Source organism: Mustela erminea, chromosome 4, assembly GCF_009829155.1.
Source record: "Mustela erminea isolate mMusErm1 chromosome 4, mMusErm1.Pri, whole genome shotgun sequence".
Taxonomy (NCBI): domain Eukaryota; kingdom Metazoa; phylum Chordata; class Mammalia; order Carnivora; family Mustelidae; genus Mustela; species Mustela erminea.
In genome coordinates this window covers 49,918,083-50,157,139 of record NC_045617.1, presented here as the reverse complement: position 1 = coordinate 50,157,139, position 239,057 = coordinate 49,918,083, and the positions used below count along the sequence as shown (strand labels likewise).

The following is a 239,057-nucleotide window of genomic DNA, read 5'->3' as shown; positions in this document are numbered from 1 at the left end:
CTGGCTATCAGTTAAGTGACAAACTCTTGGTTTCAGCTCAGGTCATCAGGGTGGGTGTTGAGATCAAGTCCCAAGACTGGCTCCGCTCAGCAGAGTCTCCCTCTTCTCTTCCCTCTACTCCTCCTACTGCTCACTAAGGCACAAGTGTGCATATGCTCGCTCTAAAATAAACAAAATCTTAAAAAAAAAAAAAAAAGGCAAAGGGACTTATTTTCAACCTTTGGTTATTTTGGCATTAGGGTAACCCCAACTGGCTAGTAATTTTAACATTGGGCTAAATAGAGCATTTACATAACAGCATCTTTGGTACAATGCCTGTTTAAATGGGTACTGAGTGCTTATGTGTTACCAAAACAAAACAAAACAAAAAACAAATCAGGAGGCTCTACAAAATAGCTTAGAAAAACAAGTTTTCTATTTATTTAAAAATAAGTTTGTAGTTACTACATTGCAGGGACAGGAATTCTTACACATACATTCTAGTTTGTATAAAAGGATTCAAAGAATTATGCATCAAAACTAACATAGAAAGTGTCCACATAACAGTAAAGAAAGGTCCAATCAATATGTACAAAAAGAAAGGGCACTGCTATTCTGGTGTGAGACTGCCGTTTATAACATGATACTCCAGGTTTCTGGAAGGAAAAAACAAAAACCTCAATAAAGCTAAATAATTTGTCTTTAAACTCTGTGTTACTTATTACATACAACAGATTTGCTTGCGTTTAACATTGTTTCCTGTACAAAATAAGTATAATTTTAATTTGAAAATGTGTCAGTTTCAACTTCAACCCTCTAGGTCAGTTACTTTTAAAAAATTGAGCTACATTCTACACGTCTAAATATCGTGTGACAGGATTTAAGTTTTCTAAAAGACCTTTAATAAAGACCTCATCTTCTTGCAGTTTTAATATGGTCCAAAAATGTAACTTTGTATTTTGCCTCAATTTATAGTTTACCATTGTGATTAATCAACACACACAATCTTAAAAGTAATGAGCATGTGTGTGCCTCTCTGCATCGTATCATGTGTACTATATATCATCTCAAACCTATTCTCTTAGCTCCTTAAATGTAGAAACTCATAGTCACCCACTATTATGTATTTGGTTTGTGCCATAGAAAGGTTAATTTCCTGATGATTTTATCTGCATTAAAAAAGTATTTCAACACAGAGCTATCAAAACTAAAAATAACATATATTTTTATACCTCATAATGTTTTCTAATTGTTTAACTGCAGTGTGTACAAGATTTATCTCTGGAGCGTCAAAAGTGGTAGTACTTACAGTCTTCTGACTCAATTTGACCTCTTCTTGGTTACTGTACATTGTACAAAAACATCATTTGTAGTGCTTAGCTCAGTATAATTAAGAACATAAGTAGTTTCTTAGTAAATGTAGTATTTAGTTCAAATCACTTGGAAATTTGGGGAACCAAGGGTAATTGCAAGGAGGAAAGTTAAGGAAAAGATGTATTTTTCCAAATTTTAATAGGAAAATAAATTCTCACCTAAATATAACTAAATCACATCACAACCTGTTATTTAAAAAATACTTTCTTAATACTTTCTTAGTAGGGGAGTAATTCACAGAACATAAAAGTACGTCCTCTTTTATGACTTTTAAAATCATGTATTTCCTGTATATAAGGAGAATGCTTATAGCCCTTTAAACACTCAAGTATCTTGGTCCTTTCAACCTACTTAAAAACAAATTTCAGGTGAACAAAAACATTCAGAATAACAATTTGTTTTCATTAAATAGAAAACAAAATCAAAATTGCTTCCAGATGACATGTGAGAGATACATAGGTATGCATGGATAAAATGGAATGCTAGAATACTATTAACTAGAAGAACTAATTTATAAGTCAGATTTTTAAAACATGTAAATGTGAGTATCACATAAGCAAAAATGTTATTTGAATGCATTTGTTAAAATGTCTGATTAATATACTACACTGTGGATAAGGGGCATTATTATAGATGTTAACATAATGCTGCATGAGGATCTTTTTGCAGACCAGTCTATCTTATGCAATTCACTTCCAAGTGATACTAAATTCAGCCAAACTCCTATCTCAGATGTGACATGATCAAGCTCACAGTTATTCTACAGAGTTATTCTAATTAAATTTAAGGGAGAAGATACTTTCATAATAATTGTAACAAATAGTCTTCAAATTTGTGAAGTTGTGCCGATAAAAACAATGCAAAGAAGACCAACATTCTTCAGTACATAAATTTATGCAGAAAATAGTCTAATGATATAATAGCAAATTGCAAAGGAAAAATTTTAAGAAGGTATATGTCTATTGCCCAGAGTTGTGAGGCTGTAATTAAACTGAACGTTTAAACTGCTATCTGCAACATTTTATAACTTTTTAAGATATGATTAGGACTGGAGGCTGTTGGAGGGGAAGGGAAAGAATATCAGAGTTAGGTACTTAAAAATATATAAATTGATATATATTTTCCATGTATTCTGAAACTTTCAATAAACTTGAGGTTTTTATTGCTCACCTAAGACAACTGTCAACATTTCCTTTTGGCCTACAAGAGTACATACATGGTGTCACTGTCTCAAACAGGTTATTTTCCCAGTATTTTTGATATTTGGTCAAACAGAACAAAAATATGAAGATGACTTAAACTGGTCAATTCAACTTTTGCAATGTATAGAAGCTAAATTATAAAAATATAAAATCTAAATATATCTGGTATTACTAATACATTTTTAAGTTTTTCAATTACAAAGAATCTGAATCCAAGTCATTTTGCTTTACTAAGAAACCAGTGTCTAATGATGTCCAAATAAGGTCATAAATATACAGTGTCTATAGAACAGGAATAGTACATTTACTTGTTGCAGGTAAGATGGTAAATACTCATTTCTTTGCTCAAGAGTTAGAACTAATCCATACATCGTACTAGAGGTATATATTCCACTCTAAGACTGTACGCTCTTCTTCTGTACACACCTTAAAACTGTACACATAATTTTTACAAAAATGGATTTATAGTCTATTTTTTTCCAACACAATGCAGATAACATCAGGAAATTACATGTTTCAAAGAGATTGCCTTCAAAAGCAACACATTACTTTAATGACTTAAATCTCAAACATACACATTATTCTCAATAATGGTGTAACTGAAAGACTCATTTTACTATACAACCAAGCCATCCATTTCTGCATTATGAAGAGTTTACTACTGAATTTTAATTATATAGTTAAATATATTTGTTAGAAAAAAATAAATATACAAAAACCTGAAAAATTTGAAATTATTTCTCAACTGTAAAATCACAGCAATCCAGTTAAGATCTGGAAAATGGTTTACTTAATTTCACAGGAGGATTTCTGTACAAATTTAGTTACAAATGATCTAAAAAGCCCAAATGTATCACTTTCCATTGTTCTTCAATACAATTAAATGACGGCTAACATTTATCCCTATCAGAAATAAGTAAAGAAATAAAATTATGTAATCTATTTTGCCAAGTTTCAATTAAAGACTTTATTTTTCTACATAAGGGTCATGCTGATACATATTTTCCCATCCTCACTTTTTAAAAATGTAGTATCTGAAAATTTTGGTTACATTTTTGTACCATACCAGTCCTCAGAAAATACTACATTCTTTAAACTTTTTAAAAAATGGACAATAATTTTTAAACAATAGAAATGGCATTTATGTTGGTTTTTAAGGTATAAAATAACTAACTGTACCATAAACAAATAAATAACTGCTTTCCTTTTCCATAGCAGTACATATAGCAATACATTCTCCTAAGTCATATAGTTATCATTTACAATAGACAACTTAATTTTACTAATGATGCAAAAAATAATAGAATACAAGGCACAATCATTAAATGGAATTTTTCTTTAGGGTGTATACTGACATACCAGCGTGATAAGGATACCATAAAAAGTGCAGAAAAAACACAATGTGCAATGAGACCACTGTATAAAACATGATTGCATAAAAAGTGATTTGGCCTATTTTAACCTTTAATAATTGAAAATAACCAATCTTCCCCTTAAAATTAAACTATAAAGTATGACATTTTAAAATTATTTTTATTCTACCACTATCTAAAAAATCCTGAAAAAAGAATTTATACCTGGGTAATAGTATATAAGTATGTGTTTGTATATATATTTAATTATACCCATTTATCAATATATACACATACACACACAGACACATTTCTTTGTAAGTCATTTTAGCCTATTAGATATGTCTAAAGTTTAGAAATGACATTAATCCAGATCAACAAGTAAACATCAAATCCCATACCTTTTTCCTGTAATTTCCTTGAATCCTTTAACCACTTAAACATCTTCTCTAAAACATCTCTGTCAAAGGACCCACCAGTGCATTATTTTCTACTATTAAGTACCAAAAAAAGATACATCTCAGCATAACTCTTTTTAATAACGTGCTCTTTAGAATAATATATAGCCTTTCCAATATTGAAAAGTGTATGCTGTCCTGACAGTCAAAAACAGGCTTTCCACTGCACTGATTCTCAGTCTTTGGCACAATAAACAGAGATTGAGTGATTGATATAAGAATCAAGGTCTGAAAAATTAGACAGTCAAATGTTTTCCAATGTGGATATGTTTCCTTTTCATCAGTACATTTTCTCTTACGTTTGGCAGAAATGGAATACAGCAAAAGCCTTGTCTAGATTCTTTGTAGATGAACATTCTATAATTAAAATTAAACTTTTTAGGGCATCAAATGGTGGGAATTTTATATTTATCTTTAGAGGAAACACACTTCTTAATTTACTGCTACTCTGGTAACATCTGTCTTCCTAGGGGCACGACTTCTGCTTCAATAGAAATGTACCAGGCTTGGTCAAAAATAATTCATTTTAACATGAAATGCTCTATCACTAGGAATATTATGCTCCTTAAGAGTGTAGCAGAACTGTCTTTTCCAGAAATAAACTGGGAATTCATTATAGGTCCTCAATTTCTTTTGTTTCAAACAGTGAATGAAATGAATGTTGAAATGCATAACCTATCTAAGGGCAATAAATAGCAAACATTTAAAATATATATGTATATATTTATATATATATATATATTCATTTAAAGAAGTGAAGTGTCTTGTAAGTTTGTTTGTTTTTTTGCAAATCAAATCATAACATTCCCTAATCCACCATAGCAGCAAGGAAGCAGAAGCCTTAGTTCTACGTATTCCTTAACTGTACCTGCTTTATGATTTTGAAGTAAAATATTTTGGTACAAGTTACCAACCAATTAAATTTGCTTTTGCTTTTTCAGTCAACTTTCGGACTCGTCCTCTACTAGAAGTTCCAAAAGTCAAAGAGGTGTCTTCGAACAACAGCTGCCTTTGCTCCTCTTCAGAATCATCCTCATTATAGAAAGCTGTCCTTCGACCTTGATTTCTAGTTCTCATGTGGGGTTCAGAGCCTTTAAGTTCCTCAAACTCTTCTTCCTCATCCATAGGATCATCTGTCTTTTTTCTGTTACTTCTCCTTAGCATTTTAACACTTGTAGGAACTATGAGATCTGAATCTAGTTTTTGTGTCTTCATCTTCCTTTTCGGTTTTCTGCCTCCACGACTTTTTTTCTGTAACAAATCCTCCTTAATAGTATTAGTTTCAGAAAGAAAACTGCATGTAGAAGAAGGAACCACTTCATCTCTGATTGAATGCACACTATTTTGCTCTGAATTTTCTGGCTTTGCATACGGTAGCTTTTTGGGTTTTCTACCCCTTTTCTTGTGTATAACTTCACCACTGCTGGTATTAACTTCTACCTTAGGCTTCCTTCCAGGTCCTCTCTTCACAAGTTTAGATGGCTGCCCTCCATGGCCATTTACTTGAATGCTTCCTGGTATAAGAGCATTGTTCTTACAATCTGCTAAAAAGGAACAACAGCACACTTAATATATGGAATTGCTTTTTTTATTTGACCCTCAAACTAGTCATTAAGGACACTACTATACTTAGGTAGCAACATAATTCTGATTTCTGTTTTTACTAAAATGAGAAAAAGAGCCAACAAAAGGCTAATAGTTTAATGATATTTTCTACTTAAAATTCAGAGGAGGAAAAGATCCTCAATGAAATATTAATGACCTCACAAGAGGGAAATGAAACTCAGAATAAATAACCTATTAACACTGTAAATTATTACTGAGCTGGGATTAGCCAAGATTTCTTACTCCACTATTACCTTTACGACATGTTGTAATATAGAAGCATTGTTTCCATTGCACAAAATGACTCTATACAATTGTATGGAACTTAGCAACCACAAAGAACCTTGTTGTTCACCTCATTAAAAAGTTTTTTGTATTCCTACCTTTAAGCAGCTCAATTATGGAAATGATCTTAGTATAAAACCGATGACATTTTAACCTGGTAATCTGAATACATAAGCAGATCATCCCCTTCTACTTAGCTCTAATCACTTTTTCCTACTAGGGATGGAATAAAAAGGGACTATCAAGAGTGGAATGATTCATTCCCTTTTTGGATGTGATCATCACACCCTCTCTAGGATCACAGAAGAGTTTACATGTATTTCCTTATGTCCCTCAGAAGTAAAAAGAACCTCCTCTCCTATCACATAAGAGGTTTAAGAGTACATCTAGTGGAATAATTTACATCAGTTATTCTCCAAAAACTACCAATACCTTTGATATTCTTCATCTATCCTAACTACAAGAGTAGAAATAAGTTACTCTTGGTCATGAACTGTGCTCTCAAAATTGTTTAAAAAGGATGAAATAAACAACTAAACAGCACTTTTCTTCACAGGCTCTTTGAAATGGTCCTATATCCTTACGTAACTGAATCACAAACAATTGATTTATTATCATAAGCAGTACTAACTCCATGTATCAATCAAATCTATTATGTATGCCACCATTATAATTGAGTCAAACTTCTTGATAAAGGTCATTATGGTTTATAAAAAATATAAAATACTAGAGATGATGAACAGCCATTCTGTGTTAAAAAAAAAAAAAATGCTATTACCCCATCAGCTGAAGGAAAAAGATGATAAACATGTATTTCCACTAACTTTTTCCTTCAAAGTTCTGAGATTTTTTTTAGTTGTGATGGGTGATCTGCAATGCAATATTCTAGAGAAAATTCATAAAAAGATGAAAACAGCTTCTCAAGAGAATGTTTCTTCATAATGGTATTGTATTTTGTCATAGGTTTGAATTACCCTTCATAAATATAAAGAAAAAAAATTAAGTCACAAGAGGTCAGAGCCAGAAGCAGCGGGAAAAGGCAAAAAAGCCCTCATTTCCTGACCCCCAGAGTACAAATAACTTTCTTTAGTGGTATTCTGGCATAAGGAAGGAAAGGGGAGCAGGGAGAAGTGTGTGTGTGTGTGTGTGCGCGCGCACGCGTGCGTGTGAGAGAAAAAATTAAGCATTTTCTAACATGATTACACTAAACCTATCTGAGGATTCTATATATCCTGTTTTACATTAAGACTACTGACAAGGAATCTAAATATCCAGTCCATGTACCCACTATAGAAATTCTATAGTGGGGCTCAAGGACTCCATGAACTTCTTGAAATGGTCTAAGTTTTGTGTGAATACAAAATTTTGCATTTTCTGGAGGAAAGAACTACAGGTTTCATCAACATTACAAAGCAATACATAAACTAAAAAGGTTAAGAACAAATGCAGCTCTCTTTATGTGGATCTGTGCTGTTCAAGAAGGTAGTTACTAACCATGTGGCTGGCTACTGAGCATTTGAAAATACAGCTATGCAACTGAGAAACTGAATTTTTAATTAAACTGAAATGTGACTACTGAAGCACTGTACATTTTGAAATACTGATCACATGTTGAAATAATATTTTGGATATAATGGAGTAAATAATTAAAATTGGTAACTTCCACCTGTTATTGCATGTAGTAGTTACTAGAAAACTTGAACCATGTGTATGTCATGGGTTATATTATATTTCTACTTGACAGCACTGCCTCTTGATTCTAATAGGTAATTCACGTATCAATAGTTATTACTGTACTGGTAACTCTTGCATATTTGTGATACTCAAAACTTATAAATCAAATTGGACCTCACTATCATAATGCTAGAACCAGTTCATTATACACATTTGATTTCTGTAGGGCACAAAGTGACAGAATCAAAGCCAATATATTATACAAAACTTTTAATTCAGTTCAGAAAGGAAGCAAATATAAAAATATAAAAAACTCATATATACAAAATCATTTGCTTCTTTATCAATACATGTGTTGCCCAAGCAAGCACACTTGCTTCTTAATTCAAACACTTACTATACTAAGTATAGGTGATTAGAAAAAGTAATTAAACACAGAAGTTCAGATTCTACTGGACACAGACATATATAAAGAATATTCTACCACAAAAAGCAATGAATAGGGTATTCTGGGAACACAGAAGATGAAATGCTTGAAAGAACCCAAGAAGAAGCTTCCTGGAATAGATGCAATTACGAAGTGAGACTTGAAAGGTAACAGGAAACCATTAAATTGGGAGGAAAAAAAGACATTCAAAAAAGGAAGAAAAGGACAATGAAAATTCAGGGACTTCCAAGTTATAGGATAGCTGGCACATAAAAAGGAGAAAGAAAGTAAAGAATGCTGGAACGTGAGGCAGCAGCCAAGCAAAGAAGAGTCTTATATAATAGGTAAAAACATTAACTCCACGTATGATTTGAAAGCAGGGAAGGATTTCAAGTGGGTGCCATGTGTATGGGTGTACACACAACATGTGCTAGGGATAAATGATCAGAGAGATCACTTCCACACAATATGGAAGACAGACTGGTTAAGGAAGAGCTGAGAATCAAGACAGTGAGACCAGTTAGGAAACTAGGACAACACTCCAAGTGAGAAATTATGTAGGCCTGAATTAAGAACATAGAAGTGAGAGGAGGAATGGATTTTACAGATATTAAGGAACCAGAAATAACAAGAACTAATGACTGTGAAGTAGGTCTGGAAGAGGCCAAATGACTCCCTGATTTGAAGTTTGTGTAGGGGGTAGGTCCCAACACCATTGATCAAAAAGAGAATGTTTCAGTAGAAAAATAAAATTTCGAGAGGATTCTGAGGAAAACATTGAAGGGGAAATTGTTTAGGCATACTCTGGAAGTCATGACACAAAATGCTTATTCTTGCGCTGCTTCCTCCCAACTAGCCGTCACTGTTTTAACATGTCACAGAATGTGTTCAGTTATGTTCACCATTTTTCAAATCTCACGTTTGAAGACCACATGTCTTTACAATGCAAATCTGCAGATGACAGAATCTGGAAGCTTAACTCTACAGGAATAAAAGTTGTATAAGATAATAGAGGTTTGGCTGTAGACAATCCTGATGAGTTACTATTTAATGAAGGGCAGTGTGCTGAATTTTGTGATGTAGGAACTTAAATTTTCTAGAAAAGTAAAGACTGTTACATTGGGTTAATTAAATCCAATTTAATTTAAACTTCTTGAATACACTTAAAAAAAAAAAGATTTTATTTATTTATTTGAAAGTGAGAGACAGAAAGAGAGAGAGATCATGAGCAGTGGGGAGTGGAAGAGGAAGCAGCAGACTCCCCACTGAGCAGGAAGCCCAATCCAAGACTCAATCCAGGACCCTGGCATCATGATTCGAGCCAAAGGCAGATGCTCAACCCACTGAGCCAGCCAGGTGCCCTTGAATACACTGTCTAAAATGTTGTAATAATCAAGTCAGAAACAATTCAATTCATATCACTAAAAGCCTTTGATTCTAGAATTTGTTATTTCCATATAGCAAGTTTTTTATGGCTTTTAATTTAAAGTTTAATGACAATACAGTTTGCTTTGGGCACAAACCTGCAAATCAAGAGATGTGAACTCTTTTCACACAAAAAAAGTGTGACTTTTTAAAATTTTATTTATTCATTTGACAGAGATCATACGTAGGCAGAGAAAGGAGGAAGCAGGCTCCCCGCTGAGCAGAGTCCGATGCGGGGCTTGATCCCAGGACCCTGGGATCATGACCTGAGCTGAAGGCAGAGGCATCAACCCACTGAGCCACCCAGGTGCCCCAGAATGTGTGACTTTTAATTTTTTTTAAGATTTTATTTACTTGAGAGAGAGACAGTGAGAGAGAGCATGAACGAGGAGAAGGTCAGAGAGAGAAGCAGACTCCCCATGGAGCTGGGAGTCCGATGTGGGACTCGATCCCGGGACTCCAGGATCATGACCTGAGCCGAAGGCAGTCGTCCAACCAACTGAGCCACCCAGGCGTCCCCAGAATGTGTGACTTTTAAATGGGCAACCTAATAAGTGGATATAAGTGCTACCTCTGACAAAAAGCATCATTTTTAAGAAGTATCTACTATATATCTTGGAAGATAATAACACCTTACCTTGCTCAATGACAGGTGAGGACTTTGTAAGAGTGGATGTTTTAGAGAGTACAGATGATTTCACTTTACGTTTGACTGGCTTTTCCTTTTCCATGTTTTCTTTCGCAGAACTATTTCTAGTGCCATGACTGATACTGGATTGACCAGGGCTTGAAAGAGTATTCAAGGTTTTGGAATGTTTCACAGAATTCTCTAGAACTAAAATACACACACAAACACACACAAGATTAAAACCTAGGAGTTATTTAACCTAAAAACAAGCAAGAAACTGGGATTACTTCTAACCTGAATTGCATGAATTAGCCAAAAGGATAAAACTTATGAGTTGCTTAATGCTTCCTTAAGAAATTAACTTTCAAACAGGAAAATACATAGATACATAAATAAATACAGGAATACATAAATAAACTCTTAACAGTTCAGACCTTCTTGACACTGTCCAGTCACTTCAAGATCATGAAGGCAAGCCTTGGCAAATTGTTACCAAGTCTGGGTACCAGGATTTATATTCAGGCAGTCCACATCAGAGTTGCCATCTTTAAGCATTATTCTACACTGACACTCCTAAACCTCAATTTTTTCTTACTAAAAACAAAAACAAATAATAAAGACAGAAAAACTAACACTGTCTGTTGGAATTTACTAAAACCCAGTGTATCTCATTTGGCAAAATAAAAGCTTAAATTAAAAAAATACACATTCTTCAATTTGGAAACTATAACCGACTCTTACTTGTTTTCCCTGGCACTGCAGATGTATTAGCTTTTGAAATTAAAGTCTTTGCTGCTGAAGAAGTAGATGGTTGCTCAGTGGTAACTGGATCTATAACCAGTCGATTGCTTCTGGTTCGAACTACAGAACTGGATTCTGTTTTACCATTTATCTGAGTGGCATTATGCCGTGGTGGTATTGTTCGTGTAGGTGTAGAGAATGGAGAGGTAGAGATATCTGACTTTAGCTGGGGCTTTAACGTCCTTTTTTTCCTTTCAGGGCTGTAAATAAAATAATATCATTAGTTATTCTTATAGCTTCATGTACATGAATAAAATAGTTTAATGCTGTTGGATTCAATATTTGTACTATTATGAAATATGTTAAAATATGAGATTTGTAGTGGATTTCATATGATTGTGAGCCTTTGAAAGTGAATATTTAGTGAAGGATTGCCATAAATGCTACAGTTATATGACAGAAAGCATGATGCCATCACTACCCTAAAAATGCTGTTTTACTGTACAGATTTAGCAGTTTGAATTTAAGCACTTACACTAGTATAGCTTTAGTTAAAAGATTAAAAATCCTCCACATCTTAGGAACTTGCATGTCAAATATATCATTCTGCAATATAGGGAATAGTAAAGGAAGTATTAAAAAAACACCGAGTTCTATCATTTAGATGACAAAGTTATAGATTAGTTGATGCTTTTTAAAATAAATCAAATACCTTGATGCTGCACTACTGGAAACAGAGCTGCTTCTATTTCTTTTCTTCCTCCTTTTGGTTATTGTATTTCTTTTGTGAAAACGAAGAGCAGATTTATAATCTGATAAAACTGAACTAATGTGTTCTTCAAAGAAAGCAGACAGGCGCAAACTCATGCTGTAAATCTGTAGTAAGAAAAAAACGTGTTTAAACATTCCTCAAAGGAATATGCTTGTTCAGTAAATATTAACATATAACTTGAGTATTTTTCTAGCAAAAAGTTTTAACAATTTAAACACTACTTTTTCCCAATCTCTTTGGATGAAGGGCAAAACTAAAGCATTTTTACAATTACTATTTTTATATATAGATTAGAAATATTCTAAGATTTTAGATCTTTTCTTTTTTTAAAGATTTTATTTTCAAGTAATCCCAACAACCATCACAGGGCTCAAGTTTACAACCCCGAGACCAACAGTTACATGCTCTACCAACTGAGACAGCCAGGCACCTCTCAAGATTACAGATTCTTAAAGAAAAGCCCTAGTATCAATACACATGGCTCATGTAGACAAAATTCCTGTGAACTCTATCACACTGAAACTATCCCTGAGGTTCTGAACCTGTTTTCCATTGTTACTTTAGGATTAGCATCTATTCTTTTTCATTTAATTTCCTTATATCTTCCCTTTGTGATGTCTTGTCAGCCCAAAGAGAGATAAATGATACTTATAACTTAACTAATTTTTAGAAATCATTCACAAATATGCCTTTCTATTAATGCAAAAAACAGCTGGAAAAGTTAAGCCCACATAATCTTAATATATACCAGGACAATATGTATGTTATATGTGTTAAGAAAAGCATTCCTAAACATTAGTGACCTCACTTATTCTATAGAAGAAAAGAAAGATGTGACTCCTTCTTCCCCTAGGATACTATTAAGAACATAATAAAAATAAAATAGAAGGCCAATCTTGCTGTAAATTTTAATTAAAGCAACATTTAGTTACTTAGCCTACTTTTTACTGATTTCATTTAATATAAACATAAATAAAAACAATTTAATTATATACCCTTGATCTTTTGCTTGGTGTATAGGCCTTTGAATTGCTAAAAATAAGTCTGACATCTTTACATAATTCCATTGGTGACTCATAATTCCCAGCCTCTAAAGTTTCTCTAACAGTAGCAAAATCCATTGGAGTGTCAATGATGTCTCTGTAGTCCTAAGAGAAGAAAAACAGAAACAGAAAATATTACTACTCAGTACAGGGGTTCACATACAATTCCTGTGGTAAGTACAAGTCCTGCAACTTTTAATAATCCCTTGTTTTCCTCATCAAGGCTCCTTTTTTCTAATAGTTTTTATTTTTTCATGCCCTTTCCTTTTTTTCTTATCATTAATGGTGCTATTTTCTTACATTATATATTTATCTATCTGGCATCCATTCATCATAGGGCTAATTACACTTATTATATATTCTTATTTTCTGTATTCCTGATGCTCTGATCTTTTGGGATCCTTACAGACCTGAGGACAGACTGTTCTTCCCACGGCCAACCAATTCTTTTCTTTTCTTTTTTTTTTCCCCAACCAATTCTTAAAAGAGAGCAAAAAGCTGCACTGAGAACACATCTTTCATATGTAAACCAACCATCTCCTTATCTAATTCCAACACACCAAGCCAGTATTTCCTCTGCTTTGAATTTTCCTAAGGTTCAGTTACCAGACAACTAGAGACCACCCCTCTGCCCCAAAGCCCACTGTAATTATTCAAACTAGCCAGTCCTAAAGTGTTTACCCTGTCTTGACTCTCTCAGAAATAGAGTGCAATAAAGGCTCTGGCTTAAGCATCCCCCTTACTCCTGTTTCCTGTCACTGGACCGAAACCTGCTGTTTCCTTTGTGGCTCTGGCATTCAGTGGCAACATCTCTGGGACCTGTACGCACAATAAATTTCCTTTTAAGCCCCATAATAATTTCCTCCTGTGGCAATGTTGACTGTACCCATCTATACCGTATCTAACATGTACATTCTTAGAACAAATGGGTATTGCATTTTGTCAAATGCTTTTTCAAATGCATTAATTGATATGATCATGTCATTTCTTTTAATAAGATGAATTACACTGACTGATTTTTGAATACGGAATGAATCTTACATCCCTGAATAAAAACCCCATTTTATGGATTTTCTCTATTGTTTTTCTGTTTTCAGTTTCATTCAATCTTCTTTTCGTATTTCCCATCTTCTGCTCATTGTAGGTTAGTTTTATTTTTATTTTTCTAGGTTCTTGATGAGAGAGCATAGGTTACTGTTTTGAGACTTCTCTTCTGATGTACTATTTAGTGACATAAATTTCCCTGCATTGTTTTAGCCTCACCCCACAAATTTTGATGTTGTATTTTCATTTATTAGTTCAATGTGCTTTATTTTCCATAGGACTTCTTTGAGCTCAAAGATTATTTGGAGGCATATTTATTTAGTTATCAATTAAGTGATCACAGATTTTCCTGTTACTTTTATTTTTGGTTTGATTTCACTGTGGCTGGAAAACACACTATATGATTTCAATTACATTTGTCATTTTATTGTTTTCTATTTGTTTTGAAACTGTTTATTTTTTTCCCCAATCTTCCCGTGCGTTACTTGAACAGATTTCATTTGATTCATGCATTATGTTTATTACTGTAACTCTCTGTTATAATTTTTTTAAGTCGTTGCTCAGGTATTTACAATATATACAAAATTATTAAAATAACTGGTGTCACACTAAAAATTAAATTCAAAATGGATTAAAGAACTAAATGTGAGACCTGAAACCATAAAAATCCTAGAAAAGAACATAGGCAGTAATCTCTTTGCTATCGGCCATAACAACTTTTTTCTAGATATGTATTCTGAGGCAAGGGAAACAAAAGCAAAAATAAACAATTGGGACTACATCAAAATAAAAAGCTTCTACACAGTGAAGTAAACAAGTGACAAAACTAAAGGCAACCTGTGGAATGGGAGGTCTTTGCAAATAACATCCCATAAAGGGTTTATATCCAAAACATACAAAGAACTTAAAAAATTCAACATCCTCAAAACAAGTAGTGTGATTAAAAATGGTAAGAAGGCATGGGAAGACATTTCTCTAAAGACATAGATGGCCAAGAGATACATGAAAAGATGCTCATCATCACTTACCATCAGGGAAATGCAAATCAAAACATTATTGTAATGAGGTATCACCTCACACTTGTCAGAATGGCAACAACACAATAAACAACAGGTGTTGGCAAGGATGTGGAGAAAAAGGGACATTCATACATTGTTGGTGGGAATGCAAAATGGTACAGCCACAGGAGAAAATAGTATGGAGGTTCCTCAAAAAATTAAAAATAGAACTACCCTATGATCTAACAATCTCATTACTGGGTATTTAACCAAAGAATACAAGAAAACTAATTAAAAAGGATACATGAACCTGTATGTTTATAGCAGCATTACTGAAGAATGGATAAAAAAGATGTGACACACACACACACACACACACACACACACACAAAATGGACTATACTCATCCATTAAAAAGAATGAAATCTTGCCATCTGCAAGGACACAAATGGAGCTAGGGAGTATAATGTTAAGCAAAATAAATCAGTCAGAGAAAGACAAATACTACAGGGTTTCACTCATGTGTAGAATTTCAGAAACAAAACAAGCAAGCAATGGGGAAAAATGAGAGAAAGAGAGAGACTAAGTAAGAAACAGACTTTTAATTATAGAGAACTAATGGTTACTAAAAGGGACTAAAGACTGCACTTGTCATCATGAGCACAGGGTAATGTATGAAAGTGCTCAATCACTACACTGCACACCTGAAACTAACACCACAGTGTATGTTAACTGGAATGAAAATAAAAACTTAAAAGACAGTGAAATAGAAAAGAACATATCCAAAATGTAAATTGGGATTTCAGATTTTCCTGTGAAATGAAATCATATAAATGGACTTAAAAAAAGTACGTATCTGAAACCTTGACTTTTTTTTTAAAAAGATTTTATTTGTTTATTTGTCAGAGAGAGAGAGAGAGAATGAGAGAGAGTGCACAAGGAGGAGGAGTGGCAGGCAGAGGGAGAAGTGGGTTCCCTGATGAGCAAGGAGCCCGATGGAGGACTTGATCTCAAGACCGTGGGATCATCACCTGAGACAAAGGCAGATGCTTAACCAACTGAGCCACCCAGGTGTCCCTGAAACCTTGACTCTCAAGATAGCTGTGTGTGGTGGGTGAGGGGGTAAGTTAAAGAAGTTATGAAATTGCTTTACTTCAATGGTAACATCATCCGAGCAGTGTCTAACCTCTCTAACCTCTTAAGGGTAACTAACAACTTTGACACAAACTATAATTACTTGGATATTGAATATTATGACATATTGTCTTTACAAACTTCACAGATTTTAGGGAAATGTTAAATATATTTATGTAAAACATTTCATTTTTCTTGATTGTATCATGGATTTCCATTAGTCAGTATAGTATATGGTAACCACTCAATACACTTCTGTTGAATAAATGAATGGGATAGAATATTTAGCATGCTAATTTGCATAAAAATTTAATTTTTAAAATCTTGCTTTAAATATTTGATTAAATTCAATACAAAAGCTGAAGTATGAAGAATATGACTGCTTTAAATATTCTGCTAGAGTTAGGCTGGCAGTTAAGAGTTAATTCTGAAATATAAAAAGTGATAAATCCAGTTTTCTCCTTGATAACAGTAATAAAAAAAGTAAATAGTCTTGGGGCACCTGGGTGGCTCAGTTGGTTAAGCCTCTGCCTTTAGCTCAGGTCATGATCCCACCGTCCTGGGATTGAGCCCCGCACTGGGCTCTCTGCTCAGCGGGAGCCTGCTTCCCGCCTCTCTCTGCCTGACTCTCTACTTGTGATCTTTGTCTGCCAAATAGATTAATAAAATCTTAAAAAAAAAAAGAAAGAAAAGAAAAGTAAATAGTCCTAAGTCTTCACACAACCCTCCATCAAAGGGTACTGTAAGAAACAAGTGATCAAATTAGAATTTTTTCTTGTTTCTTCTACTTGTCTGCTAATACTTTTGGCTGGTGGAAGGAGAAGCTCTAAATATTGTTCTCATTATTTTAAATACTTACGAGAGACTACATTCTTATAAATTAATTACTCTCTTGGAATACTGCATATAGCTCTGGTGCATGAGATATACAAAATATGGGCTCTTGTTCTCACTTGGCCAACAAACAGCTACATATATTGGAGAGATGCTTAATGTGAGCCTCAGTTCAACATTAGTAAAATGGATACTGTACCAGTATTCAGAGTTGGATATATAAAGCCACTCGTATATACATTTGTGTATGTGTGTGTGTGTGTTACATACATACATATATATATAGAGATAGATAGATATCTATCTATATATATATCTTAGGTATTTGTATTCTGGAATTTTCCCCAGAAAGGAAGAGACAGATAGAAGCTTTAATGTTTAGATTCTAGACACCTAAGTATAATTATGCAGAGTCATGGAAATAGGTCCCTCCCTTATTTTTTGTATGGTTGTTTTAACATTTTTCTGTTGTCCTCAGAGTTTTGCTTTTTGACTATTATTCCAGGAAAAGATTTTTTCATATATATATCCTAGTCAGGAGTCACGCTTTGTCAAATGTTTCTCCACCCTAGAAAATGTATACAGCCATTAATTCCTCAAATACTGCCCCTCTCCCATTCTGTCTACTCTCTCTCTCACTGAATTTTTTCATCTATCTACCATATCTCTCCTAATCTTTCCGAAAGCTTAATTTCAATGATTTTACATTTCATTTTCAGAAATTGTATTTAGTTTAAATTTTTAAAAATACCTGCCTCACTCCTTTTCCCACTCAAGTAAGGTCTTTTTTGTCTTATGCTTCTAATCTCTCCATTTTATCTCTTAAACCAAAATAACAAATTCAAATTTAATTGGCAGCATTTCATTCTTCTTTCTCAGTGGTACATTAAAGTAAGTCATTGGTATTTTAGATTTGATGAAGTATACAGTATTTCAGAAATACTCTTAAACACTCTAAACCAATTCTTTGTGGAGTCTAAGTTTAAGGTTCTTTCTGTTTTAAATACCATACTACTTGACTTAGATGCTCCATATAACCAAATACATGACAACATGTATTTAATAGTGAAGAAATAAATGATAATCATAAGAAATAACAACTTAAATGGCTAGTTGTTATATGTGAGCTATATAGCAAACTGACAGGTAACGAAATTATTTCCAAAAATACTTACTGGATATTCAAGGAGATCTACCGGCTGGCGGAAAGGCTCAGAATCTTCACACTGAAATATGAGATTTAATAATTCTTGACATTGTTTCTTCCATGCTTGAATATCATAAGATTGAGCTCTGTTACGTAATCTTCTTCTAGGCTGATGGTCCTAAAATGAAAATGTTCAAATATAATAATAAAGTAACATTTATACAGTAAAATTTGCATTTTTAATGCAGTCTCATATAATTAGGTAATATACAGTTAATTTAAATAATAGAAAATATCATTCACCTAGTTCTGAAAACCATGTATTTTGTGATAGAAACATATTTGAAGTAACACTTAATCTGTCTTTAAAAATACTGTAAGTTAAACAAAAGCACTTTTAGTACATTTTAATTCACATAAAGCACTCCTGCTAAAACGAAAAGTATCTTACCTTTCTCTTTCGGGTAGAAGTTCCTGGCACATCAGCATCTTTCTCTTCTTCCTTTGAAGTAAGGATGTATCATATTCATTAAACATTCTAGACTTCATTTTAGTCTAGAGTTCATAGAGTATTATAGCTGTTTATATGCCAATTATTACCTTTAACTTTGGAAAACACACAATGTATGCTGAAACATTTTACAGATTCATTAGAAAGTCCCCCCGCACAATGTTTTAATAACTATAACAAGAAAATTCTGGACCACTTTTTTGAAACCACAGCATTAGCCAAAACTAATTATCATAACAGCATTTATCTGAAAAATACTGTGTAAATTTCTTTTTATATATAAAAAAAGACCAACATAGTCTGAATGATGAAATATGAAATATGAAATACCTCAGAGTCAGACAAAACTTTCTTCTTCATTGAATTGTACAGTGGAATTAAGTTGTAACAAGTCTGATCCCTAAACAACAAGGCAGTGTTAGTATACAAGATTAGAGTTGTAAGATTTTTTTCCCTTTAATTCTGTTAACAAAACCAGATTTTAAGATAAAGTTTGAAGCTAAAGGCTTTCTTCATTGGTTGACTTCAAAACTCTACACCCACCCACCTACCCCCATCCCTCCACCCTATGTGGAGCTTCCAATTGGTCTGTTTCATTACATGAAACCCAATTCCCACCTCTACAGTCTTTGTTCAGATCATTGCTATATGGCAAACACCTTCTTCCATTCCTCAGCACACAAGGGAACGCTATTACATGTCCTGTCTTCTTTTCATTCTTAAGTGTTTAGTCATTCCCTAAAATTTTGTTTTTTAGTCATCTTCCCTTGTCACTACAGCTTTTGCCCTTTAATCTTATGTATCTGTAGTTTATCTGTGTAAATGAATTCTAAGTTCCTATAATTTGCTCGGACTCTTCTGAGATTCCCACCATCATCTAAAATTCCACATGTCTAAACCTTATTTTCACTTCCCAGCCACTCTTCAGCTCCTCCTATTTTCTACAGCATTACTATTCTTAAAGTAATACATGGGTTTTCACTATTCTTTCCCTTGCGCCTCCTTATTAACCCAATCACTGGCCAAGTTCTGTGATTCTACCTTCAAAATCTCTTGGCTTCTGCCTCTTTCTTATTTCCATAAATTAAACCCTCATCATCTCTTAGTTAGATGTAGCAACCAATCTGCTATTTATGCTTTTTGTCTCTTCTCTATGAGTTAAGATTAGAAATGTATTCAAGGATCTCCATGATCGGACTCAAATTCGTGATTTACTGCTGCTCTTGTACTCTTCTACTTCACCTGATTTAAATTACTTAATTCCCTTAGTAACCCTTTACTTTGCAACCTCATGCTACTCAACCCTACAATGGCTTTCCTTTCATTTAATTTCTCCTAAATCTCTCAATATCTACCTTGTCCATAACAACTTAACACACTTCTCCCCTGTATCTAAAACTCCACTATCAGAAGCTAGAAGTGATCATCATCTAAACTTTCACAAAGACTCCCTTGTTAGTTTTTCCTTAAAATTTCTTTAAAAATTTATCTATGAAATTATACTGGGGTAAATATACGTTTCCCTCTCAAGTATCTCTCATATCACCTGATTATGTAAGAAATTTGGCAAAATAACTCAATTAAAAAACAGAATAATCAAAATTGCAAGATATACCTAACATTTGAAAATTACTGTCAGCTAAAAGTGTATAAACATTTGTTATGTACCTCTAAGAAATGCCAGGGATTTTTAGATATATACAATATAAATGCTTTAAATACTAATCTAATAAGGTATTTCAAAATAACATTTGAAAGGAATACATTTTTATAGACTATTCCAAATATAAAAATAATTGTTTCATCTAAATTATTTCACTAAAGTGTGAATTTATATATCATGTGAGTTTATTAATTCCTGTCTCTGGAAAAAGAAACATACATATAATTCAAAATTATACACTCTTTATAATTAAAATATTACAAGCCATTATAATTAAGTTATATAAACAATCTTCCAAGGATAACTAATTCTTAATTACCAGTTTTAAGGGTGGGGGCACAAGGATAATAAAAATAGCTTCCAAACCATTTGGAAGGCAACAGGTTTCTTTAGAGAATTAAGGTAGAGTGTAGGATATAACATTTATTGTACTAATTTCCTTTGGTGTTTTCTTACATTGAAATTACCTATATTCCTTATCAAAAACAAACCCCTAACACCACAAAATGGCACCCTATGATTATTATGAGTAATGAGAATGAAGCTAGAGATGTCTTTTAAAGCACCTCAATAATCCCTGCATGTGAAAGAGACAGTTAACAGCAGGTGACTACTTAAACTTAAATTATAAAATATATTCTCTCTTTACTGGAAAAAATTATCCAATAAAAATAACCTTAATATGAACTCAAGAGTAGTACTTTATACTGAACAGGCGTCATTCCTCTGGTTTCAGTTTAGAAGGCTCAATTCATTCTTTGACTATATAAAATTCCCAAGGTAAAATATAAAAGTGTTGCTCCCTTAAATAGCTATAGTTATTATTCTTGGTTTAAGATCAATGAATGAGGAAGTAAACCTAAATTTTAAGAAGAATTTTGAAAGTTAAATTTAGTTTCTGGCTGGACTACTTAAATACTTTTTTACAAACTTGTTAGGGGCAATATAATGTTAAGATGAGAAATTCTTAGATGGAAGACACTCATTTACCACCTCTAAAGTGGTTTCCTTAACTGTTAATTACAGATAGAGATATCTCCTACCTGTAATTATTATTTGGCTTAGAAGAACTATTTTAGGTAAAACATTACATGTTCTATACATGCTTACCCTCATTATTATTGTCCAAAGGTTAGATTTAGAGAAGGATCCATTTTTTAAATGTTAACAATAGAACACAACTGTAACACAACTTTCATGATGTTTAGACAGATGTTATATGCTTTCTATTTTGAATGGAACTAGTTTACAGCACAGCATGTGACATATATATAACTGCATTTTACATTTTTATATTTTACATCTTCAAATAATGACAATTAAGTACGAAAAAACAGCTCACTTTATGAAATGTAGAAGAAGATCAGTCACAAACTTAGCAGATTTCACAATAGGGCTTCCAGGCTCATTAAATGTCCGTGTATTATGCTCTATGTATCGAACTTCCCACATTAGGGAAGAAACTCGCCTTAAACAAATAAAACATAAGTCTTAACATCATTATATTTAAAAATATTTGTACATAATTTGAAACCAAGGCATTCTAACTTTTCAATTACCATCTTATCCAATTACAAGACTCAAAAGTTTAAAATTTAAGAAAATATATAACCTCAACTGTGTTAGGGGAAATTAAAGAGAAGCAACATTGTGTATTTGCAAAGACAATGTCGCACCAGTTTAGACACACTAGATTACTGAGTGTCTTCTTTTCTTTCTGAATGTAAAGAAAAATCCAAAGATAACTTCTGGAGTATCATCCAATATGCAGTCCAGTTCTACTTAGGGTAACAAGGAAGAAAATATTCAGAAAATATTACTGATACTGATGTGTGAACAGAAATACAATTATATATAACTTAAAAAATATATACAATTACGGATAGAAGCATACACACAAGGTTTACGTATTCTAAAACAGAACCACAGGCATCTTCAGGGTACTTTACAGAACTGTAAAATAAGGTTTTAGATTAATGCCAAGCAGGGCAAACTGATTAGTGTAAGTTTAACAAGAGACAGAACCAGAAGTATCAGAGAGGAAACCATAAACTTCAAGAAATCTGAAGCCAGTGAGTAAGGGAGAAACAAAAAAAAGCTGGAACAGTGAAAAAGCACATGAAGGCATAATTTTATTAAATAAGAACATAATTTTGGTCTATTAATTAGGTTCAAAAATAGGCAGTTTCTAATTTGTGGAAGGTTTGTGTTCTTAGATTTTTCTTATATTGGCTACTAAGCTAAGCTAATGCCCAAAAAGCCTGTTAAAGCTGTAATGTACCCTGAAATATAATACACCTTATTGGTTACCATGATGAGCAGTATTTCTATGAGTATATTTACAACAATAGTGGGAGATGTCAGAAGCTTATCTTTGTAGCTGTAGTCCAACAATTACTGTATAGTAACAACTCTATCTCCCTTGAATGTAAAGAAATGTATTCTCCCCTATCTTGTTCCATTTTCAAGCACTAAGTCCTATTACTAAGGCTTAGCAACTTAAGGGTCTAGGGAAAAGGAAGGATGTCGCTAAAAATTTCTTCTCCACTTCTAACATGTGGTATTGAAAAAGATTTAAAGAAGTGTACTATGAAGGTAAGATGGCTGGGAGGCACATACAGTAATTTCCTGCTCATCTCTATGCTTTTGACAAGTATTAATTTGCAAACCTAACCAAGATCAGAAAAATCTTTAGAAACTCAAATTTAACATCTTAGTTTTCTTTACCTAGTGATTCTCAGTGATTCTGGGTAAGTGATTCTACGTCATATTTGGCAATGTTAAAAGACATTTTTCCTTTTTACAACTAAGGGCTGCTATTGCACCTCAGTAGTAGAGGCAAGGATAGCCCCTCACAATGAAGAATTTTCTATCCCTAATTATCAGGAATGCTTTTGTTGAGAAACCCTGCTTTATAAGTTAAGAAACAATAAACAGTGTTTTCAGTGCAGGAACACAAAGTACCAAATTAGGATCATAATTTTAGTAAAAAAATAACACCAAAGGCACACTTTATATTAAAAATATAAATACAAAATACTGGGACGCCTGGGTGGTTCAGTTGGTTAAACATCTACTGTTGGCTCAGGTCCTAATCCCAGGGTCCTGAGATCGAGCCCCAGGTCAGGCTCCCTGCCAAGTGGAGAGTCTGCTTCTCCCTCTCCCCCTGCTTGTGTGTTCTCTCTCTGTCAAATAAATAAAAATCTTAAAAAAAAAAAAAAAAGAAAGAAAAATACAAAATATAAATAAAAGTTTCCCTAAGTTAAAATAAATAATATAATGTAAAACAACTGCAGTAATACAAAATTGGCCACAGAAAGAACTTTTTAAAATGCAATTATTTAAATTAAAATGTTGTGGGTGCCCGGGTGGCTCAGATGGTTAAGCATCTGACTCTAGATTTCAGCTTAGGTCATGATCTCAGGGTTGTTAAGACAGAGCCCCAAGATTTTTTCCCCTCCCCACCCCCACCATTCCTGCTCTCTAATAAATAAGTAAATAAACCAATCAACCAACCAACAAAATGCTGTGAGTCTTCTAAGCAAAAGTTATGAAGACCAGAAGTATGACTTTTTTATGTGAAAGCTATAGGCTTAAATTCACTTTTCTGTAAAGACATTCCAGGCAATAAAACTACAATGCCTATCCAAGATTAGAACTCAATGTTTACTGAAATTGTTAACTAGACAATGCAAATTAATAGAAATTAGGTCTTTGTTAACTCCATTATTTCAAGCTAACCTACAACTATGAAAAATATCCTGAATTCTCAACTTCAAGTATTTATAAGCTAAATATAAACAAAATAAGAAAAAAATATGCAACTTTTTAATATTGTTCTATGAAAAAAATCCATGAAAAAATATTTCAATGTGATGTCTAAAAGAAAACGAGATACTCTGGCATGCTTTATAAATTATAGTATGAAGACAGCACCAACTCATATTAGCAACTAGAAAAAACTATCTATGTATCGTGTTCCAAATCTACAGACCAGCAGCATCAGCATCCCAGGGAACTTGTTAGAAATGCAGAACCTTCAGGTCCCACTAAAATTACTGAACCACAGACTGCATTTAAAAAAAAAAAAAATCCCCAGGTGATTTGTATGCACAGTAAAGTTTCAGAAACACTCAAGGATCATTTCGTTTTCTTTTGGTAGCAGCTACAGCAAATGGGTTCTAACCTGTAAAACCTGTTTTCCAGTCTTTGTTTAATTGTACTTAAATCCGTTGGATATGCCACTACAGTGCAATACATGGGATAGGCTTGTAGATCCACAGGGGCCACAAATGCTGAAGCAATATCTAGAATTAAAAAAAAATAGCTTATATGTTTATTTTTTTACTGTTTAAAATACTCCACAGACAATTCTGCTTGATTTAAGATAAATTCTGATCCACAAAACCACTACACTGCCATTGTCTTTTCATAGTAAATATAGTTTAGCTAGACTAATACAGTCTCACTGCTTATTATGTCTACATTTACACTGCAAAATTCTAGGTATATCTGTTATTCAGATTCCCTTAGAAGACAAGAAATGACAGACAATACATAAATCTGACCTATTAAGTACACATAAATTTCTGTACTAAAAACCTAGCCATTCCTGAATCTGTAGGTTTTTGACATTCTGTCAATAATATAACAACACATTCCACCCAAATGTAACCCGACTTTCTCAGAAATTATTGCCTTAATTCTGTGAAATATTATGCAAGCACTCAGAGAAGAAACGGATCCCGAAGTCTTTGACTCAATGTCACTGACCAAATGGTACACAGTAAACTGAACCTGGCAAAGAAAGGTTTTTATTTATTTAGGCTCATTCATATACAGTATAAGACAACCTTCTATGCTAAAATACTATTAAAATTATTTAAGATATTTAGGATACTCTTTAAATAAAGTGTCGGCATATTAAAAAAAAGACTTCCAATGAAAATATTATCCAATATGTCTCCAGTCTCTTCACCTCTAAATCATAATTTTTTCCTCTTTGAAGTCTGATTCCTTACTGACAGGGGGGTTGCTACAAACCACCACACTCGTTTAAAGTTGTTTTAAAAGCCCAGAATTCAGATAACAACAAGTTCTGTGGCACTTTTTTTTTTTTTTTTTTTAATGAGACAAAGCAGTTCAATATTATCTTCCTTCCTGTTAGTTAAGGGAACTTAACTAACTTCCTGTTAGTTAAGGAGAACTGGTACAGCTATCCATATTTACCTTTCAATCCTCCTCTCCAAATTCATATCATGTCAGCTTACTTAGGTTGAAGGATCCAGACTTTTCACAGGTACCCCTGGCATTTCTGGGGGCTCTCACTCTAAAACTCAGCTACAGCAACCCCATTTTTAATTGTTCTAGATACCCAAAAACCTACATAAGGTCTCATTTTAGAAAAAGAAAGAAATTCCACTTAAAAATGTTTGAAAGCCACTGACATGATATTGCAAAAAGAAATTTTATTGAATAAGATTTTTCCTTTCCTTTGCTTTCTGCCAGTTTTTTCTATATTCCTGTGTTACTATTATTATTTACCTAGTGTCATCAACTGGTTTATTCCTGCAACAATTCTTTCACATTCTTCATCCCTGGGATTGGAACCCCATTCTCCATCAAGAGGTTTATAGATCAACGATCTGCACTCAACATCAGTTAAAGGAACACTAGTACCTAGTTCTTCAGGAAATACAGCTGAAATACACAGAAAAGCAAATTTAGTGAAAATTTGTGATTTCTGCTATCATTCAGGTTACCTTTAGAGAGTAGAATTCACATTGTCAAAAAAATTAAAATGTAATTTCGTAAATATCTGGTTAGTGTGTATTTTCATTAAAAAAAAAGTATGTTTCAAGGGTCAATAAAATTTATATTTTAAAACATTAATTTTATAAATAATTCTCTAGATGAGCACATAATTACTTCTCCAAAATTATACCTGACAATTTGCTCAACTATCAGTTTCAGGTAAAGGACAAAGTATTTCTATAAAATGATGCTTAACCTTGCAAGTTTTCTGAATCTTTTCATGATATAATCACCATATTTATTTTAATGAAACATACACGAGGCAAAACTGAACCAAAGTGGTGTTTTTCACAAGCACTTCAAAGTCTTAACTTTTTTTTAGTGTAGGAACAGAGAGAATTATCAATACTAACAGATGATTCATGTTTATTGCTTTTAAATTATGAAGGTATACTTTCTGCATACACTGGGAAGGGTGGTGACATAAAACCTACAAATCTGCTAAGTAACTTTCTCTGAACTAGATTTCATCAGAGAAACACTGGAAAATATGCTACTATTTGTATACAAAATTCTTCCTCCTCAAACAATGTAATTAAACCATAGGATGCACATGTATATGTATGCAGACAGAACAAAAACAACAAAAATCCCCCCTTCACAAACGAATATATTTAGGTAGGAAACAAATAGTGTATTAATGCCACTAATTCATTTCAAGAAATACCCCAAGCAATACAACACTGACTAGGTTCATTTCTCTTATACACAGTTGTCCAATGTGACAGCAACCTCAAACTTAAGAAAGAAAAGAAAAAAAAGATAAGCTATGTAACATCATTATAAGTTGTTCAAGATATTTTATAGTTTCAGGATGGCAGGGTCGTTCAGTCAGTTAAGCATCTGCCTTTGGCTCGGGTCATGATCCCAAAGTCCTGGGATCGAGTCCCACATCTGGCTCCTTGCTCAGCGGGAGCCTGCTTCTCCCTCTGCCTGCTGCTACCCCTGCTTGTGCGTGCTCTCTCTGACAAATAAAATCTTAAAGAAAAGATATTTAATAGTTTCAAAAAGCTCTAATTTAGCAGTGAGATGAAAAATATGTTATTGGTATTAAATTTTCAAAGTGATAATTTCTAGAAACTATTCTTAGATAATATCGGCATGTCTTTTTTCTCATTTCTAAGGTTTTCCTGATTGGATTTAATTTTTCCAAGTTATCTTTTCTCTGATTTTTTAGAATATAATAACTAGTGAGCAACTCTATTATAAATGATAATTTCTATTATGTCACAAGATCTTTTTCCCTTTTGTTTTTTAAAGTCTTTATTCTTACCTGATGGGAAAAGTGATATATTGTAGGAAAAAAAAAATACACAGTAATGTAAAAGATAATTTGTGGAAGTCATCATAGTCCCATCCTTTATAAATAATCATTATTAATATTCTGGTATATATATTCTTTCAAATCCTTTTATACATACACAATTGTGTGGGCTGTATTTTTTAAAAAATAGAAACAAAAATGGGCACTGGAATAGATGAAAAATACAATCTGCAGGCTTCAGCTACACTGGCCTTTTCTCAGTCCAGGAAGATGACTTACTGCCTAAGGCTAACTCCCAAGTCTAAGGCAATTATCAGGCCATATGCAAGTAAAGAGATATTATTAGCAGTAGTAAACTACTACTTGTGGAGGTCCTTAAATGCGTAAGGTTCTATAATAAGCACTTTACACACAAGATGTCATTTAATCCTCACAGAAGCCCTGTAAGGTGTTAGTTTACAGAATTTCAAAGACTGAAGTCCTAAAAATGTGAAGTTTTGAGACTGTTAAAGAACTTGCCAAAATGACCTAGATAGAATATGGCAGTGATATGGTATGAATCTAGGTCTCACTCAAAAGGCTGAACTCTTAATATTTTATCTTCTTATTTTCAAGTGTTCTGCTGAAGTTAGAAAAAAAAAAAATCTTTGTTCCCAAGTGCTTACCTTCCAGGAGTGAACAATAATTTTCATATTTTGCTGTTAACTAACTTCAATCTTTCCTGTTAGATTATAAATTCCAAGTGGACAAAGATTATGTCTATCTTGTTCACTGCTATGCCTTCCCTACCTCCAATCCAAGGTCAGTGACAAGTGTACAATAAATAACTACCGAATGAGTATTTTCTATATGATCTTCATAACAACCCTACGCAGTAACAAGACAGCAAATCAGACTCCTTATTTAAGAAATTAATTTTGTAACACAAAAAGCCCAATATACACTTACCATTATTAGGAATAAGCTCCATATCCCAAGGACTCATCTTTTCTGTATCTCCATTGTCCCAGCTTAAAGGAAGGAAAATCCCTATGTTAAAAAAATCTAAATACTGTGTTACAAGTTTTATAAAATCACATTATAAAAACTATTGCTTCAAATGTTTAAAAGAATTCAAGTGTTTAAAAGAAGTGTCTTTGTCACTTTATATTAATAAATGGGGAAAACATTAAAAGTACGTCAAGCTGGGGGCGCCTGGGTGGCTTAGTTGGTTAAACATCCAACTCCTGATTTCAGCTCAGGTCATGATCTCAGGGGTCATAAGATTTAGTCCTGTCTGTACTGGGCCCAGAGCCTGCTTAAGACTTTCTCTTTGTTTTCTTCTGCATCGCCAATCCCCCCACCCCACCTCCCCCTGCAAGGTAACCAAGCTAAACTAAAATACAACAAACACTCCCTTACCAAACGTTATAGCACTGAAACAAACTATCAGGGTACTCTGGCTGAAGAGGTTCCTGGCTTTCAATTGTTCCAAACCACCAAGCATCATCTATGACTGATCTGAAACGGTCACCTAGACAAAAATAAAAGCCATCTCATTACTCTGAAATTTATTGCTGCTGCTGTTACTCCTTTCTCCCAAAATATTCCTTTAAGATACTTAAACTATTGTATAATTTCAGGAAACATATAAAAAGTGACCTACACACTCCAAAATAAATAGATGAATAAAATCGGCAATATTGAGGAAAAAAGTTATTTAATAAATATACCAGTGTGACTTACCAGTTTCCAGTACCATACATCTTATTAGGGTCAGGAGAAATTTACACTTAGGTTAAGCATTTTTACCAATCTAGAATTTTAAATTCATCATTAGGATTATGCCCAAACTCCTCACTCAAATAAAAGCATGGTTTAGATAATTTATGCCCAACAAATATTTTTATTTGTAATTTCTTGCTTTCTATAGGCAAGTTCCTCCAACAATCAAGACTCTAGCCTAGAAACAATAAAAAGAAAACATCCAACCTGCCTTCCTTCATGTCAATCATCCTGGTTATAACACTCATGTATACACTCACTTTCTCTTTTCTATAAAAACAAGAGAGTAACAAAAACAACTAATCTTTATAAAACAAACAGAACTCCTTGTGTTCCTTTCCTTACCTAACTGCATTCAGCTACTATCCTGCCACTAAAACTACTTCCACCAAAGACCCTAATAAACTATCTTCTCAGCTTCCTGCCATGTCAGATGAAACTGTAAATCACTCTCTTCCTTTCTGCCACTCTTTCCTCTTCCTTGGCTTACACAGAATGGAGTGGTTTTTCTCCTAGTAAGCATAGGTTAGGGTCTGAAAGACTTGAGTTCAAATAACTTATCTGTGTGATTTCAAACAAATTAATTATTTTAGAACTCATCTAAGTTTCATTTTCAAACCCATAAAGAGAAAAGTATTTGTTTATATTCTTTTTTATCAAAAACGATTTAAAAGTTTATAGAGACATACAGCATAAAACAAATTAAAAATTAAAAAAAAAAAGATAGGGGCGCCTGGGTGGCTCAGTGGGTTAAGCTGCTGCCTTCGGCTCAGGTCATGATCTCAGGGTCCTGGGATCGAGTCCCGCATCGGGCTCTCTGCTCAGCAGGGAGCCTGCTTCCCTCTCTCTCTCTCTGCCTGCCTCTCTGTCTACTTGTGATTTCTCTCTGTCAAATAAATAAATAAATAAAATCTTTAAAAAAAAAAATAAAAAAAAAGATAAAAAAACTTAATGACAAAGAAGAAAAGTTAGGAGCCAGGAGTAAGTTAATAGAACACAATTGCATGTTTTCAAGTTATATTTAACTTTGAATGGGTATGCATTGGGGCCTAAATTTAGATTCAAGCATTCTAAAGATTATTTATTTATTTATTTGTCAGAGAGAGAGAGAGAGAGAGAGAGAGAGACAGACAGACAGACACAGAGAACTGGGCTCCCCGCCGAGCAAGTGGGACTCGATCCCAGGATGCTGGGATCATGATCTGAGCCGAAGGCAGCTGCTCAACCAACTGAGCCACCCAGGTGTCCCAGATTCAAGCATTCTAACAGCCAGTGATAAGAGGAAAACATGATCTATTACCAGATAGTCCCTAATTGCTCTTTAGATGCATCTTACTGACACTGAACTTAGTGAGAAGATACCATATAATTAATAAACAGCATTCTTGACACACCACAACCTCAAACACAATGATGAGTTTCAAAGAGCTATGTTTTATGATCCTACATACACTAATGACATTATGCTAAAGAGGAAGAAATGGGTAATGTATGCCTAACCACAATGAACAATAATGTAGAAAGATAACAATGAAATTAAATGGGGAACAGAGTATACCACTGGAGCAAGTTTTAAAAATTTTAAATGGCTATCAGTAGATAGATGCCCATTTCCTCAGAAATAAAAGACCAAGTAGTACTAACTTTAGAAGAAATCATTCATCTATAAATTTAGGGAGGAAAAAACAGCTATGATCCAGATGAGAAAATTCCAATGTACATCCATCATTTGAAATATCTCTTTGATACGTCTATTGCTTGCCATACTTCTTTACTTAGGTTGTTATCAACTCATTTCTGGAATATTCCTAGATTCTAACCACTAACATTTGTTCTGCAATTTCCTGGCAGATGCAGGTCTTTAAAAAAATAAAATTTTTCAGTGACACACGCAAGTAATTTAAAAAACAAGTGTACCAAAGGCTTATAATCAAAACCAAAAAAAATCTTTAATTCTTGTAACTATTTCTTAAATTTAGATTTCTAAATAATTAGAGCTATTTCTTCACTTCCCAATTTTAGACATTAAGTATAGACCTCTCCATATAATTGTATGTAATTATGTCTATTTTATTTAATCTGTATCATCTCTATCATAACTATGTAAATATTGTTTGCTACAGAACCAAATAGCACACAATTCCCTTCTTCTATAATTCTGTATAATTGCTTCACTTTTTTTTTTTTTTTTGTGATTGGTTTTCTCTGGATTTACAATTAAGTAAATGCTTTAAGAGCTTAATCTATAAAACATTCTTCGGCATAATTTCCAACAAAGTCAGACACGTTAGATAATTCATCAGTTCCATTTTCTGTCTTTCCTGAAGACTTTGCTCTTGGAGGACAACAACTTTTGAACTAGTCATTTTACAGATTTGCTGGTACAGATGCTATGCTGAGACTTCTACTATTACTGGGAATTCATTTTGGCTCTTTCCTATTCTGGATTTCCTGTCTCCTGGAGGACTTTCATGTCTTTCCTTTCCTTGGTTCATTACCTTATTTGATAGAACAAATCTTTCAGAGCTTCCAGGAAAATGGTGTAATGGAATTTATAGGGAATGTAAATTCTTTTTGATAATGCCCCTGTCTCTAATTTTAGTAACTTGCATTTGTCCTAATTTTTAGAATACACATGTAAATTTGTATTTACAAATTTTACCAGACCAAGTTGGTAAAATTTACCAAGTTTACCAAGACCAAATAAGACTTATCACCATTCCAATGCCTTCCAATGGCACTGGAGGAGAGATGGACTGGCCTTACCAACTGATATGCTTTTTCAAACCAAATACGCCATATAATTACCACAACCCACTCCAAGATGACAAAGAGTGGCCCTGTTTGAAAATTTAAAAAATACTCAAATGAAGTGCACATCCATGTGATCATAAATTAATGTATCTTAAATGCCTGGAAACTTTTAAGAATTTTAAAGTTTCTTTGAGTCTTATTTACAATATTAAGTTTAAAAATTACAACAGATTAGACCAATAAAAGAAAAATGCCAGTTCAGCTTGGGTCCCAAATTATTGAACATTTTGAACTGGAAGATGTCTTTTGCTTCAACTGTGAATTTCTGTTACATTTTTAGATGAAAATTTAATTCAACACATAAAACAGCTAAAGAAATAGCTATAAATAGTTTTATAACCATTACCAAATCTGAGAGAGAAAATGTTTAGAATTTCAGCATCAATGAGATTAAAAGGACAACTGACCTCTGAACAATATAGTGTGTAGGTCCACTTATACTTGGGATTTTTTTTCCCTGATACAGTATAATACTACAAATGCATTTTTTCTTCCTTATGATTTCATAACATTTTTTTTCCTCTAGCTTCCTTTACTGTAAGAATAGTTATACAAAACATATTTCTTGATTACATATGTCATCAAGTAAGGCTCTTGGTCAACAGTAGGCTATTAGTAGTTAACTCTCAAAGGAATTAAAAGTTACACACAGATACTCCACTATGCCTAACCCTTGCAGTTGTTCAATGGTCAACTGTATTTTAAATAGCTGACATTATTACATCTTCTTACTTTGTTATTAACATTCCCACAAATGGCAAGAAGATTTACCTTTTTTCTGAATCATTAAAAATAGCAAATCAATTATATTAAAAAAATAACAAACATGTATGTTTTCTAAATGAATTACCCACCTATGTTCCACCGCCTATATTTTGCGTCATCAAACTGTTGTCTCAAGACGAGAAAATCTATAACATCAGGCATATCGTGGTATCTAATTACAAAAAGAAACAAACTGATTAGGTCATATACTAAAATTACCTAAAATAAGTTAAAATTTATCTGAATTATCTTAAAAAACAATGTACAATACTAAGAAACACTGCCTCCTTCGATAGTCCTTACTTCATGGTAAATGATCCGCCAGTCAGTTTACCGGTATCAGGATCTAGAAAAGCAAGTTTAAGGCAGCAAAGGGTAGGCAATCCCACTTCATACTTTATGCCAACTATTTTCATCAGTTCTTGTTCCTAGAAAGATATAGAAAATAAACCATCTTCACAAAATAAATCATAAAATAAACTGATAAATATAATCAAAACATTTCTCTCAATCTTGATCTAGGTGGTGATTATTAATTTGTGCACACAAAACTTTCCTGACCTGTGTACTGAAGCATATTTGTGCCCTTTAGAATTAACAAACTTTACCTCAGTAAAAACTTTTTTAAAAAGGGAAAGATTTATTGAAAAGCAAGTTTTCCAATACCATTCCAAAGACTTCTACAAAATTTTCACTCTGGCTAATAAGTCTAAAACTACTTATTTGCAAATACGAAGTTTACCTTAGACATAAGTGTTTAACTTTCACTATAATTACACTTTGTACCCAAATTATAAACTATCAGAATACATAAATTAAATCTTATATTTCTTTGAAAATTAAATACCTCTTAGTCTCCATGATTGCTCCAATTAAAAAATAAATCTTCATGAAACACTTTCTTATGGTGAAAAGAGTAATGTTCAATACAACTTTCTACATAATACAAAACTGCACCTTTTAAGTAATAAACACCATACCCGTAGTTCCATTTTATGCCATGGCTGTTTTTTGGGATTGATACTATAAATCTTATTTTTCCGGGCCATTTCAACATAAGCTTCATGTCCCTGCCGGAAGTAATAAACCTAAAAAGTAAATCAAAGTCACAATTTTAAACCCTGCATGTTTCCTATAACCCAAGATGCAAGGTATCAGTTAAAATTGCAAAGAGAGAATTTAGTATCCTTTCAAAAGAAATTCCAATATTTTGATATTTTTTCCTTCTTTTCTTCAAATTGTCCTAATGCCACTTAATCATAAAAAAAGTGTTCTAAATAACATTACTTTGGTTATACAGTGAGAGTATAAAATGAGCAGTTTGTTTCACTGTTTTATTTTTGCATTCAATGTAAGTTGACCTATGCTGTAAAACAAAGTAAATTGTAACTAGGAGTCATGATCAGTTTATTATTCACGTATTTTCGTAGCAAGTGGTATGTACATATGCAGTAACTTTGAAATGAAAAATGTATTTTTCAACATATTTTATCCTTATAAAGAAACTTATCCTCGTTTTATGAAGTTCAGATTTAAATGACACCTGACTACCATCTTGGTATCTACTGGCACTTGATACAGTAAGTCTGATACCAAGTATTCTTCCCACTATAAAAAAAACAGTGGAGCTTGTTAAAAAAATGTTACTAAAATTTTTTAAAATGCTATTAAGATTTTGGGATATCCACTATTCTACGTACTTTTCTTCTACTCATTAGTATCACTATTGCTTCAACTGTTTGAAATTTCAAAAGAATAATACTAAATAATGAGAACTTACCTGTTTAAGCACCAACAATTAAAAAGATAACTTAAACACTGTGAAAGAGACTTACTCAGTAAGTCTTTATAAACTTTCTAGCTATCTCGAATATATTAAATGTAATTTAATCAAGCATCTTCTTGATGCTCAAGGATCTGTTAGGCTCTATCATTGTACTAAATTACAGTAATACAGAAATGTTCTGTGCTCTTCAAGTCTTAAGTAGGTTGCCTAAATGAATTTTTTTCAGACTACTCTTTAGTTACTCCAGCATTAAAAATGTTTTTGTTTCTTTTTTTTTAAACTGTCAACTGTCACTTGCCACTTTCTTATTGCTAATTAGTGTGATTTGCTAAAGAAGCCCATATTGTACTTCCTAATTTATTACTGCCAATCTACTGGCTGCCAGATGACTGCTTCTTAACACTTGTGCATAAAATAAGAAGACATGAACACTGGACTGGGAAATTCTGATCTAAGATCTTAAATTTTCATTTCAAATTCATAAGTACCTAGTCCAAAATGATGACCAATCATATTTTCCTTGAAATATTTTTGATTCTAGCAAATTTTTAAAAAGATCTAATTATAAACACTGCATTTAAATGAAATCTTATCAAATAAAATTAAATAAAAATAAAATGCTAAATTGCATTTTTCCTTTAAAATGTTATGTATTTAAACCTTAAGCTAAGAAAAACAAATTTTTAGAAAGAGAAAATCAGCAGTAGAATCCTCTTATTAAAAAAAATACTAGTTTTTAAAATGTCAATAAATTTCCATTCTCTTACAACATTTAGTTTTGCTACTACAATACTTAAAAAGTTGCAAGTGGCCTCAGAAAAGATCAGAACTTTCCTAATTATATCTTTTCCATACACAGCTTATAAACATCTAAAATGAGATTACTTTATGAAACTACCGTTTTCTACAGTTTCAAGAGCTATTTTAAAAAGCTTAAAGATACCTCAAAGAAACAAAGACTGTTCTTAAAAGTTTAAAAGTACCTCATCACCCATCTGCGGCACAAATGGACATCTTCGGGGAAGAGTATCTGTAATCCATGTTGAAGGTAACCATTCTTCTAACGTCAAACCATTTTCCGTTAGTTCTCCTACAGCCAATCTCTAAAAGTTTAGAACATTATAAAGTTATATTATCACAAAAACAATAATCTCTCAATCTGTTCTTTAGAATACTGATAGGGGTGCCTGGGTGGTGGAGTAAGTCAAACACCTGATTCTTGGTTTCAGCTCAAGTTATGATCTAGGACTCTGAAACGGAGGCCCATGTCAGGCTCCACACTCAGGGTGGAGTCCGCTTAAGACTCTCTCTTTTCTCTTTTTGCCCCTCTACTCTGTGCTTTCTTGTCCTTTTAAATAAATAAACAAATCTTCAAAAAAATAAAATAACTATAAAGGTGATTAAATAAAAGGGAAGACCTTTCAACAAAAATAAACATTAAGTATTTAAAAACCTTATTTTGGGGCACCTGGGTGGCTCAGTCAGTTAAGTGTCTGTCTTGGGCTGAGGTTATGATCCGGGGTCCTGAGATTGAGTCCTGCATCAGGTTCCCTGCGCAGGGGAGTCTGCATGTCCCTCTCACTCTCCCTCTCTCTCAAATAAATGAGTACAATCTTAAGAAAAAAAATAAATAGCTTAACTGAATAATTGAATAGCTAATAACTATTAGCTATTTATTAGCTATTCAATCTTTCCAAATCACTGCATAAAAAAAGAACTAGATGAACCAAACGACATTCAGAACAAGACTAGTTTAACAAGATATTCCCATAAACCCCAAAGTGTAAGTTCTGTGTAATCTCCCTCTCAAAATCCTATCAGTTTTATGAGTATTTGTAATAAACCAACCCTTATACTCCATTTTTTTTTTTTTTTTAATCATAGTCCTGGCATGTTAGTAGGAACCAAATAAGAAATTTTCATATGGGCTGAGTAGTGGAAAATGCAGAAGGTTATTCTATTGTTTCAGAGGGGTGGGCATTATACAAAGCCCAGAAATATTTTCTCCCCTTTTTGAAGTAGCCAATTCACACCTGGCTCATAAATGGTTTCTAGAAAAAATGTTTCTATCAAATTTTTTTTCCCCCCCAAACACAATGTCATCAAGCCAGGTCCCTTGCCTTTTTTTTTTTTTTTTTTTTTATAAAGTGAGCCCTATGCCTGATGTGGGGCTTGAACTCATGATCCTGCGATTAAGAGCTGCATGCTCTACTGACTGAGCCAGCCAGGTGCCCCCAGGTCCCTTTAACTTCTGTGGCTAAATATAAAAATAGACCTGTGAGAAGAAGTTTTTTTTAACTTTTGCCCATAAATGGCCATTATTGTCTGGATAAGACTTATGGTTATAAATATGATCATTCCAATTTAATAGCTAACTTACCTGGTTTCCTTAAACTTAGGAAAAATGGACTTTCTAACAGCCCTTGAAACCTTAGAGAAACTTCATGCAGTTGACTAAAAGTTTTAGTTGAGTGTTTATATAGTAAGACTTCTAAATTTTATTCTCGTGTTTTTAAAAAAAAGGTAGTTATCATTGAGACTTGACACAAGTTCACTAAAGGAAGTAACATCTATAATGGTATATCAGAGAACACTACAGAAAGTACTGCTAACAGCTGTTACTCAGTATTCATTTTCCTCTTATTCCTACTAAACACAACTTGTTTCTCAAACATATCAGGAGTGCTCTCTCTTTGAAGAGTAAGGGAGGGATAAAGGAGTTTGGCATTTACTATATGTGAGAAAGGTCCACTGGAGGATTTTAGTCCAAAGAGTGATAGAATCTGACTTTTAAAAGATCACTCTGGATTCACCAGAGCAGGGATTTGCAAATTATGGCCCATGGTTTCAAGTCGAGCTGCTTCTACTTTTATAAATCAAATTTTATTGGAACATATCCATATCCATTCATATATGTATTATCTATGGCTGATCTCGGGCTACAATAGCAGGGCAGTGGGTCCCAGAAAAAGTTTGTAGATCCCTACTTTAATGAACAGAACCTAGGGTGAAGAGGGTGGAAGGAGGGAGACAGATGGAAGACTATTGCAGTAATACAACCAAGAGCTTATGGTGGCTCACGTGAGTACAACAGCAGAAGTAGCAAAAAAGCACTCAAGTGCTGAATACATTTAGAAGACAGAGCCACAAAAAAAATCCCAATAGACTGGATGTAGGATATGAGAGAAAGAAGACTAATTTTTACGTATAACACCACAGTTCTGGTGTAGATAATTGTTAGTGTCAGAAGAGGAGGGCTGGAGAAGGGCAGAGGGGAAAACTTAGAAAATAAATTCTGTATGTGTTATTTTGAGAGATTAAGTCAGAGGATATTTGAAAGGTTAATTTATCCAGTTACTGAGCACCACTGTTACATGACAGAGTTAGAGCCACAGATTTTCAGTTTTATATACTGAAGTTTTGAGTTAAAGTGTGTTTGAAAAAGGTTTCCTCTGACTTAATAGAAAAAGGTAGGGAGAAGTCTGAAAATTGTTAAATTCCAGCCTCAATATAGGCTATTAATTGCACCAAGTATTTCTTCCCATAAGGAAAATATCTGTATTGACTGAAATAGCTAAGAACTCTTAAATGAAACCAGGTAAAGTTGGCTATTAAATAGGAATGATCGTACTGATAAGCGTAAGACTATGGTATGGTATAGCCAAGAATCAGGATGATGATAGGTCCCCAATAATTCTTGGGAAACCTAGAATTTTTGGTTTAAGTAGATTTCTATCATATGATATTTACAACCACTCAGGGGATAAACTGCATTAAATATTCCTCAAAATTTCAATTTTTTAAAAAAAATTTTAGAGATACAGGTAATTCACTTCTTTCCTTTCTAATCATGGAAAATTCTTTTAGGTCCACCTCATATTTTACTTATTCTGGAAGCTTTACTTGAAACTCTAAGAAAAGATGCCCTTATTTGATTTCTCAATTACCATCTTTAAAATTAATCTGGCAATTAAATATATTAGTTAATGTGATACTCTATTTTTATCTTAGGGGATTCAAGCAACTTGTTAGTCACACATTGTTTTGAGAATAAGTTACGTCTTACACTTTTTACCCACTCTATTGATTTAAGCTGTAGGCACTCAATAAGAAATTTACTAATCTCGCCTGGGTGGCTCAGTGGGTTAAGCCTCTGCCTTCGGCTCCGGTCATGATCTCCTGAGCTCGAGCTGGGATGCTGGGATCCTGGGATCGAGCCCCACTTCGGGCTTTCTGTTCAGCGGGAAGCCTGCTTCCTCCTCTCTCTCTGCCTGCCTCTCTGCCTACTTGTGATCTCTCTCTGTATTAAATAAATAAATAAAATCTTAAAAAAAAAAAAAAAAGGAAGAAAAGAAATTTACTAATCTGGTTTCCAGAGTTTCTAACAGCATAATGGAAATACATCAGATACATATGAGATAACTTTACTGCATCTCTAGAGATTTTTTTTTTTTTTTAAAGAGAGACAGTGTGAGTGAGCATGGGGGAGAGAAAGAGAGGGAGACTCTTAAGCAGGATCCATGCCTGCCCAACACAGAACTGAGCTGAAATCAAGAGTTGGATACTTAACCAGACTGAGCCACCTAGGCACCCCTGGAGAAATCTATTTTTAAATAAGCTTTTTTGTTATCTGCCTTACTGTTTTTGCTTAATTTGAATACAATTAGATGGAAAATATCTTCATCTTTTCATACATGCAGTAAATAATAATTACTTAATGATCTTTCAGTTACTTTCCAGCTCTACAATTCTATGCTTAAGAGGGAAATATGTTCATTTGAGACAAAAACACTGAGCAATGAGAACAGTTCTTTCTAACTACTCTTAAATCCACTGGTAGACTAATACCAAGCCATGTGTAAGAAACCAAATTAAAGGAAAGAGTCTATAATATCCTTACACTTCATGATATTTAAAGTTTGTCCCACATAAATTGGTGGCACACAGATCCCACTGTAATACTTCAAGCAAAACAGAAAAATTAAAATATGCCAAACAGTAGTTGGATCCAAATGTGGCACTGCACAAAGAAGCCCAAGGTGTCAGTTTAGGGACAACTACCAAATCAAGAGCAATTAGGTGAAGTAAACTGCACTCTTGACCAAAAGAATTATGTTCTCACACGGACTTAAACACTGTAAACCTCAAAAGTTCATCAAAACTGTCTTGTGATAAGAAAAAAAAAATTAGCCAGATACAGGGCTAAATCAGTTCTCTTTAACCGATCTGTGTACCACATAAGCAATGGGTTAACCTACTTTTATCACCACTGACAACACAGAAGAGAAAAATGTAGGCATATGTGTGATATTCTCTTTGGTAAATCTTCCCCAGACAAAAGCAAAGAAGGCAACAAGAATAGCAGACTGTGGGACCCAAATTAAAGTAATTCATGATTATAAAGATGAAATGAATAAGAGCTCAAGTGAAGCAGATAAAATAAACATTTAAAACAGATGTATTCTTAAATTTTTCAAAGCTCTCTGGAGAGAAAGACCTTCTTAGTCTCCCTAGCATTTAATTCTATATTTGACAACTTACATTTAATTCTAAAAATGAAAGAGGTTGAAAAAAAATCTTCCTTGGATATTTTCAATTTAGTCTTTTAGGGAACAGAAAACATGTCCCTTCTATTTCATATAGCTCTTATTTTTTAAAAGAATCCCATTTCCATATGAGCTGAGAAACCTTACTTCTGTTAACATTTATTTCTTACGTTCTCTGATCGGTCTCAAATTATCCACAGACCAAAGATGAAGTAACAAACTAATACTGCTACTGACCTAAGGACCGTCTAATTATGGCTCACATGTTCCGTAAATTAATGAAAGCCTGTTAACAGTAGTGTCCTACTTTAGATTCATATTTGTCTAGTGGTCATCTGTAACAAGTTCTGCCATTATTATTCCAGGTGTTGTGCACTCTATGCATTCTGGTTATTTTCAGCAATAAAATTAACAATATGGTTAAAAAGTAAAGGCAAGTATGTTTTGTAACATTTTTATATACACAAATGAATAAATCCCACCAGAATATAAATAAAACTTCTCTTAAGATTACATGTTCAATATTTAGAATACAATAATTCTGTAAGTAAATATTTTCATGTGCTAAACACTGAAAACTTGAGTAAATTAAATGTTTTGTTATTATAGTATATTCTACTACTGTGTACTTGAGTTTTTTCCAATACTACTAGTATCCTAGTATACCTCAACAATGTTTATGTTCATCAATAGCACTTTTAAAATGAGTGCTTTTGTTTTGAGAGAAAAAATTTATATTAAAACAAAATCAACCTTTTGTTTTCTTTCTTTGGGCTTCTTTTTCTTTGGTGATATTTGTCCATCTTTTTCTTCATTTACTTTTTTCCTTTCTTTTTTAATCTGTTTTTGCTTCTGTTTTTCAGATTCTTCTTCTTCATCTGAACTGCTTTCTGCTTTCTTGGTTTTATGCTTGGGAACTTTCTTTGGTGGTTGCAGATTAATTCCTGCATCTGCTGTCCAGTCAGAATAATCACTAGAGTAGTCACTAGAAGGCAAAAAGGGATTTAAAAAATATTTATACTAGACATACTGTATACTTTGTCTTATAAAGATGTAAAAAGATCACAAAAAAGAATGAATGTCTTATAAAAATGTAAAGAGAGATTACAAAAAAGAATGAATAGACTAAAAATACTCCCCTTCCAACTCATCACCTTCTAAACAGTTTCTTAAAATTCTGTAGGTTTAACTTACTTAAATATCTCAAAAAAGTTTTCTAAGAAATGTCTACAGTTTTAATTGAAGCAATGAATTTTAGTGCCTTATAAGACTAACAAAAATATTAATTTCTGTGTGTTGCCTATGTTCAAAATATCATGGGACATAAAAAAATAAGGAACAGAGGGTCACTTTCCTCAATTCCAGAAACAGTACAAAGATAGTTTGGAATACTACGAGAGATATCAATATTGAGGAAGAGATAAACGGATTATTTTCTTGAGAGGAGGTGGGAGCTCTTGACCAGGGGAACTCCAAAGGTAGACCGTTGCTGCCTTCATGATAACTGGATATGAAATGGGGGTGGGGTGGGGACTGTCAGAAGTGTTTTGGCCCAGTAGGAAGATTACTTGAGTATTTTATTCAGTATCTACTTATAAGTTAGGTACATCTTATGCTTCAAAGAATGACACAATTCAGAAAAACATAAGCCTTTGTGTTTTACTTATCATTACCAACCATGTTTGCATTTCTTTTCAGTTTACCTTCAAAAGAACTAAGTTTTACTGAGCTGATGTTGCAAAAAAAGGATCCAGTTTTATCTTCTGTTCTAATTTTAGTACATGAGAATATAACTTGATTTTGTACAATTTTAAAATATAAATATAAACGCTTTAAAGAAATCTAAGTTATACTACATTAAAATCAGTAATTAGTTCCCTATATTCAGTGATGTATGACTTTACTCCTCTATAAAGATTAACACTGAAAGGACAGATTTTTTCTGGAGCTTAATTCTACCACCACCAACCCTTATCCTTGTCCTGAATGTCCTTAGTAGGAATCTACAAATATCTCTCCAAGAATAATCATCACAGGTAACAATCCATGATTTCATTTTAACTTGAAAATGATTTCAAAGAATTTAAAAAACATTTTCAGACATTACACTGGATGCATGGCAATGCATCCACAGAACAAAAGATCTTTGAAGAAGAACAAATTCTCAACCCAAAGAGATTCTGAAATGTGTTGCTGAAAAAATAAAAATTTTCAGCTTTCTAAAGATTTTATATTACATGTGAAGAAATAGAAATTCACTGAATTACCTAGAACTGCCATCACTGTGCCATGCTCTCTCTTCCTCTTCCGATGTCCCACCACTAACAGCAACAACTTCACCTTCCTAAGAAATGTTTAATACATATTTCATTGTGTAATTTTACAAAATAACATTCTAGGATTATTAGAAAATATCAGTGCTATCTAATAGTACCAATCACATTAGGATATTTACAACAATTAAAACCTGATTTTAATTAGTCCTACAACACAGATCTTGTATTTTAATACAACAAAATGTATCCAATGAAAAAATATATCCAATGAAATAATACCTATTAATACTGGATTCAGATCAATCGCTCAGATGATTAACATACTGAGAACTTAAATTAGGAGTTCACATTTTACTTATTGTCATCATTACAATTAAAAACCACTTTATTACACATATAGAGTATTTCAACTTAGGTATTATTTTAAAATTGCCGTAGAGGATTGAAAACTACCCATAGTTTCTCTAGTAAATATTCTCTGCTCAATGTAGGATAGTCCAGTGATAGTCCATAAGATCCAGTATCTTATGCAATTTCTCCCTTGCTCAAATAAAATTTTACACTCCAATAAGAGTAACAGGTCAAATTAAGTAAGCTTTTAATATATTACAGAAGCTATTCTAAGCATGTGTATACATCATCCCATTTAATCTAGACAAAACACTACTGGCAATAGGGAGCAGTTATTTAAACAGTAGAAATTAAAGCTTAAAAAGGTTAAGAAATTTACCCCGGACAGCACAATTAATGAGCAACTAAGCTACTCTAAAGTTTAGACTGCTCTCCACAAGAACGGTTTTATCAGTGTTATTATTTGCTGGGCACATTCACAGAATTTTTCAAAATGATAATGGGATGTATTCCTTTATTAATTAAATAAAATAGCATATCTTGGAAGACAAGTTTTTTTCTTTTTGATGTTTTAATAAAGAAGAATTTGTATGACAGAGCTATTCCACGAAGTTTTGAAAACTAACCAAATATGAAAAGATCAAAATTCAACAGTAATTATAGTTAGAGAATTTAATCTCTGCTCAATATAACTGAAAAAAAAAAAAAAAAAAAGAATGTAAACAAATGATCTGATTATTCTCATCCTTACTATATATATATAACTTCTTTAAAGGGAGAGAAAAGAAATATACTTTTATATTCTTAGTACAAAATTAAAAGGTACTATAGAGAAGTACAAAGTATTTGAACCCCCTCCCAAACCGGATTCTTTCCATTAATTAATATAATGTGCCCAAGATGATATTCTGTTCTCAATGTACTCCTCCTAGAAATTTAATTGCTCTAAAAAAAATGTTAAAATAGAAGCAAATTAGGTTTGAAGATAAATGAAGGATTTAGTTAACTTCTTATGTAACAGATGTACCTAGAAACAACATTCTAATAAGCTGAATCATATTTAAAGTATTTTATAGGAACATATTAAGAGAATCATATGAAATCTTTAAAAATAAAGAAACATTTTATAGAGGCAAATAACTAGCCCACATATATTTTATGTTTTGCATGTATATCTAAACTGTCACGTATCATATTTGTTATTAGTATATTTGGTCTTTTTACCAGATTGGACAAACCATTTTTACCTGGTCACCCTAGGAACTAAAGCCATTGGAGAGTAACTTTTCAACTGTAGTTAGCATACTCTCAGTTTGAATTTTATTGCCGTGTGTACAGAAAATATACTCAGAGAATTCCCAGATATGTCTAACATTGCTTCATAAATGTGTAACAGTCAGTAAGACCATAGAGTCTTACTTAACCAGGGGAGGGAGTGTCTAGGGTGGGGGCAGGGGGAGATGTTGTTAATAAGCTGTGATTGCAACCTGATTGCCTTTGTTGAAAAAATATGTAATTTAGTAGGGACAATGATATTTATGGAAATAATTATATACAAGGAAATTTTAAAATAAACTGAAAAGTCAAACTGGCACAGAGATAAAAAACTAACTGAAATTACCGTATGTCTATTAATTAGTCATTACAGTTACAGACTAGCGCTTCATGGCACCATTTTAAAAGCCTGGCTTTAGAGTAAAAGGACCCTGGGTTTAATTCCTGCTCTGCCATTTAATAGTTAGGTACATAGGCAATCTAAACATTCTTGAACCTCAGATTTCTCATACACAAAATAAGAATAATTAATTCATATGCATTTGTTCTGTGAATTTGACATTATGAATATGTGTGCTATGCCTGGAACATACAAAACAGGTCTTTAGTAAATGATAACTATCACTATCATTGTAAGATCTAGAAATACCATCTTTGAGTTACATTTATAAATACATCAATGAATACAAAGAACAGTCATATTAAAACAATGTTAAACTACAAACAAATTTATAAATGTGCTGAGATCTTACATCTGAAGAACTAGTGCCATTTTCTATCTCTTCTGAAGGTCTAGGTGTCTCTTCCAAAGCAGATCTTGTACGGTAATTGTGTTGATTTGCCTGTTGCCGTTTGGATTCTCCAAGATCCAGGAAATGCTCATGAGCGTGATTCTGGAAAAAGTTTATTTATTTAAAGTAGGATTAAAGAGCATACTTTTTACTTTAAAAGTTGTATATTTTTTAATTATAAAAAATCCACTCATATTTAAGATAGTCATATAAGTGGACTATGGTACCAATTCAAATAATTTAACATTACATTAGCTTAAATCACAGGTTTGTGTTATGTAGAAATTCACTTGCTGGTTTAATAAGTCATAACAAAATTCTTTTTCCTGATTAAGTGATACAAACTAAAGGGTTTATAATAACAGACTAATAAATTCTCCTATAACCACACTAAACGTATAGAACAGATTTAAGAGAGGACTGTGAGCTGTGAGGCATATGTAATGGGCAGAGACAAAGGAAAGGAAACCAAAATGGTGGTCACAAACCACCCTGCCACTTTGAGGCTAGGACACCAGTTGGCTGGCTATCTCTTTACTGCCACAGAATAAATACAGTAAATGAGAACACACTAGTAAACAAGCATCAAAAGAAACTGATAAAATCCAACATGGTGACAAAGATGAACAAACTCAACAAACACAAGAATTCACACCTGGAAAAAAACCCAACTGTATCTATATAAAAAAAGAATAAAGATAACTTGCAAAAAAAGACATCAGATTTATATATACAATATATCATAAATATACAACATACAATAAGAAAATCCTTAAAGTGACAGGAAATAACTTTGGGTATCTATCACTACATATGTATTTTATATATATGTATATACATATATATATAAAAAACTTTGGATATCTCTAATATAACTATAGCTATAGCCTTTTTTTTCCCCCTTCTCATTAAACTTTGTTTTAATGGGTCTCAAAATTCTATGACAGATTTCTGGCCAAGATGTTCCCATTAAAAAGTACTGACTAATTGAATTATTAATTATTTTAAGGATTTATTTATTTATTTGAGAAGGAGAGCACTCTCAATTTATTTGAGAGGGAGAGGCAGAGAGAGGGACTCTCAAACAGACTGAGATGAGCGCAGAGCCCAATCTGGGGCTCAATCTCATCACCAAGATCATGACCTGAGCCAAAAATAAGAGTCAGACACCTGACTGCACCACTTAGGCACCCCTAAAAAGTAGTGATTTAAAAACAAATTACCTAAAATTTGCTGCACACTCACACAAACCAAATGATCCACAAAAGGTTCTTTTCTTCAAGGTTTTATGATGCATCATTATCCCTAAACAGTTTCTTAATATTAAACTTAAACAGCAAATTGAGACAAACAGTTCTGGGATCACTCTTTTACCACTGATTAAGACAGGGTGGCAGGTATTATGGATAATATTCACTTAGTTTTGAGCTTTCTGGACAGACCTGATGACCTCGCCAGCTCCAGCAGCCTTCTTGTTCACTGCTTTGTTTACACCCATGATAACTGTCTTACATCACAAAGAGCCAAATGACCCCAAGGACGATAGAGAACCTCTCAACATACATGGGCCTGCCAAGAATTGTATCAACTATGGCAGCATCAACAGATTTCAAGAATTCAGGGCCATTCAGCTTCCTCCCAGAACAGCAATCTCCTTTGGCTCAGCAAACTTGCAAGCAGTGTGAAGCTGCATGACAATTCACTGATTTGGCCCAGTGACTCAGGATAAAAACCTGATCTGTGAAGCCAGCTGCTTCCACTGGTGGGTTATTTTTGCTGTCAGCAGCCATACTGCCATGGCAAGCAACTTTTATAAACATGTTCTTGACATGAAAGCCACATTAGCCCCAGGAAGAGCTTTACTCAAAGTTTCATGGTGTACACATTTCAACAGACTTGCTATAACTGTAATGGTGATGGGAGCGAACGTGACCACTATCACAGGTTTGAGAATACCCGTCTCCACTTGGCCCATAGGGACAGCACCAACACCACCCGATTTTGTGGATGTCATGGAGAAACAGGCACAAGCACCTATCAGATGGATGAGCTGGTAGCAGGATATCCAGAACTACAAGCAGCATGGTTCCACAGGCATTTTCATCTTTACAGGTAGACTTTCCATCCCTTGAACGAATGCACATTAGCACTTGCTTCCAGCATTTATCGTTCCAACCATAAACTGTGTGGAGATGATAGCCAAATTTTTAAATACTGCTCATTCCTTAAAGATTTCTTTCTCTCTCTTTCTGGCTGTGGGGTACGCAATGGAAATCATTTTGTTAACAGCAATAAGAAGTCTAACATTAGTCAAGTTCTTATTCATTTGCAGGTGATTTTCTTTTTCTCTCCACAAACTTTCAGCATATTGTTTTGTTCTCACATATTATAATGTGTTGAGGTTTTACATTTTTAAATTCTATATTATTTTTGCCTTATTTATTCTGTTTGACTCACGATGTCTTTTCTTATTTATACTCTGGCACACCAGTTAAAAGTTAATTTTCGGAAAATTTTTCAGCTTTGTAAAGATTTTATATTACATGTGGAGAAACAGAAATTCTCGTTCATTATTTTTTCATCCCTTTCCTTCCTCTAATCTTGTATGCTCTCTCTACATATATCTACATACATATTACATAAAAACATATGTTGTTTTTTACACTTCCCATATAATATCTTTAGATCATTTCATCCCTTGTTGATACATTCTGAGAGTTCTTCAACTTGGACTTTCCAGCTTACTAACTCATCTTTCAGGGTCTTACATTCTTCCAGTCAAGTAATCTACTGAGTTCTTCTCTATTTCAATAATGATGTGCTTCATCCCAATATATCAAATAGTATCCTCTACAGAACTGCTTTTCCTTACATTTCCAATATCCCCTCCTAGCTCTAAGAATATGCTATTTCAAGTATCTGTAATGTGTATCCCAATAGCTTCCCTGTGTAAGTCATCTAAGTCCATCTACAGTGTGGTTTTATTCCTCCTATCATGGTTTGGCTTCACAAGTGTGTTGTGAATATTGCACTGAGGAGGAAAGTGAAAAGAGCAAATATCTAAGTCTTGCTTTGTACTCCTAAAAAAGATTCTGGGTGTGTACTTCAAGACCTATATAATACTGCAACCTGGGTTCAACCATTCCCTGTTCCTACATCCATCTCCACTCTCCAGTTCCTTCTACGATTGTGGAACCAGTCTTGCACTACAACCCTGCCCTCACTTCAGCCCTACTCTTGTCTAAACAGCTACTAGTAATAGCCAAATAAAATAAAAGACATTTTCACATGCAAGGATATAAGATTCACTCCACCTGGGTTTTCTCCAAAACAATTACTAAAGGACTTTCTAATTTTGTAGAAACTTTGAAATCTATGTAAAGGTATAAAAAGGAAACACTTAAACTTTGAGTAATATGTGCTTTTTCATTTAACATAAATATATTTACCTACAGTTCAAATGCATTAATTAAAAATTGCAATTTGTTCCATTTTGTAAAGCTTTCTCCTCAATTTCATATTTCTTGAGGATAAATGCCACGTTAAAGAACATTCATGATTTTAATGCTTTCCTAAATGATACAGTAGAAGGGAAAGCTGGCTGTCAACCAACATCTGTTCTCCTCTTTTTGCACAAACACAAAAATTTTCTTTGTCAGAATTTCATATGACTAAAATTCTGGCCAATGGGATATTTGGCACAATGTTACAGAGTAACTTCAAAGAATATCCCTCAATAGAGCATATGTGTGCCCTCTGCACTCTCCTTATTGACTTGATCCTCCATCCTTTAACCTTAAATGAGAAAGCTGGTATCTTGAGGCAGAAATTCAAGTTCACACCCAAGAGAATCAGAAAAATGAGAAGAGCTTCAGTTCTCAACACCTGCATCATCATACTGTGTCTGGACCAACCGACTGAGGCTTTTACATCAGAGATAAATATTACACCCATTTATTTAAACCACTGTAATTTGGGGACCAAACCTGCTACCAAAAATCGTGTAACTACTATTATTATGACTGTTTTCTAAATGGTTTTTGTATTAATTTATACTTCCCACCTGCACAGTATCTTTATTATTAGAGGAAAAAAACACTGCAACTCCGGGATGAAAGACGGCCATAAACATTACTGTTCTACTTGTTTATTCCACTTAAAAATGTATCACGAACATTTCCCTAAGGCAATGGAGTTCTAACTGGTTTTGTTAAAAAAAGCTGCATTATATTCCTTAGCTAACAGATACCACAACAGTCTACCTCTCTTCCACCAATAGTCACTAAAGTCATTCTAGTTGTTGCTACCAGAAAACTATAATATCTGAGTGTACAGACATACATATATATATATACACACACATTCATATTAGTACTTTCCTATAAAAAAAACACTTTGAAGAAAATTACAATTATTGGATTAAAAAAAGCATATTCTTTTAATTTTAATAGATATTACCATGTTCCATCCAAAAAAGTGGTAGCAATACAAACTCTCACCATCACTCTAAGAGTTTATATCCCCCACATCCTTGGATTCCGAGCAAAGGATCCAAAAAAGGGTATGCTTTTCAGTCACCATGAAAAAAACCCCAATGAACCAACCAACCAGCAACAACCAAAAAACCCCCCAGAAAACAAAAGATTACCTCAGATTATACTAATGGGAACCATTGTGGGGTCCTACTGATCCCAGGGTATGATACCCTTAATAAAGAAAAATGTAAGATAGCAAAGGACTACTTGAGTCCTTTAAAAAGAAAAGTCACAAAATAAAAAAAACTCTAGAAAAGGACACCAATATACAGGTTTAAGGAACTCAAATAGAAAGAGAAAGGAGAACAAAGTAGGGTTAAGAGACCAGTTTTATTTTTGTTTAGACAGGTGCTTAGACTGTGCTTAGACAGGTGCTTAGAGTGATAAATGAAGATGCTCTGTAGTTTACCTCAATTCTGAAACTTTCAAACTAAGGTGGTTTGAGAAAGAAGAATGGGAGTTGGTTAAGTATGATTCCTTCACACTCAAGGAGATAAATACACATCTTTCCCAGATTAGGGCATAAACAAATGAAATCCAAAAATTTCTCCAAAGTAGGATGACAGAGAAACCAACAAGGCAAACTAATAGAAACAACTTCTTTTAATGGGGAAAATAAGAACTATTATTTAGAGTAGCATAGCTGACTTACCTATATTAACGTGCAAAATAGAAAAAAAGAAAAAGGACAAATAACCAAAAGCAATAGCTGTTTTGGAGTACGCAACCAATGGCAGAACTAAAAAATAAAAGTGCAACTGCCCCTCAGAACAATGTATCACTTAAAATATAACCCCCCCCCCCCGAAATTTTACTAGTTACCAAGCACATTTAGATACAGCCTTAAGAAAAACAGACACTGCAACAGGCCTCTGGGGGAGAGGACCATATACGGCCTTGAAGCTGAGCCGCTGGGGATGCCCGGCCCGCTCAGGGGGGAACACTGCCTGCTTCATTTAATGCCGCCTGCTCCATGGAAGCCGAGCAGCTGGGAATGCCCGGCCCGCTCAGGGGGGGAACACTGCCTGCTTCATTTTTCCGATATCTCCCCTTTCCCCCTGGAGAGCACCTGTGGCTACTTAGTAAGTCCTTTGAATGTGCTTGTTCAACTATAAACTTTATACTACTTGTACAGACATATTCTGCCTTCCTTCTTGTTTATCTACAAGGCATATGACTAACATTTGACCTTCATCGACTCTTCTGTTGGTTCCTGTTTCTATCTAATAAAAGTGAGACTGTGGAGTTGCTCGGGGCAGCAGTCTTTTCGACTGTTGTCCCCTGCTCCCAATCTCTTGCAGCTGACTTGTTTGTGCCTAATTCTTCTCCCATTCGCTGACTAGAAGCGGCATAAAAGATCTTATTTAGGCTTATAATTTATTACATTTAATGGGCATGTAACAATTGGCATTTGGGGAAAAGGTATACTAGAAGGCAGTAAAATAAAAAATTTAAAGTGGTAACAGACAACCTAAAAAGATAATCAAGAATTAACTATACCAACTTTATTGCATTAATTATTCTTTTTATGATGTTAACATCTTTACTTACAAAAGGGCCTTAAAGTAGTTACTATACTTATGAGGCATAGTATTTAGTATAAAAGTAACTACTATTTACCTTTGCAACAGTGGGTATTTTATTTTCTTTTGGAACAGTAAGGTGTTTTCTTTTCTCTTCTGATCTGTAAGTTTTTATTTCCTCTTCTCCCTTTGCAGTTCTCCATTCTTCTTGCCTACTGAAAGAGAATTAAAAGCCATACATGTTAATCTAGACTTTTTTTATAACTGATTTCACTCGGAAAGGCATGTTTGGTGTCAGAGAGGGAATGCTACTCCTGATGTTTTCTTATTGGATGGAGGCATGTGATAAACATTTCTGAGTTTCAATGCATAGACTGTTAACTCTGGACATAACGGCATTAAATGACTAGAATATTGGAGAGACAAACTATCTGAGTTTGATACTACTGCTTCTGTTTATGGTCTCTGGCAAATCAAGTATTCAGTACTGGGAACATGGTTATTCCTAAGGTAAATGCTCTAAGAGTTAGAAATTAGATTTACTTTTTTAAAAAATTATGTCAGTGTGGGCTGTGATAAATCTCTTATGCCACATGGATAGCTAAAATCTTAACAAAACGCACAGAGAACCTTGAGGCTGAATTATAACTTCTAAAACCCTGAAAGAACTATATTCTCTCCAATGAAAACTATATTATCTCTGGCTTCAGCTACTGAAAAACCTCCAACTCATTCCAGGCATAGAGCTGAAAGTGAAAAACAGAAATAGTTGAGGACCATTAATTGTGAACTTTAATTTCATGGAACCCAAACTTAAAAGGGCGAGAGAATTTTATTTTTTACTTTAATTGCGTATAACTTTAAAGTTTTTGACCTACAGGGGTATTTTATCTTTGAACTTTAATTTTTCCCTGGAGATTTCAGTTGGAAAGGTGTTAATATTCGAACTTGGAAGAACACTACAGTGTTAATATTTTATTACTACAGTATATTAATGTCATTTCACTTAATTGCAGATCTCACAGCTGGTAATAATACTCAATGGAGACTGAATAAATTTAAATCTTGTGAAAAGAATGGGCCTTGATTTAATTTTTTGTTTCACCTTAATTTTTTCTTTTTTAATTAAACTTTTTATTGGAATAACTGTAGATACACAGTTTTAAGAAAATAATACAGAAATTCCTTGTCTCCTTTACCCAGTTTTCCTGAATAGTAGCATCTTGTAAAACTATAGTACAGTATCACAATCTGAATGTTGACATTGATACACCGCACTATTCAGTACCAGTTTTACTTCTACTCATGTGTGTACGTGTATTTAGTTCTATTCAAGTTTATCAATGTGCAAGTTTGTGTATCCATTATCCCAGGTGAGATACAGAATATTTCCATCACCAAAATTATCCCTTATGGTGTACTTTTCATAGTTATAACCCCAATTTTCTCTCTTCCCCCTCAACCCTTCCTCTCCACGAGGTCTAGCAATTACTAACCTGTTCTCTACCTCTTATGGGTATTTTAAGAATAGTCCTTAAAGTATGTAAACCTTTGAGACTGGTTTCTCACTCAGCGTAATTTCCTCAAGATTCACTCAATCTATTTTATCAATAGGTTGTTTCCTTTTTATTGCAGAGTAGTATTCCATGGTGTGGATATAGCTAAATCTGCTTAACCATGTACTCATTAAGGATATCTGGGTAGTTTCTAGTTATTGGCTATTACAAATAAAGCTGCCACACACTTATGTACAGGTTTTTGTGTAAATGTAAGTTATCATTTCTTTGGTATAAATGATCAAGAGTGCAATTAATGGATAATATAGTAGTTACACATTTAAGTTTTTAAGAAAGTGCCTGTTTTCCAGAGTGGTCACAATATTTTACATTTCCACCAGTAATGAACAGTGATGCAGTTTCTCTACATCCTCCTTAGTACTGGGTGATGGCACTATATTTTGGTCATTCTTTTTTTTTTTTTAAGATTTTATTTATTTATTTGACAGAAATCACAAGTAGGCAGAGAGAGGGAGAAGCAGGCTTCCTGCTGAGCAGAGAGCCCAATGTAGGGCCCTGAGATCATGACCTGACATGAAGGCAGAGGCATAACCCTCTGAGCCACCCAGGCACATTCCCCACCCCTTTTCTTAAAGATTTTATTTATTTATTTATTTATTTATGAGAGAGAGAGAGAGAGAGAGAGAGAGAGAGAGAGAGAGCATAAGCAGGCAGAGGCAGAGGGAGAAACAGACTCCCCACCGAGGAAGAAGCTGGATGTGGGACTCGATCCTAGGACCCCGGGATCATGACCTGAGCTGAAGGCAGCGGCTTAACCAACTGAGCCACCCAGGCATCCCCATTTTGGTCATTCTAATAGGTATATAGAGATTATTTCCATGGCAGTTTTAATTTGTATTTCAATAATGGCTAATGATGTCAAGTATCTTTTCATGTACTTAATTCCCATCTGCATATCCTCTTTGATGACATGTCTGTGTGTTTTTGCTCATTTTCTGACTGGATTTTTAAACTTACCAATGAGGTTTTTTTTTCCTTTTTTTTTTTTTTTTTTTTAAGATTTTATTTATTTATCTGAGGCAGGCAGAAAGAGCACAAGTGACAGGAGCGGTAGGCAGATGAAGAGGGAGAAGCAGGCTCCCTGTTGAGCAGGGAGCCTGATGAGGAGGCTTGAGTCCAGGTCATGACCTGAGATGCAAGCACGCGCTTAACTGACTGAGCCACCTAGACACTCCTCCTGTTGAGTTTCAGAGACTTCTTTATTTATTATTTGTTGGAATCCCATCAATGTCACTGGATTTAATTTTTTTTTAAGATTTTATTTATTTATTTGACAGACACAGATCACAAGTAGGCAGAGAGGCAGGCAGAGAGAGAGAAGGAAGCAGGCTCCCCGCTGAGCAGAGTTCTGATGTGGGGTTCGATCCCAGGACCCCAGGACCATGACCTGAGCCAAAGGGAGAGGCTTTCATCCACTGAGCCACCCAGGCACCCCTGGATTTAATTTTAATTAATGTAATAGGTCTGACCCACATAAGAGCCTTCTAGTGGCAAACTGTAAACCACCTAGAAGTGGGGCATAGCCCAGGAAGATTCTCAAAGTTAAGACTACTAAGTATTGGGGGCAAAGCTCCAGGGAGGTCAAATATCCTTTGAAGTCATGGTCATAGCCCTGCCTGACCATTGGCTCAATGGTTAAGCTCAATGAAAAAGGGATAAAAAGGTAAAGAACATATGGAAAGATACAAATCTTCCCCCCTCCTCCTATTTCCTTCCATGTATGGGGACATTCATTATCAACTAGCAACCCACTCCTGGCCTCTCTTCTACTCACTCTCTTTCCAGGGGAAGAAGTGAACTAATTAACTGATGTGCCCTGGAAGAAAAACCAGCTTAATATGGCCCAGTACTATGCCCTTATTTGCAATGTATACATTTTTTACTGCATTTTAAAGACCCAAACCCCACATGATCTAGTGTTACCTGTTTGGGGTTCCAGACTAGGAACACACTTTCATGTAGATGAAAGCCACATCCTTCACACTAGTATCAATAACAGAAAGTTCCATTCTGATTTCATATCTCGTTCTTTTGTATGTTCACTTCCTTTAGAACTATTGTTAAGATGGATGTTACTTATTGAACCCCCTTTAAATCTTAACATTAAAATTAAAAAAAGAGACAAAAATCTAACTAAAGGGTGCCTGGGTGGCTCAGTTGGTTGGGCAACTGCCTTCGGCTCAGGTCATGATCCTGGAGTCCCAGGAAGAGTCCTGCATGGGGCTCCCTGCTCTGCAGGGAGTCCGCTTCTCCCTCTGATCCTCCTCCCTCTCATACTCTCCCTCTCTCAAATAAATAAATAAAATCTTTAAAAAAAAAAAATCTAACTAAAAATATGAGTTAATTTTTTTATTAAGGACATCTGGGTATACCTGTTATCACATAAAGTAATTGTTCAAATTTATACATTATTTGTATAATTAATCTTAAATCCTAACACAAATTTGAAGTATTGTCCAATCAAAAAGCCTAGCCTACATAAACAGTCATGTTCAAAGTGTTTTTAAATTATACAATTACTACTTTTTAAGTTAAAGAACTAGAAAAATCCTTAGTAAAATCTCTAAAAGAGTTTAACAAACTTCATGAAATTTGTTTTAAGATGTAGTTAAACAAAACAAACTAAGATTAAAACATGCTATCACCTTAACACAGCCCCTGCCATATCTTTTACATCAATTATTCTAGGAAAGGACATGACTAAAACTTAATTTTCTTCCAGAGTCATGACTAGTTTAAAATACTACCTCTTCAAATGAATTTAAAATAAATTACAAACTTGAAAAGGTACTTTGAAGACTAAAATTCAAAACAAACATAAACAACGGTGGTACATAAAACTTCACAACTCCGCTTACCTGGCTACACCGGCTGATAGCTCAGGTACCACCACCCTTCGACTCCAAGCTACCAGATCCCGCTCTGTGGCTATTTCACTTCTTGGTGCATTGCTGTGCATTTGCCGTACACCTTCAATTTGTCCACTACGCCTCAGTCCTACATTTGGTGGTGAATGAACTTCTGAGGTAGAACTTACAGAGCCTAAGTGAAAAATTAATAGACTGAATTTATTTAGAAACATTAGCTTAATGGAAAACAAAATCTGTATTATCTTATACATGAAACTTCATATTATGGCAAATAATTACCAAATTGGGAACCAAATCATAGGTGAAAATTTAATGAAAACAAAACATGGCTATTCAGTTAATTTGATAAACTAATGAATCATAACTGTTGACAGAACTGACATGTAAATTAACTGACATGTAAATTAAATTAATAACTGACATGTAATTAATTTTTTAAAAATGCTTTGTATTTTGGGAAAACTATGTAAGAAGCTAAAACAGAAAACCCAAGAATATTATGCTTCATAAATTTCTTTTAACTTTTCTCTGAAAATAATACATGACAATAAGGACAGTGAGATATTTGAGACTGAGGAGTGTATTTCCACACATTAATGAATAAATTTATTTTTAAAGATTTTTTTAGGTTCTATATGTTTGTACTTGGAAATCTGGAAGAATATACATATTTGAAGACTCATTATCTACAGTTTGAAACCTTGTACTATGAACATTCTCTTAGGCATTATATATTTTTAAAAACGATCATTCTGGCAGCCTAATGTTTCATTTTATGGATGTGTCATAATTTGTTTAATCACTTCTTAATGTTCAGAGTTTAAACTATTACAATTTTTTAAATATTTCACTTAAAGCAATCACTGCTTACCTCTACTTAAACGGCTGGTATTACTGATACCAGCTTCACTAGAACGTCTCAGGTCTTGCTCCTGTTGTAGTCTTTGAATCATGCTGTCCAATGGGCTGATCTCCTGGTTTGCTTGCTGACTTAAAACTTGGTTCAGTCCTATATAATACCACACAAAATACTAATGACACTTTAGTCAACTAGTCAAACCATTTTACTAATTAAGATCACTCTGCATCCAGAATTAAACATAAATCTTGAGTACAAGCTCTAGAAATATCTAAAATGATTAACCTGAAATCATGGCAGTAAAATAAACATACACACACAAAACCAGAAATATGCTAACTCAATATATTACAAACATGACAAGATGATAAGGTTCACCAAGTGTTTATGATTCAGGCACTCATATTAACCCCACAGCAATAAATTAGATACATATTATTAACTCTACTTACAGAAGAGAAAACCAAAATAACTACTCAATGTCATATATCTAATAAATGGCAAAAGTGGGATTTCTTAGACCAGCTACTTTGAAAAAAGGCAAATCTGATTACCCACTTTCTCAAAAAAAAAAAAACCAAAACAAAACAAAAAAACCTTTACTGCTTCATTTACTCAGTAAATTCTTGAGTGTCTACTATGTGTTAGGAGCTATATACCAGGGAAGTAAGGATGCAGTGGTGAATAGGATATCAAGGTCCTTGACTTCAGGCAGCTAACATTCTAATGGGAAAACTGAACAATAAACCCTATATAAATGCAGACTATGAAGAATGTTAAAGATGATAACAGAAAGAAAATGGGGAGAAGAGATGGGAACTGCTTATGGTGAGTCAGAAAAGTTGAAGATGCCCTTTTTAAGAAGGCAGCATTTGAATTAAGACTGGAAGAAAAAGAAAAATTAGTCATTCATGTGAGGAGCAAGAAAAAGAACACTCCAGATAAAATCCAAGCGTTGGAACAAAGCCTCAGAGGTAGGGAGTAACTTGGTGTGTTTTAACCCACCCTAATTTTCCAGCATCAACTTTCACCTGTACCAGTCATATGGGACTATTGGACTCTTCTGCTCGCCTAAAAGGAGGTTTATGCTTTATGCTTTTGGAGGTTTTAACCACAATACTCCCAACTGAAGTATAAATGTAATAAACACTAACATCCTTCAAGCACCAACTAACATGGTTTTTATCTCTCTGATACTTGCTCTGTGAAATCTTTCTAGACTACCCCTGAAAGACTTAGTTGCTATTCTCTTTCATTTTCTCAAACAATATATATGTCTTAGTACTCAGCCCAATATAAAAAGGAAGCCCGCTAGTTAGTTCTGCAAAAGAATGGATTGCTTTATTTAATATTTTAATTCTTAATCTGAACACAGTGGTGGGCATATAAAAATGTTCAATCCTACTGAATGAATTAAAAAAAAAAAGTGTATGAGACATGAAAGCACTGCCATGAGAGAAAGGAGCAATTAATAGCAGGTAAGTGGATATATAAGAAATGAAGAAATGGTTTCATCAAACCAGACTTTTAGAGTGGGCTGGGAAGAGAAGATACAAAGAACATTCTGAAATGAAGAATCAGTAGTGAAAAAAATATAAGGAAAGGGAAAATTACATGTACTAAGCACATAATGTTATTTCATTTTATAAGAGAAAACTAAAATTCAATGGGATAAGTTGTCCAAGGTCACAAAGCTAGAAAGTGGTAAAAGCAGAGGTAAAAGTTAAAATGCCTGTGGATGCTTTCCTGTTGTGCTGCTGGGAAAACATCTCATATCTGAACATCAAGAAGTAATCTGATAGAGCTCAAGTTGTAACTGAAGAGGCATAAAGTGTATTACTCAAATACAAATGTAATAATATAACAAAACTGCATTCAAGCTGACTTATCATTATAATACCCATCATCTATAGATCTAGATTTACAAATAGAAAAAGTTACAAATAATGCTAAAGATTTTTTCAACAAGTGTTTTTCTTCTGTCCTGTACTGTACTTGGCTAAATCAAAAATAATGAAAGAAATGATGTTTTACCCTAAATTCTGTGACCTAGAACACTTACAAATTCTATGACTCACTTTGAAGCCATAATTATTGCTAAGGGTTCTCTTGTGGTCCTATACTAATAACCAGTATCTACACTTTTTTACAGTAAGGGCAGCTTAGTATGGAAAAACAAACAATGGACTAAGAGTCAGAACTGCATTTGAGTCCCTGTGATTTCATACACTTTAACTTAAACAAGAAATATGTTGTTAAATTTCCATTTTCTCAACTTTCAGAATAAGGATACCATACGAATTAAATGAGATTATTTATGAAAGTCGTATACAAATGGGTTAAATGGAGGAAAAAGTAATAGCCACAATAATTAAATAGCACTGATATTTTAATAAATGAGTCCTTTCCTTATTTCCCCATGCCTGAACCCTATTCTGAGACCTGGGCAAGATCTGATTCCATTTCCCCTCTAAGAGACTGAAGACATTTATCTTAATTTCAGTCCTATGATCAAGACTTCTCTATTAATTTAGACTTCTCTACTCTGAATACCTGACTAGATTTCTTGAATACAACCTGCTTCTTAGATTCCTTGAGTTCATGCTGTGTCCATGTATAAGATATTTTAATTTCACATACTCCAGACTTTCAGGTCTGCTGAACTGTACTACTCTCTGCAAGTAGCAGCAGAGTCTATTCTTCTAATGCTTCCCCTCACCCTCCATCCTGAGTGGGCATGACCACCTTCAAGAGCAGCCCTTCCTATCCAGTATGTTCATCCTCATTACAATTTCATGCCCAATCCTTAAAGGAAAATAAGAGATGGGCCCTCTGGAATGCAATAAGACTGGTTTCTCTGCACAGCTTATAGAATCTAAATTTGTTATATAAAAGTTACTCGTTAAATATTACATCCCTTATGTGTCCTTTACATCTACTTAGAAATTTTGTCCATTATGCCAGAGTTCAGAACTTAAAATATTTTCTTAAATTTTTCTTTTTAAAAAGATTTATTTACCTATTTGAGAGAAAGAGAATGAGAGCACAAGCAGGGATGGACAAAGGGAGAGGCAGAAAGAATTCTGAAGCAGACTTGGCACTGAGTGTGAAGCCAGACTCAGGGCTTGATCCCACAACAGTAAGATCGTGACCCTGTGCTGAAACCAAGAGTCAGACACTTAACTGACTGAGCCACCCAGGTGCCTTCATAAATTATACTAGTCTAAACTATAACAAAGATTCTTAAATTACTGGTTTAACCTTCTTTTATAATGGTTTCTATTACTTTCACTTAATAAATTAGTGCTACATCTCTTGTCAAAAGGGAAGGTCTACAGACCTTGTCTCCATTTCAAGTCCCTTTTAATTCGTCAACTAATTAGACTTTCACACTCTATTATTTCACCAAAACAGCTGTCAACACTTTCATTCCTACCTTACTTAAATTTTTAGAAGTTGATCACTTCTTAAAACAATCTTCAATATGAATAAGGTATCTATTCTTATTCTTTCTTTCACATCATACTATTATTCCCTTTAATAACATTTATCACAGGTTTTAACTATTTGTTTATAACTGTGCTTATTAATCTTACTCCATGAGAACAAGGATTGTACCTGATAAATTCACTACTGAATACCAGTTTACCAGGTGTCACAAAGATGAATGAATAAATTACCAAGATCATTGCTTTAACTCTCCAATGTTTCTTAATCTTCTAGCAGTATATAATTCAGAACTGTTTAAAGGATTTTAGAGAAATTTTTAAAAATAATTTTACTTCTCATTTGTTCAAAACAATAACAAAGCTTTACCCAATTAGCAATTTTACAAGACATCATTAGAAATGGAAAATTTGGCTATCTATGAAAATGAGCCTTTACCTGAGGAAGTTACTCCCATTTGAGGGATAAGTTGCTCCTCCCTGCAATTTTCACGACCAGGAACTAATCTCTGATATCTTGATGGATGAGGATTACCATCAACATCAACCAAAAAAGGGGGAGGCATGAGATGAGGTGCTTGCTGAGTCTGTTCATCTAATACAAAGTTGTTGGCATCACGAATAAGGGGCCGATAATCACTATGAAAGAACATCTGATCTGCTATCTATAAAAAAGAGGTCCACAAAGATTGGAAAAATAAAAATTTATCATTATCAATTTCTAATGGAAGGCAATGTCTTAATGTAAATCATGGTATTAAGCAACAACATAAAACAATACTTTTTCTTGAGTTAATGGTAAGTCTTTATTATACTTCTACATTAAATTTTATGACCAGAAAAGCAGCTACTTTGAATTTTCTCTGCAAGAAGGAAAAGACTGTATACATAAAACACTAACATGATAAAGTTGTGTAATTTCAAATTAAATGTTAAAATCAAATCTAGGTATAGATCATTCAGCGGTACTTCTACTTTCATTGAGCTACCATGAATTATCTTATTTTTTAAACTATTAAACATAGTAATTACCTGTTTTAGCATTTTGCAAAAGGAAATCACTCAATGAATTTCTTTGAATTAAACTCTAATGAAGTCATTTATACAATTCAAGAAAACCTTTAAGTATACAATAAATGTTGACACAAATATTAAATCATGGCATAATTTTCCAAGAGTTGATAAGCATTTTCTCTAGATTTTTTGAAATAACACAAAATTATTAATATGAACTCAAGCCTGACAAATCCGTAGCTTCAAAATTTTATTGATTTGGAATTCTACGAACTATTCAATTTTTAGGTCTTTTAATCACTAAGATAAGCTCTTTAATATTTAAAAATATTAGCTACCATCAGCAGGCCATGTATTTTTGAGAACCTCATGAAAGCCACAGATTTATACCCCAGATAAGTGCACTTTATCCATATAAATAAAACATTTCACATAATTTCAGAGTCTCTCTATGGACAAGTTCTCCCATCCTGACTTCAGATTTACTTTCTAGACTGCTCTTGCAGGCTACATAGAGTTATTCCTTCTGAAATGTAAAGATGGTTAAATAAGATCTAATTATTAACTAATGTCTACTACAGAGAATAGGAACTTAACAACTGCAATGTTCACCCTCCTCTCTAAAACGTAAGTCTCTAGAATACTTAAAGTATGATTGATTCTTCAAGCTTGAGGCTGAAAGCATAAACAATGCTCATCTACTCCTGAAATACACCTCCTAACCATCCATGGATTTAAAACAAAATAACCAGGAAAAAAAAAAAAGATACAGAATCATCATACACTACCTTGTCATATTTACTACTGGAGCCAAAGCCAAAAATAAGAAGATGTCCATGAGAGTCTGTGCATGCAAAATGCTGACCATCAGGAGAGCATTTGCAGTCAAACACTGCACCATGTCCTTGGCCTTCAATCTGAAATATATTTAACCAACAATCAAAAAGTTGCTATTAAAATATAAAGAAGTGGTCACTACCATTACTAAAAATTTTATGATAAAAGAGATGCAGAAGTATACATCCCAATGGAGTGAAGATTAAGCATAACAGAGTACAGTAACAAAATTTGTGAATATCATGAAAAGTGCCAGATTAATAGCCTTGAAAAACAAAGTGTTCTCTTTGTGCACACACAGACCAGACACAATTCAGGAAATAAAACATCAATTTCCCCCACCCATAGAATTCTGCTTCAAGTCTTTAAGCCACATTTACAATGTAATTGCACCTTACATTCCATTTTATCTGCATTTAATCAAGCCCTTTCAGCAAAGGCTGACTATGTGTCATAACTGCAGCGATTTTTTTTGTTGTTTGTTTGTTTTGTTAACTCTTGGAAGTAGTAGCCAGAGATTATTGCTCACAAGACACTAAATCTTTTTCTTTTTGGTAATAAATTCCCTTGATGGTCTGACTCCTCTTTTAAATGGTGAATTTCAAAGGTTAAAGAAAAGGTTTTTTTTACCTGATAATTGTTTTCTGTTTTCCAGTTCCATTAATCCAGAACGAATGGGTTTCTCCCTGCAACCTGTCAATCAAACAGAGGTGGCCAATCACCACTCTGAATTTTTTTTGCTCTCAGTGCTTCTTCAGACTATGTTCCAGTTGAAACTTCTTTAGCAGTGTTCTGAAAGAGGTAAAAGTTCTAACCTATCTAAAGCACATCTAGGGACTGAATTTCAGAAAACAACTAAAATAGGGAGTTGACCTCCCTAACAAATAACAACTAAGGATGATTTTCAACAAATGCGATTGGATTTCTGGATTAGCAGAATCGGAACGCACACACATTATCAGGTAAGAAATACCTCCTCTCTGTTCCGGTATCCACTGATCTAGAACAACTGAATTTTACTAGCAATATCCCAATATTTCAGGAAATGCTTAGAAAAGAGAGAAGTGGTAATTTTCTTTCTTTAGTGTTAAAAATATAGCGTAGGAATGGATGTGCAGTTCACCATATATGGAAGTGAAATTAAAATTTAGAAGAATAGTTGATTTCTCAAAGAAAGTTTGCATTTTGGTCAAAAGAGAAACTATCACTCTAAAAGAAAGGGTTCTGCCCAAGAAGTTAATATAGTACCACAAATTGACTCAAAAAGAAAACTAGTTTCTCTTTAGAGCTTGCTGAAAAGAAGGAAAGAGTGCACTGGTGTTTATTAATGTATTTTGTATAGTGATAATAATGGAAAAGAAATAACTCTCCTTAAAATTAATCATATGAAAGAAAATCAATAAACTTATCTAATGACTAATATACCTAAAGATTAACCATACAGCAAGAAAATGAATAATAAGTTTAACAGGATCATTTTTTGGTTGTGAAGAAAGTTGGAGGAAAAGACAGCAGACAAAGGGAACTGATTCCTTGAGTCTATGTTAAAACTATTCAAAAAATGAGAAAGAATCTAGAACTACTTCTCCAAATTAGCATATGAGCATTAGTAAACACATATATCTTAGTATTTGCAAAAAATGAGATACTACAAATGCAGAAATGTCAGGATTCAGGTCTCTTTTTCAATGTTTTCTAGGCAAACCACTTGAAAAAATTCGATCTCTAGATAGAATTTAACATAAAAAATTCAAGACTTAAGAATTCAAACTTCCTTGGTTATGTGCTGTTTTTATTTATTTCAGTTCAAAATTTCACAAAAGATGAAAAACAAAAAGCAACAACTTTAAAACTACTCTAATATAATAAAAGCTTCCAGAAATGTAATACTATTGTTATAAGCCTATGTTTACAATTCTAAGTACACAACAGAACAGAGGAAGAGATCTAGAAGAAGTCTATGGGGCACCTGAGTGGATCAGTGGGTTAAGCCTCTGCCTTCAGCTCAGGTCATAATCCCAGGGTCCTGGGATAGAGCCCCACATATGGCTCTCTGATCAGCAGAAAGCCTGCTTCCCATTCCCCCCCGACTCTCTGCCTACTTGTGATCTGTCTCTCTCTCTGTCAAATAAATAAATAAATAAATAAATCTTTAAAAAAAGAAGTCTGACACAGCAACGGCAAAGGATATTTGATATACGTTCACAAGCATGGTATCCTTCACATGATGTTTAGGCAACCTTGCTCTGTATGTTTTCCTTTTTTAAATTTTTTTTTTGGTGAGGTGGGCTGTATAAGGATCAATCAATCCTATTTCTATGCTACCTACCAACGTTGCCAAGTTTACAGTTAGAAGATCTGTAAAAGAATACTTTGGAGATATGGAACTTACAAAACTCTAAAAAGGCAAAGAAAAAATATCAATCTTATTGAAGATCGTGGGGTTTCCTAAATAATACATGACATGAATATGGCTGGGCAGTATCAACTTTCTTGGTATAAGGCATCTGTATAACTTCAAAGGGACTTTTATGTAAACAAATAAAAGTTTATTTCCACAACATCAGAAAAAAGTAAAAGCACACTATTTGGCTTAACCATTATTCATTAAGGAGGCATTAAAAGAGTGTACTTATGAATCAATCAGAAAAGCTGTCCATAATCTAATTAATTAAAACGTCAAATTTATCTTTAGTAATGGTTCCTCCAATAATAAGCACATAACCATAAAATGTAGACTAGGCTTTCCAGCTAATACAAAGGAGGAAAATATTTTATTTTCCCTATATAACTAAATATACTGTAACCATTTTTATAATTATGCTGCGATTAAGGCAAGCCAAACAAAAAAAGTTAAGTACTTCTCTCTGAAAATGATTTCATTTTCTTAAATCAGGCTTAAAGTATATAGAATTCCCAAAGAAAAAAAATTTAATCATGAAGGCACTATTATTCATGTATAACTAAAAAACAATGCAGCTTATATTAAAAAACCCGAAGGATTAAGGGGGGCCTGGGTGGCTTGGTCAGTTAAGTGTCTGACTCTTGGTTTCGGCTCAGGTCATGATCTCAGGGTCCTGAGATCAAGCCATGTGTCTGGCTCAGCCCTCAGCATGAAGTCTGCTTGTCCCTCTCTCTCTAGATCTCTCCCCCTGGCTCCTTTGGCTCTCTCTCTCTCACTCTCCCAAATAAATAAATGAAATGGAAAAAAACAAACAAAACCAAAAGGGTGAAATATCTTCTCTATCCATACTGGAATTATATGGGCCTATGATAAAATTTAATGTACTGCTTAACCCAAGAATAAGTCAACATAAAATTTAATATTGTATACAACTGATGCCAGTATTTAATGTATGCTGTAGAAAATTAAACAGAAAGAAAGGAATAATAATGACTAATTGTCCAAGTGAATTTTAGATGAATTACCTCTCATAAAATCAAGCATACTTAAACATTTGGGAATATGTAAATACAGACCACACAATAAAATTCATACACATTAAATCACAATAAGGAAAGCTGAGAAAATCCAGGCTGTGGTATTTACCAATAAATGCAAAAATTTCAAAGAGAATAGAGGTTAAGATAAAAAATTTATTCAGCAATAATGACAAAGTTATTTTGTTTTTAAAGCAAGAGATGAAAGGATTAGACAAGTTAAAATAATAATTACTCTGTCGGAAAGTCTCATACTGACTAAAGAATTCTAGGAATATTTCCAAGAAATTAGTACAATCTTATTAATTTAGAGATTTATAATGAATTTGAAAAAATACAAAAAAAGCTTTGAAGATGTCTTATTTAATGAAGTATGCTAGCACCTTTTTCAAGGCTGAATACTATCCACAACTGCTAATGTAATTTTTGAGAAGCAGAAAGATGAATACTTAAAGATGAATAATTAAATGAGGCTTTTGACCCAAGAGACTTCTCTGGTAATGGGCAAATCACCTAATCTCTCTGTGAAATGACAAAGATAATTTAAAGGATCACGAGAGTAGTACCTAGTCCTAAAATTCTAACATCTGACACTCAAAGCAAGACTTTTTGGAAGAATTACACAAATCTGGAAATGAGACATGCTAGAAGTACTAGAATACAGACGAAAATGACAGGTTCTAAATTATATCAATCATGAGGATCATACATACAGGTGAATATGAGAAGTATGTTGTCCTAGAGAGACTCAACACAAATCAGGAAGATGGACTATCTTAACCAGAATCATCCTATTAAGGAATTATTCCATGTCTATAACCAAGGTCAATTTTTTGGTCTCATTTTTCTTTTTCTTTTTAAAGCTTTTATTTATTTGAGGGAGAGCGAGCACAACCCAGGGAGGAGGGTGGAGGGGGAAAGGGAGAAGCAGACTCCCCGCTGAGCAGGGAGCCCAATGCAGGGCCTGATCCCAGAACCCTGGCACCATGACCTGAGTTGAAGGCAGTGGTATATTTTTAAAAATGAATGAGATTGGTGCGCCTGGGTGGTTGGTTAACAATTGGTTAGGCATCCAACTCTTGATTTTGGCTCAGGTCCTGGTCTCAGGGTTGTGATACTGAGCCCCACCTACAGCTCTGTACTCAGGAGGGAGTCTGTCTGAGATTCTCCCTCTCTCTCTGCCCCTCTCCTGGCTAGCAAACACACATGAACTCTCTCTACATAAATAAAAATCTTAAAACAAACAAACAAAAAACCAAAACCCACCATTTAGAAGGGAGCATCTTACCTAGAAATTGAAAATTATGAATATATTTTTTTAAGATTTTATTTTTTTGAGTGAGTGCAAAGAGGGAGAGGGAGCTCAGCTCTGCTGAGCAGAGAGCTGGATAAGGAACTTCATATCCCAGGAACCTGAGATCATGACCTAAGGTGAAGGTAGATACTTAATCGACTAAGGCACCCAAGTGCCCAAAATTATTAATCTTTTAAGTACCCTAACAATTCTGTGATATAGACTCATATCCCAAGAATAAAATAGCTGGGAAATGGAATTTATGCTAAGAAATACCCTTATAAAATCCTTATGTATAAAGAACGTTTTAAAGTTTATCTACCTGGGGAGAAATAAACTTAAGAAAGTACACTAGATGGGCGCCTGGGTGGCTCAGTGGGTTAAAGCCTCTGCCTTTGGCTCAGGTCATGATCCCAGGGTCCTGGGATCAAGCCCTACATCGGGCTCTCTGTGAAGCAGTGAGCCTGCTTCCCTTCCTCTCTCTCTGTCTGCCTCTCTGCCTACTTGTGATCTCTGTCAAGTAAATAAATAAAATCTTTAAAAAAAAAGGAAAGTACACTAGATAACTGAAGACAGACACTGTCATACATATGATTAAAATACGTTTTTGCTACTTTCTAATCATTTTGATAGCTACACTGAAATAAAAAATATACCTTATGGGAAGTTATCCACACTCTAATAGTCTGGGTGTCATCAAATTACTTTAAAAGGCCATTAGTAAATGAATGTTTCCTTTAATACTGAAGATGCTTTAATTTATAATTAACATTATTACATATGAATTAAAGATAGCTATTTAAGTAGTGCCAAGATAAGTAAATTTGTGTAAAAAAGGAAACTGCTGGCTTGATAGAACCAACAGATACATAAAAGTGGTTCTGAAGAATCAACTCTAATTTTCATTGAAAGAACATTTTATTATCAAAATAAGTAACTCATCTTCGAATTTAACCACATTCTGTTTAACTGTATTTTAATTTCACTGAGGGCTGCAACATTACTAATCAATCCTCCTTGTAATCTATTCTCATTCTTTGTCCCCTGACATGGTACCTTTCTAATATATTCTCTAGAGATTTTCTTCTTGTCTCCATTTGCTAAATATGACTACTTCTAAAAGTTTAGTTTTAAGCCCTCCACACTGCTCTTTCTCCATGAGGTAAGCAGCATTCTACCTGGAAGACTTCAACATCTCCCTTCATTCCTAGCTCCTCTAAGTATTCTGTCTCCAAGTGTTGCCTGGCCATTTCCATACAGGTCGTCCAACACTACATCACAATAAACACATAAAGACAAACTAAAAAAAATCAGTTTTCCTCTGTATCATTCATATTTCCATCAATATTTTTTAATACAACACTCTCCACACATTAATTTAATCAGTTTAATTTCAATTATTAAATCTTCTGTCATAATCCAGCCCTAATCCTTCTATCAGTCACAAAATACCAAGTCAAACACACGTATTTTTCTTTCACAAATCTCCTACCACCCTAGGTAGGATTGTGATTTCACTGATAAAAGTAGTTATTCCCCAACTTACTCAACTTTGTACCTGAAATACTACTGCTGGCAATTAAACTTACTCCCTTGTTTCTAAAATATAAATATAATTTACCAAAAATCCCACTATGTTAACTATTCTTTACACTAACAAGATAACATGAGGCCATTAACAATCCTCAACTTATGCTTTTCATCTAATTACCCACTTTTCAAAAACTATTCCAAACATTCTAAGTTACTCTATGCACGTCTTAACATTTCTTACTTCCTTATTTATAAAATTAAGTATCTTTCTTACTAACTCAATTTTTTATTTTTCAAGACACAATTTTAGTTCTTCGTCCTCAACAAAACTTATTCTGACCATCTACCCTGAAGGGATCCCTCTATCTTCAGATACAGCAATTAGACTTTCTCATATGCCATGCTATCATTGCTGGCTAACAACAAGACCACTTCTCTTTCTTGTGGTCCCCACGTTTGTCCTTATGCACAAAACGGTCAAATATTTGTAACTGAACTGTCTTTCACCTGTATGTTCACATTCTGCATAATTGTACAAACTTCCCTATTTAACTATCAAATCTCAAACACCCTTGTGATAGTAACTCACAGACCATGTTGAAGAACTACATAAAGTAATTCACTAAATATAATACAGGATTAAAAGATACAGAGACAAACTCACATTCATGGCAGGAAATTTTAAGATATGTTTTTGATATCGAAGAAAAGAAAGAGACAGAATCTAAAGAACTCCGGAAACCTGAAAGAAAGTCATAGTAACTAGAGTTCATACTCAGAAGACTGAAAGTAATTCCTTACCAAGAGAGGCTGAAACGAGGATGGGAAGCATCAAAAAAATCCTTTTAACATAGAGAGCAGATATATAGCATCTTGTTAGATGATGAGATATAGGGAATGAAAGAGATGGAAGGATGAAAGCAAAACAAGGAAGGAGAGAGAGAGGAAGAGAAAGAGAGAAAGATTTATCTTGCAATCTGGATTCACAAGAGAACACGATATGAGATTACTTATTTTGAGCTTCTCTTTCTGCCTTTCCTAGATATACGCAGCTACAATTGCCTAAAACTAAATTAGAGGTCACACTGAGAACATATTGTCAGAAGTATGCATGTGCAAAAATTCTGAGTGGTGGATTGGCAGCCTCTGCTTGTTTGGAACGTTGCAAGGAGAAATATATTGTTCTGGATTAGTGGACACTGGAACATTTTTAACAAATCTCAAGTGAAAGAAAGGTTAATTATAAAAATAAGGACAATTTTAATAAATAAAAATTGTTATTTGGAATTTACTCATGAAACAACAAAAGTAAAGCAAAACTCAAATTCTGTAAAATTTCTTTCTAGAAGGAGACATTGTACTCTTCAATTAAAATCAAAACCAGACAAGAGGCAACAAACTACAGCTTTGAGTAACATGACAGATACAGAAAGATATGGAAAGAGAGGGAATCATAAACACAGCTAGAATAATAGATACAGAGAAAAAAAAGGGAACAGGAAAGATAAACCAAAAGCAAAAGCGCCAGACACATGAGGAAAGCAAATAATGTGGGGTCTATAAATCCTATTCCAAACATTCTTTACTTACTATCTAATAATCAAATGGCTTAGTAACTAAGAAATTTTTAAGTTTCTTTTCAAATTATTATTCATTTAAACCTATAGTTAAAACTTAGCCATCCCATGCTTTAAGGGAAAATGGGCTATAAAACAACTTTGTATTTAAAAACATTTACATTTATATTTAAACTCCCAAACTTGCCTACCTCTTTCAGGGAACTGGAATATTACAAAATCCTTCAAATTCAGTTCAGAGAGTTTGCATACATTTTCAAGTTATTTCTGGGAATAACTTATCTGCCTTTTAACATTTAACTGAAGTTTCAGAGCCTTTAAACTAGAGTTTAGAACAACTCTCAAAGCTGTACTAGGCTTGCTAAACTGTATCTGGATACTTTGGAATATACTTAATATATACTATCTACCTTCAACAAAATACCTAAATATACTTTTATCTTGAATATTTAAGTTATATAAAGACTGTTCAGCTATAACATGAATAACTGACATCATTTTTAGAGGAATGTTGATAAGTAAAGCTTAAGGGCTGGAATTTATATGTGTTTTAAAAAATAATAGAACTGTCTTACCATTATCTTCTCTACAACATTCTCTTTAGTTTCATTCTCTGGTTTATCAAAAGAAGAAGAAGAAGAAGAAGAAGAAGAAAGGCTCAAGGTTTTACCTTATATACATTTCCAGCAAATGCTATTCAAAGTTTATTTTCAGATTATTTTATTTTTAGTTAAAGATGAAACAATGGTGAGGAGTGTGCAAGGAACATATATTGTCTATTCCAATTTATACTGTGTTATATCATCTTACTTGTCAAATACTTCTTGTATGTAACAAAAGCAAACCCAACACCTACCCCCCCAACTGCTTTTATCATTCAGATCCTCTATTAAGAGGAAATCTAGCAGTAAAGATAAGCAAAATAACTCCATAACTTTCTCTAGACAATATTACTAGCAAGGTGAGAATCTATTTAGATTTTGAAGTGATATAAATTAGGGGTTTATTATAAGCAAACAAGGAATTAAATCTTTATCGCAATTCTTAATCGCAAACCTTGTTTACAAATTTAGGTGGTCCTAAAATAAAGTGTCATATTTTTTAAAGTATAAGTCAAGATCTGATACAGGAAAAGAAGAATTTGAATATTTACCAGAATGATGAATATCAGTGCAATATTAATATATAAATGTATCATGTTTTAAATGATATATATTTAATAAATATATCAATAGTTTATTAAAATTCATTTAAAAATTACTGTATATCAAACAAGGGCACTTACAAAATTTAACTTTTCACCACCTGTGAAAGGCTTTTCGATGATACAGAATTCTTGAAAATTTCTAAAATTTCATTTAATTTTTGTAATATGTAAGAAAAGAACAGTAATATGCTGAGTAACAAAATAATTATTTGTTACAGGATTTTCTTACTTCTTGCAAAGGTATTACGAATTTCGAGTGGGAAATCTAATTATTATAAAAAGAAAAACTGATAGTAAAGCAATATTCTCAAAATATACTTGATAACCTGTATTTCAGAGGACTTATATATCAAATTTTGCTAAAAGCCTTACTTTCTGGCTGATTAATGGGGAATTCATTTATTCATGTTATAAGCTTTGATTTTAAAACTCATGAAATATTATTACTTAGTCTTAACAATACTTCATCTAAACTTTTACCATTTCTAGTCTAAACAGGGAGTAGTCCACTAAAGTTATTTATCCTTAAATCTTCCAACAAACTATAACTAGTCCCTCTACAGAGCATTCAAAAAATATTTACTAAGTTGAAGTTATGATTACTAGTACAATTTAACATCAGGGTTTGAATTTGTACTTCTTCAACTTTTATGGTATTTTAGTAACTCAAAAAATTACTTGTTTGCTACACAGAACCAAAGAGTTTTAACTACTATAACCAAAATTCAACATTCACTAGAGTGGACAGTGAACTTAAGCTTCTACTACCCCCTCCAACTGTTTTTATTTTCTTAACAGCAGTGCTGGATGCTTTATCTTCCATCTGTCCATAGATAAAACAAACAACAAAATGAACAAAAAAAGCAAAGAGCAAAAAGTAGGGCACTTAGATAACTTATAAATTAGAGACAGAAAAAAAATCATCAAGCTAAATTTAAGATCTTAAAAGATCTACTCAGAATTAATACCATTATGAAGACATTTTCTCCTGGTAACATATCACTAAGTAGGTAGATCTGAAGTTAGCTATACAATGGCCAACCATTAACTAGAGTTAACATTAAGAACTCAGTAACAACAGACAAAAAAATATAGGTTTTAAATCCCAAGTCCCCTGTAACAGCTGTGTGACCTAGGTAAACCTGGGCAAAGCAATTCATCTCTGTACAGTTTCTCCATTCATAAAACCAGTAATAATAAAATCTACCCTGATTATATTACAAAGTTTTCATGAGACCCAAATGAGGTAATACATAGAAGTATTTTGGAAGTCATTAAAAATCTTACAAAAAATTAAAAGGAGATCCTTATTTTAATTAGATAAAGTATAGTTCATTTTCTTGTTTTTTTAAAATGCAGGATATATTTTTAGTCCTTTTTAGTCTATGTTTTGTCTTTTTCAGTCTGAATATTCTATGGATACCATCCAGTTCCACTTACTACATAAAGTTGTTTCTTCTGCCTTTTAGAGCTTTTCTATCTCTTGTTCTTGGAACAAAAAAAAAATATATCTTTATCTAAAACTCTTATTAAAACAACTTTTAAGGCAGTAATGTAACTAATCCCTTAGCTAATTTCAAAGAACACGTAATATGGCTGACTTCTATTCCTGGCTATATCACAAATTTGTGATGATCTAAAAGCAAATCAGTTCAATCTCAATGTATTCCAATTTCTATAACATAAGGTAGAATATTAGTGTGATCAACTTACCTGATAAGGAAAAATTCACCTTTGTAGCTTAAAGGTGAAAGCAGTATTCAAGTATGAGAGAAAATTTTACCTCCACTCTACTAACACACCAATGCCTTTTAAAAATATGAAATTACTTTTAAAAAAAGTCACTAATATATGTATAGGCCACAAAATGTTTTCTTTTGAAGTTATAAAGACAAACTGATAATTCTTTTTAACAGAGATGTCCCAAGGAGCAAACCAGAAACACAAGGATAGAAAAAGAAAGAATTCTTTACCAGCATATTTAAGTATTTGCTTTTAAAAAAATCTTCCCTTATACATATATCACTAAGGAAATCCATCTGTCACTAAAAATTGTGCTCCAAATAATTAAATCTTTTTTAAAAAATAAGAGTTTGACAAATTTTTTTTTTACCTTATATACACTAAGATATCCATAGAGACAGCCAACTTAATTCCCTCACTAATGAAAATTCTTCTTACTCCTCCAACTGATCTTAGTAATTACTTCTTACTACATAGAAGTAACTTTATTACAATTATCACCAAATATAGTATCACTTTCATGAAATTTTTTCACAAACCACTGTATTTCACAAATGACACTCTAAAATTTTTCTTTTGCAAAATAACTGACTATACACACACTTAATTGTCATGCTTCATAATTCATTAGTAGTGTTTTCTGTAGTGGATTTTTAAGAAAAACTAAAGATGCTGAAATAGAAATACAAGTTTTTCTTCTTTTATTTTGTTGAAAGGTATCCCTGATATATAGGAAATAGATTAAAAAATAGGTGACTGAATAAACAGCAGTATTTGAAGAAAACGTTATACTTCATACAGTAGTTACAGAGACATGGTAACACTGCACAGTAAACTGTATGTGATATTAAACCAGTACAATTCCATATTTAACAAAATATACTAAATATCTGCATAAGAAGCAAAATGTAGAGGGGAAAAGGCTTACACACTATAAATATCTAACATACTATAATTTGAAAAAGGACAAGAATGCCTTTAATTTTAAAATGGCATGAAGATGGGGGCACCTAGCTGGCTCAGCTGGAAGGAGACTCTTGATCTCAGGGTCCTAAGTTTGAGACCCACATGGGTGCAGAGATTACTTAAATAAATAAAACTTTAAAAAACAAAACGGGTGTACTGGAATCAAATTGTTATACAAGAGGACTTCTGAAGTATAATAATGCAATATATTATCTAGGATTTCTTTAAAATGGTTTTCCAAATTTTGGTTTTCCAAATTTTTTTTTATCTATGTTGTATCTTCATACTTGTGAGTTTATCAAGTACCACTGTTAAAACTATTTTAAAAACCAAATTAGTTATCGCCAGTATAATTGAATTGTAGTATGCAATTTTCTTTTAATTTTAATATCTAAATTAAGTGTATAATACAGAACTCTTTTTGAAACTTAAAGGCAAAATAGTGTCTAAACAAACTCTTAAATGGATTTCCTTTGTGATATGCAGAGTACCTGCAAGTGGTCCCCAAATCTTTAACAGCTATAAAATGAAGAGGCTGATAATTACCATATTGAAATAAGATCGAATTTTGACACCTCTTGCCAGATCCCACACTATCACGTTTCCATCATGACCAGCAGAAAAGAGAACTCTCGGATCGAATGGGTGTGGCTCAAGGACAAATACCTCATCTTCATGACCCTGAAATATTTTTAAAGTGGCACAGAATTACAAATTCAAAAAATGGAAATTCAATCAAAAATCAGTATGGGACTATTTCTAGAATTTGAACTCTAAGAATTATTAAAGTGGCAAAAATTTTCAAATTTATCAACATATAATGAAGCTGAGCTAATACCACCAACCAAGGCTTCACTATCATTTGGTGAAACCTAAGAATATACTGATACAGCCCTACATACTAAGTAATAGCAAGGATCTAGATTTCCAAGCCAAACCAGTTTAACTACATTTTAAAATTATTTCTAATCTCCCACAAAGACCTATTATCCATCTAGCAAGATTTCTTAGCTAACTTTTTATAAAAGATTTTATTTCTCAATGAAAACAGTCCATCCTATAATTAGTTTCATTTTATCAGATAAAAATGAATCTTTTTTTCTCACCATCAGGACATGAATTAGTTGACCGGTGTAAGAGTTCCAAACTTTCAAAGTCATGTTATTAACTGCAGTTATAACTGTATTGTCATGTCGATCCCAAGCTACCATAGTTACTTTCATTTTTGTGATTTTATCTTCTATTCCTTGAAGGTTTTGGCTGAAAAGTGATGGAGGCAGGATTTGTTTACACTATTATTATTTACTAAAATCCTAGTATGGCAAAAACCTAAATGTGTTTTCTTATAATTCATATTTATATTAATTACATGGATAACTATCACTTAACAGGAATTAAGAATAGACTGAATCAACAATGAATGAGGGCAAAAATCACTTCACTGAGTCAGCAAATCCAGGATTTCAGCACTCCTAAGCCCTTAGTAATAGATGATCTTGTGCATGTTATCAATTAACTCCATCTGGATCCAAGAGTTCTGTGCCATGCTCCTCACTCTCTATCTTTTATTGTGGCTGTCATGCCCTGCTAACTGCTTTGCTCTCCCACCCATGTGAGACTACTACACAAAAATACAAATAGAGTTAACTTATTAAATACTAAAACCAACATAACAGTTATAAGGTGAAATATAATTTCTCATGGCTAGAGAAAACCATTAGATACACCGTAACATCCCTATGTGACATACTATATCATTGCTCTTTTGACAGATGAACAATATCGTATGTCCCACTTTCTGAAGTTTTAGCAATCTTTTAAGTATCCTTAGAGTACTATCATCTCCTTAAGAAACTCAACTGAAAAAAGTCATTAATGCAGATCTCATATTTTTGGTAAAAAATAATCTCGTAAATATCCTCATCTCCAACAGCACTAATTATTATAGAAAAGTAATAATTTTAACATGGATTATGACATACAACTTATAGGCTGAGAGTCACATATAGCATACTTTAAATGCTCTACCTTTATCATTGTAATATTTCAAATTTGATCTCTTACCCTGCTGGACGAGTAGCCATATCCAACAAAATGCTCTTCCATTCTCTTCGTTTAAATTGCCAAATACGTGCTGTCCCATCACGACTCCCACTTACAAACCTGTATTAAAGGAAGCCCAACCCCCCAAAAAACCACATGTACTTAAGCAAAATGTGTTTTCCCAGAGATGTTTTTCAAAATACTAAGAGAGAATTCATCTTTACTTAACACAGCATTCTAATACAATAGAGATTATTCTGTCAGATAGTCTCTGTAAAACTAAGAACTTCTGCAACTTTATAGGCTTTTAAAATTTTATACACATACATTCTAAGTTGTTTGTCTAGGTGGCTAGGTCTCAAAATAACAGTCGACAGTGATTGAAGGCCACTATTTACTACATTACGAATAGAATTTCCAAAGGAGAAATATTTTCTTTTCAATATTAAAGAACTTAACTTCTTTTACTCAAGGTACTTATAGCTTTCTTTCCTTTTAAAATAAGAACCTGGGAAAATTTATACAACATCATTTAAGCTTATCACCAATAAGTAGTTCTGCTTCAAATATTATATTTTGATATATTTCAAAACTCTACTAAAAGTTCCCTACACTGTGACATGTACAGAAAATATAAAGGGTGGATAAAAGTCCCTATTTTTAAAAGTGGCCAAATAAACTAACATTAATACAAACAAAAACGTTCTCAGGCTATAGTCCCTTTTTTAGTATAACTGGTCAAGACCTTTATTTTAGGTACCTAGTTTACATATAATTCTAATTAAAACCTGACTACAAGAAATGTCTTTATTTGAAAATTTTAAATTGGAATTACATTTACAAACAAAAATATTTATTTTACCTGTTGCTAGTGTTGGAAAACTGGATACTGTCAACTTTGTCCTACATATAAGCAGATAAAAAGAGAACCCTGAATATAAACTATTAGACTCATTTAAATTTTTCCAATTTCATTCTTTTCACCCATACTTACAGTATGGAACTCCAATTCTGATATTTTCTCTGGCTGACCTGATCCAAAAAAATAAACCCGGATAATATGATCTGTGCTGCCTGTGGCCAGAAACATTCCACCTGAGGAGTAATAGCAAACATTTATGAGTAAAACATAATTTCAAAATCTGAAAATTAAATAAAATGCAAGCAATATTACTGTGATTATACACTGATTATTAACATTTTATTCTAATACTATTCATATTTATCTAAGTATATAACTAAAACTGAATTTAATGAGTTATAAGTTTACAAACACAGCTTTAACTGGAATGAATTTTTCAATGGATTTTAGATTTTCGATAGATTTCTGTAAGAAATCTTATAGAAGATTTCTACTACAAATGACTTTACTAAGTGATTACATGATTTTATGTAAAAATCAGCAGTCACCCTCCCTAGAAAACATGTCTTTTAACTCTGCTTAAGTCCCTCTCTTGCCACATTTCCTACCCGTTAAAATCCTATCAAACTTTTAGGGCCCTATTTCTCCAGTAGGTTGTCTTTGCAACTCTGCCATTGAATGAGCCTGCTATCCTCTGAACTCGTATTATGATTTCGTCTTGTAGCATATACATTTTACTTTGTATTACAGTTATTTATATATGCAATTTACCCTCTCTCCTTGGAATCAATACTCTCCCACAGTGTTGAAAACAGTGCTGTTTATATCTGGTTACAGAGTACTCTGAAATCATGGATAGTGCCTGTAATTGTGTTATTACTAAAAGGAAAACTGTCTTCATGGCAGTAGCAGTGCCAATCTAGAGGTTAGAAATTAAACATGTTTGGATATTAGTATGGCAAAAACAGATTTATGTCATTAGTTTGTAATCACCTGTTCACATGCTACTACTATCCACAACTATGAATTGAAAAGGTAAGTAAAACTGGAGGTATATGTAGAAGGAACTGGTACTAGAAACACTAGGTATTAAATCTATTGATGTTTCATTACATCTTCTCATCATTTCAAATATTCAAATTATAATTTGTTTAAGAAGACATCCATTTAAAACACTACTGCATGAACTCAAAACATAATTGGGGGCATTAGCATTGCTATATAGTTGTATTTTAAAAAGCAAAAAAGAATTTGCAGCAAAATAATAAAGATTTACAAATAGCAATCAAATTTCACTTGGCTACAGGATACTTCAAAATTCCATGAAAATATAAAACATATCTAAAATACCTTCCGTTCAGTGAGATAACTTTTTTCTATTCTTTAATAGAGTCAATTCTGAAATTCTTCTTCTCTCCTACCAGAGTATTACAGTCTCAAAGAAAATTCTCAGTCATGTGAATACAAAAAATAACTCTAGCCAAGTTCAAATATTTCTAAATTAATTTATGACCATCCCCTGGCATATGTATTGAATATGATTTATATTACAACAGCAAATATTTTTCCAAAACTTTATGTGTTCCCCCTAAAAGTTTTCTAATGTAACTCAAAGTGGAAGATTAGGGAGAGAAAAGCTTACCAGCACTAAAAGAAGAACAGATCATTTGAACTCCAGGCCGAGGGCGCTCTGTAAATTTAGCAGGTCTCGGACTAAAAATAAAAAATAAACAATTAACAATATCCCCAAAGGGATCAGCAAGACCAAAAATGAGCTGTTTCAAATAATAATTACAGAAAGACAGAATTAAATAAAAAGCAACAGATGGCTCCCTTCCTAAAACAAGTTGGAAATCATTATGTGTCGTAATCAGAAGATTTTATGGCAACTCTATATAGATTTTGTAGGAGCTCCTGATTACACAATGATCCACACATGAAACACTCTCAAAGCCACTGTCACACCAGACACGTCACACTTACTTCTAGTTAAATTTAACAGGTTCTCAGTTTCTCATACAGTACAACAGTAATGCACAAATACATTAGAAAGTAAGTCATTTATAAACACGAACACACTAGCAAAATAGATGCTGCATCTTGTAGCATATGTATACCATCAGGTTGAGGTAATAAAAAATTTTTCAATATTAGTCACTATTAAACATTTCCCTCTGTTTATCATCTGATGTAATGAAATACGTCTTTTAAGACTCCAGAAAGAATCTTACATTCATCTTAGTGAAAATCTGAAGACTATTTCAATCTTATGTCAACTATAATGCTCATTTAAAATAGTCATCTAAAGAAAATAGTTATTTACACTCAAATATATTTACAATAATTGTATAAGAGTGTTAACAGATGTCTTATATTTACACTAGTGATATTAAATGTTTGTTACAATCAATGATACTAAAGAAAAATTATAGATTTTACAACACCATACCAGCTCCAAAAAATATACAATATATCTGTAATGTTTCAATACAGTGGTTTTATTTAAAGTCCTACTTAACATATATTTTGACTTAGTTTTTCGCAGGTTATCTGGGGAGAAAATTCAAAAAATAATTACAGCCTCAACCAAAGTGCACTGCGTAACTTCTACAAACCATAGCAACTGAATAGAGTGGTTTCAGTTCTGTAATCATACAAGGAAAAAAAACTACAAAATATTTATGATCTATCAGTTATATATTTGGAGCAAGAACAATCTTTCTTACTGATACAGAACACAACAGAAGTATTTGTTAAAAATTCTTAATTACTTTATAAATAGGTTTTTAAAAAAGATTTATTTATTTGAGAGAGAGAAAGAGAGAGAGAGAGTCCCAGCTATGGAGACCAATGCGGAACTGGATCTCAGGACCCCAAGATCATGACCTTAGCTGAAAGCAAGAGCTGGTCACTTAACTAAGCCACCCATGTGCCCCATACATAAAATTTTTAACATGAAATAACAACTTTTCTTAGTCATAGGATCTGACATAAATGAGCATGAATAGACAGTTTGGAAAAGAGAAAGTTATTAAAACATTCTCACAACCTAAACAATTATTCACAGTAAGATTAAAGTAACTCTAATTTCAGTAAATTAATCTGAAATTATAAAGGCAACTAAATGCACTACTTTAATATCTTATGGATTCTATTTCTAAATTTTTACTAGTTTCTGGCACAGTCATTCATCTAAGTGTTAAGCAACCATTTCGTTGAAACTCAGAATATTCAAATAATCATAGACTGTCATTTTAAATGGACTTTAATATTTTTAAAGGGACAGGTACAAATAATTTATTTTTTAAAATCACATTTAAGGAAATATTTTAAGATGAGGCCTTGGATTCAGACTCTCTGAACTGAATGGAGTTCAATTTCCAGCTGTGTCACTTACCAGGTGTATGACCTCAGGCAAGTTAACATTTCTGTACCTCAGTCAGTAAAATGGGAGTAAAAACAAAACAAAATCTTAAGAGTTACTGAGATAACTAAATGAATTTAATCCACACAGAGTGCTTATTACTGTGCCCAGCACACTCAATAAGTATTAGTATGATTAGTTATGATTAGTATTTTAATTTACTTCAACCAGTCCTAGACAATCCATCAATGAATAATCACTTTTAATTTGGAACAGCATTGAGAGGGGGTTCCAACAGTGTACTTTCAGTATCCACCTCAGTTTTCTCTCCCATCTGTCCTGAAGACAGTATTTATATACCTTCTTCATATGGTTGTCATAAAGAGTAACGAGATGACAAATGTAAAGTGCTTAGGACAAGCGTGGCAGACTAGGTGCTTAATAAAATCTTGTAATTATTATTATCATCTGTGTATTTTAGGATTCCCATTCTCCCCCATATCTAATCTAAATATGCCTGTACAGCTTTCTCCAATCAGAGATCTCTTCAGCCAGCTTCCGAGTCACCCAGCCACTCCTATTTCTCATCTACAAAGCGGCATCTTTATTAGTGGGAGTTATTATCATATACATAAACACTACATAAAAGCAAATTTATCAAGAGATTTGGGTTTCCAAAATAGGTTTCATTTACTAACAGAACTGATTTTCTCAATTAATGCAGACTGGGTTGCTGAAGGCACCTCCCCATCAAATTACATAGAAGCATTACAGCTGAATACAATTTCTGCCTTTGGTGAGTAATTAAAACCCATATGACAGTCATAATCTACTCCAGCCAAAATTTTTGGCAGCTATCACCCATGAGTAAAAATGGAAAAGAAAATAGGTGTCCCACAGCCTATAAGTAGGAAAAAATTACTCCTTTGTGGGTAACTTTAGATTAAAAGCTTTTAAGGACAATTTTAACAACAAATAGAAAGAATACTACCTCTAAATAACCAGAAAAAAACTGGTATGTCCAAACATAGGAGGATCATGAAGCAAAGTATGGAATAACAATTCAGTGGAACATAATGCAGCCATTAAAATTATTATAAATAACTATGATAAACTGTTAAGGAAAAAACTAGCAGAAAATTATATATACTTCTCTACTTACTTTTACATTAAAAAACATATTTATGTTAAAAATGTGGTTAGGGTAGTTGGTTAATGGGTGAATCTATGTAAAGGTTCTGAAAAAAAAAATCATTTATATGGAATAATTCACTTCTCAAGAATCCAGATAAATATTATTGTACTTAGCAATGTAATGCTCAAGAAGGACAAAATCAGAGTTTAATTTTGTAAAAACATATTTGTTCCTATACTAATTTGAAGACTGTTAGTCACGTTTTTCTTCTCTACAAAAACAAAACATGAAAAGACAATGGTATCCCAATCTGATCCATTAGGAGGCAAAGAATACTCAAAGGAAAACAACAATTAACTGTTGCTATTATCCATACACATCAGTAAAATACTTAAACTTTTATCTAAATGTCTACAGAAAATCTTTAATATTTTAAATATTAAGAACGCAACTAAAATGAAATCAACCTGCTTTCTCCAAGGAACCGCATCTTTGATCAGAATCCTTTTTGCAAATGAAGTAGTTTTGTTACTCTAGCTGCCAAGGCCTCCTAATGCCCTGCCGTAAGAGGCACTCTCAAGAAATGTTAATATTCACAAAGCTTAAATAAATGCTACTATTTTGAAGTAATAAAGACTTTCACAAATAACTCGACTTGGGTTGATAATTTATACACAGAAGTCAGATAGAATTACTAAGATATACCTTCTAATCTGAATTATATTCTACCATGAGAACACAGAGATGAACATTCTGACACTGCATAACCGGATGTACCACTTCTCCATTCACTGACTGTCTCTGAGGCAAAGCACAGCATTTCATCTCCCTACTACACCCACTTGGGAGGTGGCATGGCATAGACAGCATGGGACCAACAGGCAGGGAAGTATTGTTCTAATGCTGGTCTTGCCGATTTTTTAAAACTGTTTTAACTATGGGAAAGTCTTTTAACCTTTCTTGTCTCACTGTCCTTAATCAAAAAATAATAATGTTTAGCCAACCTGTTTTAATAAATCGAGATTACTAAAACAAGAGAAAGCACAAATGCAAGATGTTATTGTGGGATTGGGGGAAAGACACATCTAACTATCTTGATGTAATTTAGTGAAAATGTAATCAATTGGTTTTCCTAAGTTTCCTGAGATCTATAATAAAATCTAAAATTTACAGAAGAAATGACAGAAATAATTGCAATTCTTCTAAAGAACAGCCTTTGGAACTCTTAAGATTATGTTCTCAGTACCAGAAAGAGCTACTGAGATGAAACTATGCCACATACAGAAAGGAGTGGTAATAAAACAAGTATGTTCTGAAGGAAACAGTTAAGGCTAACAAAAAGAAGGCCCCCCTCAAAAAGAAAAAACAACAGCAAACAAACATGTTACATGTTAACATAAGAAACTTTCTTTGAAGCATGAAAAAAAGCGGGCATGGGGGGGACGGGACATGAAAATCAAACAGGTCAGTGAATGCATTTTTGTTACTTACTCGAGGAGAATAAATAAATTTTCTATTACTGACTACTTTATACTATTGCAATTTTAAACATTAAATTAAACAATTTATTCTATGAAATAAAAGAGCAACTGACTTTATTTTAAGGGTTCCAGCATCCCACAGCCAAAAACAAATAGTGCCATCTGCCCCAGTAGAAGACAGATATCTCTTTGAGCCACTGCACAATGGAGAGAACTGAAAAACAAATGAAGAAAAAAAAATCTTTATAAGAGTGACATAATTCAAAAAATAAACCCACTTTTTACCAAATAAATAGCAACTATAAAAAACAGAGTTAGAAAACATCCAGAATTGATGAAGGTATTAACTACGATGTTTTTTAAAGTCCATGTATTTAAAAAGCAAGAAAAAAATATTTCTTTCTTCATTTTACTTGGCTTTATTACAAGGGATTACAAAAGTTACTTAAAATATAAATTATAATCAAAAGGAATTTACAGGGATTAAAACAATTACCTGCAGTGACGTTATAGATGCACTATGGCCCTGAAGAACAGCCAACGGTGCACACGTTCGAAGACACCAGACTCGGATCATTTTATCACAACTTCCAGCTGCTATCATGGTATTCTCATAGTTTACAGCCATGTCTGATATTTCAGCTGCATGTCCTCTTAAAGTAGCTAATAATCTCCCATCATCTGTTGCCCAGATTTTCACAAGACAGTCATCAGAACCCTTAAAATAAAAATGTGTATTAATGGAATTAACTCTATAAATTTTTATTCAAATTCTGAACAGGCATAAGAAACTTTATCTGCAGTGTCCACTTCCCAACAATTACATTTTTAAATACTAAAATGTGAAATACCTGTTTCAGGAATTTTGCTCTATACAAGGCTATTAAATTATTCACTTATAAAAAAATGCATGTGTGTCCACCAATCTAACAGGAGAAGTAGGATGTTAATAATGTTTACCTATGACTCCCTATCCAGCAGCCATGGTGACCTCTTATCCCGGATCTTGTGAAAGAACTTGAACTTCTGAAGTAATAGATCAAAATTATAATAGAACAAAAGTAGTATACAATAGTGACTAATCCTATGTTACTATGTTATACAGAAATGAAAGTAAGCTAATTTGGGGCTTTTTCTCCTAGGAAGCTAAAAACAATATATATATGAATTTCCCATCAGTGATCTTCAGCTAAATATATCACATATAAAATCACTAAAGCCAGTTTTCAAAAAAAAAAAAATTATATGTATGAAGTCAATAAAAATACCTAAATTATACGTTTACACTGCTATAGTAGCATAAGCTCAGAAAGAAATTGTAAAAGATAAAAAGGTTTTCTATGAATACCTATATTTACAAATAAACATTTCAATTTCACATAATCAAAAAGAGATCAGAACTTCTAGGCTCTATTATTTTTTCCTTTTCTAATTTTCCATATTCATTTTGTAGCTCTAAATTAATACTCTTTTACCAAACTCTCAATATTTTCTCCTATTGTTCATTATTTGAAAGGTTTTAAATACATAAAGAAGTAGGGAACAGTGTCACTAGCCTCATACATCCATTTCCCAGATTCAAACTTATCAACAGGCTTCAAGGGTGGCATGTTACAACCTTCCAATCTAAATCTTAAAAACTTAACAAAAATTCTTAAACCTGACATTAGAAAGAAGATTCACAAAAACATGATACAGATGTGTTACTGCCTTCATACTAATGATACAACATATAAATGATCACACCATATTAAAAGAACATGTGTATCCTAAATCAGATTCTGCCAGCACCACCTAGAAGACTTTCAATTAACTCATGTTCTTCTGACTAAGGTTTGAAGCAAATGAAGTGGATTATCAACCACTAAAGACTAGTGATAAAACTTTGGTAAATTATCTACATTAAAATATGGTATTCTTACATTTATGTAATCTCAGGCTTTTTATCCATAGAACAAAGTTGTTAAACTGGATGATCCCTAAGGTTCCTTCTATCTTTAAAATTCAGTTACCCATGTACTCATTTATTCATCTGCTTTGAGATTAAATATGTGCTGAACACTAGAGATACAAAGATGAGATGCTAAGACACAGTATTCCTGTCCTCAGGAAGCAAGGCAGAAGAGTATAAATGCAATAACATGTCCAAAGTGCTATACTATTAATCAGAAGAGATCCAAACCAGGAAGCAGTGTGTTTGTCCTGAAAGGTGGAGAAACAGGATCTGGATCTGGAGAAGAATCCAGAAGCAGTGATGCCTAGACACTGTCTTCTGCATGAAGAGGCAATGTAGTGTAGTAGCCTTGAGAAGAGACTGCAGCAGGATCAAATGTCTCAGTTCATAACCTATCAGGACCACTTTCTACATGTTTAATGTTGGGCAAATTACCTGTTCCCTAGGCCACCAATGTCTTTTCTATACCTATCTCATAAGGTTGCTGCAAAAACACTGCAGTGTCTGGCAATAATAGCTATGGACTACTACCACTGCTTTTGTTGGTGGTTCTTACTTTTACTTTAGCAATATTCTTACTATTTTAAAAAGAGCAAAAACATCCCATATGGCAATTAAGGGGAAAAATTTGATCAAAGGCATGAAAATGTGAATATGAGCACTGCAGTAGTCTGTATGTTAACACAGTGTGAAGCAAAGGCATGAGGATGAAGTCAGGAAAAGACTGTGAAGGACCTTTTATGGTATACCAATAAATGATGTTTTATAATGGGGATCACTTAAGATTACAATCAGTATCAGGATCAGATTTATGTTTTCCAAAGATACTGTTGGCGTAAGTGTGAATTAGGATAGAAAGTCAAAGGCCATCTGAAAGTTGTTGAAGTAGTACAGGTAGGAGAGAATGAATGATATAATTGAAATTATTACAGAAGAAGAGAAAGAGCAAAAGATATGGACACAATAGCTGTTTGGGGAATTAAAGTGATGAAGATTACATCATGGCTATCTGTAGAAAGTGAAAAAGGAACTGTAGCAGGCCATGACTTCCAGAAAGCTGGTCAGCCTACCACTTGGCACACAGGAATTGTATTAGGCATTTGATGAATAAAGAAAGACCTTAAAGCATTTATTTATTAAATTCATTTATTCAACTCCTTCTTAAATTCCATGAATTAAATCAATTTATTCACTTTATCTTCTAAAAATTAAGGCAATATTTGGCTCTGATCTAAATTCACAACAAAAACAGGGGTGCCTGGATGGCTCAGTCAGTAGAGGATGTGACTCTTGATTCTGGGGTTTTGAGTTTGGGCCCCAAGTTGGGGACAGAGATTACTTTAAAAAAAAAAAAAAAAAGAATAAATAAATAAATCATAAACTCACAACAAAAATAAAATTTTCAATATGCTAATACTGGTAGAATATATGAAAAAGTAAAATCATATCATCTCACCATGCTCCACAATACTGATAAAATTCATTCTGTTCTTATGTATTTGAACAAGAATTTACTTTATATTCTATTATAGGAGGTGTTTCACGTATTTTTCACGTTAACAAAAATAAAACCAAAAACCAAACACCTTTTTGACCAAAATGCCAGCTTTTAATGAAGAGTAGTAACAACCAATGATCTAACACCAGCATTCAGTGACTTTTCACCAAGTAAAATCTAACAAGAAGTCCCATTGTATTTGTATTGACTTTATTACTTAGTAATCTCATCAATTTAATATAGTTTAGTATATTTTTTCTCTATTTAGCCAAGTGCTAAAATAAAACAACACTATGCACATTTTCCCTAACTGTGCATTATTCCAACTGACCCTTCTTCCATTCAACTGCAGGAGAGAAATCTTTGACCTTTTAGGGAAATTTTTCTTCACTGTTCTCTTCTATGACCTATAAAGTAATACCCTGTCCCCACCCTTACTCCTACTCCCCTGAGCTCCTGGCAGAATTTCAAACAGAACTCAAAAGCATCCTTTGACAATTTCTATTTCATGCATCAGTTACTTATGATCACAAATTAATTTTTATGGATATGTGAAACTAAAGACGATCTGACAGATTCAACTAAGTTCTTTTAAAATGACTATCAGAAATATAAATACAGTATAATTGAAGAGGATTGCACAAGAAAAATTAAATTTACTGGGAAAACATTTTTAGAGCACTATACATGTGTTGAAATTGAATGTGGAAGGATTATTAAAAACTGATGAAATAATTCTTTAAAAAAAAAAAAAAAGGACAAAATGTAGAGCAGTATCTGAACAGATGCACTTTCTTTCCCAAGTCTACCTCGAATGTAAGTAAGGCCAATAATAAATCAAAGAGTAGGACATTATAGTCTTTCAATCAAGATTTTTAAAAAGTGTTATGGACACTACAATAAAACCAGTGTTATGTAAATGGTGAAAGGGACAAGATAAACAACACAGACATGGGGTTTGGCCTTGGCTAGGAGGAATACATAGGCTTCTAAGATGTATGAAGGAGAAAGAGATAGGGTAGAAATAACAATTTTAAAGTAAACTGGAAAGAAATTATATGAATAAAAGGATTATTTCCTAAAATGGGAAAAGGGGGAAACAAAAGAAAGGAGCCAAAAAAAGTGAATAAAGTTTGAAATAAAGTGGGATAACAGTAATAAGAAAAAAGGAAAAAAATCTGTGAGCAAAATAAAAGTTCTGCTAAAATCAGATAGGATGACTTTAGAAAAACCTCAAGTGACAAGTTTTTTCAGCAAAGCTCCAATGCCTAGGGGGAGAACAGAGTAGTCATTTCTCTTTAATAACATCTAAATATTGCTCTTAGGGACTGGGGACTAGCAAAGTTCCTAGCTAACAAAAGCTAGGAATACAAAGTATAAGCGGAAATAACAAGAAATTAAGCTGGAAAGGTTTTATCTGAGGAAGACTGACAGAGGGTTTTAGACACCTGTTAAAGAGTTTGGATTTAACCCAGTAACGTAGCTAAAGAAAAATTTTAGACAGGTAAGACTTGGTTACTGTAGTATTTTTAGCCACCATTAAGTTTGAAGAAATCTATGAGCTAGGTGCAAAACTGAAAATGCTAAGTCAAATTTAAATATTACACTAGTGTTTAACACCATCCAAACATAAGAGAGCAGTATATCACTAGTTTAATTCTTCAATAATGTAAACTTGTCATAATTATTGTGGAAAGTGTGCTCATTAATACATTATTATTTGCCTAAGTCCAACTTGCATAAAAAAAATCTGGAAAAAAAAAATCACAACGAAAAGAATGTGTAGCTTTAGCTTACTTAAATACCCAAATAAAATGTCACACCAAATTTTTAGTGATTTTTTTTTTTTAATGTGAGGACGTCATTTTTAATGCAAGGATAAAGCCAAAGAAGCAAAAACAATTACCTTATCTTTATTCTGAAAACAAAACAAAACCAAAACCAAAAAACAGCAGTGTAGGTATTATTTATGAAAATGCCTGGTAAGAAAGAGTGGGACTTCAACAAAACTTAAGACTTGCCAAAACATAAGAATTTAGCTTGAGATACCCTATAAATTTGTTTATTCCACTGCCACACCTTAAGAAGCTACACATACAATAAAACTATGTGCCTTTCTAATAATCAATGTGCTCTGTCACTTAGGACAAAGGAAGAAAATAGAATCAGACATTACATTTAAGAATCACTGTTTTTTCCATCCTGTTAAGAGCATCTTGGCTCTCTCCACCATTTGGCGACTGTGGCCATTGCTACTATGAACACTGGGGTACAGATGGCCCTCCTTTTCACTGCATCTGTATCTTTGGGGTAAATACCCAATAGTACCTATTGCAGGGTCATAGAGTAGCTCTATTTTTAATTTTTTGAGGTATCTCCACACTGTTTTCTAAAGTGGCTACACCATCCTGCATTCCCACCAACACTGTAAGAGGGTTCCCCTTTCTCCACATCCTCTCCAACAAAGACGAACAGATAAAGAAGATATGGTCCATATACACAATGGAATATTATGCAGCCATCAGAAAGGATGAATATCCAACTTTTGTACCAACATGTAGAGGACTAGAGGAGATTATGCTGAGAGAAATAAGTCAAGCAGAGAAAGTCAATTATCATATGGTTTCACTTACTTGTGGAGCATAAAAAATAACATGGAGGACATTAGGAGAAGGAAAGGAAAAGTGACTGGGGTAAACTGGAGGGGGAAATAAAGCGTGAGAGACTGTGGACTCTGAAAAACTGAGGGTTTGGGAGGAGAAATGGGTGGGGGGATGGGTAAACCTGGTGGTGAATATTAAGGAGGGCATGCATGTTATTATTGCATGGAGCACTGGGTGTGGTGTATAAATAATGAATCTTGAACACTGAAAAAACAAAATAAAAAAAATCAGTTTTTCTTTCTCTTTCTTAAAATTTTAAGTATTAAGTGGAGTATGGAGATAGTGGCAGCAAAGACCTTTCCTTAAGCATGCAACAGGATCTCTTTCACTGCGGGTTAATTCTTCTTATTTTTTTAAAATCTAGAACAATAAACCCTATTTTGTGAATCCCTCTTGGAACTTCAAAGTTTGGCCAAAATAAAAAGTGTAGGAGGTAACTATAGATACAAATAAGGACATTCTCCATAAATAATGGCTAGGCAATGTCTGGTACATATTTGACTTTTGTATTCTGGAAGGCAGCTGTGCTCACCACTATACCACCAACACAACTTTTGTATTCTGGTAAAGAAAAATTCCACAGGTCTCTGTGACATGGTTTTCTACTTTCTCATGGACTTAAGCATTAAAATTCTCCTTAAAATCTAGAAAAAATGTCCTACATAATGTTATTAAGACTTTATGAAATAATTTCAGTAACAGGGCTTTGAATCATTTAAATTCTATGCAGAAACTAAAGCAGAACCTAAAATCTACCCTCCCCAAATTTAAGTTTCTGGAGGGCAAGTTTGAAAGGCTTAACTGAATTACTAATTTTTGTAATTATGTATTTGCTTATTTAAAATAAAAGCTAGATAACGAGAAGTGACAACTCTATGAACTATTCAATGATGAAGAAAATACTTTACAGGGTGGAAGAGTAAATGCTAAAGAATGGCTGACTTATTCAAGTAGAAAACCGCATACATTTGGGAACAGTACAGCAGGTTACTTCTATACAGATGACCTCAAAAGCAAAAAGATCAATAAACCTTTCCCTGCTAAAAGAGAAGCATCAATTGTGCAGACCAACCAAAGACCACTACTTTGAAATAAAAAAAGAAATTATGTGATATTTAAACTTATGATATCTTGGAGAATCTGGCATTACTGGACAGAAATCAACCAGAATTCCAATTTTTCTTGCTACTACTTCACAGATTTGAGTCAGATTTTACTCTTGATGTCTTTAAAACAAACTGAATTAAATGTTAAAAACATCATGTATGGGTCATTTTCTTATTCAGGCTAAAAAGCAGCTTGCTCTTCAAGTAGCTAAAATATACTTATAATTTAAATTTAGTTCAGTGTTGTTGTTGTTTTTTTTCCCCCAAAAAAGATGCCAGCGATTTTCTTTCTTACCTATCAGACCTCTGTTTCATTTTCCTTACAAATTATCCTAAACTTCAGTGTTAATCATTTCAACACATGCCTGATTTTCTCACTCTTATCCACCTGTATCAAAGTAATTATCACTTGCTCCAATCCTGCTCCCAGGATATCAAGTACTGTTATAGAAAAAGAGGATATGCATAGTCTGTAACACTGCAAATCTATGAACCCTCTCTTTATTTGAGAGGCTAAAGCTAACCAGTTCCTTATTCATCACTCTTCCCCTGCTACCAGGGTTTATCGAGTACCTCTAGGACCCAGTTCTGTTCCCTAACCAAGACTCTAAGCTAAAATATTGCACAATGAAAAGTAGAATCTGTTCATTGTGAATCTAATTATCTTTCTAAATAGATCAAAATAAACTGCTCCTTATACATCCAATCTTCATCTACTTATTCTATCTATCCTCCTTAAAGACCTTTGTGCATCAAAAGTCTGCTGTTCTAGCTCCTTCCCCTTGACCCACAGTTTTTCATAAATTTATCTTCTTATAAATTACTACACTCTTGCTCTCCTTTTCATTATAATCAAACTTACTTAATATTCACTCAACTTCTCATGTACTTTTTAAAAGATTTTTATTTATTTTACAGAGACAAAGACAGCGCACACGCACAAGCAGGGAGAATGGCAGGCAAAGGGAGAAGCAGGCTCCCAGGGAGCCTGATGCAGGGCTCAATCCCAGGATCCCAGGATCCCAACTGGAGCCGAAGGCAGATGCTTAACCAACTGAGCCATCCAGGTGCCCCCCACAGAACTTTTTGAAAGAATAATTTTTAATTTCAAACTTACAGAGTTTCAAGAACAGTACCAATGTCTTCCATATCTCCATGACCCAGATTAATCAACTATTAACAATTCACTGCATTTACTCCATCACCACCTTTCTTCCCTCCTTTTCTCTTCATATAACACACACACACACATATTACCATTAATTTTTTTATGTATTATTTAAGAGCAGGCTGCAGACATGAGGCCACTTCTAAATATCCCAGTGTGTATTTCTCCCAAAAAAGGATATCATCTACATAAATTGGGAAATCCATATTGACATAACTGCTACCCAATCCACAGATCCCATTCAAATTCTGTCAGCTATCTTGCTATCTTGACAATGTTTCCTTTTCCTTTTTGCCCCAGGATCCCATATCGTAACACATGTTACACTTCAGTTAAATTATCTCTTCAGTCTCCTTCAATCTGGAATATTTCCTCAAGTTTTCAATTTTTTGTCCTCAGGAATCTGTAGGATGACCCCAAGCCTCAGTCTCTTTACTATTTCTTCATGACCAGAAGTCATACTGTCTAGGAGGAATCCCACCAGATAGATTTCTCAGTGCACCACTTGAGGGGACACACAATGTCAACTCATTTCACCACAGTGAAGTTAATTTTTTGACAGAGAGAGATCACAAGTAGGCAGAGGCAGGCAGAGAGAGAGAAGAGGAAGCAGGCTCCCTGCTAAGCAGAGGGCCCGATGCAGGACTCGATCCCAGGACCTTGAGATCATGACCTGTGCCGAAGGCAGAGGCTCAACCCACTGAGCCACCCAGGTGCCCATGTAAAGCTAATTTTATCATGTTGTTTCCAAGATTTCTCCCCTGTAAAGCTGAAGTTTCCCCCTTTTAATTAATACCTTGTAGGAACATATTGCAAGATTAGGCCAAGATCTTTAAATAAGATCCTCTACCAGTCTTAGCCTCCACTGATGACATACAAATGAATCGATCACCACTACAATGGTTGCCAAATTATCATTCTTTCTACAATTATCAGTTGACATTCAACAGCAGTTTTTCCTCCTTTTTCACTTATTTATTCACTTACTTACTAAATCAGTATAGATTCTTGCGTTCCTATTTTAGTCAGTTAAGGTCCCTGTCTAGCCTAATGAAACTTACTGAGAACAAAACCCCAATTCTATCTTTAATTAAAAAATTTTATTTACTCAGAAGCATTCACAATGTGAACAATACAGCTGTAGCTTTTTTTCTTTTGCAATTACAGAGAGGTATTCCATTAATAAAACAATTATTTCCTATTAGCTGCACTGGAGACAACTGAAGATGACAAAACTACCACCCCCACACAAAACTAGTTTCTGCTGTGCACAAACAAGAACCTGCTTTCAATTTCCATGTCAATTAACAATCCGCATACTATACTAGGAAGAGTAGTGGTTACTGAAAATACCATCAGGACAGGACTATACATTTGATAGTGTGTAAACTATAAAAAAAAAGGCAACAGACAGTTTAAAAAAACAAATTTTACATAGCCTATATTTCAATTTCCAGTTTTCTTTTTTTTTTTTTAAAGGAATGAGTTGTGTACAGGAAGGTTAAATGCTTAATAGATAAGAAAAAAAAAACACCGCCCCACTCCTCATCCTTTTTATCTTCCTCTTCTTCCTTCTTTTTCTTGCTTTTCTCAGTCTTGATGACCCCCCCACCCCAACCCCCGCCCCCTCAGCCTTGATGGCTGCTTCCCACCACTCCCCCAGCATCAAGCTTTCCTTTAGTTCAGTACACAACGATACCCTCTTTGTATTTTCCCTTCAGCTTAAAAGCCTTCTTTCTTAAGTCTGCTTGTCCTCCACAGCAGTGTTGTTCCACTTATCTCCCAGTTTCTTTGAAACATCACCAATGGATAGGCCAGGATGTTCTCCTTTGATTTTGGGGGTGATACTCAGAACAAAGCAAGAAAAAGGCCGAAGGAGGCCTCTTGGGTGCGCTGAGATCCTTTAACTTTTTTTCCCCCCTTTAGGAAAGATGTAAGTTTTCACTTCTCTTTTGCAGTGTACCCTATCCACCTTTGCCATGTCTTCTAATTTTCCTTTCCGCTTGGCAGACATAGTCTTCTACCTCTCTGAGCACTTCTTAGAAAACTAAGCAGCTGACTGAAGCATCTGGGTGCTGCTTCTTGTGCTCCTCCCAGTGAGTTTGCACGAAGAATGCATATGATGACATTCTGCCTCTTGGCTTCTTAGGATTTTCTCTGCCCATATTTAATTACTCTCCTCAGTGAGGCAGAGTCACCCAGTGCATCACTGCCCGTAGCGCGGTCTCTCACAAAACCCAGATTTTAAAAATAATAATTTCACACAGTGATACATATTGTAAGAAAAATATAGTAAAGTGCCTAACTGGGATAAATAATGATGGTAGAGTACAGAGAGGGAAGGTAGTTAGGAAAAAATCTCCAAAAGATATTTCCTTCAACAGGGGACTGCTAATAAAGGAATTAGCCAGGGGCATATTTTGGAAAACATAATTTCATGCAAAAGGAATAGCTACTACAAAGGCTCCAAACCATAAATGGACTTTGCAAGTTTGAAGCACAGAAAAAGACCCGTGTAAAGAACCATACAAGAAGGGAATTTGTCTTACAGACGTATGTGTACATCTCCCCTAATAAAGTCCATGGTTCTTGCAAGAGAACATTATTCATATTTATCTCTCTAATTGACTGGTTGATTCATTCATCATTTGTTCTACACCTAATGTATGCACTAGATACTCTGAGGCATTATAGATCTAAAAAGGTTCACCAGAACAGTCTTTGTTAGTAAGAAGTTCACAACTTAAGAGAGAGACATCTAAACAAATTCACTGCAACATAAAAGATACAATGTAACAGAAGTATTTAGTTCAATAACAGTACTCTATTTTCAGATAAGTCTTTTTTTTTTCCCTTAAAAATTGTCAAGCTTTTTGAAAGAGCAGTCTGCATTAAGTCTCCTCCATTTTTCAATTCCCAACTCCTCCTCCATGCACTGTAATCTCCTATCCCTAATACTGAAATAAAAGTTTTTTGTCAATGTCATTAATGACATTGACAAGTCCAAAAAATGCCTTTCAGCTCTCATTTACTTTAGGTTTACATCTTTTATAAAATACTAATCTTTTGTTTTTTTTTCTTTTAAGATTTTATTTATTTATTAGAGAGATGGAGAGAAAGCACAAGCAGGCAGAGTAGCAGGCAGAGAGAGAAGCAGGCTCCCTGCTGAATAGGGAGCCTGATGCAGGGCTCAATCCCAGGACCCCGGGATCATGACCTGAGCCTGAGCCAAAGGCAGCTGCTTAACCGACTGAGCCACCCAGGCATCCCTAATCCTTTGTCTTTTAAGACACCACTTCTTTTATTTTTCTCTGGCCTCTTAAGCAGCTCTCAGTCTCAATAACGGACTCCTCTCCTTTTCTTTCAGCTGTTTTAAAAGTTAGTCACACACATATATGAGGTAGTATAATCAATTACCATGTTCAATGATTCCCAAACTGAATCCTCTAGCCTTAATTTTTTCCTGAGCATTCAATGCCTCTTGAATATTTTTATTTGGCAATATAGACAACCATCTCAAATTTAACATGTCCACAGTCACAAATTTCTCTATTTAAATCCCTACCATTATAAATGACAGACTTTCTAACCAGTCACACAAGGTAAAAACATGTGATCCCATACTCTTCTCTCTCAATTCCCTAGATTCAAATGAAACTCTCAAATCCTAGATTCTAGTTTTAATCCACTAGTCCCATCCCTACTTTCATCGTGACTCTGTTCAAGCCATGATTAAAGAAATCATCATGATGAAAGAAATCATCATGGCTTGAACAGAACCTTTTCACTGTTCTGCCAGAACACTTTCACCAATTCTGACAGAACCTTTTCACCAATTCCTCTATATATAGATTTAGTTTCAATCCATCCTTAACAAAAATGCCAAAGGGATTGTTAAAAAGAGAAATTATACTCACTCTTCTGTCTAAATCTGTCATTTTCTCTCCACTGCCTTCAGGAAAGAAACCCACTCCCTTTCATACACTACCAAAAGGATCTTGATCATTGTGTCCCCCACTAATATCTCCAGTTCTTGCTTAATGATAATCCACATTTATTCTTTGCCATATCCAGTAATATACAACTACATGTTATACTCTTCCAAGGTTTATAAATGCCTTTCCCTGGTCTGCAATATTCAGCTAAATTTAGCTGAGGTGAAGTTTCCCTTACCATCTCCTACAACACACTGAATTCAATACTTCTCCTCCTATGATATTTCAGTATCTTATATAGCCCCATTCAAACTTCTTATCAATTGTATCAATATTGTCTGCTGACAATCTATAAACTCTCCAGGGACAGATATTTTGTCTTTCATTTCTAGAACCCAAGTGTCTAGAAGATTGTTTATAACTTAGGGCATTTATGGAAATATTGTATATTCTTTTGCTTTAATTTGAAAATAAAGATACATTTGGTTTTTTTTTTTTTTTTTCTCTGTGAAGGGACGGTAGTGCCTGGGTGGCTCAGTCGGTTGAGCATCTGATTCTTGATTTCTACTTGGACAGAAATCCCACAATCTCAGGGTTGTGGGATTGAAACCTAGGTCAGGTTCTGCACTCAGTGGAGAGCCTGTATGAAATTCTCTCTCTCCCTCTGCCCCTCCCTCCACTCACTCATTTTCTTTCTCTCGAATAAATAAATCTATAAAAATGGGCGGGGGATCTTTTCATATGGCCCTCAACATACTTTTTTGTATTATGAGTGAATGTCTTGCTCCTGAGAGAATTCATTAACTCTGTTTTTCTTTGGTAAATATTATTTGAGGCAGTGATTCTAAAACCAAGTAAAACAATTTAAAAACTAAGAATTAGGAAGCAAATCTGACTCAGTAATTATGCTATCTCCCTCCCTGGGTTTTTCTCATTATTGTACTGTGAAAAAAAAAAATTAAAAAATTCTAGTACATTGGGGCGCCTGGGTGGCTCAGTGGGTTAAGCTGCTGCTTTCAGCTCAGGTCATGATCTCAGGGTCCTGGAATGGAGCCCCGCATCAGGCTCTCTGCTCAGCAGGGAGCCTGCTTCCTCCTCTCTCTCTGCCTGCCTCTCTGCCTGCTTGTGATCTCTCTCTGTCAAATAAATAAATAAAATCTTAAAAAAAAAATTCTAGTACAAAATATTTGTACACTGTCCTAATACAAAATTTCACTTATCAATTACAAATGACTTCATTTTAGATCCTGTACAAAATTTGTAATTAAGATTTTAATTAAGAAACAAAATGGATAAAATTTATTTAAATCTATCTATAAAATCAACAGCAGCAACTAAAACAATGACTTCTTACTGTAGATCTTGATCTATACTAATTACATGCATTATTCCATTCATGTAGTCATACAAATATCTTGTAGGGGTGGTATTATTATTATTATTGCCCTTCTTCCTCCTTTTTTAGAGATGAGAATACTGGAGATTACAGTGGTGAAATAATGTGAGCCATCTAATGCCAAAGCTGATGGTCTTAAACACAGTGCTATCCATATTGCCTCTAGCTGTCACTCAGAAAGGACCCAAGAGAATCTGTCCCTTGGAAAAAAACCTGCAAATACATCTACATGAAAACTTCAGGAATGTGTAAGGTCTTCAAATACCAAACAGATAAAAAAGTAAAAACCGGTTCATCTATTACTGAACTGTTATTCCAATTAATAACATAGGAATCTCTCATAGGAACCGCTCATTAGTTATTCATGACCTACTATCCTAAAGCTTTATCTCATCAGTTTTCAACACCAATTTCAAAACATTAGTCAGTGGCTAGTGTGTTTCCAGTGGAATGAGGGAATACCCAGCAGCCATCCCACTTTATGAAGTTAATAGAACAGTGAACACATAGGCATCCTATTGCCACTTGAGATAACCATAAAAATACAAGGAAATTTTAAATAACAGTACTTTTCATATCTAAGCATTTTTTATCATATGGTAGCATTTTGGAATCTACAACTGCAAACCAGCAGTAAAAAACTACAAATAAGACTATGAGTTTGGCCCAATTAGTAAATTATATCACATACATAAAAAATTCAATTTTAGACTCTGGTAAGATTCTTATAAAATAATACGGAGATAATTTTCTTCCCTTTTAAAAGTGTCTTCAAATAAAGAAAAATATTCAGAAAACAACTTCTTCACATGTCATTCCTTCTCCCCAAATTAAAAGCTCCTAAAAGTAGAAATTAAATGTCTAGCACAGGGGCTGCATGCCGATTTTTTTCTATACAGGGCCAATAATTATCTTCAATTTTGCAGTCATAAATACTCACATGTGCCTGCCTTGGTCATTACTCAACTCTGCCATTTGGTAGCGCAAAAGCAAATGTAGGCTATACATATGTGAAACAACTAAGCATGCCTTTGTTTGAATAAAATTTTATTTACAAATACAGGTGGAAGGCTGGCTTTGACCCACAGGAGTAGTTTGCTATCCCTTGGTTCAAAGTGCTGCTCTTCCAGCTCCTTACCTACCACCTACTAAACTCAGGAGATGGCAACAGCACATTATTTCACTACATTTTCCCTCGAAAAAATTCTAGATTATTTCTCTAATTCAAATCAAAACACATAATCCTTCATAAATTACAAGAAATAAATACTTACCATCCTATCATTTTTAAAGAATCCCCACAAGATACTTCACTAACATAAAAAATTAAGTCATATATTTTTATAACCTCAATGCAATGGCGTAACTTTATCCTCAGCAAAATGAAGTACAAACACAATGTAATGCTTTTTTCTTGTTATTTCAGTTTATTACTATTTTTGAAAGATTCTTTTGAACATTACAAATGTCAAATTTATTTTGTTTTGAGACATGAATTTAAATATTGGTATACTGAGCTTGAAAGAGGTAAATGTAATTTTCCATTACCATTTGAAAACAAATATATTTGCTAAAGTGCTTGATACACAAATATATTTGCTAAAGTGTATCAAGCACTTTAGCAAATACATAGATGCCTGTTCTCCCCTTTAAAAACAATAACCTATCAGAAAATTTCACTTTTATTTTGCTTCATAGAGAACAATGGAGATAAAAGAAAAGGTGAAAGAGGAGAATACTAATCTAAGAAATGATGTGCAAATGCCTGAGTGGATTAGAGCCAGGGAAAAGATATGTATGGAAATCCTTTCCCACATCCTGCTGTTTATGCTATTTTACAGGTGACTAGGTACATGGGTAGGGAAGCAGATATAAATAAATCTCAGTTTACAAGCATATTTATTTAAAAGAGGAATCTGTAATTGTACCCAACTGTGTAAAATTTGCAGCTGCTCTCCAAAGACAGAGAAAGGAATTTCCATTATAATTTCCATTTCCCAGTTTCTTACTTCAAAGAAAATTAAGGACTTTGTGAATAAAAGCATACCTTCAGCTTACAGGGTAGCATTTAAGTACAGGAAAAGTGTAGTAACTACTACCCTTAGTGTATATAATAGTTAATCACCTAAAAATAAACAGAAATATTTCCAAAGGTAATTTTCTCGGTTAAAGCTGAAAAGCTTTGCTTTCCTCCATTTAACAGGTTAAAAGAAACAAGAGCAAATAAGCCCAAAGAGCCTCTTTAAACACAACATCAAATATACTGAAGAATGAGGTACTAAGGATAATATAAAAAGATACATTTAATAATCTCCTCTAATTTGCTTAACACACTTTCGAAAAGTCCCTGGTACAGGGTTTAAGTTATTATATGGTATTTTTATAAAATGTTAAGACTGCATATTTGATATAATGTCAGGACTCACACTTATCCATAATATAGCACCATCATATAGCTGTACCTGTACAACAACATTTAGGAACTTTCCAAACTTGAATCAAGTCCAACTTCAAGTAAAATCTTTTATCATAGTAAACAAAATTACTTGAATATCCAGTTTTTCATTAGAAGACAAAACATGAAAGTTCTGTTTCAAGTTCAACTATAAGCGATGTTTCTTCAACGCCATATATGAATTAAGATAATACTTCAAAAATTACTTACAGTAAATATCCGTCTGCCAGTTCGATCAAAAGTTACGCAGTACACAGATGACAAGTGTCCAAGAATTCGTTTATGCATTTTCATGTGCTGATATACTGCTGTTGGAACAAGTCGTTCAAGCCTGTATTTCCCATTCAGCTTCCGTGAAAACAAAGTATCCGCTACCAAGAGAAAAAGGGGGGAAATGAATACAGAAATTAATTTTCTTAATTATCATCTTTTAAGCATTCACATATTCCAACTTCTCAAATGTTGTAAAAACAGAGATGCTTTCTAATGTTTATGGCTCTCAGTTTTATGGGTAATTAAGTCAGGCACTATTACCCTAATTTTACAAATAAGCCAAGTCAGTTTATGTGACTGAAGTCACAAAGTAAGTATAACATGAAGCTAGGATTAAAATTTAGACTTCTTTACTCTCTGGCTAGTACTCTTAAAAAACCAAAAACATTTAACACATTATTTCTTTAAAATGCCCCCATGAGATAGTTTCCAACAAAAGCAGTTAAAACTGGATCCAGCAATTTCTACTTTTCATCAACCAGCAATTCTTGAACACATTAAATTTGACATGCCAAATGATGTTTTAAAAAACTATGCACAAATGAAGAGAGAGGAATAATTCATTGCATTATTTTAAAAAGTAACTAAACTGAGGACATTGCCAAACACCCGTATAATGATTCTTTCTCTAGAACCTATTAGTCCTTTTTGGTCAACTCATCCATTTTAACCATCTTTCAAGATATGACTGAAGTTTATCTTCTGTTCAGAGCCTGATGTGCTGACTTCAGCCCAAAATGTTTTCTATTGGAATGTATTTTCTATTCTGATAATCTTAGATAAAGAAGGTGCTCAATAAATATGTTGACTGATCTGCAGGCTCATTATTCACTTATAGATTCCTTTTAATATACTTTTTAAAATTACTTTTAATATAAGGCATTTTTCTGACCGTGACTGCCATCTACTTTGTATGGTAAGCACTGCAGCTTTTCGCTTGAATTTAGTCCCAAAGAAATTTAAACACACCTACAAAATACTATTTAACCTAGATTTAGAGTCCAGCAATTATGTCCTAAAGTGGATAAAATACAAGTATCTTGGCATCACATAAAAAATCTCAGTACTTATTGTTTTATTCCTGTACAGTAAGTGTTTGGCTCACACTATATTTAAAAGAAAGAAAAAAAATCTTGGGGACTTGTGAAGAGAAATGTAGAAAAATGCTCTGCATTACATTTCAAGGAATAATTACATTACATTTACATGTTCTTTTACTACATCAATTATTTTATATTCTAGCAGAATATACCTCTTTGCTATTAGCACATAAATTCTATGCTACCATTTATTTTTAACATCTGGGAATATCTGAGATAAGCTCTGACAGTTGTAAATTAGTTTATTTAGGCTTAAGCTGGTTACACAATAACAGTGATTTACTGTATCTAACAAACCTGATACATTTTTCCTTATGCACAGAAATCTTCTGGTAAAAGACTTCCTCTAGTGTTTTGGTTCCAAACTGATTTAGATCAAGAATCACACAAACCCACAGACATCAACTGTCTTGTCAAAGGAGAACTTAGCCAATTCTAAGGATCTTATCCAAATATTAAAGATCCATGATATCTCAGACTCACCTGTTTAATCTGTAAGAAATTAAGTGATGACAAATGACACAAATGTTGACAGTGTTACCAAGATATAGTTAATTCCCTCCATCCAAAATTTACAAAGTTCTCAAAATGACAAATTTTTAAAGACACTCAATACTGTCCAAGTATAAAAATATGATTACTAAAAATAATTACAATATCAAAATTATTTTAATGATCAAGTACATGCATATATGTCAAAAATTTTAAAAATAAATTTGTTATAAAGACCATTTAAAAATCGGAGTTGACCGACTATTTCCTAAGCAAAAAAAACTTAAGCAAAGAGAAAGAGAAATGCTGCTGGCTCTCTTAAACGGTTTTTTCCTGAATCTTTCTAAAATGGGTTTAAATCTTAATTTTTATTTCAGGAGTCAACTGAAAAAGAAAGAATATCCCTTTCAAAAAGCTCCTTTATAGTCAGCTTTACAAATCAAACTTTCCAGAGACATTATTTGAAATATACTTATAGTTAAAACTATAATTCTGTACTACCTTTTGTTATGCTTGGCTACCAATTAACTGCTGAATATCTATTCTATGACTCTATCCCAGCCAAGTCCTTGATTTCAGACAAATTACAAACTTGTGTAACAGTAACTGAAAGATAACCAAGAGAGAACAGAATGTAGAATTCACCAGTAATAACCTGCTGGATAAACTTGATAGAGGGAATTAAAGAAGAAAATAAAAGTATGGTTCAAAAGTTGAAGTTAACCTGAGGAGGCTGAATTTGTAGGCCCAACCAGATCAAATAGGTAGAGAATTATTACAAAGGTAGAGAGAAGGATGTTCTAGGACTCTGATCCAATGAATTCAAATTTTCTTTTACTATACCATTTGCATAATGTCTATCTCCCTTTCCAGATCTTAAATACCCTAAGGAAAGAAATTCTGTCTTACTCATTTTTCCCACAACTGAGTGCAGAACCTTTTAAATAAAAAATCTTAGTTAATAACATACACAAGATGGTTCAACTTAATCTACAGTTATATGGCAGAAAGGCAAAATGGCAATTATTCACTTTCTAAAGAAACTGTTAATAGACTAATTGGATTTTTGAGTAAAAAGGAAATGTCTCTTGGATTATAGAAACTCCTTAAATTTTATTAAACTAGAACATCAATTTTTAAAATGAGCATGGTTAAACAGATCTAAGGGGTCACAAAGGAATAAGTTCCTTATATGACATTATTATAGTTTTAACCTTAAATCAAGTAGCATATAGGACTTGGTTTGAAAGCACATTTATTTTCCGAAGTATGGCGATGAGAAATATTCTTTTTTTTTTTTTTAAAGATTTTATTTATTTATTTGACAGAGAGAGATCACAAGTAGGCAGAGAGGCAGGCAGAGAGAGAGAGGAGGAAGCAGGCTCCCTGCTGAGCAGAGAGCCCGATGCGGGACTCGATCCCAGGACCCTGAGATCATGACCTGAGCCAAAGGCAGCGGCTTAACCCACTGAGCCACCCAGGCGCCCAATGAGAAATATTCTTAAATTAAGGCTGCCAAAGCAAATTTCTATCTTCCTTCACTTGGCATATTCTTTCCTACTTTCTTAAGGCCAGTTAAAATGTCACCTCTGCTAGTAAGACTGTAGTGAACTTCAGAAGCAACCTTACAACATCACTCCTGTGCTCAAAACTACAATGATCTTCCTTTCATTCAGAATAAATACCAAATCCTTTACATTACACATCAAGCCTACTAAGGCCATGCATAATCTTGTCTCTCATCATCTCTTTGATTTCACTTACTACTCGAGACCCTTTATTTAATCTGCTCCAGCCACTCTAATCCCCTGCCCCCATTCTCCCACAGAAGGAATGTTCCTCATGTTGGGTCTCTGCACTGGCTGTTCCCTTTAGGTAGAATACTCTCCCCACATATAGCTAATTTCTTGACCTTCTCCAACTTTCTTCTCAGATTTCTGTCACTTCTCAATGAAGCCTAACCTGATCAGTTCACTGAAAACTGCAACTCCTTCCCTACTACCACTTAGAACTCCTGGTCCCTCTTTACTCAGCTCTGTATTTGCTCTTTTTCCACCACTTATCAACAGATTGCATATATTTATTTGCTCATATGTTCACTGTTTATTTCCTGCCCGTTTCCCACCCCTACAATTTATATAATAAACTCTGTATGTACCAGATTTTGTCTTTTTTGTCCTAAATATTGCCTAAAAGCTGACAATGATGGTTGGCACTCAGTAGATATCAGTATGCATTTGGTGAATTTAATAAATTACACATATAATAAAACAATTAGGTTTAAAGAATAAAAAATAGAGGATTTACTGAACAGATTATATACCCAGAATCTCCCTAAATAGTTCTTCATTTCAACTACTCTGCTAAATAGATTTAATCTAGAGGAAAAGAGAAAAGTAAACATATTTTACTCAATTTCCTAGTAAAATAGAACTATAAATAAAATAAACGTTCCAGAAATCACTGTTACCCATTTGAAATATCAGTCTCTTTAAAATACAAAGAGGGGTGCCTGGGTGCCTCAGTTGGTTAAATGACCAACTTCTGATTTTGGCTCAGGTCATGATCTCCAGGTTGAGGAGCAAGCGGGTGCTCAGCATGGAGTGTGCTTGTCCCTTTCCCTGTGCTCCTCCCCCTGCTTGTACAAATAAATAAAATCTTAAAAAAAAAAAAAAGTAAAACTAACTAAATAAGTAAAATTTGAAGCGAGAAAAGGAACAAAATTAAGAACACTGTCATCAATAGCAAATCATTCAAAACAATCTTTGAAACAAAGTCTATGTGCACAAATCTACATAGCTATTAGAGATTAACAAAAGGCCCACAATTTAATGTTAGACTACATACCTATCTAACCAGTAGATTCATATCCATTACTTCTCTAGGTTTAAGGACAATAAATCAAATCCCCCCCAAGTCACTCTTCCCCAGTTTATACTTATTTTTCAAAAATTCTTTTTTCCAATCATAACACTAATGTGCACTCAGTGTAGAAAATAACATAAATGAAAGAAGAAAAATCCATTAATTCTATCAGTCACTTTTAAAATTTTTACAAAGATTTCCCTCATAAACAGCATTTTAACAGATCTGCTGTATTCCTTAATGAAATAAGAGTTAACCTCTAAGTTTGCCAGACTTGTATTCGAACCTGATACTAGGGGGACTTTAAGGAAGTTTCTCTCTCTCTCAACTTTAATTTCTCTGTTATGTTTCTCTTTTTAAGATTTTATTTATTAGAAAGAGAGAGAGAGAGAGACACCGCACAGAGAGCACAAGCCAAGGAGGGGGGAAGCAGAGGTAGAAGCAGACGCCCTGCTGAGCAGGGAGCTGGATATAGGACTCTTCCCAAGCCACCCAGGCGCCCCTAGTTATATTTCTAGAAACATTTTCCACAATATACTTGACTTTCATATTAATGCTGTTCTTTGGCATCTCACAATTTCACAAATTTTAGTCAATTCTTTCAATATTTTTTCCTTTTTAAAATAATTTCTTCTACTGATTTAATATGAAGAGTCCTAATCAGCCAACAGTATAATAAATATCCATTTACATTTTCTTTTACTTCCCTGTGGTTTAAAGTTCTCACTTACCTCCTTAATTTATCTGGACTTTTAGTATATATTGGGGTGAACCTCTAAAAAGATATTTTTTCTCCTCCAAGTAGCCATTTGTTCCAGACTTTCCATTTACTCATCTTTTTCTACCCCATTAAGTTGTGATTATCTTATCTTATAATTTCTGTGCTAGATCACTGACCTCATGTCTATTTATATGCCAGTATCAAAATTTTGATTTTAATAACTAATGATGTCTTAATATTTATCTGGCTATTCTTCATCATTATGCATCCATTTTAATTATCTCAGTCTTGATTATTATCTAATTTGAGGATCACTGAGAAGTTAAAAAAATAGATTTGTTGGAAATGTAAGGTTAATTTCATTCACTCATAAATGAAAAAACTCCCAGAATTTCTGTAAATAAAATGCAAAAGTAGTTATAATTCATAATTAATAACCACAAAAACAGTTCCTAAATTAAAGTAGAAAAGAGTGAATTCTGGATAATCAGTACCTAGATTTCATTCTAATCTCCATGTGTTGATAAAGGCTTTCTAAATGTAAAATTAGTAACTCATAACTTTAAAAGAAGAGTTTGGAAATCTTTAAAACTAAACTTAAGTGAACTACAAAACTGGTAATAAACATGTAAGCAAGACCACATGAAAACAAATTCCAAACTGCTTTATTGCTAGACAATAATTAAAATTCCCAACAAAATAATGCTAGATTCACAACCAGGCACTCAGAGGGCAATTTCTATAGAAATGACCTTCCAAGTTCATTACAAATCCAAAAAATTGCCTACATGTGGTGTTGATGACTTCAAATTTTCCATCAGATAAATGTATTGTGCAGTGTAAGATATCTGATTAGGCATAAAATTACATAAAATTTTCTTCATTTTAAAGAACCACAAAAATGTTCTAATGAGTAGGAAATATGACTATGGGGTCACAAAAAACAGCCATCTAAATCTCTAAAAGAGAAGTTATGCTAAAGCCAGGAATCAAATACCTTGAGAAAATAGCTGTGAAGAGGAAAAAGACACCAGGGCTTATAGCTAGAGAGGGTCCTACTAGAAGGACTTCAAGAATCTAATGATAGAAAAACTCTTAACTGCTTCAAACAACAACATAAATACAACACAATACCTATTTGGTGAGAAAAATACTATTGAACACTATTATGGTATGTAGCAGGTCTGGAAAATAATGGCTAATATTACTGAGTGCTTTAGTAAAGGCCAGGGACTTTACATATATTCTCATTTAGTTTCATCCATCTTTTAAGGTAGATACTACTATTATCCCCAATAAGGGGATATTCCTTACCAGTAAGGAAACTGAAAGACAAAATGTAACTTTCCCAGATATGAAGCCCAAGGGTTGAATTCAGGCAGTCTGATCCCAAAGGGCACACTCTTATTAGGTAGACAGATTTTAGAAAAAAAGACTGAAATGAAATATGATGAAGTATTAATAGCAGATAACCAGAGAGACTGATTTTTGAGCTGTTCTCTGCTTCCCAAGTTTTCTCTATTAAGCATCTATTCATTCTGCTTAATTTTCTAATTAAATGAAGTCTATCAGTCTACCTGAAGGAACTCAAAAGAGCAATATGAAAAGTACAAACAGTCTAAAGAGATTAACTTAAATTCAAAGAATGAGAAAAACAGGCCCAGGGATAAAGATGCAAAAAATTTAAATTTATTTAATTATAAAAAAAGAAGTCCTCAATAATAAGTATATTGAAGTATCAGAATTGTATACTATAAAACACAATAACCATTGCCAATCTGACAATGGATTGAATGATATGCTACAAAGAATTCACATCTGGTTTGGTTCAAAAGCCATAAAATAACACAAAGTGCCATCAATTTTGTTTATAAGTTTTGCTTCTAAAATCTATCCCATTAAATTTTTAAAGTACAAAAAAAATACATCAAAGATTGTGTAGGTTCAATTTTATTTGGCAAAAAAATGCATAAGAAGGAAATTTTAACATTTAACTGACTATAGAGCCACAACTGAAAAGCTCATTGCAATAATTTTCCTGAGGTTACTAACATAGACATGAGTAGGAATTAACAACCAAATATTCATAATTTAAGGGCCAGAGATAATATGGGGAAATAATTCAACACAGACTGGTTTATGTTTACACCATCATCTGGTCTTTATGTCATCTTGCAACAATAAGTTGCAACCAACCAACATAAGAACAAGACAAACAAACCACTATTACTATAATGAACAAAATTCCCAACTTCAGTTAAAGTAGCAAGGGGCTGCAACATTAGGAGGACAATTCTGTGAACAGCTTTTGTCCCCAAAAAGGAGGAAGGCAAGAGAGAAGAGAAAAGGGAAATAATCACCTGGGTAACAGAGTACCCATTAGAGCTTCTCCATTTAACCACTGTAACTAAAATAATTAGAATGCACAGTAACTACCCTCCAAATCTCTACATAGTCAATTCGGTATTCAGTTGTACCTGCTGTATGAAAGACATCATGTTTATAAAATTCAGCAGATATTACAAAGATAAATAAGGAGAACTCAAACACTGAAATAAAATAAAGAAAGTAAAGAGATGATTCTAAGAGTAAAGCAAAAAATCTCAAGAACCAAGTATGTAACAAGCACAAACATAACAAACCCCAATACACACACATTATAACTACTAGGACTGTAACTTACTAGAATTGTAAAATTACTTGATTTGTATTACTCTTCCTCCTCTTTTCTCTCTTGGAAACTTGTCTGATACTACTTCAATCAGAAAATAATATAATGTCATAATATTATTAGTTTTAAATATTTTTAAATGTTTTATAGTAATTTTAACAAAAACTCATTCTTTAGAAGCTATGTAGTTTTATACCAAACATTTTAATCATTCAATTTTAAATTAAACATTTATACAGCACCTACATGGGCCAAGTATGAACTAAAGGATGTAACAAAGAAAAGACACAGTACTTACCCGCATGGAGACTGCAGTATAGCAGGGAAGACAGATATGAAACAAGGACTTACAACAAGAAGTGTCAGCAAAAAAAGGGTTCAGAAAAATCTTGAAATATACAGTAGAGGGTCTTAAATATATGGCAGGGGAAGGAGCGATTGGATATCAGCGAATTAGGCTTTTCTGAAAAACGCACACTTAAACTAAGACCTAAAAAATGGAACAGCCAAAGAATGTTGGTGGGAAGGGAGCATATTCTAGGCTGAGGCAAGAGCATGTGCAAAGCTCTGAGACTGGAAAAAATACAGTACTCAAGCTACATAAGGAGGCCAGGTAAGCACACAGAGCACAGGGGGCAAGCATGGAGAAAAGAGATGGGAAAGGAGGGGGCAGACTGCAGAGTGCTTTCTAAGCTACGGTCAGGCTTTCTGGACTATTTCCCCAAAACAGTAAGTTGAAGGTTTTCAAGGAGAAAGTAATGGGAATAATGTAAGATTTGCTCTGGGATAAACAATTGCAGTTTTAACTCTTTACCACAATAAGAATGGATCAGAAGGGATCTGACTAAAAGCAAAAGCCTATTTTGCAAAGAAACAAAGGGTTCAAAAAAATTTTCATTTTAGAAAAAAAATTAAATCAGTCTGCTAACAAGATTCTTAAGCCTTTCTTAAGGAACTGAATGATCTTCTCTCAAATTATTTATTTCGTAAGAGATAAACTTTAAAGAACATACCACGTTTTATTCTTTCTAAAGTTCTCACCCTGAAGCATACTTCCAAGGCTCCTATACCTAAATCAATAAATGGACACAGGTGGTACAAGACTAATGCATAAAGAATTTCACAAAGAAAGCAAAAAGGTGCTAAATAAATGTGACATAAAGTTAAATGCATAAGATCAGAAAAAAATACCAGGGATAAATGAGTTGGATGCTACTTCTTAAGGTTCAGTTTCTTCAATAACATGGGGGTATCTTGCAGTGTTGCTATGAAAAGCAAACAAGACAAAATGTATTTGTAAACTCAAAGGTATTATATATATACTAACATTTATAATGACTGTCCTTAAAAAATCAAACCTTCATGTTATAAAAGTAAGTACTAACACAGGTTTTCTTTTACTTTTTTAAAGACTTTTGTGGGAGATCTTTCTTCCCCCTGGGTCTTCCTTAAGGAGTGGAACAAACTGCTGCTCTATTTATATAAATATCTGCTCAGCCTGATCATGGACTTCCCAGTTTCAAGACGGCTAGAAGATGTTCAATCGTTAACTTCAAAGGTTCCCTGAAGAAATTCAAAATAAAAAGTCAGAGACTTTATGAGAAAAATAAGGTAATTTGCTTCACCTATACAGATATGAAATTCAACATTAAACCCAGTAAGCAACCTGGAAAAATAGGGGACACAAACGAAAAGGGGTAATGACTGACTAGTGCTTCCTAATTACTATTCCAACTGTTTGCCAGACATACAACAGGAAGGCAGGGCACACAGATGATACCTCTCATCACAACTATGGCCTTAAAAAGAATCTCCTCTCATTATTTACAAAAAAGAAAAGAAAACACAGCTACAAAGGCAACAATTTGAACTCACCTAAGTAAACCGTCATTCTTCAAAGTGTTTCCCCTTTTTTGGTCAATCATAAGTTTGAAAAGAAATTTAAGCAAAAGAAAAAGTATAAATAATAATGTCTATTTTACGTATTTGGTACTTTGGCATAATGAACATTAGCTTTACTCCCTTAAAACAAAAACATGATACATCTTTGGAGTCTCTCATAGCTACCTATTCTTAGAAGACAAAAAAAGGAAGTAGGGAAGGGGGAAGGAGTGGAGTAAGCAGAAGAGAATTGAAGAAACAAAAGCCTCTGCCAAACAGAAATATATCATTCTGAGTTTTTCTTGTCCCACCCTATTCATTAACTACATCAACTGCCTACTGGCTCTTCATTTAATATTTACTAATACTGAGGAATTGGGTCCATAAAGAGAAATGAAATATAATCCATTGATAGATAAATGGATAAGGAAGTTGTGGTATGTGTGTATATATAAATAATGAAATATTACGCAGCATCAAAAAAATGAAATCTTGCCATTTGCAACAATGTGGATGGAACTAAAGGGTATTATGCTAAGTGAAATAAGTCAGTCAGACAAAGACATTATCATATGATCATATGATCTCACTGACATGAGGAATTTAAGAAACAAGGCTGAGGACCATAGGGGAAGAGAAGAAAAAAATGAAACAAGACAAAACCAGAGAGGGAGACAAATCATAAGAGACTCTTAATCCCAGGAAACAAACTGAGAGTTGCTGGAGGGGAAGGAGATGGGAGGGATGGTGTGGCTGGGTGATGGGCATTGGGGAGGGTACTGTAGTGAGCGCTGTGTATTGTGTAAGACTGATGAATCACATACTGTACCCCTGAAACAAATAATATATTATATGTTAATAAATGAATAAATACAATCCAGGCCCTAACAGTATCATAGAAAAAAATAAAGGTAAATAAAGATCATTCAGGGGACAGATTAAAATATAGAAGCCAAGACCAAAAAATAAAAACCTCCAAACACAGCTAAGTCAGAAATGATTAGACAACAGAGATTATAAAACTATTAAGACTCGAAAAACAGAAGTAAATGTTAGAAGAAGATGCGTTCTTAAAAAAAAAAATGGTTACTGAGAAAATAACAGGTCAAAATGAATGAATTTAAATAAGTGACGAGCAGTTGCGTAACTGAAGATAAAGGATGGACTGCGAGCATAAAAGGCACAAGACAACAGAATATCAGGCAAAGAATCAATGAACAGAAAAGAAAGCACAGATATTACAACCTTATAATTTAATGAATTATGTGTCAAATGTTAAATTATATATGTTAAACCTTATAGATTTATAATAGTGTACAATATTTCTGATATTTATGTAAGAAATACAGTCATATGAGGAAAAAAATAACCCTGTAACTTCCAGATCTCATCCAAGTCCAAATACGTTAAGAAATTACCAAGTATAGAATAAATCAAATACTGGAATGTGGCAAAACATAGCAGTGAAAATAAAAAGCGTTAAGAACCTTCTCTTCAAAAAAAGTACTCAAGATTTATTAGCAAAATAATTCATTAAATCAGAATTATAGAAAGGGCAGAAAGTAACACTTATTGTAGCCTACTTCTGTGCCTCACTTTACTATCTTATTTAAGTTTCCAATTACCAAATATGGTAGGTATTATCCCAATTTTACAAACGAGGAAGCTGAGAAGCTAAAAAATTGAATAATTTGCCTGAGGCCATGCATCTGGACTAAAGCAGACTTAAGATTTAAATGACTCTTTGCTGCCTTTGTTCAAACTAGTTTTCTCAGAGAAAACTATAAATGTAGATGAGATCTAAGACTTCTTTTCATGAATAAGCTTCTTAGTGTTAAATGGATGCTTGTGTAGTAAGGCTATTTTTCAAGGCAAAGCTGTTTCCTTAACATAAATTTTTAAGAATCAGGTTCTCTAGTACTCCTTATCCCCACCCATCAACACTGCAACCTTGCCACAGAAACAAGTAAAATGACAGAACAACAAGTAAAACAAAGATATGAACTACACTGGCAAAACAACAAACAAGATGAGATATGGAAAACCTAGAGATATAAAGCTTACTTTGCTAATACGGTAAATATAAGAAAAATGCAAATAGGCAATTAACAAAAGATTGTTTTAATTTAATATATAACCTTTTCCACAAGATAAACACGTACTAAACAAATATCCAAATTTAACTTTAAAAACAGTTTTATAAAAAAAGATTTTACTTATTCATTTGGAGAGAGAGAGAGAGAACACACAAGCAGGGGGAGTGGCAGGGAAAGGGAGAGGCAAGCTCTGCTGAGCAGAGAACCCACATGGGGCTGGATCCCATGACCCTGGCTGGGTTCATGACCTGAGCTGAAGGCAGATGCTTCACCCACTGAACCACCCAGTTGCCCCTAAAAACAGCTTTAATGTACCTAAGACTCTTCTCCCACGTCATTTACTATTAAACTACAGTTTTTTATTGTAGGCAAATACAGAGTAAATTATATCTGAAAATAGGCATAATGTGGGTAAGGAGGTTGGAAAAAGGACAATACCTGAGATTATTATTTTTTCTTGAAAGTAAATGTGCCTAATACAAATTCACGTATTTCTTCCACAGAAAATCAGTTAGAAGCTAGTGATAACAGACTGGTGGGATCTTTCTTTTTTCCCCCCCATTAAAAGAGGCTCCAGAGGACTAGAAAGCATCTGACGATTTTTGTTCTCTTGCCCTGTGAATGAATTCCAGTTTAATTTTCACAATTTACATCAAGGACTAGGAAATACAAAATAGTCAGGATTTATAAGCAGACAACAAAATAAAACGGGGTAAGAATGCACTAAGATAAACTCGAAGCTTGGTTCTTAAATTATACAGGTATGAGTTTTAGCATGCTGAATGTAATGAACTGAAAACCGAATTCATTAATAAACCTTAATTTCTTAAAAACCAGTTTTTGGGGAAGAGGGGATGCCTGGGTAGTCAGTTCAATGTCTATCTTCAGCTCAGGTCATGATCTCGGGGTCTTGGGATCGAGCCCCTCAGCAGAGAGTCTGCTTCTTCTCCCTCTGGCCCTCTTCCTGGACGTGCTCTCTCTCAAATAAATTAATAAAATCCTTAAACACACACACACACACAGATTTTCTGGGGTTTTGCCTTAATTCAAAAGTATCTCTCTCCTTCCAATCATCTCTTACATTGTTTCCTCACTACCCATTTCTGAACTTTTCTTGTCCTACTTTAGTTCATCAATTATCAACTGCCTCTTCATTTAATATTTACTAGTACTGCAGAGTTGGGTCTACAGAGAGTAATGAAACATAATCTCTATATTCCAGGCCTTAACAGTGATAAGGAAAAGAAAATATTAGAAAAGGAGAAGGAAGTAAATAATCACAATTATGTGACAAAAGCTATGGGAGACAGAAGTGTAAGTGGACATTGAAATTTTAAAGAATGAACAGAAAAGAAAGAGACATTGCAGAAAGAAACAAAGTACAGAGACAAAAGGATAAAAGAGTTTAGCTCACTGTTAAAAACTGTCAAAGAGCTGTATAAAATTAGAGCACAGGTACAGGTGAGGAAAAGGTGGGAAAGATGGGAAAAGGTCAATTTTGTGAGCCATATTACACAGTTAAGACTATCTAAAGTCAGAGAAAGGAGGCATGACATGATCCCATATGCATTTTAGAACTTCCAGAGTTTTCAACTGGAGGCAATTTTGCCCCAGGGACATTTGGGAACGTCTGGAAACATTTTTTGGTGGTCATAATTGAAGGGGGCAGGAGGTGAGGAGTGCTACTAGTATTTACTGGGTACAGGGATGCTGATAAAACACCCCACAAGCACAGGACGTACCCTACAACAAAAAATTATCTGGCCCAAAATGTTAATGGGGCCAAGGATAGAAATCCTGAGGGTACAGGAATAAGACTAGAGGCAAGGAATTAGGTAGTCTACAATTCTAGGACCCAGAGTCCATGTTCTTGTTTATCCTGCAACTCCAGAACCTAACCCAGTGCCAGATATAATACAGATTCTGTATTTCCTTGGTAAGTGAATGAATGATTTTAGAGCTCCAGGCAAGAAGTACCAAGGCCTAAAATATGGCTGTTGCAGTGGTAATGAAAAACAGGGCCAAGAGATTGGAACAGAATACATGTGTCTTGTTTACTAACTCAATGTAAGATAGGAATCAAGAAATCTAACTTGCAGGCTTGGAATAACAAGTTTCAGAGGGTCAGAAATTCTATTTTACACATTTTAAAGTTTCAGACAAATGTGAGATATTCAAACTGAGAAGTACAACAGTTTGCATATAGTCTGAAAAAACTCTAAGAAAGGAAAATCCAATTTATAACCCCACTCATCATAAATGAGACTGAGTTTCAAACAGGAAGTTCAACTTAAAAAATAAACACACCCTAAATGCAATACGGAAACACGGATCTGATCCTGAACAAGAAAATGTAATTAGTGGGAAAATCTGGTGCGATATAAAAAAGATCTGGTGTTTAGATAATAATTATGTGCCAGTGCGGTTCTACAGTTTTGAGAAATGTACCAGATAACCTAAGATTATAACACTAGGAAAAACTGCATAAAAGTTACAAAAGAACGGTGAATTGTCTGTGCAACTTTTAATATATAATTTATTCCAAAATTAAAAGTTTATTTTAAAAAACCTGTATCTCAACTGTGTCAAAATTTAAGTATCTGAATCTATAGTATAAACATTTAAATCTATAGTTTAGGGGCGCCTGGGTGGCTCAAGGGTTAAAGGCTCTGCCTTCGGCTCAGGTCATGGTCTCAGGGTCCTGGGATTGAGCCCTGCATCAGGCTCTCTGCTCAGCAGGGAGCCTGCTTCCCTCTCTCTCTCTCTCTGCCTGCCTCTCTGCCTACTTGTGATCTCTCTCTGCGTTAAATATATAAATAAATAAATCTGTAGTTTATGAAAAGCTAAAATGTTAAGGTTTTTTTCTTCTCACATTCCATTGATACATGGTAGTACTACCACAGACCAAGGAAAGAGCAAGGAAAATCTTTAAAGGTAGCCAGAGAGAAAATAGCAAAGAGGAATAAAAAAAAAAAAAAGTCTTCTAATCCATATTCTGTGGTAACTCAAAATGATACAAAGTATCACCATGCAGGCAAAAAGCATGATGAACTTTTCTTTCCATTACCAACTTATTCCCAATTTTGCAGCAGTGACAAAATATTCAAGACTGTCACCAAGGGGAACCGACAAGACAGGACCCTAAACTATGACTGTAATAAGTAGAATTGTTTTGATTAGTCCAGCTTTGCTTTAGTGACTTAAAATTATATGCAAAAACAGAAAAGCAGGTAAAATTGGCATTTTAATAGAGTTTTTTTTTTAAATATATAGAACAAATATTTTCCTGAAAATATAAGTGGAAGAAAAAAAACATTTATTTTAAACCCTAAAAGTGAAATTAAGTATTTCAAAAAGGTACAAAAATGACGTACTTGGTAATTAATTCTGTTACCTAAATATGCCAGTTGCATTTCTCTGGTGTGACATAAAACCCAAGATCTTTTTGCCATATTCCCTATATCCATGTCAGCAATACTTACTGATCTGACCATTACGATTTAATACCAATTTGAGTAACCAAATGCTACTATCTGAAAGTTTAGTTTATTGAAAATAAGGCATATTGAAAATAAGACACACTTGACGTGTAACACTGATCAAGATGCCAAATCTTTTGATGCCTCGATTTCCTTCTCTATAAAATAAGAATAGCTTATAGACCACTTAAGGTTTTAAAAGAGAAAATAAGTGGAAAATGCCTGGCACACAGTAATTACTTATACAGCAAAAAGAGAAGTTACTTACTGTCAGTATTCTTGTACTTTATCAGCTACCATAGAGCTACTGGACAATGTGGTGAAAGAATAATGTAATACATTCCCCTTACTTTATAGACATGCAAGTTTTCAAGAGAGGATGGACGTCCCCCTGTAGGTTAAGCACCTGTAATGTTTTACCTTCCCCTTCTTTAAAGAAAACTATTCTGCCCCTAGTTTAAGTTTCTAAGTGCAAAGATAAAATATACTCGAGTATCTCAAATCCTTTCTTGTTTTAATAGTTGTTCTTTATATACAGATTACCTATAGATATCATTATGTAACGAAGACACTCATATGCTAAAAAACAAAACAAAACAAAACATCCATGATTGTCTGCCACACAAGTATTACAAAGGATATGTTTGGAAAGGTCAGAGGAAACAAACCAGAATACATCACAGAGACAAAAAGATGAAATAATAAACGAGAAGGTGATAAAGATTAGGTAAGAAAGTCTACCATCTGTTCAACTGGAGTCCCAAAAGGGAGAGAATAGAGCAAAGATGATATTTTAAAAGGTAATAGCTGAGAATTTTCCAATGGCAGGAAAAGACATTACAGATTCAAGAAACCCAATGGATCTCAAACAAGATAAATTAAAAAACAAAACAAAACAAAACACCAACACCAAGACCTATCACAGACAAACTATAGAAAACCAGCAAGAGGTCACCTTCTATGCAGCAAGTTAGGAGATTTAAACCCACATCTACCAATAATTACATATATAGGACAAACTGCTCTACATAAAACACAAAGATTGCCATACTGTATTTTTTAAAAAATCACTTCTATGCTATTTTTAGGATACGGAAAATAGGACAAAAAGAAAGTTTAAAACAGTGAGAAAAGGTCTATTATATTAAGCAAAAGGCAAAACTATAATGTTGATGATCAGTATCAGTATAACAACTATCCAAAAAATAAATAAATAGATTTGGATAGGTGGAAGAAGGAGAATTAACACTCCTGGATAGGCAAAAGAGTGGGGGTGGGAGAAGACGCTGTGACTAAAATATGAAAGTCTCTGAAAATGAAAAGTTTAGACTCATGCAAGCGGAAGTATGACACCATTAAAATATCTTAACCTCTTTTTACTTGAGCAGAACACCACCACAGCAAAGGTAGAATTAAATAAGATTACTATTACAACAGTGTTGTAGATATGACCTGAATGGGAAAGAAGACACTGAAAGCAAGAAGATTGGTTCGGAAGATAATCCAGGTAAGACAAGAGCCTGGTAGTAGAAGAGGTAAGAAATGAATCTAGAAGGCATTTCAAGAGGAAGACCTATCTACAGCAATTTTCCTTTGAAATTTTAAAGGCAAAAAAAATGCACTATGCTTTATAAAAAAACAAAACAAAACAAAAAAAACACAAAAAAACCAACCAAACTATTTTTATTTTCCACCATAACTAATCTGTAATATGGTACATAGTCGTTCACAAAAATCAATCTAATAAATTTTAGGGAACAATTTTTTGTAAAAAAATTTTTGTAAAAAAATTTTTTGTAAAGAAAAAAGAACAAGTTGACCTACATTTGGTATAGTATGTATAATCCATAATTATACATTATGACTTCTTCACTATTAAGATTACTGACAGAGTAAAAAAAATCTGATAGCTTTTTCCTCTTTGAATGCTAAGGCACAGAATATGAAATTCTCTTTAGCTAAAACATTTTTGTTTTCATAAGCTCCTTATTAAGAGGAAATCAACTTGGTAATGAACTCACCAATGCTGGGTGGGCTACCATAGTTAATTGGTGACTCAGGTGGTCTTCCACAATGCAATGCAGCCAGAGCAGATCCTTTCCACACAACATGCTTGCAGCCTATTAAACACACATATTTTTATGGATCCAAAATAGGACATACACACAAAAAATAATGTCTAAATCCTACTAGAAATTTTTCATACTTTTATTTGTGCGTAGCAAGGACTGTCTTCCAGCTCCCAATAAAGTTTGTACTCCAGGAACGCTTTGTGGAATTTCTTGTTCAAGAAGAGGTCCTAGCCGATGACATATTTGCAGCAAGTGATCAGGCGCTAAATGTCTGTAATACTTCACCTATTATGTGAAAGACATAAAATACTTGCTAAATAAGATAGTTTTTTGTGTCAAATAAAATATACCTTAAAAAACAGAGCAATTTGTTCTGTCTAGTCAACACTTCCTTTTACTTGAGGTAAAAGTTCAAGTTTATTCTGTGCAACCATTTGACTCACAGAATAAAATAGTTATCCCAACCACCATTTAATTCATTGAGAAACAATGCTAAAGAATTAATATAACTAAATATAGCCAAGTTATAAATGAGCAGATTCTAGTCAATGCAAATACTGAACAAAGAAAAAATATATAGCATTACAATCTAAAATGATTATGTTGTAGTTTAACAGGTTAATTTTCAAAAACTTCAAACAAAAGTCATCCAACTGTAAAATATAACTAATATTTTGGATCTTTTATGTTATAAAGAATATCTCCAGAATAATTAAGAATAAAAAGACCTTGATAGTTCATGTTCATCACAAAATTTCAAAACACTTATATGGCCTCTGTGAGGAATTTTGTAATTTATTCACAAAAAACCTTAAAGAGAAAGGCCAAATTCCAAATATTAATTTAAATAAGTTTAACTATAAAATAAATCTACCTACTAGAAAAAGTCTGGGCACTTCTGGAACAACTTCAAAACACTGCTTAAATTTATGTTAGCATTTGAAAGCAAGATTATGAAATTCTACTATTTTTATTTTCCATCCTAAAAGTCGTTTCAAAAAATCTAAAGAGAATTAGAGGAAAAAAATATTTTATCAATTTATAGTTAGATTATCAAGTTATAAAAAATTTCTCAATGTACTATCTAAATATTTTAGTTCAACTATTCTCAAAGTGAGTTCTAGGAACCCCTAGAAGGTTCCTGAGGTAAAAATCATGAATACTACTAAAATGTTATTTTGCTTTTTCACTCTTTCATGAGTGCATGGTGGATTTTTCAGGGGGCCACATGACATGTGATATCACAAAAGACTGAATGACGTAGCAGATAAAAAAAATTTAAACGCTTCCCAAAATGTAAAACAATGCCACTTTTCATAAATTTGTTTTGTTTTGGAAAATAATTGCTACAAAAAAAAAGTTACTTATATTAAACATGAAATGAGTTTTCATTTCAGTATTTTAAAACTTGTTTTCATTTTTAAATAATAAATACAAAGATTATAATCCATGTAAACAAAGAAAATTCATTAATTTTTATTAATATAAAGGAGTTATAAGGCCAGGTGTTTGAGAACTGCTACTCAAGGTCACATGGAAATGGCAATTTTAGTATGAATTCCTCCTAAGATTGATTTGGGAAAGGAAGTGAAGGGTTAAATTCTCTCATTCCATATTGCAGTATCTGTTATACTCTACCAACAGAAGAACATGAAAGGTATTTTTTTAAAAAGTTGGCTAACATTCATCCTTCTAAGCTGAAGCCAATTAAGAGAAACTAGTTTTTTTTCTTACTTTTTATCATAATACATTCCTGTCATGAAGACAACATGGAGCCATATTGCCACACTGATAATTTAATACAACACAAATGTAGCATACAGTAGTGTTAGTGGAATGAATACTTTAGTAAAGAGGTTCTAATATAAATTATATATACTATATTATATGCCTCTGAAAAATCCTGAGATAAATCTATTTGATTTTAATATAATTTCCCAAACTTGTTAAGCTATGGGTTCCCTTTTCCCCTAATATCATCATCTTAATGCAAAACATATTCTTTCGAACACTAGTATGATTAGCGCTAAGGAGAAAAGCATTTAGAAGAAAATTTACCAAATTAAGAATTTTTAAAATTTTATTTATACTTTTCTCCAATCTTCCCTAAAATAATTTACTTAAAAATAAAATTTAAAGGAAAACTTCTACAATATTTATAGGGTCCCTTCTAGTTCTAAGTTGTATATTATTATTCTAATGTGATTTCTTTACATTGATCTAAGTTCCTTTCAAAAATTTTACTTTCACCATAAGGTTCATTATTTATTAACTTTAGTTTTGTGATTATCCTGTTTTAGGGTCTTTTTGTAAAATACATTTCAGCTAGCGAACCTGAAAATCCTTATTGAGGAATCCTTATTGAAGAATTCATAAAATATTACGAACCTACTTTTTCAGACTTAAGTCTTTCGTTGGTGATTTAGTATATTTTTCAAAATCGACTTTTACTTTAAAGTTAGAAGAAATACTTTCAGTTCTTAAAATCCTCAGGCTTTCTGGCTTTTGAGACTTTATATAACCTGATCCCTCTGCTGGAAACCTTTTCTTACCTGTCCACCTCCCCACTTTATTCTCCTTCATGTCTCAGTCTATACCTCACTGCCCTCCATGACCTATTATAAGACCTCTGTCCCTTTTTGGACACCCTATCTTTTTGTTTCCATGGCACATTATACTCCTTCCCAAAACGTTCTTTTACCCCCACTCATCAGGGCTCTGTGATACTTTTATCATATTAATTGTTTTTAATATATTTTTACATCTAGACTCACTGGGAATCTAATGATAGTTACAATCCTCTGCCTAAAAAACACAGATACAGGCCCTAACTCTGTCTTGTCATTTTGGAGGTTCCTGAGACCCCTGCAGTATCCTAAGATTGCCAATTTACTTGTCCATGACCTATATTAGAAGACATGGGATTAGATCTTATTTACCTATCTACCCAGCACCTAACATAGTACTTGTAGTTAAATGTTTAATTGTTAGGTAAGTGAACACATGACAATATGCAGTAACTACTGACTTTTCCTATTCTATCTAGCCATTAAACTGTGAAGTTCTTAAGGTCCAGGATCCCAGAGCCCAGTTCCACACTCTATTTCCTCTCACTCAATACATTTTCCTTGAATAGTTATTATACCAATGATTCCCAAATTTGCATCTATAATCTATACTTGCATATCAAACTTCTTTAAGCAACTCTTTTTGGAGTCCCAAAACCTCCTGAACTCAATATATGCAAAAATGAACTCATAATCTTGTCAACATCCCCCACTCCCAAAATATACCCTACCTTGACAAACGACACCACCATCCATCCAGCCTCAAACCAAGAAGTCACATTTTTTTACAATGCCTATTATTCCCTTCCACATCATTCTTAACATCCGAGTAGTCACCAAGTTCAACTGATATTCCCTTCCAATACTTAAACTCATCTACCTCTATAATGATCCAATTTCAAATCATCTTTGCAATAAACTCCCATTTTTGCCACATCCACTCATACCTCCTACACCTCATTCTATATATATATATAATCTCTTCTATTCCAATCTGTTCTCTATATTGCAATCATAATGCCCTTTCTAAAACCTTTATCCGGTGAAGTCATCCCTACGTAAAACACTTCAGAGACTTTCCTTGCTCTTTGGCCATCCAATTCCTTAACATGGTCTACAAATCCTGAAAGGCATGTATGGTCCACTTGCACTTTGCTCCATATGGCACATTCCCAACCCTACATGCTCTAGCCCCTACTTTTCATATTTAGACATCCTGGCCTGCCTTCAGGGTCTTTACCTGCACTCTCTGTCAGGCTTTTCCCATGAGGTACACTCTCTACCTTTCTCCACATCTCCTTGCCCAAACAAATCTTTTATTGTGCTTCAGATCTTCCTTCCAGTGTAACCACCTTTTCCCTATACTTTACCAGTCTAAGTGTATTATCTTGGCTGCATGCTCTTGGTGACTTTTCCGTAACAAGTACCAGTTTATGATTATATATTTAAAAGTTTAATAATTTGATGCTTTTCTTCTTAACTTCACCGTTAACTAGAAGAGAGTAAGAACGACGTTTTTTAAAATTTAATGCTTTTCTTCTTAACTTCACCATTAACTAGTAAGAACCAGGTGTTCTTTTGGTCCCAGCTGCATCACATACACACATTCATATATACACACTCACCTACCCACCCATCCATTCAATACACACTTTAACAACAACAACAATAACAAAAAAACACTGATGAAGACTTTCTTTTGCTACCTTTTAAAACACTATTCTTAATGAATATTATCTATTCATATAGATATCATCTATATCTATCTATATTACTTAACTATTCTTAATGAATATTATCCACATCACTATGGTCAATAAAATGTAACAACAAAAATTTTAAGAAAATGAAATGGTTCAAAAAAGGTTAAAATGGTTCATTTATGGCTATACATGTATAATCTTTAATTTCCAAAGCAGTAAGAATACCATATCTTTAATATTCACTTAAGATTTTTAGTTTCAATGGACTTTCATTTGTTTATACTAATAAATAACAAAAGGAAATGAAAATTACAAGGGAAGTCAGAAGTGATATTGTAATAAAGCCCCTTATCCAAAACATCTGTATTTGGATTCTCGGTAATTGTTGTACACTATTACTTGGAAAAAACAAAACAACATCCTCGATTCTAATATACTGATTACTTTCCATGACCAGTGGTGCTTTAAATTTCTTAAGATATTCAACACATAAAAAGTATGACCAAATTATTATAAAGTTAACCCTGATAAATCTTAACAACACTATCATAGCTAACATATACTGACTGCACTCTAAATGCTAAGTCGTGTTGTAAGTTATAATATAAAAGTTCAGCTCATTATTTTAACAATCCTAAGAGATCTGAACTACTACTATTATTTCCATTAATAAATTATCATGCAGTAAAATAAAACAAGGTTCCTAAGATCACACACATTTAGTGGATGGTGGAGGTAGGAGTCAAACCAAGACAGTATATGTAACTCCAGTCCTCATTCACATTGCCATAGTACCTATTGCCTTAAATATATACATTTATATGTATATATATCTATTTCAATATTGAAGCTAAAAAAATACTTTGAACAGTTTTCAACAAAGACATTAAACTGAGACAGAAAAAAGAACTTTCTAAAGTTCATTTTCACTACTAAGCAAACTGCACGAAAGCACAAATTCCTACAGGTAAAGGATACCTATAGGTAAAATAGCTAAGGATAGAAAATAAAACTACAGTAATAGTGTGACAACCCTAAATAGTCTCTCCCACGATGACTAAAGGAAATCAGTATGATCAACCCCACCTTTCTCAGTATTTCTTTAAACTCAAAGTTAGAAGTAAGGTTTAAACAGATTAAACAATCAAAGGATTAATACCACAAAATTTGATTATTCTTAAAAAATAAGAATAATGTATATTTATCAGTTGTGCTCCAGTTTTTAAATTTTCATAAACATTTCCTCTTCTCTCCCATTCAAGATACATGAGCCTGTTTTATGGATGCAAATTCTGATGAGATCCCATGGAGATTCACTCCTACACCAGGGGGTTAGTCAGTCAGAGCTTTGCTAAATTTCTTATAACCCCACCCCCACCTCCAATCCCTTTTAAGAATCATTTGATATGGTAACAACAGTTTTTGGGTTAACTGTCCATAATTAATGGTTAAGGTTAAAACCTGAATTATAGGTATTTCTTTGTAAATACGTTATGGTATCTATTGCAGAGGTCAGCAGACATTTTCTATGGTAAGTATTTTAGGCCTCTTAGAGACAACTATCTGTCATACATACATACTTTTACCAACTCCTTAAAAACGTAGTAACTTTAGCTTCAGGGCCTTAAAAAAAGTTTCCTACACAAATTACCTGCAGCAACCATAGTTTACCATTCCTATCTAAACAATTGGCTCTATCAATATTTCCAGTAGCAGGGGTAACAGAATTCTGTGAAAGACATAACTCTGCTCATGACTTCTCCATCTTGGTCCAAATCATAAACCTGTATCACTCTTTTCTCGGGCTGATAAAAAACATTTCTAGAATTATCAATTACACTTTGAACAACAGGATCCTCTTCTGAAAATGTGAATTACAGCAAGAAAGGAACAAGAAAAGACTGAGTGCGATCTTTGAGTAGTTTACTTTCCTGCATCTTCAGTTAAAACAATCTGCTTCTGCTTGCTTTGCAACTTCATATAAACAGTGGTTCTTCCCGTCCAAGAGAAATTTGCCATTGTCAATGTAAATTATTGTTAAAAGGTAAATTTTATCAGTGAGGGGAAACATAAAAAATCTGGAAGCCACTGCATTCCACCAGACATCCTGTCATTAAGAACTCCTACTCAATTTTTAAAGAAAAGGTCAGTAGTTTGAGAGCTCTCAAGTCAAACAGTCTAGGTTTAAACTTGCTGAATGCGGGGGAAAACATTTACTCTACTACTCAATATCCTATTCTACAAGACTGAGACTGCCAAGAAGTCACCACCTTGGGGGGTACTCATAGTAAGTGACATAGGAGTTGGCTGTCACTTTTTTTTTTTAAAGGATTTTATTTATTTATTTGACAGACAGAGATCACAACTAGGCAGAGAAAGAGAGGAAGCAGGCTGCCAATGGAGCAGAGAGCCCGATGTGGGGCTCCATCCCAAGACCCGGGGATCATGACCTGAGCCAAAGGCAGAGGCTTTAACCCACTAAGCCACCCATGCGTCCCAGCTGTCACTTTAATTATACTCCATATTACACACTACATGTTGTTCTTTCACGTTGAAAATCTTTCTAGACCTACACAGGGAAAAAACATTTTGGAAATCTTAAGGACCATTCCAAATGAGGTTAGAGCAACATAACTCATTAAACTACTTGATTTACCTGTGCGATCTAGAAATGCCAGTCCTTTTAGCATATAACTAAGAAGTTCCTATGAAAATAAGATCCACCAAATATCTGATACTACTACGTCCTGAACACCTGATTGGTTCTAAAAATGTCAGTTTTTCATATCTGTTTTCTCTAATTTGTTCAGATCTGAAAGGCTAGTTACTTCGCTCCACTACAGTTCTGAGTTCTAAAAAGTCAGCTAAATGGAATACAATTATTATTATTATTATTTTATTTATTTACTTGACAGAGATCGCAAGTAGGCAGAGAGGCTGGCAGAGAGAGAGGAAGGGAAGCAGGCTCCCCCTGCTGAGCAGAGGGCCCCATGCGGAGCTTGATCCCAGGACCCTGGGATCATGACCTGAGCCAAAGGCAGAGGCTTTAATCCAGTGAGCCACCCAGGTGACCCTGGAATACAATTATTTTTACAACTATCCTAATGTATAAACAAAACCACAAATTTCAAAAACCGTTTTTATTAGTCATTTCTAAGCCTATTTTTAAAACCAGATCTCAAATTCTCAAAACTTTCAACCTGTAATTATAAGTCTCTTATCATTGTTACAAAGTAAATGTTAAAATTACATCTACAATCTTTAAAAGCAAGTTTACATTTTCTGAGCATTTTTAAAAAACTTTAATAGTTTTCCACATAGAAAAATTACAGAATACTTTACTTTGTGCTAAGCGGTCTCAAAATGTATCCTCACAAGCAAGTAAGTTTGAGTTTTCCCCATTTCACAGGTAAAGAAAACTGAAGTCCAAAGGTTATAGTTTTTCCAAAGTCATACATTTACAAAGTAGGAGAAATTAATATTCAAGCCCAGGTGTCCTGATTCCAAGGTTACTGTTATTCTCATTACATTATAATTTCCTTCTCAAAACTTTTGTCCCTACCCCACTATCACACAGGTCTTATAATTACACACTTAACAGGACCTACATAACCATTTCTCAAGTAAAAAACCTCTAATCTGCGTAACTATTCTCAGAAGGGCTCTTCTGTGCCTAAGATTTCCCTTTAATTAGAAAAATAATAAAATTAATATAGAATCTTATTAAATGTCTAAATTAATCTTGGTGGTCTATTTACTCTTAATTTTCAACAAACATGCTTGAAAGACTGTCATCTATTCACAATTTAGTCAACCACCTAAGAATTCATTTAGATAGTAAATGGGCAAATATTATCAATTATCAAAACAAATGTGTCTTTTAAAGAATATCCACAGTGCTCTTCCAGATTTTATTCATTACAATCTGACTATATTTTGCTACCAAAAAAAAAAAAAAAAGCAGCACCTGGGGGGCTCAGTGGGTTAAACGTCTGTCTTCAGCTAGGGGTGAGGTTCCCACGCTCAGCAGAGGGCCTGCTTCACCCTCTCCCTCTACCCCTCCACCCTCTATGCTCGTGCTCTCTCCTCGCTCACTCCCAAATAAATAAATAAAATCTTAAAGAACAAAAACAAAAACCTCTATCCAGAATTCAGGTTTCCACAAACCACAAAAGATACTCTATAAAAATTAATTTAAAACACTACAAAATAACAAAATTTAACTTTTTAAAACAACAAATTTTGAAGTTTTGTTTTTAAACCAAATCATATTTTCTAAGCAAAATTTGTGCAGTAAGAAATCCTCTTCAAAACATTATTTACTAAAATAAAAAATTCAAATAGATTGTTGGCAAAATTTGTCTATCGATTTCAAGATGGAAAATTCTTAAACTGTTTATTCTTAAAATGCTAATATAAATACTCTTAAGATAATGACCAGTTTCATTTTTAGTAATGTTTCGGTTTCAAACAGTACACTCAAAATATCTAATACCACACATACAATGGCAGTGAAGTTGTTTTAAAAAATGTGTATTTCGTATGTGACATGGTGAGTGCTGTGAAGTATATAAGCCTGATGATTCACAGACCTGTACCCCTGGAGCAAATAGTACATTATATGTTAATAAAAATAATTTTTTAAAAATGTGTATTTCTCTGAGTTGCTTACAATTTATTTCCTCACCCAAAATCTAAACCACAATCAAATGACACAAGCTAAATATTTCTTACATTTATATCATAACCTCTCCCATGAGACTATGTGCCTCTTCTCTGTCCCTGATAGAGACCAAATGGGTCATGCCACCATGACCACAGGCCATCTGGAGTCTAAAATACATGCTTCTTTATGTGCTTTCTTGATAGTAGGCTGCTATTATCCATGCTACCACAAATAACCTAAGCTTTACACAACAAATCTCATTCCTTTTACAATTTAATTTTAACTTAAGAAGGTGCATTAGATTATGTTGCTAACTACATTTTCTTAGTATCAAAAAATTCTCCAACCATCCTTTTCCTAATCTATAATCCCTGAGCTCAAACAGGCTGCATCTAGGTATGTAAGGCATGATGACTGCCTTTTCTATAGTGACCAAAGGTTCTCACATATTTCACTCTTCTATAATATAACTTTGATTTTTTAGCACACTGAATTCTCAAATTCCATACGGAAAAGAGGTATTACCATTTTCTCCAATCTATTATAAAATACTTAACAACCTTCTATATTCCATATACTCAGTAACATATATTTATTCATTCCATAATTATTAATTTTCACACATTACTCCTAATTGTACTTCTAAGATGTCCTCTCACAAAATAAAAATTGATCACCTTTACACATTTTAAATTTAGCTCTAAAATGTTAAACTTGGTTCCTATTATATTATAGCCCTTATTACTTTTAGATGTAATTACAAAGCCACTTAAATATCTTAAAAGAAAAATAGTCAAAATGAAAAAAAAACCCAGAAAAGAAAAATACTCTCATTTTAATGCCTGACTTTCTTGAATTCAATTAAAGTTCATTAAAATGATTACACTTAGTACTCTCTTAATTTCCATTTTGCTTAATATTACAAATACTTTTCTGTCAATTCAGAAATTTATACAATATGAACCAGTATTTCTTGTCCAGAACAAGTTGTCTAGGATACAATTTTACTTGTTACAATTCTGTAGTGACATGATAGATAACTACAAAATTTGGGAAAAAGAAAAATGACTTCAGAAGACTAGAGAAGTTTCTAGATTAAAAAAACCTAAAACTCACAGTCTGACGAAGAAATTGAGTGGATTAAAAAAATGGCATTCACAGGATTTATTTAACCTAGTGCTCATTTAAATATTATTCAAAAAGTCTGTATTAAGCTGTTTAAAACATACATCTTTAAGCCAGACTGACAAGACAAAACATCTCCTGACAATTTCAAAAACACAAACTATCATGAGGAGTTTAAAGTTATACAAATCTCTGAACAGAAGGAGACAGAAGCAAGAGCCAAGCTCCATTCACATATTCCTAAATGTCATCTGATTACCAAAAGATACAAAAGCTTTATGTATTCTCTAATCTTGGATATTTCAACCATCCAAACATTTCTTAATGTTAATTAGTCCACAAAACAGTCATAGAACCACTATATAGACCACCAATTTTTTCCTAGAATTCTACCTACAATGCTTTAAAAATTATTTATTTTTGGTATTTATTATATATTTTTCTTTGTATCTTAGGCTAACTTATTTCATCCTTGGACCTATAACACAATTATACTATCAGTAACTTCTGAAGGCTTAAGGCAGTCTTTTTTATGCTGTAGCTCCTATGTTCAGAAAATTACGCACACTTGTTTCTGAAATAAAACTGTTTTTCTTAAACTTTCACGCATTAATAAAGCTATAACTGGAAACTTTACTACCATGACTAAAGTTCTAATAATAGCAAACACAAACCCTTACATAGTACTTCATTTGTGCCAGTTATCACTCACAGTATCCTACAAAATAGGGGCCATTAGCCCAATTTACAGACTGGGATAACAGACTCCTGCAGTACTATACTGCCTCATAACAGTCATGTAAAATACCACTGTGTAGTTATTGATGGGATAATCCAACTCCCCCTTATGTTCAAGAATTTTACAATTACTGAGGAGTACAAAGAATTTAACAGGTATTTATTTCATTTAAAAATCTCTGTAAATGCTTCAAACTTCTTAAAATAATGGCACATACCAGTAGAACAACTGCATGGATAAGAAAAGACGCTTTGCCCAATTCAGCCCTTCAGCATGTACCATTTTCCTAACACATAATGTTATTCTTGTATTGTTCATTGTAAGGATTATGAGATATTAAAGCCCTACCTTGGAGACTACCAAGCCAAGCTTACCATTTTACTGATATTCTATTAAAAAAGGAAATGAATTCTACGCACATTATTTGTCACCCCCCCGGTCTCAAAATTTTATCGGTTAGGTTTTAAAGACACCATATGATCTATCTTTAATATAAGACAGCAACACCTCATTCAAAAACTTATTTTTCTCTTAAAACTTTTTCCCTAACTTTCCATTAATCGGTATACTCTCAATACATGCACACTTAAGATCTATACTTAAGTATATCCTATTCAATGTTCTTTTTTTCAAAATTTAAGACCAGCAATAATTTATGAAAACTGGTACTTAAACCATGGAGAGAAACATACTAATTAGAGAATAAAGAGGTAGTCTACAGTGTCCCCAAAACATGCATCTACTTCTAAAAAGATATGATATTACAACCTAAGAACAGCATACAATTTTCTAATTTGCATGTTTTCTCGCTATCTACTTTTTTGTGTTTTGGATAATCAAAAACAAAATGAAAGAACTGAGTTTTAGAGACAATTTATCCCTATTTCTAGTTCAAAATCAGATTTTCAGATTAGAAAAATTTCAATTCACTTATTTTACAAATGAGGTAACTGAGACCCAGAGAAATCCCATGACTTGCTTGAAGTAACCCACAAGCTAACTCTTGGCAGGGCTAAAAATCACAATCCTTATCTCCTGATTCCCATCCTTTCACTTGAAGAGATTTTTAGTAAGTAGAATGACTTTACAAAAAGCAAATGCCACTACAAAAATTAAAATAAGAATTATATCATCTTAACAGATTAGCAAAACATGAACCCAATTAAAAAAAAAAAGCCCTGTAAGCAAGAAATGTAAACAAAATTCTGAATTTAGTAAAAATGCTTAAAAATTCTGCCTCATAAGAATGCAATCACCACTAATTAAGGTGACAACCAGACAGCAAAACTTAATAAACCAACTAATTTCACTATTCAAACAAATAAATAACAAAACTTTCTCTTTGGTCCAAAAATTAGTAGTTTTCCTGTTCTACAAAAAGTTAGCCACCAATGCATGGCTCCATTTAAAAAAATTACAATTCTGATGAAAGCTTATAATGTGCCCTCTTGCTTTGAAATCAACTTATATTTAAAAATGTAAAATCTAATTAAATATACACCAAAAGAGACAAAAAAAATTCAACTTCCTATTAAATTCCATTCACTGTTTAAAAATGTTTTAAATCTTTAGATGGTAATACAATCATGTTTTATCATAACTCTATCAATCACACTTGAAAGAAGCACATCTTTTCATCTGTAAACCTTTAATAAAACTACTCTTAAAACTCTACATTCCTCTTGATCAAAACTCAATCACTGTGATTTTATTTGTAGGCTGAATCCAGATACTGATCTATGCTTGTTTTTAACCTCCCAAGTACAAATATTATACACCATCCTAAACAGCTATAATTTGTGATTTCCTAAAAATGTCAATTATTCCATTTAAAGTATTATTCAATTTATCAGTTAATGTAGCAAGAAATTTCCGAGAACAGGTAGACATTACTGAAACCACAAACAATAATTATTATTTTATTTAACTCATCAAAACAAACTTAAAATCAATTATTAAGTGAATTCATATTCAACTGAAAGCAACTTAAAATGTTTTTTTAGGTCTTAAGAACTAATTAAGACAATAGAGAACACTATACAAGAGATTTTGCATGTACTCACCTAGAAATAAAATTTTATGATCCTACTATTAAACAAAAATGTGCTCAGATACCTAGTGTTCCAAAATGTGTTAGAGCTGATTCTCAAAAAGTCAAACTTAAGCCAAATACCCACACACCTAGATATATAGTTTGGTGGATATAAAAGTACTCCAAAATATGTCTTGTATCCAGTAGACACAGGCTGACTAACTTGCTAAATGAATAAAAAGATAAAATGAACTAGAGAACTCTAAACTCTAATGAGAATTCTTAACTGTCTAAGGAGTATTGCCAACATGACTATTCCAGTAAAAAGGTGAAAACGCTCCATGCAAGAAAATCCACTTCCATGCAAAATAGATGGCTTTTGAAAACATAACAATACTAATGAAGACACTACTTATTATCCTAAGTCTGATAAAGACAGGAAATATGAATTTTATTATTATCTGAGAGATGAGAAACCACCCCCCCAAATTAAAAATAAACACTGGTACCCCTGTTTTTACTACAGAAAACAAAATGATAGTCCTACAAACATCAGACATTCCCATAATTTGACAAGACACCATTAGTGGCTCATTTTAAAAATATATTACTAAGAGTTTCCAAGGTAAGAAAACACAGCAATCTTCAATGACGGGGTTTTGTGGGTTTTTAGGAGATGCAAAGATGAGTTTTGTAAAAGGAAATGCAAAAAAGTTTTATAAAATCTGTCCAATTCTTAAAAACGGAATGTTATAATCTCTATCATTTTTTCAAGTAAGAACGACGACACTGAATCCACTTAAGGATTCTTGTCAAATATTCCCCCCCCCCAACAAAACATTGCAGGTACTTAATCTTAAGAGTTTATTTCAAACTCCATTCATTATAGCAAAGTATTAAATGAAACTAGGCTAATTACTACTTGAAAACTAACAAAGTTGGAAACAAACATCGTTAAGTTTCCACTGGATTTCCTAAACCTGGTTCCCTTATTTCAATCAACATCTGTGAGCACTTAACAACCCACATTAAATCATAAAAGATTTAGATCGAAAGTTAGAGGTTCTATATCCAAAAGGAACAAAAGCCATCAAAATCATGTCATGCCTTCACCTCACAGACGACATTCAATTCTCAAGTAGCCGGACTTCCCAATCGTTTCACAAGCCTTCATGAAGTAACATTAACTTGTTAAAACTACCTCAAAACATCAGTTCCGAATCAGCTGCACCGCACAGATTAAGCGCTCCCCGCTCCCCACCCCTCACCCCTACCCCCCTCCCCCGTCCCCTGGCCGTGCCACTGCTCTAACTGCCCAACACACACATATTCATACAAACAACCCAAATCAATCTGGGAGACAAGATTATGGAAAATATAAGTACCGAATACAAATACGTTACTTTCCCAGTCCACTAACAGGTCCACTTCCAGAAGACAATTCTTAGACATTACTACACATACTCACTTTGAAAACCCACAAAATTAAGAATCAGGTATTTTTCAAGCTATTAAACACAATATATTCCAATATAAACTGAAAAACTTTCACTTGCCCGGTTCCGCACCACAATAAAAGGGTAAAAACCAAAACTTTTCAGTGGCCTCCAGTAACAGTTTTTAACTGAAGCAGCAGCATAATAACAAGAGAATTAGCAAAATTAGAAAAAGTCTGTTAAACTTCTGGCTTTTAGAGTGTTACAGGCTTTTACACTTCTGCGAATGTGTTTTGGTAAAAGCAAGATGAGCCTCTGGCCAACTACCATCATACAGCTGAACCCCTCAAACAAAAACCGTAAAGCTCAAAATTTAAGAAAAGCAGAAGAATCGAAAGAGAAAAAAAAAATAATAATAACGCCTTGCTACGGTTCCGCAGTAGCTGAATAGCCTGCTTGTGAAATGCTAATGCCACTTCGGAGCAGTTAGTCACCAGCTATTGTGTGGGGCAGGAGAAAGCCGAGCCGACCGCGCGTGCAAAGCGAGCAGGCGAGCGAGCAAGCGCGCCCTCCTTCCTCGCGCCGCTCCCGCTGCCGCCGCCTCGCGCGCGCCCCCGCGCCCGCACGGACGCGCGCGCCGGCCCCTCCTCCTCCGGCCTTGCACTGCACAACACTCATGACGTATCTTTATTTCTAGCACATTAACAAAATATCACAAATAAATTGTCGGCAGCCCCTGCGGCCTCGGGGTGCGGGTCCCCCAGACCACTGCCCCCCGAAGCCCCCGCGCCGGCCTCCCAACCCTCCCCGTGGCCTTTGGAGCTTTCACGTTCTGGGGCCAAGTTTTTGTCTCTGTAAAAAATTGCGGGAAATTCAATTTTTATTCGACTCGGGGAAAAGTTTCTTTGCTCCGCGACGTGAATGTCTCACCAGATTCTGGTAGGTCCTGGGATGCTCCTTCCCGGTCCAGTCGGTGCGGCGAGGCAGCAGCTGCGGGGAAAGGACGCCCCGTGAGCCCGGCCCCCAGCCCCGGCCCGCCTGCTCCCCTCCCCCGCCCGCCCCGCGCCCCAGCGGGGACCCCGAGCCCCGCGCCCCGCGCCCCAGCGGCGGCGGTGGCGGCGGCGTGGCCCAGGGACGGCCGCGCGGCGGCGAGACGCGCTGGGCCGCCGCCGCCCTTACCTCCTTCTCGGCCACCTCGCGGATCAGCACCTGCAACAACAAAGCGGGGAGAGCTGAGCCCCGCGCCCCGGGCCGCAGCCCCGCCGCCGCCGCCGCCGCCGCCCTCCCCCACGCCCGCGAGCGGCGAGCGCCGGCTCGGCCCGCGCCGCGCGCCGCCGTACCTGAGCCGCCTGCTGACAGGGTCCATCTTCCAGGAACCGGGCGATGAGGAAGTAGAGCTCTGCGCGGGAGAGGGGGACGGGGAGACACACAGGCTTAGCGGCCGGGCGGCGGGGGGCGGGGGACCGCGGGCGGAATCGCCCGGTGCCAGCGGCCCCAGCAGCCCCCCGACTTACCCGATCGCAGCTCCGAGAGGCCTTTCCTCTCACAAGACATGTTTATGGGTCACTTCAGGGCCGTCGGCGGGACACCCCGCCGCCGAGGGGAAGCGGGGATGGTGCCGCCGCCTGCCCTATAGCTGTCACTGTGTGTTCACGAGCCCAGCCTCGGCTCCACCATTCAAGCAACGGCGGCGGAGGCGGAGGAGGAGGAGGAGGAAACAACAACTCTCAGGCAGCGGCTACGGCCGCCGCCGCCTCCGCCGCGGATCCCTCCGCCGCAGAAAGGAGTCCGCCGCCTTCGCGGCCCGGGCTTGGCCCCGTCCTCGGCCCGCGCCCCCGCCCCCCGGCGCAAAAAAGGAGTGCCTCCGACCCCGCGCCCCAGGGCCCCCACACCCAGTGTGGCGAGACCCCTGCCCCCTCCTCCACGGCCAAAGGTGCGATTTATTTATTTATTTCCAGTCGGAGAAGATGTCGGAGCCGGAGCCGCCGGTTGGCTGAAAGGCGCTTTCTCTGTGGAGGCCGACCGCGGGAGGGAGGGGGCCGGGGATGGCTCCGCGGAGGGATCTGACGCACACGAAGCCGCAGCACAGGCTCTATTCAGCGGCGCTGGCTGGGGCTGAGATGGAAGTTAGTTTCTATGTAGCAGAAATGGGAAACAAATGAAGCAAAACTGCCCAAAGAGGGGAAATGCCCCGAGGATGGGTCTCACTCTCACGCGCGCACACAGACACACACGCAGAGAGCCCTCTCGCGCCGGGCAAACTCGGGATCGCGCTACCCGGCCCGAGTTGAATGATAGTGTTTGGTTTCTGTCTCTTGCCATGTGCATGTGTATAAATGCTGCGGATTGGCATCTGTGTAAGTCTTGTCCTGCGTTATTTCTGCAGCCTATGCAAAGTGTTGTGTAATTTATTGGAGTGCCGTATATTGCAATAGAGGTTCGGCTCTTTTTGTTAAGCACTTGGCGTTTGCAAGCCCGTTATTTGCTGAAGCCACCTCTGCATATATCTTTTATTATTGCCATTGCCTTAAGCATTTTACATTTAAAAATGTTTCTTTATTGTTGTACGGGCAAAGCGAACTCCTGATCTGTACTTCAGATACTCTTTTTCCTGGTTACAAAAAGGCTAGTGTTAGCTAATTAGGGATTTGGGATTAAAGAACCTTAAAGCTTTTTTAAGTGTTTACAAGAAGGAGTAATGTAAGCCTGAGAGAAAGAAAAGAACGCTAATATTTATCTCTAACCGATCTGGAGGTAATTTACTGACAGATCAATAACCCACCGAAGGATACTGAAAGAGTATACTACAGTTTAGCCAAGGTGATTAGTGATTAAATAATTTAAATTATCTGTGTATCTTACAGTTGACTTCGTCATGCTAATTAATGGCTTCTAATTTGAGGTGTAAACCATTCTTGTTTACAGTTAATCACGGGAAGACTTCTTGAAAACTGACGAAAAGAGAAAAAAATTAATCTTTCGTAAATTAGTATGTAATTACCGGTTTTATATGCTAAATCATACATCTGTGTTTTGCTGATGAGGCTAAGGGCCTTGTTTTTTAAAAAACGAATATGGGTGAAATTAATGGAAACAATGGAAAAAGCCATTTGTTAGAAAACAAGGACGCCAAGTGATATTTATCTCCAGATGATTTAAGCACTTTTCAAAAAGACCTGATAGTTGATTTTTTTAAAGGATTGCAGTTTAAAAGGAATTAGGATAGTCGTTCTTTGTTAACATTTAACAAAAGATTCTCCTTTAAAATTTCAGATAATAAACTGCGTTTTATGTATCTGGTCTAAAAAGGTTATTTGTGGGTAAAGGACCTAGAAGCTGGATTCTGGCTTTCTAGATTGTTTCCTCAAGCCTTGTTCCCTCCTAGCTCCTTACATTACTAGTGAGAAATACTTGCTGCAACTGCCTTGGATTGCACTGCAAGACTGCATCCGTGTGATGCCCTATACTAAATATCCAGAAATCAACCTACATGTGTGGAAAAAGAGAAAAAAGACTGGGGGGGGGAGCCTAAATCTCTTTGGAATGACAGGATGTAAAAATTGCTTTTTAGAACAATCTTAATCAAATAAAAAAGAGAAGTTACCATGACTTGTCCTATTGCAGCCTGGTTATCAGAGTACTGTTATTTATTGAAATGGCTATCCTTCAAATACTGAAAATATTTGCATTTTTGAAGACATTAATTCCATTCTATCTATTATAGGTAAGTAGCTTGCTTCTAGATAGTTAGACTTGAAAGGCAGACATTTAATATGCCTTTTTGCAATTCTCTTTATTTCTATAACTGATACTTTCTAATTTAACTTTTAAAAAAGTCTTATAGTCTTTAAATAATTGCGATATTTTACATTATCATGATGTTCTTCATATAAACAGATTTTAGAAACTAAAAATTATAGTTATAATCTCGTGGTTTTGAAATATTTGTATTAGTCTGATTCTTACTAATAGATGTTTTATCCTTGCAAAGGAAAATAAACCAAATTATGATATGGAATATAAAATTACTCTGGGTAAAGTTTTCCATATATGTCTTGTGAGTGTTATGTAAACATGAAAAACTAGTATGATTATCTCATGTATGCTTTTTATTTAGAAGCCACGAAAACTTTTCCAAAGTTGCTACCAGTACTTAGCTGCTAAAAAATTAGGGAAAAATTCCCTTCTGAGTTTTCTGAATTAATATAATGCTCTAGTCATTTTGACTAAGCTTTGACAATGTTTAGAGTTTCTTCTTTTTCAAAGACCTAATTTGAAGAGAGTTATGACCTTGCCTTTACATTAATTTATTACTATCAGTCTGCCATAAGAAAATGTAGATTACTGACTAAAAATTAAAACTTCTCTTCAACCAAATAAACTATTTGTTTTGTAACAATAGATGTTAAATTGAATTTTTCTAAGTCTTTCAAATGTAACAAAATACTCCCTTATAATGTTTTAATTTCTTTAAACATGAAATACATTTCTGGATTCTGGCATCATCAATTAACTTTAAGGTTTATATTAAGGCATTTGCTGTGCATATGTATGCAGAAAGTCTGACATATTGAATAAAAAGGAAATCTTACCTTGAAGCCTATATTTTAGTTCTCAAGGCCATGGCACTTGTAGCTCTTTTCTCAGTATTAACTCTTTCACATATAAGCATAGCTCAGATTCCATGTACACCCCTTTTTGTTGGATTATTTTAACTTTTTCATGGTCTTCAAAAGTAAAATCAATTTTAAAAGATTTCCATGCCTTTTATATAAGAAGGCTAACAAAAACAGTGAAGGTTTGAAAGCTAACAACAAATATTTTTATATAATATAGTTTCCTTACGAGAATTACAGACTTTTCTTGAAATGTAAAAATTTCTGTAAAATTTACTTCTTTTCACTTGGCATCACATGAAACAAGGTTAACACTTAAAAAGTTTGTCTTGATCTTGATAAGCTATTATTCTAATGAAATAATCAAATACTGCCATTTAAGTCCTTCCTGAAACAACATGGAATAATATTTATAAATGAAAAGATCTAGCTACATTTATGAAATCTGGTTTCTCTCCACCAGGATGATGAAATAAGATATAACTCCAAAAACAAACAAACAAACAAACAAAACAAACAAAAAAAAAAACCTCTGCAAATACAACTTTTAAAACTATAATTGTCTTGTTTTTATTTTGATATTTTTTTTATTTTTTAAAGCAAAACTTTATATTCTCTAAAGTGTAGAAATGGAAAATTAGAAATCACTGTCCTTAAAAAAAAAAAAAAACCTTTTTAAAAAATACTCCTCTGCCCTAACAACAAAATACAACTATCAAGAGTCTTGTTTAACACACCCCACTCTTCCTTCTGGTTTGCTCCCCAATATTGTATGTTTCTGTCCATGTCTATTTGACTTTGTCTCTACACAGACATTCTTCTTCCTTCACAAAGCTTAAATGTATATCAAATCTGAAACATGCAAGCAGATAACTGTTTGGCTGCTACAGAAAGAATAAAGATAACCAGCTTTAGTACACCAATCCGTTATTTAACAATTTGTATTGTCTCCCTTAAATCTCACAGAAAAAACTTTTTATTTACATTAGAGCACAATTCCCTTTAATCTGTAACAAAGATTAGCTAGTTACCAACGATTGTATAATTTCTTACTTATTTGAATGTTATTAGTAACTTACAACTCAACTTTTTTTTCCTCCAAATTAAATAATCCTAGTAGCTTAGATTTTTTTTTTTGTATTTAAGTCTTAGTTTCCACAAAAAATTCATAATTTCATGGACTTATTTATATTTTTAACATCAATTCATGAGTTAACAGTACAATTATAAAGATTAAAGAAGAACAGCAATTTTAGAACATATTCCCACAAGATTTGGAGCAGCACAGTGGATGAAGTAGAAAAAGCTGTTCCAGATGGGAGGAAACTTAAAGGAGAAGTCTGTAGGCATGTTCTATCACATGCAGATGTCTGATGGATCAAGAGTGGGCTGAACTGAACACAGAAGAGTGGAAAAGAGAAGGTAGATTGGGGAAGAGATGCAGAGGCTTTGCAAGTTGCTAGTAATGGTGTCTCAGATGAGGCCTACAATTATCAGTGATTTAAAGATGGGATTTGAGGACAAGAGTTAACTAGTCACTTGCCTTTACATATGCCTGAATTGATAAACGTTGAAAACCCTAAAGAAAAAAAATTAGTTTATTAATGAAAAGGAAAGGGGGGGAGGTTTATATGATAAGTTAGTGAGGAATCAATCTTTACATAATAATGATACTCAGAATCAAGGACACAAAGTAGACACTGTTGGTGAAGAAGGAGAATGGTTGTTTAAAGAGTAAGATCGGACTGATAGATGCCCACAAGTCTGAGACTCAACTATGAGAGTAAGATGTGTATGAAAGCAATATCCAACTCAAAATTGAGAATGAAGCCAGGTTAGATTTAAATTGATGTTGTAATAAAAAATGTTCCCATTTTCTGAATTCCTACAGAAAGGCCTGTCTAAATATACCACCTTACTTGCAAACTGCTTTTATTTTTCTTCTTGTGTAGCTATACTTGGTAAAGATCTCCTTAACTTATGCTTCTGTTATTTTATTCTCTTTGATGGGTATACTTACATATGTTGAAATAGTGATTAACCCAAAGAATACATTCTATTATACAATTATAAAATTCAAAATAATGATAACAAGTAGATCCTTTCAACTGAGATGTGTGTTTTCAAAATTTAAGAAAAGTTTGTAATTTGATTTTGAGATTACACCTACAAATCCCATTGCATTCATAGTTTTCATGCTTATGTTTGAGCACATAAAAATATGGGTACAGATGAAATGGTTACAGTAGATTTTTTTAATGCTCATCAAAACTGGCCAGATGACAATGAGTTATAGGAAAACTAATATAGCCTTTAAATGGAATCTCCTCGTAAGCACATATGTGTTATTTTTCTCTTAGCAGTTATCAGAAGTGATCTCACTGAACATAATTAGGGAACATTTTTCTTAAGAATATTGAGTAAGTCATATCATATGAGAAAGAAGAAATATATTGCCTTTTTAAATGTCTTGACATCCTTACCTCTCTGGTATGCATAGATTATACTTCATGCTTATTTTTGTCATTCAGTATTTTGGGGTTTTTTTTGGTAAGTGAATGTGTAAGATTTCCATCTTTCCCCGATATCCCCACATTTTCAGTTTTTTTCAGTGTCTCTCTAAAATTTTCTTTCTCTTCCATCACTGAAACTTTAGTTTCCGATGGTGAACCAAACCTATTAAGATATGTAAGTAATGCATATATCCTAAGAGCTCTAAAAATATAAAGAGGATCTATTCTTCTTACAGTTGACACTGTCACACAGCAAAATATTTTATTTTCAGCTCTCCTGATTACTTACACAAGAGACTAGAGAAATAATTTATACAATTTGTGTAAAAAGGTAGAAGAAAAGCCTTCCTCTACATTTCCATAAGAAAAGAAATCAGGTGCTAAGTAACAGGCATTTTCTGTTTGTGAAGTGTGTATTTGTATTTTTGTATTACTAAATTTTTATTTCTGCGTTTTTACCAAAGTCAGGATAAATGTGACCTCTTTAGATATTAGATTTTGCTGAGTTAGAGGAGTTACTGATTTTTTAGAAGTTACTCTTTGGGTAAATTGATGCATCTTTCAGACTCAGATTTGTAAAGTTTTCCAATCTGATAGTGGCTGACGATAACTTATATTCTCAAACCACTCTGTGATCATATCACATATTGCTTAACTTAACCTCTTTGAGATATTTAGTATGGGAGACTTACTTCATTTGCAGGGTCAGGTCGCATCATGCCTAAAAAAAATTTTTTTTAAGGGAATCTTTGATGAATTCACAATGGTAAATTTCCATGGCACAATAATATATATTTTTTTCCTAATGCCTATTAACCTAGCATTCTTCTATCAAGGTAATAATTACAAAGGTCATTTTCCTTTTAATCAGCCAGTTTCTCATGTGGTTTTTTATTTTTTTCCTTTTCATTATTGAGACTATTTGGATAGAAACTTACCTTGTAAATGTTAAAAAGAAAAATAAACTGCGTTTCTTTTTTTCATTTTTTTTTTAAAGATTTTATTTATTTGAGAGAGAAAGAGAGCATGAGAGCAGGGAGGGTCAAAGGAAGAAGCAGATTCCCTGCTGAGCAAGGATCCCCCTCCCCCCAGTGTGGGTCTCTATCCTGGGACTCCAGAATCATGACCTGAGCCTAAGGCAGTTGCTTTACCAACTGAGCCACCTAGGCACCCGAAACCATGTTACTTTTTCCTGAAAAAAAATTATACAAGTTGATACAAGGACTAAAAGTCAACCTTTAATATCTGTCCCTTGTTTCCACATGCCATTCCTACTTCTATGGTATCCTCTTTGTAGCATGCTTACTTTTTCTATGTGCATCAGCTGAAGAACCATCATTTAAACCAGCTTGCAGTTTGACCCTCATTATTGTGTACTTCAGTATAGTGCATGGAGATAGATGCCCAGCTCACCAGAGACTGATTGTAGATGTGACAGCTAATATGGTGTTGCTGAAACTGCACCCCCGCTGCAAAAGTTGCATCTGGGAGAAAAAAGTTTTCAGCGATAGACTAGCCAGTCTTCAGAAATTGTCAGTTATTAAAACCTGATTTTATTCAGCAGGAATACCTCAATTTATTGAATGGACTGCGAAAGATAGGAATCAGTGGCTATACATACCATTCAAATTTAATATAATGAATTCACATTCTCGAAATAGAAACAATGATACACTTATACATGTAGACTAGACTATATTTTTCTGTGTTTTAACCCAAATGCTTTTAGTAATAAATGTATATATTTTATAAATACTAGCAGGAATAAATTCCATCAACTTATTTTCAGTAACTGCAAAATTAACAACAAAAATTTTTGTGAAATCAGTTGAGTGTGATATAGATTAATGTGAAAGCATTTCTTTCACAACCCTTTTTGGAATAAAGGTACGATTTCATACAAAAAATTAACTATGAATTTCTAACAGATTAGTTTCAGTTTTATAGTATGAGCTATAAAGAGGTTTCAGTTAAGAAATTCTCTAACCATAATGAGTATGAAAGCTTACAAACATAGAGTCAAGAATTACATTAAAACTCCAAACATTTTTACAGTATTTAAGATTTTTCTTTTCAGTTTTTTTTAAGTTACAAATATATATTATCATTCTTTGAAAGCTTAGTTCTTTTTAACTGAAATAGTTATGCTTCAACACATTAACATTTGAAGTCTGGAAATCAAGTTGCCTTAGCTCAGGATCAGTTTTTTAAAACTTCTTTATCATGGAAAAATATCAAACATTCAAAAAAGTAAAGAAAATAGAAATATGATCCACTAGGTACTAGATTCCCAGATTCATGATTATTTATGTTTGCACAATTTTATTTTAATTAATTTATTTGAGGTTGTTAAAAAAGATTTATTTATTTGAGAGAGAGAGAGAGTGCGTACACAAGTGGGGGTGGGGGGAAGGGCAAAGGGAGAGGGAGAGAGAGAATCCTCAAGCAGACTCCCCCAGTGAGCATGGAGCCTGATGTGTAGCTCAGTCCCAGGATCCTGAGATCCTGACCTGAGCTGAAATCAAGAGTTGGAGGCTTAATGGACTGAGCTACCCCAGGAGGTGCCCCTATTTTTTAGAGAGAGAGTACAGAATGGGGGTGAGGAAGTGAAAGAGTCTTAAGCAGAATCCGTGCCCAGCACTGGGCCTGATGCAGGTTCAATATCACAATCCTGAGATCATGACCTGAACCAAAATTTAAAGTCAGACACTTAACTGACTGAGCCACCCAGGTATCCCTGAACAATTTTATTTCATCTACCTTTCGAACCACCCCTTTTCTTGCTTTAAGTTGTTGTTGTTGTTTTTAAAAGATTTTATTATTTATTTATTTATTTATTTGACAGAGAGAGAGAGAGAGATCACAAGTGGGCAGAGAGGCAGGCAGAGAGAGAGGAAGAAGCAGGCTCCCTGCTGAGCAGAGAGTCTGACTCGGGGCTCGATCCCAGGACCCTGAGATCATGACCTGAGCCGAAGGCAGAGAGAGGCTTAACCCACTGAGCCACCCAGGTGCCCGTTGCTTTACAGTTTTATGTTTTAAAGTAAATCTCATTAGATTTGTTTCTAACTAGCTTAGTTCCTTCATTAATTGATTGATTCATTTATTTAGTGTCTTATAGACATTCATAGAGAATCTACCATATTTTAGATACCATATTAAGCCCTGGAAATTGATTAGCTGAACAAGACCATTGGGACCCTTTCCAAAATGTTCTCTTATGATGGGAAATGCACACTGCTAACAGATCAGATCATTTCATTCAACTGCTTAAAACCCATCAATGATACTTTATGAACTCCTGGACAATCCTTAGTAGGACATGTGTAATTCCTCATAATCTGCTTCCTGCAACCTGTCCATACTCACCTTAATCCACTGAATCACAATCACTCTAAACTCCTTTTATATTGAATTAGTTTTCCAAATATGCCTTTCTTTCATTTTTTGCACATGCTGGTCCCTCTTTCTGGAAACTTCATCTCAAAAGCAGACCAATTCCCATGAAGTTTTCAAGATACCAGTTATCTATTGCTTCTTTGCAAAACTCAGTGTACCTCTCTTAGCAAACAGCCAGATGTTCATCCTCTATGCTTCCAGAACATCTTCTATATGTCTGTCATAGCATAGTTTTCAGGCATATTATAATTAAAATTTTTTTCACTAACTAAGGTTTTTGTTTTTTTTTTTTTTTAGGGAAGTCTCTAAACCTTGGATTTCTGTAAGCCCCACATATGCAACAATTCAGAATGTACAACAGATATTTAATAAACTCAGTTTTTTTTTTTCTTGGAATGTGTTTATTGGATAAACTATGGTCATTTCTGGAGGTGTTGTAGGGTGGTTCCTAACAATGACCCTAGTTTGCCTAATTTTACAGGGAAACATGGAACCATTGACAGTTTTCCCATCGAAGGGAAGGAAACAAAATAGTGTGTTGTATTTAAAAGAAACACCAGAATGTCCTGCAAATTTGGATATCAGCTCTGCCTTTTTGGAAAAAAAAATAGTACTGTTACAGTACTATTTGAATACTAAATGAAGGAATGATATGTTCAATAAAGGAAGGGCACAGAATACCAAAATAATGACCAAATAAGGAAGCCCAATTTAAAATGAATGATATCAAATCCTTGTTTTCCCCTCTGAAATTCCCTTTGCTACTTAACATTAATATGTCTTTTTTGTACATTTTCCTTACTTACCTTTTGTCTCCTTTTGTCTCGTACCCTAAAGAATTAGAAGAAAACAAACATACATGGAAGTATACTATCAAATCAATGGATTGGTGCCTCAGCAGAGCCCCTAAAGCAAGAGGAAAAGAGGGTCTCAGTCATTACATCCATAATCATGATGATTCCACAGGTAGGATCATAGAATTTTAGAGCTGGAAAGAAGCTTCCAGTTTATCTAGTCCAAATTCCATTTCAAGGAGGTGAAATGATGTGTCCAAGCTCATACCCTCCTTTTCAAATTTTAGTCAGCCTTGCAATTTTTCTGAGGTATTGGTGAAAGGGTAGCACAGCTGAATAACCAGAAGAGAATAATTCAGCATGGATAAGTCAACATGACTTCTGCACAAGAAATGATGTTTGTTGATTTCACTAGAGTTGTTTGAGGGGATAAATAAGCATGACTAAGGGTATTTAGAGAAAAAATCTATATTTAAACTTTTGGAAAGCCTTTTGACAAGTTCCTATATCAGACTATTTAAAAAATCCCCTCTCTAATCTCTTAGATTAGCCTGGAGAGAATTAAGGAGAAATTTGTGTAGTTAATAACAGACAAGAATCAAGTCCTAATTCCATTTTTTACTGTGTGTCCTAGGTCAAATTATTTCACCTCACTATGATCAGTATCATATAAATAATATGAGGAGTAATTTTATCTAACTCAACAGGCTACTAAGAGGATTGAATGAGATTTTAACACTTTATAAAAGCTAACATACGTTAGCTTTTTATCTCATTTAATCCTCACAGGTCCCTAATGAGGAAAATACTGCTATTTTCTTCCCACTTTAAAGATGAGAGAACTGAGACATAGAGTGGTGAAGTAACTCCTCCTGAATGATGAAGCTAGTTATTGGTTAAGAATTGAACCAAGGAAGGCTAGTTCTAGGGCCCCTACTCTTATCCAGTCAACCTCTTGTCTTGTGCTATTAATACATGCAACCCCTATTCATGCATGGCCTAAGTATATAATAAGACCTTGAAAAATATTAGTTATTAATACTTTTATACTTTTTCAAGTAGAAGAAGAAAGGGAGGCCTAATATTGACAGAAAACCCACTTTAAGTGTAAGGCATTCTCTTTAAAACCATCCTTGAAGGCCATAGATAGTTCCATGTTTCAACCATGGTCAGAAGCCAGTGTGGGTCAGAACCAAGATTCAAGGGACAATTGTCTTGTTCTAAAGCCCATGTTATTTTCACTACATTTGAGCCTTCACTCTTACTTGAATTCACACTCCTATTTGTTATTCCTCTTCTACCAAAACCACACATAAGGTACGTGAGTAGGTAAGTGCAGAACACATAAAGCACACACATGTATATATACACATCATATCAATATTTTATTTGACCTATAGGTAAGCAATATTTAGTAAAGAAGATTTGAACAGTTGCAAGGAAAAAAAGTAGTAAGTTTCTGAAGAACAGAAACTGATTGCTGATGTCCCCAGAGTCAACGCCTGAGCCAGGCAAGTAGCAGGTTTTACAATACAGTGGGGCACACAAATACATATTAAAATTTACTGATTTTCAGCTCTTAACAGGGAACAGTCAGCCAGCCTTTTTCATTTTTCTTGTCATTGATCATTTTTTAGACTTCAGGCAAATTATTTTGCAGAATGTTTCTCAATTTGAATTTCTCTGATTGTTTCCTCATAATTAGGTTAAAGTTTTTGGCAAGAATACTATATAAGTAATGTTGTATCCTGTGAGCAGCACCCCCAACTTGTATTTTCTACTTCCAAGAGAAGAAAAAGGAATTAATGATATTGGTTCAAAAGATTTAAAATAAAAGTTCTTAATACATGAAAGTCAAATGCATTATGAAGTTAAGAGATATTTTAGAAGACGTCTTAACTTCTTGCAGGTAACATTACATACAGGGCCTAGTATGCCTGTCTCTTGACATTACTCTAAAGAGCAGAATGCTGACTATGCTACATTAGTTTGACTAAAAATGGCATTTTCTAATATCTCCCTCTTTTCACAAAACCAAATCCCAGTCTGTCAGGCATTTGCAAAGTTTATTCTAAATTCTCCTTTCAGAATGTATTTAAAGAAATTTAAAAATCCTTGTGAGAAGAGAGTATGTGTATCAAGACTGGCTAACTCCAAGTTGCCTATATCCACAGTGTTTACAACTATATATTTCTTTCTTTAAAGTTTGTTTGCTTCTTTATTTTTAAGTAATTTCTACCTCCAACATGAGCCTTGAACTCATGATCCCAAGATCAAGAGTTCCATGCTCTCTCGACTGAACCAGGCAGGCACCTTGAGTATATATTTCTTTAATTTAACAATCCCAAGCTTGAGCAAGGTGTAAAATGAATATAATTGACAACAGATACAGAGAATCACTATGTTTGAAAAGAAAACATAGTTTTTTAAAACATAGTTTCCAAAATGAAATTTACCTACATTATTGTTTCATGACTATATGGAATAAAATTAACACTGATTAGAATGCAGAAAGAATTTAAACCTTAACACTATTACTCTCCATCTTCTTACCCACATGTATATCATTGAACTTTTTAAAGCTGTATCCTCCACATTGGTAACATGGAAATCATAGCACCTACCTTTCAGTGTTGTTACAAGAATTAAATGTGGTATTACATGATAGAGTGTCAGTTTTTATATAACTTGTTATAATTACTGACAAAAAAAACCTCTTTGATGTGATCCAAGAACAGAATGGTCCATCTGAACAATCAAAGCATCTCCATTTTATGAACTAAGCAGTTGCTTGATAATGCTTGCTACTTACTAAATTTTCCTCCATGTGAAAGGTGCTAGGTCAGATGTTGTCCAGATCTCTTCTTCTGCTTGATACCAAGTTCCAATCCTTGGGGTGGGTGAGAAAATCCTATATCCATATTATAAATTATCCTGTTTGCTTAATATATGTCGTATTTGATTTCTGTCACCTGTAAGTAAAAGGATTATATTAGCTGCTTAGATGTGTCACTTTAAATAATAGCTGGTTAAATGTGACACTAAAAATGGTCAACTAAAGCTAATAATTGCTTCAACAATCATCCATACTTTTTTCATTATATTTATCACACCAGAAATTGGGATACACTTAGGATTTTACATACTTGGATATAGTTTTTGCTTTTTAAAAAGACTTTTTATGAGCAATTTTAGGTTAACAGCAAAATTAAGAGGAAGATACAGAGATTTCATATATAGCCTCTACCCTCATTATGCATAGCCTCCCTCATTACCAACATCCCCCCCAGAACAGGACATTTCTTACAATTGATAAACTAGGATCATAATCAACCAAAGTCCATAGTTACATATCAGGGTCCAATCTTGGTGTCATATATCCTAGAGGTTCAGACAAATGTTTAATAACATATGTCCATCATTACAATGCATAAAGTATTTTCACCATCTTAAAAGTCCTCTTTGTTCTGCCCATGCATCCCTAACTCAGCCACCCCCAACTCTTATCAACCACTGATCTTTTTATTGTCTCATGATTTTGCCTTTCTAGAAAGTCACATAGTTGAAATCATATAGTACAAAACCTTTACATATATGCTTCTTTCACTAGTAATGCTCACTTAAGTTTCCTCTATGTCTTTTCATAGCTTGATAGTTCTTTTTTTTTTTAGACTTTTTAAAGATTTATTTCTTTACTTTATAGAGAGCGATTCCAGTGGGGAGGGGTAGAGGGACAGGGAGAGAGAGTCTGAAGCAGACTCCATGCTGAGCCAGGAGACTGATGTGGGATTTGATCTCCTGAACCTGAGATCATGACCTGAGTCAAAACCAAGAGTCTGATGCTTAATCAACTGTGCCATCCAGGTGCCCCAATAGTTCATTTCTTTTTTTTTTTTTTTTAAAGATTTTATTTATTCATTTGACACAGAGAGATCACAAGTAAGCAGAGAGGCAGGCAGAGAGAGAGAGAGGAGGAAGCAGGCTCCCCGCGGAGCAGAGAACCCGATGCGGGACTGGATCCCAGGACCCTGAGATCATGACCTGAGCCGAAGGCAGCGGCTTAACCCACTGAGCCACCCAGGCGCCCAGTTCATTTCTTTTTAATACTGAATAATATTTCATTATCTGGATGTACCAGTTTATTTATCCATTCTCCTACTGAAGGTCATCTTGGTTGTTTTGACAATTATGAATAAAGCTGCTATCTGTGTCCAGATATTTATGTAGATATAAGTTTTCAACACCTTTGGGTCATACAGTAAGAGTATGTTTAGTTTGTAAGAAATCTTCAAACTCTATCATTTTGCATTTCTATCAGCAATGAATGAGACTTTTCATTTTCCCACATCCTTGCCAGAATTTGGTATGTCAGGGTTCTGAATTTTGGCCATAAGTGGTAATAGATGTGTAGTGTATCTCACTGCTGTTTTCATTCACATTTCCTCAATGACTTAGGATGTTGAGCATCTTTTCATATGGCTATTTGCCATCTGTGTATCCTCTTTGGTGTGATGTCTACTAAGGTCTTTGGCCCATTTTTAAAATTAGATTGTTTTTCTTATTAAGTTTTGAGAGTTATTTGTATATTTTGGGTAACACTCTTTTATCAGATATATATTAAATATTTTCTCCCAACCCATGGCTTGTCTTTTCATTCTCTTGACATTGTTTTTCACAGAGAAGTTTTTAATTGTAATGAAGTACAGTTTATCAATTATTTTATGGATTGTGACTTTGGTGCTGAATATAAAAAAGTCATTGTCATACTGGGTCATCTAGATTTATTCTATGTTATCTTCTAGGAGTTGTTTTTTTTTTTAAAAGATTTTATTTATCTATTTGACAGAGAAATCACAAGTAGGCAGAGAAGCAGGCAGAGAGATAAGAGGAAGCAGGATCCCTGCCAAGCAGAGAGCCCAATGCGGGGCTCGATCCCAGGACCCTGGGATCATGACCTGAGCTGAAGGCAGAGGCTTCAACCCACTGAGCCACCCAGGCACCCCTCTTCTAGGAGTTTTATACTTTTGCATTTTGCATTTAAGTATGTGATTCATTTCAAGTTTATTTTTGTGAAGGGTGTAAGGTCTATGTCTAGATTCATCTGGGCTTTCTATTTTGGTCCACTGTCTATTCTTTCACAATACCACACTGTCTTGATTATTGTGGCTTAATAAATATTGAAGGTCAGTAGTTTCAATTCTCCAACTTTATTCTTGCTCCTCAATATTGTGTTGGCTAGTCCGGATATTTTACCTCTGTATATAATCTTTAGAATCAGTATGTACAAAATAATTGCTGGAATTTTAATTGGAATTGCATCACATCTATACGTCAAGTTGGGAAGAAAAGACATCTTGACAATATTGAATCCTTCTATCCATGAACATGGACTATCTCTCCATTTCTTTAGGTCTTTTTTGATTTTGTTCATCAGTTCATCTTCATACAGATTTTGTACATACTTTGTTAGATTTATACCTACGTATTTCATGTACTGTGGAAATGGTATTGTATTTTTAATTTCAAATTCCACTTATTCATTGGTGGCATAGGAAATAATATTTTGTTGAAGATCTTTGCATCTATGTTCATAAGAGATATGGGTCTATAATTTTATTTTCTTTAATGTCTTTGTCTGGTTTGGGTATATGGATATGAGTTAGGAGGCATTCTCTCTGCTTCTATTCTCTGAAAGAGATGGCAAAGAATTGTTATAATTTCTTCCTTAAATATTTGGTAGAGTTCACCAGTGAACCCATATAGGATTGGTGTTTTCTGTTTTAGAAGGTTTTAATTTTGGATTCAATTTCTTTACAAGATAGATAGAGACCTAGTCAGATTTTGTATTTCTTCTTGTGTATGTTTAGGAAAATTATGACTTTCAAAGAATTGATCCATTTCATCTTATTTATCAAATTTGTGGGAATAGAGTTGTTCATAGTATTCCTGTATTATCTTTAAAAAAAATTTTTTTTATTTACTTGAGAGAGAGAGAGAGAGATGGAGGGAACCTGCAGGGGAAGGGGCAGAGAAAGAGGGAGAAAGAATCCCAAGCAGACTCCCTGCTCGGCACAGAGCCTGATTCAGGACTTGATCTTGACCCTCAGATCATGACCTGAACTGAAACCAAGAGCTGGACACTTAACCAACTGAGTCACCCAAGCTCCCCCGCCATTATCCTTTTAATGACCATAGAATCTGTAATGATGTCTCTTCTTTCATTTCTGAAAATAATTAATAATTAGTTTCCTGCTTCTGGTTTTCTTTGTTAGTCTGGCTAAAAGCTTATTTAGTTCATTCATCTTTTCAAAGATCTAATTTTTGATTTTGTTGTTTTTTTCTTCTCCATTGATCTCTTGGTTTCTTCTGTTTTGATTTCTGCTCTAATTCTTTTTTTTTTTTTGGTAATTTATGACAATTTTTATTATGTTTTTTATTTTAATTCCAATATATTTAACACACAGTGTTATAATTAGTTTCAGGGGTATAATATGATGAAAAAATGTGGAATACCTCACAGATTTGCATGTCAACCTTGCACAAGGATCTTGTTAATCTTCTCTGTATCATTCCCATTTTTTAAGTACATGTGCTGCTGAAGTGAGCACTCTGCTCTAATTATTACTTCCTTTCTTCTGTTTACTTTAATTTCCTTATCTTTTTCTAGTTTTCCCAGTGTAAGTTTAGATTATTGATTCTAACTCTTCTATCTTTTTAATTTTTTTTTTAAGATTTTATTTGTTTATTTGAGAGAGAGTGAGAGAGAGCATGAAAGGGGAGGTCAGAGGGAGAAGCAGACTCCCATAGAGCCAGGAGCCCCAAGTGGGACTCAATCCCAGAACTCCAGGATTATGACCTGAGCTTAAGGCAGCCACTTAACCCACTGAGCCACCTAGATGCCCACTCTTATCTTTTTAAAAATATATGCATTCAGTGCGGGGCGCCTGGGTGGCTTAGTGGGTTAAGCCACAGCCTTCAGCTCGGGTCGTGATCTTAGGGTTCTGGGCTCGAGCCCCATGTTGGGCTCTCTGCTCAGCGGGGAGCCTGCTTCCCCTGCCTCTCTTCCTACTTGTGATCTCTCTCTCTCTGTTCAAAAAATATATGTGTGTGTGTGTGTGTATGTGTGTGTGTGTGTGTGTGTGTGTATGCATTCAGTGCTATGAATTTCCCCCGAAGCCCTATTTCCACTGCATCTCACAAGTTTTGATAAATTGTGCTTTCGTTTTCATTTAATTAGAAATATTTTAAAAAATTTCTCTTGATATTTCTTCTTTGATCCCTCTATTGTTTAGAAATGTGTTGTTTAATCTCCACATATTTTGGGACTTTCCAAAATATGTGGAGATTAAACAGCACATTATTTGTTATTTGTTATTCCATTATTTGTTTTTATTGTCTTAAATTAAGGTGCTTTTTTATGGCCCAGAATATGGTCTATCTTGGTGAATATTACATGTGAGCTTGAGAAGAATGCATATTCTGTTGTTGTTGGATGAAATAGTCTATAGCTATCAATTATATCCAGTTGATTGTTGGTGTTGTATAGTTCACCTGTGTTTTTCTGATTTTCTGCCTGCTGGATATGTTCATTTCTGATAGAGGTGTATTGATGTCTCCAACAATGATAGTGGATTCATGTATTTCTCTTCTCAGTTCTATCAATTTTGCTTCATGCAGTTTGATAACTCTGTTGTTAGGTGAATACAAATTAAAGATTGTTATGCCTTCTTGGAATTAACCCCTTTGTCATTATGTAATGACCCATCTTTATCTTTGACAACTTTCTTTGCTTTGAGGTCTATTCTGTTTGGAATTAATATAGCTATTCCTGTTCTCTTTCAATTAGTGTTCACATTGTATGTACTTCTCCACCCGTTAACTTTTAATGTATATGTGTCTTTATATTTACAGTGTGTTTAGTGGATTGCTTTTAGTTCTCTCTTGCTTCTTGATCCACTCTGACAATCTCTATCTTTTAATTGGTGCATTTAGACTGTTGACATTTTAAATGATTATTGATACAGTTAGATCAATATCTACCACATTTGTTACTGTCTTCTATTTGTTGTCCTTGTTATTTATTCTTATTTTTCTCTTCCACTCTTTCAGCCTTTTATGGTTTTAACTGAACGTTTTGTATGGCACCATTTTCTCTCCTTTCTTAGCATATCAATTGTATATATATTTTTTGTTCACTTGTCTCAGTGGTTGCCCTAGAGTTTACAGTATACATTTACAACTAATCCAATCCACTTTCAAAACACTATACCACTTCATGGGTAGTGTGAGTTCCTTATAATAACAAAATAATCTTAATTCCTCCCTCTTGTCTCTTGTATTATTGCTGTCACACATTCAGATTGCATATGAGCATACATATATATATATATGTTATGCATATTGTTATTCTGAACAAACCATTACCTATTAGATCAGTTAGGAATAAGAAAAACACATTTTACTTTATCTTCACTTATTCTTTCTTCAGTGCTCTTCTTTATGTAGATTTGTTTCTAACCTATATTATTTTCTTTCTGTCTAAAAAACTTCTTTTTAAGCATTTATTGCAACTCAAGTTTATTGACAAAAAATTCCTTCAATATCAATTAGTCTGAGGAAGTGTTTATTTCTCCTTCACTTTTGAAAGATAATTCCACAGGATACAGAATTCCAGGTTGATTTTTTTTTCTTTTAGTACTTTAAGTGTTTCACTCTACACTCTTCTTACTTGCTTGGTTTCTGAGGAGAGATTGGATACAATTATTATCTTTTTCCCTATAGGTAATGTGTTTTATATCTCTGGCTTCTTGTAAGATTTTTTCTTTATCTTTGATTTTCTGTAGTTTGATGATGGTATCCTTTGGGGTAAACATTTTTGGATTTTTTATCCTTCTTGGTGTTCTCTGAGATTCCTTGATTTGTGGATTGGTGTCTGACATTAATTTGGGAAAAATTCTCAATCATTATTGTTACCAATATTTCTTCTGTTTCATTCTCTCTTTCTTCTCCTTTTGGTCTTCCCATTATACATTGTCACACCTTTTGTAGTTGTCCTTTGGTCCTTGGATATTCTATTATGTTTTTCCTCAGTCTTTATTCTCTTTGCTTTTCAGTTTTGAGATTTCTATGAATATATTATCAAGCTCAGAGACTGTTTTCTCAACTACATACAGAGTTCTATTAAGTCCATCAAAGATGTTCTTTATGTGTTACAGGTATTTTTTTTTTAATTTTACATATTTACTTGAGAGAGAGTGGGAGAGAAGGAGGAGGACAGGGAGAGAGTCCAGCAGACTTTGTGCTGAGTGCAGAGGCCTATGTGGGGCTTGACTTCATGACTCTGAGATCATGATCTGGGCTGAAACTAAGAGTTGGCTAGTTAACTGACTCACTACCCAGGTGCTTTACAGTATATATTTTTTAAACCTTTAGCATTTCTTTTGGTTCTTATAATTGAATTTCCACCTCTCTGCTCATATTGTCTATCTGTTCTTGCATTCTGTGTACTTTATCTACTGGAGCCCTTAGCATATTAATCATCATTGTTTAAAATTCCTGGTCTGATAATTCCAACATATCTGTCATGTCTTGTTCTGATGCTTGCTCTGTTTCTTCAAAACTAGGCCATGCTATTCTATCTTGACTGAAAGCAGAAGTACATTCTTCCACTTACAAAATATTTATCTTGCCCAAATTTGCCTAACCTATCTCTCATATGTTATACTTATTTTTTATGAATATTTTAAAATGTTGACACTCTAAAAAAATATGACTTTTCCTCAAGAGGGAAAAAAACCCTTTTCATTGTTGTGTTCATCTCAGTGCTTGAATCATATAATTTTTACCCATCAGTTTCATAAAACGTCTTCATTGTAAGCTATTGGGATCAATTTGACAGTAAGACTTTGTATGATGAATGCATTCCTTAACTGTGAAGAAAGAAAGAAAGAAAGAAAGAAAGAAAGAAAGAAAGAAAGAAAGAAAGAAAGAAACCTAAGCAGAAGATTTAACCACTGTCCTAATTCTTCTTTGCTACTGCACTGTTCTTTGCAAAAGGGTTAGAAACCAGCCCTGTTTTCTTTTACGTCCCTTTTGTTTTCCATCATGATTAGTTGGGAAGTCATAAATACATATTGTTTAACCATTTAAAAGAGGAAAAATAGAAATTGTTCTGTAATTATTTATGTAAAGCATACATTTGCCTACCAAATCTACCATAAAATCAAGAGGTAAAATTTGAACATTAGATACATTTAGGTTTGACTTCTTTGAGGCTATCCATGATGACAGACTGTCTAATATGTAGGGCTTGTTCATTCCTTTTGTGTGCTGGTGTGTACCCTTCTGGGGTTACTACTTGAAGACTGTTCCATCTTCCAGCAAGTATTCTACCTACCAGCAGGTGAGAATATTACATTATGGAATTTATATAGACTTCAATGTCAGGGAAAAGGTTGTGTTCATGGCAAGTTCATGGCATATGTGCCATTGCAAAATAGATTCTTAACCTGAGACCTGATACACAGCAGCAGCTTTGAAATCTATGAACATTTTTAAATTGTATGCAAACATTTGTGCATGTGTTTATATTTTCTGTACATGGAATCCATAATTTCACTTATATTCAGAGAGAGTTATTCATCTAGTCCCATTGCAGAGTGGAGCAAAAGAACAACCAGGCCACTGTCAAAGTCCTATAGAGTGACACCCCTATAAAATTACCTCTGAGAATAAATTAAGAATCCAGATCACTCAGGCCTCAGAATTGACTTTTTTGGCCCAATTATCTCCTGTCACAACCCAAATTATGGCTGGTAGTTTTACACCAAGATAATCAGCTCTTTTGGTGCCTTAAAAATGGAACAGTTTTATATTTGGTTTTTATTTCTTCTGTCATGTTAAAACCATATAAATACATATTCAGGTGAAACTTTTGTTTAAGGCTGTAAAAATATTTCTAGGAAACTGACAGTAAGAGAAAAGGAAATAAAAAGTTGCTCATCAACATGGTTAACTTTTCAAGTGAAAGCAAGGAGGTACTAGTTTACCAATGTATATGCTAAAACATAAAGCAAGTTTGATAAGATTAATTGCATTATATATCAAGACTTGAATGATTTTTTAAAATCAAATTATTCTTTCTCACAATAAACCATGTCTTTTCTACTTGTCTCTGCCCAGTTAAGCAACACTAAATCTCAGAGTGTAGGTTGGTCATTTCAATCAATCTATAATAGATCAATCTATCGTGTTTTGTATAGGGGAAGTGTTATTATTTCTATATAATTCCTAACAAACTAGAACCCCCCAAGCAACTTATGTTCATAAGGGGATTCCAGCTCCTTATTTTTGAACAGATTTATTAAGCACCTTCTTTTGAGCTAAAGCTCCCTTTAGCTTCATATTTGATGCCTAGAGATGTTTCTTTGATAAAAAGAATAATAATAATAGTGAAGTTATCCTTCAAAAATATATTTCACCAATCGTTCATATTCCTTGCTTTTCATGCCATGTCTCAGACTCAACTTCTACTCGTTCTTCCTTTGTCAGTTTCTTATTTTGATTTCAACTCCAGAATTAAGCCATATACATCAAAAAAGCAGTTCATGGGCACTTGGGTGGCTCAGTTAGTTAAGCTTCTGCCTTCAGCTCAGGTCATGATGATCCTTGGGTCCTGGGATTGAGCCCCACCCCACATTAGGCTCCCTGCTAGGGTGGGAAGACTGCTTCTTCCTCTCCCACTGCCCCAGCCTGTATTCCTTCTCTCGCTGTGTCTCTCTCTGCCAAATAAATAAATTTTTTTTAAAGCAGTTCACTCATAGTAAGAGTGAACAAAATACCAGAATAAAATATATTTCAAGAGGAAAGTGCTTTCCTTTATCTCTGAAGCATTTTACTACATTATTAATACTTGAAGATATATCTTATTTGCCAATTATCCAATACAATAAAAAGAACTAGAAATTCTAATTTATTTTTTTTACCAAGTCTCTCTCTCTCTCTCTCTCTTTTGTTTTGGTAAGAAGTACATTTTTAGAATTTTATAAATTTTATAAAATTTTAGAATTTTATAAATGGATAAATATGATTTTAAAAATGAAAGTTCATCCTTTGTATATGTTCTTTCTGAAATTTTTACTTTAAATCATTATTTAAGTTTGTCATTGTATAGATTGTGGTGGGTGAAGTATTTTTTTTCTGTAAAAGGAAATCATCATTTATCTATGCAGTATTGATACAAAATGTCAGGGTTCAAAAAAAGCTAAATTTAACAGCAACAATTGTAATCTCAAAAGTACTATATGATTGTAGAAAATGCTTTTAATGTGTTCTCTGAATTTATGGACCATAACAACAATAAAGATGATAAAGTCTGGTTGTGCTCGCATGTGGCTTCTCTTGAACATGGTGGGCAGTTGGTGGCACAGGTGGCAAAAGTGACAAGTTGCAATATCTTAGCATGATATGGGGACTATTTTAAGATCCATCCCTGTGGAAACTTAGGCAGATCAAAGGAACTGAATCTGATCTGTTAGTATCAAGCTATAATACTCCACATTGCTTTTTACTAGAAGTCTTGGTAAATAAAGGTATTCAATTAGTTTTTAAAAATTTTGCATCTTTACATAACAAAATTTTGATTTACAGAAGGTCATACTTTTATCATGACACAATTATTTGTAAAACAACAATATGAAAGACCTAAGAAAGCTATGTGTTCTTGATATAGAACACAAGTTCCAGATAGGTTGCAGAATTCAATTAAATAAGAGATTATAAAATAAAATGTCCCAATACTGTTGCTACTCTGAGCTAAAGATCACCTAATTATTGCTAGTTGGGCTAATTGATACTGGAAAAAAAATCAGGGCATAAAAGGACCAGTAATGGCTGGCTATATTTATTGTTTTCCTTACTAATTATCCTGTCATTTCAATATCACTAGCTTCAGAACATAGGTTTTTAATATTTTCAAAGCCAAGATATTCAAGTATTTTAAAGTTGGAGATTTCTTCTTGTTTTAATCAAAATTAATTTCCAATCTCTATGACATTTTTTTTTTAAAGTGGTCTCTTTGCCCAACATGGGGCTTGAACTCACAACCCCCAAACCAAGAGTCATATGTTCTACTGACTGAGGCAACCAGGCACCCCTCCATGACAGTCTTTAAAAAGTGGCAATGGAACTCATTTAATGATCCCCAATTATTTTCAGTAGACTTCCTGGTGGAATCCTCTCATAAAAACTTTTATAACTTTTTCTAAAAAAGATAATTTTAAAGTATGGTAGCAGAAACTTCTAGAACCATCAATCTACAATGCATATTAACTAATCATCTCCTGGAAGTTTTAGAGGATAAAGAGAATAAAATTATTTGTTAAGCAATTCAATTGGACCTGGGTATATTTAATTCAACCACATTTTTTTTTAGAACCATGTATTTGAAAAACAGATACTCAAGTCACAACTAGCAATCTGTTAGAAGCACAGAAAAAATACATGAATCCCTCAATTATAAGTTGCCAGCAATTTTGAGACACCTCATCCATTTTACAGTAGCTTTCAAGGGGAAAAAACTATATTAAATAAAGATAATTTTTTAACTTGCCAATATCTTTTATCCATATAATTAGATTTTTTTTTCTTTCAGCATCAAATCAGCATTTCAGAGTAAATTTTCTGCATGTCTGACATCTAAGAAATCTGCATTATGGTAGGTAGTTTCAATTATGGATAATGCCATGGTGACCCACTGCATTTCTTAGTTCCTGCTCAACCTTGACCTGTTTAACATCTTAAAGCTTGATAGAATTTATTTTCTCTTTTTTAAAGATTTTATTTATTTATTTGTCAGAGCGAGAGAGAGAGAGCACAAGAGGGGGAGCAACAGGCAGAGGGAGAAGCAGGCTCCCTGCTGAGTAGGGAGCCCTATGTGGGATTATAAGCCAGGATGCTGAGATCATGACTTGAACTGAAGGCAGATGCTTAACCAACTGAGACACACAAATGTCCCTTGATAGAATTTCTAGGCACATTGAGGAATATCAGTGTTTTTCCTGCACCTTCTGTTTGGGTAAGATCATAGTTTATTTTGTAAATTAAAAATTACTTTTCTTAAACCAGCTGGGAACTTTTGACAGATAGATGTTCAATGCTTTAGTTAAACAAGATCCCTATTTAACTTAAAATTCAACAGCAAATAACACAATTGAACAGATTTCTTCTAAATACAGGTTTGCACATGCATAGACAATGACAATGTACTGGATTTTTTTTTTCTTTTTTCCCTGATGGCTGACAGGGTTCTAATAAAATACCACTGTAAAATATAACCCAATTCTAGGTGCACTGAGTGTGAAGAGAGAAAACTAGAATTGAGAAAATGTGGTATGTTCAACTTCTTTCTTTTTGTATATCAGTCTGAGTTCTCAGATCTTCTATTTTCCTTTTGGATTTTACAGCTGTGGCATTTATTGAAAGGGTTAAAGACTTGAAGCAAAACTAAAGTGAGCAATAATTGCAACATAATCAATGGCAACCGTATAATAACATCTCATAGTATCTATTAAAAAAGTATCTTTTTTTAAAAAGCGAGATAGTTATCAGAGAGTTCACATGTCTGTTCATTCCATACTATGTTGCTGACATCTTGACTGCGGATTCTCTGATACTGACTAGGTAAAGTTCTTGCATGCTTCCCTGACTTTTTCTTTGTTTCTAGTTAATGTCATTTTCAGGAGGGCCCTTACTCCTATTCTACACCTTCCCACTTGGCCTCCTCAGTTCAGCATCCCACCTGACAGACACCATCTTAACCATGTAAACTGTAGTTGTAGCAGATTATGGTTGGATGGTGAAAGAGATACCAATTTTACCATATTAAGGCAAGAGGAGAATTAAATTGGTTTCTGTAATCTAAGGAAGTACAGAAAAACCCAATAATAAGTCAGGAATCACTGAGTCTGAGGAAACTCTGGAAACATGGGAGAGGCCCTGGAACAACTTAATTACATGGATGAAAAGGTGGCATTTTCTAGAAGAGAACTGTTAATCAGACACTGTCAGATGTTCCCTACAAAGCAAAAAATAAAGTCAACACATTGTTTATAATTTGTGAAGACTTTGTGACACTTTAGGTGGGAAAATTTGGTATACAAGTATTATAATTCGTATTAAAATTAGCATTAAAATTAAAATTAGTATTAAAATTTGGTATACAAGTATTATAATTACAATAAAATAAAGTACTGCAATGGTGGATCACTACACATTCTGAAATTTTACTCACCTATACTAACTTTTAAAGATTTAAAAAGTCACAAGATTTGCAAAAGTTAGATTGATATTAAAATATTTCTTCCCCAATTCCCATGATCATTTGCTCCATCTTCTGCTTCAGAAGCCACACATGTATGGGACACAAATATTCTAGCACTTTTCATTTTTTGTTTAGAGTCTATTAATATTTTGAGACTGATTTATAAATCTAAGGAAGAATGAAAGTGTCAGAGCAAATGTATTCCATAATTTCCTGAAGTTGTTAGTAAATATCTTAAAAACAAGAGGAACAAGGGAATGTTGCTCTTGGTGAAAGAGGAAGAAAGCCAGACAACTAATAATAACAAAACGAAGCACATATTTTCAAGAAGAATACACTGGTGATGAGGAGCAGAGAAGCAAAGGAAAATTATTTTGGAATAACTTTTTAAAGTCAGATGTAATCAAATCATCAGAACAAAGAAAACATGAAAAGCAAAGTTTATAGAGCTCATTACACCTTCACCATTATGTTAACATCAACCCTGTTATTATCCTTGTTTTGTTACATGGCTGCCAGCGGCAGAGCTAGAGTATGAATGCAAGTCCTCTGGCAACAAATTAATGTCCCTTCTCTTACTCTAGACTGTCTCCCACTCAAGCCCTTTACATGATTGAAGGCAGACATGCCTTCTACATACTGAGAGTTAGAAGTCCTACCCCCAGTACCTGTTAGCTCAGGGACCTCAAACAAGTTACTTTAACCTCTTTGCACTTTACATGACCATCTATGCAATGAGAATGATGAGATCCTTTCTGTCATTATTGAGTTGTTGGAAGATCAAGTAAGGCAGTGCTTTTTAACAATAACATTTATACATATAAGGGATTGTTATAATTGAAGTACATAAAGAAAATGGTTGATGAGATTTCCCAGGCACTAGTTACTATCTTTAAGGACTCATGGTAGCGATAGTTGAAAATAATTTCTCTCTCAATTAGGCACCCTTGGGCCATTGCGGAGTTAGTATTGCATCCAGTTTATGTCTCCTCACCTTGAGGATGCTGTGAAGTGGGGAAGTTCAGAGTAGTTTAATAATATGATTAAAGTGGTGAATAAATAAGACCCATGAGAACAGGTAGAAGGAGTTGGAATTAATTAGTCTGGAGACAATAACCGCCTCCTAATACATGAAGCATTATCATAAGAAAAATGTAGACTGACTTTTATCCATCTTCTCTCATAAATGACCTGAAAGGAGCTTGAAAATACAGTATAAACATAGGAAGGAATCTACTGATAGGGTTGTTTGTTAAATATTAAAATAGGCTATAAAAAGAAGTTGTGGCTTCTTCTTTGTCAGTGATTTTTTTCCCAAGAAAAAATAGACACAAATCAATCAGGTATGGTCAGTGAACAGATATACTTGCAATCAGGGAACTAGAAAAGCTGAACTATTGAGATCTTCTTCCAGCTCTCAAGAATTCTATAGTTCTCTAGCCACTTCCCTTGAATAATCGTAACATGGGTAGACAGCAAATTTTTCTAATTATCTTAGTCCAAATATGCAGACTACATGAATCCGTAACTATCCTAATATATGTAGTTTGTTGTTTGTTTGTTTTAGAGGAATGTGTGATAGATGGAGAGGTTGAGTTCATCTAATTGTTTGGTTCCTGGCAGAGTATCATCGTTAATATGAGCAAGACTAAAAAGCAATTTTTTAAAAAGACTTTATTTATTGGGCAGAGAGAGAGAACACACAAGCTGGCAGAGTGGCAAGCAGAAGGAGACTTCCAGCTGAGCAGAGAGCCCGACATGGGGCTGGATCCCAGGACCCTGGGATCAAGACCTGAGTTGAAGGCAGGCACTTAACCAACAGAGTCACCCAGGCACCCCTGCAAAAGAGCAATTTTAAATGGATTTCCCCCCTTTATCACATTCCTCACTCCCATCCTCCGCTCCCCAACTGGTAACTGCTCTAATGTGTGTAATGGATATTCTTAAGTTTAAATGTATCTTTGGAATAAGTGGTGTGGTTCTGTGTGTGTGTGTGTGTGTGTGTGTATTTTAAAATTTCTGCAAATAGGTCTCATTCATTATCTTCCATTTTCACCAAGCATTATGCTTTTAGGAGCAATGTTGTTTTTAACTGCTGTGTCATATTCAGTAGCGTTCATCCACAGCTTTCTCATTCCTCTAGTGTTGGTCAATGAGGTTGTTTCCAATTCTCTGCTTCTACAGTGTTGTGGAAAATATATTCTCTTACATGCTTCTTATTGTAAGGTTTCTCTCTCTCCTTTTTTCTTTAGAAGTATGATTGGATAATAAAACACAGTTGGTACATATGCAATTACTTTGCCAGATTGTTCTCCAAAATGGCAGTGGCCAAGTTGTTGTTTCCCCAGCAACACTTAGCATTATAGGACTGGGTAATGTTTCCTTATCTGATGATCATAACGTAGTATTTCATTGTCAGTTTTCTTCTTTACTTACTGAGAAAATATACTTGTTATTCATTCACTTATTTTCCCATCTTTCTAGGATTTTTCAGTGTGTTTGCTTCCACGAGTTCCCTCTATAGCATAGCTGTTAATCTTTTATTTATTACTTATGTCTATTCCATTCATCTATTTGTCTGTTACAACTGACATTTGGTTTGGGATTGCAGAGTAATTCAAGATAGTTGATATCTTGATAAGTCACTGTTAAGTCACTCCACATAGAGACATAGGCTTCGCGTCCACTTACTTAGTCTTTAATGTCATTTAGTAGAATTTAAAATTTTCTCCCTAAAGAACTAACACATTAGTGATATCTCTCCAAAAATGTAATTATCCCTCTACAAATTTGGCATTATTAACTAATTTAATGTATATGTTCCATATTTATCTCCTTTAAGACTGTAGTGTTTATAAACATGTTAAGACAAGATCTAACTTCATCTGTGCATAAAGCTAAATGTCTACCCAGCTCTAAAGATAGATATTGATATGTACTTTTCATTATATAATTCTTTATTTTTTCTCTTGTAAAATGCCTTAGATAAAATGGTAAATCCTTACTATTATTGTTTTTAGAATAAAGAATCATTTTTAGAATAGAAGGTTGTTGAATCAATAACAGTAGAATCAAGGAGTAGAGTAATCCAGTCCCTCATTTATATTACAAAATTTTTACTGACTTCCTACCATGTCGCAGGCTGTCATATATTCTAGGACCTATGATCCTGAGACCCTTTCAGGAGATGTCAGCAATTTAGAGGTCTGTAAGATAAGAATTATATTCACAACAATTTTAAGATGTTACTTGCATTTTCAACTCCATTGACATTTGCACTGATGGTGCAAAAGCAGTTCCAGAGGGTGAAACTTCCAGTGTCTTAGCTTGAATCCGGATAGTGACACCAATCTGTACCAAAAGTCATTGTGTTCTTCACTGACATGAATTCATAATGAAACAACAAAAAACAAAACCAAAAACCCCACCCAGTTTTATTTAAGAATCTCCTTGCTGAGGCATTATAATCAATAATTTTATTAAATCTAATCCTTGGATATAACTTTTTAATATTTTGTGATAAAATGGAAAGTATGTATACTGAAGTTACCACGGTCATCTTGAAGAAAAGCACTCCCCCCCCTTTTTTGTTAAAGATTTTATTTATTTATTTGACAGAGAGAGAGAGAGAGAGATCACAAGTAGGCAGAGAGGCAGGCGAGAGAGGAGGGGAAGCAGGCTCCCCACTGAGCAGAGAGCCCAATGTGGAGCTCATCCCAGGACCCTGAGATGATGACCTGAACTGAAGGCAGAGGTTTAACCCACTGAGCCACCCAGGTGCCCCAAGAAATAAACTTTTTAAAAATTGAAAAGAAAAGAAAAGAAAAAGTGCTTTTTCCGAAAAAACTATATCATTTTTTTTTCATGGAATATCATTATACATTGAAAGGATGTTTACAACTGGCTGACAAACTTTGATTATCAGACTTGGATATTTGGAAAATATGTTCTCAAAAATGAAAAAAAGTGAATATTTCATTTCAAAAGAAACAATAGTTGATGTTGATAATAAACAAAAGCTTTCAAATGAAATTAGAATTTTGGAAAATTTTTATCCACCACCATAAACTTGATGGCTTCCTAATACTTAAAGACTTTTCTGATGAGATCAGAACAAGTGTGATTTTTAAATATCATATAATAAAATGAGTCAACATTTGAAGAATCTTCATAAATGATCAAATGACCAATGCATAGAATTACAAAACCATGCACAGGCAGACAATCCATTCAAATTTTAAAATAGACCAATCAATTTTAATGTACACTGAAAAAGCTAATTGATATGGTTTCAGATTCCATGTTGTAATCAGCCTTTAAAGAACTGCCACTTGTTGAGTTTTAGTTTAGTATCAAAGAAAATATATACAAATGTCTGAAAGCTTATAAAATCTTCTTCCCTTTCCAAATACATGTCAGTATCAGGACAGATTTTAATCAACACAACATACCACAACAGATGGAATGTAGGAACAGATACAAGAATCCAGAAGTCTTTTATTAAAAGACATTAAAAATATTTGTAAAAATAAAAAATAATACCAATCTTTCACTAATTTATTTGTTTTAGAAGATAGAATTACTTTTAATAAAAATGTAATTTGTGTTAACATGTAACAGATTCATTACTGTTGTTTTAAAATAAAAAAAAATTTTTTAAAAGTTGGGTATTCATCATTTCTGATGGAGACATAATACTTCGCTTATTTGTGGAGCATAACAAATAGCATGGAGGACAAGGGGAGTTAGAGAGAAGGGAGTTGAGGGAAATTGGAAGGGGAGGTGAACCAAGAGAGACTATGGACTCTGAAAAACAATCTGAGGGGTCTGAAGGGGCGGGGGGTGGGAGGTTGGGGGAACCAGGTGGTGGGTATTGGAGAGGGCACGTATTGCATGGAGCACTGGGTGTGGTGCAAAAACAATGAATACTGTTACGCTGAAAATAAATAAAAAATTTAAAAAAAATAAAGGGATACTTAAGTATTTTTTAAATTTCTCAGTTTTAATTTCTAATAGTAGGTTAATAATAGATATAACTCACATATGCAAAAGTTCTTTGGGGTCCTGAGTGATTTCTAAGAGTATAAATTTCCTGAGACAAATAAGTTTGAGATCCACTGCTCTAAAACTAGAGAAGAGAATGAAAGAGACAAAGCCCCTGCCCTCATTGTAGTTGGGGTATACAGGTGAACAGATATATAAAGATAACTTCAGATTGTGGGTTGCTCAGTGGGTTAAGTGCCAACTCTTGGTTTCAGCTCAGGTAATGATCTTAGGGTCACGAGGTCAAACCCTGTATAGGGGTATCTTCTCAGCATGGAGTCTGCTTGAGATTCTTTCCCTCTTCCTCTGCCCCTTCCTCTGCTTATACACACATTCTCTTTCTCAAACAAATAAATCTTAAAAAATAAAACAAAGTGATGTGATGCACAGCACATGGGTAAGAGTATTTTATTATTTTTTAAAAAAATTAATTTACTTATTTTAGAGTGAGAGAGAGAGAGAATGAGGGGGAGTGACAGAGGGAGATAGAATCTCAAGCAGACTCCATGCTGAGCATGGAGCCCAAGGTGGTGCTGTATCTCACAACCTTGAGATCAAGACCTGAGCCCAAAGCAAGAATTAGATGCTAAACCCATTGCACAACTCAGGCACCCTGGGTAAGAGTACTTCAAATAATAAGCTCAGGGAAGTTTTCTTTGAGGAAGTTACAATCTGATCTGAAATTTGAAAAGTAAGTAAAAGTGACCAATTAGAGAGCCAGAGGAAGAGCATTCCAGGTAAGATAAAGAATTTCATCAGTCTGAGACAAAAAGAGTTTCCATGTTTGATAACCAAAGATGAGGCCAGTGTGTCTGAGGTGGAACAGTCATCAGAGAAAGCAGTGGTAGAGGAGGTTACACAAGTAGGCAGAAGAACCAGGATCTTCATGGCAATCATTCAAATTAAAAGAGAATTTCAGTGAGAAGAAACTAATGGCTGGAATGAAGAAAGCTGACTCTGGCTGTTGTGCCAAGGATAGATTGCTTGGTAGTGAGTTGGTATTAAGAGTTGAGGCAAGGAGACTAGCTATACAGGCAAGACACTGGCATGAAGAGGAGTCAAGTGGGTAGGCCAAGGCAGTGGCCATGGAGATTGAGAAAAAGTGATAAACTCCAATATATGTTGGAAATAACAGTAGGGTCGATAGAATGGCTGTGGGGAATGAAAAAAGGAGGAATCAAAATGAATTCTTAGGTCTTCAAGTAGAGCGACCAAGTGACTGAGAGTGCATTTCCTGAGATTGCTCACCATTCTGACACACCTTCAGCTCTCTTGCACCTCTCCATCACAACTGTCTTGTAAAACCTGAAACCTGGTCAAATCTAAATGACATTGACTCTTCCTGTGCATCTGAGCAATGAAAACATGGAGAGAAAAAAATCACATGCTCAAGCTAACTGATCTCTCCTCACAACCTCAAAATTTAAGTGGGCCTTTCTTCGACTATGCCATTCTACTATAATTTCCTAGCTAACTCACCTTCTTACTCTCTTAAATAACTATTGTACATATTCTTTTCTCTCCTTTGACCTCTAGTACCTCTCTGTTCTCCATTTTCTCAGCTGATAATGACCTTACTTTCTATTTTAGTAAAAACTGAACTTGCACACTTCTGGTCACATATACCAATCCACTGTAAACTGAGCCTTCTGCCTTACCTCTCATTGTAATGGATGAACAGTCTGGTCTCCTACCTAAGAGCACCATCTCCATCTAAACTCTGCACCCTGTCTTTCTTGCCTAATTGTGAACTGTTCCAACAGATAATTCCTGTATTTCTTGAATCATCAGTCAGCATCTGTAGCACCCTAAATAAGCTTTCACTCCCTCCATTCCACTAAGATAACCTTGTCAAAGTCATCAGTGACATTCATGTTGTTAATGTAATGATGTTTCTCAGACTTTATCTTACTTACCTTCTCAGCCGCATTTAAGAGAGTCAACCACTCCCTTCTTGAGACACTTGTTTTATTTTCCTCTAGGCTCCATGCTCTCTTGGTTCTTTTTCACTGGTCACTCTTTCTTCAGTCTTCTCAGCAGGTTCTTCATCATCTTCCCAATCAGTAAATGTTGAAATCTTCCAGATTTCACTCATTGGAACTCTTCTTTCTATATATTCTCCTTTGTTGATCAAGTCATGTGGCTTTCAATACTTTTTGTATACTGATAAACCCCAATTAGTATTTTTCACCTGACTACTCCCTGAAACCCCAGACTCAAATATTCAGGAATCACTTGACATCACCATTTAGTTGTTGAGCATTTATTTCAAATTAATGTCTAACTGAGCTGCTATCTCCCTGAACCCCTCCCCCAGACTCAAATATTCAGGAATCACTTGACATCACCATTTAGTTGTTGAGCATTTATTTCAAATTAATGTCTAACTGAGCTGCTATCTCCCTGCACCCCTCCCATATCTGTTCCACCTACAACCATCATCATTTCAGTAACATCATAACTCTTTGTTTAAGTCAAAAACCTTGAAATATACCTGACACTTCTGTTGTACAATCCATCAGTAAAATTCTGTTGGCTCTAACTTCAAATCATATCTGGACTTCTACTACTTCTCACCACCTTTATTGCTACCACTCTAGCCCACGTCATCATCATCTCTTGCCTACACACTCCTAACTGGTGTTTCTGCTTCTGTCTTCATCTGCCTACAAGATATTATGCAGAAGCTAGAGTGATTTATTTAAAACATAATTTTAATAATGTCTAGTTAAACTCTTCCAAGGCCTTTCCATTTCGTTGTGACTAAAAATCAAAATCCTTACCATGGCCTCCAATAAATGATCTGGTCCCTTGCCACCTCTCAATCTTGTTTCCTGACCACCTTCCCCTTCTATCCCACCTCTCAACTCCACTTCAGCAACACGACTCCTTGCTGTTCCTTGAACACATTAAGTACACTCCTACTTTAGGACCTTTCTCACTTGCAGCTCCCTCCATCTGAACTGCTCTTATTTTAGATATCTACATGGCTTACCTCCTTGCTTCTTTCGGGTTTCTGCTTGAATATCATCTTCTCATAAAGACTTTCCCTTAATACCCTTCAACTTCTAGGTGAAGATGGAAGATTGAACACATGTGTTTCTTTTAGCACTCTCCTCAAACTCCACTAAGTGACAGTTAATGAATTATTTTAAGCCCATGGACTCACAAAGACAATCACAACAAAAGAGGAGACACTAATGACAAAATTTTGAAAGCTGGAAAGGAGAGATAACACAAAACACACCACCCCACACTTCCTATCCATTCCTCTTATTTTTCTCAATAGCGCTCAACTTAGATAAATGTGGATACATATAAACACAAGATATCTACTTACTTCTAAATTTTTTGTTGTATTCCCCTCCCCCTCCCCAAGAATGTACGCTGCATGACAGCACTCTTTTCATTTTGGTTCATTGTTGAATTCTCAGGCTTTGAAATCATACAGCTATTCAGTGAAATTTTTTGGCTGAATAGCTGGTGTGGTCTGGACAAGGTGCCATTTATGGGAGGTGTGAGGGTTGTGGCAATCAAGAATTCTTATTTGGATGTTAAGTCTGAGGTACTTTTAGACATCCAGGTGAAGATATTAAGTGGGAATATGGATATTTGGAACAGAATGACGAATGCAGACATCTGGGCTGAATGTATAAATTTTGGAGTCATGAGCACTAGGGCTAGGTGAGATCACCTGGGAGAGTACAAACACAAAAAAAGAAAAATATCAAGCTCTGGAGAACTTCATCATTTGGAGGCCAGGAAACTAGTGGTCCCCAAACTTTTAGAATCATATAGCTTTATCTGTAAAAAGAAGAAAAAAAATGATTTAAGTTGAGCAATGTGAAAGAGGGTATTTATTTATTTATAAATTATATGTATTACTGTATAAATATATTATGTACATTATAAAATACAAAGACATAGATATTAAAAAAGAATGAACTAAAGGATTTCCAGTTAAAGAGGAGGTATTGTACACATGCATTTTTTAAGTCCCTTCTGGAGACCAATATAGTGAAAGGAAATGGATTTTTAAAAATAAAGTATAAACCCACAAGGACAAAGAGAACAAGAGTAAAACAATAATGTCAGAATATAGGAAGCTGGAAAGAAGAGAGATGAATGGCAACTAACTTTGACTCAGGAAAGCTGAAGCTGCAGTGGGGAAAAGCCAAGAGGCAGCTTGATTTGCAAGGCAGAATCTGGTCCCTATCCCTACTCCAAAGGCTCAGGAATTGGTGTCTGGCACCTCTGGTAGAGAAGGTAAATGTCAGGCAATAACAGACTTGGCTCAAAAGCTATTCAAGAAGCAGCTACACCTTCAGACACCTCCACCACTCTGCACTATAGGTGACTAACCCCCTACTACACAGCAACTGGGGGGTTATTTTCTGGAGACGATTAAGTACAGAGTCTTGAGAGAACAACAGACACAAATTGAAGATGGGAATTCCAAACAAAAAACAGGTAGACTGGGTCAAAGTTAACATCAGAATGTTTAAAACTAAAATACCAAGAAGAATCTCTATATGTTTCTTTGGGATAGGGAGACAATAACAAAAAGAACACTATCTTGATGGGTAGCAATGATTGCCAGTGAATTCACCAACATAAAAGGAAAGAAAAAAAGAACGCTTATAAACTTCTCTTTATTTCGTAGAGCCATTGAAAATATTTATTTCTATTTCTTTTTAAGTACAAGGATTGTTTGAACATTATTGTAGTACTTCAATGCAGATATTTAAGTAATTGCATTTGTTGTGTCCTGGACTGAAAGTAGTAAATATTGATTTCTTCTGTTCTATTTAACTAATTATGCAGACTCTACTTTGAGCACCAGGGCATCACCAAAACTTACTCACAGGTTTCATGTGATGTATAGAGACAATCCTTAGAGATGCAGTAATGATATCTTGCTTTTATAATATTACATTTTGATACTCATATACCTTGAGTATCCAACATATTTTATATTTAATTTACAGTGAAGCTATCTTTGTTAGTGGAAATCACTATGCTTTTGTTATTCTTTGCCTACAATGTCCTTTTCCTCCTTATCTGTCTGAATATCTCTCACTTACCTTTCGAGAACTATCTCAAATATGATTTCTTCTTTAAGGGCTTTTTTGACTCCCCTCAACTGTGATTGTTCCATTATGTATGCAATATAGTACATTGTTTGCACTTCTATTGTCTCAGTCCCTACATTGTTTTAAAATTATAAGTCTGCTAACTCTCTTAGTCCAGGTACTATATCTTATTTATATATATAGTCTTAATTGACTGTAGTACTGGACACAAAGTAGTTATTTAATACATTTTCAAATGGATGTTTGGAAATGATTTTGTGTCCATTATCTTATTTGACTTTCCCAGATTCAGTCAGTCGCTAGATCCTAGTGCTCTAAATATTTATTATATCTATCACTTCTTACTTATAATATATCATGCCAAGAATTCATGCTCTCACTGTATGTTGCTGGGACTATTACCATCTTTTTTTAAAAATATTTTATTTATTTATTTGACAGACAGAGATCACAAGTAGGCAGAGAGGCAAGCAGAGAGAGAGGAAGGGAAGCAGGCTCCCTGCTGAGCAGAGAGCCCAATGGGGGGCTCAATCCCTCCCTGGGATCATGACCTGAGCCAAAGGCAGAGGCTTTAACCCACTGAGCCACCCAGGCACCACTGGGACTATTAGCATCTTAACCTGACTTTGGTCCCTAATCTCGCTCTCTTCCAGTTAATACTATATTTGTCCATCAGAATGACTTAACACAAATCTCACCATTTTCTATATATATATTAAAAACTTTAGGTTGGTTGGGCACCTGGGTGGCTTAGTGGGTTAAAGCCTCTCATCGGGCTCTCTGCTCAGCAGGGAGCCTGCTTCCCCCTCTCTCTCTGCCTACTTGTGATCTCTCTAAATAAATAAATAAATAAATAAAATCTTAAAAAAAAAAAAACCTTTAAGTTGGCTACATAACAGATATAATAAAGTACAAAATAGTATATTTATCCTCCTGCTTTAAACATTTAGAAACCAGACAAATTTTCAGACATTTAGACAACTGGCAATGCAGGACATTGACCCTTGAGAAAAAGGAAACTAACAAAGTGAGCCCTTTGATTGCCCTAGCTTACTCCCTGGAAAAAATTTCTAGGCCATAACAAAGTAAGAGAGAACACAAAACAAAGTCTTGCTCAGTTCAAGAGAGTTTAGAGTTCAGAGAGATGTTAGTAGCTAGAATTTGTGAAGAGGTGAGAGCATCAGTTAGAGTGGTGTATTTGCTCCAGAAACCTTCTGAGTGTTCCCTAAAAGTCTTGAGACTGAATACTACTCTGTGAAGGAAAGGAAGGAACTTCCTGGGGCTGAAGAAAAACCATCAGGAAGGAATAAGCTAAAGAATCCTTGAGCTCACATAGGAAGGTAATAGTTTATGTTCTAACTAACCAGAGTGGAACACCTCTTAATACATGGGCATTAAAAAAAAAAACAAACATGGGCATTAAGTAAATCCTCAGAAGGAGGATGCCTCAGTAATGGGGACACATTAGCTTACACTAAAGGTTATTCTAGACTGCTTCAGAAAGTTTAAAAACTAACCACAAAAGAATCAGACTGATTTCAAGCCACAAAGCCCAACAATACTTAAATGAATACAACAACATCCAGTGTCTAACAAAAAATTAATAACATTAAGTATTCATCAAATATTTCCAAGCATACAAAAAAGCAGCAAAATGCAACTTATAACCAGGAGAAAAAAAAATCAATCAATAGATACAGACCCAGAGATGAGATAATAGAATTGACTGACACGGATATTAAAATAGCTATTATAAATATATTTCATGTTCAAGAATGTAGAGGAAAACATGAACATGAGAATGAGAGAAATGGAAGGTGTTAAAAAGCAAGTTTTTAGATGAAACCGACATGATCTGAAATGAAAAGAAACTGAATGGGATTAATAGCATATTACACACTGTAGAAAAAAGATTAGTGAACTTGATGATGCAGCAATAGAAACTATCCAGAATTAAATAAAGAGAAATAATTTTATTTGTTTATTTATTTAAATTTTTTTAGAAAGAGAGAGTGGGGAGGAGCAAAGGGAGAGAGAGCGTCTTAAGCAAACCCCATGCCCAGTGCAGAACCTGAAATGGGGCTTGATCTCATGACCCTGAGATCATAACCTGAGCTGAAATCAAGGGTCAGAAGCTTAACTGAGACACCCAAGTACTCCCAGAGAAATAATTTTTAAAAATAAACATAAATGAGTTGTGGAACAATATCAAATTAGTGTAAAAATGTATGTGTTATTGGAATACCAGAAGGGGAAGGCAAAAGAGAGAAAAAATATTTAGAACATCATAGCCACAATTTCTCCAAATTTGGTGACAATTATATTCCCAGAGATTCAGAGATCTTAATGAGCTTCTATAAGCATTAATATAAAGAAAAGCACATCAAGACACATCATAATCAAATTATTAAAATCAGTGATTAAATGAATTCTTAAGGGCACCCAGAGATAAAGAACACATTATATTCAGAAGAATACAGATAAAAAGTCAACAGATTTCTTATGAGAAAACACAGAGACCAGAAGATAATGGACGAACTTCATTAAATAAATGGAACAAAAGAAAAAAAGTTTAACCTATATTTCTATACCCAGAAAAAAAAATCTAATAAGGAGGAAAACGTTTTTTTTTTCCTTTGGATGTAGGAATGTAGAAAAAATACTGGTTTTTTTTTTAAATCATAGCAATGAGAACAAATTTGTAATAATGAATTACAAACTCATAAGTTTTCCTGAACCCATCAGAGAACTAAGATTACCAGGCACCCATAAGCTCTGAAATCAAAAACAGACCTTTCCAAAGAGAGAAAGAGAGAGAATGTGAGAATTGGCTCATCTGTGGCATAATATGGGAAAATGAGAAGATACACCCTAAAAGCATGTAAGAAGAATTTAGCTAAAAATTAAAGAGATTGATAAAAAAGCTAAGTTTGGGTTAGCATGAGAATATAGATACTCGAAAGCCACAGACACAAGACGAGTATGAACCAACCTGCAAATCCTTTTCCATGGGTTTCCATTGGGAGCTCACTGAAAAAGAGGTTATAGGCAGAAGAGACCAGAAAGATCTCCCTTCAGGGGTGCAGGATCACTGAAGGGAATTGAGTGCTGCTGTGGGAAAGACAAGAAAAATCTCCTGGATCCTTTACCTCTATGAAATAAAAGCCTTAAGTCATGGAGGTAGAGGCAGTAAAGCCTGATACTCCCAGGAGATATTTGCAGTACCAGTGTGGCTGGTGATTGGGTAAAAGAAAAATACCCTCTCCTTATAAGACAGAGGCAGAAAATAGTCCTAGACACAGATTCCATATCAATCAATACCACTGAAGTTCTCTTATTACTGGTGTGTGGGTGGAGGGGGCAGGAAACAGGAGTCTGGAAAGTCCTAAACAAGACCCATTAAGGATACAAGGCACAGTTTGGGTGTCATGAGGAGGAAGGACAGGGTCATGAGATAGCCTCATCACAAAGGTGAAGGCACACAGAGTATAACTAAGACTGAGTGGATCAGAACAGCAGAGAAACTTCCTGCCCTTCCCCAGATAGCAAGCATTGAATCATGATCAATAACAGGCTATCACTGGGGAGGAAGCAAAATTTGTGGGGAAAGCTGTCCCTGTGGCATAATTGCACAGGGAAGGCTGAAAGCTGAGGGTATATCAGGCTTATTGGAAAAAACAACAACAACAAAAACCACTCAGCACAGAGTCCCCAGTCCTAACCAGAAAGTAAGCCTAGAGGACAATAAAACTGGTAGAGAGCCATAATCACAGAAACAACAAAAACAGTTCAACTTCTGACTAGGTTGAATCAACACCCCAAAGTCATGGGGTAAAAGAGGCGTGTCTATCTCCAAATATAAATAGTATCTTCAATTTCTACGGTTCTATATATACTGTCTAGTATTCAATAAAAATTATCTGACACATAAAAGCTAAGAAAAGTCAACTCATTGTAAAAGCAATTAACAGAATCAGAATCAGAGATGATCTAGAGGTCGGAAATCATGCAGTGAATTTAAAATAACTACTATTAAAATGTTAGCAGTTCTACTTGAAAAGGTAGGCAAATACATGAGTACATAAGAAATTTTAGCAGAGCAGTGAAAACCATGAGAAAGAGTCTAATAAAATGCTAGAAATAAAATACAAACTCCAAATCAACAAAAATAGATGCCTTCAAAGTGCTCCTCAATTGACCTGATACAGGAAATAACTGGTAAATTTGAAAATAGCTGATCAAAAATTATGCAGAGTAAAACACGAAGAAAAAAAAACAGAGTGGGAAAAATACAACAGAGCATCCAAGAACTGTTGGGCGTAATAGAAATAGTTCAACATACATATATATGGAATTATAGGAGAGAGGTATAATGGGACAACATGCGGTGCCTGGGTGGCTCAGCCAGTTAAGCGTCTACCTTCAGCTCTGGTCATGATCCCATATTCCTGGAGTCTAGCCCCACAACTAGCTACCTGCTCAGCAGGGAAGCCTACTTCTCCTTCTCCTTTTGCCACTCCCATACTTGTGCATGCTCTCTCTTTCTCAAATAAATAAACAAAATATTTTATTAAAAATGGGACAGTATATGATTTGGAGAAGATAATGGCCAAAATTAAAGAAGACAGACATAGAAGACAAACATAAAGATGACAAAAAAATACCTCAGAGTATACAAAAAATCCTCCAAATATACAAAAACTGAACCCCTACATGTATCATGTTCAAAGTGTGTAAAACTAAAAACAAAGAAACAACTTCAAGGGTATCAAGAGAACACACACACACACACACACACACATACATACATAGAGACAAAGGAATAGAGCTGACAATTAAAGGAGATTTTTACATCAGAAACTATGCAAGCCAGAACAATGAAGTGACGTTTTTTAAAGTATTGAAGAAAAGAACTGTCATCGTGGGATATTTTACCCAGAAAAAATATCTTTCAAATATAAAAGCAAAATAGACGCACCTAGGTGGCTCAGTTGTTTAAGCATCTGCCATCAGCTCAGGTTATGATCCCAGGGCCCTGGGGTTGAGTCCCACGTTGGGCTCCCTGTTCAGCGGGGAGCCTGCTTCTCCCTTTCTTGATCTCCCTCTTTGTGCTTCTCTCTCTCTGTTTCTCTATGTAAAAATAAATAAATGAAATATTTTAAACAATCAATAAGATTGATAAACCACGGGCCAAACTAATCCAAAAGAAAAGAGGACCCAAACTAATAAAATTATGAATGAAAAGGGAGAGATCACGACTAAACTAAGGAAATAGAAACAATCATCAGAAATTATTATCAACAGTTACATGCCAATAAGTTACGCAACCTAGATGAAATAGATGCATCCCTGGAAATCTATAAACTTCCAAAACTGAATCAGGAATAAATCAACAACCTGAATAGACCAATATCTAGTAACGAGATTGAAGCAGTGATCAAAAACCTCCCAAAAAACAAGATCCCAGGACCTGACGGATTCCCTGGAGAATTCTACCAAATATTCAAAGAAGAAATAATACCTATTCCCCTGAAGCTGTTTCAAAAAATAGAAACAGAAGTAAAACTTCCAAACTCTTTCTATGAAGCCAACATTACCCTGATCCCCAAACCAGGCAAAGACCCCACCAAAAAGGAGAATTTCAGAACAATATCCCTGATGAATATGGATGCCAAGATTCTCAACAAGATCCTAGCTAATAGGATCCAACAGTACATTAAAAAGATTATCCACCATGATCAGGTGGGATTTATCCCTGGGATGCAAGGGTGGTTCAACATTCCCAAATCGATCAATGTGATAGAACAAATCAATAAGAGAAGAGAGAAGAACCACATGGTCCTCTCAACTGATGCAGAAAAAACATTTGACAAGATACAGCATCCGTTCCTGATTAAAACCCCTCAAACTATAGGGCTACAGGGAATATTCCTCAACTTCATAAAATCTATCTATGAAAAACCCATAGGGAATATCATTCTCAATGGGGAAAAGCTGACAGCCTTCCCTTTGAGATCAGGAACAAGACAAGGATGTCCACTTTCGCCACTGTTGTTCAACATAGTACTAGAAGTCCTAGCAACAGCAATCAGACAACAAAAAGAAATAAAAGGTATTCAAATTGGCAAAGAAGAAGTCAAAAATATAAAAGCAAATTAAATATTATATAAAAATGAAAGTTTCATGAAATTATTACCAATGGACTTGTGATATAAGAAATGTTAAATTATTTGTGCAAAAGGAAAATAATATCATGCAAAAACCTACAGCTATACAAAGAAATTAGGAGTTCCATCAATAGGTAAAATGGTTAATATGAAAGACATTTCCCCATTTTAAATTGTTTTGAGAAACAAGAGACTTTTAAAACAAAAATAGAAGCAATGTATTGTGAGTTTATAGTATATGTGAAGATGTAATGTATGACAAAAATAACATAAAGGAGTGGGTTAATGCCTCTGCCTTCAGTTCAGGTCATCATCTCAGGGTCCTGCAATCAAGCCCCACATCAGGTTCTCTGCTCAACGGTGAGCCTGCTTCCCTTCCTCTCTCTCTCCCTGCCTCCCTGCCTACTTGTGATCTCTCTCTCTCTCTCTGTCAAATAAATAAACAAAATCTTTAAAAAAATAACATAAAGGAAGGGGGGAAGGTATTGGAAGTATGTTGCTATAAAATTTTTAAACTATTTAAAAAGAAGTAAAATATAATTTCAAGGTAGTCTGTGGAATTAAAAACACACACTGTAAGCCCTAGGGAGAACACTAAAATATTTAACAATTTTAAGTAACAAGCCAGCAGTGGAGAAAAATTAAATGGCAAACTAATCCACAAGCATGCAGAAAAAGAGAAGAAAAAGGGGGAAAAGTAGCAAAAGCCAATCAGCAAGATGGTATATTTTAATTAAATCATATTAGCAATTAAATTGAATGAAGATGGTCTAAACCATGTTGCCCAACAAAAATATAATGTGAGTAAGGTATGTAGTCCAAAGTTTTCTGGTAGCCAGATTCTAAAAAAATAAAAAGAGACAGATGAAGTTCATTTTAAAAGAATGTAAAAGAATCTATGCAAACTATTGTTATTTCAACATAGTCATCATCATAAAATTATTAATAAGTTAGTTTATTTTCTGTTTATAAAATTCCATGGGTATTTTACACTTACAATACATCTCAATTCAGACCCACCATATTTCAATTTCTCCTTGAAACTTGAAACTACTTGGCTAGTAGCTATCTTACTAGAAAACGCAGATCTAACTAAACACACAAGTTGAAAGAGGTTTTCTGATTAGATTAAAAGGCAAGAACTGACTAAATGCTATTTACAAGAAACCTACTTTAAATATAAAGACATAGGTACATTAAAAGTAGTTGGGGAAAAAGAGCAAAAGAATGGAAGAACATTTACTATGAAAAAAAATAATCAAAGAAAGATGAATTCACATTAATATCAAACAAAGAATTCATAATAAGAAAAAGAGATAGTACATAATGATAAGGAACTAGTTAACTACAAAGATATAACATAATGCGAATGTACCTAATAATAGCTTCAAAATGTGTAAGGCAAAATGTAGTAGAACTGGAAGGAGAATTAAAACAAAAGTAGGGGCTCGTGGGTGGCTCAGTTCATTGAGTGTCCGACTCTTGATTTTTGGCTCAGGTCATGATCTTAGGGTCCTGGGATTGAGCCTCACATTGGGCTCCACTCTGTGGGGAATCTACTTGAGATTCTCTTTCCCACTACTTCTCCCCCTCCCCTTGCTCATGCACTTACTTACTCTCTCTCTAAAATAAATAAATCTTTAAAAAAAGAAATAGACATAAGAATAACTGTATTTAAACATTTCAATTCTCTTTTCTCAGGGATTAATAGAAAAATTGGAGAGTGAATTGTTGAGGATATAGAAGACCTAGGTAACACTACTAACCAAATTGTTTTAATTGAGATTTATAGAGCACTGCACCTAAAAACAGCAGAACATGTATTATTTTCAAGCACACATAGAACATCCACCAAAATAGAGTATATTTTAGGCTACCAGATAAACCTCAGTAAATTTAAAAGAACTGAAACAGTGCAAAATATGGTCTCTAACCACAATGGAATTAAGCTTAAAACTAATAACAGAAAGATATTGGGAGTACTCTCAAATATTTGGAAGTTGTATAACATACTTATAAATATCAGTCGAAGAAGAACTCATAAAGAGAATTAGTAAATATTTGTCCTGAATGAAAGTGATCACACATGGGGGCCTGGGTGGCTCAGTTGGTTGGGTGACTGCCTTCAGCTCAGGTAATGATCCTGGAGTCCTGGGATCGAATCCCACCTCGGGCTTCCTGCCCAGCAGAGAGTCTGCTTCTCCTGTTGACCTCTCTCCTCTCATGCTCTCTCTCTCTTTCTCTAATAAATAAATAAGAAAAAAAAAAGTGATCACACAGCTTATCAAGATTTGTAGCAAAAGTTGTATTTTATTTATAAAATGGATAAATTTACAGCATTAAATGTTTATATCAGAAATGAGGAAAGTTCTTAAATCAATGATCTAAGATTTTACCTTAAGAAACTAGCAAAAGAAGAGCAAATTAAACCCAAAGCAAATAGAAGAAAGGAAACAATAAAATTAATAGCATAAATTAATAAAATAGAAAAGAAAATTGTAAAAATCAATGAAACCAAAAACCAATTTTTGAAAAATGAATAAAATTGATTAGCCTCTAGCTATGCTGATCAAGAAGAAAAGAGACAAAACCAACTTAACAATACCAGAACTATGAAAAATGACACCAGTACAGATTCTACCAATATTAAAAGTAGAATAAGTATTTATGAACAACTTTAACTTAAATGAAATGGACAAATTCCTTAAAAGACACAAAACATCATAGCTTATTCAAGAAGAAATAAATAACTGGAATACCATGCTTATCAAAGAAAATGAATTTATAGTTTAAAAGCTGTACATAAAGAGGACTCCAGGTCCCAGTGACTTTACTGGCATGCTGTAGCAGGAGTTTAAAAAGAAATAAAATACAAACTCTTCCAAAAATATAGGAGCAGGAGTAATGCTTCCTAAATGTGACAAAGACATAACAAAGGGGAAAAATACAGACCAATATCTCTCAAGAACAAAGGCGCAAAAATCCTCATCATAATATTGGCAAAACAAATACAGTGGGAAAAAAAGACAATGCATAAGGACCAAGTATAGTTTTTCTTGGGAACTCAAGGATGGTTCAACAATGGAAGATCAATCAATGTAATTCACCATATTAAGAAACAAAAAAGAAAAATGATATGACTTTCTTAATATAGGAAAATAAAAGCATTTGACAAAATTAAATGGCCAGTCATTATGAAAGTTTCCAGAAAACTAGGAATTGAAGAAGCTTCCTTAATCTGATAATGAAAGACTACAAAACCAACCAACAAACAAAAAATTAAACCTGTGGCTACATAATACTTCCTGGTGGAAGACTACATGCTTTTTCTCCTGTTCCCCTTTGGGAACAAAGCAAGGATACCCACTTTTACAACTTTTATTAAACATCCATATGACTCAGTAGTTTCACTTCTAGAAATTTACCCAAGAGAAATGAACACGTATCTTCATAAAAACTTGTACAGGAGTATTTGCAGAAACTTTATTCATAATAGTTTCAAACCGGAAATAATAAAAATATCATCAATTTGTGAATGAATAAGATTATGGTATATCCATATCATGGACTACTACTAAGTGTACAGAGGTACTACTAAGTACTAATACACACAACAGTGTTGATGATCCTAGAAGTCATTATGGTTAGTAAGACAAGTTACACAAAAAATACTACATATTATATTATTCCATCACATCAAATTCAAAGTGATCAACATTTTCCGGAGGGTGAGGATCAGAAATTAATTGGAAGGGGAGCATGTAGTAACTTTTCATGGTGATGGAAGTCATGGAAACCTTATCATGAATGTGTTGCGTTTATGGTACTGCATCCGATTGTCCAAACTCATTTTAGTACATGTTTGAACTTGGGTAATCCTATTTATATAAACTGTACTTCAGTAAAACTAACAAAAATGTTTAATAGGGAAAAAAAGGAGTGGGGGGAAAGTAGACCATTCAGTGCTCTCCTTTGTTCATAGTAAAGTTTGTTGAATAAATCATAATAGCCACAGGAGTAGGTAAGAGAAAAGTTGCCTCAAGGCATGGATGTAGAGCAAAGAGGATGGTAAGAGGAGTTTCTTAAATGTACAGAGAGGAGTGGCAAAGGAATAAGCTAGTTTTGGCAATAGAGAAGGAGCGACTGAGGAACTGTTAAGAGTGAGCCATTGTGGGGTGCCTGGGTGGCTCAATGTGTTAAAGCCTCTGCCTTTGGCTTAGGTCATTGTGCCAGGGTCTTCGGATGGAGCCCCCGCATAGGGCTCTCTGCTCTGCAGGGAGCCTGCTTCCTCCACTCTCTCTCTCTGCCTGCCTCTCTGACTACTTGTAATCTCTTTCAATCAAATAAATAAAATCTTAAAAAAAAAAAAGATCCATTTTGACTATGGAAATGTTAAGAGTGCCAAAACTTACATTATTTGCCTAGACTGAGCTGGGATTTGCTGACCTCTCTGTCAGAGATTACTTAATTTACAGAGATAATATTTATATGTAATCAGAGATTACATAACTTACCTTCTCTTTCTCTTACTCTGTTTTCACTCTTCTTACTCTCTTACTGTCAACTCTTTCACATTTTCCTTAGTGCACTTCTCGTAGCTCTATGCCTGACACTCCCCTTTATTCACTTTACACCCTCTGCCTCTTTAAGTCAATCATCTACTTCGATGTTTTGAATTATTTAACCGATGATGGCAAAGCTGGAAAAAGCCATAGAAGTTATTCCTTTCCTCCTATTATCAAGTGTCCTTAGGCAATGAGACTGACTACTTGAATTGGGTATGGGAATGCAAAAAGGAGAAAGAGGCATTTATGGACGAAGGCAAAAATGGCCAAACATGAGGGAGATGAGCAACATTTGTTGGTATTTCAAAATTATTATCCTTTCAGACTGAGGAGTATTCTCTCCTAGTGTTCTACATTTCTTCTCTTGAGAACTTGATACATTTGAAATAATTTTTATGATATCTATCTTCTGGGCTAACCTGTAATCTCTTTGAGGGTGTGTCTTACTTCTGTATTCTCTAAAACCCAACCAGGGTACCTGGTACTTGGTAATCACCCAATAACTATTTGTTGCCTAACTAAATACTCACCTCTCAGACTTGTTGCATTAACCAAGCTGAGCTTGTGCACTATATTGTTTCATGCCCCTGTACACTTATTTTAATGATTCTTCTGCCTGGATTGTCCAGTCTTCTCAATTTCTTCCTAATCACACTCCAGCCCTAATCCATTAGAAAAATTATTACTTTTACTTCCAATGCCCACTTGAACATCTCCAGAAAACCTCCTGACTTCCCTTAACTAGAGGTTTGTGCCACCCACATAACCTTGTACAACCTTCCCTTGTAGCCTTATAGTTATCTCTGTATCAAAATTATGTTTTCATGTCTGTTTTCCCTTTTCAGTTGGTTCTGGCCCTTCCCTACCTGTCATAATAGTTGTCACATAGCGGACCCTTAATACCCATTTGTTAAACAAATGATTTTTCCCCAGTTATGTGATACATACAGAGAAGCATTATGCCTAGGTAATTATGGGGTTTGTGAAGAGAATGAGTCCCAAATTCTTTACATGAAAACTAGTTAAAAGAAGAGTGAATCATCAAAACCACAATGAGATATCATCTCACACCAGTCAGAATGGCTAAAATCAACAAGTCAGGAAATGACAGATGCTGGCGAGGATGCGGAGAAAGGGGAACCCTCCTACACTGTTGGTGGGAATGCAAGCTGGTGCAGCCACTCTGGAAAACAGCATGGAGGTTCCTCAAAATGTTGAAAATAGAACTGCCCTATGACCCAGCAATTGCACTACTGGGTATTTACCCTAAAGATACAAACGTAGTGGTCCAAAGGGGCACGTGCACCCGAATGTTTATAGCAGCAATGTCCACAATAGCCAAACTATGGAAAGAACCTAGATGTCCATCAACAGATGAATGGTTCAAGAAGAGGTGGTATATATACACAATGGAATACTATGCAGCCATCAAAAGAAATGAAATCTTGCCATTTGCGACAACATGGATGGAACTAGAGCGTATCATGCTTAGTGAAATAAGTCAAGCAGAGAAAGACAACTATCATATGATCTCCCTGATATGAGGAAGTGGTGATGCAACATGGGGGCTTAAGTGGGTAGGAGAAGAATCAATGAAACAAGATGGGATTGGGAGGGAGACAAACCATAAGTGACTCTTAATCTCACAAAACAAACTGAGGGTTGCTGGGGGGAGGGGGGTTGGGAGAAGGGGGGGTGGGGTTATGGACATTGGAGAGGGTAGGTGCTTTGGTGAGTGCTGTGAAGTGTGTAAACCTGGCGATTCACAGACCTGTACCCCTGGGGATAAAAATACATGTTTATAAAAAAAAAATTTTTTAATTAATTAATTAATTAAAAAAAAAAAGAAGAGTGAATCAACTTCTACAAAAGAGGATGTCAAACTTCAGATACTTCAAGAGAGCTATTGTGGGAATTTCTAAACACTGCTACAATGACATGTAAATAAATAGTAAAGCAAGCCAATTTTGTCAAGTTCTCCCAAGGGAAAATAACAAATTCATGCCTATAATTCCTTTAAAATCAGAGGGTAGTTACATTAGCTTGGAAATAACTAAATGCAAAGTTATGAAGAGGTTTATATAAAAGAATGTTTCATATACCTTGATTTAATGGTGTATATGGCAAGTGCCTTACTTAACTCAACTGTTCTTTTTACCTACTTACTTCCAGGAATTAGAATTAAAATGTCATTACTGGGAAATTTCTAACCATGACGGTCAAAAGAATTTTGTTAGCATGTAGGACAAATAATGTGTGACTGTGTGCGTTTTTTAAGTGTGTTAGATCTGTAAAATAATGGTTTAGTTGAAATGTAAGGCCTCAACTTCTACAAGTTTTACCAACACGGTAGAGAAAGGGTATATAGTCCAGAACTCCGTCTGAAGTTAACATATTCAATTCTCCCCAGTGACGCCAAGATTTTAAAGCAGGCGATCTTAGTGATGGAAATAAATACAATTCTGATTATTTTTTAAAAAAACAAACAAACATGTACAACATAGAAGCAAACACCTCACCTCCTCCTTCCTGAGTATATAAAGACACCCTGCTACAAATACCTAAAAGTCATTTTAGGTTGAGATGAGAGGTATGAGAAAAACCATAGCTAAATGTGTGAATTGTCTACGGTTTACTGTCTCAGGGTTTGTGAAGGGAGTGGGGCAAGAAAGAGCTGGAAGGAAATCTGAGTTTTAGGATCCAGTCAACTATACTACTTTAGTCACTTAAGGAAAATTTCAGTTCCCTCCTCACATAAAATAAGCCCTGCCTACCTGAAGCTCGCTGCCCAGGGCCAAGGCCACCTCTGTACTTTGTATAATCCAAAGGAGTGGAATGGTGGTCACAAAGGATCTTTTTTTTTTTCCCCTTTCATTTTATTGAACTTAGTAAAAAGAATTCTCCTGGAAAAATACAACCTACCAAGCTAGATTATTTCACTTCTACTGAAAGATCTTACTGCAAATTCCATTCCACTCTGATCAAGCCTTTCCTAAAATATATATCTAGAATTAATGCTAAACTGTCATAAGCTGGTGTAAATGTTGCACTGCAATTACTTCCTTCATAAGTTAGTCATTTATTCAATAATCATTCTTCAATAAAATGCCTTGAACACATACAAGGGGCCAGGTATTGCCCTGCTGATTGTCACCACCCTCATGGGATATATAATCTAGTGGGAGAAGCATACCCTGATGAATGAACAAGTATATATGACACCAAGAGTAAACTCCAATGTAGACTAGGGAATCTGAGGGGTGACGATGTGTCAATGTAGGTTCATCAATGGTAAAACTGCACCACCACGTGATGGAGGATGTTGGTAATGGGAGAGGCTGTGCATGTGTGGGGGCAGAGGATTACGAGAAATCTTTGTATTTCCCTCCCAATTTTTCTATGAACTTAAAACTGCTCCAAAAATAAAGTCTTTAAGAAATACATGTACAATAAAGGAAACATATATAAAAAAATGAACAAGTAAATGATTTGATTACAAATCACAGTAAGTACAATGAAGGAACATAGTAGGGAATAAAAGAATGCACATGAAGTGACTAATTTTACATGTGGGTTTCAGGGAAAGTCTCTCCAGGAGGTGATATGTACGTTGAAATTTGAAGAATGAGAAGAAGCTGGCTATGGTGTGTGTGTGTGAGCGTGTGTGTGTGTGAATGTTCCAGATGGAGGAAAGACATGTGTAAAGCTCCGAGATGGGAAGAAGCAAGGCAAATGTGAGAGGCTGAAAGAAGGCCAGTGAGTGATACCAGCAAGAGCTGAAATTTAAGAGGAAGAAGCATGATCGTGCAGGACTGTATAAAACAAAGTAATCAGTCTGGATTTTATTCTACGGGAAACCATTGAAGGATTTTTCAGCAGGTATGTAATACGATTCTCCATATCCTGAAAAGATTAGAGAACTCAGGAACGAAAGAAGCCAAGTTAGGTCTGTCTTTTTCACTGCAACTAGATTTTAATAAGGAAGAGAACAGGTGCTGTCCCTTAGGGCCTAACCCTGGGCACAGAGAAGGCAACCAATGCATGGTTATTAAATGATGAATGTAATATTTATGTTTTATGATCTGGCATACTTTTTTTTACAATAACATTTATAATATTAACTAAACAAAGTGTGAGTGCATTAAAAGACTCTTCCTTATGAGACTAATAACACCTGTTTTATTTTTACATCTGAAATTGGGTATCAAAGAATACCATATTCAGCCAGGCAAGGAAAGATGAAGAGCAGAAGGAGGAGAGATGACAATTTTTTTCCCTCTTGCCCATGATCCTATTTCCTCCAACTCATTTCTCTGTGAATGTCTTTGGCTAATTTAAGGAACCTATTCTTGACTACAGGAACCATATGTTGTTTCTAAATGTTATGCCCTTAGAAACAGCTTAAGTTTTTTTTGGGGGGGGTTACTCATACTTGATCTTTATAAAAAGCATCATCATCATAATAAATAATCTCAGTAGGAGTATGATCTTTTGAATGTTTGATGAAGATAGTAAAATATTTCACTTTTGCTTATTCATTAAAGCCATGAAATTCTGCTATTAGGTCTGAATGTGCAATATGATCCAGATTTTTCACTCCATGGTCATATGATTCTGAATAATATGTCATTTGATTCAGCAACTATCTGATTTACATATGGAGGTCCACAGCACTGGAAAGATCAGGAATATATCTTATATTGTATTTCACATTTCTGTTTTGGGTATATTCACCTAGTTTAAATTATAAAAGCAAAGCCTAAGTTGATTCTTGATATATTACAACCAAATCATTTGCTCATTATTTCTATTTAATTTGTTTTAATTAGAAAAAGTCCTCATTAGATGAAATGTCTCTATGGCCAAAATTATGCACATATCAAAGATGTAGGCTCTCAGGCTATCTGTGATTTTTTCCAGTTTGATGATGTCTAAGAGCAAAATGGGAGCTGACTATGGTATTCTGGAGTGCCATGCTCAGTCTACACAGATCCCTACTCCTTCAAACATGTGCTGAAGCCCCCTCCAGAGTGTCCAATCATGTTTTCAGAATAAACACCTTGGACACAAGTCTTGGAGAATCAGTATCCATCTGGTATGGCCTTTACTTAGAAAGGTGGACCCTACAAAGCAAAATTCTTCAAGAAATTTTGGGTATAAAAACTATTGTTTTTAAGAATAACTTACAACTGGTTAGGAGTTTTATATTTTTCAATCCGTTAGCAGCATTATTACTTTTGATAGGTATAATCCAAGATTGATATATGGCTTTCTCATGATGATGACAACAATATTAATAATTTATAATGTTTTGAATGTTTACTATTCGCAAGCTCTGATACTTCCTTTGTATCATCTCATTTACTCTTATAACAATTCTATAAGCCAGATACTGCCCTCTCCACTTTATTGGCGAGGAAATGGAGGCTTTTTGCTCTTAACCACTCTCTCTTACAAAAAGTAGTTCTTCCTTACAGAGGAAATTGGTTGGAATATACTATTCTCCCTAGTCCTGAAGAGGCAGTCCATTGTCTTTATCTTTATGGTCACTTCAAAGATTTCATCTGTGGACAATTTGAAATTGTGTGCCAGGATCTGTGTTAAGTTAGTAACAATGTATCTCTATTTTTTTTTAACAGTTGAAGAAACTGAAGCTCAGAGTAAATGTATAACTTGCTGAGAGTGAGAATTGTAATTTTGCATCAAGAACCAAGTTTATGATCCCACCCTTCACTAGCATTGCTACATCTGCTAAACTTTTAAACCTGTTCGAGCCTCTGTTTACCTTTAAACCATGCTGATAAGAATGCCTATGTAATAGGCTACTAATTATCAGGATCTTATTGTGAATATTAAAACAAAACCCTGATGCAGAGTTGCTTCCCAATGAAGGTAGCTTATCATCATGACTTCCATTTGTGAGCCTCAAATAAGAGAAGAAATGATGCCCACTTCTCTCCAGGCATTCACAGTTTACCCGGGGTATGCTTTCCTTGCTATCTAAGAAGGGACTATTCCATGGAAGAATTCTTGGCCCTAGTTTCCTCCTGGAAACAAATCCAAAATTTAATCCTGCCTAGGTGACAGTAACTGCAAGATATGACCATTAGTTGTATAGATTTGTACGTTCTTTCCTTAATGCACCATGATTATATATTTTTAAATTGGTAGAGTAAATGCATTCCTTTAGGAATCAATAATATTAATAACATAATAATAATGTTATAAATAAATTAGTATGAATAAAATAAAAGGGCATGCATAGACCAATGATGAGACTATCACATGAAACAAAGATTATGATTTAATCTAATTCTATATAGCTAGAGTCCATCAAAAACAAAACAAAACAAAACAAGTAACTTCACCCTTTTTCAAAAACTCCCAGTGGCTCTCTATGACATTAGGACTCTCATGGGCTTTAAGCTGTTATGTCTAGATGTTCCCTATTTCTTTATTTCTTTAACATAATGGAAGGAAGGGAAGGAGGAAGGATGAAAGAGAAGGAGGAATGGTGGAAGGGAAGAAGGAAAGAACAAGAAAAAAGGAAAAGGCCACAGGACTGATTGATTTTTAAGGTCAGTGAAGCTCACAGACAGCGATGTCATTCTTTTTTTCCTTCATAATCTTTCATAACATAGACAAAATAACAAAAAGTTGACTTGAATACTTTCCATTTGTTCCAATTTAGCAGGAGATGGATAAATCAGTTAAGAAGGAACAGAGCATACAATTGATTAATGAGTAATTTAGTTACTGTCTTCTGGGGGAATATATATATATATATAAAGAATATACATATATTATATATAATTTATATATAAACATAAAAAAGAGGAATATACATATAAATATATACATACATATATACATATATATGTGTATATGTATATATGTGTGTATATATATATATGTATATTCCTCTTGCAGGATGAAATTTCAAACAACATATAGAGGAAATAAGGCTTCTATGAATTTTAAAGTCCTCAGTGTTAAAAAAATTCTCAGTTGCATGCTTTTACCTTTGGATTTTTGAAATGTTAAGACCTTTGCTCTTTTTCTTGGAGAGAAGGAAAATGTTTGTAAGAGTTGAAATGTCAGAAATCATTCTTCATGCCTGTAAGGCCTGGGATCAAAAACCCCAGGATGGGGAGATTAAGAATAAACAAAAGTAGAAGCAGAAGGAGATGTCCAGCAGAATTCTGAACAGGCCCTGTCGCTCTTTGAACATTCCTTCTGGCATGAATTGATTTCCAGCTAACTACTATGACCTCTCCTTGATTCTCTATCTTGGTATATTTTTTTGCTCACCACCTTGTTCACCTAGACTCCCTTTGCTTGCTCCTTTTTTCTTTTCTTTTCCGTAACTCTGTTGGCGCCCAACTTGCCTTTGATCCTTGGTTCCAGCTTCTGGATTTCCTCTGCATCTGTGTTCAACCAAGCTAACCTGGGACTCCTTTTGGTTTCTGATTCCCGTTTCAGGGAAAATCCTTGCTGAATGTTTGTGTGCATATTTATCCTCCTGACTGCCTCCTGCCTGGTTCCTCCTGAGCTATGCCCAGCCAGTCATAGAGTGTGGATCAACCAATATCTATCTATCTATCTATCTATCTATCTATCTATCTATCTATCATCTACCCATCTATCTATCATCTATATCTATCTATCATCTATCTATCTATCTATGTATATCTCAAGCTTAATAATCACTATCAGTAGTCTCCATCTTGGGGACTTGTGATGAACTTAACGTTAACAATGAACTTAATGTATGAAAGAATCCTAGTTTTTAAAAAGCATTTTCTAACAAAAGTAAGGTCCACATTGCCTAAATTCTTTATGGTATGGATTATGATGAATGAATGAATAAAATTCTTATTTGGCAAGGATCCTCTTGTTTATGTGCTTGTATTTTAGAACAACAACAACAAAAAGATTCAGAGGATAATAATTCTTATTGTACTCTTCAAGCCAAATGGTAGAATGTGATAATCAAGTGACTAAGCATTATAGAAATGTCCAAAATTAATGATTGAAATTATATCCTATAATTTTAGCTTTATTTGTAGCCCAGGCCTTATCATCTATTTCAAATTTAAATTTAAAGAACTCTAATAATATAAGCTTCCTCAGCATATTTAAGATCTTTCCTTAAACATTTAGTTAGCTTTATTATTATTATTATCAATTAGTCAATTGTTTTCCAGCATTAATATTTTCATTTTATGTTTATTTATAACCTCTTTACCTCATATATAAGCAAAATGCACTTCTAGATTACTGATGTTATAAACATTGTCACCAGTCATGGGAGGCATGCCAGGGTATCTCAGCCTTTATTGCAAGGCATTGTGTCATAAATATTGACATATACTTTGGGATACACTTAACTCCTTTAAATGGATAGTTGGCTTAGTATGTATTTTTTGTCATGCTATCTTTATTTAGTGTTGCATAAATAATGCTATTAGTAACTTTTTAAAAAAGATTTTTACTTATTTATTTGTCAGCGAGAGAGAGAGAGAGTACAAGCAGGGGAGCAGCTGCAAAGGGAGAAGTGGGCTCCTTGCTCAGCGAAGAGCCCTGTGCATGACTTGATCCCAGGACCCTAGTGATATGACCTGAGGCAAAGGTAGACATTTAACCAACTGAACCACCCAGATATCCCGCTTTTATTAGTAATTCTTTACTTCATGCTATTTTGGCTACCAACTAATTTTTAAATAAATACTTGTTTTCTCTTGGGGTGCCTGGGTGGCTCAGTGGGTTAGGCCTCTGCCTTCAGCTCAGGTCATGATCTCGGGGTCCTGGGATTGAGCCCTGCATCTGGCTCTCTGCTCAGCGGGGAGCCTGCTTCCCCCTCTCTCTCTGTCTGCCTCTCTGCCTGCTTGTGATCTCTGTCTGTCAAATAAATAAATAAAATCTTAAAAAAAAATAAATACTTCTCCAATAAATGAAACAAGATGGGATTGGGAGGGAGACAAACCATAAGTGACTCTTAATCTCACAAAACAAACTGAGGGTTGCTGGGGGGAGGGGGTTTGGGAGAAGGGGGTGGGATTATGGACATTGGGGAGGGTATGTGCTTTGGTGAGTGCTGTGAAGTGTGTAAACCTGGTGATTCACAGACCTGTACCCCTGGGGATAAAAATATATGTTTATAAAAAATAAAAAATTATATAAAAAAATAAATAAATACTTGTTTTCTTTTTTAAAAAATAAAACATAACTCTAACATAAATAATACCTCAAAAATTGCAATGTACACTCTCCAATGCCAGTTTTCAGATATTTTAATGCTCATGGATTTATTCAGCCATTTATTCACTAACCATTTACTGAAAGTCTGCTATGTGCCAGGCACTACTAATGTAAGGTGGTGAGCATATGGATCAATAAAATATGATTATTCCCTCAATGATCTCATTGTCTAAATGGAAAGTCAAGAAATCTTACAAATAATTATAATACACTAGGATATAGTTTAAAATAGTTATTTATAAATTGCAGACACAAAAGCCTTCTTTCTCTCTATAAGTTCTCTATAAGACTTATGGAATGCTACAGAAAAGAGATAAAATTTTGGGCTGGCTTTGAAGAATGAATAGGGATCCCTTGCCTATAGAGGTCAGGGATGTAGAAAACACATTCCAGATAGGAGCATCGACCTGCATGGAAGCTGGAATCTCATGAGGAGATACGATAAGGCACATGGCATGAGGCATGTGGGTAACATCAACCAGTGCAGTGTGGCTGGAATGTGGGGAGTGTATCAGAGGAGGTATGTAGATGAGATGGTGGGTGGGCACTTTTTAAGACAGTTTAGCCTTGGCCCTACTTGTGGCAGAGACAAAATTTCAGCAAAATGAAAGATGAATGATACAAAGGTAGAAGAAACAATTCTACATGGTCCTCAAATCTGTTTCATATTTGGAGTTTTCAAAGAAAGCTCCATTTACAGCCCCCTAGCTATTAGGCAAGGTCACATGAGTAGTTCAGGTGAATAAATTGTGAGTAAAATTCAATGTGTTACTTGTGAGGTGAGACAGTGAAAAGTCCCTGTGGTTATTTTCGAATGTCTCTCTTCTCCTGACATGGGAGCCAATGGGGCCTCATGTTGGTGTGGGGAAGCACATGATCATAGCTGCCTAAATTCATGAATCACCACATCAAAGACAGTTACCCTGGAGAGTTGTCTAGATCCGCAATAGTTTTGGTGGAAGGAATAAACAAAAACATTTTTTAATTAAGTCATTTGATTTGGGGATTATTTGTTCTTGTAATATAGTCTAGATGATTCTGACCAAAACACGAATCTGAAAGTCAATGCTTAATGGGCATACAATTCAAAGGAGGCAGAAGAAGATGGACTCAAGATCATAAGTTAAGGGGTCTGGAGAGAAATGGGACCTCTTTTTCCTATGACACATGTAGGAAAGTTTAAGGAGGGACAAAACTACAGAAATATTTGGAGGTTGATAAGGGGAATTTAAAGGAGTTTATGATGGACACTATGTTCTTGTGATATTAGAAATTAAGTCATCTGCTGAGAAGGTGAGTTGTAAGATTGAGGGAAATAAAATTATTGAGCAGTTAAGGGGAATGTTACTGTTTCAGAACGGGAAAGACAGCCAGGTAGAGAGGAGGGAAAATACTGCTGAGCAGTGGTAGGCAAATGCCCAGCTGGGTCTTTGGTCAAGCATTTATAGTGAGGTCAGTCAGCACGAGGTTGCCATTTACTATAGGTATGATTGCCAGCCTGAGAGAAAGAATAGCAAAAACAAATAATAATGCCTATAGTAGGGCTTGTAAAATAAGTTATGATACAAAGAGGATATCTTTAAATAATTAAGGAGGCATGGGAAAGTATAGTTGAAGGGATTGACAATACTGTGTTAAAACCAAATAAGAAGAACGTGAAGTCAAGAAGGAGTCTGATCTGGGTGCCTGGGTCATTTAGTCACTTAGGTGTCAGCTTTCAGCTCAAGTCATGAATAGGTCATGATCCCAGGGTCCTGAGATAGACCCCCGCATCGGGCTCCCTGCTCTGCGGGGAGCCTGCTTCTCCCTCTCCCTCTGCCTGCCACTCCCCTCTTTGTGCTCTCATTCTCTCTATAAAATAAATAAATAAAATCTTCAAAAAAAAAAAAAAGGAGTCTGATAGAGCCAAAGACTCCATAAGAAACTCTATGTTTTAATGGGATTAAAGGGAAAGTTTAGCAGGACTATTGGTGTAGAAATAGCTAAAAGACAGAAGGTTATGCTTACAGAAACAGTAGTAGAAAATAGTGGCTAAGAGCAAGCAGCTCTGCCCATTACTAGCTACACAACACTAGGCAAGTTAGTCACATTTTTTTTTTCCACGCTTCAGTCAGCTCAAAGGACATTCTAAGTGACACTGAAGGATTTTTTGTGATGACTGAATGAATTAATATACATAAAGCTTCTAGAATTGTGCTTGGTATAAAGTGTTCTGTAAGCATACACTGTTATAATGACAGAATTTATGTGGCTATGGAAGTGGGTGTTGAGGAATAAGGAGATGAGCATTATAGATGGAAAAAAGATTAAGGAATTGCAAGATGGGGATTTGGTGAATCATTAATGTGAACACTGTGTATTCTCAAGATGTTGAGGAGAAACAAGGAAAATAAGATTGTGGGGGTGCCTGGGTGGTTCAGTTGGTTAAACATTTGCCTTCAGCTCAGGTCATGATACCAGGGTTCTGGGATTGAGCCCCATGTTGGGCTCCCTGCTCTACAGGATTCTGTTTCTCCCTCTCCCTCTGCCACGCCCCCTGCTTGTGCTTTCTCTCTCTCAAATCAATAAATAAAAATCTAAAAAAGGAAAAGAAAAGAAAAGAAATAAGATTGTAAGCTAATGTGATGTACAGTTGATGCAGTGATATCATAGGGTAATGACCAGGAGAGGCATAACTACGGCACGGTTCAAGATTGGCAATTCAGTAGTGTGGGAAGGTTGTCTTCCCTAAAACTTGTTGCGGAGACACAGAAAGCATGAAAATATGAATAGCTTCTTCTTTCAAGAGTTTTCAGAAACTTTTGTCAAGAAAAAGCCATGGTTTAGTCAATGCAGCAAGGAATAGAAGAAAGAGGAAGTTTCAATTAAACAAAATCTGTGGGTATATATGAATGAAGGGTCCCAAAGTCACTTTGGACAATTTTTTTTTTTTTAAGGAGAACCAGTAAAGGCAGGATAAGAGAAATAAAAGGTAAGATGTTTTCTTTCCTGAAGTGGAATGTAAAAGTACTCACCTTGAGCCATTATCATGGGGGTAAGAGATGGGGAGGTAAGTTACTTTTGATTTTTGTTCACCTCAACTTGACATATCCATTTTCTTTTCTGTCTTGACCATAATATTCTTAAGAGGGTATGTATTCTTGGGCATAATCAAGAGTTGACTGTGGACTCTTTTACTAAGCAAATAAAATACAAGTGCATTTACACATTTAAAATTGTTAAGGAATAAATAATTCCAATGTTATTTAAACTATTCCAAATCATAGAAAATGATGTTAAGCTGATTAATATATTTTATGAAGTTGACCTTATATTAGTACTAAAGCTATATAATAAGAGAAAAAGAAAGTAATGGCCCAATTTCACTTAAGAATATAGATACAGGGACACCTGGATAGCTCAGTTGATTAAGCTGCTGCCTTCGGCTTAGGTCATGATCCCAGGGTCCCAGGATCGAGTCTCACATTGGGCTCCTTCCTCAGCAGGGAGCCTGCTTCTCTCTCTCTCTCTGCCTGCCACTCTGCCTTCCTGTGCATGCTCTCTCTCTCTCTCTCTCTCTCACACAGAGAAAGAAAGAAACAAAGAAACAAAGAGCACAGATACAAAATTATTAATAGAAATATTAGCAAATAAAGTCCAGTATGTATCAGTAGTGACCCAGTATAATTTGTTGCCAAAGTGCAAGGATGGTTTCACGTCAGGAATTTTTCAATAACACAACTTATTGCATCATTATTTTAATGTATTAAAACTGTATTAATAGATGCTGAAAAGACATTTGACTAAACTCACCAGCCATTTCTACTAAAGCTGCAATCAATAGGAATAAAAGGAGACTACCTAAACATAATAAATACTGCTTCTGCAAAACCAAGTGCAAATGTCATTTAGACATTAACCCAAGAATCTCTAGTTTGAAATTGTTTTATGAACTATGTATGCATCACTTATTTCAAAAGCTATAGTATGGTTCTAAACTAGAAATAATCAGAATTAGAAATGTAAGAAATAATCCACAGACAATAACACAAAAACTTTCACATATTTTTAAAGATTTTATTAATTTGTTCGATAGGGAGATCACAAGTAGACAGAGAGGCAGGCAGAGAGAGGAGGAAGCAGGCTCCCTGCTGAGCAGAGAGCCTGATGCAGGGACTCCATCTCAGGACCCTAAGATCACGACCTGAGTCGAAGGCAAGGGCTTAACCCACTGAGGCACCCAGGCACCTCAAAACTTTAACATATTTTAAAATAAATTTAATAAGAAAAATACAGGGCCTATAGGAAGAGTACCATAAAATCTTACTTAAAAGCTTATCAAGAGCTCAACATATGGAAACACATACACCATTCTTGCAAGAGAGGACTTAACTTCATAAGTTTGTCAATTCTGCCCATGTTGTTATATACACTTAATGAAATTCCAATTTAAATCTCTATGCTTTTAAAAATTTGAATTATCTTAACATTTTATATGGGAGAATAAGTGTCCAAGAAAAGCTAAGAAATGTATGAATTTGAAAAATAATGATGTGCTTCCTTGCCAGATATTAAAATGTTATCAAGTCAATGTAATCAAAATGGTTGGGTATTAGCATGAGAATAGACTAATAGATTAGTAGACCAAATCAAAAGTTGCAGGATACATGGGAACTTAATATAGGATAATGGTAGTATTTCACTTCAAAAGGAAGAGAATGGTTCATTTTGTTTTCATATTAGAAACTGCATAATTAGCTATTTGTTTGAAAACATTTATTGGACCATTACCTCACATGATATATAAAAATGTTGCATTAGTCTTAAAAGCTAAAAAATTAAATTATAAAATTTTCTAAAAGATCAAATTTAGGAGTGTGTGTGTATAACCTGTACGTTGGGGATACCGTGAAAAGCAAGTTAGTAACCAGATTATTAAGAAAATGCATTATTGACCCTACATACATACTAAAATTTTTCTTAGAGCAAAAAATAGCTGTGTTAGTTAGGATGCATTTGGCTTGAAGTGCCAAGAGATCCAAGTCATACCGGCTTTAACTGAGGGGAGGTTATGGGCTCACATGCCTGGAAGTCTTGAGGCAGTGTGGCCTTTAAGAATGGCTTAACTCATTGTCTTTATCCAAATCATTTCTCTGTGATTCTTTCATCTTTGTCCAGTTTTTGAATTGGCTTCCTCCTGAAGCTGGTATTAAGAAGCACACTGCAGTTTTTCTAGAAGTGACATGACTAGGATAAAATAGTTGACAATTACTAGGATAAAAAGAGCCAATTTCTTCTCATGACCTATTCTTAAGAGTGAGGAAAAAACTTTTCAGCAAGATTCTTCTCACATCTCGTTGACTGCAACTGACTACATTTCTGATTCCCTGTGGCTAGGGAAATGAGCTGATGGGCTCAGACCTAGGTGTGTACACAGAAAGGATTGTCACAAAATTTGTTTTTCTCAGTGTGGGCGGATTTTGTGTAATTTTTACTTTTTTCTTTAATATCAGAAAGAATTTTTAGAAGTTAACAGGCATTGCCATTATAATAAAAATGATAAACTAAAATTATTTCATAACAGATTACTGAGGAGGTTATGGATTTATATATATATATATATTTTTTTCTTTATAATTTCATTTCTATTTTTGTCCTGGCAGGGAGTCTGTTTTTAAAAAATGTAATCTTCCTTTAAAAATGATCCCCCAAATATTATGTGTGTATGAGAAACAATTTTCTTCCAACAGTTTGCAATGAGTTTAATTATGTTTTGTTAAACATTAGCAGTACAATTCACACTTCTCATCAAGCCTTTTTGCTTAGTTGGAACAATGGTATGTTTGACAGGCTTGAATTATATTTCTACCTCAACAATTGTACTCATTTTATGTCCTTGAAACCATGATATGTTATGCCACTCTCATCAGAGGAAAGGAAACACACCAGTTCCTTTTGATCTGCTCTGTCCAAAAGGGACTCTGAACAAATTCCTGCGGAAGTCTGAGCGGCGTGGCATCGGGTGCAGGAGAGAGGTACAGGGTGATCCCACACTCACTCCACCAGTTGTTCTTACTGGGGCCCTCATTCCCCAGGAAATGCCACCCGGACTACCACAGAGTGGGCTATTTTTAGCACTGGGTCTGCTTGAGGAAACTGGAGAACTTGAACACTCACCAAGAAGGAAGTTGAAGAGAGGGAAGGCTTAAGAGAGAAAAACGAGAGGCTTTATCTTTTCCTCCCGTGATTTTATTTGGCAGCTAGTCATCCAGTTAGCAAGCTCTAGCAGATAACAAAGAGATAAAATGCTGAGTAGTGAGAGATGCTGGGTGAAGGGAAGATAGTGGGCAGTGGGAAGGAGTGTGGAACATTCTTAAGTGTAAAGGAGGAGAAGTTATGGAATTGAGTTACTCAAACTTAGAGAGTTAAGGGCAAAGAGGTTATTTCTGGAGAAGTTAGTCAAGACCTGAAGTGAAAATCCTTAAGAGTTTTGGAAGGGTGGCTAAAAAAAATCAGATATGACTTATGATAACTTTCCAGCTATGTTAATTTAGGCAAATTACTTAAACCTTTCTAAGCCTCAGGTTTTTATTTATAATATGTGGGTTTTAAATATCTACCTCACAGGGTTATGAGGCTTAAATGGGCCAAAAGTATGTAAAACACTCAGCATGGTGCCTAGAACATAGGAAGCACTTATAAAGAGTGGCTATTATTATTACTTGGTTTTAATTTCTGTGTTCTGAATAGAATTGCTCTAGTGTTCCTAAAGAGGCAAATAATAATAAACTATATAGCAAGGGGGCCATTTGAGCTCTTGTTCCTCATACGCATACACTCACACACAGGGGAAAAAAATTACAGATGTCTTCTTGGCAGCATAATCAATCCATAATGAGGCAATCCTTAGGAGAGTTATTATACTACATTACTACATTACTCGGACACTGTCCACCTCTGTTTGGTAGTTGTTCAGCAAAGAAGGAATACCTTCTAAACTATCATGAACATGAGTTAAGTGTAGTGTAAGTATGAAGGCAAACCAAAGTAAATCAATGTATCTCTTTTAGACACTTGTTGCTAGCTACATGTAATAGTTTCCACGGACCAAACTGAATAGAAGATAGGTAAATGCACTAATATTAAGACAATCAAAGAGTGATAAAAAGCAATGTAGTGCACAGGGCCTCAAGCTGATATTTTACAAAGATTATTAATTGAACTTCAAAATAAGAAAATATAAAATTAGTATTAGAAACATATTTATGTGTTCTAGACAAAAGTAAAATAACTCATAGAAGATATTCTTGCACTGGCCAGGATTTGAGACTATGTGACTTCTAAGATCTTTAAACTCTCAGGAAAAAGTAGTAGTATCGTTTCTTTGCATGAAAAAGAACAATGATGTAGTCTTTTAATCTTACCTGCTCTTCAACTTGATTTCCTTCAGTTGTCAGTGAAAAGCAATTAGCACTAAAAGATTTGGCAAACAGTATTTCATAGTCTGTATAACAAATATCAGCTCCACTCTTCAGGATGACTTAAGTTATTTTGGTTTTTAGAGAATTTTATACAATTTTATAATTCATGTTTAAAAAATTAACAGCCACTTCCATTTACACTTTTTTATTATTTTTAATTCTATAAGTTCTCTCTCTCTTTCTCTACACACACACACATAAAATCCTTTCCAGTGCAATCCAGAAAAAGATAAATGTGCAAAATTTTTTTCTCCTGTATCTTTTCCCTCACCTCGCAACAATACCCTATTGACTGTATCAAAAATTTAAAGTTAACAGAAATAAGCTATAATTCTTTTTCCATGTTTGAAGGAAGGAAGACTCTAGACATGTTACCGTGTTTATTTGAAGAAGATTCTAAGTCACCTGGAATTCCCCCCATCATTTTTAGGTTCTGGAACTGGGAAATATATAAATAAATATATATTTATTTATTTACAGGCAGAAGGAGTCTAAAGTTGGCTGTTGCAGGACAAGCCCCCAGGAAGGAGACCCCGAGATAGAGATCTGTGTGCACAAAATTTACTGGACTGTTCTTGGGACTGGCATTTCCAGTGGAGGGAAGGAGGCAGGATAGGCTCAAGAAGATGGGCTGTAATGTAGTCACAACAAGACAAGCCAACTCCTCGGATTGGGTTAGGGAAAGCGGCCTGCCTTTATACTGAATATGATATGCTTTAAGGGAAGGGACCCCACTCTAGGAAAGGAGGCTGTCTAAGGCTGAGGGAAATTCCCAGAGAAAGCTGAAAGCTGGTGGCTATCAGCAAGCAAAATTCCCAGCTTCTGGGAGAATAAGACTTTTAGTCTTGAAGGGAGAACCTAAGCAGTGTGGGACTGGATCCAGAAGTCATGGAGGACAGACGTCAACATCCTTGGGTAAGGTGCTAACTATGAATGTGAGGTGACTGACGGTTGAGATAACATTGGATTGCTCTTCTCTCCCCAACAAACATACTCCTCTACCCCATACTTGTCTGCCATTCCATCAGCTATTATCTTGGCAGAGGGATGAAACAGCAGAATACAGAGAACACAAAGATCAATTCTGTGCTTTTGCGTTTCAAAAGATTTGGCCTTGGCAAAGACAAAGTATTCAGAAGAAAGCAGGCTGTGTAAGAAGAGGTTTCTCAACCTCTCCCAGACGAGATAAAGGTTCTGGGGGGTTTGGCAAGGACAAAAGCAGGAAGGAAAATAGAGTCCTGGGAGGGTTGTGGATTCCTGGTATGGAACTCTGGAACTGAGAGCACAGGAATGAGGAAGACTCTCCTTACCCTCAAGGAATTTAATTTACAGACTAGCAGGGAAGACACATTCAACAAATAAATGCAATAAATCAAATTGACTATTATGATAGAACATACAGGAAGGGAACCTAAACAGACCTACACATCTGGAAATGACACACTAAAAAGGTGATATTTAGTTGGGAACCTGCGGTAAAATTAGATACTGTCTAAATAAAGAATAGAGAGAAAAAGTGTTTCAGGGAATAGGAAGACATGTGGAAAATTGTGGAAGAAGAGAATGTGACATGTCTTAGAAGTCAAGAGAAGTCCCAGATGATACTGAAATGCAGAAAAGATGAGGAACAGTAGGAAAGATAGGAAAACTCATTGGGTCTTTAGTGCTGTAATCAATAGGGAAGGGATGTGGTCAGAACCCTGGAGAAGCCCTGGGAATGCATGAAATCAAGTGGACTGACGAGGAATTTAGGAGGGAGCACTGATGAGACTTGGTGATTGATTGCTGTAGGAATGAGAAAGAGCTGTGGCAAATATGAAAGATTTAGTAGGATTGGTGGAAAATATTGAGGATCTTGTTTAGTGATGACCAACAACTTAACAGTAGCACAGATTCTCTGGGAATACAGTGTATATCATAGCTATATGTGTGTGTGTGTGTATATATCTGAGGCATATATATATATATATATATATATATATATATATATATAGAAAGAGAGAGAGAGAGATGTTCATACATACCTATGAATCAGGTTATTTCAGAAGAATTCTCTGCCTTTGGGCTTCCTTCTTCCATAAGGTTATTTTGTGCATTTTTATAGACCTGGAGAGAAAAAAAATACCATTTTCTTAGCAGTTTCCACAGATCAAAATACCCAGAATTCGAGGAAACCAGGACTGCCTTCTTACAGATTTTGCCAACTCATGAAAGACCATTATACTAAGTGTTACGAAAGAACATTTGCTAAAGACAATGCACATATTAGCTCTGTGTCAACCCTTGCTTCAGACCAGTACTTCAGCCTTATTCTATGGGTCGGGTGTGAAAGGGAAAGGAAAGCAGTCTCAGATAAGGGTTGGTAGATGTCTTTTTTATCTTTCTGCTTCTGAGTTGTAAATATTATGTACTAAGCTTCTGTACTGAGGAAGAAATAAAAATTAGTTTTGCTTCTGTATGCCTTTTTTTTTTTTTATAAAAATCAGGAGTATGCCAAACATAGAGAGAGAATGACATTTTTCTATTAACTTGTAGAAAGTTCTGTAGAGGGGCACCTGGGTGGCTCAGTTAGTTAAGCATCCAGCTATTGATTTCCACTCAGGTCATGATCTCAGGGTCATGAGACTGAGCCCTGCATTGGTTCTGCACTGTGCATGCAGTCTGCTTAAGATTCTCTCTCTCCCTCTGCCTGCTCCCTCAATTCTCTCTAACAACAAAATTCCTTAGAGTATGTGTACTTGTACTATAAAAATGTGTATTGGAGTGCCTGGGTGGCTCAGTGGGTTTAAGGCCTCTGCCTTCGGCTCAGGTCATGGTCCCAGGGTCCTGGGATCGAGCCCCGATTCGGGCTCTCTGCTCAGCAGGGAGCCTGCTTTCCCCCATCTCTCTCTACCTGCCTCTCTGCCTGCTTGTGATCTCTCTGTCAAATAAATAAATAAAATCTTTAAAAAAAATGTGCATTATGGGTTTTGTAAAGACTTCTTGGTAAAATTTTTAAGGTATCTTTTTTTTTTTTTTTTTTTTGACGGAGAGAAATCACAAATAGATGGAGAGGCAGGCAGAGAGAGAGAGGGAAGCAGGCTCCCCGCTGAGCAGAGAGCCTGATGCGGGACTCGATCCCAGGACTCTGAGATCATGACCCGAGCCGAAGGCAGCGGCTTAACCAACTGAGCCACCCAGTCACCCTTAAGGTATCTTTTTTAAGGTACTTTTTTGTTACCATTATAAATACTACCTTGGAATTATTTTCAGTGCTTGATGTAACATTTAGTCTGCAAAACACATTCACCAGTGAATGAGTTAAATAGATTATATATTTAAAAACCTTGTAATCTAAGGGAGAGATGGAAAAAAAGTCCCCAAATATTACTTAAGAACTTTGTGTCATACTCTTCCAAAAAATAATTATTTTTCAGAGAGAACATAGATGATTGTTCTTCTGTTTAATTCTTAAGGACTTTTCATAAATACTTTTTAAATGAATACCTCTCATAATCTTTCTTTCTAGCTTAACCTCTTAGGTGCAAGGTAAAATTAAAGAAAGGCTACAGTTCATGGAGAAATTGTTAACAGGATTTACACAGAACTTTGCATATGCCTATGTATTCATAAAATGTATGTATTTTGTATCTTACCATAAGAAATGCAAATAAATGAAGCTACAATTACATTTTATTTGCTCTAATGTATTAATTTGATTTGTTTTATTGTTTTACTATGACCTACATAAATAAACCAGTTTAAATTGTAAGGAAAACATATGCCAGGTCAGTTAACAATGAACCTAAATTTAAAAATGTATACTATAGAGAGAAACCTGTAATATTGCATAATATGTTATTTATAAAAGAGTTATGACAACTTTTAATATGCAAGGAAAGCTCTCACTTGAGTAATTAAAATTCCAGACCATCTTAAGACACATACAAATTTCCATGGTAAAATCATGGTTGGCTTGTTTTCCCTCTGAATATATTGTAGCACAAAATCTATTTTTTCTTGTGCAGTTATATGCATACTAGATTTCTCTCTCTTTCTGTCTTTCTCACACATACACCATTTAGCAGTTATTTTTTTTTTCTACCAGTTTGGTTTGTACCCACAAACCATAGCTAAAGTGGAACTTGGAAGTCTAAGTCCAACCAGTACTAGAATTTGATGGCGAGCAATGAAAACAAGCCCTGCCTAATTAAATAGAAAAGAAATTTGTTGGAAGAATATAGGTTAGCTCACAGAATCAAAGAGAAAGCTGATGAGCAGCCCCAGGAAGGGCAGATGTAGAGCAGTTCCAGAGCTCTAGGTAAAAAGGATCAGTGGACAGTGTCCTCAGAAAGCTCAATGGAATGAATCTACCCTCTGTCTCAGCATCCCTGTGCTCAGGACCCAGATTCCCAGAATTAGAGTTTACAAGGCCACACCTTGACTGGGGCAGTCTGAACAACTTCCAACTTCACTGTAATTATGAAGAAGGCAGGGAGTTGGGAAGATATAGATCTCCAGAGGTAAATCGAGGTGTGCTTACTAAAAATAGGAAAAAATTCTGGGAGTTAAGAGTAGTATACGTTCTTAGATTCTAAAATGCAGCATACTATAACTACCATAACATTTATTTGTAATTGCTATAGATGGTTTTGATCATTAACAGTTAAAACATTCATATGGGAGGATATTATAGCCAGCAAGTCTTTTTATTAAGAATAATAAACAAGATAGGTACCAGGGTGGCTCAGCCAATTAAGCGTCTGACTCTTGATTTTAACTCATGTCATGAACTCAGGGTTATGAGATCAAGCCCCATGTCAGGCTTTGCGTTCAAAAGATCTTCTGCTAGATATTCTCTCTCCCTCTCTTTCTGCCCCTCTCCCTGCTTGCATCCTCTCTCTCTCTCTTTCTAATAAATAAATGAAATTTAAAATCCATCCATCAATCAGTTAATCTTTAAGAAAAAAGAATAATGAATAAGAAAAACAAGGACATTCCTTATTCTATCTCCTTCCTCCATCCAGTTGTTACTACTAAGCTTTCAATGGAATTTGCAAACATTAAGTGAAAATATTCTTTGCACTTGAGTAAGGATAGGCAACATGTGAAGACATTGTGTTGAGCAGTGGAAATGGTTGTGAAATGAAAGATAGATAGTCTAGGAGATGAAGGGGGAGAAGAGGGAGGAGAATAAAGAAAAGATGTTCCCATTATTTTTTAAAAAGGTTTTATTTATTTATTTATTTGAGAGAGAGAGAGAGAGAGAGAAGCAGCCTCCCTGCTGAGTAGGGAGTGGAACTCCAGGCTCAATCCCAGGACCCCGAGATCATGACCTCAGTCAAAGGCAGATGTTTAACAAACTGAGCCACCCAGGTGCCCCAGAAAAGTTGCTTTAGACAGAAAAGTAGAGCAGCACACCTGTAGTGTTATCATTACATAAAAATGGAATAATATTAATGGCTACCAGTGCTTGCTCTCTGCTAGGCACAATTTTAATTGCTTTCCATGTACCAATTTAGTTTTAAGACAGGTACTATTACCATTCCTGTTTTACAGTTAAGAAAGTGAAAGAGAGGAGGGGTCAGAGCAAGATGGTGGAGGAGTAGGAGACCTAATATCATCAGGTCCCAGGAATTCAGATAGATAGTTATCAAACCATTCTGAATACCTACAAACTCAACAGGAGATATAAAAGAAGAAGAGCAACAATTCTAGGAACAGAAACGCAACCACTTTCTGGAGGGTAGGATGTGTGGAGAAGTGAATCCCAAGTGACGTATGGTAAGATAGACCTCGGGAGGAGAGACCAGCTCCTGGCAAGGGAGAGAGCAGTGGAGCACAAAATTGGAACTTTAGGAGTCTGCCTCACTGAGTGATGTCACTCCAAAGGCTAAGTGAGGGGTGGTGTGTGTGTGTGTGGGTGGATCCCTTCCTGAGACTGTGACCTCAAGACCCACAGGGACACAGAAAGACTGAGGGTGTCTGAGTGTGGTAGTCGGAGCACAGAAGCAGGCTCCAGAGACAGGGCTGGGGAGTGCACTCTCAGCTCGGGGTTACCTTAAACCATGATCCAAGGCACAGTTGGACCACTGTTCTTTGGGCAGGGACCTCACAAGTGGCAGATCCAGGGAGACCCCCTCCTTCTTCCTCCAGGAGGAGTGGTACAGAAGTGCACTGGAGGAATCTGCTGGGTTTGGAGATTCCAAACAGGGCTGTGTGCCAGAGATAGAAACTCTTGGTCACAGGCCAGGTGAGCACAGAGTGTGGCTGGAGACCAGGGAGTGGGAGGGATTGACTACTTTCCCCTGTGGGTGCACTGAGGAGTGGGGCCCTAACCTCTTGGCTCCTCTGGACTGGAGATTGGGAGGCCACCATCTTCATTCCCATCCTCCAAATCTGTACGGAAAGCATTCAGGGAACAAAAGCTCCTGAAAGAAAACCTGAGCAGATGCCTTAGCTTGGCGCCTGGGAAAGGCAGTGTAATTCCACCTTGGGGTAAGACATTTGAGAATCACTGCAACAGGCCCCTCCCTAGAAGATCAGCAAGAACATCCAGCCAAGACAAAGTTCACTATTCGATGAGAACTGCAGAAATCCAGAGCTAGGGGAAAGCAACACATAGAAGTCATGGCTTTCTTCCTATGAACCTTTAGTCTTTCAAAGTTAATTTATTTTATTTTATTTTTTTATTATATTTTAAAAAATTTTTCCTCTTTCCTATTTTAACCATTTTTAAACTATTTTATCTTATCAACACCTTTTAAAAATATTTTAAAATTTTCATTGTTATAGTCATATTTTACCCTTTCATTGTATTTAATCTTATTTTTTATATACCTGTTTTTCTTTCTTTAAAACTTTGGGATATAGTTTCTTCTAACAGAGAAAAATATACCCTAAATCTAGCACATGGCTTTGTTCTAGTCTCCAGCTTGATCATAGTCATTCCTTTTTTAATCTTTTTTTCTTTTTTCAACCAACTTATTTGTCTTTATTTTTAAAGTCTTAATTAATTAATTTTTTTAAAATTTTTATTTATTTATTTGACAGAGAGAGATCACAAGCAGGCAGAGAGGCAGGCAGAGAGAGAGAAGGAAGCAGGCTCCCCGCCGAGCAGAGAGCCCGATGCGGGGCTCGATCCCAGGACCCTGAGATCATGACCTGAGCCGAAGGCAGAGGCTTTAACCCACTGAGCCACCCAGGTGCCCCTTAATTAATTAATTTAAAATTTTTTCCAGTATTCCAAGAATCTACTGTTTATGCACCACACACACTGCTCCATGCAATATGAGCCCTCCTTGATACCCACCACCAGCCTCACCCATCCCCCCACCACTCTCCCCTCCAAAACCTTCAGTTTGTTTCTCAGAGTCCACAGTCTTTCATGCTTCATCTCCCCCTTCAATTTCCCCCAATTCACTTTTCCTTTCTTTCTCCTAATATTCTCCATGCTATTCCTTATTCTCCACAAGTAAGTAACCATATGATAATTGACTTTCTGTGCTTGACTTATTTCATTCAGCATAATCTCTTCCAGTCCTGTCCATGTTGATACAAAAACTGGGTATTCATCCTTTCTGATGGAGGCCTAATATTCCATTGTATATATGGACCATATCTTTATCCATTCATCTGTTGAAGTGCATCTTGGCTCTTTCCACAGTTTGGCAATTGTGGCCATTGCTGCTATGAACATTGGGTACATATGGCCCTTCTTTTCACCACATCTGTATCTTTGGGGTAAATACCCAGTAGTGCAAATGCAGGGTCATAGGGTAGCTCTATTTTTAATTTCTTAAGGAATCTCCACACTGTTTTCCAAAGTGGCTGCACCAACTTGTATTCCCACTAACAGTGTAAGAGGGTTCCCCTTTCTCCACATCTTCTCCAACACTTGCTGTTTACTGTCTGGTTAATTTTGACCATTCTAACTGGTGTAAGGTGGTATCTCAAAGTGGTTTTGATTTGAATCTCCCTGATGGCTAATGATGCTGAACATTTTTTTCATGTGTCTGTTAGCCATTTGTATGTCTTCTTGGAGATGTGTCTGTTCATGTCTTCTGCCCATTTTTGACATGATATATCTGTTTTCTGAGTGTTGAGTTTAAGGAGTTCTCTATAGATCTTGGATATCAGCCCTTTGTCTGTAGTATCATTTGCGAATATCTTCTCCCATTCTGTGGGTTGTCTCTTTGTTTTGTTGACTGTTTCCTTTGCTGTGAAGAAACTTTTGATCTTGATAAAATCCCAAAAGTTAATTTTTGTTTTTGTTTCCTTTGCCTTTGGAGACATGTCATGGAAGAAGTTGCTCTGGCCGATGTCGAAAGGGTTAATCCCTATGTTCTCCTCTAGGATTTTGATAGATTCCTGCCTTACATTGAGGTATTCTATCCATTTCAAGTTTATCTTTGTGTATGGTATAAGAGAATGGTCAAGTTTCATTCTTCTATACATAGCTATCCAATTTTCCCAACACCATTTATTGAAGAGACTGTCTTTTTTTCCACTGGATATTTTTTTCTGCTTTGTTTAAGATTTTTTTTTAATTTTTAATTTTTTATAAACATATATTTTTATCCCCAGGGCTACAGGTCTGTGAATCACCAGGTTTACACACTTCACAGCACTCACCAAAGCACATACCCTCCCCAATGTTCATAATACCACCCCCCTTCTCTCAACCCCCCTCCCCCCAGCAACCCTCAGTTTGTTTTGTAAGATTAAGAGTCACTTATGGTTTGTCTCCCTCCCAATCCCATCTTGTTTCATTGATTCTTCTCCTACCCACTTAAGCCCCCATGTTGCATCACCACTTCCTCATATCAGGGAGATCATATGATAGTTGTCTTTCTCTGCTTGGCTTATTTCACTAAGCATGATACGCTCTAGTTCCATCCATGTTGTCGCAAATGGCAAGATTTCATTTCTTTTGATGGCTGCATAGTATTCCATTGTGTATATATACCACATCTTCTTGATCCATTCATCTGTTGATGGACATCTAGGTTCTTTCCATAGTTTGGCTATTGTGGACATTGCTGCTATAAACCTTCGGGTGCACGTGCCCCTTTGGATCACTACGTTTGTATCTTTAGGGTAAACACCCAGTAGTGCAATTGCTGGGTCATAGGGCAGTTCTATTTTCAACATTTTGAGGAACCTCCATGCTGTTTTCCAGAGTGGCTGCACCAGCTTGCATTCCCACCAACAGTGGAGGAGGGTTCCTCTTTCTCCGCATCCTCGCCAGCATCTGTCATTTCCTGACTTGTTGATTTTAGCCATTCTGACTGCTGTGAGGTGATATCTCATTGTGGTTTTGATTTGTATTTCCCTGATGCCGAGTGATATGGAGCACTTTTTCATGTGTCTGTTGGCCATCTGGATGTCTTCTTTGCAGAAATGTCTGTTCATGTCCTCTGCCCAGACACATAGATCAATGGAACAGAATAGAGAGCCCAGAAATAGACCCTCAACTCTATGGTCAACTAATCTTCGACAAAGCAGGAAAGAATGTCCAATGGAAAAAAGACAGCCTCTTCAACAAATGGTGCTGGGGAAATTGGACAGCCATATGCAGAAAAATGAAATTGGACCATTTCCTTACACCACACACGAATATAGACTCAAACTGGATGAAGGACCTCAATGTGCGAAAGGAATCCATCAAAATCCTTGAGGAGAACACAGGCAGCAACCTCTTCGACCTCAGCCGCAGCAACATCTTCCTAGGAACATCGCCAAAGGCAAGGGAAACAAGGGCAAAAAGGAACTATTGGGATTTCATCAAGATCAAAAGCTTTTGCACAGCAAAGGAAACAGTTAACAAAATCAAAAGACAACTGACAGAATGGGAGAAGATATTTGCAAACGAAGTATCAGATAAAGGACTAGTATCCAAAATCCATAAAGAACTTAGCAAACTCAACACCCAAAGAACAAATAATCCAATTACAAAATGGGCAGAGGACATGTTTAAGATTTTTGACCATAGAGCTGTGGGTCCATATCTGGGCTCTCTACTCTGTTGCACTGGTCTATGTGTCTGTTTTGTGCTAGTACCATGTTGTCTTGATGATGACAGCTTTGTAGTAAATCTTGAAATTGGGCAACATGATGCCCCCAGCTTTGTTTTACTTTTTCAACATTTCCTTAGCAATTCATGGTCTTTTCTGGTTCCATACATATTTTAGGAATGTTTGCTACAGCACTTTGAAAAATGCCAGTGGAATTTCAATCAGGATGGCATTGAAGGTATAGATTGCTCTAGGCAGTATAGACATTTTAACAATGTTTATTCTTCTAATCCACAAGCATGGAATGCTTTTCCATATTTTTGTGTCTTCTTCAATTTCTTTCATGAATGTTCCGTAGTTCCTCGAGTACAAATCCTTTACCTTTTTGTTAGTTTTATTCCCAGGTTATCTTATGGTTCTTGGTGCTATAGTAAATGGAATTGATTCTCTAATTTCCCTTTCTATATTTTTATTGTTAGTATATAAGAAAACAATTGATTTCTGTACATTGAATTTGTATCCTGCCACATTACTAAATTGCTGTATGAATTCTAGTAGTTTGGGGGTGGATTTTTGGGTTTTCCATATGAAGTGTCATATCATCTGTGAAGCAAGTTTGACTTCTTTGCCTGTTTGAATACCTTTTATTTCTTTTTGTTTTCTGATTGCTGTTGCTAGGATTCCTAGTACTATGTTGAACAACAGTGGCAACAGTGGGCATCCTTGTCATGTTCCTGATCTCAAAGGGAAGGCTGTCAGCTATTCCCTCTTGAGAAAGATATTCGCTATGGGGTTTTCATAGATAGATTTTATGAAGTTGAGGAATGTTTCCTCTATCCCTCTACTCTGAAAAGTTTTAATCAGGAACCGATGCTGTATTTTGTCAAATGCTTTTTCTGCTTCAATTGGGAGGACCATGTAGTTCTTCTCTCTTCTCTTATTGATTTGTTCTATCATACTGATTGATTTGTAAATGTTGAACCACCCTTGCATCCCAGGGATAAATCCTACCTGGTCATGGTGGATAATCTTTTTAATGTACTATTGGATCCAATTAGCTAGGATCTTGTTGAGAATCTTGGCATCCATATTCATCAGCGATATTGGTCTAAAATCCTTTTTGATAGGATCTTTGCCTGGTTTTGGGATCAAGGTAATGCTGGCTTCATAGAAAGAGTTTGGAAGTTTTCCTTCTGTTTCTCATTTTTGAAACAGCTTCAGTAGAATAGGTGTTATTTCTTCTTTGAATTTTTGGTAGAATTCCCCAGGGATCAACTTCTTATCAATTCCTTTTTTAGAATCTTTTAAAATTTTCATCTTTACAGTCATATTCCATCCTTTCATTGTGTTTACCCTTATTTTTGTATATATATAAGTTTTTCTTTCTTTAAAATTTTAGGAGGCTGGGGCGCCTGGGTGGCTCAGTGGGTTAAGCCGCTGCATTCGGCTCAGGTCATGATCTCAGGGTCCTGGGATCGAGTCCCGCATCGGACTCTCTGCTCAGCAGGGAGCCTGCTTCCCTCTCTCTGCCTGCCTCTCCATCTACTTGTGATTTCTCTCTCTGTCAAATAAATAAATAAAATCTTTAAAAAAAATAAAATAAAATTTTAGGAGGCAGTTTCTTTTAACAGACCAAAATACATCCAAAATCAAGTTTGTAGCTCTGTTCTATTCACCAGTCTAATATATATATATATATATATATATATATATATATATATATTTCTTCTTCTTCTTCTTCTTCTTCTTCTTCTTCTTCTTCTTCTTCTTCTTCTTCTTTCTTCTCCACCCCACCCTCAGGTTTTGGGTCTCTTCTGATCTCGTTAGTGTATATGTGTATATTTTTCTGGGGTCATTGCTACCCTTTTAGTATTTTGTTCTCTCTTTCATCTATTCTTATACTCTTATCTGGATCTGGGTAAAATGACAAGGCAGAAAAACTCACCTCAAAAAAAAGAACAAGAGGTTGTACTGACAGCTAGGGACCTAATCAGCACAGACATCAGTAAGATGTCAGATCTGGAGTTCAGAATGATGATTATCAAGGGGTTAGCTGGGCTCAAAAAAAAAAAAAAAAAGCATTGAAAATACTAGAGAATCCCTCTCTAGAGAAATAAAATCCCTTTCTGGAGAAATAAAAGAACTAAAATATAACCAATTTGAAATAAAAAAGCTATTAAATAGGTGAAATAAAAAATGGAGGCTCTCACTGCTAGGATAAATGAGGCAGAAGAGAGAATTAGTGATATAGAAGACCAAACGATGGAGAATAAAGAAGCTGAGCAAAGGAGAGACAAACAACTACTGGATCATGTGGGGAGAATTCAAGAGGTAAATGATACCATAAGATGAAACAATATTAGAATAATTGGGATCCTAGAAGAGAAGGGAGAGAGAGAGGAGCAGAAGGTATATTGGGGCATATTATAGCAAGAATTTCCCTAATTTGGTGAAGGGAACAAGCATCAAAATCCAGGAGGCACATGGAACCCTCCTCAAAATCAATAAAAATAGTTCATCACCCCATCATCTAATAGTAAAACTTATAAGTCTCAGTGACAAAGAGAAAATCCTGAAAGCAGCTCAGGACAAGAGGTCTCTATCATACAACAGTAGAAATATTAGATTGCTAGCACACCTATCCACAGAGATCTGGAAGGCCAGAAAGGATTGGCATGATATATTGAGCACTAAATGAGAATAAGGTATCCAGCTAGGCTGTCACTGAAAATAGAAGGAGAGATAAAAAGCTTCCAGGACAAACAAAAAATAAAGAATTTGTAAACACCTAACCAGACCTACAGGAGTATTGAAAGGGGTTCTCTAAGCAAAGAGAGAGCCTAAACATAATAGACCAGAAAGGAACAGAGACAATATACAGTAACAGTCACCTTAAAGGCAATACAATGGCACTAAATTCATATCTTTCAATATTACTCTGAACATAAGTGGGCTAAATGCCCCAATAAAAAGACATAGGGTGTCAGAATGGATTAAAAAATAAGACGCATCAATATGCTGACTTCAAGAAATTCATTTAGATTCAAAGATACCTCCAGTTTTAAAGTGAGGGGGTGGAAAATAATTTACCATGCTAGAGGACATAAAAAGAAAGCTGGAGTGGCAATCCTTATATCAGATAAATTAGATTTTAAGCCAAAGACTAAAATAAGAAATGAGCAAGGACACTGTAACATAGTTAAATGGCCTATATACAAGAAGATCTAACAATTGTAATATCTATGCCCCTAACATGGGAGCAGCCAATTATATAAACCAATTAATAACAAGATCAAAGAAACACATTGAGAATAATACAATAATACTATGGGACTTTAACACCCCCCTCACTGAAATGGACAGATCATCTAAGCAAAAGATCAACAAGGATATAAAGGCTTTAAATGACACACTGAACCAGATGGACATCACATATATATTTAGAACATTCCATCCCAAAACAACAGAATATTCTTCTGTAGAGCACATGGAACATTCTCCAGAATAGATCACATCCTGGGTCACAAACAGGTCTCAACTGGTGCCAAAAGACTGGGGTCATTCCCTGCTTATTTTCAGACCACAATGCTTTGAAACAAGAACTCAACAAGAAGACAAAGTTGGAGAGAACTCAAATACATGGAGGCTAAAGAACATCCTACTAAAGAATGAATGAGTCAACCCGGAAATTAAAGAAAAATTTTAAAAATTCATGGAAACAAATGAAAATGAAAACACAACTGTTCAAAATTTTTGGGACACAGCAAAGGTGGCCCTGTGAAGAATGTATACAGCAATACAACAAGAAACAAGAAGGGTCTCAAGTACATAACCTAACCCTAAATCTAAAGGAATTGGAGAAAGAACAACAAAGAAAGCCTAAATCCAGCAGGAGAAGAGAAATCATAAAGATCAGAGAAATTTCATCAATGAAATAAAAAACAAGAAACAGCAGAACAAATCAATGAAACTAGGAGCTGGTTTTTTGAAAGAATTAATAAGATTGATAAACCTCAACCAAGCTTATTAAAAAGAAAAGAGAAAGGACCCAAATTAATAAAATCATGAATGAAAGAGGAGAAATAACAACCAACACCAAAAAATACAAACAATTATAAGAGCATATTATGAGCAGCTATTCACCAGCAAATTTGACAATCTGGAAGAAATGAATGCATTCCTAGAGATGTGTAAACTACTAATATTGATCCAGGAAGAAATAGAAAATATGAACAGACCCATAACCAGTAAGAAGATTGAAGCAGTCATCAAAATCTTCCAAAAAACAAGAGCCCAGGGTCAAATGGCTTCCCAGGGGAATTCTAGCAAACATTTAAAGAGGAATTAAAACCTATTCTCCTGAAACTGTTCAAAAAAAAAAAAAAAAAAGAAGAAGAAATTGAAGGAAAACTTCCAAATTCATTTTATGAGACCAGCATTACTTTGATCCCAGAACCAGACAAAAACTCCATCAAAAAGGGGAATTACAAACCAATATCCTTGAAGAACGCAGATGCAAAAATTCTCACCAAAATACTAGCCAATAGTCTCCAATAGTATGTTAAAAGGATTATTCACCATGACCAAGTGGGATTTATTCCTGGGTTAAAAGGGTGGTTTAACATCTTCAAATCAATTAATGTGATACAATATGTTAATAAAAGAGAAAACAAGAACCATATGATACTCTCAATAGATGCTGAAAAAGGATTTGACAAAGAACAGCATCCTTTCTTGATCAAAACTCTTCACAGTGTTGGGATAGAGGTTACATACCTCAATATCATAAAAGCGATCTATGAAAAACCCACAGTGAATATCATCCTCTATGGGGAAAAACTGAGAGCTTTTCCTAAGGTCAGGAACATGGCAGGGCTTGCTTTCCACTCTCACTACTGCTATTCAACATAGTATTAGAAGTCCTAGCCTCAGCAATCAGACAACAAAAAGAAATAAAAGAGGGGCACCTGGGTGGCTCAGTGGATTAAGCCTTCAGCTCAGGTCATGATCCCAGGGTCCTGGGATCGAGCCCCACTTCGGGCTCTCTTTTCAGCAGGGAGCCTGCTTCCCCCCCACCCTCTCTGCCTGCCTCTCTGCCTAGTTATGATCTCTGTCAAATAAATAAATAAAATAAAATATTAAAATAATAATAAAATATTAAAAAAAGAAATAAAAGACATCTGCACTGGCAAAGAAGAAGTCAAACTCTCACTTTTTGCAGATGATATGATACTTTACATGGAAAATCCAAAAGACTCCACTCCAAAGCTGCTAGAACTCATACAGGAATTCAGTAAAGTGTCAAAATATAAAATCAATGCACAGAAATCAGTTGCACTTCTATACACCAACAACAAGACAGAAGAAAGAGAAATTAAGGAATCGATCCCACTTAAAATTGCACCCCAAACCATAAGATATCTAGAAGTAAACATAACCAAAGAGGCAAAGAATTGTACTCAGAAAACTATAAAACATTCCATGCTTACGGATTGAAAGAACAAATATTGTAAAAATGTTTATGCTACCTAGAGCAATCTACACATTTAATGCAATCCTTATCAAATTACCATCAATTTTTTTCAAATAAATGGGACAAATAATCCTGAAATTTTTCTGGAACCAGAAAAGACCCCGAATAGCCAGAGTAATGTTGAAGGAGAAAATCAAAGTTCGTGGCATCAAAATTCCAGACTTCAAGCTCTATCAAATCAAAGTTGGTGGTATCAGGATGCCTGGGTGGCTTAGTTGGTTAAGCAACTGCCTTCGGCTTAGGTCATTATCCCAGTGTCCTGGGATCAAGTCCCACATCGGGCTCCTAGCTTGGGAGGAAGCCTGCTTCTCCCTCTGCCTCTACCTGCCGCTCTGTCTGCCTGTGTTCGCTCGTGCGCTCTCTCTCTCTCTAACAAATAAATAAATAAAACCTTAAAAAAAAATTAAAGTTGGTGGCATCAAAATTCCAGACTTCAAGTTCTATGACAAAGCTCTAATCATCAAGACAGAATGGTACTGGCACAAAAATAGATCAATTGAACAATACAGAACCCAGAAATGGGCCCTCATCTCTATGGTCAACTAAGCTTCAACAAAGCAGGAAAGAATGTCCAGTGGAAAAAAGACAGTCTCTTCAACAAATGGTGTTGGAAAAACTGGACAGCCACATGCAGAAGAATGAAACTGGACCATTTCCTTACACTACACACACCCACAAAAACTCAAAATGGTTGAAATATCTCAATATGAGACAGAAATCCATCAAAATCCTTGAGAAGAACACAGGCAGCAAACTCTTCGACCTCAGCCTCAGCAAATTCTTCCTAGAAACATCATGAAAAGCAAGGGAAGCAAGGGCAAAAATAAATTATTCAGACTTCATCAAGAGCAAAAGCTTTTGCACAGCAAAGAAAACAAAACCAAAAGACAACTGACAGAATGGGAGAAGATACTTAAAATGACACATCAGATAAAGGGCTAGTATCCAAAATCTATAAAGAACTTATCAAACTTAATACCCAAAGAACAAATAATCTGATCAAGAAATGGGCAGAGGACATGAACAGACATTTCTGCAAAGAAGACATCCCAATGGTCAACAGACATATGCAAAAGTGCTCAGCATCACTCGGCATCAGGGAAATTCAAATCAAAACCAGTGAGATACTTCACTCCAGTCAGAATGGCTAAAATTAACAAGTCAGGAAATGACAGATGTTGGTGAGGATGTGGAGAAAGGGAGACCCTCCTACACTGTTGTTGGGAATGCAAGGTGGTGCAGCCACTCTGGAAAACAGCATCGAGGTTCCTCAAAAAGTTAAAAATAGAGCTACCCTATGACCCATCAGTTGCACTACTGGGTATTTACCCTAAAGATACAAATGTAGTGATTCGAAGGGGTATGTGCTCCTAAATGTATATAGCAGCAATGTCCACAATAGCCAAGCTATGGAAAGAACCTAGATGTTCATCAACAGATGAATGGATAAAGATGTGGTATAAATATACAATGGATACTATGCAGCCATCAAAAAATGGTATCTTCCATTTTCAAAAATGTGGATAGAACTAGAGAGTATTATGTTAAGCGAAAAAGTCAATCAGAGGAAGACAATTACCATATGACCTCTCTGATATGAAGAATTTGAGAGGCAGGGTGGGAGGTTGTGGGGGCAGGAAGGGAAAAAATGAAACAAGATGGGACCGGGGAGGGAGACAGATTCTAAATCTCAGGAAACAAACTGAGGGTTGCTATTGGAGGGGTGGGGAGGTATGGATAGGGTGGCTGGGTTATGGACATTGGGGAGGGTATGTGTTATGGTGAGTGCTGTGTAAGACTGATGATTCACAGACCTGTATCCCTGAAGGAAATAATACATTATATGTCAATAATAATATAAATAAATAAATAAATAAATAAATAAATAAATAAATAAAAGCTTAAGAACATTGCTCAGGGTAATGTACCAAGAATGAGGCAGGTTTGAGATTTGAACCTAGAAGAATCAAGCTGCAGGGTCTGGGCATTTAACCACTATGCTATACCATGTCTCCGCACATATATAACAGCTGAACAATCATCCAGTATAAATTTAGTAGGGCTGGTCTATTTTAGACCAATTCAAAATACAGAGCCAGTTTAAAAGAATAAATTAGTTCCCACAGCTATAAATATTCTTCTTAAAATTACACTATCATTTCCTTTATTTAGCTGCTGCTGCTTCTTCTTCTTCTTCTTTTTTTTTTTTTTTAACCTTCGGCTAAACCTCCCTCAAATTCGGCCTTTATGACAGAATCTTTGGTCAGAAATTAATATTTAACTAGAACAGGGGAAAATCTGATCCATTAGGGTTTTCCTAGGTTAGAAAAAGAAAACTTCTTTTGAACATTTTTAAAGTGTGGTTATTTTGTTTGTATGAAGAATAGTAATTCTGGCTCATAATAATTCCTAAGTGAGAAATGAGGTCTTGTGAATTTGAAGAAAACCCAATGGACAGTAAATTAATGTATTCTTGTAAGACAATCTTGTCACATTTTCCCCCTTAGATTTAAGTAGCAGCATTATCATGAAGAGTTATAAAATTTCTTACTCAAATATAAGACTCTTTGTTTTCTTAGTCCACTCATTTTTATAACTATGAATTTAAATAAATACATTATCTGGAGATATGTAGTCATGCAACTAATTTTGTTTTTGTTGTTGTTGTTAGATTTTAACTGGTAACTGAAAAACTTTACGGATGAAAACCATTAGAAAATAGCATGACATATTCAATTTCATAATAGAGATTCACAGCCCAAACATGTTTGAGGGCTCATGTGAGAGATAACATTTTGGTCACTTAGAATTATCTTTCAGTAAATAATGGGAATTGTAAGTCTGAAGCCTGAAGTTTTTCTCTCAGAATTGTCTCTAGATCTTCAGACCCATAATCATCTTCCCTTCTTCTGAACTTCCATGACACTCACTCTTCTCTTCAGTGTATCACTGGTCCTTATCATGCCCTTTCCTGAAGGATAAATGGCTGTTGTTTATGTATATATTGTTATTATCTTGCTGGGGTATAAGTTCTTCAAGATGCAGATGGTGATTCACATTCCTCTGTATCCTCTAGTACAACCTACCACATGGTAGGCCTTCAGGAAATAGACATTAAGGAGATATTTTATCAACTAGATACCACATTGGGTAATTCAAGCTAAAAACTTTCATTAGAGAACATTATTTAAACAGGCTGTCAGTCTACATTGAACCAAATGGGTGATTTCAAAATTCCACTTCACATTAACGGTTTACATGCAAATATATCTGATTAAATGCATCAGGGAAGTCAGCTTTAAATCAAACAAGTGTCTTAACTGTAAATGCAATGCTGACATATATGGACCAAGTCTTCTATTTTATTTATCTAACTAATTTGAAGTCAGGAAATATCAGTTGTCCCCAAGTAATGTAGGAAAGTAAAAACAAATAAGTAAGCCACACTTCCAAAATACCATTAACCTCCAATTCTTCTCTTTCTTTTGGGACTTTCTCCTGGTTTTCAGAGAGTTGTGTGAATATGGCTGGTGGATCTAGAAGTTATGTTTTGCCAATTACACAATGTTTAAGAATTTCACATTTTTGCTGGCATCTAGAATTAAAATAGAAACTCCAAATAGTATTTTCATGACTATTTCATATCACATCTATACTCATAGTTACCAAACTCGTCTTTCACAAGTGATGAATGGGCCTTGATAGAGAGTTTTGACTCTCTGGGACTTAGCCAAGCTATGAATACCTGTGGTAAACAATAACTTTGGGTGGATTTTGTGTGGTAAACAGATTTCAAATGCAAAGTTTATGTCAGAATTCCCTTGGAACAGAAACTCACACATGGAAAAGTAATTGTTTTCTTACATAGGGCAGCTCTCTGACTCCAACTATTCCATTTGCGTCCAGTAAAAAATCCCTGGTGAAGGCTGAGCATGTTGAGCTTGACCTAATCGATACTAGGCTCACCGTCAAGTAGCACCAGCTGTGGACAAAGGCAGCGATCACAATGGGCCTCTTGGTCAAGGCTTGGAGCCCTCTCTTCAACCTAACCAGTTCTGTTGAGAGAAAGACAATGATTAGCATTTCTAAATCAAAGACATTTTGAGTGTATGACAATTTGGTGAGTTTAAGTCACAAGTTACTACAAAGTTATAAATTAGGCCCCAGCCACGCCAATCATGGTGGCACCATGCTAGTATTTTCCAAAATTTATTGACAATGAAATACTGTAAAAATATTAGTGCTCATGTGTATTTGGATAAAGGTACACAGAAAAGAAATTATTTCATATGCAACTTAAACTTACAGAATATTTTATATATCAATTATATCTCAATGAAAAAATTAAAATCTAAAAATTTGAGACAGAAATGACCTTACAAATGAATGGAATACTGTAGGAAATGATTAAAGTTAGAACTGTGGCTTTAAAAAGATACATCTTGACTCTAATAACAAAGATAAGAAATTAGAAAAATTAAAGTATTTCAATTGTGAGAGTAAAATAAAGAGAACAATATTTAAAGTTAAACACACATTTTATAATTTTGTTAGAAAACATTTCACACAAACCCCTCAACATTTTAGATTAGTAAACTGATTTCTTTTTAACATACCAAGTACACATTTAATATTAGAAATAATATTCTTGATTCATACTTCAAATATGTTTCAAGACTGTTTTTATGGTTTGAACTTTGAAAAATAAAAATCATTTACACGGCTCTATGAAGAAAAGAGAAGAACATGAACATTGTGTTTCAACAGTTAAGCATCTTGAATTATACTGCTTTGCATCTACAGTCTAGATATTGTTTCTGAAGCCCAGAGCCCAACAGCCAACTGCTTCTCTAGGGCTCCATTTGGATTTCTCATGGGAATCTCAAATTCAGCACGTCCCAGTTGAACTCCTTGTGCCTTTAGCTGTATACCTGCTCAGTGTGTCTCTGGAGCAGCTTCCCCAGGTAAATGGCACCACTGCCTCCTTAAGACAGAAAACTGGATGAGTTCTGACTGGTGCTTCATCTGCCCTGAAGTCTACTCAGTCCTCAAGCCTTGTCACTTGTACTTGATGAATAGCTCATGCATCCATCCTCCTCCCCCTGCTCCTTTGGTCTGCTTTACCATCTGGTCTCAGCTCCCCTCTCCTGCCTTATTCGCCTCCACTCCTCCCACCTGTTCTTAGGTCATATTGAATCATTCTTAGTTCTCTCAGGATGCAATTTTCTTCTGTTAGGGACTTTCTTTGACCTAGCAAAGAATGTTGCTTTGTTCTTTGGGGGCCATTGCCTGCTGTTCCCTAGCCTGGAAAACCTTCACACACTTGCTCATTTAGCTACTGCCCAACATAGATACTACTGTTGTTGAGAAGCTTTCTTTTGGCATCCCGTATTCACTTGTATATCTTCTAGTACAGCCTAGCACAAGGTAGGCCCTCAATAAATATGCTCTGAGATAGTTAATCAACTAAGTACCACACTGAATAGTTTAGACGAAAAATATCATTTTCCCTGTGTTCTTCCTATATCCCCCATTATTGTGCATTTTTTTAAGGGTCTATTGACTTATTTTTTCCTACTGGATTGTTAGCAAGGACATCTTAATTACCTATCAAAGACCATAGCATCAATTAGGTGCCATAAATATAAATGAATTAATATAGTCCATCAAAATCCCTGAATCTATTACCCCACCCTGCATTCTTTCAGGGAACCTGACTTGGGGCCTGATTCCAGGACCTGGGATCATGACCTGGGTTGAAGGCAGACACTTAACCAATTGAGAAACCCAGGAACCCCTCCCTTCCACATTCTTGCAAAGACTTTCTTTCCTCAATTTGAAGCTTTGAGAAAATTTCCCATGAATTAATAATCCTGATTTCACTTAGTTTTATGATTTAACCTTCTCATATTTCTCTACTCTACCAAGATGATTCTTAATTTTATTTTATATATATATTTATTTATTTTGTAAAAATTTTAAATTTATAAATTTAATTTTTAAAATTTAAATTCAATTAGTTAACATAAGTAATAATATTTTCAGAGGTAGAGGTCAGTGATTCATCAGTCTTATATACTACCCAATGCTCTTTACATCATGTACTTTCCTTGATATCCATCCCCCAGTTACTCCATCTCCCCACCCCCTCCCCTGTTTGTTTCCTATGATTAAGAGTCTCTTAGGTTTATCTCCCTCTCTGACTTTGTATTTTTTATATTTTCCTCTCTTCCCGTATGATCCTCTGTTTTGTTTTCTAAATTCCACATATGAGAGAGATCATATAATTTTCTTTCACTGAGTAACTTATTTTGCTAAGCATAATACCCTCTAGTTCCATCCACATTGTTGTAAATGGCAAGATTTCATCTTTTGATGCCTGAGTAGTATTCTGTGATATATCTATCTATCTATCTAGATAGATGCCTGAGTAGTATTCTGTGATATATCTATCTATCTATCTAGATAGATAGATATATCTAGATAGATATATCTAGATAGATAGATATATCACAGAATACTACTCAGGCATTATATATATATATATATATATATCTCACATCTTCTTTATCCATTCATCTCTCTATGGACATCTGGGCTCTTTCCATATTTTGGCTATTATGGACATTGTTGCTATAAACATTGGGGTGTGGGTGCCACCTTTGGATTACTACATCTGTATCTTTGGGGTAAATACCCGGTAGTGTGATTGTTGGTTCATAGGGTAGCTCTATTTTCAACTCCCTGAGGAAGCTCCATACTGTTTTCCAGAGTGGCTACATCAGCAGGCATTCCCACCGACAATATAGGAGGGTTCCCCTTTCTCCGCATCCTTGCCAGCATCTGTCATTTCCTGACTTGCTAATTTTAGCCATTTTAACCAGTGAGGTGATATCTCATTGTGGTTTTGGTTTGAACTTCCTGATGCCAAATGATGTTGAACATTTTTTCATGAGTCTGTTGCTCATTTGTATGTCTTTCCTGGAAAAATGTCTGTTCATGTCTTCTGCCCATTTCTTGATTGAAGTGGTTGTTCTTTGGGTGTTAAATTCGGTAAGTTCTTTACAGATCTTGGATATCAGCTCTTTATCTGATATGTCATTTGCAAATATCTTCTCCCATTGTGTTTGCTGTATTTTGGTTTTGTTGACTGTTTCCTTTGCTGTGCAGGAGATTTTATCTTGATGAAATCCCAATAGTTTATTTTTGCTTTTTTTCTCTTACCTTTGGAGACATGTCTAGCCAGAAGTTTCTGTGGCTGAGGTCACAGGTTGCTGCCTGTGTTATCCTCTAGGATTTTGATGGGTTCCTGTCCCATGTTTAGTTCTTTCATCCACTTTGAATCTATCATTGTGTAAGGTGTAAGGAAATGGTCCAGTTTCATTCTTCTGCATGTGGATGTCCAGGTTTTTTCAACACTATTTGTTGAAGAGACTGTCTTTTTTTCCCACTGGATATTAGCTCCTACTTTGTCAAAGATTAGTTGACCATAGAATTGAGGGTTCATTTCTGGGTCCCCTATTCTGTTCCATTGATCTGTGTGTCTGTTTTTATGCCAAAACCATGCTGTCCTGATGATTGCTTAATATAGCTTGAAGTCTGGCATTGTGATACCACCAGCTTTGATTTTCTTTTTCAACATTTCTTTGGCTATTGAGGGTCTTTTTGTTGCATACAAATTTTAGGATTATTTGTTCCATCTCTGTGGAAAAATGTTGATTGTATTTTGATAGGGATTGCATTGAATGTGTAGAGTGCTCTAGGTAGCATAGACATTTTAACAATATTCATTCTTCCAATCCATGAGCATGGAAGATTTTTCCATTTCTTTGTGTCTGCTTCAATTTCTTTCACAAGTGTTCTACAGTTTTCTGAGTACAGAGCCTTAGCCTCCTTTTTTCTTTTTCTCTTTTAATTTTCATTTTTACAGTTCCATTCTATTTTTCATTATATTTAAGTTTATTTTTGTACATATAAAAAGTTTTTCTTCCTTTTCAACTTTGGGATCTAGTTTCCTAACAAACAGACCAAAGTGCACCCAGGACCTAGTGTATTGTTCTATTCTTTTCACCTGTCTGATTGTGTTCTCTCTCTTTTTTTAAAAAAAAAATTTTTTTTTTCATTTTCAGGTCTCTTCTGATTTGTCTAGTGTATATTTCTCTGGTGTCACTTTTGCTATTTTAGTATTTTGTTCTCTCATTCATCATTCTTCTCTGGACAGAATGACAAGACAGAAAAACTCAACTCGAAAAAGAGAAAAAGAGGCAGTATGGACTGCCAGGGACCTAATCAGCATAGATATAAGTAAGATGTCAGAAGGAGAGATCAGAATAATGATCATAAAGATATTATCTGGGCTTGAAAAAAGCATAGATGACACTAAAGAATACCTTTCTGGAGAAATAAAAGAACTAAAGTCTAATCAAGTCAAAATCAAAAAGGTTATTAATGAGATGCAATAAAAATGGAGACCCTAACTGCTAGGATAAATGAGACAGAAGACAGAATTAGTGATATAGAAGAGAAAATGATGGAGAAAAACGAAGCTGAGAAAAAGAGAGAAACAACTACTGGATCATGAAGGGAGAATTCAAGATATAAGTAATACCATAAAGTGAAAAAATTTTACAATAATGGGGATCCCAGAAGAAAAGGAAAGACAAAAAGGAGGGAAGAAAATATATTGAAGTGAATTATATTGGAGAACTTCCCTAATTTGGGGAAGGAAACAGGCATTTAAGTTCTGGAGGCAAAGAGAACTTCCTTCAAAATCAATAAAAAATAGGTCAACACCCTGACACATAATAGTGAAACATGCAAATCTCAGAGACAAAGAGAAAATCCTGAAAGCAGCTCAGGGCAAGAGGCCTATAATGTACAAAGGCAGAAACATTAGACTGGCAGCAGACCTATTCACAGAGACCTGGCAGGCCAGAAAGGACTGGCATGATATACTCAGGGTGCTAAATGAGAAAAATATGCAGCCAAGAATACTTTACCCAGCCAAGAAGTCATTCAAAATAGGAGAGATAAAAAGCATCTAGGACAAACAGAAACAAAAATAATTTATGATCATTAAACCAGCCCTGCAAGAAATATTAAAAGGGATTTTTTAAGTGAAGAGAGACCCCAAAAGTAGCAGACAATGTACAGAAATAGTGACTTGACAGGTAATACTGTGGAACTAAATTCATATCTTTTAATAGTTACTCTGAATGTAAATGGGCTAAATGCCCTAATCAAAAGACACAGTATCAGATTTGATATTTTATTTATTTTCTTAATATTTATTCATTTATTTGAGAGAGAGTGAGCATGAGTGGAGGAATGGTCAGAGGGACAGAGAAACTTAAGCATACTCTGCACACAACTTGCAGCTCAATCTCATGACCCTGAGATCACCATCTGAGTCAAAACCAAGAGTTGGAGCCTTAACCAACTTTGCCACCCAGGCACACCAGTGATTCTTAATTTTAATCAAGACTTTTCCCATGGGACTAGGAGCACCCTCTGTTGCATATCTTTAGCGAATCTGCTGTTAGATATTTAGCCTTTTTCATCATAAATTTAATTAAGGAATATATCATCTAGCCTTAGGCCCTATGTCATTCCTGGAGAATGTTGCCTCCATGTTGCTTCCCCACATAGGGAAGTTGTATTCAGACCTGGTCCTCTGCTCCCACGTGGCTCTCCTTCCACAACTTCTCAGCTAAAACTACAACTGTGGACTTCTGGTCTCTTTTCCCTGATACCAGGTAATTGGCTTGAACTTGGCTTCATGTCTATGCCCTTGCTTCTTGGCCCAGAGCTGATATATATCTGCTGTTTCTCTGGTCCCACCTCTCGCATACTTGGAGCCATGTGTGCAATTGCCATTATCATTGCCTTCAGTGAGCACTCTCACATTCCAGAGTGGCTTCCCATCAGCTGACCCATCTGATCCTCATAGCAGCCAGGGAAGGCAAGACATTTATCATTTGAAAGCCTTTTCTATTTGTAACAGGGTTGCAAATTTAATAACTTTTTTCTCATAACTAGTTTACTGTTTCTTACCTACTACATAATATGTTTTTTAAATTTTATTTTTTTTTAATTTTTAAATTTTTTAATAAACATAAAATGTGTTTTTATCCCCAGGGGTACAGGTCTGTGACTCGCCAGGTTTACACATTTCACAGCACTCATCATAGCACCTACCCTCCCCAATGTCCATATCCCCACCACCCTCTCCCATCCCCACTCCCCCCCGCAAATCTCAGTCTGTTTTTTGAGATTGAGTATTTTATGGTTTGTCTCCCTCCCGATCCCATCTTCTTTCATTTTTTCTTTTCCTACCCCCCAAACCCCCCATGTCGCATCTCCATTTCCTCATATCAGGGAGATCATATGATAGTTGTCTTTCTCTGACTGGCTCACTTTGCTAAGTATAATACCCTCTAGTTCCATCCACATCATCGCAAATGTCAAGATTTCTTTTCTTTTGATGGCTCCATAGTATTCCATTGTATATATATACCACATCTTCTTTATCCATTCATCTGTTGATGGACATCTAGGTTCTTTCCATAGTTTGGCTATTGTCGACATTACTGCCATAAACATTTGGGTGCACATGCCCCTTTGGAGCACCACATTTGTATCTTTAGGATATAGACCCAGCAGTGCAATTGCTGGGTCATAGGGTAGCTCTATTTTCAGTTTTTTGAGGAATCTCCACACTGTTTTCTAGAGTGGCTGCATCAGCTTGCATTCCCACCAATAGTTAATTTTAGCCATTCTGACTGGTGTGAGGTGGTGTCTCATTGTGGTTTTGGTTTGTATTTCCTTGATACCGAGAGATGTGGAGCATTTTTTCATGTGTCTGTTGGCCATCTGGTTGTCTTCTTTGCAGAAATGTCTGTTCATGTCCTCTGCCCATTTCTTGATTGGATTATTTGTTCTTTGGGTGTTGAGTTTGATAAGCTCTTTATAGATTTTGGACATAGCCCTTTATCTGATATGTCGTTTGCAAATATCTTCTCCCATTCTGTCAGTTGTGTTTTGGTTTTGTTAATTGTTTCCTTTGCTGTGCAAAAGCTTTTGATCTTGATGAAATCCCAATAGTTCCTTTTTGCCCTTGTTTCCCTTGCCTTTGGCGATGTTCCTAGGAAGAAGTTGCTGCGGTTGAGGTCAAAGAGGTTGCTGCCTGTGTTCTCCTCAAGGATTTTGATGGATTCCTTTCTGACATTGAAGTCCTTCATCCATTTTGAGTTTATTTTTGTGTGTGGTGTAAGGAAGTGGTCCAATTTCATTTTTCTGCATATGGCTGTCCAATTTTCCCAGCACCATTTGTTGAAGAGGCTGTCTTTTTTCCATTGGACATTCTTTCCTGCTTTGTCGAAGATTAGTTGACCATAGAGTTGAGGGTCTATTTCTGGGCTCTCTATTCTGTTCCATTAATCTATGTGTCTGTTTTTGTGCCAGTACCATACTGTCTTGATGATGACAGCTTTGTAATAGAGCTTGAAGTCTGGAATTGTGATGTCACCAACTTTGGCTTTCTTTTTCAATATTCCTTTGGCTATTCAAGGTCTTTTCTGGTTCCATATAAATTTTAAGATTATTTTTTTCTATTTCTTTGAAAAAAATGGATGGGATTTTGGTAGGGATTGCATTAAATGTGTAGATTGCTTTAGGTAGAATAGAAATTTTCACAATATTTATTCTTCTAATCCATGAGCATGGAACATTTTTCCATTTCTTTGTGTCTTCCTCAATTTCTTTCATGAGTACTTTATAGTTTTCTGAGTATAGATTCTTTGCCTCCTTGGTTAGGTTTATTTCTAAGTATCTTATGGGTTTGGGTGCAGTTGTAAATGGGATTGACTCCTTAATTTCTCTTTCTTCTGTCTTGTTGTTGGTGTAAAGAAATGCAACTGATTTCTGTGCATTGACTTTATATCCTGACACTTTACTAAATTCCTGTACAAGTTCTAGCAGTTTTGGAGTGGAGGCTTTTGGGTTTTCCACATATAGTATCATATCATCTGCAAAGAGTGATAGTTTGACTTCTTGCCGATTTGGATGCCTTTAATTTCTTTTTGTTGTCTGATTGCTGAGGCTAGGACTTCTAGTACTACGTTGAATAGCAGTGGTGATAATGGACATCCCTGCCGTGTTCCTGTACATAGTATGTTTTAAATTTGCAGTCACTGTAACTGAATTTATGGTGGTTTAATCAGTCTTTTTTCAGCATGCTTGTCCATTTTGGGCAAATGCTAATTATATGAGATTTTCTCTTGCTTCTCCTTACTCAGCTCTAAGATATTATTATGACATTGTGTGAAGGGGTGCTGGTGGGGAGAAAAGTGATGAGAAGGGGCTTTGGATTCAGAGGGTAACCTCAGTGGACCCTCACTGGTCTCTATAGTTGAGTGCTTGATCTGGTCCCTGAAATTGTGACTGCTGATTGCTCAAAATCAAAACTCCTTTCTTGGATATTAAAAGCTGATTAGTAAAACCTTCTTTACTTTTGCATTCCATCTATAATATAATCCTAATGCTTTGGGCAGAATGAGTATAGGTCACACATTAAGAAATGCAAAGGAGAAAAACTCATTAATATATATCAAAATATCCTCATTCCAGTATTGATTCAGAGAAAACATATTAGCTACAACAAAATTCCACTAATTTGGACTGGATGGTGAGGTCAGTCTGAATTAACAAAATGTTTACCTTATTGACTATTACTAAAGAAATGTAATATTAAAGTACATAGAAAGAAAATAAAATATTGTTAAAGATAAGAAAGGGACAATTGTTACTAAACATTTAGAAGTGTTATTTCTTGTGTGTATACATATATTACAATATATGTATATATTCATATATTCTATACATACATATAGAATACATATTAAATTCTATAAACATGAGCCAATTTATCTTTTTTTTTTTTTTTGAGAGAGAGAGCGAGCATGTGTTGAGTTCAGGGGAAGGCCATAGGAAGAGGAAGAGGGAGGATTTTTAAAAAATTATTATTTATTTATTTGAGAGAGAGAGAGAGAGCATGAGTAGGAGGGGCAGAGAGAGAATCTTAAGCAGGCTGCACACTCAGCAGAGTTCAATGTGGAGCTTTATTTCACATACCTGCTGAAATTGAGAGTTGGATGCTTAACAAACTGAGCCACCAGGCACCCCATACCAGCTTATCTTAACAACTGATTTTACAGAGAAGGAAACAACATAGAAAGATCGACTTGCTGGATCCTTCCAAAGGGAATTCTATGGAAAGAGGAGAAAAAGAATAGCTCTGTATTGGAGAAGCCTGACAAATACTACCTCAGCCAGGTGACCAAGGTTAACATCAGTAGTGATAAATCATCTGTATAGTATGTACCTCTGATAGAATGAAAATGATAATTTACCTTTGTGGTTTTCCCCTCCAAAGTCCTTACTCCCAGATCAATCATGAGAAATACATCAAACAAACCCCAACGGGGGTACATTCTACAAAATAATGCACCAGTACTTTTCAAGAATCCAGTAAAGGTCATCAAAAACAAGGAATCTGAAAAATTGTCATAGCCAAGAGGAGCCTAAGGAGATATGACAACTAAATGCAATATAGTTTCTTGGAGGAGTTCTTGGAAGAGGAAAAGAACAGCAGGTAAGAACTAAGAACATCTAGGTAAAGTATGGATATTATTTAATAACAGCATATCCATATTTGTTTATTAATTATAATTAATCATCTTCATTTAAGACATTAATAAGGGGGGGTATAGGTGAAACAGGTGATGGGGACTAAAGAATACACTCACCATGATGATAACCATATACTGATGAATACTGTATAGAATTATTGAATCACTATATTGTATACCTGGAACTAATATGAGTGTATGCTAACTCTCCTGGGATTAAAAAATACTTAATAAATAAAGATATTAGTAATAGGAGAAACTGCATGTGAACTCTGTACAATCTTCACATTTTTCTGTAAATAAAACTTTCTTCAGAAAAATTTATTTTAAAAAAGAAACTACACGTAGATATTATATTGGTTAGCACAGTTCTATACTAATACTCAGGAAACACTTAAGACTGAAAAACATATTATATGACAGGAGGCAGTCGGTAAAATCTAGGCTATAGAAAAGACCACAAGATAAATGACCCAGTTTCTTCAACAAATAAAGAGTGGTAGGAGTGTAGAGAAAACTGAAGTTTAAATTGAATTAAGAGACACAGCTAATCACAAAATGTGGACCTTATTTGAAAATGGATTGGAACAAACTGCAAAAAAAATGGTAATATTATTAAAAAGTTGAAATATTGAACACACACTGGATATTTGATGATCCTAAAGAATCACTATTAATTTTCAGTGTGATTATGCTATTGTGGTTATTTTCTCACTATCCTTATCTTTAGGGATACATATTTTAAGGTTTAAATTATGTAATCTCTGATGTTCATGCCAAAATAGTGTGGAGTATGGGGGGATTTGGTGGGGGTAAATTGAAGCAATATTGACCATAAATTTTTAATTGTTGAGTCTAGATTAGGTATATGGGAATTTTTTGTTTTATCCTATATGCTTATACACATGTTCAAAATTTTCCATAATAAAAGGTTAAATAAAATAAAAACTACAAATGGAAAATAACTGTCTAATAAGCCTTACTGTATAGTACTCTATTTCTAAATAATAAAGAGTTTTCCACCTACACATCACCAATACTCAAAATAGCAGCTTCAAGATAGAAAATGACATTTAAGCTGTGTCTACAGGAAGCCAAAAACCTACTGCTTGATTTGATTAATTCAGACAAAGAGCTAGTCAGTTTAAAAGAGGGGGAAAAAATCAAGCTATTCATTTCCTTGAGTTTACTGAATAACGCCTTGTATAGTGCTATGTACTTATAATAAGTGATTAATATTTGCTGGTCAATAAACCAGTGAATTAATGAAGACACAATGTGGTTATGAAGAGCAATTGCAAGAGAACTCAGAAGCAAAGGTAAAAGGCTAGCTGTAGGCAACACTGAGGAGAAGGCCACCTTTATTTTCCAAATATTCATGTGTAAAAAATATCATTGCAAACACACACAGCCTAAATTCATGACAAGAACAAGAACCAGCTTATAAAACTATCAGTAAATTAAGTTTTGACAAAATTCTACCAAAAGTTCTGATGGATATGTGTGTTAAATTGGTATTTCAATGATTTTTATACTATATATATTTATGTAAGTCATACTATGGAGTATCATGTTACCTCATTTTGTGAATCAGACAAAAATAGGTAACATTATCTCTGTTTTTCAGGTATAGGATAGGCTCTGGGAGGCCTCCTAGCATTGTCAGTGCCAGGAGCAGAGGAATGGGGACTGGAACCCAGGTGTCCTGGCACCAAGTCCAGTGATCTTTTTAACACTTAGCTGTATCTCAAGGGAAATACATGATATACTCTGTTGCTTCTGCTTGGTTATACTGGAAAGAAAGTTGGCATGAATAAATCTCTCTAGTTTAGGAACACAAATAACTGTCTCTTTTTGCCAATCTCTAGTATTTAAATAGTGTCAGTGAACCGGTGCTTCCTTTTAATAACTGTGTATTATAAATGGTCAATATTCTGGGCAACGTAATGCTCTATTAATATTACTTTCTGTTTGTTTAGTGATGGACAGCTGAAATCCAGAAATTAAGCTCTGTGAGGATGGTTAAACACTCTTCTCAACATTAAATCCTTTGCTATTGAAAAAGAATATGTATTAAAGTATTTTAAAATACTATGTAACAACTTTATCATATCAATTAACAGGAAGCTCATCATTCTGCTCCATTATTTGGCAAATGGTTTTATTCTTTCAAAGTATCTTCCTATAGGAGGACTTCTATTCCTCCCCAGTAGATTTAGTCCATTTATCACAGCTTCACTGTTGCTTGATTTCATTTTCCTGCCTATTTTATGTGCAAAGAAAATCATTCATAACAGCTTCTGTGTGACTGTTTCTCACCTCCAGTCAATGACCATTTCCATTCAAACTATTTTAAACAATGTCTTGGAATCAGTCCATCCCTTGCCTCTGTGTATATTCTATATCTTTTTCCAACTTTCCCAAATGACTCACTTTTTGCTTTTGTTTTTAATTAGAGGTTCCTCTTATGGTTTCTTCCTGAGTATCCCCTTTGGAGCTAGACAGATATTGTTTTGCACAGCAGAATGTCCAGCTGAGAACAAAAATACAGACACGCATTTGTTACAACAATGTTTAAGTGGATTTTATCAGAATGTAGTTTAACGGTTCAAATATATCCATATTTCAAGGACCACAGAAGAACTTAACAGTTTTTTATGCTCTGTTTCAGCAATATGAACAAACCAAACTGTCAAACACTGAACCAGTAGAAGGTGAATGTACTTCCAAAATCATTTCCCTGATCCCCTGCAAATAGCTTGATCACACTGGAGAATGTAACCCATGGGTTGTCGAACTGTATTTTTCTGCTTTACCTCATGCAAAATAATCAAACTAAGAGTTTTCTGAAATGTCACTTCACAAACACACTGAAGAAACTGGGGAGGTAAGCTGGGATTTCTGGGTTGGAGATAGTTCCTCTTGGGCCATGGCAGAGTGGCAGTATATGTACCTCAGGGAGCCCTAGAAATTTGGGTGAGGGTCAAAGACCAGGACACGGTGCTGAGTGTCAGGGAACGGATCTTCCTAGAGCAGTCACAACTGAGAATTCAGATACCATCTGCTTATGTCATCAGGTGGCTCACTTCCTTGCTTTGTCAGGTGTATTATCATTTTTTTTAATTTTTAATTTTTTATTTTTTATAAACATATATTTTTATCCCCAGGGGTACAGGTCTGTGAATCACCAGGTTTACACACTTCACAGAAGGTGTATTATTTTTTTATTGTTGTAGTAAAATATTGCCAGAAACTTAATGGATTAAAACAACACAAATTTATTATCTTACAGTTCTGTGGGTAAGTAATACAGTAGGGTCTCACCAGATTAACATCCGTGTGTTGGCAGATGGAGGCTAACATGGCGGGTGGGGCCTCTTTCACAAGTATCACTGACTCTTTCGTCATCACATCTCTTTCTCTGACCACTGCTGGAAAAGGGTCTCTGCTTTTAAGGGTTGGTGTGATTAGGTAGGGCTCATCTGGATATTCCAAGGAATTTCCCCATCTCAAGATCTGTAACCTTAATCATATCTGCAAAATAATTTTTGTCATATAAAGTAACACATTCCCAGGTTTTGGGGAACAGGAAGTAGATTTCTTTGGGGGCCGTTGTCCTGCCTATCACATCAAGAAAAGAGTAGAGTGAGAAAAGACTTTCTGGCATCCACCTTTCAACTTATCTTTACCTACTGACTGGATCTAGGCCTACCCATACTTCCCAAAATATTCTAACCCTACACTCTTCTTATCCCTTACTTTTAGCTCACCAGGCTCGAAAACCATATCATCTGTAATTTCTCCTATTATTCTCAACAATATCAAGGAAGTGGAAAATTTATAAGAAACAAATTGCTTATAAATAAATTTATAAGAAATAAATTATGAGACAAATAAAAATGTATAAGAAATAAATTGCTTAACTGAAAAAAATATGTATTAATTAATTCTCAGTAACAATCTTGTGTCTACACATTAGTTATCTCCTGAGGTGGGGGGAGCCAAAATTTTTTTCTAAAATTATAAATACTCATTAAAACAGTACCATAAGATGGTCATAACATATTTAACAATGGTAGCCAATAAATAAATAAAATAAAGATGGGTTTCTTCAGAGGAGGACATTCAGAAAATTCCCACCTTCCTTTTAGTTTGCACCCTAGGTAGCCTTAGGAAGACAGAAGATTATTAAATTATTTTCTTAGGTCCAAATGAATAAACATTATTTGTCTATTAAATATTATGGTATTTTATTTTTAAAGAACTGTGCTGGGGCACCTGGCTGAGTGAGTTGAAGCCCCAAACTGGGTGTAGAGATTACTAAAAAATAAATAAATAAATATGTAAAAAAATGGTTAAAAAAGAATGCCAGCTTAATAAAGACTGTGCTAATACAAGTTTTGGAGGATATATCTTTGCTACAATTTTACTGATGAATGAAATTAATTTTTTAAAAAATATTATATAAACTGAAGACAAAATTGAATTTACCTTGGGGTGCCTGGATGGCTCAGTGGTTCAAGGGATGGTCTTTTGATTTTGGCTCAAGTCATGATCAAAAGTCATGAGATTGAGCCCTGTGTGGGGCTGGAGCCTGCTTAAGACTCTCTCCATCTCCCCTTTCTCTGCCCCTCCCCCACCCAGCCCCTTTGTACACACACACTCTCTCTCTCTAATGAAAAAAAATTTTTTTTAATTAAAGAAAAAATTGAACTTACTTTGAAGATAATTAAACTTAAACTTCAAGTTCCTTAATTTTCTATTAGCAGTATTTAGTCATACTTTTCTAAAGAAGGTCACAAAAATTACATAAGTTTAAAACTCCATAAAACTTGGGGCCAAGACCGACTGGAGGAGTTTCCTGTTTGAATTGCATAAATGTTTAATAATCATAATATTTCCTTAGAATAAATATGTTTGGTCATGTTATTTTGCTGATTTCTACATCTTAGGTGTGATAGACTATTTTATTTGTTCGCAACTTTTTATTCCTCTCCACTTTTGCCGTACTTCCTTTTAATGCAAGATATTTCCTCACCATACTAACTTTGGACTTGGTTGGCCAATGGAATGATGATGAGAAGTATGTTGTGTCCCAGCAGAAAATTTCAATGTCCTTGTGTAATTTGGCTCTGTCCTTCAACTTCTGCTCTCTCTTATGAATATTACCTGAATCCCAGAATGAAAAGATATGTAGAACCCAGCCAAACTCAGCATAAGCCCTGTAGACCTATAGCCTTCATGTAATGTGAGTGAGAGATAAGTATTTATAGTTCCACTGAGATTTGGGCATTGTTTATTATTGTAGCAAAAGCCAAGAATGATTGTCATTCTATTTACTTTTTCATTTCACAATAAGGTATCTATCATCTATCTATCTTTCTATCTATCATCTATCTAACCACTCTAGTATTTTCCTAGATTTGCAGCATATATATTACACTCTTTACCTGCCTTTAATAAGGATACTTATTGATGGTTGCCAAGGACTGAGTCATTAAACACATGCTTTCTCTTCCCCAGAGACAGTCCTTTGTGTGTGTTCTTTTTTTTTTCCCTTTTCTTCTCCTTCCTCCTCCTCTTCTCCTTCTTCTTTTTAAAAAGTAAATTGGCAGGTACACAAGGAAGGAAGCTTGTATCACTAGGGACTTCAGATCCAAAGACTGTGCTACATGCTCACCATTTTCTGAAAATGCAAAATCCATCCCTGTCTGTTTTCTTGAAGTTAATTCATAAAATATGGGTTTTTTTCTAATTATTTTTAATTATGCCCCTATAGAATTAGTGCAAATTTCCCCCACTTGTTTATCTGAAAACCCAGTATGTGAAGTGAGGCTATGTCCCCCGATGGGTACTATTCACATTTTAAAGCATCTAAGGAGTCTCTTCTGTGGATGCTCTCCTATATAGCCAAATTAAGGTCATTTCCATTTTTTGCATTTCCACTAAGTTTCTCCAATCAGTAATAACAGATGTTATTTGTGTGTGAGTTCATTAGATACATTATTTTCTCAAACATACAAAGTTATCTGGAAATCTATCCCTTTCCTACAAGATGGTATGATGCTAAACTATCGACTTTTTTTTGACTATGTAAGATGTATCACAGTTGAAATATCTTAATATATATCTATTGAAAAACTTATTCTTTTTTTTCTTTGAAAACCTTATTCTTAGTAGAAGGATGAACTGTCTCAGAAAAGCAGCATGATATTTTCATTATTTTACAATTGCTTTGATGGTCTTGACTGAATGTGCGCTCCTTGATTCTGTTTCAAATTACTCCTAAATCTGAATTGTGGAAAAAAAAATCTTCATTTAAAAAATTTTTTTTAAAAGAAATAACCACTTGCAGTTATGTAAAATCTTAAAGCTATTTAAAATATCCTAAATTAAAGCAAAGGTAACAAAAATTAATATCCAATAAATTAGGTTAAAAAATAACCTGTATATAGTGAACGCTAGAATATCTTTATGCCTTTTTGTATGTGTGTGTGAGTTCACATGTATTCTTCCTCTAAAATAAAAATATTCAAGAAGGATTTCAAGGGAGGTTATATAAAAACTTATAGTATGTACTCAACAAATGTTGAGAGAACAAATTGGACTGAGCTAGAGAAAAGTGTCTTTTTTTTTTAGGTGATAAGAAATTGGAAAGGGGTGGGGCGCTTGGGTGGCTCAGTGGGTTAAAGCCTCTGCCTTTGGCTCAGGTCATGATCCCAGGATCCTGGGATCGAGCCCCGCATCGGGCTCTCTGCTCAGCGGAGCCTGCTTCTCTCTCTCTCTCTGCCTACTTGTGATCTCTCTCTGTGTCAAATAAATAAATAAAATTAAAAAAAAAAAGAAATTGGAAAGGGGCACTTTTGGAACATCTAAATTTAGGTGACACTGATACCTATTCGGAATTGATTGTGAAAAGAACACCTTTAAGAGCTTGACTGTATTTTTCTTCTATTAGACTGAATGTTCTTTTAGCAAAGAATGTTTAGAACATCTAGCAAAATGTTCTTTTACTTCTTTTAGGTCAAGACAAGTGGTGTATGCAAGGCCATCTGTGAACACCATTTTCTGAGGCTGACTTTTCCAATACTGAGGACAGTTTCATGTAACGGACCAAGCATGGGGCAGATCCTATCAGAACTGGATCCAGGCATCATGGAGCTTTGGGGTGAATCTTAGCTCTTGAAGTGCCAGGATGCTTTTGTCAAATTCTTATTCTTTCTAAATTTCAATGTCTTTACTTGTAAATAAGAAATATAGTTGCTTTAAAATAAGATTCTGGAAGTAAAGTGTAGTGGGCTGAATGGTGGTCCCCCAATAAAGATATTCATGTCCTAATTCTCGGAGTTTGTGAATATTACCTTATTTGAAAAAGGGTCCTGGATATTTAACTAAGTTAAGGATCTTGACATGAGGAATCATCTTAGGTTAGCTAGCTGGGCCCTAAATCCAACGACAAATGTCTGCATAAGAGTGAGACAGAGAGACATGAGATAGGCAGAAGAGAAGAAGGTGGTTGAAGGTGGTGGGAAGTCACTATAAGTAATACCTACAGATATCAAAAGCTGGAAGAGTCAGGGAATGTGTTATTCCCTAGAGCCTCTGAGGGAATGCAATCCCTCTACAGGTTGGTACCTTGATTTCTGGCCTCAAGAAGTGTGAGAGAATAAATCTTTTGTTTTAAGTCACTCGGTTTCTGATAATTTGTTACAGTAGCCATCAGAAACTAGTACATAATGTTTGTGGTACACAATAGGTTATTAATAAATATAAATTTTGTCCTTTTATTCTCAAGTCATCATCATTGGAGAATACATTTTAAAAAGGTACCCGGGTTCCTGGGTGGCTCAGTGGGTTAAAGCCTCTGCCGTCGGCTCAGGTCGTGATCCCAGTGTCCTGGGATCAAGCCCTGCATTGGGTTCTCTGCTCAGCGGGGATCCTGCTTCCTCCTCTCTCTCTGCCTGCCTCTCTGCCTACTTGTGATCTCTATCAAGTGAATAAAAAAATCTTTAAAAAAAATAAAAAATAAAAAGGTACCCAACATTCAATCGTCCATATTTAGGGACTTTGAAGTTATTTACTCACTGAATTCACTGAATGTGAGTTTCCACATTTCTACTGTCCTTAATGATTAAAGGAACAAATACAGGTAGCCCTGGGAGTTAAGATGTATCAATACAAAATTAGTCCAGTGTGTCAGAGGAAGAGATACTGACATTAGGGGCTGGAAAATTGTTTTAGGAAATAGTCTTAAGCCAGGTAATGTCTCTAGCATTTCTCTCCCCTGCCCACTAAATGTCAGCAGTACCCTACTAATCATTGTGACAGTCCCCAATTTCCCCACCTTTCCAATTGCCCCCCAATTGCAATAACACCCTCCTTTGAATCACAGGTCTGTACTATGTCTGCACTGTTCAATCTACGTTAGGCCTTTTAGGCTTGCTCTATATCTCCTGAGAAAAATGACACTAAGCCTTGCCCTCTGTCCCCAAAAACTTCATCTAAAACTGGCCCCATAGTTGCTTCCTACTTCATAATCCTTGAGTAGGCTACGCCACCCAATCAGAACTCACTCTTTTGTACTGGCTGTCCAGCACCCCAACAAGGAGGGGAAGGATTTGGAAAGGAACAAAAGAGCTCAATGTGATCAAAAATATAATTCATATATTAGTGTATTTGAAGTTACATATATGAGCATTTCATGTCATCAAAAAATATAAGATATAATGTAAATTTTCAAAAGATAGATATAATATATCCCAAATGTTGTATATTAAATTATTTTTTTAAGGTTATGCTTATTCAATTTGAAAAATGTGTCAGAAGTCTTAATAGTCATGATTGTTAACTCAGTCGGTCCCTTCTATAAATCTATCATAAAAGAAAAAAAAAATCTTAAGTGTGACCAAAGAACTATACATGAGGATATACTTTGGAATACTGCTCCTTATAAAACAAATTTAAAACAACCTACATGTCCAACAATAAAACAATGAAGAATGGTCATATGAATTATGGCATACCTAGATGACAGATTCATGCAACAATTAAAACTCATTGTAAAAATATTTTTAATGATGTGGATTATACTATACTTTTGATAGTAAGTGGTGGTATCTAAAATTTACTCTGGTCAGAATAACTGAATAGATATTTTTCCAAATAAGGAAATTGGACATGTTTCCAATAAGTCAACCTCTGTGTAAATGGCCAATAAGTATATGAAAAGCTATTGAACATCACTAATCATCAGGAATATAGAAATCAAAACCACAAATGAGATGTCACCTCATGCCTGTTGGAAATCTATTATCAAAAAGACAAGAGATAATAAGCTTTGGCAAGGATCTAGAGAAAAGGGAACCTTTGTGGACTGTTGGTGAGAATGCAAATTAGTGTAATTACTATGGAAAACAGTATAAAGGTTCCTCAAAAACTTAAAAATAGAACTACCATATGATTCAACAATTTAACCTCTGGGTGTATGACTCAAAGAAATGAATCATTATCTTGAAAATATATCTGTATCCACATGTTCACTGCAGTACCATTTACAATAGCCAAGACATAGAAACAACCTAAGTGCTCACTAATGGATGAATGGATAAAGAAAATGTGGCATAAATACACAGTTAAATATTATTCAGCCATAAAAAGAAGGGAATCCTGCCTTGTGCAACAACAACTCTGCCATTTGCCCATTTGAAGGCATTACACTAATTGAAATAAGTTAGGCACAGAAAGGCAAATAGTATATGATCTCACTTGTGTGAGGAATCTCAAAAAAACTAAACTCAAATTCAGAGAATAGATTGGTGAGTGCTAGCAGTGGGGCAGTGGGGGAAATGGGTAAGTGTGGTCAAAAGGTACAAACCTCCAGTTACAAGATGTGATGACTTATAAGTGGGATGATTATAATTAATAATACTGTATTATAATCTGAAAGTTGCTAAGAGGAAATCTTAGAAGTTCTCTTTCAAGAAAAATGATTGTAACTATGTGAAGTGATGGCTGCCAACTAAACTCATTGTGGGAATCATTTTGCAAAATTTACATATATCAAATCATTATGTTGTATACCTAAAATGAATACATTGTTACATGTCAATTATATCTCAATAACACAGGAAACACATTTATTCTACTTAAAAATTGTTTATGGCATCCAAGTGAGAAAAGAATAAAATTATCTCTGAACATGATTTAATCTTATGAGTAGAAAACCCTGAAAATTCTACAAAAAACAAAACAAACAAACAAAAAATCCTGTTAAAAGTAATAAACAAATTCAATAAAGTTTCAGGATATGAAATCAACTCAACAAAGTTGGTTGCAGTTCTATACACTAATAATGAAAAATCTGAAAGGGAATTTAAAAAACAATTCCATTCGTAATAGCATCAAAAGAATAAACTGCTTAAGAACAGACCTAATGAACAAGGTGAAAAAAGACTTACACCAAAAACTACAAAATACTGCTGAAAGAAATTTTAAAAAGAGAAAATGAATAGAGAGATATCCTGTGTTAATGGATTAGAACACTTAATATTATTAAGATGTCAATACTGTCCAAAACAATTTATAAATTCAATTCGATTTCTGTCAAAATCCCAATGGCATTTTTTCAGAAATAGAAAAAAAAATCATTTTAAAATTTATGTGCAATCTCAAGGGACTCCAAATAGCCAAAATAACCCTGAAAAAGAAAAACACATGTGGAGGCCTCAAACTCTGTGATTTCAAAACATATTACAAAACTATAGTAATCAAAACAGGGTGGTACTGGCATAAAGACAGAAATTTACAAATAAGTGGAATAGAATAAAAGCCTATCAGAAAGGATGAATAAGTTGATGCAAAAGTTGACACAACTTTTTATCAACATGGACAGGACTGGAGGAGATTTTGCTGAGTGAAATAAATCAAACAGAGAAAGTCAATTATCATATTGTTTTACTTTCTCATAGAGCATAAGGAATAACATGGGGGACACTAGGGAAAGGAAAAGTAATTTGGGGAAATCAGAGGGGGAAATGAAGAATGAGAGACTGTGGACTCTGAGAAACAAACTGAGGGTTTTGGTGGGGGGAATGGGTGAGCCTGGTGGTGGGTATTAAGGAAGGCATGTATTGCATGGAGCACTAGGTGTGGTGCATAAACAATGACTCTTGGAACACTGAAAAAATAAAATTAAATTAAAAAAATAGAATGTGACAATTATTAAAATGCAAAAAAAAGTACAGAAATAAACCCTTGTGTATATGGTCAAATAAATGATCTTTGACAAGGATGTCAAGATCATTCAGTGGAATAAAAACAGTCTCTTCAATAAATGCTGCTGGGAAAACTGGATATCCACATTCAAAAGAATAAAGTTGAACCCTTATCTTATACCATATGTGGAAATTAATGCAAAATAGATTAAAGGCTTAGACATAATGCCCCACACTATACAACTCTGAGAAAAAAACATAGGGGAAACTTCTTGACTTTGGATTTGGCAATGATTTCTTGGATATGACATGAAAATTAGGCAACAAAACCAAATAGATAAATGGGACTACATTAAACTAAAAAACTTATGTGCATCAAAGGGCACATCACTGGAGTGAAAAGGTAACCTATGGAATGGGAGAAATTATTTACAAATCATATATCTGATAAAGGGTTAATATCCAGCATATACAATAAACCACACTTTAACAACAAAAAACAACCTGATAAAAAATGGGCAAAGGGCTTGAATAGGCATTTTTCTAAAAATGATATACAAAAAACCAACAGCATATGCAAAGGTGTTCAACATCACTAATCATGAAAGAAATGCAAATCAAAACCACAAAGAGATAACACCTCACACCCTTTAGTATGGCTACTATCAAAAAGACAAAATAAGTGTTGGTGAGGCAGTGGGGGAAATCTTGACACCCTTGTGCACTGCTGGTGAGATTGTATAATGGTGCAATCATGTGGAAAATAGCATGGTGGTTCCTCAAAATAAAAAATAGAACTACCCTTTGCTCCAGCAATTCTACTTCTAGTTATATACCTGAAAGAACTGAAAGGGAAATCTCAAAGAGATACTTGTACATCCATGTTTCTAACAGGTTTATTCCCAACAGCCAAGAAGTGAAAGCAACCCAAATGTCTTTTAATGGATGAAAGGACAAAAAAAAAAAAAAAGTAATATATACGTACAATGGACTATTATTCAGCTTTAAAAAGGAAGTAAATTCTGCAATATGCAACAATATGGGTGACCTTTGAGGTCATCATGCTAAGTGAAATAAACCAGTCACATGAAGAAAATACTGTATGCTTCCTTTTATATGAGGTATCTAAGATATCCAAAGTAGTCAAATTTATAGAAAAAAAAAGTAAAATGGTGATTACCAGGGCCTAGAGGGAGGAAGAAATGGGAGTTGTTATGCAATGGGTATAGAGTTTAAGTACTGCAAGATTATAATGTGAGTATATAATGTGAATTATATTATCTTAAGTGTACTGAGCTGTACACTTAAGAATGATTATGATGAAAAAATACTTATTTAGGAAAGCCTTTAGCATTGTTCATAGTGATACATATAATAAAAGATTAGAGATAGAAATAGGAGAACATGGAAAGTAGGATAGAAAAAATCTAAATAGAAAACCATAAAATGAAGCTAGGAGAGAGTTTTATCCAGAACATGAATGGTGTTAAGATTTTGTGCCTTTGACTCTAGGCTTTTTATCAGCCACTCATAACAAGGAGACTAGTTATGTGATTCCTTTAATCTACAAAAATAAACATCTGGTATGATCTTAACTGGGAAGAAAAAAGAATAAAAATATCTATGAAACCTTAGAAGGAAATATGCCAAAATGGTAACAAAGGTTATTACTAGGTAGTGGTTGTATTGCCCTTTTATATTTTATATATTTTCTGAAATTTTCACAATTGACTTAGAACTTGTAAATAGGAAATAGGAGAATGCTATTTTGCCTCTTGATGACTTTAGTGGAAATTCGTTAAATGTTTCAAAGCGGCAAAAGGAAAAATTGCATATAAGCAGATCTAGTGCCAGGTAAAACCAGCGGTAGAGGAAAAAGGGAAAACTGCCAAGGACAAGGATTGATCTTGGTGAGGTTGAAGGACTACAGGCCCTGTTCTCTGCATGGGAGCGAAAACATGTGAAGCTCTGGGTCATTTATGGGGACAGGGCAGTGGGGAAATAGCTTCTCTTGGGCCACAATCTTATCTTATGACTTTCTGCCATGAGTAAGGAAGGGGGTGCAGGAGAAGACAAGGAGGGGGAGACTGTGTTGAGGGTCTAGCATTTTCTCCCAAGGGAAGATACAGAGTTACTGTTTGTTTTTGTGTTGTTTCTCCAGAACCCAACTTTACTCCCAGATTGTAAGATTCCATTAATCCAGGTTAATTTTGGTCAAATGGAAAATTACAGAGTTCAATTCATGATTTTGAAAAATTTTAACAGCTTATTGAGATATAATTTATACATCATAAAATTCACCCATTTAAGTCTACAACGGTTTTTAGAATATATAGAGCTGTGCGGTAATCACCACAATCTAATTGTCATCACCTTCCCTAATCATATCTATTATAGTCACTTACCATTTTCCTCCAGCTCAGCCCTAAGTAACTACAAATCCATTCTCTGTCTCTATAGATTTGGATCGGATGAACATTTCATATAAATGGAATCATGAAATAAATGGTTTTTTGTGACAGGTTTCTTTCACTAAATATGTCTTTGAGGCTCATCTATGTCATAATACATATCAGTATTTCATTCTTTTTATTGCTAAATAATATTCCATTGTATGACTATATCATATTTGGTAGACAGTGGTAGACATTGGGTTGCTTCCACTTTTTGGCTAGATTCTTAAACTGCTAATAATTTTTCCTCCATGGAGCCAATTTTTTAAGGTTGCTCTTTATGAAAGTCTTCCTGGGTTTTTATTAATCAAAGACATTAAATGACTGCTATTCAGCATGACCAGATAGCATGAGATATTCAACTATCAATTGTCCTCTGAGATGATCAATTTTTGTACTAAGCTGATACAGTCTCAGTAAAAAAAAAAAAAAAAAAAAGAAACTTGACATTTTATTTAGTTCACACAGCTTTAAGTTAAATGTCCCATTTCTGAAAGGTTTTCTGATATAATGAAAATCATGCACAGATTCCTATCATTACCTGGAAGGCCATTGAGGGGACTGGAGACAGGACCTGAGGTTGCGAGTCCCTGTTTCAAATAACAGAAGACTATAACAAGCACTTAGCTTTATTGTCTTCAATTACATAAAGTAACAAGGACTAATTTCCAAAGCATCGACATAGAACGTCCCCAGGGAATTTGGTTTAATGAAGAGCTAAAAGTGATCTACAACGAATGTATTTGCTATCATATACAAATGGTACTTTTAAGGAGCTATCGGGTTTTCTTCTTAGGGGGTGTGAAATATGTTTTTGCCTATTCATACATTTTTGGTATACAGAAGGAGACCCTCACCATGTTGTCCTACACTGTGATCACCAGTGGTCCCCAGAAAAGCAAGCACCACTCCTCTCCCTACTGTCGTCCCATGCTGCTTATTGCCACCCCAGGAGAAGAGCTCATCCCTGTGATCTGATTCCAGCACATGGAAAGGGCTACTTTTTCCAGGGGTGGCACTATCAAAGGACTTTAAAGGTACAGCAATTTCAGGTCGAGTTCTTTTTCTCTGATTCCATTTTAGATTTTTTCCTCCCTTTTTCCAACATTGTGTGCAGCTTTGCTGCTCTGGTCTGAGAAGCAGAAGCAAAGCAAAGGGAATGGAAATACTTGAATGAATTGTTGAAAAAAAGAGTCTGATGTTGAGGAGAAGAAGGTAGGTAAAATGCCATGAAATTGAGGCTATCCAGAGAGTAACACCCTACTGGATACTCCCCTACAAATACAGTCATTCAGGCTCCTTCTATCTTGAGACTCCACGATTGTCAACACACGGACTGGTCATCCCAGAAGGGTTGCCAGGCCTGCAATAATATACATCATTCCTTCCCAACTTCCACTGGCCCAGAACTCACATGCCCGGTCTAACTATAAAGGGGCGCAAGAGGAAGTTAAAATGGGCTGGTTAAAATGGGTAAAGACTTGGCAATGTCTCAGTCACACCAGCTCTGGGCTAGAGGGTAGATGATATTTTCTGTTGTTCTCTGGATGTCTGATTCCATTGTCTCCAGAAGAGGTCCCTTGTCATATTGTAGTGGTTAATTCTGAGATTTTGGTTTGAATTTAGTGATGAATGGGAATTCATCTAGGGTTGGATCCCTGTGTATTCCTGGTTCTCCAAGCTGAAACACCATTTCAGTTGCATCTAATAGTACCCCAAAAAAATGTCCATCAACAGATGAATGGATCAAGAAGATGTGGTATATATACACAATGGAATACTATGCAGCCATCAAAAGAAATGAAA

The 239,057-nt window shown here is 34.8% G+C and overlaps 1 protein-coding gene, 1 long non-coding RNA gene, 1 other non-coding gene and 1 pseudogene across 8 annotated transcripts; all 4 read right to left on the bottom strand.

The window, feature by feature from the left end:
- Positions 1–393: 393 nt before the first annotated feature.
- Positions 394–131,921, bottom strand: PHIP (pleckstrin homology domain interacting protein). 6 transcript variants are annotated; one of them, XM_032339209.1, is made up of 40 exons: positions 131,657–131,921; positions 131,483–131,541; positions 131,322–131,351; positions 131,073–131,132; positions 116,009–116,159; positions 115,824–115,922; positions 98,435–98,595; positions 82,546–82,767; positions 82,163–82,263; positions 77,712–77,782; positions 76,202–76,302; positions 76,070–76,110; positions 75,229–75,327; positions 74,271–74,424; positions 73,711–73,845; positions 61,355–61,483; positions 59,992–60,217; positions 56,119–56,256; positions 55,236–55,419; positions 50,898–51,015; positions 44,704–44,844; positions 42,317–42,393; positions 40,803–41,034; positions 35,487–35,606; positions 33,698–33,805; positions 33,021–33,145; positions 32,807–32,889; positions 28,776–28,887; positions 28,323–28,384; positions 25,841–25,996; positions 24,483–24,603; positions 21,639–21,764; positions 18,964–19,033; positions 18,574–18,624; positions 18,151–18,300; positions 12,918–13,070; positions 11,863–12,026; positions 11,151–11,410; positions 10,419–10,616; positions 394–5,909 (listed from the first exon to the last, which is right to left on the bottom strand). In XM_032339209.1, the coding sequence occupies exons 1-40, from the start codon at positions 131,694–131,696 to the stop codon at positions 5,272–5,274; spliced, it is 5,466 nt and encodes a 1,821-aa protein (XP_032195100.1). In that variant the 5' UTR covers positions 131,697–131,921; the 3' UTR covers positions 394–5,271. The 6 variants fall into 6 exon arrangements, with proteins under 6 accessions (XP_032195100.1, XP_032195101.1, XP_032195102.1 ...); XM_032339210.1 differs by having other exon boundaries at positions 394–5,906; XM_032339211.1 differs by having other exon boundaries at positions 50,898–51,012.
- On the bottom strand, positions 91,100–93,548 carry LOC116588310 (annotated as a pseudogene).
- A 16,038-nt stretch (positions 131,922–147,959) lies between the features above and the next one.
- Positions 147,960–148,069, bottom strand: LOC116589563. The gene has a single exon (XR_004285336.1). It is a non-coding gene; the product is annotated as a U6 spliceosomal RNA (small nuclear RNA).
- Positions 148,070–164,155: 16,086 nt separating this feature from the next.
- LOC116588316 lies at positions 164,156–214,040 on the bottom strand. Its single transcript, XR_004284885.1, has 3 exons — positions 213,762–214,040; positions 196,394–196,475; positions 164,156–165,627 (listed from the first exon to the last, which is right to left on the bottom strand). It is a non-coding gene; the product is annotated as an uncharacterized LOC116588316 (long non-coding RNA).
- Between the last annotated feature and the right edge of the window lie 25,017 nt (positions 214,041–239,057).

Excerpts from the sequence above, each read along its gene's own strand:
- PHIP (XM_032339209.1), bottom strand. The coding sequence starts at position 131,696 with ATGTCTTGTGAGAGGAAAGGCCTCTCGGAGCTGCGATCGG. Across the intron at positions 61,484-73,710 it reads TTCGATCTTATTTCAATATG|ATTGAAGGCCAAGGACATGG; the intron begins GTAATTATCAGC and ends AATATATTTCAG. Across the intron at positions 42,394-44,703 it reads ATGGCACTAGTTCTTCAGAT|GAAGGTGAAGTTGTTGCTGT; the intron begins GTAAGATCTCAG and ends AACATTTCTTAG.